This window comes from Neofelis nebulosa, chromosome 16 (assembly GCF_028018385.1).
Source record: "Neofelis nebulosa isolate mNeoNeb1 chromosome 16, mNeoNeb1.pri, whole genome shotgun sequence".
In the NCBI taxonomy this organism is placed as follows: domain Eukaryota; kingdom Metazoa; phylum Chordata; class Mammalia; order Carnivora; family Felidae; genus Neofelis; species Neofelis nebulosa.
Window position 1 is genome coordinate 24,486,431 of NC_080797.1, and position 288,358 is coordinate 24,774,788.

Consider the following 288,358-nt stretch of genomic DNA (forward strand, 5'->3'; position numbering starts at 1 on the left):
AACAACTTTCGAAAATACGCTATTTGGGGCCGTCAGTTCAGAGGCAAACTTCACAGGCTTTCCTTCTGTTTTAAGGAGTCCTACCAACCTCTGCAGAGCTCTCAGCATGACTTGAAAATTGCTAACATGCCTAAGGAAGACGTCTTCCATTCTTTTGACAGTGATGTCAAAACTCCTAACACCATCCTCAGTGGCCAAGCACCTCTGTCGGCCTGTTCTTAGAATTCGCTTTCCACTTCGTAAAAAAAAAAACCTCAAGTCTGAGTCTCATCGGGTTCTGACCCAAGCTCTCCTTTTCTACCTCCCACCAAGAAAAAGCAATGCTCCCTCTGTTACTTGATTTCTCCTGGATTTTTAGCATTTCCATTTTTCCTTTCCCCTCCAAAATACCATCTTTTAAAGATACCTACTCTTGGCCCAGACAATTCATTTTGGCTACCCCCCAACCAATGGCCTTTCTTTCATAACCAGGCTTCTAGAAAGAATCCCTGAGAGTTTCGTTTTGTTTTTGCTTCCCTATCTCACATCAATATTCTACATCTGAAACTCAAAATATATGTATTGAGCAACTTTCATGTTTTAGGCTCTCTGATATGAACCATGGTGAGGATTCCACAGTACCCCTAAGATTTTTACAGTCTATGGTGGGAGAGAGATGAGTATAATTAAAGTACTAAGAGGTACATATTACCAAGCCCTGGGAACACCTGAGAAGGGCATCTATCTAATCCACATGTAGGACGGTCAGAAAGGTTCCTCCAGGAGGAGGCCAGACCCAAGACCTGAAGGACAAGTAAGAATTAGACAGATAATTATCAATTATTACTTATAATTGTCAGGCCTTATAATTAACTTTATAAGGTTATTATGGGAAGATCAGTTGAGAGGAGGAGTTAATTCCAGGAGAGCAAATAAAGGTAAATGAGAATACAGTGCATGAGTTCATTAAAAAAAAAAAATCACGTATGGGGCACCTGCGTGGCTCTGTCGGTTAAGCGTCCGACTTCACTCTGGTCGTGATCTCGCAGTTTGTGAGTTTGAGCCCCACATCAGGCTCTGCACTAACTTCTCAGAGCCTAGAGCCTGCTTCAGATTCTGAGTCTCTCTCTCTCTCTGCCCCTCCCCTGCTTGCACTCTGTGTCTCTCTCTCTCAAAAAATAAATAACCATGTAAAAAAATTTTTTTCAAAGATCGTGTCTAAATTATGACTGGAGTTGGAGTGAGGGTTAAGGCACAGGCAGGCTGGAGAGAGGAGCACTGACCGATGATAAAAGCCTTGTGTATTTTTGCGAAGAAGCCAGTGAAGGCATGGATGGGAGTGACATAATAAAAATTGTATGTTGGAGTGATGTACGTGGTATGAAAATGGATGACTTTCCAGTTTTAAGACAGTAGATGGGCCAAAGGTAAGACAAAGACAATAGATCTCAAATACCCAACAAACTTCCAGGAAAAAAAAAAAAAAAGAATGGAAAGGCTAAAAGGGAAGCAGTATTGGGCCAAAATATTAGCTGAAAATTTCCCAGAACGTAAACAAAACAAAAACACAAGTTCTTTGATTACAAGTGACCACAGAGTGCCACGTAGGACCAAGAACCAAAACCAAAACCAAAACCTACACCTAAGCACATCTGCATGAAACTTCATATACTTCTGACTAAAGAGAAAATCCTAACATATCCTAGTATGAACAACAAAATAAATGAATGAGAATCAGAGTTCTAGAAGCATTCTTTTTTTACATGTTTATTTTATTTTATTGAGAGAGAGGGAGAGAGAATCCCAAGCAGGTTCCGCACTGTCAGTGCGGATCCTGACGTGGGGCTCCCCGCCGCGAACCGTGAGATCGTGGCCTGAGCCGAAACCAAGAGACAGACGTTTAGCCAACTGAGCTACCCAGGCACCCCCACAGTTATATAAGCATTCTTATCAGCAAAACTAGATGTGAGAAGGCAATAACATGGTTTTGTTTTGGTTTGGGTTTTTTTGCATTTTTAATTTTATTTATTTATTTATTTTATATTTTTATTTTTTGGTTTCAGGAGTAGAACTCCGTGATTCATCACTTACATACAACACCCAGTGCTCAGCACAAGTGCCCTCCTTAACACCTTAGCCCACCTCCCACTCACCTCCCTCCATCAACCCATAGTTCTCTATCAAGAGTCTCTTACAGTTTGGTTCTTTCTCTTCTCTTACCGCCCACCTTCCCAAATGTTCATCTGTTTTGTTTCTTAAGTACTACATATGAATGAAATCGTATGGTATTTGTCTTTCTCTGATTGACTTATTTTGCTTAGTACAATACATTCTAGCTCCGTCCACATCATTTCAAATGACAAGATTTCATTCTTTTTTGATGGCATTCTTTTTGATGTGTGTGTGTGTATGTATATATGCATATAATGGAATGTATATACGTATATTTACACACACACCACATGTGTATATAAACACACCACATCTTCTTTATACACTCACCAGTTGATGGACATCTGAGCCCTCTCCATAGTTTGGCTATTGTTGATAATGTTGCTATAAAAATTGGGGTGCACGTACCCCTTCACATCTATATTTTGTGTCCTTTGGATAAACACCTAATAGTGCAATTACTGGAACATAGGGTAGTTCTATTTTTAATTTTTTGAGGAACTTTCATACTGTTCTCCAGAGTGGCTGTACAAGTTTGCATTTCCACCAACAGTTCAAGGTTCCTTTTTCTCCACATCCTCTCCAACATCTGTTGTTTCTTGTGTTGTTACTTTGAGCCATTCTGACAGGGGTGAGGTGGTTTTTCATCGTGGGTTTGATTTATATTTCCCTAATGAGGAGTGATGTTGAGTATCTTTGCATATGTCTGTTAGCCATCTGGATAACTTCTTTGGAAAAGTGTCTATTCATGTCTTCTGCTCATTTCTTAACTGGGTTGTATGGGTTTTGGGTGTTGGGTTTGATAAGTTCTTTATAGATGTTGGACACTAACCCTTTGTCAGATATGTCCTTTGCAAATATCTTCTCCAATTATGTAGGCTGTCTTTTCATTTTGTTGATTGTTTCCTTCGCAGTGCAGAAGCTTTTTATCTTGATGAAGTCCCAGTAGTTCATATTTGCTTTCATTTCCCTTGCCTTCATCATCGTGTGTAGTAAGAAGTTGCCCCGGCCAAGGTCAAAGAGGTTGCCACTTGTGTTCTCCTCTAGGATTTTGATGGTTTCCTGTCTCACCTTCAGGTATTTCATCCATTTTGAATTTATCTTTGTGTATGGTGTAAGAAAGCGGTCCAATTTCATTGCATGCCGCTCTCCAGTTTTCCCAACACCATTTATTGAAGAGCCTATCTTTTTTCCATTGGATATTCTTTCCTGCTTTGTCAAAGGGGAGTTGACAAACTTGTATTCTGTTCCATTGATCTATGTGTCTGGTTTTGTGCTAGCATCATACAGTCTTGATGACTACAGCTCTGTAATACAGCTTGAAATCTGGAATAGTGATGTCTCCAGTTTTGTGTTTCTTTTTCAGAATTGCTTTGGCTATTTGGGGTCTTTTGTGATTCCATGTGAATTTTAGGGTTGTTTGTCCAAGCTCGCCAAAAATGCTAGTTTGATAGGATGGCATTGAATGTGTAGTTTGCTTTGGGTAAAATAGATATTCTAACATGTTTATTCTTTCAATCCATGAGCGTGGAATGCTTTTCCCTTTTTGAGTCCTCTTAAATTTCTTTCATAAGTGTTCTATAGTTTTCAGAGCATAGGTCTTTTACTTCTTTAGTTAGGTTTATTCCTAGGGATCTTACTGGTTTTGGTGCAATTGCAAATGAGATCGATTCCTTGATTTCTTTTTCTGTGGCTTCATTATTGGTGTATCGACGTTGTATTGGTTGTACAGATTTCTGCACATTGATTTTTATACCCTGTGACTTTGCTGAATTAGCAATTTTCTGGTGGAATCTTTCAGATTTTCTACATGGAGTATGATGTCCACTGCAAATAGTGGAAGTTTGACTTCTTCCTTGATGATTTGGATGCCTTTTACTTCTTTTTGTTGTCTGATTGCTGAGGCTAAGACTTCCAGTACTATGTTAAATATAAATAGTGAGCGTGGACATCCTTCTCTTGTTCCTGACCATAGGGGAAACGCTCTCCATTTTTTCACATTGAGGATATTAGCTGTGGCTTTTTCATATATGTCCTTTATGATGTTGAGGAATGTTCCATCTATCCCAACTTTGTTGAGGGTTTTTATCAAGAATGGATGTTGGGGCTCCGGGGTGGCTCAGTCAGTTAAGCATCTGACTTTGGCTCAGGTCATGATCTTATGGTTCGTGGGGCTCTGTGCTGAGAGCTCAGAGTCTGGATCCTGCTTCAGATACTGTGTCTCCCTCTCTCTCTGCCCCTCCCCCCACTTGTGTTCTATCTCTCTCTCAAAAATAAACATTAAACATTTTTTATACAAATATATTTTTAAAATTTTTTAATGTTTATTTGTTTTTGAGAGAGAGAATGCAAGTGGGGGAGGGGTAGAAAGAGAGGGAGACACAGAATCTGAAGCAGGTTCCAGGCTCTGAGCTGTCAGCACAGAGCCCGCCATGGAGCTTGAACTCACAAGCCATGAGATCATGACCTGAGCCAAAGTCAGACGCTTAACCGACTAAGCCACCCAGGTACCCCTATAAAAAGAATAGATGTTGTATTTTTTTTTTGTCAAATGCTTTTTCTGCGTCTCCAGGATCCTATGGTTCTTATCCTTTCTTTTTTAATGTGGTGTATCACACTGATTGATTCGTGGACATTGAACCAGGCTTGCAGCCCAGGAATAAATCCCACTTGATCATGGTGAGTAATTCTTTTAATGTGTTGTTGAATTTGATTTGCTAATATCTTGTTGCGAATTTTTGCGTCCATGCTCATCAGGTATATTGACCTGTAATTCTCCTTTTTAGTGGGGTCTGTGTCTGGTTTTGGAGTCAAGGTAATGCTGGATTCATAGAATCAGTTTGGAAGTTTTCCTTCTATTTCTATCTTTTGGGACAGTTTGAGAAGAATAGGTATTAACTCTTCTCTAAAAGTCTGGTAGAGGATGAGCACTGGGTGTTGTATGGAAACCATTTTGACAATAAATTTCATATATTTAAAAAAAAAAAAAATAAATAAATAAATAAATACATAAATAAATAATAAAAGTCTGGTAGAATTCCCCTGGGAAGCCATTTGGCTCGGGACTCTTGGTTGTTGGGAGATTTTTTTTTTTCAACTTTTTTTTTTTTTTTTTTTTTTTTTTTTTTTTGGGACAGAGAGACAGAGCATGAACGGGGGAGGGGCAGAGAGAGAGGGAGACACAGAATCGGAAACAGGCTCCAGGCTCCGAGCCATCAGCCCAGAGCCTGACGCGGGGCTCGAACTCACGGACCGCGAGATCGTGACCTGGCTGAAGTCGGACACTTAACCGACTGCGCCACCCAGGTGCCCCGGGAGATTTTTTTTTTTACTTTATTTATTTATTTTGAGAGAGAAAGAGGGAGTGCTCACACAAGTGGGGGAGAGGCAGAGAGAGAGGGAGAGAACGAGAATCCCAAGCAAGCTCTGTGCTGTCAGTGCAGAGTCTAACACAGGGCTTGATCCCCAAAACTGTGGGATCATGACCTAAGCCAAAATCAAGAGTTGGATGTTTAACCAACTGAGCCATCTAGGCACCCCTGTTGGGGAATTTTTGATTACTGATTGAATTTCTTTGCTGGTTATGGGTATGGTCAAATTTCCTATTTCTTCCTGTTTCGGTTTTGGTAGTTTGTGAGTTTCTGGGACTTTGTTCATTTCTTCCAGATTTCCCAGTTTGTTGGCATATAATTTTTCATAGTATTCTCTTATAATTGTTTGTTTTACTGTGGTGTTGGTTGTGATCCCTCCTCTTTCGTTCATGATTTCATCTATTTGGGTCCTTTCTCTTTTCTTTTTGATAAGTCTGGCCAGGGGTTTATCAATTTTTTTAATTCTTTCAAAGAACCAAGTCTTAGTTTTGTTGATCTATTCTACTGGGGTTTTAGTTGGTTTCTACATCATTTATTTCTACTCTCATCTTTATTATTTCCCCGCTTCTGATGGCTTTACACCTTATTTGCTGTTTATTTTCTAACTCCTTTAGGTGTAAGGCTAGGTTGTGTATTTGGGAATTTTCTTGCTTCTTGAGATAGGCCTGAATTGCAATATTCTCCCCTCTTAGGACTGCCTTTGCTGTATCCCAAACGTTTTGGACTGTCGTGTTTTCATTTTCATTTGTTTCCATGTATTTTTTAATATTTCTTCTTTAATTTATGGTTAACCCATTCATTCCTTAGTAGGATGTTCTTTAACCTCCATGTATTTGAGGGTTTTCCAAATTTCTTTCTTGTGGATGACTTCAAGTTTCATAGTGTTGTGATCTGAAAATGTGCATGTATGATCTCGATCTTTTTGTACTTGTTGAAGGCTGATTTGTGACCCAGCATGTGATCTATTCTGGAGAATGTTCCATGTGCACTTGAACAGAATATATATTCTGGTGCTTTAGGATGAAATGTTCTGAATATATCTGTTAAGTCCATCTGGTTCATTGTGTCATTCAAAGCCATTGTTTCTTTGTTGATTTTCTGCTTAGATGATCTGTCCATTATTGTAAGTGGGGTGTTAAAGTACCTTACTATTATTGTATTAATGAGCTTTTTTACATTTGTTATTATTGATTTATATATTTGGGTGCTCCACATTGGGGGCCTATATATTTATAATTGTTAGATCTTCTTGATGGATAGACCACTTGATTATGTTATAATGCCCTTCTTCATCTCTTGTTACAGTCTTTGGTTTAAAATCTCGTTTGTCTGGGGGCACCTGGGTGGCTCAGTTGGTTAAGCTTCTGACTTTGGCTTAGGTAATGATCTCACACTTCATGGGTTCGAGCCCCACATGGGGCTCAGTGCTGACAGCTCAGAGCCTGGAGCCTGCTTTGGCTTCTGGGTCTCCCACTCATACTCTGTCTTTCTGTCTCAAAAATAAATAAACATTAAAAAAATAAATAAATAAAATAAAATCTACTTTGTCTGATATACATATGGCTACTGCAGCTTTCTTTTGATGTCCATTGGCATGATAGATGGTTCTCCATCCCCTCACTTTCAATCTGCAGGTGACTTTATGTCTAAAATGAGTCCCTTGTAGGCAGCATATAGATAAATCTTGTTTTTATATCCATTCTGATACCCTATGTCTTTTGACTGGAACATTTAGTCCATTTATATTCAGAGTAATTATTGGTAGATATGAATTTACTGCCATTGTGTTACCTGTAGAGTTGGTGATTCTGGTGATGCTTTCTGGTCCTTTTTAGTCTTTGTTGCTTTTGTTCTTTTTTGTCTTCTCCACTCAAAGAGCCCCCCTTAAAATTTCTTGTAGGGCTGGTTTAGTGGTCACAAACTCCTTTAGTTTTTGTTTCTCTGGGAAACTCTATCTCTCCTTCTATTTTGAATGACAGCCTTGATGGATAGAGTATTTCCTATTCAGCACGTTGAATATATCCTGCCACTCCTTTCTGACCTGCCAAGTTTCTATGGACAGATTGGGTGCAAACCTAATCTGTCTTCCCTTGTAGGTTAAGGACTTTTTTCCCTTACTGCCTTCAGAATTCATTCCTTGTTTGTGTATTTTGTGAATTTGACTGATATGTCTTGGCAATGGCCAGCTTTTGTTGAACTTAATGGGAGTTCTCTGTGTTTCTTAGATTTTGATGTCTGTGTCCTTCCCCAGATCAGGGAAATTTTCAGCTATAATTTGTTCACATAAATCTTCTGCCCTATTTTCTCTGTCTTCATCTTCTGGGACTCCTATGATATGAATGTTATTATGTTTTAATAAATCACTGAGTTCCCTAAGCCTGCCTTCATGATCCCTGAACTTTGTTTTCCTCTTCTTTTCAGCTTCTTTATTTTCCATAATTTTATCCTCTATATTTAGCTGACTCACCCCTCTGCCTCATCCATCCTTATGTTTATGGCCTCCATTTGTGTTTGCCTTTCAGTTACAGCATTTTCAATTTTGGCCTGACTTTTAGTTCTTTTATCTCTGCAGAAAAGGATTCTCTGGTGACTTCTATGCTTTTTTCAAGTTCAGCTAGTATCCTTATAATCATTGTTTTAAATTCTAGTTCAGACATTTACTTTTATCTGTGTTGATTAAATACCTGGCCATTATTTCTTCCTGTTCTTTCTTTGGAGATGAATTCCTCCAGCTTATCATTTTAGAGGAAGAAAACAGCAACAACAACAATGAAAATAATGATAATAATCATAATAGAATGAAATAAAAATTTAAAAATTTAAAAAAATCAAATAAAAGAAGCTAGATCCTGGGTGTGTTTTGGTCTGCTTGTTAACAGAAGCTTGATAACAAAAAGAGAGAGAGAGAAAGAGAGAGAGAAAAGAAAAAGAGTGGGAAAAGTTTTTAAAGAATAAGAAATAATAAATGATAAAATAAAATTTTAAAAAATTAAAAAAGTTTTGCTCTTTCTGTGTCCAAGAAACAAAAGAAAAGAAAAACAACAATAAAAACAAAAGCAACAACAAAAACGAACAAAAACAAAACAAAAAAACAAATAAAGCTAGATCCAGTTTCTCCTAGAGCTGAAAGTTTGCAGCACTCTATGATCAGTAGACTAAGTGCATGGAAGGGATTTGCTGGTCTTCTGGGGAAGGGGCCTGCTGCTCTAATTCTCAGGTGGACTTGCCTTAGTGGAGGTGAGCTTGGAGGGCACAGGGGTGTAGGGCTTGGTACGGTGGCTCCATTCTCCACTTGATGGTGGAATTTAGCTCACCAGGGTCAATCAGTGTTGGTGGGCAACTGGTGAAAATGACTTCACCCCACTCTCCAGAGCAGGAAGTTTGCGCCCTCATGCGTACATGATCAGTCACCCCTTCTATGTCCCCTGTTTCTGTCTCTCTCTGTTTGTGTCTGAGCTGTCTGTCTACCAAGAAGCATCTCCCTCCAGAGTTTCATCACAGGCATGGTTATGTTTCAATACACCCCATTTGAGAAACCCCTGCAGCTCAGACCCGTAGTGATCTTCTGGGGGAGGGTGTCATCATGCTGTGGCCGGCTTCTCCCAGGAAATGGTCATGCCACCATGCAGTGGCAGCAGCTCAGAGTTTATGGTAAATCACAACACACAGCCAGAGCCAGAGTTTGCTGCCCTCAGCTGGAGTCTTTGTGTGGGTAGGGTGGCTTGATGGTTGGGGCCTGCTTGGTCTTTGGCTCACAGAGAGGCCATATGACCTCTACCGGGGTGTGCTTTCTTTCACAAGCTGGATGAGCTACTCTGTCTCCCCTCTTTATTTCTCCTCCCTGTGAAAATGGCTCCCTCCCCTCTGTGGCATCCCGTCTCTTCTCTCTCCAATTGACCTCTCCACACCATGTCCCTGCCGCCTTCTCTCCCTCAAATTATGCAGATTGTTCCATTAATCCTCAGATCGATTTCCTAGGTGTTCAAAACGGTTTGATGTTGATCTAGCTGAATTCGAGAGACGAGACAGGCCCAGGGTCCCCTTACTACTCTGCCATCTGAACTCCTCCTCGTAACATCTTATTTTTAAAATAAATGATTTAAGACATTTTCAGTCTTAGTCAAAAACAAAGGCATAAACAAACAAACAAACAAAAACCCAGAATGGCAGAGCAACAGAAATACAGGCAGAAAAAAACGAATGAACTTATTAGTCAATTTACAAATGGCCAGAGATTGTATTAAAATATGCTTGACGTCACAAGTCACCTAAGACATGTACGGTAAGTCATTAAGGTGGTATTATTATTTTTATCAATCAGATTAGTAATTTTTAAAAATAACTATAATTTCCAGGGTAAGATGTGTGAAATAGACAGAGGGGATTAAGAGTACATTTACCTTGATGAGCACTGAGTAATATACAGAATCGTCACATTACCATATTGTACACCTGAAACTAATATAACACTGTATGCTAATTATACTTGAATAAAAAAATACCCATAAGTTCCAGTTTTGCCAAGGCTATGGAGAGTATAATAGCTAGCATTTTATTGAGTGCTCACTCAATGCTAGATGCTGTGCAAAATACTTTACGTGTGTTGTTTCCTTTAATCCCTACTCTACCCCCAAATTCTAAAGTTTCAAATCCTAAAAGACTCTTTTGCATAGTAGCGTACTCTCTGTCTCTTACAGGTGAGTCACTTGCTCGGCCTTGCACAGCTGGTAAGGAGTAGAGCTCAGGTTTCAAGGTCAGATATGCTGGCAGACTTATCCATATGGGGTGGAGCATAGACACAGAAATAGCAGGTCGTCGGGGGGAAGACAGTTAGAGACTTAGGTTGATTTTTTTCCCTTGCCAGAGTAAGGTAGGTTCACGTATGTTTGTCAGCATTTAAGGGTGATCACCAGTAGAATAAAAGACTAGAAACTTCTTACCTGGGGCTTTCCACATGAGACGAGAAAAGGACAAGTGGAACCTAAGAAAGGGAACAGAGCACAAACGTGATCAGTGTAGACATGGGGAAACAGGAAAACCACAGGAAAGCTTAATTTGGAGACTGCATAGTGAGATGACTGGATAAAATGACTTGGTTATCCCAGGGACTTACATCTCTCACAGAAAGTAGAAGATTCGCAGACCAGTGAAAAGAAAAATAAAATTCTACTGATCCAAGAGACATCCTGTAGACAGATAAGAGAATTAGGAAAAAATATATCTGAGAAATGCAAATGGAAGTAATCATCGAGGGCAGGAATATGTCACACAAAGGATGTTTCAAGGCAAAGAAGAGAGAGCACAAAACAGAACCAAGTTTGTTTCTTATATTTAAAAAAAGACAGAAAGTTTTGGAGAGTATTTGCCAAAACTCAAATACAGCCATGCAGCTGGGTCCAAGGAAGGACAAACAACAACAGCAAAGTCCCTGGGAATCAAGCAGATGTTCTCAGCTTCTCTCTCTCTCCGTCTCTCTCTCTTTCTGGATGCTGGGCGGCTCCACTCTTCATTCTTTGCAAATCGGGGTGTTTTTTTTCTTGCTTTTGCACACAGCGTTGAGGGCTATTATACACAAGTCCATGGCACTATAATCAGCCAGGAAAGAATTCAAATAGAATGCTTTACACCACGTGAAATCTATAAAGTTTCTGGCACTGGAGAATATTGTCACCAAATATATGAAGCAAAAGGCAAGGCGAGTTGTAAAATGTGTGCACCTAAGGTGAGAATCATTTTTTTAAATATAATTTATCGTCAAATTGATTTCCATACAACACCCAGTGCTCATCCCAACAGGTGCCCTCCTCCATGCCCCTCACCCACTTTCCCCTCGCCCCCACCCCCCATCAACCCTCAGTTTGTTCTCACTATTTAAGAGTCTTTTATGGTGGGGTGCCCGGGTGGCTTAATTGGTTGAGTGTCTGACTTCGGCTCAGGTCACAATCTCATGGTTTATGAGTTCGAGCCCCGGGTTGGGCTGTGTGCTGACAGCTCAGAGCCTGGAGCCTGTTTCGGATTCTGTGTGTGTGTCTCTCTCTCTGCCCCTCCCCCACTCACACTCTGTCTCTCTCTCAAAAATGAATAAATGTTAGAAAAAAATTTTTTTAAAAAAGAGTCTCTTATGGTTTGCCTCCTTCCCTCTCTGTAACATTTTCCCCCCTCCCCCTCCCCCATGGTCTTCTGTTAAGTTTCTCAGGATCCACACATGAGTGAAAACATATGGTATCTGTCTTTCTCTGCCTGACTTCTTTCACTTAGCCTAACACTCTCCAGTTCCATCCACGTTGCTACAAATGGCCAGATTTCAGATAAAGAAGATGTGGTTTATATACACAATGGAATACTACTTGACAATGAGAATCATTGAATGAACACACACACACACACACACACACACACACACACACACACACAAATGAGACATCAGAGCACTTGTTATTTAAGCCACAGACTGGAGATGGTCCGAGCTTTTACCCAGGATCTGCTACTCGCCAACTGTGTGCATTTGGGTACATTATTTAAACTCTCTGGCCTTCATTTTTCTCATCTGTAAAATAGCACCTACCTGAGGAGACTATTATGTGATTGTGTTCATATTTAAGTGTGCCCTGCGTATTGTAGGTGCCATAGGTGGCTGCTTAGTAATTACCTTTTGCATAAAATCGGTGCCATTCCATCTTCCAAATGCCAATGGCATGATTTGGTTTTAATCGGCCGGCTGATCCTGAAGCCTATTTAGAAGAGTAAAGACGTAGAGTTAATCAAGAACATGTTGAAAAGAAGATTAATGAGGGTGCTGTTGCTCTGTTATAGAGGTAGAGAGATTACGACGTGGCCGCATTAAAGGAAGAAACCAAGATTCTAAAGGAAAAAAATAGTGTCTGAAGGAGAGTGGGAGGTACGGGCTCCCACTTATGGAATGAATAAGTCACGGAGATGAGAGGGACAGTATAGGGAATAAAGTCAATGGTATTGTAAGAGTGTTGTACGGACAGATGCAGCTACATTGTGATGACCACAGCGTAACAGATAAACTTATTGAATCGCTATGTTGTGCACTGGAAACCAATGCAACATTGTGTGTGAACTATACTTCAACTAAAAAAGGGGAAGGAAGGAAGGAAGAAAGGGAGGGAGGGAGGGAGGGAAGAAGGAAGAAAGAGAGGAAGAAAGAAAGAGAGGAAGAAAGAGAGTCCAGAAGCCAACAAGTTTTTTCTTAGAAAAAAGTTACTTGAGAAACATTTCCTAGGGGTGCCTGGGTGGCACAGTTGGTTAAATGTTCAACTCTCGGTCTCAGCTCAGGTCACGATCTCACAGTTGGTGAGTTCGAGCCCCACATCGAGCTCGGCGCTGACAGTGCGGAACCCGCTTGGGATTCTCTCTCTCCCTCTCTCTCTGCGCCTCCCCTACTTGTGCGTGCTTTCTCTCTCTCTGTCTCAAAATAAATAAGTAAACTTAAAAAAGAAAGAAATGCATTTCCTAAATGATACTCTCTGTTTACAAAATGCTGGTGAGGTTATTGAATTTTGCATCTTCTACAGAAGACAGCAGGCTTGCAGAAACACTCAGCAAGTTTGTTTTTTTTTTTTTTTACTTCCATAGTCTCATGCATTAATGAGTTCGATCTGCGTCTATTTGGCTGGCTGAACAATCTCTGGACCCACAATTAGCAAAAGAGTACACATGATTGCATAAACATTAAGGGATGGGAAGTAGCTGAGGCAGATTTCATGTGATTATCGTGGACAATGGGACGCAGACGAGCCCATTCAGTTTAAGAACTGCGTGCACAGCACATTGTTTCTCCTTCAGTTGTGTATTCAGAAAGCAATCACAGTGCAGAAGCACCCAACGGACTTACGGACTGCAAGCAGACAGAGTGTGGTCCTTTTTCACTTTTCTTCTTCAGCCAAAAATAGACTCTGTGCGTTACAAGGAGTTTCGGAATTGCCTTGTCTTCAACCTAAATGAAATGCTCAAAAAAGATAGAATGGCGCCTCTTACCTGTTAAAAATATTTCTTGAAAACTATGGAGGGGAGCCTGGGTGGCTCTGTGGGTTAAGTGTCCCACTTCAGCTCAGGTCACGATCTCACGTTTGGTGAGTTCAAGCCCCGCACCAGGCTCCCTGCTGTCAGCGCAGAGCCTGCTTTGGATCCTCTGTCCCCTTCTCTCTCTGCCCCTCCCCAACTCGTTCTCTTTTTTTTTTTTTCCTCTCTCTCTCTCTCCCCCCCCTTCAAAAATAAATAAGCATTAGAAGAAAAGAAAAATATGGAAAACAGGACATACTAAAAGCCAGCAGGTGGTTACAGAGAAAGGGGTTTGTTTGCTGGGACTTATAGAAATAGCAAGCTGGTAGATCATGAGAATTGCAGGTGTTTTTATAGGATGTGCTCAAAGGATTTTCCTATTTTGCCCTCCCAGGAAGATGCTGTAGATGGCTGGCACGCAGCTGGGATGCAGATAAAAGTTCATTGTTTTACCCTGAAAAAATTACATCGCTTCACAGCCATCTTTCTGTATCTCGGTTTTAAGAGCTAAATTTCAGTGGAAGATTTTGAGTTGCTTTCTGACCTGATTGTATACTTACAGCTATCATTTTTTAAAACCTTTTCTTTTTCAACCTCTCCCGGCTCTGCTTTTCTCCGAACTGTCTCTTTACTTGCGTTTCTTTAAAAAGACTGTGCTGGGGGCCAGCTCTCCCATTAGGGCTTTGTATGAAAAAGCTAATTGAGAAAGACTAGATTCTCTTTGGTCTGATAGTTCCTAATGTTTTGATATGTCCAGCCAGCCATCTGCAACTACAAACTCCCTGCTGAGGAGCTGGCTGGGAGACAAAGAAATGGAAAACTGCGGAGAAGTCACCATGTGATGTGAGCAGAGAGTTTTTGGCAGGCTGGCTGAATTAAGACCATAATCCTTTTCGGAAATCATTCTAAAACGGAACTATTCACAATAAACATGAAATTAAAAGCATGATGTAGTAGTGACCCAAAAGGAATGTGAATTCTTCTCCAGGACATGCAGAGACATGTGGATGAACCGTTTCTAGATTCTTGCCCCAGCTTTCCTGAGAGTAAGTTAATCTCTAAAATTGTGATTGTTTTGCATATAAAACTGTAACTTACGACTTCGAATAGGGAATGCCAAACATTTGGATGAAAACTATTCAAGGCAGTAAGTTATTTGTTTTTTGATTTTCCCCCAATCAGCTGAGTGTTTTCTATTGTATGGCTAAATAACCCGTTGGGGAACTAAGTGGTTTTGTTTTTTTTTTCATTTTTACCCTATGACTAAAGCGTGTTTGGACAAATAGCATATATTATCTAAAAGGTATTAGACGGATTGAAAGGAATCACTTTCTGTCATTTCTTTGCAAATATGGGCTGCTTCCCAAGTTATTAGAATTACTTACTCTTTTTTGTTTGTTTTCAGTTTTACTGCCAGAGGATTTGTAAACATGGAGGTGGAGGGGGGGGCACACGATTTTCTGAGTGAGTTTTGAATTGTTTTATTGCCAGAGGATTTATAAGCATGGGGGGAGCACATGATTTTCTGAGTGGGTTTTGAATTGTTTTAGCTGACTGCGGATTTTCAAGAAAACTTAGGGCAACATTTTCATTGACTTTGTTTATATACTACATCTATAGGAGTCTTGATCTAATTTGTCGTGCAATGTACTTATTTTCTGAATATGAGGAATTCTTTCTGGCAGGAGGTGACTGGCTTTTTACAGAGCCACATTATTATTTCTAGATCACACAACTTCCGATTCGGAGCAATGTAAGCTAGTTAGATGTTTCGTGCTACTGTGGTGAATAGTAATTTTTTTCCCCCCTGACATTTACATCAGGATGTGTAGTGGGAAAAAAAAATCAGTCTTAACAGTCCGAAGGAAATACCCACAATCATGACAATTAGGTCATGTTAATTTCTTGTATTCATCAATATTTTCTAGCACCTGCATTGCTAAAGAAAGAAAGAAAAGTAGGCATGTAGGCGATGTATTTAACCCTCTCAGATACCATGGCTTACCGGGGTACTGGTCTCTTAATTGGTGACATCGTAGTGTCATTTCAGTTGGGATCTCCAGGCCGTCACAGCCTGCTCTGGTGGTGCTATCTATGGTCAAGAACTCATCCACATAGCTTCTGGATTCCTTTGTTAATTTTTGGACAGTTTTTGAACATAAATTCACGCCCTCATTTGTTCCACAAACAACTCTTTGTGTCCTAAAGCCCTCGCCTCCGTCTTGTTCTCGGTTTTCACGCTCTCAGACTCCCTTTTGTGCTCCGTGTATTAATTTTCATTGCTGCTGTAACAGAGGACCATGAACTTTGTGGTGGGAAACAAAACAGATTTATCATCTTACAGTTTGAGAGGTGAGAAGTGTGATGTGAGTCTCACCGGATGAAAATCAAGCTGCTGGCAGGGGGGCCTTCCATTCTGCAGAGCTATTCTGTTTTCTTGCCTCCTACAGCTTCCAGAGGCTGCTGTATTCCTCAGCTCATGCCCACCTTCCTCCATCTTCAAAGCCAGCAACAGGTTGAGTCCTTTTAATATCACCTCATCTGACGGCCTTTTTTACCTCCCTTTTCCACTTTTCAGGACGCTTGTGATTACTTGGGTCCACCCAGATCATCCAGGATCATCTCTCTGATTTTAAGTCAGTTGATTAGCAACCTCACTCCCATCCATTACCTTAATTCTCCTTTGCGGTATAATGTAATATATTCACAAGTTCCAGGATTAGAAGGGAACCATTATTCTGCCTACCACGTTCCTCTTCAATTATTCCGTGACTTTCAGACTGAAAGAGCAGATTCACAATACTCTTTACAATACACAATGATTAGGTTTTATCTCTGGCAATGCCTCCCAAGGCTGCCTTGAGTAAGTGATCTTCCCATTTGAGTTACCTCCTAAATACCAGTAGGGACCAGAATATTTGTGGCTTTGCTCTCACCCCATGGATAAGATCAGCATTAGGCCATGAATCTAGTAGCCAGAAACAACCTCATTACTCATATGATGGAAGAGACAATACAACTCTATGGTTTCCATCCCTTTTCAATATAGAGCCAAAGGAAAGGAGAACACGACCACCCCGAAAAGCCAGATCTTATTGGCCAATCAACCTTGTGCTCTAAGCTTTGTGCCAAGGCTCAAGCCACTACCCTTGGACCATTTCCTGGACCAACTCCCACTCCTAGAATGTTGGGTTCTATTAAGTAAGGTTATGCTTCATGGTTTCTTTATGAACTAAGATAATTCATGAGCATTCATGCTTTACAAGTCTCAGAGAAATTTTGTTATTCTTCCTGATGGGAAAATAATGAGCTAGACCTCTTGCAATTCAATTATGTAACTCATTCTGGTAGATATACTAGTAATTCTTGGGCTCCACTAAGACGACCATACAGTTACATCATACTACCACTACCAGACTGAGTGTTATATCTAGAATCTGCTGCCTTCACTAGATTTGAAAGAGATCATTTAATGGCTGTTGAGCAGATATGTCCTGAATTATTGTTATATAGGTTCTATGTATACGAAGTCCTCTGCAAACAATTCTATAGAGTTGCTGATAACTTGGCCTACCTATTGGAAACCAACAGCCTGACTGACTGGTAGACCTGTGCGTAAGCCTGAAGGCTAGTCCTCTCTCCCTGTGAGCCTAAGCCCTTGTGCGGATTACCCCCAAGGCCAAGGTTGAGCCCATAAAATAGGAGGAAATGGAGGACTTCCACTGACAACAGCAGAGTGCCTACGGGGGTGCTTACGAATAGGTGTATGTTGCCTCTGATAATATACTATTAGAATGAGCTTCCAACTCAAGGAACTCCAACTACAAATTTATCTGATTCATGTGTCCATTGTCTGCTCACCCCTTATCCCTATTTCAACCTCCCACCTATCAACTTGTACGCATGGGGAAGTAAGAGAACATCATGAATCTGAAAATTATTTTAGGAGCTTCTTTTCTACTGGCAATAAAATGGGTCCCACCACATTGCAAGAATCAACTTTGTCTGTAATGACACCATACACACCCCTTCACCAAACAGACCTTACCACGATAACTATAACTTTCTGTCCATACCTTTCCAACAAGGAGCACTTTCACACCACCGGGTTCAACTCTGACAAGGTCTCAGAAATCTAGACAGCACGAGAAGGCACAGAACTTCAAAGATTCTCTCTACTGTTCAGGACCTTTTTTACCTCTTTCACTTTTTTTTTTTTTTTTTTCCTGAGAAAATCCAATGTGGCTGTAGGGTGAAGAAAAATTGGTTAGGCTATTTTTATTCTTCGCGTTTTAGACTCTTTTAGATTCTACTTTTTGCATCCCACACGTACATCATCTAAGGTTTGATTTTTTCCTCCTCATCTCTGCAAATACCCTTTGCCGTGGACACACCTTGTCTCCCCACCCACACTCAGATTGTTTTTCTTGACAATTCAGTTCGTCAAAGTCTTCTTGAGTCTGTTGGTTTTTGTTCATGCCATGGGACTGTGGTTCTCATTTTGTTTGGGTTATTGTTGTTTCTATCACTGGTGTAAAGATATTCCACATTCTTCTGTATCCCAGCTGTGGACTTGAAGAAAACAACAATACTGTATTCGTGCAGATTCTCATCACCTTCCTTGACTTCCCACGAGGTGAAACCAGCTGCCATGCTTCTGCCATGGCTTTTCACCCTACGGGTCATTTCAAGGGAAAGAATACTGTGTGGGTTTCAGGGATCTCTTAATAATTTAGATTCAGTTAACTTTGTCAATTAATTTTTGATTAATAAGCACATTATGGTACTCCTTTGTGTATATTTCTTAATTTGAAGCAAAATTTAATAATTTGGTGGGGGAGTATCTGTGGTTTGGGGTTAAATCATTCTAGTTTTATCGCAAATAAATATTTCATCAGTGTTCTTTATTTTTGTCCCTTTGGGTAGATTTTTCAAAGGAAAGAGAGCAAATCATTTTCTCACTTCCACTTGGAAGATATCAGGCTGGTTTCTGTTCCATTATACATTGTTGACTCATTCCTTCCTGAATGACCACACCTCTATGCTGTCAACTTGATTCCAACTTTCCCCTCTATCCTTTAATTTTAAAAAATCATTACTTTTTGATATTTTCTGTCATTGTATTTGGTACATGGAGAGCTTTTTTGGGAAATACACATCTTTCCACTACCTTGAAAAATTAATTTCCATTGGACTTTTCACAATGTTATTTTCTTCAATGTATTTTTCTTGCAACTGTGTTTTCTTCTTTTTGGGTATCTCTTTACCAAATATTTTACTTTGGATCCTTTGTTTGTTTGTTTGTTTGTTTGTTTCTACTTCATGTAGTTATATCTCTCTCATTGTTTCTAAGTGAGTTTTAATTTTCTTTGAAAAATTTTTCTCTGTATCATAGGAGATTTTATATTCTTTACTGACTTCGATGGGAATTTTAAGTAGGATTATTGGCTTTTCATTTCTTCTTATCTTTCTCCTTGAATTTAACTATAGTTCATTACATGGAAGATTTAAAACCTTGTCTTCTGTTTATTGTAATAAAGCTGTCTTTTTTAAAAAATCGTATATTTTCTCTGCCTTTTGCAGAGATTACTCTGAGAGTAATCGATCTTTCCTTATGTTCCAGCATTTGGGGGTTCCTGATAATTACTACACAGAGCAAAGCCCGTGGATAAGTAGTCTGAGTGGATCCCTCCTAGAGCTCCTCACCACCTGTCTGGTGAAATGTGGGAAATTCCCTAGATGAATTTCTTTAAAAAAAATTTTTTTTAATGTTTATTTATTTTTGAGAGAGACAGAGAAAGACAGAGCACAAGTGGGGGAGGGGTAGAGAGAGGGGAGACACAGAATCTGAAGCAGGCTCCAGGCTCTGAGTCATCAGCACAGAGCCCCACGCAGGGCTTGAACTCTCCAACTGCGAGATCATGACCTGAGCCGAAGTTGGACGCTTAACGGACTGAGCCACCAAGCGACCCCTAGATGAATTTTGACAACAGCATGGCACACTGGTTAAGAGTGAGGTCTCCAGAAGTTGGTTTTCCAGAATAAAGCTCTGATTCTGCTGTCCATCATTCGCTGTGTTTGGCCACTCAGCCTCCGCGTGCCTCATTTCCCTCATCTTTAATATGGGGAGACTAATAGGATCTACATCAAAGGTTTATCATGGGGATTAAAATAATTGACACGCTAATTAGCTTCAACTTCCCCTTGTATGTTTTTAGCTTTCTGGCTCCCTTTTCTATACCTGCAGTTGAGAACAGCTGTTACGATGTTTTTTTTGGTTTGATTGCACAACGTTTCCTATAGCAGACCTTCACACTTACTTACTTTACTTTCTTATTTCAAAATAAACAGGGCAGAATGAGCAAGAGGCACATAAGCGTGGGTCAGCAAACGTGCGCCCTTCTCTGCAAGAACTTTCTTAAAAAATGGAGGATGAAAAGAGCGACCTTGTTGGTATGCTTCAGTGTCTTCTCATGTTTCAAAGAGGAAAATGTGGGAGTTTTCTGGGTGGTACACACTTTATCTTCATTATTTAATGTTTCATACACACACACACACACACACATATGTGTGTGTGTGTGTGTGTGTGTGTGTGTGTGTGTGTGTATACACTTTTTAACTACCAGGCTGGATTTCTTTGTTCAAATTCTGGACTTTGCTATTACTTTAACTGAGAGTCCTTTAAATATATTATTAGTGGATTTCCTACTGGAGGCATTCTTTAAATAACTGATGTTCAGAAGCTTCCTGAAAAATAAAGCCACATCCATACATTGCAGAGATCATACTTCTTAATATCTGAACTCATTTGAAACTCATGAAGGAATAGGTATAAAAGCTCAGGGTCAAAGTCAAAGAAAGAGGTAAATTTAATCCAAAATTAATGCAACAAATAATCCACAATTTAAAAAACCCAACAACTCAAAGGATACATTGTAGCACTTCCTACACAAGTGTGCTTTGGACACAGACAACATCAACTGCAAAGAAATAATGGGTATATAAAGAAACAGGACAAGAAAGTGGCATTTTGAACTTTTGCTCTATTAAGAGAGTATTTTCTTCCAGTGAGAATGATCAGATGGGCTTTGTATAGAAAATTAAGTAAACTGAGAAAAACGTAATAAAAAAATTAAATCACCCATTAAATATCCATAGTTCGAGGGTTAATCTATTAACATTTGATTTTATGAACATTGTGTGTGTGTGTGTGTGTGTGTGTGCGCGTGTGTGTGTTGTTTCAACAAGTATGTATTGAATGCTTAGATTGGCAGTAAATAAAGCATACACAAATCCCTGCGTGGAGTAAAGATTACATAAGTATAAATATAAAAGTTGGATTCTACTTTATACAGGTGTTTTACTTCCAACCTTTTAACTGTTTTTCACATAAGCATTGTGTCTATCAATTGATCCATCTAGACAGATGCATTTGGTGTAGGTACAGACAACACATATACTAAAAGAAGATCAGGGGTGCCTGGGTAGCTCAGTCGGTTAAGCATCCGACTCCTGGTTCCAGCACAGGTCATGATCTTGTGGTTTCGGGAGTTCAAACCCTACATTGGGCTCTGCGATGGCAGCACAGAGCCTGCTTGGGATTCTGTCTCCCTCTCTCTCTACCCCTCCCCGACTCGTGCTGTCTCTGTCTCTCTCAAAATGGATGGGTACACTTAAAAACGGAATTTTTTAAAATAAGATCAGATGGTAAGTAAGATATATACCTCTTTTAACGCCCATGTGTTTAGAATTGAAAGGAAATAGTGAAGTGTGCTCTTAATGCCAGACTGCAAATGCATTCTGCTGCATTTCCCATTTCGGAATGTTGTCACAAAGACAAAGGTTTTTAACGTTCTTTTTATGAGCGGTTTTTTTAGGACTATCTTCTTCCACATGCAGGGTGGCAGCAGATAAAAATATGACCTTCCTCCTGTTGATGGAAGCTGGTAACCTATTTCATAACATATGACACTTCTTTATCATTGGCGCTCGGGTTTCAACATGACTATAAGCCCTTAGGCCATTCATGAAGCAATCCAGCCTCTAACACTCACATGAAAGTGTGATTAAATGTAGATTCTCAGTGATAATTGGGACCTGATGCCATAACTCTGTCTTGATGCATGGATGCGCATATTTCAAAATATGCAGAGTAAAAGACAAAAGAAAATTGAAACACTTGGAAACTGGGAGAGAAAACTGGTCAAAGCTACACAGAAAATTAAGTGTTTTAAGTTGTTCGTGGATAACTTATCTGTGGTTGAACAGCTATTGATTTGTTTTATTTTTCTCTCATTGCTGTGTAGGAATGGTTTTTCTCATTTCTTCTAGTATTGTTTGCATACCGACTTTCCTCCAATTTACATCAAGTTAATGACTTTCCTCAATTGCCTGCAATGGATCTGGGACGTGTAGATCATTTTAACGATTCTAATTATGTGATTGCGTTTGCACCCGAATCCAAAACAACCCAGGAGATCATGAACAAAGTGGCTTCGGCCCCATTCATGAAAGGTATGTTCTTCTGCAGTTCTTTGCCAAACACACCCCTTTATGTTGCGATTAACTTTTATCCTCATTAGAGTCCATATCAAAACGAGACAGTCCAGTATTATTCAAATGTATATTAGTGAGAAGATTCTGGAAATGTGGGACAGCACATGGTTTTTAAATCTCTTCAAATACATAAAAATATATATATTCCGAAGCCGTTATATATGGAAAGTGAGATATACCAAATAAGTACTTATGGAATAGTCTCTTTCTCTCACCTCCGTGTCCTGGTAGCCCAGGAGTCCCAGCTCTGGCAGAAAGGAGATGCAGAGGTCTTGGACGGGATATTTACAGGGTGAAGAATATTGTCACCCCAGATAGAAGCCTACGAGGAAGAAAAGGTTCTGTCAGAAAGGCTCAGTAGTCAACTGGAAGAGACTCCCCCCGGTCAAACCCAGCATACTCTGAGCTCCAACGGGAATAAAAAATGCAATGATTTGAATCACATCCAATGTATACATGAAATCCAGGCTTTCGTAACATATTAAAAGGAAAAAATGTTGCTTTGGGAGGATGGTACAAAATCAGCTCCTATTATGAAAATCTGTGTATAAAGGGAAAATACCAGCGTTTATCCTATATGAAGTGTATTATTGGATAATCAAACAGATGATGGAAAGTACTATTCCATAAACATTTTCCACTAGTAAAAAACATATGATGGGAATATAATATCACCATTTTGAAAGGGCCATTGAATCATTGGATCTAGGCACTGAGCGCCCATGGCTACTAATATCTCAAATAAACAACAACAACAACAACAAAACCAACCAGATATTCAGAAATCATGACACTCTGAAGAAAGAATACACACCACTTATAGTCTTGACGAAAGTATTGGACCTGAGTATTGGACCTGAGTCTGATAAGCTTCTGGATGCAGCTGCCAGATTGCAGGAAATTGCGTGGTTTAAGTGGCCTGGGTTTGGTCAGTAACAGTCATTAATTTACATTATATCTTTGGAATAAACAAATTATCTTGAGAAAACATTCTCCAAATTTAATAACTTTACACTCTCTTTGGAAGTTTGGCCACAGGACACCATTGTCAAACGAAATTATATATTGTAATTATAGCATGTATTTCCACTTTGGATAAATCTGTGTATATATGAGTGGTGGTGCTACTGTTCCAAATTCATTGTGTTTTAAGCCATTGTTTTAAAAGTGTTTTTGCAGGGAAAGCGTGATCTATTTGCGATCAAAGTGATTGCCACATACCTCCGGTTTTATCTAGATTTTAGACCCCCACCCCCAGTACGACTGTCTTATTTAGGACCAGCACAGCCTTTAGTGAATAAAGAATTTTCACCTAAAATAACTTAAGCATAACTGACTATGGCATGCTGTCTTTGGACCACATAGAAATCTTCTTACTTATTAGCTATCTCCTTCTTTCATATGACTCTTTCTTTCATATGACAGGAAGAACAATCATGGGGTGGCCGGATGAGAACAGCATGGAAGAATTGGATTTAAACTACTCAGTAGATGCAGTGAGAGTCATCTTTAATGATACCTTCTCATACCATTTAAAATTTTTCTGGGGAAGTAGAATCCCCAAGATGAAGGAACACAGAGACCATTCAGGTAACTTTCCTGCTAGAAATTTTTTTGTTGTTGTTATTACGTCATTAGTCACTAGAGGTCGCATGTGATAGCTGAACTCTGTACCCAGCATGTACTTTTCATTTCTGAACATAAATGAGATTCATTCTTCCCATTATTATTGTTAAAGTTTATTTATTTATTTTGAGAGAGAGATCGTGTGGGAAGGGTAGAGAGAGAAGGAGAGAGAGAGAGAGAGAGAGAGAGAGAGAATCCTAAGCAGGCTCCACACTATCAGTACGAACTACAAACCGTGAGATCATGACCTGATCCAAAATCAAGAGTTGGCTGCTTCACCACCTGAGCCGCTGAGGCGCTCCAAGATTCATCCTTTTTTAAAAAATGTTTTAACGTTTATTTATTTGTGAGAGAAGAGAGACAGAGCACGAGTGGGGGAGGGGCAGAGAAGGAGGAAGTCACAGAATCCCAAGCAGGCTCCAGGCTCTGAGTCGTCAACACAGAGCCCGACACGGGGCTCAAACCCACGAACTGTGAGATCATGACCTGAGCCCTAGTTGGACGCTTAACCGACTGAGCCACTGAGACACCCCAAGGTTCATTCTTATTAAATAAAGCCTATGTTTCTAGGTATGTTGTTTTATTAAGAAATTGTATTTGCTATTATTATTCCTATGTTACTGCTAAATATAACCTGAAAGAGAGATTCTTGTTCAGTGAATACCAAATGTTTAAAAAAAAAAAAAAAAAAGTCAGCACTTTCTTAGCACAAGCAAACAGAAGAGCAAAACTCAACAAAACATTCTTGGCTAATTGAGAGAATGACATTGTAAATGGTGGTGTTCTTCTTTCACCAAAGCTCACTGTCAAGTAACGGAAGGAAAAACCACATGTGAAGGTTCAATGTTCTGGGAGAAAGGCTTTGTAGCTTTTCAGGCCGCCATTAACGCAGCTATCATTGAAGTGAGTATTAAGTTAAAGAAGGCTCATCGTGCTGTAAGTTAACTTTTGATGCATGGTGCTGTAATGGGTTGTCCTATCTTATCATTGAATTTATCCACTTAATTTATTTGGCACAATGCACTGAACAACTGCTGTATTTAAGCCATGACACTAAGCCCTGAGGATCAGGAAATAAGTACGATACAGGCACTTTTCTCCAGGGATGCTGGGTAGTGAGGGGATAGAAATATGGATATGGAGTCGTCATAAGAGATTAGGTTCTATCAATTGTGGAATTATAAATGCTGTGCAAGGCAAACAACGAAGCAGGAGATACTCTGATAAGAAATGTCAGCGGAGATGACTAACAGAGGTGACATTTCAGTGGTGACTTTGAGCAAGAATAGAATTGTGTCCCTTAAAGATGGTAAATAGACATGCTCTAAGGAGTCAGGACAAAACTTGGAGAGTTCCAGGAACTACAAGGGGCCAGATCACGAATGAGCATGGATATTTAAACGTGGAATGCACACAGTTTCTTATAACTGAGAGACAACGTGCAAGGTTATAATTAGCTCGATGATAACAATTTGTTCACTGATACCTTCCCTTAGATCACAACAAATCACTCAGTGATGGGAGAGCTGATGTCAATTACTGGTATAAATATGAAGATACTACCTTTTGTTGCCCAAGCAGGAGTTGCGACTGATTTTTTCATATTCTTCTGCATTATTTCTTTTTCTGCCTTCATTTACTATGTATCAGTCAATGTTACACAAGAAAGGCAATACATTAAGTCATTGATGACAATGATGGGCCTTCGAGAGTCAGCATTCTGGTAAGTTACATGGTAAGTTAAGTGCAATCTATCACGCGACCTAAATAAACACAGCAAGCTAGCCAATTGGACTCCCTATACAGTATCCTATTTAAACTTGATTCTTCCAGAAAGCAGTGCATTATAAATGAATGGAATAGATTCAAGCAAGTTTGGTAAATGAAACTTTTCCTACTTCTTTGAATTAAAGAAAGCCTGATTCCATAGATGTCTGCTGATACCCGGGTCACTATGCAATAGAAATGATGGCTCTCAGTCCCTAGTTGCCATACGTGAGTGAACCCAAATGTGTAAGAACTTGAGGTTTCTAATGTGTGAACCTAGATGTGTAAGAACTTGAGGTTTCTAATGTTTGATGAAATATACATTTCAGAGGTCTCGTTAGATGGGATGGTTGATATCACCCCTGCGTTGAATGAACCAACACTCTGATGACACTGAATGAACAAGCCCATTAAGCTCTTTAAGCACAGAGATTTCTGAGTGGAGGAAGTTAGAACTGAGGCCTGGGTGGCAGGAAATCACGGGTCTTCTCCTTCTGAGCGTTACCACCCCGAGCAAGCTACTTAATCTCTTTAAACCTCAGTGTTCTTTTCTGTGAAATATTGGTCATAGCATCTATTTCCGTTGGCTGTGAGGATTACAGAAGGGAACGTATTTGAAGTGCTTTGCATTGAGCTTAACAAAAAGCCAACTGAATATTAGGTGGCACTTGATAGAAATTTGGGAAGGATCACAGTCTGAGAGGGCAGTAGATGTAAGTGAAGAAACCAAGGAGTGAATCCCCAGTGAACAACAACAAATTTTTAACGAGTTTTGCCAAGGGGTGTATTTGAGATACAGAATAGTAAAAGCATGAGTTCTGGACTGAAAAAAGTCATGGTTTGAATTTGCTTTTTTTGCACACTGATGTTATTCTCAATAGTAAACAAGATTTGTAGAATATACAGAATAGATCTAGACATATGCCGTGTAGTCTTTAAAAGAATGTTAGGCACTATTCAGTTGAGTAAGAAAATCCTGCATATTTTTTTTTAATTTCAATTTTAGTTAACATACAATATGCAATATTGTATGTGCAATATGAGTTTCAGGAGTGGAATTCAGTGATTCATCACTTACATGTAACCCCCAGGGCTCATCCAACAAGTGCCCTACTTAATGCCCATCTCCCATCTAGCCCATCCCCCACCCACCTCCCTCTGTCAACCCTTAGTTTGTTCTCTATTGTTAAGAGTCTCTTGTGGTTTGTTTCCTTCCCTCTTTTCCCCTCTTTCCCATATGTTCATCTGTTTTGTGTCTTATATTCCACACGAGTGAAATCATATGGTATTTGTCTTTCTCTGATTGACTTATTTTGCTTAGCATAATACATTCTAGCTCTATCCACATCATTGCAAATGGAAAGATTTCTTTTTTTTATTTAAATTCAAGTTAGTTAACATATAGTATAGCATTGCTTTCCAGAGTAGAATTCAGTGATTCATCCCTTACACATAACACCCAGGGCTCATCCCGACAAGTGCCCTCCTGAATGCCCATCACCCATTTTGCCCATCCCCCGACCCAACACCCCTCCAGCAACCCTCAGTTTGTTCTCTGTATTTACAAGTCTGTTATGATTCGCCTCCCTCTCTCCTTTTATCTTATTTTATGTTTCCTTACCTTCCCCTATGTTCATCTGTTTTGTTTCTCAAAGTCTACATATGGGTAAAATCATATGATATTTGTCTTCCTCTGACTGACTTATTTCACTTCGCATAATACACTCTAGTTCTATCCATGTTGTTGCAAATGGCAAAATTTCATTCTTTTTGACCACTGAGTAATATTCCTATATATGCATATTCATATATATCATATATATATATATATATATATATATATATGATATATATATATACACACACACACACACACACACACACACCACATCTTCTTTATCCATTCATCAGTCGATGGACATTTGGGCTCTTTCCGTAATTTGGCTATTGTTGATAATGCTTTTACAAGTACATGCCCCTTCAAATCAGCATTTTTGTATCCTTTGGATAAATACCGAGTAGTGCAATTGCTGGGTTGTGGATTAGTTCTATTTTCAATTTTTTGAGGAACTCCCGTACTGTGTGGCAGAGTGCATTCCCACCAACGGTGCAGAAGTGTTCCCCTTTCTCCAGATCCTCACCAAAACCCGTTGTTTCTTGTGTTGTTAATTTTAGCCACTCTGATCAGTGTCAGGTGGTATCTCATCGTGGTGTTGACTTGTACCTCCCTGGGGATGAGTGATGTTGAGCATCTTTTCATGTGTCTGTTCTCTGGAAAAGTGTCTATTCATGTCTTTTGCCCATTTCTTAACTGAAGACCCCACGTTTTAATGCTGCCAATTGATACCAATTCTATTTATTTATTTCCTCCAGAAATGTTTAAGTGAGTACAAAAGTGGAGAAAATGGATTGCTGGTTGGGTCTAGAATGGGAGTTTTGTCTGGTGTCTCTCTTTTTGTATGAAAATTGTGTAACTCAATACTGAAGGAAACTTTGCTCACTGTGTTTTTAAAAGAATAGAAGGGGCACCTGGGAGGCTCAGTAGGTTAAGCATCCAACTCTTGGTTTCAGCTCAGGTCATGATCTCACAGCTTCATGGGTTAAGCTTAACCATCACATGGTCCCACATGTGGCACATCAGACTCTATGCTGGTGGCACAGAGCCTGCTTGGGGTTCTCTCACTCTCCCTCTGCCCCTCCCCTATTCACTCTGTCTCTGTCTCTCTCAAAATTATAAATAAACCTAAAAAAAAGAATAGGGGCACCTGGGTGGCTCAGTTGGTTAAGCACACGACTTTGGCTTGGGTCATGATCTTGTGGTCCGTGAGTTCAAGCCCCATGTCGGGCTCTGTGCTGACAGCTCAGACCTTGGAGCCTGCTTCAGATTCTATGTCTCCCTCTCTCTCTCTCTCTCTCTGCCTCTCCCCCACTCATGCTCTGTCTCTCTCTTTCAAAAATAAATACACATTAAAAAATTTAAAAAAATAGAAATCTACAGTCAGAGAAAAGCAAACAATATGCTAAAAAGAAGAGAGAAACCAAATAAATCCAATTAGGAAGGGGGTAAAAAAAAAATCAGGACTTTTCCCCCATAGGAAAAGGTTGTGACATTCTATTAATACCGCATACAAATGATATTTAGAAGTTTGTAGGACATGGAGAGATGAAGAATTTCAGATGAATAGAGTGATTGAGCAAAGGGAGTCATTACAATTAGGCAAGACTTCTCAAAACCATGATGGCATTTTAAACTTTGAAGAAAACCAAGTGGTCATTGTGGACTCATTATGAGCCAGTTACCACATTAACCACATAACGTACAACACTTCCCTTAATTCTGTTATTATTTTTCAACAGACAGTGAGGAAGTTAAGCGAGATTAAATAGCTACCTCTCAGGATCATATAGATACAATGAACAGAGGTAACAGAGAAACCCTGAACCCACATCTGTATGATTAGAAAGCTGGCTCTCTCCCCTATAAAGAATTTTCTTCCTGTTACTTTGCCGTTGATAGCAAGAAAAATGTATTTTCATATCCATCTATGTTTCTGCATCTATCTATGTCCTATGCGTGTGTGACTATCTGTATCTATATCTAGTCATCGATATCAAGGGTTAACAAACCATGGCCCCTTTATGTACCGTCTGCGAGCTAGGAATGGCTTCTACGAAAATGCCTTAAAAAATCAAAAGAACAAAAATATTTTATGGTACACAAAAGTTTTTATGAAATTCAGATGTCAGTGTCTACACATTGTCTGCACGTTGTCCGTGCTGTTTCGGTCCTGCAAAAGCAGACCTGAGTAGCTCTAAGAGACTGTATGGTCTGAAAAGCCTAAGAGATTTATTACCTGGCTCTTCAGGGGGAAAGTCTGCTGAAACCTGCTTCATCACCTGCTTTTTTGTCCACGGGGTTTACATTTTACTGAAAGAAGAAGTCCAGAATCTATACATCATCATGGCGGTCTTCCCAGAAAACGTCTCCCAGTTAACCCCATTATATCATCCAGTCCGTCTCTTTCTTCTTTTGCAATTAGCTACCCATTTTACCTGTTTACTTGTTCATTGTCTACCTTCCCCGGTCGCCTATGACCTTTGGGAACAGAGAAGTTTTCTACTGTACTAGCTGTTGTATTCCCTTAACTCTTGATTTACGGTAAGCTTCCCAAATCATCTGCAGAGTACGTGAATGAATAAAGTGATAAAGTAGCAGCCCTCTGAACTGATGCTAAGTTTCTGTGCTAGGCTCTGCTGGGGGTTGATGTATGGTGGTTTCATCTTCATTGTGGCCACTTTGATGGCTCTTATTGTAACATCCGCCCAAGTCGTCGTCCAAACTGGCTTCGTGGTGATCTTCACTCTCTTTCTCCTCTATGGCCTGTCTTTGGTGAGTTGGTGAATTTAATATCTCTCTCTCTCTCTCTCTCTCTCTCTCTCTCCCCCTCTCCTTCTCTTTGAGAGAGTCATTTCCCTCTGATTCTGATCACACTTGTTTCTGTTCACAGTATTTGAATCTTTGCATGGGACAGTGTCAGGGCGGTGGGGGGAGGCGGGGAGGAGGAATGGATATCACATACTTTTGTATTATGAATTTTTTTAATTATGCTGGTGATGATTCTCAGAGAATTACATACTACCTGAACTTTTTCTCTCCTCTCAGATAACTTTAGCTTTCCTGATGAGCGTGTTGATAAAGAAACCTTTCCTCACGGGTTTGGTTGTCTTTCTCCTCACTGTCTTTTGGGGGAGTCTGGGATTCACTGCATTGTACAGAGATCTTCCTGCATTTTTGGAATGGACCTTATGTCTTCTTAGCCCTTTCGCTTTCACTGTTGGGATGGCCCAGGTAAGAGTTAATGTAGCTATTTCATCTTTTTGTTTTTTACAAACATTAAAATAATTCTCTCTGAGGAATTCATGCTGCGTGTTCTAAGCATCAAAATTTCCATCCACTTCCAGATACATCTAAGAAATGGGACAGGTTTTATTTTTCTCTCTCAGCATAAGTGGCTTGGTTTTAAGTCGCTAAATATAGACTGATCCTGTATTATGGATGTGGTCCAGCTTGTACTTTTCATGGGCTGTCCCAGTGGACATTTAACTGACTTAATGCTCAGGAAACATGACCTTTAATATTATCGCAAGTATTTGACAACCAGGAATTCAGTAGAAATAAATTTTTCTTTCTAATTGGCCTGATGTATACGAAACTGAACCTCTTCTCAGCAAATCTGATTCCAAGTGTGACGTCATAACCGTAAAATGCTACGTGTATCTCACGATAATAAGAAAAACTTTCTTCTGTCTTCTGCCCAACTACTGAAGTGCTTTTCTCTCCTCCGTGTTTCTATTTTCAGACGGTGTCCCCTGTCTAGAATGCCTCCTTTGTCCACATCCTACACCTGAAGGAATTCTATAGGCAGCCAGCCTCTCCTTTGAGTTTTTACTTCTCAGAGGACTTGCCTACTTCTGCCCATGGATCTCTAAGCCTTTAGTACCTCCTTCCACTGACTTCCCAAATCGCTTTTTAGTTAGATGGTTTCATTGCTATGTCTTCCAATAGATTAGAGCTCTGTAAAGACAGGAACTATGTTTATCTTTTCAATCCCAGTGTGTAGCAGAAACAAGACAAAAATAACTCTTAATACTCTATTTCCCCTTTTAAAATTCAATGGGTGTATCTTTTTTCCAGCTTATACATTTGGACTATGACGTGAATTCTAACGTCCATCTGGATTCTTCAGACAACCCGTACCTAATAATAGCGACTCTATTCATGCTGCTTTTTGATGCTCTTCTCTATTTGGCCTTGACATTGTATTTTGACAAAATTTTGCCCAGTAAGTAGTAACATAATTGTAATTCAATGCAATTTCACTCAGTGCGTTTCTTTAAAATATCTCTCTACCACATGTCGGATAGCAATTATCCAGCATCGCTTTCAAAATTTCTAAAATGAGCCCAGAGGTATTCCGGCTCTTTGTTTAGAGAATTGCTTTCTAAGATCTTGTTCTACCACAACACTTTAGATTGTTTTTTTCTAAAAAGAGAGATTCGTGGGATGCCTGGGTGGCTCAGTCGGTTAAGCCTCCGACTCCTGATTTCAGCTCAGGTCATGATCTCATAGTTTGCGGGATCGATCTCTATGTGGGGCTCTGTGCTCAGCATGGAGCCTGTTTCAAGTTACCTCAATTTTCTCTCTCCCCCTGCGCCTCTGCCCTACTCAAGCGCTCGCTCGCTCTCTCTCTCTCTCAAATAAAAACAAAATAAAAAGAGACGCTTATAAGAAATTAAGGATAATTATCCTCTTAGTGCTTGTATCAGAGCAAGATGGAAAAGCTAGTGCTTGATAGTGGGTTTAAGGGTGTCTAAATGCTTCCCAAAGCAGCTGCCTTGATAAGCTGTCCCACGGCAACTCATCCTCAAAGCGGTGACTGATCTGATATGCAATTGCCTCCTGTTCGCGCAGGTGAATACGGACATCGACGTTCTCCTTGGTTTTTCCTGAAATCCTCTTCTTGGTTTCTACACCAGCGGGCTGATCATGTGGCCCTTGAGAACGAAACAGATTCAGACTCTTCACCTAATGACTCGTTTGAGCCAGTGTCTCCAGAATTCCATGGAAAAGAAGCCATCAGGTAATAAACACATTACGTGAAAGTGCACACGGAAAACAGGTCAGGGAACAGAGACCTAGGAGGACAAACACAGATGTGACGGATTTTCCCAGGGGCCTCTTTGGGTCCACCACGCATGCATCCAGGCTGCTGTACTTACAAAAGGCCACACTCATTGTCAGAAGCAACGTTGTCACCATTTGCACTTACTGCTATCTTATGCAGAACGACAAATATCAGTGAATAAATAACCTTCATGTTTCCATTTGTCTCTTTTTGCTTTTTTTTTTCTCTTCGTTGCGCAAATATCAGTGAATAAATAACCTTCACGTTTCCATTTTTCTCTTTTTGCTTTTTTTTTCTCTTCGTTGCGCTGTTCTCTCTCTTTCTGTGCTTCCTCGCTTTATAACAGACACTGTCATCGTGTCCCTTGTTATGCTTATCTCCTTTTTCTCTGACACACTTTGTGTCTCCCCTCCTTGCTTCCTGATTAATAAGATGAAAAGGAAGAGGCAGATGATGCAGAAAAGGGGAGTCAGGCATCCAGAGACATGGGAAGAAAACCCAAGTTAGGGTACTCACAGCATGAACGTCCTCCCTTCTGAGATGATGTCCATGTTTTATTCAATGCTGCTTGCTGTATTTCCAAACAACTAGAAATCCCTCAATTCCCCGGGTCTCTGCTCAAAATTTGTTCACCGTGCCATTTGCTGTTGTCTCCTCAGTAAATCCTTTCCGGCCACCTGGGCCTGTGTGAGGGAAAGAGCCCCCAGATTTTCTCACAGCCCCAAAGACTTGATTTCTCAATCCTCTATTTACTTCTACAATGTCCTTAAGAGATTCTCTTCTTTCTTCCAGAATAAGAAATCTTAAAAAAGAATATAGAAAAGGAAACCACGAAAAAGTAGAGGCCTTGAAAGGTAATACACTAACCTCATATTTGACAAGGCTGTTTGATCTGGTGACCACGCCTCACTGTTGCATTGTCTTCGTGGGGGTCCCAAATACCACTACTCTCCTCCATTTGAACACATCATGTTTCCTTCCAAGCAAGTTAAAAACCGTATAACAATTTTAGGGGCGCCTGGGTGGCTCGGTCAGTGAAGCGTCCGACTTCAGCTCGGGTCACGATCTCGCGGTCTGTGAGTTCGAGCCCCGTGTCGGGCTCTGTGCTGACGGCTCAGAGCCTGGAGCCTGCTTCGGATTCTGTGTCTCCCCCTCTCTTTCTGCCCCTCCCCTGCTTGTACCCTGTCTCTGTCTCTCCAAAATAAGTCAATAAACATTAAAAAAAATATATAACAGTTTTAGAAAGTCAAGGTGTGCCATAGATACCTTAGGGGTTTGAAAGATGTATGACTATGTCATGATACGCTTTACTTTCACCTCATCCCCTCCCTAGCCCTAGTATATGATCTTTATTTTTTTTTTCAATTTTTTAAACATTTATTTATTTTTGAGAGAGACAGAGTACGAGCAGGGGAGGGGCAGAAAGAGGGAGACAGAGGATCTGAGGCAGGCTCTGCACTATAAGCACAGAGCCTGATGTGGGTCTTGAACCCATGACCATGAGATCACGACCTGAGCCGAAGTCAAGAGTCAGCTGCTTAACCGACTGAGCCACCCAGGTGCCCCAGGAGATGCCATTTTACAGGGAAGAATTTGGGGATGAATTTTATTTTGAATACTGCTAGCCAAATACGCACATGCTATAAGAAATTATAAAAATTTTGGAGAATGTAAGGTTAATATGTAGCTCTGAGTGGGATTTTTTTTTGTAATAATGCCAGGTCTGGTATTTGACATATACGAAGGCCAGATCACTGCCCTCCTTGGTCACAGTGGAGCCGGGAAAACGACCCTGTTGAATATGCTCAGTGGACTGTCGGCCCCAACGTCAGGTGAGACACAATTATGGGCAAGAACGTGGGCAAACGAATGAACTGTGCATTTCATTAGCTAATGCGTTTTGCTGGTTCATTTCAATAGTTCGTAGTTTCATTAACTACTAGTCACAGTCAGGTACTTAGGAGAAAAGTTTTACAGGTTTCTTCAAGTTATTCTTTTAATAAATGTATGCCCTATTTATTAGGAAAGTCTTTGTGGTGTAAATATTTCAAGATAAATAGCTTTATATTTACTAATTGGCATTCCGACTGGCTCAAGTGAATTTTGAGCGTTACATTTTTAGTCAACAGTGTAGTCCTTATAGGGAAATCTGCATATAAGACTCTAGTGAGGAGCGCCTGGGTGCCTCCGTCAGTTAAGCATCCGACTCTTGATTTCGGCTCAGGTCATGATCCCAGAGCCATGACATGGAGCCCCATGATGTCATCAGGCTCTGTGCTGAGCGTGGAGACTGCTTCAGATTCTTTCTCCCTCCGCCCCCACCCCCCAAAAATAAATGGAAGATTCTAGTGATTGTTTTCCACTTGTTTTTCACTTTAAAACATCTTAAATGAACGTGTTGTCCTGATGCTAACTGTCAAGTGTTATGCTCACGCTAACCGTCAACCTTTCTACTTCTAGGTTCGGTCACCATCTATAATCACAGCCTTTCAGAAATGGCGGACTCGGAAACCATCAGCAAGCTCACTGGAGTCTGTCCACAAACCAACGTACAATTTGGCTTCCTCACTGTGAGAGAAAATCTCAGGCTTTTCGCCAAAATAAAAGGGATTCAACCACATGAAGTGGAACAAGAGGTAGAGGGACATATTCGATGTCACACAGCCATGAACACGAAATTGTTTATCTAGAAAACTCTAGATGTATACGTGTTATTCCTACACAGTTCATCATCTAAATGGCAAAAGGCCCTTAGCGACGAACAGCAAAACGATAGTGGTGTTTTTTTGTTTTGGTTTTTTGGGTTTTTTGCTGCTGTTTTGTTTTAATTTTTATTTATTTTTGAGAGAGAGAGAGAGAACACGAGCAGGGGTTGGGGAGAGAGAGAGGGAGACACAGAATCCAAAGCAGGCTCCAGGCTCTGAACTGTCCACCCTGAGCCTGATGTGGGGCTCGGGCTCAGAACCGCGAGATCATGACCTGAGCTGAAGTCAGACACTTAACCAACTGAGCCACCCAGGCACCCCAATAGTGTTTTAAAACAAACATGTTGGGTTTTAAACTAAACATCTTTTTTTTCTTTCCTTCTTTCTTTTTCTCTTTCTTTCTTTCTTTCTTTCTTTCTTTCTTTCTTTCATTCTTTCCTTCTATCTTTCTTTCTCTTTCTTTTCTTTCTTTCCTTCCTTCCTTTCTTCCTTCCTTCCTTCCTCCTTTCCTTCCTTCTTTCTTTCCTTCTTTCTTTCCTTCCTTCCTTCCTTCCTTCCTTCTCTTTCTTTCTTTCTTTCTTTCTTTTTCTTTCCTTCTTTCTTTTTTCTTCTTTCTTTCTTTCTTTCTTTGTTTCCTTCCTTCTTTTTCTCTTTCTTTCTTTCTTTCTTTCATTCTTCTATCTTTCTTTCTCTTTCTTTTCTTTCTTTCTTTCCTTCCTTTCTTCCTTCCTTCCTTCCTCCTTTCCTTCCTTCTTTCTTTCCTTCTTTCTTTCCTTCCTTCCTTCCTTCTTTTTCTTTCTTTCTTTCTTTCTTTCTTTCTTTCTTTCTTTTTCTTTCCTTCTTTCTTTTTTTCTTTCTTTCTTTCTTTTTTCTTCTTTCTTTCTTTCTTTGTTTCCTTCCTTCTTTTTCTTCTTTCTTTCCTTCTTTCTTTCCTTCCTTCCTTCCTTCTTTTTCTTCTTTCTTTCTTTCTTTCTCTTTCTTTTTTCTTCTTTCTTTCTTTCCTTCCTTCTTTTTCTTCTTTCTTTCTTTCTTTCCTTTCTCTTTCTTTCTTTCTTTCTTTCTTTCTTTGTTTCATTTCTCCCTTCTTTCTTTCTTACTCTTCTTTCTTTCTTTCTTTCTCTCTCATTAGGTACAACAAGTTTTAAGGGACTTGGAGATGGAAAATATTCAAGACATTCTTGCTCAAAATTTAAGTGGTGGACAAAAAAGGAAACTAACTTTTGGCATTGCCATTTTAGGAAACCCTCAGGTAAGTGGGGCCAAAACTACTGGTGAATGAGATTGAGGAGTCTGGAACTATTGTATTCAATTGGACTGAATTTGCAAATGATAAATGCAAGAGAACTGTTCAAATGGAAAATTACGGACTAAGGTATTTCTCCCAAATACATTTACACGTCTATTCTTTTTTTAAAAATGTTGCCTGGAAGGGGAAAATGATTTACATTTCTCTATGGTGCAGGTTTTACTATTGGACGAGCCAACTGCCGGATCAGATCCTTTGTCAAGGCACCGTGTATGGAACCTTCTAAAAGAGAGGAAATCTGATAGAGTCATTCTCTTCAGTACCCAGTTTATGGATGAGGCTGACATCCTGGCTGGTAATTCTTTTTTTTTTTTTTTTAGATTCCCCATATAAGTGAGATCATATGGTATTTTTCTTTTTCTGTCTCTGACTTATTTCACTTAGCTTAATGCCCTCAAGTTCCATTCATGTCATTTCATGGTGGTTCTTGGTTTTCTTTCATGTATCTTAGTGAGAAATTAGGGAGGATGTGCACGGTATGTGTAGATAAATTCCAACACAACTGCCTTGCGTGTGACTGTCATGAACCAAGACAGGAGACTTGCTGTCACCCTTCTGAGCATCTACATCTCCATGCACCTTGTCCCATAGATGGATTCTGATCCTGTTGCAAAATAACTCATCGGTTGTAAATATATAGCATGCTCTTAAAAATATCTTCTGTTTTATTCAGTAGGAATGTCAGGTGGCTTGAAACAGAGCCTCTCATCGTGTGATAACTTTTCTAGAGAGATTAGAGAATAAACTAATGTATCATTTTAGTTACTGGAGGATAAAGAAACTGGCTTACCTATGACTAGAATTAGAATGCAAGTATCTGAGTGGATCATGCTCCTAAAATACACTATTTATTGATGGATCTGTTCTTTGATAAACAATGAGAGAATTACCTTGTAATGCAATTTCTTGTTTTTATTTTCTGCTTAGACAGGAAGGTATTTATATCCAACGGGAGGCTGAAGTGTGCAGGCTCTTCCCTGTTCCTGAAGAAAAAATGGGGCATCGGCTACCATTTAAGGTACAGCCTGTGTTGTTGGGGACATGTTGGAACATGTCGGGGGCAGGAGATCTCAGTATCGGTAGGTTAGAAAAGGCTACAAAAGTATGAAGACCATTTCAAGAGAGCTGTGTTAGAATGACCCCACAACTGACCGTTCTTAGCTAGAATGAAGCCACAGGTAGGATCATAGACACGGATATAAGGATGAGTGAGCTAAGTTTAAACAAAATTTTTGGAAAGTGTTTTCACAACATATCACTCGCAAAGAGAAATTTAGTGACATTCCAGGCCTTCCTGATCATTTTCCAATGCTTACTTTTGTTCGCTGTGACAATCTCAGTAGTCTCCTCTCTGTTGTCCTTGACTTGATCTTCCCCCTCATTCATTTCTATCTCCTTCTCTTCCTGATAATAATTAGTATGCTTATTTAGTAATGTCTATCACTTGGCTGTATTCTGCATTCTTGCCAAGATAATTTATGCATGAAATAGTCATATAATCATATTTAATCCCTCAGATAACTGTAAGAAGATGGCATTATTAGCCTCTGACATGTCAGAGAGTTTTAATAATCTGCCCAGTCTTACATCATTTATAAGTGGCAGAATCTTTGGACCAAGATTCTAGGTGTGGCATGAATCTCTTCCTATACTTCCCACTAAAAATATTAATATTTCTTAAAGCATAATTTAAATCACTTCATCCTCAGTGGTTAAATGTGGTTAAATTCCCTCCATTATTTAGTCTGAGTGTTTAACCTGTTCAAATCTACGATTCCATCATGATTGCTTAGTATGATCCAACGGAATCAGTACTTTCCAACTAAAATGAACCACTTGTGGGGCACCTGGATGGCTCAGTCAGTTAAGTGTCCAACTCTTGATCTCAGCTCAAGTCTTGATCTCGAGGTTGTGAGTTTAAGCCCCGCATTGGGCTCCGTGCTGGGCATGAAGCCTACTTTAAAAAAAAAATAAAATAAAATGAATCACTCGCTGTTTTCTAAGTATGTTCCATAGTTTTGTTGTCTTCTCTCCGCTTAAAGTGGGATGTCTGTTTGACATGTCCTCCTGCGACCCATTTTAACCAAGTTCACATCTTATCCATTCTTTTATTTAATTACTTAGAGAGAGAGAGAGCACTTACAGGAGGAGTGGAGTGAGGGAGAGAAAGAATCCCAAGCAGGCTCTGCACTGTCAGTGTAAGGAGCCCGATGCAGGGCCTGAACTCATGAACTGCGAGATCGTGACCTAAGCCCAAATGGAGTTGGATGCTTAACCGAGTGAGCCACCCAGGTGCCCCCCAATCTTGAAGGTCTTTTCTGAATATTTTCTCCTTAATAAGTATTCTCTTTTCTGGAACCCTGAAAACACTATTTTGAATTGTCACCTTAGACAATTTACTTAACTTCTTTGATCCTCAGTAATTTCATTGATGTAATAGTGGTAATAATACCCACATTGCAATTAAGACTAAAAATATTGAGGGGCGCCTGGGTGGCGCAGTCGGTTAAGCGTCCGACTTCAGCCAGGTCACGATCTCGCGGTCCGTGAGTTCGAGCCCCGCGTCGGGCTCTGGGCTGACGGCTCGGAGCCTGGAGCCTGTTTCCGATTCTGTGTCTCCCTCTCTCTCTGCCCCTCCCCCGTTCGTGCTCTGTCTCTCTCTGTCCCAAAAATAAATTTAAAAAAAACGTTGAAAAAGAAAAAAAAAAAAAGACTAAAAATATTGAACGAATGAATACTTGACAAGGTGCCAAGTGCTTAACTGACTTAGCTCAACTTCCCTCACTTCTTCTATAATTTGGTGCTTTATATTACTGTTATGTTCCAAACTCCTCTAGGGAATGTACTGTATTCTTTCTGTTTGGGATCCTGGATAGCATATCACATAAGGGCCTTGTAAACACAGAATAGTGTTCATTAAAATGGATTTTTCAGGTTTATGTCATCAAAGTCAACTGTGATGCCCTCACCATTCGATAGCTTCAGGGAATTTCAATGGGTGTGACTAAAAATGGTGTTTCTAAAATCCAATGATGGGGCGCCTGGGTGGCTTAGTCCCATAAGCATCTGACTTCAGCTTGGGTCATGATCTCAAGGTTCATGGGTTCGAGCCCCATGTTGGGTTCTGTGCTGACAGCTCAGAGCCTGGAGCCTGCTTCAGATTCTGTGTCTCTCTCTGGCCCTCCCTCGCTCGCACTGTTTCTCTCTCTCTCTCTCTCTCTCAAAAATAAATAAAACATTAAAAAAATTTTTTTAATATGTAAAATCCAATGATTCATGAAGAACTTTATATGTTCTCACCACAAAGGCAGATCACCTTTGACTTGAGTAAGTTTTGGACCAAAAAAAAAAAAAAAAATTAGATCACATATATTGAGGGTTTACTTGGTGCAAGGTTTGGTACGATCACACGCATGCTTTATTTTATTCTGTCTTTCGAGATTCTTTGAGAACTGACTATCGGAAAACTGCCTGGAATTTTGATGGAAATTTGGAAACTTGATGCTGGAAGACATTAAGCCTGAGTTCTGGAATGTATATCAGTGGGACATAGGACCATGTTCTTAATGACCGTACCACACCACCTCTGTCTTTGTTTTCACCATGTTCGTGGTTTTTGCAAAACCCTTTTATTGCAAAGGGAAAATTCAAAACTGAGCTTGTGGATAGATGGAGACCAAATCGGGCATTTCTTCCACTTCACCCCAGCCGACATCTAGCTGATATATCTCTTGCCTCCAAATAATAACCCTTGAGTTATTATCCCTACACCAGTGCCTCTAGATTATACAGTTTGGACTATATCATTGTGGACTCTCTGGACTACATATTTTTAAGTCTTGCTTATTCCATGATCCTAGATACATGTATATTTGTGTCTCATAAATATTAAGGAAGTGACAAACACACTACAGTTGTTTGTAGAGATGGTGGTGGATAAAAAATGGCTTTAACACACTCTTTTTAAATGTCAGTTTGCACCTGAATGAAATGTGCGATCCGGACAGGATAACATCACTTGTTAAGCAGCACATCCCTGAGGCCAAATTAACAGCACAAAGTGAAGAAAAGCTCGTATATATTTTGCCCTTGGAAAGGACAAACAAATTTCCAGGTAACAGAACGGAGACACCGCGGGATGGTTTTCAATGATGTTACTAACAATAACAGCGGCATTCAGAATGATGGCTGACATCTTTATGCTTGCTAAGTGCATGGAACTGTGCATTAATCATTTAATATCCCCCAAAGTCCCTGATATCCCCAGATCACAGATCACTTATTAGTAAACTGAGCCCAAAGATACTCAATATGCCTCAAGTGGAAATATGTGCAGTTAAGGGGGGCAGGAGAACATCAAGGTAAAATTAAGAATATTCAGGACATTTGTTTCAGGAATGAATGAGAGAGTGTGGTCTGGACAAGGAGAGGTCTGTGAAAAGAGGGCAGAGTACTGAACGGGGCCTAAGGGAATAGCATGCCAAATGCAGATAGATGGTTTTATGATCAACATCGTGACATAATGTTATAATCTCAGTAACTGAATAGTAATGACGATCCACCTGTGTGTTGCCAAACATTCTAAATTCACCACTTTGCTGCAAGTACAAAAGCCCGGAAGCTCATTGCTGTTCCCACTTTTCTACCTGGTCTCCCAATATGCTTTCATTTGCCAAGAATTTTGAGGTAGATTGCATTTCTTTAAGTGAAACCATAAATATGTGTGTACTTGGACTTCAAGGAATTTGCCAACTTTTAATGGAGGATACTGGCTCCATTGCTACCTGCTTGAATCAATACGCCTGCATTAATAATCATGGCTGATATAGAAATATAGCATCAGACAGTGGAGTGCAGTGGTTGAAAGCTGGAATTCTAGAGCCAGACTGGGGAGATTCAAATCGCAGCAAGGCTGTTCCCAGCTCTGTTATCCTGGACAGGTTATATCACTCTTCTGTACCTCAGTTTCCTTATTTGTAAAAAGGGTATAATGATGGTATGAGCTTTATAGTTCCTCAGTTATGAGGATTAAATGATTAATACACTTAAATTGATTATTAAAATATTAAATATAAACACAGCACCTGGAAAAACACCTGACATGGAACGTATGGTGGTTCACAGCATCTAAGACAGCTTCAGCTGTAGGAGGTGCTGCCAAGAAAGACACGGAAGGAAACAATGCTGCCACAGATGACCATAGGGGAAGGGAAGGAAAAATAAGATGAAAACAGAGAAGGAGGCAAACCATAAGAGACTCTGAAATACAGAGGACAAACTGAGGGTTGATGGCGGTAGGGGGTGGAGGGATGGGGTATACGGGAGATGGGCATTGAGGAGGACACTTGTTGGGATGAGCAGTTGGTGTTATATATGTAAGTGATGAATCATGGGAATCCAGTCCTGAAGCCAAGACTACACTGTATGTTAGTTAACCTGAGAATAAATTTAAATCAATCAATCAATCAATCAATAAAATGACACGCCAGCATTTCCTGATGCATGCTCATTTCAAATATGTTGAGAAAAGGTGAAATGTATTTATCTTAGAATCAGTGAAGTAACTGTACTCTTGGACGCATACACCACGTCTTGGATACATGTATGCTTGTGAAAACAGAAATCTTTATGAAACCCACGAACCCAAGCATTCCATGATTATGTTTTAAATGCATTTCAAAGGAGGAGTGCACAATTTAGAAAAAGGCTGAAAAAGAACCAACCCTTAGAACTCATTGGAAATCATGACTGCATCTGTATTTTTTATTTGTCTAACACACCGTTGAGATAGAAACCTTTCATTTCTCCCAATATTTGAATTATCTTTTATTCTACTTCCGACCTTCCTGAACTACCCAAAAATTATTCCCAGCATCTTTAATAAAAAAAAAAAAAAAGTAACCTTCAAAATCCCTAAAAAGACCTACCTCCTTTGAGAACTCTGTGTAATCTTCATATCATGGTCAGACGCTGGAAAAGAGAGAGAGAGTGAATGCAAAGTTATATACATTGTTTTCCCTTTAATGTATATATATATATATATATATATATATATATATATTTAAACTAAGGATGATTGCATAGCACGTAATTATTTCTATAAACATTAGTTCTTTTGCATGTGTTATTAAACTGCCTACCAGTTATTCCTAACAGCATTCTTCTCTCAGCTTTGGGGATAATATTCCTGAATTAATGGGGTTTTAAGATTGAACATTTCCTGCCTTAGTTCAGGCTGTTGTAACACATACCACAGACTGGGTGGCTTACAAACAACAGACACTTATTTTTCAGAGCTCTGTAGGCTGGGAGGTGTCAGATTTGGGTTCCAGTACAGTTGGGTTCAATGAGATACCTCTTGGAGGTTGCAAAGTACTGACTTCACCTTGTATTCCCACATGGCAGGGAGCAGGGAGGGGAAGCCAGCTTTCTTGTGACTCTTTCAAAGGCACTAATCTCATTTATGATTATACACCTCCTAATGCCATCACACTGGAGGGTAGGGTTTCAACATATGGATCTGTGGGAGGGACACAAACATTCAGTCCATTTTTTAAACTCCCCATAATCAAACAGAATTAATTTTTTAAAAAAGAGAGTAAACAAAACATAAGATTTTTTTGAAGAACACTGCATATGTAGTTTTCTAATGAAACATAGATGTTTACAATTTTATACTCAAGACTCAGAAACACATTGTAGTTTAGGTTATTTTAGAAATAAGAGAATGTCTGTACCATAGCTTTGTTTCTTATGAATGCTGTTGGCCTATCACACGTTTTCTATTGTTGAAAAATACAGCTATTACCAATCTCATTTCACATTATGTTCTTTTGATGTATTTTTGTGTTTACTTTTAGATCTTTACAGGGATCTTGATAGATGCTCTAATCAGGGCATTGAGGATTATGGTGTTTCCATGACAACGTTGAATGAGGTATTCTTGAAATTAGAAGGGAAATCAGCTATTGGTGAATCAGGTAAAAAAGCAAAACAAAAAGAAGCTTTCATTTTGTCTTTCTGTAGACTACCCTATCTTGAAAATACACTTTGAATGATGAGGTTGTATGCTTTTGGAGCTGCTCTGATTCAGTCTGGTCTTGGGTAAACTTAAAGCAGAGAAGAGAGGTATCTCTTCTGTCTCCTTCTTCTCTCAATGCTGGCCCCCATTCTTGAGTTCCTGATTTTGTACCACATGTCTTACTAAGGGTATAGCAAGGCACAAGACTAGATCCTCATGGAGCAGACAATAACTATGTAATATAAGTGCCACAGAGAAAAGAAAATTAGAATTATATGTTGACAGTTACTTTTCTCGTATCAATTCGAGGATATTATTCCAATGTCTTCAGTTTCCATCGTTGCTGTTGAAAGGTTTGCTGTCAGAATAATTGTCATTCCTTGGAAAGTCGTCTCTACTTAATCTAAGGCAATTCCTTATTTCTGGTTTATGTGTCATCCTACTTGGCGTACTCTTTACTAGCTTCTTTTATTTTTTTTTTTTTTCATTTTCTATGTTTTAATTGATTGAGCGGGTTTTTAAAATTACCTCTTTCTCGGGGACCCTTGGGGGAGGCTCAGTCGGTGAAGCCTCAGACTCTTGATTTCAGCTCAGGTCACGATCTCATGGTTATGAGATCAAGCCCTGCGTGGGCTCCAGGCTGACAGCATGGAGCCTGCTTGGGATTCTCTCTCTCTCCCTCTCTCTCTGCCCCTCCTCTCCTCCCACATGCACGCTCTCTCTCTCTCTCTCTCTCTCAAAAATAAATAAACTTAAAAAAAAAAATCAGGACGCCTGGGTGGCTCAGTCAAACATCTGACTTTAGACTTCAGCTCAGGTCACGATCTCACGGTTCATGTGTTTGAGCTCTGCTATGAGCTCAGAACCCACTTGGGATTCTCTGTCTCCCTCTCTCTCTGTCAAAATAAATAAATAAACTTAAAAAAACACCTCTTTTTCCCTTTTATCCACTTTTGAAGTTATATACTTATGGTTATACTTAACTTTTAATAGACATATATTATTGCTTTCTAAAAGTCTAGAGTAGATCAGTTGTTCTAGGCTTGTCTTCCAAAAGAGGTCACTTTGGTTTTTAATTTTCAATCATGACTACTAAAAAAAGTATTGTCTCTACCAATTTCGTATTTTGGGGGCTGGGGGGGTGGTGCCTGGAGAGGGTTCTATATATACCAGATTTCCCACCTCAGTCAGAAATACTAAATAGCTTATCTTTTTGCAATGAGTAGATTTTTCCAGGCTAAATATGGATTTCTTTTCATTGATTTCCTTAGAATGAACGAAGTCCTTTAAAGCTGTAGACACAAAGCTTTTTTAAAAGAAAATACAAGGGGTGCCTGGGTAGCTCATTTGGTTAAGCATCTGACTTCAGCTTAGGTCATGATCTCACTGTTCGTGAGTTTGAGCCCCATGTCCGGCTTTGTGCTGACAGCTCAGAGCCTGGAGCCTGCTTTGGATTCTGTGTCTCCCTCTCTCTCTGTTCCTCCCCCACTCCCATTCTGTCTCTCCCTCAAAAATAAATAAAGATTACAAAAAGAAATGTTTTTTAAATAAAATACAAGATTTCTTTTATTATGTCATTAGTTTTCCTTCTTGTATTATACCTTATTTATTTACTTACTTATTTTGCTTTGTTTCCTTTAATAGTTGCTCTAGGGGTGCCTGGGTGTCTCAGTCCATTAAACGTCGGGCTTTGGCTCAGGGTACGATCTCGCAGTTCGTGAGTTCAAGCCCCACGTCAGGCTCTGTGCTGACAGTTCAGAGCCTGGAGACTGCTTCGGATTCTGTGTCCCCCCCTCTCTCTCTCTGCCCCTCCTTTACTCACACTCTGTGTCTCTTTCTCTCTCTCTCTCTCTCTCAAAAGTAAATAAACATTTAAAAAAAATTTTTTTTAAGTTGCTCTAGAAATGCCATGAATTAGGTTATATTCACATCTTTGCCCAAGATTTCTACTCTGACACCATTTGGTGAAAAGATACGGCCATAGAGACACATAAGTAAAGCGCATCTAAGCTGACGCAGCATAAATTCCTGATTTTGTGTTTTATAGATACTGGAATTTGGGGAGAGTTACAAAGTCCTAGGACGAAAGACACCGGGAGCCTTGTTGAGCTAGAGCAAGCATTGTCCTGCTTTAACGAGACAAAGAAATTAATCAGTGGCGTGGCTCTCTGGAGGCAGCAGCTCTGTGCCATAGCAAAAGTTCGCCTCCTGAAGTTAAAGAGTGAAAAAAAAACTCTGCTGACCATGTGAGTACCTGAGGGTTTCAGATATGTTTGGTCCGTGCTCTGAGCCCTTGCTTACGGTCTTTCGCAACACAGAGAGCGATTTCTAATTGCTTTGGTGGGTATGTAATTAAACCAGGTTAACCGATTGGGGGGTTTCTGTTAATTTCACACAGAACCTGCTCTCCCCAAAGGGTTGAAATAGTGTTTCAGAAGCGTGGCAGTTAGCACGTAGGTCCCATCCCCCAGACTTGCCTCTTGACCCAAGAAGCCCTGTGCCAGCCTGTGTCTTCGCCCCAGCCTCATGCTGCTGTCTGGAACCTGCTTGATTTCCCTATAGCTTCGGGCTCTTTGCTGAGTAATAGGTCCTTGCAAAAACCCTACTCTCCAGGCGGGACTCATTCAGAGAAAAAAAACATTTGTTAGCACCTCTGCCTAACACGCTATGTTTGCATATCTGCCACACTTATCAAAATAAATCAGGCGTGAGATTTGGCTCTGGGGGGGTGATTAGACGTACACTAAAAACCACGTTACAAGATTAGGCAATATCAGCAAGCAGAGTGTTCAGTATGAGAAAGATGATGCTCCAATATGAGCATCGTAAAAGAACAATTTTCTAGGGGGGAGAAATTGAATTTGGTGTAGGAAAACGTAACAGTTAGTTAAGGAAAGAAAGAAGGATGGAAATTCAGGCAGAGGGGGCAGTACTGAGTCTGGAACCACCTGAAAGGTCAAAAGGCCGATTGGTATCGAGTTGAGTGAATTACAACATAAAGTACACGGAAAAGTAAAAATAACTTTGATGCTATATTACATACAGCTGAAGAGCTGGGCTTTGTGAATAATGAGGAAATACTGACATTTTAGTTTTTATTTGGAAAGGTGATTGACATCATTAGCACAGATTGCCAGGAAACCTAATTGGGCAACAGCACAAAATGGTTTGGAAATAGAAGACTCTGGAGACAAGAAAAACAGTCATTGAGGACAATATTGAAAGAGGTCAGGAAGGAGATAATTAAGGTCCAGACCCGAAAAGGGGAAGAGAAAATGTTTCTAGGCATGTAATAATGACGATACGATAGACATTTTCTTTTTTTTTTTTTTTTTTTTTTTTTTTTACGATAGACATTTTCAACCATTCAGAAAAGGGACTTTACCAGAGACAAATGAGCAGAAAATGATTGGTCCTTGGAACTTGGGTTTATGAGAAAATGTTGTAATTGGGAAGAGGAGGGGGAAAAAGTTCAGAGTGTAGTGATACGCCTGGGCGTTGGTGATTTGCCAGCAACGGTGGTCCAGAAAAAGGGAGAAATGCAAGAGGGAAACAGAGGGAAGAAGTGGGAACTGGAGAGAGATGTAAGAGTCCTACTCAGCCAGGGGCGCCTGGGTGACTCAGTCACTTGAATGTCAAACTTTGGCTCGGGTTGTAATCTCATGGTTCTTGAGTTCGAGCTCCCATGGAACTCTTCGCCATCAACGAGCCCACTTCAGATCCTCTGTCCCCCTCTCTCTGCCCCTCCTTCTCTTGAGGTCTCTCTCAAAAATAAATAAGAGTCCTACTCAGCCAACATCATGAGCTTGAATGACATTTCCAAAATCAGGGGAGGCATTTAGAGAGAGAGAAAGACCAAGCATAAATATGTAGAAGCCATTTCATTTTAGAAAGAAGAAACGGGGAGGAGGTGGGAAGCATGATTCATTTGTTTGGTTAGTGTCCAGAATGTATTTCTATTATAATACCCATTATCTACTCAAACTGAAAAGTCTACAAAGGTCGCTATAGGTGAATTTTTTTCTTCTGCGTTCTCCTCCATGTAGATTGTTGCTTTTTGGCATCAGCTTTTGCCCTCAGCTTTTGGAACATCTATTCTATGAGTTATATCAAAAGAGTTATTCTTGGGGACTGGCTCCTAATATGTACTTCCTCTCCCCGGGACAACCACCGCAAGTTCCTCTGACCCCCCTACTGGTCATCAATAAAACAGGTAAACATGGGGCTCAAATGTAACTTTTCCGCGTCGCTCCTGTTGAAGGATTCCCCGGGCAGCATAAACCATGAAGGGAAAAATAAAGCCTTGTATGTTTTAGAAAACACATATGAGGCCAAACAAGAAATTAATTTAAAAAGTGAAAAACTCAAGATTGGGGAGTTTCTTTTAGAAACACGTTTTGCGAGGTTACTTAAATCCTAAAGTGTATCACATCAAGCAACAAAAAGGGTGGTTGGTAGGTCACTGACTGATCTCTGAAGTCTTTCCATAACATTTTTTAAGTGTTATGCATTCTTGGGGTCTGGGGGAAAAAATCTGTTCTAAATTTCTAAGAACACAGAAGATCTTTAAGGATTATGATGTTAATTTTGGGTAGTATTTCTACATGAACAGAAATTATACGTCAATAGCTAGACTCTAGGTAAAGTAATCTTGTCATACTTTCGATATGAGAATGGATTTGGGTATCACAACATCAATTCTGCCTTTCTAAGGAAATCCTTAGATGGTCATCATGGTATGCTTTGGGTGACATCACTTAGTTTAGTCTTGTTTTGTTTTGTTCTTTTTTTTAAATATTACTTGACCATTGTTTGACTTCACTTTGGCTTCTTTTGATTTTTACCTTCATGGTAGGGTCGAGCATTGATAACTTCGTACATTCACTGAGGCAACAGAACATAGCTTTGGAAGTGGATGCCTTTGGAACTAGAAATGGCCCAAACGAGCCATCATACAATGGTGCTATCACTGTGTCAGGTGACGACAAGGTATGTTGGGCTCTGATCTCACCAAAGATGGGGGATGAATGCCATTTGAATAACACCTAACAACTGACATACAAGGCCGATTTAACACAAACAGGTGGGATATCTCTTATTTTTAGAGGAGAAGCTGTACTATAAATATTTACACAGCAACATATAATGAAATGCTATTTGATTTCATTCTTTATTAAATTGTATGCACTATTATTAATAATGAGTTTAAATCTTACCTACTGTGCTCCATTCGAATCACTAATTTAAATTGTATTCTCAATTGGATTTCAACTCAAATGTCATTTTGATGAATCCTCTAATAATAAATCTGATAAATATCTATTATGAACTTCAGTTTTGTTACCAAAAAAAAATCAGTGCTCAATTTTTTACAGTAGGCTTTTGTATATTTTTATGGGAAAAAATCTCAAGTCTTACCTGCTGAACTCTACACAAATGGGTCAAATCTTCAGATAAGTATTTATGCTCAACTATCTGATATTAAAAAAAAAAATGCCTTAGTTTCCTGCAACTTGTGGTTCATGAATCAGCATCAGCAGATCACTTAAGAGCTGGTTAGAAATGCAGACTCTGAGACCCCATTCCACACCTACTGGATATCTGCACGTTAATAAAATCTGCAGGGGATTAGTATGCTCATTAAAGTTTGAGAAGGACCGCCTTATTTGGCAATATTTAAGAGTGGTATATTTCATATAAAAATTGAACTTTCTATGGGGCGCCTGGGTGGCTCAGTCCGTTAAGCATCCGACTTCACCTCAGGTCACGATCTCACCGTTTGTGAGTTGAAGCCCCACATTGGGCTCTGTGCTGACAGCTCAGAGCCTGGAACCTGCTTCGGATTCTGCGTCTCCCTCTCTCTCTGTCCCTCCCCTGCTTGTGCTCTCTCTCTCTCTCTCTCTCTTTCTCTCTCTCTCTCAAAACTAAATAACCATTAAAAACAATTTTTTTTTAGTTGAAATTTCTGGCTACTCTTGAAAAAACCCTTCATGTGCTAATTCTGGCAGTCTGCATTTGGAATTGCGAAACAGTTGCCCAGTTTAGACTTGGACTTCATTCGTCTGTTACTCTTTCTCCACACGACTTCACTTATGTGGATTATCTGCCTAGACCCCATGGGAGTTTGGGGAGAGATCCTTGTAGTAAACAAATGAAAAAAGACGAAAAGACAATGTTATATGTATAAATCACGGCACGTAAGTCTCACAAAGCTTGACCATTGGCAACTTGTCAGAGTTAATTTTCAGAAATAATTTCCATGCCAATAATAAAGTTAAAAATTACCTTCAGGGCGCCTGGCTGGCTCAGTCGGTTAAGTGTCAGACTTTGGTTCAGGGCATGATCTCAGAGTCCACGAATGTGAGCCCCGCATAAGGCTCTCTGCTGTCAATACAAAGCCTGCTTCGGATCCTTTGTCCCCCTCTCTCTCTGCCTGCCCCTCTCCCATTCACTCTCCCTGTCTGTCTCAAAATAAATAACAAATAAACTTAAAAACATATTTAGTAGAAATTACCTCCGATCAAACTAGTCCTTAGTACGTCTTAATCAAGTTAGTTACCAGTGTGCTCAGAAAAACAATTTTTAAAAAATGGCATTCTTAATATCAATAAACATTGCTTTAAGTAATTAGATAAGATGCAAGTCACATAATTTATTTATGATTGCAAAACTGCATGCCCAAATAATAATTTACTTATTTTTCTTTGCCGGATTTTAAAAAAATGTGTGTATATTTTTGAGAGAGAGAGAGAGAGTGTGTGTGCATACAAGTGGGGGAGGGGCAGAGAGAGGGGAGCAGAGGACCCAAAGCGGACCCCCCCTCCCCCTGCACTGATAGCAGAGAACCCGATGTTGGGCTTGAACTCATGAACTGAGAGATCATGACCCAAGCTGAAGTTGGATGCTCAACTGACTGAGCGACCCAGGCGCCCCTCGTATATTCTTTTCATCTGGGGGAGAAGTAATTATATTATGTATATATATACATATGTCCTATGTTTTTTTTAAAGATAGATACAGATGCAGATGTAACTTTTTTTTTTACCTTATGTTTTCCCCCAGTTTTATTAAGATATGCTTGATATACAGCACTGTATCAGTTTAAGGTATACAACATAATGGCTTGACTGACATACTCGGTGAAATGATTTTAAAATGTCATTTTAAAAGAGATTTTACATGCGACGTTGCCACCGTAGGATCCGTAGTTGTGAAAACCTACGCTTTCATAACGATAGCCGCCTGCCTTCCACCTCCAAGTATTCACACGTTCGTAATTTATAAAATGAATGTGTCGCATTTGGAAAGAAAGCCTAATGTCACGTTAAAGACACGCTGTTCTGTGGACTTTTATGGTGACGTTGCTAAAAATCACCAGAGGGATTTTGTGTTGTGAGAGTTGAGGCATCAACAGCCACCTGGCTGATGCCGTGGCCAGGAGAGAGCAAAGATGTCCCTCGTGGCATATCAGGAATTAATCAGATAATATGAGGAATGGTGACGTTAATCACTTCCGGTGCTTTGGCTTTCTCGTGTTGTCAATACGTCAAATGATTTTCTACCATATCCCTTCGCTAAATTTTGTGTTTGCTTCCTGAGGACTTAGAATGCATGTTTGTTATATTGTAGGGTCACAGATTCTCGATAGCATGTAACACCAAAAGGCTGAACTGCTTTCCTGTCCTCATGGATATCATCAGCAATGGGCTCCTTGGGATCTTTAATTCTTCGGAGCGCATTCAGACCGACAGAAGTACTTATTTTGAAGTAAGTATAATGTTATCTCATTTACCTTGAGCCCTAAGAAGTTTTCAAGAAGACCCTTGAATATGCTGACATAATATGTTTGTTTGTTTGTCTGTTTTTATAATGTTTATTTATTGATTTGCAGAGGGAGAGAGAGAGAGAGAGAGAGAGAGAGAGAGAGAGAGAGAGGGAGAACCCCAAGCAGGCTCTCAGCTGTCAGCACAGGGAACGCAATCTCACAATCTGAGATCATGACGTGAGCCAAAATCAGAGTCAGATGCTTAACCAACTGAGCCACCCACGTGCCCCAATATCATGTTAATTTTTGTGAATTTGTCCTTGAATACGTGTATGTTTTAAAATTTTTTTTTTTTTTTTTTTTAGTGTTTTAGTTATTCTTGAGAGAGAGAGAGAGCGCGCGCACACACATGCACAAGCAGGGGAGGGGCAGAGAGAGAGGGAGACACAGAATCTGAAGCAGGCTCCAGGCTCTGAGCTCTCAGCACAGAGCCCGATGTGGGGCTCAAACTCACGAACCGTGAGACCATGACCTGAGCCAAAGTCGGACGCTTAACCGACTGAGCCACCCAGGCACCCTGAATGCATGTATGTTTTAAATACGTATAGTTTACGTTTCTGCGTTCATGCATACACACACATATATGCAGACACACACTATCTAGCAATGATTATGTAACATTGCAACCTGAATTGGGTGGCTTAGAGTCAATGGAACAGCAGAAAATATAATTAATTGGGAGAAGGAAATGATGGCCTCTCCTCTTAGATCTGTCACCACCTGTCACATCTGTGGTAATGGGACTTCATTGAAACAGCCAGTCTTAAAGGCCAGACTCTGTGGACTTTGTAACAACTCGACTTCCATAGGCTTTGGGTCAGCAATCCACAGAAAAATACAGATAAAAATTTCATCACAAGTTTTCTTGAGAAGTGAATAAGGCAATGCAAGCAGCGGGTTCAGTTGACCGAGTTATTGTAAAGACCAATAATAAGCACATAAACATAGAAAACCACAGGCACTCAGTAAATTGTGCTTATTAACACAACTACTCTTAATATTATTTTTCTGGGGAGTGCACCAAGTTTCCATTAAAGAACGTTCAGCTTTGACTAGATCAGAGGCCGGGCTGAATTAAAACTAGAAGCAGTTCTTGTGTAAAATATAATCTCCTGGGGGGCGCCTGGTGGCTCAGTCAGTTAAGCGTCCAGCTCTTGATTTCAGCTCGGGTCAGGATCTGACAGTTGGTGAGTTCGAGCCCCACGTCAGGCTCTGCACCGTCACCATGGGGATTCTCTCTCTCCCTCTCTCTTTGCTTCTCCCCTGCTTGTGCATGCTCTCTCTCTCTCTCAAAATAAATAAATAAACTTATAAAGAATAAATAAAAGTTTAAAAAAATAAAATATAATTTTCCAGGCCTGCTGACATCCTGAGTCAGAATCTCCACAGTGGGGGAGGGTGTGCGGATCTAATACCCCGCCATGTTGAATCTCCCTTCACCTTCTTGATGTGATACCTTGGGAATACTCTGTAGTTTCCTGGTCGCTCTTTGTTATTCAGAATGATTCCAGTGCTGTCCAAAGCTTCAATGTCCTTTCCAATTCAAACACCACGGGGTCACTTTGTTGACCTAATGGATGTGGACTGGCGTGGGTGAGCTGCGGTGGACTTTGGCCTTTATTTTCCCCTTTTATGGTTTAACATCTTGGAGTAGAAAGGAGAGAGTTGATCTTGCTCTGGACGCCCTGCCCCACCCCCTCTTTCTGCTCCCTTCTGAGTAAAATGTTGCTGGCGCTGGAAGCCACGAGGAAGGATGGAGAGATTAAGACAGAAAGAAATGGTGCCGTGGAGACATCGCTTCCTTCTCTAGCTGCATCTGCCACTGGTAGCTTCTACATATGTTGTCACCACAGCCTTGGTGACCTGTGTGATTGTCTCCGGTAGTGCTTGGCTTTGACCCCCGTCCCCTCTGTAGACGAAGATGTGCTCGATGTTGCCGAGCAGAATTTCCCTTCAGCCGCTGCCGAGATGTCCTCACTGCCAAGCTCCCTCCAGTTTCCCTTGTTCATTGTTTGATGTGCCCATCATGCAGGTAGTTTAACAACTTCCACCCCTGCTGTAACCTGTGCCTCTTCAGAAAGAGCTCTAAGGACTGTTGAGTGCCTCTTGCACGCTGTTGGAAAGCTATAGAGATTTGGGGTGTGATGAGGGCTGCCCCACATTCCTCATAAGCGCTTTATGGCGTCGTTTTCTCCAACCACATCACAAGAGTCTTTCGTCCTGAAATCTCTTGAGAAGAAACAACTGTCTCCCTGTTCACAGGATGTCATAGACTTTGGGTCTAGAATTTCTTGTCTTGCTAGACAAGAAAGCGGGATGCAGGATTAAAATATGAGAGCTGGCTAATGTCCAGGAGAAGACAAGAGCCCCGATTAAGGGGCCTTGCTCCATTTTTATTAGGATCATGTTTACAAACATGGTGATGGACGGGCACAAAGAGACAATAAATCTGTGAACACTAACTGGTGGGTGTGAGGGAAAGGGGGTTTGGAAGACACGCGGTGTTAGGCGTTTGGGTCAATACAAAACAAAATGCAGATGGTTGTTAACAGCAGACAGGAGGCGCCATGTCTGTTTATCTTAGCCAGCCTAGGGGATAAGACAGATAAAGCAGGTAACCTCAGGGTCAACAAGGTACCTTTCTTTTGCTAATTAGCTCTGGGCAGCTACGCCAGGCAGAGCCAATAGCCCTATTTACCTGTTTACCTGATTTGGTCCTTTCTTCCAGTGAAAGCAGCTTTCTGCTATGGTACTAAATTGCGGGGTGTATCCGTCCAGAATCCCTAATCTTCTTTACCTCATATACCCTTGCATTGGGGTCTTTGCCCCGCCTTCTCGCTACCTATTTACTTAATCTTGTTTACCCAAACTTGGGTGTGAGCATCCTGTGACTTTGTAATTCTTTATGCCTTGTGAACCCATCCACGTGGGGCTCAGAGAATTCCTAAACTTATTCCCCACAACAGGAGGCTCCAAGTTAACCTCAGATACTTAGAACATTTACCGTGTGATTTACATGTATTATCATATTTCAATGTCCTAATAAGACTTTTAAGATGGACAGTATTATCATTATTATATTACACATCTAAGGAAACTGCCACATAAAGAAGTGATGATATGTTTCCTTGGCTATTATGTTTGAAGAGGCTAGTGAATAATCTGGATAGGCAAGAGGAGAGCACTCCCAAGAATGAACAGATAACCCGCCCTGAATTCCTGCCTTTACAAAGATGCCTTAACTACAAAGTATTTGCTACCCACCAGCCCAGCTGACCTCGAGTTCATGGTTGATAAATTCTCTTTGGGCATCCCCTGCTGATTTCCCCACCCAGCTTCTGGCATTCTCCTACAGTTCTGCAAGCCCATCCCCCTTGGATCTAAAGCACAGAGCTCGACGTTCCGAAGTGTTCTTAACCAGCCACTCCTGCATGTCCTCAACTGACCAAATGACCCAGTGACGTCCGGTGTCCCTGGGGGTCCCTCCAGGCTGAGCCCCTACCAAACTCTGACTTTGGTGGGGTATGATCTAACATGGACATAGCATGTCGTTTACAAACCAAGTTGTGAGGAAGGAGGCTGGCTGTTTAGACGAATTGCAATTTTTCCATTCCCAAAGATCTCCCAGATCTGGAAAATCTACAAGGGTGACCACAGGGAAAGATATGAAATGGGTCCTTGGTGTCTTCTCTACCGTGTCCGGGGCTGAATCTCTGCATAAGCATCTTGAGCAGTTTTTATGTGCTCAGAAGGGCACTGAGGTTTAGGAGGGGCTAAGAGGAGAGGGAAGTAACACATGATACCTGACCTCAGATGACGTGCTGTGTAGTGAGACAACTAATCCCATATTAAACTAAGGCTTCTAGCAAAGCGCAAGGCCCTCCTTACCCTGCATAGGATTTTTAATTGTTTAAATTCACTGCCCGTATGTAGAGGTGTGCTGGCCATTCTTCTCCCAGCCCCACCACCTATTTCCTCAAGAAATCTATATCTGCCAGGTCCCTGAAGGCATTTGAACTTGCCACTTCCACACCTCGTTGCGCTAAAGGAACGATTCTTTGTAAATGTCGGACTGAACTGATTTGGCCCCAGTTGCTGAGCGTAGCGAGATAGCTCTTCCACTGAAAGCACACCCACTCTGTTGTCTAGTAAAACATCGGCTAAATGTTGCCATCATGATGAGGTCAGAGGCACAGAGGCTTTGTGCCTGCCTCACGAGTTATTAACTGTGGGACCTTAGCCAACCGGTACAACCCCGTGGAGTTTGCTTCTTCCCCAGTAAAGCAGGATATATGTTCAAAATGCCCAGGTTCCTGCACCACGGGATTGAAAGAGTGTGGGTGAGAAGTTGCAAATGGGACCTTGGGAAGTGCTCTGGGGGGTTCGACCAGTTCACTTATTTGAATGGTTTAGTTAAGTACAGATGAACCAGGGCGCCTGGGTGGCGCAGTCGGTTAAGCGTCCGACTTCAGCCAGGTCACGATCTCGCGGTCTGTGAGTTCGAGCCCCGCGTCAGGCTCTGGGCTGACGGCTCGGAGCCTGGAGCCTGTTTCCAATTCTGTGTGTCTCCCTCTCTCTCTGCCCCTCCCCCGTTCATGCTCTGTCTCTCTCTGTCCCAAAAATAAATAAAAAACGTTGAAAAAAAAAATTTAAGTACAGATGAACCATACATCCAGCCGCCATTAGCTCATGTGTTCTGCACGATTTCAGGAGCACGTGTCTTATGACCACGAGTACCTGAGTAACGCCTTCTTCTGGATCCCTGTGGCCGCCTGCTTTACTCCTTACATTGCAATGAGCAGCATCAGCGACTATAAAGTAAGAAGAGTTAACAAAGTCCTTATGTGTTTCCTGTTACTCACAGACCCCTTCTCCACTATGATCGTTCCATTTACACGGAGGTGGTGAGCCCAGTTTGTGTGCTTGCAACAATGCATCGCCAGGCATTTTAAGAAAAGGTTGACAAGGGGCGCCTGGGTGGCTCAGTCGGTTAAGCGGCCGACTTCGGCTCAGGTCACGATCTCGCGGTCCGTGAGTCCGAGCCCCGCGTCGGGCTCTGGGCTGACGGCTCGGAGCCCGGAGCCCGTTTCCGATTCTGTGTCTCCCTCTCTCTGGCCCCCTCCCTGTTCATGCTCTGTCTCTCCCTGTCTCAAAAATAAATAAAATGTTAAAAAAAAATTTAAAAAAAAAAAAAAAGGAAAGGTTGACAAATATGAAGCAAAGGTTACTTCTCTTAAACAAATTTGGGACCTCAGGAAGCTTGGGAGTTACCATCAGCTAACAGGGAACGGCAGCCTTCATCTGGTTCATCACTGAGCTTGTTATGGATGACCGCAACCTTCTGACATCATCACAATGCCCCACTCAGGGATGGTTTTCACTTTCAGAAACTTCACCAAGTTACTCAGTCCAAGTCCTATCCAACTCAGCACAGCACTTTGCCTTCTTGTTGGAAAAGATGGCCCCTTTAAAGGTTCATTCGAGCTTCATTCCGTTGGAACATGCTTGTACTAAACATTTTTTTTTTAAGATATTCATGTAAAATTCAAATTTAATTGGCAGTCCCATGGTATTGATACGGCTTTCTCCTTAACCTCCACAGCCGGCCAATGGCGATGTCACGGAATTTGCTTCTGAAATACGTTTAGAATCTTTCCACGTTCCCCCACCCTCTCCTTCAACACCCTAGTCAGAGCCACTAACATCTCTCTCCTGAACGAGCACATCAGCCTCCCGCTGTTCACTGTGTGTGGATCCCCGTTAGTCTTCCTATCCACTCTCCACACCGTGTGACAGAGCAATTAGTTAAAAACACACATCCGGCCACGTTGATTACCTGCCTAAGTCCTCTCTGTGGTTTCTTGCCAAACCGAAGGGTAAGAATGAAACCCTTGCTGCCTAGCTTGAAAAGCCATGCATGGTCGACCTGGATGTCTCTCTCCATTTTGAGATGACACCACTATCACCCTGGTGACTATGTCTAGCCTGCTGGCTTCTCTCCAGTTTCCCGAGAGCATCACCTGTACCCACGCAAGTCTTCTCTCCTATTCTCTCTGCCTGCCATGCTCCCTACCAGTCACCTGTATCACTCCCACTCACTGCTTAGATCCTAACTCGGGTCCTTCTCAAGAGAACCCTCTCTGACAGATAGACTAATTACAATTCACCTCCCTTCTTCTTTAAAAAAAATTTTGAATGTTTATTTATTTTTTAGAGAGATGGACCATGAGTGGGAGAGGGGCAGAGAGAGAGGGAGACACAGAATCCAAAGCAGGCTCTGGGCTCTGAGCTGTCATCACAGAGCCCAACGCGGGGCTCAAACTCTCGAACTGTGAAATCATGACCTGAACCGAAGTCAGACACTTAGCCAACTGAGCCCCCCAGGTGCCCCCAATTCATCTCCCTCCTAAAGGCTCTCACGTGATCCTTATCTTAACACTTTTAATTTTACTTCTTAAATTTTATTTTATTTTATTTTATTTTATATTTGAGAGAGAGCGGGAGAGGGGCAGGGAAAGAGAGAGAGAGAGAGAGAAAGATTGAAAATCCAAAGCAGGTTCCGTGCCCAGTGCGGAACCCAATGCAAGGCTCCATCCCATGAACCTGGGATCATGACCTGAGTCGAAATCAAGAGTCAAACGCTCAACCGACTGAGCCACTCAGGCACCCCACTTCTTAAATTTTAATGTGAACAATTTAGATTATGTAGCTTTTGCTACATTTATTTCCGTGTTGCTTTTATCTACCTTCCTCACTGCAACTCAAACTCCCCAAGAACCCCATGACCAACACAAAGCCAGGCACATGGTGTGCTCAGTAAACAAACACATCAACGAACAGAAAACGTCCAGCTCTCTAACACGCCCTCACTATTATTCTCTCTCCTGCTTTTTTTCTGGGTACATTCCCCTTTCCGGAATATTTGTCTCCATTCCAACTGTTTTCCTAACGAATGTCTTTACATAGACTCAATGTTAGATTTAAAATTTTTTATTACTTTTGTGCTTCACTGTTAGGAACATTCAAGTAACATTTTAAGCCTTGTGTTAAGACAGTCACTGCAACAATGTAGCTTATAGTGGGTCACAGTATCAAAATCAACTTCCTCGTTTTCCTATGTAATAGCAAAAGATGTGGTTTACTTCAAGGCAATAAATCAAGACCATTTTTATGTTATTAATTTTAGCAGACGTCTTCTTATGCCAACCTAAAGAGCGTGTAATGAAATTGACTTGTTAGAAGAGCATTCCTTGGACCTAAAATAAAATGCCAATTATAAATGGACTGTTCACATCCAGCATAAATTTTAAGAGTCTTACGGGAAATTGCAAGCCTACATCTTTTGAATCTGTGTACAATTTGTGTTCTCACAAAAGGAAGGGTAGGGGCGCCTGGGTGGCGCAGTCGGTTAGGCGTCCGACTTCAGCCAGGTCACGATCTCGCGGTCCGTGAGTTCGAGCCCCGCGTCAGGCTCTGGGCTGACGGCTCGGAGCCTGGAGCCTGTTTCCGATTCTGTCTCCCTCTCTCTCTGCCCCTCCCCCGTTCATGCTCTGTCTCTCTCTGTCCCCAAAATAGATAAAAAACGTTGAAAAAATAAATGAATAAAATAAATAAAAGTAAATTAAATTAAATTAAAAAAAGGAAGGGTAGCATTGCAAAGAAAAGAACAGGAATTTTCTCACTGAGGCAATGCCCAGTCATGTGGTGGTGGAGCGTGAGCTGGTTATGTGAGTGCATTTCTCCCGTGGACGGTGACGTCACCATACGGTCTGGAGCACCACTGATCCCCCTGACAGAGGAGTATGGCAAGTGAGCGTGTCAGTTACTAAATCGGTGTGATATACGAAAGGGACACGGGACAAAAGTGAATGATTTTGTGACCACGTGTTTGCAATTTCTCAGCTGTTCAGCCGTTTTGATGATGCCTCCTTTCCTTTACCAGAGCAAAGCTCACGCCCAGCTCCGGATTTCAGGCCTCTACCCTTCTGCTTACTGGTTTGGCCAGGCACTGGTGGATATTTCACTCTACTTCTTAATCCTCCTTCTCATGCAAATAATGGATTACGTGTTCAGCCCAGATGAGATTACATTTGTAATTCAAAACCTGTTAGTTCAGGTAAGTGGTAAAAGTTATGAGATACTTTTATTAGACTGCATTTCATGAATGCCGTAACGTGATTAATCTTAAACTAAAGAACTTCACGTTACCTTTCCTATAGCATGGTTTGGAAAGGTGAGGCTTAAGGATGACTACTTTCCTGGATAGTAGTTATGTTATCCAACCTTAACATTTCTGTTTTCAGACCTTGTGTAGTATTGGATATGTCTCTTCCCTGGTTTTCTTGACATACGTGATTTCATTCATTTTTCGCAATGGGAGGAAAAATAGTGGCGTCTGGTCATTTTTCTTCTTAATTGTAAGTACGCATTCAGTGCACATCATTTTATTTTTAAATCATTTTTAAATAACTTTAAGAATATATGTCTTAAAGGCAAAATCAACGGGGCGGGGGGAGGGGGGGAGAATATCAAACTAAAAAAGCTCCTGCACAGAAAACCAAACAATCAACAAAATGATAGGGCAATGTATGGAATGGGGGAAATATTTACAAGCCATAGATCCAGTAAGGGGTTAACATCCGAGCTATGTAAGGAACCTAAATAACTCAACAGCAAAGTAAGCATCACCGTCATCATCCGATTTTAAAATGGGTAAGGGACATAGACATTTTTCTAAAGAACGCATCCAAATAGCTAACAGGTACGTGAAAATAAGCTTAATGTGACTAATCATCAGGGAAATGCAAGTCAAAACCACACTGAGCTATCACCTCCCACCTGTTAAAAAGGCTATCATCAAAAAGAGAAAAGATAAGAAATGCTGGCAAGGATATGGAGAAAAGAGAATCCTTTACACTGTTACTGGGAATGTAAATTGGTGCAGCCACTGTGGAAAACAGTATGGAGTTTCCTCAGAAATTAAAAAAAAATACAAGTACTATATGATCCAGCAATTCTGCTTCTGGGTATTTATTTGAAAGAAATGAAATCACTATCTCTTAGAGATACGTGCACCCCATGTGTATTGTAGCATTGTTCACAATAGCTGAGACGTGGAAACAACCTAATTATCCACTGGCAGACGAATAGCTACAGAAAATGTCATATATACATACCATGGAATATTATTCAGCCATAATAATCCTGCTACTCGCAGGATTAACCTTGGGGAGATTAGGTTAAGTGAAATAAGTCAGACAGGAAGAGACAAATAGTGTATGATTTCACATATATCTGGAACCTAAAAAACCAACCTCATAGAAACAGAGAAATGAATGATGGTTACCAGGGGCTGTGGGTGAGGGAAATAGGGAGATATTGGTCACAGGGTACAAATTTCGTTATCCGATGAGTAAGTTCTGGGGATCTAATTTACAGCATGATGATTATAGTTAACAAGGCTATATACCATTTACTTGAAAGCTAAGAGAGTAGCTCTTAAATCTGCTCATTGTCACAACAAAATGGTAACTGTGTGAAGTTCGGGATGTGGTAACCAACCTTATTTTGGTAATCATTTCACAATATATATGTGTGTCAAATCATCCCATTGTACATCTTAAACTTATACAATGTTATATGTCAATAATATCTCAATAAAGCTGGTGGAAGAAAGATGAACCATTTAAGGATGAAATTAATCCAACCAAGAAATAAGCTAAAATAAAGAATTTAAGAAAATAAGAAATGCTACAAAAGCACTGGTCGGGACCACTGAATTCTGTTAAACATCCATGAAGATTGCGTAGCTTTGGGAATCATGGTTATAACATATTTATATTTTTTTTCTTTTTTTTTTTTAATTATTTTTTTTAACGTTTATTTAGAGACAGAGAGAGACAGAGCATGAACGGGGGAGGGGCAGAGAGAGAGGGAGACACAGAATCGGAAGCAGGTTCCAGGCTCCGAGCCATCAGCACAGAGCCCGACGCGGGGCTCGAACTCACGGACCGCGAGATCGTGACCTGAGCTGAAGTCGGACGCTTAACCGACTGAGCCACCCAGGCGCCCCAAACATATTTATATTTTAAAAATCCACAAAGTGTAATAGTTCCTTTTATAAAGTGAGCATAACTTTAATAACAAATCCTAAGAAAGAGCAAAAAAAAAAAAAAAAATCAAATTAGCCTGGAGAATCAAGGACAGTTCCCTAAACAAAAACATGACAAAGAAAACCCAGAAGGAATTTAAAAGAAGAGGAAAAGCAGGCCAGTGATTTATTTCAGATTGTGATGATGGTTCAGTATGAGCAGCTATCAAACCAGCAGAGGAAAACAGCATGAATTACGAAAACACCATACAATTCCTTTAAAAATGCCCAGTAAAAAGTATAAACACTGGAAGGACAAATTACTAAAAATAAAACTAAAAACAAAAAACATAGTAAGCTTATACAGCTGTTTGCTTAATATCAGCAATAAAACAAAGACACCTGCAGGAATCAATTGTAGCACCCTGTGTCAGTGAGGAGGCATAAAATACACACAGATTCATGGTTTATAAGAAAATAGAGTGTCACCATCGTTTTGAAAAATTATCTGTTAGTAACTGTTGAAAATTCGAATTCACATAAATGTTAACCTGCATTTACACTTCTCAGAATCTCAGAATGTTTCCTTGAAGACGGTGAGTATCGATCTACAAGGGTTTGTGTAGACCATCATTTACAGGGGCAGAGACATGGAAACAACATACTTTCTGAAGGCAAAACCGTGGAATCCTTGCACATCCAGTCAAGGAAATACTGTGCAGCTATGAAGGTGAAATAGCTCGTGTGCCTAAACCCAGACAGGTGTCTATGACCTGCTGTGAAATGGAAAAAAAATCCAGAGTAATGTGTAAGAAATAGCCCTTTTGTCAGAATCCGAATTTCAGCAAGGATTCCAGCTGATTTGTGCACGCGCTGAATTTGAGAAGCCCTGTTGTGTCTTACAAATGTCAGTCACTCCAATACAGAATCGTGACACAATCTTGTGTCACAAAGAAAAAAAGAAAGCAAACATGGTGGCAGTATGGCCTTAGGAGGCAAAAGTTGAAAATGGGAACCTTTGTGAGATGAATTCTCACTCTCTCGGAAAACATCCTAGAATTCAGGTTCTTTCACGTTAGTGAAATTAGGCTGCACTTTATTTTTTAGATCACCATCTTCTCGATAGTTGCTACGGATCTAAATGAATATGGATTTCTAGGGCTATTTCTCTGCACCATATTAATTCCACCTTTCACACTGATTGGCTCTCTATTCATTTTCTCCGAGGTAAGTAATTTCACACCTGCCATAGGGTCATGAAATGCGTGGCCATTGGAGATAGCTTAGAATATTGTAAAAATGTAGGTGGAGTCCTTATCTGTACAATATTTGAAGCCTCTGTCTTTGGAGAGATCATTCTCTTATCATAGACAAGGGTCATGTTAGTCAATAAGGAAGTTCTGCCTTGGTTGATGAAGGTCAAAGGCAACTTCACAGTAGTGGAATGTTATAATTCTCATGATAACCCTCTCTCCTGGGAACAAATGACCCTAGTGGGAGGCTAATGAGATGTGCTTTTTCTGTTCATTTTAGACATATTAGGTTTAAGGTTCCTAATAGGCATGCGGTGGGAAATATGTAGCCGGTAGGATGTTGGAGTCTGAAATTCAGCATGTGGTTACTGAGATTCATTAGCATATAAGTGATATCTAAAGCCATGGGGCCAGATTATATAACCTCCTGAGTCAGTATAAAAACTGGGCCAAGGGGTTGGCCTTGAACTCCAAAATTTAAAGATTGGGAAGAGGAAGAGTCAGCAAGTCAGGTTGAGAAGGAGCCCATGAGGTAGGAGAAAAAAATGGGGGACCGTTGTGTGCCAGAATCTCTTCTCAGAAACCCTCCTTAAACACTAAAAGCATCCGTACACTGGGTTGTGTGCCAGATGGCAATAAAGAATGTTTCAGGAAGGAGGGAGTGATTCAGCCATTAACACAGAGGTCTTAAAAGTTGACAACCGAGAAGAGACCGCTGGATTTGACTACATGGAAGCCATTGGTGATATTAACAAGATAGAACTCAACGGAGGTTGAACACAAAACCCAACAAGAGGAAGCTTAGTCGATAATGTGAAATGAGGAAGGGGCACAGGGCCTAGAGACAGCGACTTCTGGTTTTGCTGAAAAGAATAACAGGGAGATGGAAAATAGTTGAATGAGGAGAATAGTAAGCAATCATTTCAGAAAGTAGTCAGTAGCACTGACAGGAAGTACTAAAAGAGTCCTTGCCCTACTTTTCAAGTGAAGTCAGCAAAGTTGATGCCTTTGTTGTTGTTGGTTTGTTGTTGTTGTTTTATCACAGCCTCCTCCTCGGATGCAGTTCCGGGCAGGTGGCATTGGATTCAGTCAGGGTTAGTGTTTTGCCGCGTGAGTCCGACAAAGAAAAGGATAAAGGAGCAGCAGTTCTGTATAAGGAGGAATTGTAACAACAGACCAGGGAATGACGCAGTTAAGGAAATTAGGAGGTTTGTGGACAGTGAGAAAGGGGTTGGGTCGGTGGGTTGGAGGGTCACCAACTCCAAGTCACGGAATAAGGAGAGTAGAGCAAGGAAGCTGAAAAAATAAAACATGACAGACAGGGCAAAGATTAGGGGGTCTGAAGTTGATTTGGGATGTGGTCCAGTTATTGAAAGTGGGTGACCAAGGCACGTGGGAGAGCAAGATCATGTGAAAGAACGCCAGGGTCCTGGCAAACTGTTCAATGAGAAAAAAAAAAAAGTCATCTTTTCTAGACGGTGGATGGCGGTGACGGTGGGTGGCGGTGGTAGAGATTCACTATCTTAACTTAACATTGTTCAGAAAAAGGTCCTGGGAAACACAGCTCAAGAAACAAAATTGGCTCTTTACTCTTTACTTACTAAAGATTTGGGGGATGTTTCAAAATGTATTGTGACTCTCATGAAAATCATGCGCTTAAGTATTATGCCTGTGTATTATGTATGCACGTATTGTAAATCTAATGACAACCATGGAAAACTCCAGGCGAATAGCTTTTGTCTTTAGCATGAAGGGCTGTCAGGACTATTCTCAGAGCTGGTGGAGCAAGGGACGGAGCAACATAATGGTTCCAGGGCCGTTGGACAAGAAGAGACAGAAGGAATGCAGATGTAGAGAGCAAGGCAGGTGAAATTAGGGGAGAGGGTTTGTCTTAAGATGAATCCTGCCCATGGCTTTGATGGGTCAGGACAAATCCTGCTGACGCAGTGTATAGAAGCATCTGAGCTTAGAGCCAAGCACAGGATAACAGGACACTGAGTGACCTTGAAACCAAGGAAGACACATTACACAGAAATTGACTTTTACCTGGTGCACAAGACAAAACTCTGGCAAGGTCATTTAATGGACATTCGTTTATCTTAGATGAGATGAGATTCAAGAACAGATAGAGGTTCATCTAAACATGCCTTGCCTTGGGGCGCCTGGGTGGCTCAGTCGGTTAAGCGTCCGACTTCGGCTCAGGTCATGATCTCACGGTCTGTGAGTTCAAGCCCCACGTTGGGCTCTGTGTTGACTGCTCAGAGCCTGGAGCCTGTTTCGGATTCTGTGTCTTCCTCTCTCTCTGACCCTCCCCCATTCATGCTCTGTCTCTCTCTGTCTCAAAAATAAATAAACGTTAAAAAATTTAAAAAAAAATAAAAATAAAAATAAACATGCCTTGCCTCATTTTGCAGATTTCTCCCGACTCCACGGATTATTTAGGAGCTTCAGAACATCAGATTGGATTTCTGGCCCTGCTAATAGTAAGAATACATTTCCATTTAAATGTTTTTGCATGAGAGGGACACATTTGGATGCTTAGCATTGAGTTAAAAAGTTTGATATTGGCCCTTAAAAGTCCAGCATTTTACACATCTGAAACAACACCACACACACACACACACACACACACACACACGCATGCACACGTGGGCTTTAAAATCTGGACCATATGTGTGTAAAAATCATCTGACACTGAGTATGAAGTCCAAGTTCGCGATGGCACGAATAGCTTAGTACGAACTTACTTCTATCTGGTCTGTTGTGGTTTCTCTGAAAAGTAGTGAAGTTAGCTCTGAGAGTTTCAATGGGCATTAGATTCTCTTTTAAACTTGTGAAAATGTTATCAGACCTACCTTTGTACATATGCTCAAACTCCTTAAACAAATTCCAGCGCTGAAATTGTTGTTTTTATGGCAATTTCTAATACTAATTGTCTTTTTCTCCCCTTAGCCTTACCTTCACTTTTGCATTTTTGTTTTTGTTCTCCGGTGTCTGGAAATGAAGTTCAGGAAGAAATTAATGAGAAAAGATCCTGTGTTCAGGTTGAGAAAATTCAAAGAAAATTTCATGTTTTTAATACTCATTGCGGAAAACATTTTAATATGCCTAAGTTGATTACATAAAAATTACTGCACGGGATTGTTTTCTAGGAATTGTGTACTATATAAAATTATTATAATTCATGCTATTTTAATGAGCTTGCTACAGTGAGAGAAGCCACATTAGCACACATAAGACGCCAAAAAATTAAGGAATACCGTAATTTCACTTACATACTAGAAGAAAGTTATATATGAGAGGTCAAATCTTTAAAATAATGGCTAAGTGTAGCCAATCCAGGAAGATAGAATAGTCTGAGCAAAAGAACAAAAGTTGATATAAACACCACCTTCCTATAGATTTGAGAAGGCAGCTGGAAAGAACTTTACATTTGTGTCAAATGATAATAGAAAATTAAGTTGAAGCTAAATTTTGGAGGGTTTTGGAATAGAGAAGCATAGAGGAGATTTTGCAGATTGCATAACGGGAAACCAAGACCGGTGTGGTTTGGAAACTTCGCCTAACTTACAAAATATGCATCAAGTTCAAGTGCGAAGTAGGTGTTAGGGCAGGAGTATGACAAGATGACAGCCATGTTTTAGGAAATCTGTTTACAGCAGTAATTTGTAACAGTATGAAGGAGGGAGCTGAGAATCCACAGTCCTCAGTGGTGGGGATGATGAAGCAAAGAACTGAATTGAATTGAATTGAATTGAATTGAATTGGTAACAATCAGGAATGGGGGATTCTGACCTATTCCTAGGAAAAGACAGTGCTCACTTACTGGTGATTCTGTGCCCTGGATTTTCTGGGATGCATCCCTGATTCCAACTGTTTTAATCCACAGTTCTTGCAAGGTCTTCAGAATTCCATCCATGTCAAAATTATAGTTGCTAGGTGCCTTTTTTGTACAAATGGTGGCCCCAAATCCTTTGCCAGAGAGTATGTACTATTTTATTATTAAAAAAAAAAAAAAAAAGCCACAACTGATGAGGAAAATTAAACCTAGGCAGAAAGCAAGGATGATGTAAGAGTAGCCTCAGTTGCCTCATTGATGGAAACCAGGCTGTTTGCAAGGCAGACAGTAGAGAGCAGAAAAATGGAGCCTGCGTTGTACTCAGAGTTCATCTATTCAAATGATTGAGCAGTCTGCAGAATGTTCACTATTTTTGCGACAAGCTTTTCAACTGGAAACCTGTTATTAACAGACTGTTTTGGTTTTAGAATTTCTCCAAGAGGCAGCGATATTTGTCCAAACCCTGAAGAACCCGAAGGGGAGGATAAAGATGTTCAGATGGAAAGGATGAGAACCACAAATGCAGTGACGGTTGCAGATGTCGAAGAGGTCGAGCCACTAAACATCTTCATCCAAGAAAGGGGGCTACTTCCCCATCTCAGTCTTTTGAGAAACACTTTGAGGTTCTTTCATCCTTACCCACGTAGCTCAGTACTTGACATCGGTGACTAAGCAGTGCCCACAACGATAAGAGAACAAGGGAAATACACACACGTGCTCGTGGACACAGATTTGTTAATTTAGTTTTCAGGGTCGCAGTTTGGGGACGCAAAGCTAAACAGTACAAAACCTAAGTCAGACTTTGTGAGTTTTGTGAGCTGAGTAAAGCTTGCTGCAAGACGAGACGGTGTATCCGGGGCGTATGTGTGTTTGTGTGCATGTGTGTACGTGTGTGTGTGTCTTAACAGCCCTGTTGGGTTGGTGGATGTGTCTATTCCTATTTCCAGAGGAAGGGCGAGGACAGATCATGCGATACGGTGCAAATGTTATCTCCTACAGGGCGACAGCCTGGGAGGGCTCACTTGAAAATGGCAGTTTCCGGGGAAAGGACCTGTCTGAGTCATGACTCTGCACAGGGAAAAATGTGGCTGGAGGGAGTGTGGAACACTCCCTCATTTCAAGGTGAGAAGAAAGGCCCGTTGTTACTTGACTGTCTCTGCAGAAACCGGTCATCATTGCGAGCTGTCTGCGGAAGGAGTATGTGGGCAAGAAGAGGAACTGTTTTGCCAAGAGGAAGAAAAAAGTGGCCATAAGAAATGTCTCCTTCTGTGTTAAAAAAGGTTGGAGAAAGCAGTTTCAACTGTTTGCAGAGCTCGCTTGACCTCTGGAGATGAGTTCTTTGGGAGGGAGTAATAGTTCCTGAACATGGGGCCCTCTGTTGATGATTCTACAAAGCAGCCAGCTCGTCAGCAGGCACAGGCACATCCATCCTGCTTAGAAGCCTCAGTGATGATATAACAGTGGGGTTTTTTTTCTTTGCCTAAGAAAGCTACGTCTGTTCCATGAAAACAGGCAAATAGACAAAAAAGCGTAACAGCGGGAGAAACAAACAAAAACAATAAAACTCCAAAAAACAAAAACAAAAAGAGGCAGTCGTTCTATTAAGAAGGCTGGGGTAGCTTTTAAAGTAATGTCATTTATTTCATCCAGGGATTGTGGACAGGAGGGAACTCACTGGGGCCCAGCAGTACATTGTGCATTCAAGCAAACAGCACATGTTGGACAAGGGTCCCTTAAATGCAACAGACTCTGGGATCAAAATTTGTTTCAATTCCAGCTCGGCATCTTATTGGCTCTATGACCATGGGCAGCTTACATATCCCTCCTGAGTTTCTTTGCCTATAAAAGGAAGCCAATAACAACGCTAGGTGTGTGTGGGAGGGAGGAGGGGGATAGGTGAGATACTATATTCGTGCACTTGACACAGAGCTTGACACATCGTGAGCCCTCCAGTGGTATCTGTTTTTGTTTGTGCTGTAATTATTTGAAGCAATAACTCTGAGCCCACCTGTCTCTTTCAGGTGAAGTCATAGGGTTCTTAGGACACAATGGAGCTGGTAAAAGTACAACTATTAAGATGATAACTGGAGACACAAATCCAACCTCAGGGCAGGTCAGTAAACACACAGAAATCTGGTCATTAACGCCGCCTAAAACAAGCATTAACTAATGAACACCGATGACAACCTTAAAAACACGTAAAGGATCCTTTCTTATTAATCCATTGACTGCTGCCTTGAATGAAGAGAACTAAGTAAAAATTTCTCTCCTTAATTCCAAAAATAGTTAGGTGCTGAACAAGGGCTACATAGTATCTCTAATATCCTTTTTATCGAATGAAAGATAGCGACACTAAAAGGAAATGTTTGGGTAAGTAAAGCTGAACACTAGCTTTATTCGTGGTCAAATGATTTGGGGTGTTTTGGTTTTGGTTTTGGTTTTGGTTTTGGTTTTGGTTTTTTTTTTTTTGACTTGTGTATCCTGAGGCCTTGTTGAATTGAATTGCCAAGATCCAGGGCCCAGGGAGCAATCATGAAGAGAGGTTGTGCAGTGGTGTGGTTTGCTACAGAGGTTTCCAAGTTGTCTTTCCATTTCTACGCTTGCCTCACACGGCCGCCGAAGCAGTCCTTAAAAGATGCAGATGAGATCATGTCTCTATCCTATTTAGCATCCTTCAGGTAGATTTGACCCCAAATCTTGGGGCGCCTGGGTGGCTCAGTCGGTGGAACGTCCGACTCTTGCTTTCGTCTCAGGTCATGATCCCAGAGTTGTGGGATCGAGCCCTCCATGCTGAGCGTGGAGCCTGCTTGGGATTCTCTCTCCCTCTTCCCCTCTCCTGCTCTCTCCCCGCTTCTCAAAAAATTAAATGTAAATAAATAAATAAATAAATAGGAAGATCCAAAATCTTTACTATGACCAAAAAAGGCCCTGCAGATCTGGGCTCAGCTCACCCCTTACTCAGATTGGCCTTTGGTCACCTTCCCTCTCTAGGATCTTTGGGTTTATGTTTCCATTGGCAAAGAGTGCTCTTCCTTCGGCTTTGCATAGACTTGGTTACCTCCTTCTTGCCACCTTAAAATTCACCTCCCCAAAAGGACTTTCCCCGAGTACACTCATAGCTACAATGGATCTTTGCTTTTTATTCTTTATCACATTTATTGCCTTGAAAGCATCAAGCGGGGGCTAGAATTCATCCCCATATGTGCTGACGTGCTTTTATTTCCCATTTCTCTCTCTAGATTGAAAGTTCTGTGAGCCCACATTAACATTAGTTGTCTCATCTTTTGTACTGGGGAGAGAGAATATAGCATCAAGGTCAAGGGCTTGGATTCTGAAGGCAGATCCCAGCTTTAACCCCCGGTTTACCTTGTGTGACCTTCTGCCCAGGTTTTTAAATCGATGCACACATTAGTTTTTTCCTATGTGAAACAGGGATGATAAAACTAATATCTGAGTCAAATACAGTTTTTCTAAGGGTAAAGTGATTCAAAACACATAAGAGGCTCAGATTCTGGCACCTAGTAAGCCCTGGTACACACGACCTGTTAATGTGATCATATGGCACAGTGACTAGCTCATAAAAATAAAAAAGTGCTATGTATCGGTATTTATGGGTTCCTGTGGGCCAGACTAGTGCTCAGGACTTTTCGTTTATTACCTTAGTACAGGATTTCTCAAGCCTGGCACTGGTAACATTTTGGACTTGGCGATTTTTATTGTGAGGGACTGTCCTCTGCCTTGTAGGATATCGAGCAGCCTCCCCAACCTGTATGCACTCGATCCCAGCAGCACCCAAGTGTAACAACCAAAAACAGCTGCAGACATTACCAGATGTCCTCTGGAAGGAGGATTGCCCCTAATTGAGGATCACTGCCTTATTTTACGACAAACTTGTGAAACAGATCCTATAATTATAGCTAATTTGACATTGGGGAAATAGAATCCTCGATGAGTATCAAATCCTTTGAATGTTTGGATCAGTGAAGGAAGTCAAGCAACGGACAACCAAGTAAGAGACCCTGAACTCAATCAAGGTAATGGACTTGGTAATAAAGTCTAAACTACAGTAGAGGGATACGACAATGGGGGTATCTTCCTTTTGATTTCTGGCATTATTACCATCTTTTTCCTAGAGCTAAGTGATCCCTTATTTACTTTTGCCCTCTTGGCTGCCATGGGTGTGAGAGAAGGGCATCCCTGAAATATGCCCTCGCGTGCACATACACAGGTATACACAATTTTGGACTGAATGTGAGAATGAACTTTCTGTGCAGGTGGTGTTGAAAGGGAGTGGCGAAGGGGCCTCCCTCGGGTTCCTGGGGTACTGTCCTCAGGAGAACGTGCTCTGGCCCAACCTGTCAGTGAGGGAACACCTGGAGGTGTTTGCCGCCATCAGAGGGCTGAAGAAGGGGGACGCCACTGTCACCATCACACGGTACATGGGGGGAGACACGCCCGTTCACTCCTGGAGGGACGTGGTAGGAATGACGTTGACCCAGAATTAAGGAAGGATTAAGATTCAGATCCGAACTGATGACTCCATTCTTGTGGGAGAAGACTTTGTCACCAAGAAGCCAGTCCAGTGTTGTGTTCTCATACATTAAGCTGGAGAGAAAATTTTCATATTATTCTCCTTTTAAAATATAATTTATTGTCAAGTTGGTTTCCATACAACACCCGGTGCTCATCCCAACAAACGCCCTCCTCCGTGCCCATCACCCACTTTCCCCTCTCCCCCAGCCCCCATCAATCCTCAGTTTGTTCTCTGTATTTAAGAGTCTCTTACGGGGGCGCCTGGGTGGCGCAGTCGGTTGAGCGTCCGACTTCAGCCAGGTCACGATCTCGCGGTCCGTGAGTTCGAGCCCCACGTCGGGCTCTGGGCTGATGGCTCGGAGCCTGGAGCCTGTTTCCGATTCTGTGTCTCCCTCTCTCTCTGTCCCTCCCCCGTTCATGCTCTGTCTCTCTCTGTCCCAAAAATAAATAAATAAACGTTGAAAAAAAAAATTAAAAAAAAAAAAAAAAGAGTCTCTTATGGTTTGCCTCATATTATTCTTAATATGGAAAGAAGTCATTGAAAATATGTATTTGACCACCAAGAAAAGTTCATGAAGTATCCTAGGTAGTTTCGATTTTATGATCACTCAGAATACTTTTTTTTAAAGAAACTTTTTTTTTAAGTTCATTTATTTATTTTGAGAGAGAGAGAGAGAGAGAGCATGAGCAGAGGAGGGACAGAGAAAGAGGGAGAAAGACTCCCAAGCAGTCCCCATGCTGTCACCGCAGAGCCTGATGTGGGACTCGATCTTACAGCCATGAGATCATGACCTGAGCTGAAACCAAGAGTCAGATGTTTAACCAACTGCACCACCCAGGCGCCCCGATCACTCAGAATACTCTTTTTTAAATGTCTCTTAATATAGTGTTTGTTCTGATTTGCCTATTCTTCTACATATATTCCCCATCGTGTGGCGGTAATATGGATTGACTTGCTCCTCTTCCTTCAGGTTGGTGGATGTGCTCAAGCTTCGGGACCAGCTGAAGCTGCCCGTGAAGACCTTATCCGAGGGAATAAAGAGGAAGGTAAGAGGGGGTCTCAGCGTTCCTCTGCACACCCCACATGTCGGCCCCAGACACGCTGTTCCTCTCGTTCCAGCTGTGCTTCGCGCTGAGCATCCTGGGAAACCCATCGGTGGTGCTTCTGGACGAGCCGTCCACGGGGATGGACCCTGAGGGGCAGCAGCACATGTGGTGAGGAGATGTCATGAGTAACCCTAAGTGAATTTATTAATCCTATAACAACTGACCTTCACAATCGTTGTTTATAAGGTGAAAGACACCGCATTATCAGATAATGCAATACTAAAGGGGGAAGGATCTAATGTCTTATCACAGCCAGTTTTTATTCAGGAGAAAAAGATCATTCTAACACCTTAATACTCAGTGAATTTCGTTTTCCTGGTAGGTCTTCTGGGTATGCGTGGCCCTTTTTATACTCAACCAAACCCACCTATTATTATTCAGGCTTGATTTCTGCAGCATCACCTGATACACAGTTCTTATGGAGGAAAAAAAAAAAAATCCCAAGTCCTTAGGAATATTCTAAGATCATTCAGCCCCAGCCATGCTCTGAATGATATACTCTACCCAATAGTTTGGTTATTTACATGACTGTTGTCCCTCCCAAACTCCTTGCTAATCTGAATTCACTAGTTGCTTCATGGGTGCCAATGGAGGTGCGTTTACAAGTCTTTTCGTCTTGCCCTGAGCGTTTCCACTAGGTAACGTGCCCCTTGACCTAACTTTAGGCAGGTGATCCGGGCCACCTTTAGGAACACGGAGAGAGGCGCCCTCCTGACCACGCATTACACGGCAGAAGCTGAGGCCGTGTGTGACCGCGTGGCCATCATGGTGTCCGGAAGGCTGAGGTGGGTGGCCGGCCACACCCACACTTGGTCTCCAGTGGGACCTGAGCAAAGCACATTTCCCTGCACCGGGTTATCCCCATACAGGGGCGGGAGTGGCTGCCTGCTCCCCCTCTGCATGGCTCTGGCCTCCCGAGGCTGAAATTCACCGGCAATAGATTCACCTTCTTCTCCTGCGTGACTTTGTCTTCCTCCAACCTCCAGATGTATTGGTTCCATACAACATCTGAAAAGCAAATTTGGCAAAGATTATCTGCTAGAAATGAAGGTGAAGACGCCCACCCAAGTGAAGCCCCTCCACTGTGAAATTCTGAGGCTTTTCCCCCAGGCTGCTCGGCAGGAAAGGTAAACATAGGTGTTAGTTTGTTTCATCGTTTTGTTTTTCCGTTCTCTATTTCTATATGTTGTGTTTTTTTTATTATGGTGAAGAGAAACAAAAGCTTTACTTGAGCTTTTATTTATTTATTTATTTTTAACTCTATGGTCATTGCGAGTACTTTAATTATTAGAGAAAGGTCCAATTCCAAAGGATACCCCAGCAAAGAAATAAGAGAACAATGTGCTGATTTGGAAGCTGACTGTTGTAAGGGAATTCACATATGTTCCTGGTGGTTCTGTCACGTGCCGGGTCCCAATGCACGTGAGGACCTAGGTCATCATGATCCTTTCTAGAGGGTAAAACCATCCCCATTAAATGCATTAGTGTACAAAGCCCATGCCCAGTACTAGACCTCAGGCAAAGCTCGGTGAGTGGTGGCTCTTAGCATTTTTGTTATTATCAGTAATGGCATTTGAGGCTCAGGTAGGTGAGATAATGCCAAATCCTAACAGTGGAGCCTGGAGGTGAACGAAGTCCTTTTTACTTAAATGTGGATTCTCTTCTCACGAAGAGGGATGATACGTAATCCTGCTCCTTCCCTTCTTGAGGTGTAGATGCTGCCGGTTTCCTCCTTTCTGTCTCCCAATCCTCCCCAAGAGGAAAAGGGACCCTTATTGTAAGAGCCGCCTCATGCTTCTGCTTTAGTAAAGTGACTTCTTGTTGATTAAAGAGCAGCCACTGATGGCTGCGTCCACCTGCAGATGCACACAAAATTGGTGATGACATTGTTGCTGCCTTTTCCACATGCGTTTGTCCATGGTTATCTTCTTGAAACCTGAATCTCAACCTCACTCTCTCTTTCTCACAGGTACTCCTCACTGATGGTCTATAGGTTGCCTGTTGAGGATGTGCGACCCTTATCACAGGCTTTCTTCAAATTGGAGATAGGTAAGAGTGACTATTGAGAGATAGGACTCGGGAAAACAGAGAAATTCAAATCTCGTGTAAAACCAGCATAGAGTTACACGGACATGAAATCATACTGTCGTGCCATAAATAAAGGATTAAGACTTTTAATCCAGTGGTTCTCACCCACGAGTGATTTGGCAATGTCTGTGGATATCTTTGGCTGTCACAACCGGGGGTGGAGTTGAAGGGTGTGACTGGTAAGTCACCCCCAGGTCAAGGCCAGGGATGATGTTAAACATCCTGTAATGCACACAGGTCAGCCCCTCCCATTGCAAAGAATGATCGCACTGAGATATCATTAGTGCCAAGGTTGAGAAATCCCCTCCTAATTGAATGAGGCTCTAGAGGGAAGAGATCGTTGGCATCTGGGGCTGGAGTGTCCACAAATGCTCACAAAAAAATAAAAACAAACAATATATGATTGCTTTTGTCTGTAGGTACTCTTAAACAGCACTAGATGTTGATAAGGAGGTTCCTCTCTGTTGATATGGGCTAAGCCATAATTCTTTTCTAGACTCTTGGATGGTGATCTTTATATACTGCTTTGATCTACCATGGGCTCGGTATTTGCCTATCATGCCAGTGTACGAAATCTGATAAAAAGCTGAACACCCTCCCCCTCTTCTTGATCTGTGCTTTCTTGTCCCCTGTCCATCATTAGAAGCCCCAGGATTCTAGTTCTTAGAGAAATGTTTCTCCTTGACACAAGGTTAGGATTGCCCCAGATAGCTTTTCTCTTCACTTTCTCCTTCTGCCGGTCACCCTTGCTCTAGGGTCTATGTATCCATTTTCACAGTGGGCCATTTTGGCCTAGTGATCAATTTTGCATCATTCCAGCGGGAGGGAATCCCACAGCAGACTCAAACCAACATGAAGTGTTTCATAACCAATTAGGGGCAGGGAGGGGGATGTTCCAGGAACACCGCCTCCCTGGAGTACAATGGAGCCTTTTCTTAAGAGCCTTCTAATGTTTCTGCTTTTAAAAATGTTCCCTCCCACCTCGAGTTCCTTCTGCCGTATTTAGTTTGCTAACAGTAAAGTTCTCACTTGGAGGAAAAACCCAACTTTTTATCACAGTTTCCCGCTCCCCTGTGTCATGGAAACGTAAGTTAGCATTTTTTTTCTCTCCGAATGTTAAGTTACACACAGTCACATTCTCAGCTGCAGTACATGTATTCAATGAGGTGGGCCCGATAGTGTGCAAGCACAACGCATGCCCATGACCATTCCTCTGTCGTGCTACACACACTCATTCTCCCACGCCATCAGATCACTCTGGGGTTTTGCGGACTGCAATACTCCAGCCTCCCATGCCCACTCCAGGTCGGAGCTGCTTAATATTTGGAGACCCGAAGCTAGGGAGGCAGGATGGTTGGTCTTAACTCCCTTCTTATACTTTTCCCTCCTCTGCTCGTAAGCTGATGTTTTAAGCCTCTCCGGTGTGGAGTGTAAGGGGAGGGAAGAAGAAATAATATGACAGCAATGCTCGATTAGATTAAGCTTTGCTTAATCTAAGTCCCTTTGAGCTGTACAAAGGTACCAGGGCCTCCTGTGCAGAGATGATCAATCACTGGTCCTTTCACGGGGTGCCTTTGTGAGTTCCTTCAAGACTCCCTCTCCCCTCCCGTCTGCCACCTCTGACTACAGCTTCCATTCTGGAGTGGGCGATGCCTTCTCCTCTTGGTCTCTGCGTGTCTTGCAGCCTCCGGGCCACTTCTTGGTACCCCCTTACCCTTCCAAGAGGTCTCTTGGGGTACCTCCCCATGGGATGCACCACCTTTGCCTCTCCACACTCTGAAAGTGCAGGGCCATCACCGTCCACAATCCTTTACATGTTCCCAGACATGAGTCAAGGACCCAACCCCACGTGCCCAGACTGCAAGCCGATCCTACCACATTCTCTGTCCACATCCGGTAACTGTCCACAAGAAACCTTTGCTTTCTAGTCTTACCTCTCTGTTCATTATTTTCTTCCTTTTACGTGTCTGCTCGTTTGAGGTCTTAATCACAGTCTACACGGATAACAGTAGGTTAAAAAAAAAAAAAAAAAAAGGGAATTAGACAAAGTTTGGTCTATGAAGGGACCATTTGCAAAGGGGCAAGGCTCAGCGTAAGTACCCAAGGCTAGAAACGGGAAAAATGTTGCCATTCTTAGGTCCGAAGAGACTAAGAGAGGGAGCAGTGGCTGGAATCCAGGAGTAGAATCATGTAGAATTTCCACCTTGTGGGAAGCAGGGACTTTCAATCAAGGCACAAAGTTGATGTGAGGGAGGAAGTGAAGGAAGGAATAAAGGCCTTGAGCCCCCCTCTCCTCTGTCCCTCCTCATGAACTGCCACTGGTGGAAAACACCAGAAAAAGCCTCTTAAGTCAGCCTGTGGAACAAAGATCTGAGTAAAGAAGAGGGAAGGTGGACATAGAGGGGCACATGCTGGTGTTCTAGTCCAAAGGGAACCATCTCTTAGCTTACCCTGCATAGGTGACCTGGAGCCCCTTACGTTGTGTTCCAGTCTTGTGTGGCCCTGCCCAAACTCTAAGACAATGGGAGAGTATTTCCAGCTTGTTACAAGACCATAGGGTAAATCTGCCTCTCCGTGTTCAGTATATGTGCTTCCGAAGCAAGCACGTGCCTTTCCATATTAATCCGAGAATATCTATTACCTTATATTTTAGATTTTAAAATCTATTTGCATGTACATTTTTGTACATAGCTTGGTAAAACTCTCCAGATAAAAAGGATGTGAACTCCTCATGTGCACCCATCTTTCTGCAGTTAAACAGAGCTTCGACCTGGAGGAGTACAGCCTCTCGCAGTCCACCCTGGAGCAGGTGGGTCCGTTTTAGGGACTTTGTTCCATCCGTGGGACAGAAGTGTACAAGCTGTGCCCGTGCTTTGCACTCGCTTGGAGCTGCGGGAGGCAGCGTGACCTCCCCGTCTCTTCATTTCTTGCCCCTCTCAGGTGTTCCTGGAGCTCTCCAAGGAGCAGGAGCTGGATGACTTTGACGAAGAACTTGACCCCTCAGTTAGATGGAAGCTCCTCCCCCAGGAGGACCCTTGACGTGCCAAATACCCTATGTTTCTCTTTAAGCTTCTGCCTCGTTTGAAAGATAATATTTTATATCATTAATATATCTTAATCTCAGACATGATATAAAATGCTTTTGAAACTCATGCCACCATTTTTCTCAATAATATTACATATAGTGGGACTAAGGAGCCAAGTCAGTGAGAACAGTCGTGAAACCAGACCACGCGGCTTCTATACCAGCAACGAAATCCCACATTTCATAGGGTAGTCAATTAAAAATGCATTTATTATAGAATGTTTGGGTTTCTGAGGATGAGACAGAGATAGTTTTATTTTCTGTCTTCAAACATCCAAATATTGACTATCTTCTTATCCTTTTGAATGCAGTACATAAGTACAAAGTAAGACCTAATCCTGATTTTGGGGGAAAGGGAGGCAGTGATTATTCAACAGCACAGTATTTGCTTTAAAAAAAATTTTTATTTAAATTCCAGTTAGTTAAACATACAGTGTAATAGCCGTTTCAGGTGCACAATATAGTGATTCAACACTTGCATACGGCACCCGGTGTTTATCACAAGTATTCGCTTTTGGTAATTCAGTTGATTTGGTTTTTTGTTGTTGTTGGTTTTTAATACCTGCATTTTCCTTTTCTGTCATTTTTCCGATTTTCTATTGCACAGTCTCTATTTTGTCTGTTGTGACCGTACAGGAAATTTGAAACCTATTAAGTAATTTCAGTAGGAATTTCAATAATCAAGTTGACGAAAGTTTAAAAATTACATATCTTACATACAATCTTGAAACATATTTCTGATTTTGCATTTTTTTTTTTATGATGCAAGCGTCTATCCTCATGCAGATCTTAATTTCTCGTGTTGATGTACGTTACGACCTCTCTAACTGGTGACCCTGTAGACAGCTTAAAATCAATGCAATATACTTGTATACTCTTACTTGGGTGTTTTGTTGTTACTGTTACAATTATTGTTGCCAGCTGTTACCGTCTGAATTGTGTTTCCCCGAAATTCATATGCTAACGCTCTGAACTGTGTGACGGTATTTGGAGATGGGACCTTTAAGGAGATAATTAAGGTTCAGTGAGGTCATAAGATCGGGGCCTCAATCCAATAGCACTGGTATCTTTATAAGAAGGGGAAGAGACGCCATATCTCTGTGCACTCACAGGGAAAAGATTACATGAAGACACGGCGGGGTGGCTGTTTGCAAGCCAAGAAGAAAGATGTCGCCGGAAACCACATTTCCTGGAAACTATCTTGGGAGTTAGCATTTGGAGATGAGCTGCTTACAGAACCATCTGGACTGCACAGGACCGAGCCATGAAACACACACCACATACTCTAAAACAAAACCAAAAAATGGAACCACTACAAAATACTTTCTGGTATTGTGCTACCAAGATTAATGAGTTTATCGGGTTGTTTGTTACAACAGATAGTCACTTATATGTTCACTAACACAGATGGTGCCAGGAAAGGGGTGGGGACAAAAACCTGGAGTAAATATTTCTTGATCAGGACACTGATGCAATTGCCAAAGACCTTGAACTCGTCTAAGCTGCGTGTCCCCAGTCTTTGCCTGGATCAAGATCCTGCAAGGGTGACCCCGTCTTCACTCTCAACCCATTTGGGCCACACCATCCTCAAAGTATAGCCAAACAACAGTAGCTTCCAACCCAAGATATGATGCCTTGGGATCAGTCTACCCTTCCCCATTTTGTAAAACATCAGGAAGGATGACCTAACTTAGATGTTATATACAACAAAGTTATATTGAGTGAATGTTTGCAGTATTTGAAGTGGAAAGTAAGCATAATTTATTCCAAGGGCTTGATAAGTGAATCACTACAGGGATTGTGAATAATTAAAAAAAAAATTTTTTTTAACATTTATTTATTTTTGAGAGACAGAGACAGAGTGTGAGCAGGGGAGGGGCAGAGGGAGAGGGAGACACAGAATCAGAAGCAGGCTCCGGGCTCCGAGCTGTTAGCACAGAGCCCGACATGGGGCTCGAACCCACAAACTATGGGATCATGACCTGAGCTGAAGCCAGACACTCAACTGACTGAGCTACCCAGGTGCCCCAATAAATAATTTTAATGACATAGGGTTCATTTTTCTCATACTAGATGTGCGTTTCTCACATTTTATGCCAGATAATTCTTCGTTGGGGGGAGGGAGAACAGAGGGGCTGTCCTATGTATTATAGAATATTCTATGGCAATCCTGACCTCCACCCACTAGATGCCAGTAGCAGTCTTCACCTCAATATAACATTCAAAAACTTCTCCAGACGTGGCCCAGATCACCCCATCGCATTACAGTTGAAAGCCTTTAAACCAAAAAAAAAAAAAAAAAAAAAAGAAAGCCTTTAAACCAGCGGCTTGGTAATTTTACCATTTTGGAATGAAGTAAAAAATGAATGAAAAACAGTCTTTTTCATTTGGGGGATGAGGTTTCTTGCATTGAATACTCGGGACTAACCTGCAAAAATTGTTCTTTTTGCAGACATCTAGAAAATCAGCATTAAAAATGGTCAGTAACACATTTTAAAATGTGTGGGCCTTGGTGTAGCTTCTGTTTGAAGTTCACGTCTCTTTGAACTTTTTAGAGAGCACAAGCTTCAGTGCTGTGTTGCACAATGGTCTGTAAACTATTTCAGGGAGGGAAAATAAAGAACTCAGCACCCTGGTATGTCCTGAATCAGTGCAGCCTCTGAAAACACAAGCGTGGCAAAAAATACTGAAAACTAAATGAGATTCCTCTGTTTGGTGTATTTTATTTTTTTTAAGTTTATTTATTTTGAGAGAGAGACAGAGACAGAGAGAGGAAGGGGCAGAGAGAGGGGGAGAGAGAATCCCAAGCAGGCTCCACACTGTCAGCACAGAGCCCAAAGCAGGGCTCGAACTCATGAACCATGAGATCATGACCTGAGCCGAAATTAAGAGTCGGATGCTTAACTGAGCCACTGAGGTGCCCCTGGTTTGGTGTATTTTTTAATATGCTTCCCCAGGTATAGATGGAAAGCCTTTCCTTTGGGTGGTATCTTGATAAGAAAGGTAAATTTTGAGGCAGACACATCACCATATATGGAAAAATATCCTTACTCAGCACTGACTCCTCGCCTGGGGTTTAAAAGCACATTTTAACCATCAGGGCAAATTAACAGTAAAATTCGGAGCTGAACATGACCTCAGAGATCCTACCATCATTTGCTTATTTTATAAACGTAGGAAGTGACAGATTACATGGCTTGCTTATAGAGCATTCAGAGAATTTGATCGTTGGTCATCATAAATTTTTATAGACTTAACTTTTTGAAAATGCATGACAGGATGAAAACTCACTCTTTATATCGCTAATTCTATATAATGGAATATAGGATTGTACCGGTAGGTTGAATTCTGGTTTGCAGGTCTTCTCTCACTAATGGACACCAACTATGTTGTAACCTGTTTGGCTACAAGAAAATTCTTCTTTATGGATTACTTTGGATGTTCAGTCTCTTCTGTGTAGTTCGTGCTGATCTTGAACTACGTTGCCCGGTTTTCACAAACTGACAAAACCGAGTGAAGAAGTTGAAAACCCTTGATACTGAACAAAATTTTAAGGTGGAACCCATTGACTTGTGATGTTGAGTTCAGAAAAGGATGGGCTGGAAAAGTGACAAAGACTGTCCCCAAAAAGAAGGAAAAAGTAAGCAAAAAAAATATTCCTGTCCCTTAAGGCAGATTTTCTATTGTCCTTCTCATCATTCATTTCCAGCTATTGGAACTCAGGTGCTATCTATCACTTTGCTTGAACACCTTGTTCTATATTTGCTTATTTTCTCACTATTTTCAAACCCTGTCCTAGAAATTCTCTAGGTCATTTATTTGGATGATCAGAAGATAATGTATAGTTTCAAGGCCCGCCCATACTTTGACCTGCCTTCCACCCACCCTTTTCTTTATCATTTGAATCACATTCCTTGGGCAGTTTTCCCTTACAGCCATGCTCTCCTAGCACACCCATTCTAAACTCCCAAACCTGGACCCATGAGCTTCCATCTGGGAGACTGAGCACTGCCAGAGAAAATCAGTTACCTTGCTCACCAAATGCAAGAGAACAGTGTGTATACTCATTCCGCTTATGTCCCTCAACATACCGTAGACTCAATATTCTTGGGCATTCCAGACACGTAAGAAAATTGCATATTTTCATGTTGTTTTAGCGTTGAAAAAATAGACCCTAAAATCTTGTAAAAACTCCTCATGGGTACGTGTTTCTCAACCAGGACTTTGATTAAAATTTGGATCTATTACTCGAATTTAAAATCTTTCTCAATACTCTAAGGTGTTCTATGTTCCTGATTAGAAGACTGATACCCTATATATATATATATATATATTTTTTTTTTTTTTTTTTTGAGAGATAGAGCGCGGTGGGGGCGGGGGGGGGGGGGGCAAAAGGAGAAGGAGAGAGAATCCGAAGCAGGCCCCATGTTCAGTGCAGAGCCTGATGTGGGGCTCAATCTCATGACCTGAGCCAAAATCAAGAATTGGGCACTTAACCGACTGAGCCACCCAGGCGCCCCAGAAGGCTGGTATTCTTAATGCCCAACTGAACACGTGCTACGTTTATGAATAGTAAGATAACGAAGAAATAGAAAATATGTCCCACTTCTACCCGAAGGAAGACCGAGACCATAGGGAATTTTAAGGACGCCTCTGGAGTCACATGTGCTGCAGGTCAACGCTGTTGCTGTGGTGTCATTATTCTACTGCCACGAGATACCTAAGACAGTCCACTCAAAGGCAGTGATTGAAACCGACTACAGATCAATACTTTCCGAAATACCAAAGCATGTTATGAGAGGTTGTAGAAATGTTAAATTTCTATAAAAGCTTCTAAAGCATACTCTCACATCCTTTGCTATTTTGACCTTGAGTAGTATCGCCTAAGTGCACGACGTACAGTGCTTGAGGATGTGTCTATAGCAAAAAGCCCTCATCAAGGAAGACCATAAAGGAGCATATATGCCTTAGTCTGGCTCATATCGTACCTTCATCCCCCGTCTTGCTACTAACCAAGACTCCAAAATAGTAAATAACATTTCTCCCCACATCCAGTTTCTCCTGCCCAAGCATGCTCAACTCGATTATCTTTAGAATGCCTTCCAGACTCAGATTATTATCACCCACTTTATAACCACGCCATTGTGATTCTCCCAGATGATCAAAGACAGGAAGCGCCAGGAGACAGATCAACAGGTCTTGGGTATTGAATCCAGCTAAAATGTGTCTAAATCTCCATTTCGGGGGGAGAATTCCCATTCCCTCAAGTGTATCACGGCCTTCCCATGGCCACCGGTGACGTCCATTCACGCACCAACTCAGCTTCTGATTTTAACAAACCATCTCCTCTTGTGTATTATAAACAGAAAAGGTGGGACTCAAATTCCATGCAGCAATAGCACGGATGATGGTGACTGGAACTTCCACAAAGAGTTAAGGTATGTTGGAGTTGCTTTCTTGTACAACAAGATGACAACGACAGTAAGTAATGTCAGGCTTTGATAGAACAAGTTACAGGTGTGAAGGAACATTCCAAAATGTCAGGATTAAACACTGAAGGAATGAGATGATTCATTACCGAAATGTTCCTAAGATTTTTCTTGTCGAAGAAGGTTTCTGAGATGTTAAGATCTGGAAGATGTGGAAAGGTATATTAGGACAAGTTTGGCTGCGATATGGGATCAACCCAGAAGAGTAGAATGGCTCAAACAAACGAGATTATTCCTCCTCACAAAAGAATCCCAGGTGGCTATTTCTGGCCCATGGATATCTCTGCCCCAGCGGTGATTTCAAGAAGCAGACCCGCCCACCTGTTGGCTCAGTCATCTGCTGTGGTATCCAGGAAAACAAGGTGAATTGGGCAAACCCCATTCATAAAAGGGTGACTCAAAACTGTCCTGGGTGGATTTTTCCTTTGTTGTGGAAAAAGCTGCCACGGTTTTTGGATTTTAAACTGCTTGTGGCATCTATGTTTAAAACACGGGATTATTTTCATTTAAGCTCTAGATGATTGTTCTCAGAAAGATATCATCGCTTGTCTGGCACCGGAATTCTCTTAAAAATGTTCTTCAGGATAAGGCACAATAAGAAAAACACAGAGCCCAGCGGGAAAGATAGCCTTTGTTATACTTTGTTTCTTAAGAAAAGCTTCCTTCAGCTGTTTTTAATTTTTGCGTTTAAAAACAAATTTTTTTTTAACGTTTATTTTTGAGAGAGAGAGACAGAGCGTGAGCAGGGGACGGGCAGAGAGAGAGAGAGGGAGACACAGAATCCGAAGCAGGTTCCAGGCTCTAAGCTGTCAGCACAGAGCCCAACGCAGGGCTCGAACTCATGGACCGTGAGACCATGACCTGAGCCAAAGTCAGAGGCACAACTGACTGAGCCACCCAGGTGCCCCTACTTTGGTGTTTTTAAAGTAGATTCTTCCCACCCGCCAATCAAGGAGCTTAGCTATGAGGTGAGAAAGCAAGGTTAATCTCCCTTTTTTAAACATAAAAATATTTTCAAAATTATGAATATTTATCATTTTGGAATAAAATACCATTAAACTCTAAAAGAATAAGAAATTTTATAAAAGTGGAAGTTTAGATGAGTTTTCCAAACTTTTTTAACAAGTGAGAACAATTATCTCGCACTATGTTTTCACACAGGTGCGGGGAAAGCTCTGGGGGTTCAAAATCACCTCACTGGACAGTAATGAGGTTATGGGGCTTATAGACGATATAACCGAAGGCAGCTAGTGAAGACACAGAGTTAGTGCTAAGGACAAAGTGACTTAATTTCTAAAACACATATATGTTGTGTTTTTTCAGAGCACGTCCCTAAAAATCACCCCTTCGTACGATGTGCTTGTCATTTACAGACACTGGTCACTCTTGCCAGCTGCCTGCAAAGGAGTATACCGACCAGAACATCTTCCAGCACCAGAAGATATTTCTTGTCGCTTTCACTTTTGGCTAGAAATTTCCTCTGCGAGTTAAGGTCCTTGAACAAAGAGCTCCACGCTCTCAGAAGCTACTGCGATCTCTCATGTAATGTGCAAGCCTGTCACCGACTGTTTCTTTTCCAGGGAACATTGTCTCCTCGACTAGGGACCTAGTTACCGTCGACACCAAAACCACAAGCTTTCTTTTAAAAGAAACCATGGAAACCACAGCCTTTCGACTTCACTAACGCAATTGACTCCCTAATGGTCAGTACTGCCATTAAAAAACTAAATTCAGTGGGTAAATGTGAAAGTCTAATTGGCCTTATTAAACAATTCATGAATTGGAATCATCGAACAAGTGGTGGGGGGGGGGGGGGAGGAGCCTTCTGCTGAGCTAAAAGAAAGAAAGCTTTCAAAGGCAGAGAGGGGACATCAAGAAAACAAAGAAAAGAAGGAAGGAAGAAAAAAGCAAACAAAGGAATTTAGTAGCAAGGAATGCCTTGCTTAGGAGACGCTGCCCTCTTAAGGAGAGGGGAAGGGGCCTGTCAGTAAATTTCTGAGCCCTGACCAAGAAATTCTACGTTGACTGCTTAAAGGTTACATTCCGGGGAAGTTGAAACTGCAGGTAGGTTACGGATTAAGTCTGGTTTACTGGGAGACAAACCATCAGAGACTCTTAAATACAGAGAATAAAATCAGGGTTGCTGGAGGGGAGGTGGGGGTGGGGGGGGGAGAGGAATGAGCTAAATGGGGGATGGGCATTCGGGAGGGCACTTGTTGGGCTGAGCACTGGGTGTTGCAAGTGATGAATCGCTGAATTCTATTCCTGAAATCATGATTACGCTATAGTTAACTCACTTGGATTTAAATTAAAAAATTAATTAAGAGAAAAAGCCTGGTTTTCTGTACATGCCCTAAGGGGCACTATGTGGGGCCTGTGGTTTTCTTCTTAGCACTGTTCACGAGGAAATTGCCTTGAGGCCTTGCGAGTACATGCTGAAATGTTGACCAACCTTTACAAGAAGAAAGAGCCTATTTTGCTGACTTCTGCCTTCCTCCGTTCAACAAAGCTGGCTTTGCAAATGTGGCTGTCATTCCCCAAGTGTGCAAACTTGGGAAAGTAATCCTAACCCTGAGAGCTTCTGTCCCCAAATCTGTAAAGAAGGGATCATACGGGCGCCTGGGTGACTTAGTTTGTTAAGCATCTGACTCTTGATCTTGGGGTTGTGAGTTTGAGCCCCGCATTGGGCTCCATGCTGGGCATGAAGCCTACTTAAAATAAGTAGTAAATAAGGAAAGAAAGAAGGAGAGAAAGAGAGAGAAAAGAAGGAAGGATCGGAATCTTACCTCTCAGCTTGACAACTATATGAGATACTAACAGCATTTGCCACATACTGAGACTTGTAATCTTTAAATTATCAATATATTTTTTCCAGGAGAGCTTTTAGGGTTATTAAGAAAGAAAGAAAGAAAGAAAGAAAGGGAGAAAGAAAGAAAAGAAAGGGAGAGAGAGAGAGGAGATCATAATTACACCTCTCAGCTTGAAAACTAAATGAGATACTGTATATAAAGCACGTAACATAGCTCTTGCCACATACTGAGACTTCTAATCTTTCCATTATCATTAACATATTTTTTTCCAGGTGAGCTTTTAGGGTTATTAGGACATAACAGAGCCAGTAAAAGCACATCCATTAGAATGTTAACTGAAGACACAAACCAAGTGCAGGACAGGTAGATGGATGAGATAAATAATATGTAATCTAACAACACCCAGGATAAGTTTATAAGATATGACACTCTAAAACAATGTTGCCACTCGGGCACCTGGGTGGCTTAGTCGGTTGAGCGTCTGACTTTGGCTCAGGTCATGATCTCACGGCTTGTGAGTTCGAGCCCGGCGTCGGGCTCTGTACTGACAGCTCAGGGCCTGGAGCCTGCTTCGGATTCTGTGTCTCCCTCTTTCTCTGCCCCTCCCCCACTCTTTCTCTGTCTCCCTCCCTCATTCTCTCTCTCTCTCTCAAAATAAATAAACATAAAAAGAAAAAAAGGCAATGAGGCCAAACCATCAGAAAGCTCAGGGTTGCCAGAGGGACAGAGATCACAGGACAGAGACAACATATTTTTCCCCTTGTTAAAAAACAAAATGCAAGGGTAAATTTGGAGATCTAATTGGCTTTATTGGGCAGCATCCCATCAGGCGGGAAGAGAGATACTCTTCTCACCTCTGGGGACAGTATCTGTGGTCGCTGTGACACCATTGTCTTCTCCAAACTGAGCACCCCGACTTTCTGGGCCATGTGGTCATTCACAGCACTCCCCAGATTGACACTGAGACCACTCTTGGCCTGGGACACGTGGCAGCACATTTCCGATCTGCTGGGCTCCTAGAGGGACCATACCTGCACTTGCCTGTCTATTTTGTTAAACTCCAAGGATATTTCAACTCGATTAGGGGCAAGTTGTAATGGCTTTTGGGGAAAAAAAAAAAAAAAAAAAGCCCGAGTGGCATCTATCTGTTCCTTTGATAGCCATAGCGGTCTTTTATAAACTTATTTATTTATGTATTTATTTATTTTTTAATGTTTATTTTTGAGGAAAAATAGAGTGTGAGTGGGGGAGGGGGAGGGACAGAGACAGGGAGACACAGAATCCGAAGCAGTCTCTGCACAGAGCCCGACACGGGGCTCGAACTCACCAACCACGAGATCATGACCTGAGCCAAAGTCAGAGGCTCAACCGACTGAGCCACCCTCTCTGCAATCTTCTGACGCTTCCCTTTTCTAGGTGTCGTTTCCTCCCTTCCTTCCTTCTGGCTGCCGAGTCAGCTCTGCTAAGCACTGGCTCACGTGCGGGGACGGAAACCTTGGGGCTGTTTCCCCCCTTAGAGATCTCAAAAAGTGGGCACCACGCAAGCGTAACACAAGTGCCTTCCATCCCCCAGACCTAAGCAGACGTGTGTCTGTTAGCTAGAAGATGTGCTCACTACCGGGGTATGTGGGTGGCTCCGTTGGTTAAGCAAATCAGCATGCTCTTGATTTCGGCTCAGGGCACTATCTCACGGGTCCGTGGGCTCAAGCCCCGCGTCGGGCCCTGCACTGCACTGACAGTGTGGAGCCTGCTTGGGATTCTCTCTCTCCCTCTCTCTCTCTCTCCCCCACCTGCGCCCTCTCTGTCTCTCTCAAAATAAATAAACCTAAAAAAAAAAAACAAATACATTAAAAACAGTAAACTTTGAAAGATGGGGTCAGTCGCCTCACCTCATTTAAGATTTGCCCGTATTTTCTGTTTGTGTCCTAAGGTGATGCAGTAAACCATCCAGATTTAAAATATACGAACTCCCAAAGTGTGCCCACCCTTCCGCAGTTCACGGAACTTCAGCCTGGAGGAGTACGGCCTCTCGCAGCCCACCCTGGAGCAGGTGGGTCGGTCTTCGTGATTTCATTTATTTGCTTATTAATTTTTAAGCGTTTAGTTTTATTTTGGGGAGCGTGCACGCAGGGGAGGGGCAGAAAGAGAGGGTCAGAGGATCCGAGGCGAGCTCTGCACTGACTGTCTGAGAGCAGCGAGCCCAACACGAGGCTCAAACTCACGAACCTCGAGATCGTGACCTGAGCCCAAGTTGAACGCTCAACTGACTGAGCCACCCACGTGCCCCAGGATTTGTGGTTTTATATCAGCCGTGAATATTAAAGTACCGTCTGTGAGTAGACACTGCACTCAGTCCGGAGCTACTGAAGGCCGTGTGGCCTCCTTCTATTCTATTCGTTTCCAGAAGAGGTTTTCTTGGACCTCTCCAAAGAGCAGGAACTGGATGATTTAGAGGAGGAACTTCAGCCCTCAGCCAAGTGCAAGCTTCTGCTGGAACAGCCCGGAAGCCTCAAATACCCTCTGTTTCTAAAAAAGAATTATGCTGTTTTAACTTACTGAAAATGTTTTGGAATGATAAAGCTGCAATATTATAATTATAATGTTATAAGTTCTCCAAGAAACACAGCATAGTTCTTCCTGTAGTGGAGAGGCAGAGCAAGGGCTGGGCAATGGCAGTGACCACGTGAACAGAGGCACATGGCTAAGCCCGCCCCAGGGTCACAGCCTCTGTGTTGTGCCTCTGCACATCATATTTTTCCTTTTTTTTTTTTAACTCAACATTATCTGTGAAATCGGCATGGCAATGGGTCACTTTTATTTGTTGTCGTGTGGTATTCCACTGTATATATACACCATAATTTATGTATCCATTCAGGCTATTATGACTAAACCTGCTGTGAACATCCTTTTATAGGTCTTTCGATGGACGTTAGCACTCATTTCTGTGTATCTATGCCTACACTCCCAAGTGCTGGTCTTAGAGTAGGCACTTCCCTACCTGTAGTAGATACTATCAAACAGTTATGAAAAGTGGTCGTACAACTTTACAGTCGTCTCAATAGTATGTGAGAATTCTGAGCCGCCCACATTGTCCTCGGTTTAATAACAGGCATTCTGGTGCGTGTACATGATTTTAATTTACGTTTCCAGACGACTAATGACGTTAAACATCTTTTCATACGTGTTGGCCATTTGGAAGTTCTTTTGCTGGAATACCTATTGAGATCTTTTACCCATTAAAAAAATCAAATTGTATGCTTTTCGTTTATTGACTGGTGGTATTTCACATATATTATTAATATGAGTCCTTTGCTGAATAGATAGATCGATCTACGGTGGAAGTACACAATGGGTGTGTTCTCTTATTTTGTGATTTTTAGTTTCTCACTCTTCCTTTTCACAAATGGAATTTCATTTGTGGATAGTCCTGCTTTATTTTTTTTAATGTTTTATTTTTGAGAGACAGCGCAAGAAGGGGAGGGGCGGGGGGGGGGGGGTTGGGGACTGAGGATCCGAAGTGGGCTCTGTGCCGACACCAGCAAGCCCAACGCGGGGCTCGAACTCACAAACTGTGAGATCATGACCTGAGCCAGAGTCGGACGCTCAACTGACTGGGCCACCCAGGCACCCCTAAATGGTCCTGCTTGAAAAATACTTTGTTTTTCCCAACGTTATGAAAATATTCCTCCGAATAAGTTTTAACTTTTCCTTTCTAAAAATTATGACTTCTAAGTCATTTTCCTCCATTTGTGAACTGCTAAGACAACAATGCTGAATGCCTATATTGATTGTGGACTTCCTTCTTTTTCCCACTCACAGAGGTAAAGCATTCTCTATTTCACCATGAAGAGCGATATTAGCTGTGTGTTTTTTTTTTAAATCCTTCATCGTATTGAAAGATTCCCTTCTTTTCTTAATCCGCAGATAGTTTTTATTATGAATGCATAGGTAACGTTACGAAATGATTGTTTTCTTCTAGTGAAATAATCATTCATCACTAGTGGTTATGATGCTTAATTAAACGGTTGGATTTTGGAATGCTAGCCAGCCTTCTCGGACCAGTTCATGGCCAATTAAGCCATGGTTACCTGGGTTTGATCTGGTAACATTTGGTTAGGACTTTGCATCCATGCTTATGAGGCATGTTGTTCTATCATTTTCATTTCTTGACATGCCCTTGTCCGACTTGGTGTGCAAATAGTGCTGGCCCCCTAAAACACGTCGGAAACTTGGGTGGATCGCACCAGGTCAGGTGTCAGAAGGGACGCTCAGACTCCTCACATAAGCCGTTAAAGGTAAAGGATATGCTAGATCAGAGAAAAGCATAGGCAAGCATTGGGCTCTGGACATAGTGCCCTAGGCTTCTTTCTCAATCACACGGCATATGCTTCTTGGCCTGAAGATCCACCAAGATGTGTGCAAGAAATGTGACATCAGGGAAGTCTGGGAGAAAGTTTCCAGCAACATGGTCTATACCTCACTGCTCACGACGCCAAGCTATCTTCAGGAGTTGGGCCAAGAGACCCTGGCCCTCCCATCGGTCCGGATCATAATTCTCTCCTTTGTCTCCCACCATATCAGGTGACTCTGGCTTTGCAGGAACTGTAGATTCCTCCTTTGACTACTCATCAAATATTGAAAAAGCCCCTGATGGCAGCATAAAGAGGAACCTTCACCGGTTCAGTTGCAGCTCTACAGGTTGGTGGAACATCTGGATCATCTACTCTCTTTAGTTTTCCGCTAAAATGTTAGCAATTACTCTATTCATTTCTTCAGGGATGGTTTAATTAAAAAAAGTCATTTTTAATTAAGCTTCTACACGGTCGACGGCCTCAGAAGGAGTCTTCCACTTCCTATGTATGACTGGCGTTGTACAATTCTTTTTTCATTATGCGTTATACAACCCCACACTTACCCTGGCTAATAAGCTGGGGATGGGGAGTCTGTCCCTTTATACAAATCTCTGCAAAAGCTGCTGCGACCTGACGGTCTGGTTGAGACCCTAACCTTCCCTTCCACTTGGGTGTATCTTTGACATTCGTGTGTAAAATCCGCTTCAGTAGAGGGTCCAAGGAGTTCCTTGGGGCCCCTGGGTGGCTCAGCTGGTTAAGCATCTGACTCTTGGTTTCAGCTCAGGTCATGATCTCACACTTCGGGGGACTGAGCTCTGATCGGGCTCTGTGCTGATGGCGCAGAGCCTGCTTGGGATTCTCTCTCCCTCCCTCTGTCTCTGCCTCTTCAGTGTTCATGCTCTCTTTCTCTAAATAAATAAATATAAATAAATAAACAAATAAATAAAAAGAGGGAGTTCCTTAAGATCGTTCACAGAACACCCTAACTCTTTGACCACATCTCCCCATGTTTGGGTAGTCTTGATTGTCCTCCAACCGCCTGCTACCTATATAATCTTTTTGGTGATCATTGATGGGACAGGGACCCAAGCCATCAAAACAGATTTCCCCCAAACTCCTTACGATGTTATGTCCCTTTCTTACAGACTGAATCGCCAGCCGTAACTCAGCAATTCTGGTGGCCCACAGTATTTCTTAGTTACTTTCATTTTTGGTGAATGAACCCAAAGCAGCCAGGGTACCATTTTCTTGGCTGACCTCAGCCAGAATTTCTTTTGTAATGTACTTGTAATTCATAGAGATATACCAACACCAAAACCCCAGATAAAGTTTTCCTTTTGTCCATGGCTACGGTGCTTTAGCGACAACCCCCAGGGATGGTTACAAAACCCAGCTGGCAACGGTAGTTCTTCAACAGGTCTTTCTTCTGCAAACTTTTGTATTTCTCTCTCTCCCAAACAGAGCCACGGCCATTATTAAAACCGTGGAGCCAGAGAGACTTTAAAAAATCTTCTACCACGGTGCTAATTCCATAAATTGTATAGAGGCAGATAATTGAAAGGACTCACAAGACCCTTTGGGGTGTGTATTTCTGTAAGGTACAGCAGGAGAAAATAAAGGAGGGGCAGGGAAAGTATCGGGGGCCTGAGAAAATTCCAGAAGTAGATCCCCATCGTCCTTTTTCAATCACACAGGTAACTGTTTGTATTTGAATTATCAGCCCCCAAGATAATGTGCAAGGAATACTCGTTCCAGGAAAGCCCAGGTAAAAGTATACAGAGGCATGTGTACCCCCCCCGCCCCCCCCGCTGGTGATTTATCCAAACCAGTCTGTGTAACTGGTTAAATTAGAAGTAAACTATCAACCGGGGCGCCTGGGTGGCGCAGTCGGTTAAGCGTCCGACTTCAGCCAGGTCACGATCTCGAGGTCCGTGAGTTCGAGCCCCGCGTCAGGCTCTGGGCTGACGGCTCGGAGCCTGGAGCCTGTTTCCGATTCTGTGTCTCCCTCTCTCTCTGCCCCTCCCCCGTTCATGCTCTGTCTCTCTCTGTCCCAAAAATAAAATAAAAAATGTTGGAAAAAAAAAAATTTAAAAAAAAGAAGTAAACTATCAACCCAACATCGCTATACAATGAAGACAAGGTGGCCCCAGGTACTGGCAGGGGCGTTTCACACTTTAAGCGGCACATTGTAAATTACTAGCTGGCCCTTCTAGTGTTCTCTTGGCCAAGTGTCAGTAGTTAACTTCTTAGAAAAATTTTCCATCGAGACCTGGATGTGTCCCTCTTCTCCTCCAGGGAAAGGTTTCTGGTGATACATTCAACTCCTTACATTGTGAAAGAATGATTCAATTTTGAAAATATCTTCTTGCGTTACTTTGGGTAAGTGTGCGTGTGTGTGTTTTTTAAAGGATTTCTCATTTAATCCAAATTTTCAAATTTATTAAGATATGGTAGTTTATAACACCCCTGTTCCTTTTTTTTTTTTTAATGGAGTTTGTTTATTTGTTTTGAGAGAGAGACAGACAGTGCAAGTGGGTGAGGGGCAGAGAGAGGGAGAGAGAGAATCTCGAGCTGACTGGACACTGTCAGTGCAGAGCCCCATTCGGGGCTCGAACTCACGAACCGTGAGGTCATGACCTGAGCCAAAATGGAGAGTCAGATGCTTAACCAACTGAGCCATCGGGCGCCCCCTTGTTCCTTTTCTATATTAGCAGGATTGATAAAGAAACTTTCCTTTTCATTCCTGATAAGTAATTTGTCTCTTATTTTCTTAGTCGACCTAGTAGATTATAAAATTTTATTATTATTTTTCAAGAATCAAATGCTGACTTTGTCGATCTTTCTCTTTGGGGCAACTAAACTTCTCTGTCGGGTTGAACTTACTGTTGTATTTCTGGCTTCTTAAGAGTAAAGCTTCAATCCCTGATTTTCAAACTTTTTCTTTTCTAATATATCCATTTAGAGCTACAAATTGCCCCCTAATCATTACTTAGGATATAGTCACAAGTGGATATAGTCACAAGTCCGATATGTTGTATTTTCATTATCATTAAGAAATAACGTTGGGGCACCTGGGTGGCTCAGTCAGTTAAACATCCAACTTTAGCTCAGGTCATGATCTCGCGGTTTGTGGGTTTGAGCCCCGCATCAGGCTCTTTGCTGAGAGTTCAGAGCCTGGAGCCTGCCTCAGATTCTGTGTCTCCCTCTCTCTCTCTGCCCTTCCCCCACTTATGCTGTCTCTGTCTCTCAAAAATAAATAAACATTAAAAAAAATTTTAAAGAAATAATGTTTTCTAATTTTTCATTTTGATATCTTTTTTAGTAACACTTTGATTTTTTTTTTTTTGGTACCATTTCTTATTTAGAATTGCATTACATTTGTGCAAACACATACATGTACATATACACATGTGCACACATTACTATTATATTTTAGAAAATATTTCATTTTAATCTATATTGTCTTTCAGGCCCCCCCCAAATAATTAAGTTAGTTAGTGGTTTACATCTTTAAAAAAATTTTTTTAATGTGTTTATTTTTGAGAGAGAGACAGAATGCGAGTGGGGCAGGGGCAGAGAGAGAGGGAGACACAGAATCTGAGGCAGGCTCCAGGCTCTGAGCTGTCAGCCCAGAGCCCCAAGCAGGGGTAGAACCCATGAACCGGGAGATCATGACCTGAGCCGAAGTCAGACACTCAACCAACTGAGCCACCCAGGAGCCTCAACATATTTTTAAATATTTATTTATTTAAAAGTTTCGGTTAATTAGTGAGATCTACTGTCCTCCTGTTGTGGCCTTATTAATTTTTACTTTTGTTTTTTTGGCTCTTTGATTTGGCTTTCTTTTTCATTTGTTTTGCTGTTATTTTTTCTGACTTTCTGTGCTGGACATTAAATTTGTATTTTATTTTATTTTTTTTTCAGATAGGAATATTTGTTGGAGGGGGCTATCAGGAAGACCCCGGGGTTGGCCGCAGCAGTCAGAGGCTGCTCGCCCCTCCCCTGTCCCTGGAACGTAGGCCCCATCCACCAGAGCCATTTTGAAGGTCACAACCTTGAGAGAGCAATGTGCTGCTGAGACCGTTTGGAGGGTTTACGTGATCGAACCCCGTTAAGGACTCTGGGTAAACATTTAAGATTCTGGCCTGGGTGCAGACATCTACTCGTCTGGAGGTGTGGGACACAAGCCTTATAAGTAAGCCCCTTTGTTTCTTAAACCTAATATATGCCACCGATTCTGATACGTAGTGTTTTGTTATCATTTCATTTTATAAGATGTTTAACTTCAATTTTTATTTCCCTTTCCACTCAAGAGATGTTTAATAAAAGGTTGGGCAGTTGCCATGTGGAATGCCTTTTAAATTCTGCTGCTAATTCTTAGTTTTATCACATCGCTTTTTGAGAATGTTGTTTATATAATATTTCTATTTGACATAGAACTCGGTGACTGATTTTTGTGACCCAGTGGAGGATCACTGTATGTGACTGGTTCCTGTGCATGAGAGGTGAAGTTGTGTTCTCTGTAATCAGGGTGTAAAGTTACTTATATTGACGTAGGATACATTTTGACATTAATTCAGATTTACGGAAAGGTTGCAGGAATATTTTCACACATGCAAAATACACAAACACGAGCCCAGCCATACATGCATACGTACATACATAGTACATGCAGTAACTTGTTCATTGTGATTTTTAAAACAGATAGAACTTTGTATAGGAATGACTATAATTTTATGCATTGATATCTATATATCAATATAGAACGTGTATTTCTTTTTGAGAGAGAGAGAGTTGGGGGGGGGGGCTGAGAGAGGGTCAGAGGAGCAAAGCGGGCTCCGTATTGGCAACAGTAAGCCCGATGCGGGGCTCCAATTCACGAACCAGGAGATCATGACCTGAGCCAAAGTCCAGTCTCAAGCGACTCAGCCACCCAGGCGCCCCTATATATAGTACCTTTTTAATTATGGTGTTCCCATCTTCTGGATCCTTCCTATGTTTTGTCCATTTCCTCTGTCTTGTGCTCAAGGTGGTGTGTTAAGGTATTCTACTATTGTGATGCCCTGTTGCTGTCTCCTTTGCATCTCTGTAATTTTTATTTTATAAAATTGGTTTTTGGTGAATAAATATCATAATTATTATACGGGGCGTCCGAGTGGCTCAGTCAGTTAAGCGTCCGACTTAAAGTCAGGGCATGATCCCACTGTTCCGTGAGTTCGAGCCCCACCTCGGGCTCACTGCTGTCAGCCTGTCAGCCCATTGCCACTTCCGATCCTATGTCCCTCTCTCTCTCTGCCCCTCACCTGTTGGCGCTCTCCCCAAAATAAATATTTTTTAAAAATCATAATTATTATAAATTAATTGTCATGTTCAGTTTTTTTCCTTGAGTTGTATTTTGCTTGATATCAGTATTCCTACATAGGATTTCTTAATAATTTTTTTAATGTTTATTTTGGGGAGATAGAGTGGGGGAGTGGTAGAGAGAGAGGGAGACATAGAACCTGAAGCAGACTCCATCCAGGCTCTGAGCTGTCAGCACAGAGCCCTATGCTGGACTGGAGCCCACAAAGCACAGGATCACGACCTGGGTCAAAGTCAGACACTCAACCGACTGAGCCACCCAGGTGCCCACCTACATAGGATTTCTTATTACTAATCACCCAGTGTATTTTTGCCAATCTTTCATTCTTGCTAGTGACAATTTGCGTGTTTGTGTGTTTATTAATGGTTAGGTTAGCTAGAGCTCAACGATGTTATCAGTCTTCACGAAGACTACAAATTCTAGTTTCGTTGAATTTCTTTATTATTTTCCTATTTTATTCTAGTCACCAAAACTATAAATTGTCCTCTAAGTACTGTTTTAGCTGCTTCTCACAAATTTTGATATATTGCATTTCATTTTTACCTCTTCAAAATATTTTTCTTTTTAATATATTCTTTGAAAAATGCATTATTATAAGTATGTTGTTTAATTTCCAATTATTTGGGGATTTTCCAGGTATATTGCTATTATTATTTTCCATTTAATTCCCTTTTGGTCAAAGTGCACTTGTAAGATATTTTTAATTTATCAAGCTTATTGAGATTTGTTTTGTGTTTAATATATATCTACTATGATGAATAGTCGATGTGCATTTATTTTTTTTTTTTTAATGTTCTGGGGGCACCTGGGTGGCTCAGTCATTTAAGCATCCGACTTCGGCTTAGGTCATGATCTCATAGTTCGTGGGTTTGAGCCCCACATCGGGCTCTGTGCTGACAGCTCAGAGCCTGGAACCTGCTTTGGATTCTATGTCTCCCTCTTCCTCTGCCCCACCTCTGCTCGCACTCAGTCTCTCTCTCTTAAAAATAAATAAAACGATAAAAAAAAATCTTTTTTTAAAATCTGTTCTTTTTTTTTTTTTTTTGCCTGGAGTGCTCAACAGGAGTCAGTTAGTTTAAGAAGCTTGGTTGTATTCAAATTTCCTATATAGTTACTTTTTATCTAATGATTTTATCAGCTCCTGAGCTACAGCTGTTGAAATCTGCAGCTTTAACTGTGGGCTTGTTTGTTGGCCTTTTCTGTTCTGTTTTTTTTCTTTTCTTCTTTTTTTCTCTTTCCACTCATTTTTTTATTAAATAAATATGGCTGCTAGTAGTCCTGTTTTTTTTTTCATTCATGAGTTTTTAAGCTCTGCTCTTAGGTCTATATACACTTAGTTTTTCATGTCTTTTAATGAATTGATCTCTGCATGATTGGGAAAGACCCCTCCCTCACCAGCAATAATTCTTGTCTTGAAGTTAGTAGGGCCACACCAGTTTTCTGTGATGAGTCTTCCCATGGTGTTTCTTTCCCAGTGTTTGAGTTTTCATCTTTGGGTCTTTAAAGTGTGTTTTCGTTCTTTGCGGATCACATGTATTTATGGCAGACTTTTCAAATTAAGTCCGGAAAACTCTCTTATAATTGGGATGTTTTCATAATTTGTATTTGGTGTCATTATTGACATTGGTTGAATTCAAGCTACCATGATTTTGTATTTCCTATCTACTCACTGATGTAGTTTTGGGTGATGATGGGAATTTGGAGCCGAAGGCCAAGAAAGAATTCTTGAGACGTCTTGGGTGCAAAAAGATGGCTTTAGTAAAGCACGGGGACAGGACCCGTGGCCAGAAAGAGCTGCCTGGGGAATTGTGAGAAGTTACTGATTATATACTTGGGAGTTGGGGTAGATAAAGGTAAGGGGAAGTTTCCAAAAAGATTTTCACGTACTAAAGAAGACTCCCAGGATCCTGGAGGCCCAGCTGTTGTCAAGCCAAGGTTGTTTTTCCCTCCAGCAAAGCATTAACATTAAGACAGTAGGGAGTTCCTAGAGAAAAGTTATACTCAGACTGCCCCAAGTATTTGTCAATGGGCTGCAGGTTATAAGGAAATTTAATTTTCTTTTGTTTTTATTTTTGAAGTTTTTAATGTTTATTTTTGAGAGAGAATGAGAGAGACAGAGCATGAGCAGGGGAGGGGCAAAGAGAGGGGGACACACAGAATCCGAAGAAGGCTCCGGGCCCTGACCTGTCAGCACAGAGCCCACAACACAGGGCTCGAACCCCTGAGCCACAAGATCGTGACCTGAGCCAAAGTCAGATGCTTAACTGACTGAGCCACCCAGGCGCCCCAGGAAATTTGATTTTCTACCATTTCCTTCTGTCTTTGTTTTCCACATCAGTCACTATGTCCATTTGTTACTACTCCTACTTTTTTTTTTTTTTTACTGATTTTATACCTTTGGTATTCCACTTTCTCTACACACTTGTCGTATTAGTTATATTTATCTATTTATTTACTTTTAGTGGCTGTTCTAGGGCTGACATTATGTACTTTTCATTTTTGTTTTGCAATGGTTGCATGGTTTCTGATAAGAAATTAACCTGCCTGTTTTGCAGAGTTGTAGTAGAAACAGTTCTCCGACACAGTCCCCTGCTTCCTGTCTAAAATCAGATGGGTCCAGCAAACTTCTGCTTGAAGTTCGTGAGCCCACAAGTATTTGCAAAAGGGCACAGGACTCAGAATTGAGTGGCTCGATCACCTGTAAATCATTCACGCATGAGAAAGGAAAGAACCAAAACAAACGAATAGTGGCATATGCTATTTGTGTGATCTCTGAAAATTGAATTGCAGCAAAGAATGGAAAACATGGAGGAGTCATGTGGTCAGCAGGAGCTACTCCATGAACAGCTGCAGAAGGCTCTCCTTTCAATAGTTTAGCCAGAAAAAGAATTATTGAAAAGTTATCAGGTGTTTACTGTGAGATAATGCACCTGATTTTAGTAGCCTGATTTTTTTTTTTAATTTTTTAAAAATGTTTTATTTATTCTTGAGAGAGAGAGAGAGACAGCCCGAGCAGGGGAGGGGCAGAGCGAGAGAGGGACCCAGAATCAGAAGCAGGCTCCAGCCTCCGAGCTGTCAACACAGAGCCCGCCACGGGGTCATGACCTGAGCCGAAGTTGGACACTTTACCGACAGAGCCACCCAGGCACCCCTTTGGTAGCCTGATTAAATACAAACTCCTCACCTAACGGTTAAGAGTGCATTTTAGCCAGTATTAGAATATAGTCATTGTATGCAGACCTGAAATTGTCCGTAGACGTCATACCATCATTGGCTAACTTTACACGTGAAGAAACTTATCTGCATGTGTGAGAACACGGAGACCTTTATTACAGGCGTGGGCTCTTGTGTGTAATTGAAGCATCCTTGGGGCTTCCAGGCCTGGTTTCCAGTTGTGTATTGCTGGGCCCCAGCTCTGGTGCGTTAACGGTGTTTAGCGATAGCCATCCGATATCGTCATTCTCGTATTTACTTGCTGAGACACCATAGTCTCAAATGCCTCATAGATATGTACTTGCTAGCACCTTCGTTTCCAACGGTGCATTTCTTTTCTGGGACCATTTCTGCCATTAAATGTTAGACTCTCTGGTGCACGACATTGGAATTTTGAGGGCAAGATAATAAGAGACGAATATCTCTTAGAAGAAAGAGGGTGGGAGTGGTGATGTAAGAGCAAGAAAGCCTCAGGCAACCTGGGGGAGAGCTCTAGACAAGTTTTGCCATCCAGGGTTGTCCATATCAGGTTGGGACAGTTGGGCTTTTTATCCTAGCCTCACTCAGTGGCCACTGGATGCAAGTGGCCCCAAGGAAGAAGGTGACCTTGTGCAGCGAAAGCAGATCCAGAAGGAACTGGCAGCCGAAGCAGCTCAGAGCCCACTTTAGATTATCTGTCTCCTTCTCTCTCTGCCCCTGTCCCACCCATCCTCTCTCTCTTTCTCTCCCTCTCTCTCAAACATAAATAAACATTAAAAAAAAAAAAAAGTAATGGAATGTTGAAATTAGACTTTGGGAAGCAGAGAATTTCAAGCATTAAAATAATCCATGTATATGATCTCTTGGATTTGGCCATCATATGGCAAATGTTAAAACCTCAAATTGAGGGGTGCCTGGGTGGCTCAGTTGGGTGTCTGACTTCGGCTCAGGTCACGGTCTTGAGGTTCGTGAGTTTGAGCCCCGCGTCAGGGCTGTGTTGACAGCTCAGAGCCTGGAGCCTGCTTCAGATTCTGTGTCTCCCTCTGTCTCTGCCCCTCCCCCTCTCACACCCTGTCTCTCTGTCTCCGTCTCTCTCCCTCTCTCAAAAACAGATAAACGTTAAAAAAAAAAAAAAAAAAAAACCTTAAATTGAAATTCAAGAGCGTGAATCCAGGAGGTGAGGTATTCTGTTCATCCATGTGTACGTTGTCGTTGGGATGGCTTTGTCTCTTGCTTTGTGCTTTTTGTTTTGAATCTGATTTTTCATTGTTTTGCATATTTTTTTGGTCCAAGATAAGACAAAACCCAATTACATACCTGTATGTATTTTTTTCAGAGGAGATTATCTTTTTTAGAGCATAGACACACACACATTAAGGACAAAATATAAGATACATCCCTTTGTTCCCGATATTATTTTATTGGTTTACACTATGGATTAAGAAACAGGCCATTCATCTAAGCGTGAATAACACATTCTCCTTTGGTTGGTCGCACTTTACATCTGGACATCCTGCATCATTCCCTCCAGCTCAGTCTTCTGCTTTTTTGTGTTTCTTGCTCCTCGAGCTCACGAGCTTTGCTGTTCACGACTTCCTCCTTGTGCTGTTTTCCTTCTCGTTGTTCGGTGGAATCCTTGCTTGTCACCTATTCCAAGGAAAATGTTCAGGTTTCCTGGTCCTGGGAGACTCTGATGACTCCTGTTGACAGCAGCTGGGGTCACAGTGACACATCTTGTCTTCATTCTTTAATTAAGCTGAGCACCTCGACTTTCTCAGTGACGTGGTCATTGGTCACTCTCCAGCTGGCACTGTGGCTAGGACTGGCCCACCACTGTTGGTGGTGTCTTTTTGGTCTGTTGGGCTCCACTTTGGGTTCTCACTGCCCTACCGAGCCAATATTTTGGTCAACAACAAGGGCATTCAACCCAGCTTCGGGCAGTGGTTTCTCGAAAGAGACAGAGAAGGGTATCTGTTCCCTAGAAAACCACAGATATCCAGCTGTATGATCTTCTGATGTAAACTTTTCCAAATGTCCCTTCCTCCTGCTTCCTACTGTTTCCTGCTGCTGTGCTGAATGTGTTAAAAACACTGGGTCATGTACAGGGAAGGAGCTCCCTAAGCAGTATTTCCTTCCCTTGATGTGCAGTGGGTAAGCATTTATTCTTTTCTCAAACGTAAGCAAACGCGTTGTACATTTCAACCCTGGGACAAACTCAGTCCGTGAATGTTTATTACTTTATCTTGTTCCTTGACTTTGTTACTTGTACTTGGTCTATTTTTCAGACCATCTGGATATAAGAATGTACCAAGACGTACAATAATTCTACCCTTTTGGAGTTAGAAATTCAACCTGGAAGAGGACAGCAGGGACAGAGCTCTCCACATAGCAGGACTTGGCTAATTTTGATGAGGAAGTTGATTGCTTGGTGAAGGGGAAGCTCCCGTAGGAAAACCCATAAAGCCCAAGTACCCTATGGTTTTGTTTAAGTCTCTGCCATTTTCTAGGAGAGTTGTTTCCGTAGCTTTAATATTATGCCTTAATGTTTAACAGTCATACCAATTATTTGGTATAAACTATCATGGAACTCATGTTAGAATTTTACATGGAAATGCTGGAATGAGTCTTCATGGCAGAAGAAGGGCAAGTCCAGAAGTAAAGTCAGTGATGACATTGAGAAGATTTCCGGGGCATAGCCAAGATGGATAGACATGGATGGGTGGGGAGAGAGAGAAAGAGAGCTAACAGACAGACAGATAACAGATAGTTATACCTTTATGTATAGTATGTATCTTTGATAACATGTTAAACTGGGAAATGTACAGGGACTGGACTGTAAAAGCATTGCAGCTCTCATTTAGGGCAATGTTGGATCTTGGCCTGATTGTTATACTCTGCCAAATATAAAAACTAAACACCAATTCTGGTTATTTCCTGGACACCCTTTTGGTTTATGATAAAAGCAAAAATAAAATGAACGGTGATCAGTTTTGAGTACAACCCTCAGTGATCTATTTGCTAATGCAGAAGATTAAGCATCTAATATGCCTTTGTGTCATTTGGGAAAGAGGTTGGAATTTGGAATCCCAGGTCATCTGAGACTGCATTGGCTTCTCCGGAGATGCGTGGTTGAGAGTAAATCCCGTAACCTTACCGAGCCTAGGGGCCTCTTAGTCCTGTTTACACGCTAGGTTGTATGGAAGTCAAATGGGGAGCTGCAGGTGGGAGCTTTTATAAACCCATAAGGCTCTTTATGCAAATTATCTACAGAAGCAGAATGCACATTCATACAATGTGCGAAGTTGACTGAGCAAAATGATTTCCATTGACTCCTAAAATCTTCATTGGTAAAGAGGTCACAGACTGGTAAGTCTCTGATGTATTCCCCAAGGACCGGAAGCCCACACAATGGAACTTTCTCATTTTAACAGAATTTTCCCGCCCTTGACCCCTCTCATACCATAGGGCCTGTAGATCACGTGACAGAATGGCAACAATTTGCAGGACACTACGTGCCTGCTGGAAAGTCCATTCCTACTCCAGGCCTCACTTAAAGATGGCATCCTTCCCTGTCAGGCAGTTTACGGGCCAGAGAAGTATTACTAGGTGTTGAATGTGTTGCCTCCAGAATCCAAAGAGACATACTAGGTGCTGGTCTTCTATCGGTAGGGGATACAAGATATGTCAAATTGTCTTTTACTTTGGAGGAGATATGTAGAGCGCCCCTGATCACTGGAGCCATCAAGCCTTCAAGTGATGGGTCATGGGTGATGGGTTGCTTATCCTCCACGGGATTTGTCCCCTACTCTCTGGAGCATTTGTGTCTTACCCATGTCATCTCTCGGCCTGATAGATCAGTTATCGATGTATCAATATGATGTTCTGTGAGACACTCTAGGTCTCTTACGACTATAACAGAAGCGAGAGAGTTAACATAGCCCTGAGGCAAAACTGTAAAGGAATATTATTGTGTAATTCACCTGAGTGTGAACTCTTTTCTAATCAGAAAACAAGGCATCTGGTTAGTCACCAGCTGAATGTCATGGACCTGTTCTAGAAACAGATACCATGTCTGACAGAGCAGCTGTCACTACCTGTTTGAGTTTACAACAATCTGGTTGTTGTTCAGGACCCATCTGGTTTCTGGAGGGATGAGACTGGCAAATTAAATGAAGATAGATACGCTCTCTTTGTATTCTTTTTTTTTTTTTTTTGGGGGGGGGGGGGACAAGTGAGAGAAAGTCAGAGAAAGAGAGAGAGGAAGAGAGAGAGAGAGAGAAGCAGGACTGACTGGAAGCAAGTCTCGTGGAACTTGAACTCACAAACCGTGAGATCATGACCTGAGCAGATGCTTAACGACTGAGCCACCCAGAAGCCCTCTTTGTATCCTTTATGGCATTAATGGTCTCTACTTTCCCCCTCCTCGGGATACAGTGTTGTTCTGGATTCAGTGTCTTGGCTGGGAGTAGGGTTGAAGGATTGTCAGAAGTATCCACTTTACCCCGTTATGAGACTTCTTACCCAGAGGCCAAGGACCCAACATGGGGATTATTCCAAATACCAAATATATTAGTTCTGATGCCATACCTGGTGTTAGAGAACTGGCCACTGGGTGTGTTTGTGTTCATAGACTCAGTGGGACCCCATAAAGCTGGGTTTTAACCGCGACTCCACATATTACCTTAATTTCATGCACCCATTCTAACAATGGGGCCATAGTGACATTTTGGTTTTCTAGGTATCAATGTCCATTTAGGCCCTATGCCCAATAGCTCTTGAAATGTCTGAGGATTTTTCTTTCTCCAGTGCACAGTCATCCAAGTAAATGGCTGTAGGTCCCTTTGAGTAAGGCCCAGGGGAAATCTTCAGAGTATATACTTGTCAAGATGTTTGGGGATTCTTCTGACTGCTTCTTCAGACAATAGATTCTGGACCTTAAGATTAGCTCAGAGCCGGGAACTAGACAAGTGATAAGAACTTTTTACTGGGGTGATAGTGACTGCCCTTAGCCTCTTACTCTCCATTCTTGACTCCCGGTTTTAGCTATTAAGCAACACCCTGTTGGCTGCCTACCTGTTTTGCCCCTATGTGATGGTAAGACTTGTACATTCTACTTAAAGTGGTAAAATATTGCTTCTTCTAAGTAGACTGTGTGAAGTTAAATGTGTCTTTTATAATCCCTAGGGCAATCCCTGAAATAAGTATACAAATATATGTAGTTTGCCATCGCAGTGGGGAAATTGGAAAACTAAAAATGTTCAGAGAAGACAAAAGAAGGCAGGAAATGGGAAACAGAAGGATGAAAGTCAGAGAAAACAAATAACAAAACGGGAGACCTGAATCCTAAAATAGTAGTAGTTAGATGAAATGTAACTGCTCTAAAGACACCCATTAAAAGACATATATTATCAGGTTGGAATTGAACAAACAAATGAACAAAAAGGACCTCACTTGAGCTGTCTAAAAGAAGGTCACTTCAAATATAATGATATAGATAATTGAAAATTAAAAAATGGGAAAAATATACCATGGAAACACTAATCAAAAGGAAGTGGGAATGGTCCTATTAAAAGCAGGCAAGGTAGACTTCAGAACATGGAAAGTCACCAGGAATGAAGATGGGCGTTATTACATAATGATAAAAAGCCAATTTGCAAGGAAGACATACCAGTCCTAACTATGTATGCACCAAACACGACAGCTTCAAAGTGCATGACACAAGACTAGTTAGACCTGAAAGGAAAAACGGAAGAGTCCATGATTGTTGTTAAAATCGTCAGTACTCCTCTCTCAGTAATCAACAGACCCCGTAAACAGAAAACCAACAAAAATATAGAAAAACTGAAAAACACCATCGACCTACTAGATCTCATAGATATTTATGTAATACCCCACTCAACAGTAGAACGCACCTCTCTTCATTGCATAAGGAATATTCACCAAGATAAATCATATCCTGGGTCATAAAACAAGTCCTAACAAATTTGACATACACAGCACATTTTCTGACCGCAGTAGAATTAAACTAGAAATCAGGGTGCCTGCGTGGCTCAGTCGGTTATGCGTCTGACTTCAGTTCAAGTCATGACCTCACAGGTTGTCAGTTCGAGCCCCGCGTCGGGCTCTGTGCTGACAGCTCAGAGCCTGGAGCCTGCTTCGGATTCTATGTCTCCCTCTCTCTCTCTCTGCCCTTCCCCACTCCTGCTCTCTCTCTCTCTCTCTCTCTCAAAAATAAACATTAAAAAAAATTTAGAAACAAAAAAAGAATGAAACCAGAAATCAGTAACCAAAAGATAATAGGAACATCTCCAGGCATTTGGAAATTAACACACTTTGAGATGATTCACAGGTCAAAGAGTAAATCGTCAGGGGGACTAGAAACATTCTGAACCGAATAAAAATGAGGCACAGAGAAATGAAAACCCTGATTATCCAAGTGATGATGTCAATCAGGCAGCATAGAGCCGTGTAGAGAGGAGCTTTTCTCTGATTAAACGGTTGACTTTCTCTTCAAAGGCACTGCTTTAGATTTTGGTATTAGCCCACAGTTATCTTGGCCATACCAGACGAAAGCTTAGAAATATCGGACCTCCTTGATAAGATTGCTCTTCATAATATGATATGTCCAGGAAACAAAGTGTAAATGTCACTCCCTGCTCTACAGGAACTGGCTGAAAAGAAGTGAAAACACCCCAACAGTCCAAGAGAGATCATGTGAACGTGAGGTTTGGCAGGACCTGCTGGACTGAGGTCAGAACTTCTGAAGGCTGTCTTCGCAGGAACTTTTCACAGAAGTCAAACAGTTAAAGCAAATTGCAGAGAGGTGGTAGAGACCGGGGTGCGGGGGAACATGTGAACTGTTTTCTTCTAAACAAGGACGTCAGTGGATAAAGTGTGATTCTGGATTCCTTGGTTCAGATTTCTCAAAAGTAAGTTCGTTTTATTTTTTCTGGTCTGTGACTTGTGTTTCGGGGTTTTCTTTCTTTCTTTTTTCTTTTCTCCTTATCACAAATTTATAAATTTGGATGCTACTCCTCTGTGGAGAAATTATTTTGAAAATTAATGGGCTGTTTTGATGTTTTGAGTACTCCGTGTTTAACATGATGGAAGCGACGGCATTGAGTTAAAACACAAAGTTGTAAAAATCATACAACTGTTAATATGATTTTTCACCAGAAACTGAGTGTGGAAATAAGCTGAACTTTGCTTAACATGTTGATCGGGAAGAAGTAGGGATCTTAAGAACGGATTGGTAAACCTGAATTGTTTTTGAAGTGATGGTTCTTTGCTTTTATTGCACAATAATTTGGGGCCATTGTGGATAAACTGTTCCATGACTTTTAGACTGTTGACCAAAAGCATTTACAGAAATATTTTTATTGTCTCTGGCTCTCTTACGCTGTGAGAATTTTGGAAGCGGAAGATGCTTTCTGTGCACACGGTGTGTTGAATCAAAACTGACTGCAGCATTTCCTTATCACAGTATTATTTCAAATGTGCATTACTTCTGTAAACAGAGATTTCAAGCTGCTCTGGTATAAGCGTTTTACCCTGAATTTAACAACCGTATAAAAGGAGGAAAATTAGAGCCCTTACAAAATGAAACTATCTACTGCATGTATAATGAGGAATTCATGTTATTGTTAATCTTCTGATAAACTACAGAACATATGTGAATCGGGGTGGGGGGGGGCGGAGGGAAGTAGGCAATACTAATTTCCAATGGAAAATCTAAGGGATTGGAGCCACACTGATGTTTCCAGGCTGAATTGGCTGCAGCTGATTCCACAGCGAGATCACTTTTTGGCCAGCTCACCCTCCTACGCAGCCATGCACAGTCCCCTTAAAAGTGTCCACACTGAATTCTCTGCACTAGGGACAGCCTATGGGATCCTCATTCCTGTTATCACTGGATACCTGACCTAATGCTTCCCCCAGGCGCCCCCCCGCCCCCCCACCTCGGGAACTGTCTTCCTCCCATCACCTGCCATTCCCTGGGCTTTCTAACCTCTTCACCCAACCTGCTTCCACCTAGACTAGCCCCTCAGGCTCATTAGCCTGATGTGTAGGGTTTAACCCCGGGGCTCTCTGAGGCTTTCTTGGCCTCCCATTGGAACTGGCTTCTGGACATCTTCTATGAGTTTGGTCTCTAGGAAATAGCACAGCCTTAAGCGTCATCCCGTGGCATGAATGAAATGACAGCTTCGGGCAAAGGTACAACCATTCCTCATCACTGTGGAGAAGTTCATGGCAACCGTGTGGTTTCTGTCCCTGGCCGGCATGAGATGCACGTGGGAGGAGGAAAATGCTTGCACCAAATTCAGGACTTAAGAGCCAAATTCAAGGTGGAGCTGCTGACTCTGTGTTCTCAAAAGTCTCGACTCATTCTCCCAAGTCACGTCCCTGGCATGCTTTCCAGAAAACTGATGATCATTCCAGAATATCTTTACTCTCTTTAATCCAGCTTAGATATACTGCTTGCTCCTACAGTGAGGACCTTTTGAAAGCCCTCAGTTTCCACGGTTTTCGGGAGAACCTCAGCAAATCGTATTTGTGTAGTATTGGCTGATTAGGGCTCTGGAACGATGTGGTATTACTATTATGCACTGAGAAGCTTCCTTCTGGGAGGTATTTTGGGTCACTGCAAAAAAAAAAAAAAAAAAAGCATAAATTTCCCTGCCTAATCCTCACCACCACCACTAGCTCTCACATATGCACACAGGTGCACACACACACACGTACACGTTCATATATGCTCTTTGCCCAGGGGAACGGCCTGGTGTAATGCTATACTGTTCTCTGGTTGCTGATAGGGTATGTTGGGAAGAATACTGCCCTCTGCAGGCAGTTTTAGGTAGAGTTCATGGGCTGTTTTCACAGTGAACTAGCCCACGTACAAGTCAGAGCCCTGGGTTCTTAATCTGGCTAAAGTCTATCCAAGCCTCGTTCAGGTGGAGTTTCTATCCCCCACCTCAAGAATAAGTTCAAATACATCACAGCCTTCCCATAGTAACCTTATGCAATCCATTGGCAGCTTTAATTAACTCTGGGCGGCTAAACTCAATCCACTTTATGTATCCTTTAAATCATATGTATTCTTTATATTAAAAATTGAACCAAATTTCTATAGCAGTAACCAGAATGATAGGGTTTGAAATTCAGCTGAGAGATAATTGTCTGGAAAGTCTCTGTTTGTAAGAGGGTCGTGATAATAAATGATGTGGCGTTTCCACTTGAAAAAGAAAGATATTTTCCTAGGAAAGTCCAAAGATTAGTAGTCATCATTAAAAGAATATAAATATCTTTTATATCTTTGGGACAGGAAAGGAAACATGGTGGGGGGGGGTACCTTGATAAACTTCAATAGAAGGTTATTGATACAGAACTAGAATCAGACAATAAAACACAATGGAAGATCATCCGAAACAAACATTCATAGGTGACTAAATTCACCTCTTAAAAATATAGTATCTATGAGTTTGAATTTCAAAAAAAAAATGATGAATCTTTCCTACCTTAATCACACATCTTAAAATTTAGCAAAAGGTTGGGGCGCCTGGGTGGCGCAGTCGGTTAAGCGTCCGACTTCAGCCAGGTCACGATCTCGCGGTCCGTGAGTTCGAGCCCCGCGTCGGGCTCTGGGCTGATGGCTCGGAGCCTGGAGCCTGTTTCCGATTCTGTGTCTCCCTCTCTCTCTGCCCCTCCCCCGTTCATGCTCTGTCTCTCTCTGTCCCAAAAATAAATAAAAAAACATTGAAAAAAAAAATTTAGCAAAAGGCTAAAATAAAGAGAAGGATAAAGCGACATGAGGCAAAATATTAAGCTAAAGAAACTTCATGTCCCTATGCTGCTGTCAGAAGTAAAAACAACCTACCATTAAAATAAGAGCAGGGGCACCTGGGTGGCCCAGTTGGTTGAGCGTCTGACTTCAGCCCAGGTCACGATTTCACAGTTCGTGAGTTTAAGCCCTGCGTCGGGCTCTGTGCAGACAGCTTGGAGCTTGGAGCCTGCTTCGGATTCTGTGTCTCCCTCTCTCTCAGCCCCAACCCTGCCCATGCTCTGTTTCTCTCTGTCTCTCGAAAGTAAATAAACATAAAAAAATTAAAAAGATAAAATAAAAAGATCAATAGAGCAAGGTTTTATGCACCTAATCACTTAGCCTTTAAATGCACTGACTAGGGGCACCTCGGTGGTTCAGTCAGTTGAGCATTTGTCTGACTTGATTTTGACTCAGGTCATGATGCCGGGGCCAGGGAATTGAGCCCTGGGTCGGGCTCCACGTTCAGCGCAGAGCCTGCTCAAGATTCTCTCTCTCTCTTTCTCTCTCTCTCTCTCTCTCCCCCTCCCTCCCTCCTTCTCCCCTCCCCCTGTCCCTCTCCCCCACTCACACTTGCTCTCTCTTGCTCTCTGAAATACTAAATAAATAGGGGTGCCTGAGTGGCTCAGTCAATTAAAATTGGACTTCGGTTCAGGTCATGATCCAACAGTCTGTGCATTTGAGCCCCAGTTTGTATATTCAAGCCTGGGCTTTGTGCTGACAGCTCAGTTCCTGGAGCCTGCTTTCAGTTTCAATTCTGTCTCCCTCTCTTTTTTTCTTAAACTTTTTAAAGTATTTATTATATATTTTTAAGAGAGAAAGAGACAGAGCATGAGCTGGGTAGGGGCAGAGAGAGAGGGAGACACAGAATGTGAAGCAGGCTTCAGGCTCTGAGCTGTCAGCACAGAGCCCGACGCGGGGCTTGAACTCATGAATAATGAGATCATGACCTGAGCTAAAGTCGCATGCTTAACCGACTGACTCACCCAGGCACCCCTGTCTCCCTCTCTTTCTCTCTGACCCTCCCTGCTTGTCCTCTCTCTCAAAAAAATAAATAAATAGGGGTGCGTGGGTGGCTCAGTCGGTTAAGCGTCCGACTTCAGCTCAGGTCACGATCTCACGGTCCGTGAGTTCGAGCCCCACGTCAGGCTCTGGGCTGATGGCTCAGAACCTGGAGCTTGCTTCTGATTCTGTGTCTCCCTCTCTCTCTGCCCCTCCCCCATTCATGCTCTGTCTCTCTCTGTCTCAAAAATAAATAAAACGTTAAAAAAAATTTTTTTTAATAAATAAATAAATAAAAATAAACAATTTTTTAAAGGTTTAATAAACAAAATAATAAATAAGTACACACGGTAAAAAGTAACAGGGGGGCACCTGGGTGGCTCAGTCAATTAAGCATCCAACTTCAGCTCAGGTCATGATCTCATGGTTCATGAGTTTGAGCCCCACATCAGGCTCTCTGCTGTCAGCACAAAGCCTGCTTTGGATACTCTGTCTCCTTCTCTCTCTGCCCCTCCCCTGCTCTCTCTCTCTCTCTCTCTCTCAAAAATAAGTAAACATTAAAAAAATTTTTTTTAATGTAACAGAGACACAATAAAAAATTGGCAAGTCCATGATCGGTGGAAAAATTTAATAGAATTCTATCATAAAATGATTGCTCTAGCAAATAACATTCAAAAGGATGCTGAAGGTTCGAAGAACACAATTATGAAAGATACGTACAAAACAAACTAAAGGGTGACATATGGCTATTTCAAGCATACATGGAGTATTTCCAAATATTAAAATATGCTGAACCACCAAGGAAGTCTCAAGGAATTTCAATGAAACAATATCTTACAGAGCAGCACTTCCTCAGACTACAGCATGATCAAGTTAGAGACCAAATATTAAAAAACCACTAAAACCAAAGAAATGCAATATTGTAGGGGCTAAGTAGGGGATCCTAAGTAACATATCTTGTCTGTAGCTGTATTTACATTTCATAGCAAAACTAAAAAAAAAAAGGCAACAAATAACACACATCAATAAACATTTACGGCTGGGATGTGTGGGGTAGTTTTTAGGTGGTTCTGCTGATCTTGGATAAGTTTTCTCAGATCTCTGGGGTCTGGCTGGCCGTCCTTTGATGTCGGCTACTCTATACTCGGATGACTGGGATGAGTCCACTGTTTCATGTGCTTTTCATCCCAGAAGCTAGCCCAGGTATGCTCTGATAGCAATGGCAGAGCCACAGGAACAAGAAGATAGATTCAAGGTCTCATAAGGTCTAGGCTCAGAACTGGCACAATTCTGGTAACAGAGTGCTCCCATCCCTCTCTACAGTCAAAGTTATCGTCTGCCCTCAAGGAAGGAACTCCAGAGTTCTCAGACAAAAGGTATGGACAAAAGTAGAGGTGAAGAATTGGAACTTCTATGTTGAATAGGAGTGGTAGGAGTGAGTGCCCTTGTCTTGTTCCCGATCTTAGAGGAAAAGCTTTCAACCTTTCACCATTGAGTATGATGTCAGCCACGGGCTTGTGGTATATGGCCTTTATCGTGCTGAGGTTTATTCTTCCTATGCTTACTTTTTTGAAAGTTTTTATCATGAAAGGATGTGTATTCTGTGAAATGCTTTGCATCTATTGAGATGACCGTATGATTTTTACCGTTCTACTCGTGTGCGGTATTACATTCATTGATTTGCATATATTGAACCATCCTTGCATCTTGGGGGTGAATCCCATTTGGTTGTGGTGTATGATCTTTTTAATGTGTGGTTGTGTTCAGTTTGCTAAAATCTTGTTGAGGGTTTTTACATCTATGTTCCTTAGGGATATTGGTCTGTAATTTTCTCTTCTTATAGTATCCATATCTGGCATTGGCCTTGGGGTAATGCTGACCTCATAGAATGATTCCGCAAGTATACCCTCCCCTTCAGGTTTTTGAAGTCTTTGAGTAGGACTGGCATTCATTCTTTTTTGAATGTTTGGTAGAATTCAGTGAAGCTGTGTGGTCCTGGGCTTTTCTTTTTTGGGAGGTTGTTTAATTTTAATTTTTTATTTTTTTATTTGAGGGAGAGAGGGAGAGTGTGTGCACATGAGCGAGTGAGGGGCAGAGGGGGGAGAGAGAGAGAGAGAGAGAGAGAGAGAGAGAGAGAGAGAGAGAATCTCAAGCAGGCCCCATGCTCAGTGCAGAGCCCACTGTGGGGCTTGATCCCACAATCGTGGGATCATGACCTGAGCCAAAATTAAAAGTTAGATGCTTAACCAACAGAGCCACGAAGGCACCCCTGTTGGAAGGTTTTTGATCACTGATTCGAAGTCCTTCCAGCTTTTCTTTTGTTACTCATTTCTAGTTTCCTATTCTCATGGTCAGAAAAGAAACTTAGTATAATTTCAGTTTGTTGAGACTTGGTTTGTTGCTTGTTGTACGATCTATCCTTGTATCTGTTGGGAGGTCTTGGATATGTGAAAGCATCCTCTCTCCTCCTTGGATGATAGCCTGTCTCTGCTTTGTATCAGTGCTGGATTCCCAAGCAAACCTCAGCAATAACTCACCTTTGCTTAAGAACGGGGGCAGAGAGGTTTCCCACCGCATTCTTGATGGTAGATGGCCATTGCTAACTCCATGCAAGGGTCGTGATGTGCCAAATAAGGTGTGTTTGGATGGATGTTGTTGCAGCCCACGGGATGACAGGGAAGCCTGAATGCCAAGCTATGGGCACAAGGACTGGAGTGCTCTGTCTTTGCAGTGGAGAGCAGAAGGAAACAAAAGTCTGGGGGAAAGGCTCCAGCTGTCTCAGGCTCCCAGATGCATTACCGCTGTGTGGTCAAGAGCTGTTGGAAACACCCAGTGAAACCTGTACCATCCAGATGCTTTGTGCTGGAGGAAATCATTTCCTCTGAGCAGTGGGGGGGGGGGGGGGGGGAAGGAAAATGAACCCCTCTGACACCAAAAAGAAGAGTCTCTTCTTCCCGAAATGCCTCTTCAGTCCTTTCTCCTGACAGTTTTACATCATGGCGGCTGGCAAAGGAAAATATGTCTGGGGCCCTGATCCGCTTTCACAGAGCGGGCTGCAAAGGATGACTTTTGAGCTGAGAGGCGAGAAAATGATGATCGACACAATGCATGATGAACAAATGAGGGAGTAAAGAGTTTGGACGCGGGAGGAAAAGAAAGCCAGGGCAGCGGGTTATGAAAAGCTAACTTCGGAACTCTCAATTCCTAGTGCTTATGTCTAGCACTGCAACGATCAGCCTGCTCTGTTTTGATTGTTTGTTTGTGGGGAGATTTCTTCTCATTAAGGCCATTGCATTTACGTGATCGTCTTGTCTTTCTTATTAAACAGGGCAAAATGATTAAGAGGGAGATAAGTGTGTGTCAACAAACATGCGCATTATTATGCAAGAACCTTCTTAAAAAATGGAGAATGAAGAGAGAGCCCTTAATGGTATGCCTGTCCCTTTGCATTTACAGGACGAAAATGTATATTCTTTGGGAAATAGCTATACTTTATCTCCCCTCCCAAAAACAAAACACAACAACCTTTCTGTTGCAGAAGAAGCTGTTCCTCAAACTGCAATCTGTCTGCAGACATTTCACTTGACATAGACCCTAAATTGAGGTCTTAAAGCACTGAAGCTGGCCAACAATACAAAATCCAATAAATGTTTTAAAAGTCAACGGTCACGGGGCGCCTGGGTGGCTCAGTCGGTTGAGCGTCCGACTTCGGCTCAGGTCATGATCTCACGGTCTGTGGGTTCGAGCCCCGCGTCAGGCTCTGTGCAGACAGCTCGGAACCTGGAGCCTGCTTCGGATTCTGTGTCTCCCTCTTTCTCTGCCCTTCCCCCACTCATGCTGTCTCTCTTAAAAAAAAAAAAAAAACATTAAAAAAAATTTTTAAGTCAATGGTCACATTTTTGCTAGTGTTCCTACTCATGAGTCATCAGGTCCAGATGCTGAGATTCTGAAGGCACGGTAAATCAACCCCCGGAAGCAGGTGGCGTGTATTTTTGGTTTTGAATCTCTTTCTCTTTTTAAAAATACATTATTCTCTTCAAACAAGTGGAAAACTTGGAAATGCCATTAGTGCCAAGAACAAAATTAATATTAGCCCCTATAATTCTACCATACAACAAAAATCCTGGTTAAACTCCAGGGTCTTTTTAAAATCAGGTAGTTACAGCTTCTCTGGTTGCCTGAATCGTATGGAGTTTCCAATACCAGACTCTTGCCTTGTAGCCAATGTATTATTGCTAAGGAAGAGGTGTCCTCGAACTGTCTCATGTAACGCTAGGCTTTGAGCAGAATCAGATACAGCGTGAGTAGTTCCTGCCCACTGGTAATAATTTATGATAGGCCACCACTGTTGTCTCTCATACGTCCATGATCAGTGCATGCTTGAGACTGGTGCTGTGGATGAATACATTTGAATTCCTACGAATAACTCATTGGAATTAGACTGCTGACATTTGTAAGGTACATATTTTAAACAGTTCCTAATGTGGCATACATTGAGATCAGAAAGATGAATGAGACAAACCGTATGCCCAAATGATTGTGGATAACGGACTCAAACTCATAATTTTCCTTATTCTTTGTCTCGGATTGTGTAGGAATGGCTAAGCTCATTGCTCCTACTGCTTTTTTTGTATGAATATCCTATTTATCATGAAGCTCATGATTTTTCTTCACTGCCCGCCATGGACCTGGGACCAGTAGATTCATTCAATGATACTACATTTGCTATTGCATTCACACCGGTCACCAACGTAACCCAGCAGATCATGGACAAAGTAGCCTTAGCCTCCTTCATGAAAGGTGAGTTTTCTGGCAGCCAAAGAAAAATATTTCTGATGGCAATATTTGGTTCAAGTGACTTTAGATGCATGCGTTTAATTTGCATTTCAGTGGATAAACCACGTCACTTGTCAGATTTTCCAGATTATGTGAAATTGGAGTGCACAGTCTCTCAAGAGAGAACTCTCGATCTCGCATAGGATTTGGGGAAGCATGGAATATAGAGTTTGGCAGACTTTGAAAAGCAGGAGTGTTAAGGAAATCGTTGACATTGCCGTGGAAGCATTATTACTAAAATGAGGCTCTCCCTCCAGCGTTTGCTTGTGATGAGTGACAAAAACAGCTAGTCTTTCCTTGAGTTTGATTATAGGAATTCTTTCTCCACCGTTCTACTACCAAAAAACAGCTTTACTATATTTGAGGATTCTATGGAGGAGTGAGTATTCATTGTGTGTTTCAGATTTCCACGTTTCCGTGTTAAGATACTTATCAATGAAAAATAAGAGTAAATATGTGGATCCTGAGAAACTTAACAGAAACCCATGGGGGAGGGGAAGGAAAAAAAAAAGAGGTTAGAGTGGGAGAGAGCCAAAGCATAAGAGACTCTAAAAAACTGAGAACAAACTGAGGGTTGATGGGGGGTGGGAGGGAGGGGAGGGTGGGTGATGGGTACTGAAGAGGGCATCTTTTGGGATGAGCACTGGGTGTTGTATGGAAACCAATTTGGCGATAAGTTTCGTATATTAAAAAAAGAAAAAAGAAAAATAAGAGTATTATTACTGTCAGGATCACTTCCCTGAAAACTAATTTTTTTAAATCAGAGGAGAAGCAGCCTGGTGCAGAGGCAAGAGAACTAGTCTTAGAGTCAAAGAACGCTTGACTAAAAGTGTTTCTATGACTGGGTTTGCATTGCGTTTTGCAAGTCATCAACTTCTCTGAGCCACATTATCACCATAGTCAAGATACGATGAACAATGCTATGGTTTTCATGACTATTTCGGTTGAGAATGAGAGAATCCCAATTCAGCTTGTCTCAAAAAAAAGGGGGTGCTAGACGCTTAAAGGAAAAGAGTATGGATAGAGATGTGTCAACAACAAAGGAAGAAATACGTCTCCAATTCTTAGGTCTGTAGTATTATGTGCTGGCCTCATTCTCAGGTTGGCTCCCCCCAAACAGAAGCTGACTTAGTCTGTAGAATCTCCAGATTTAAGCCCTACCACAAACAACCCCTGTGAAAAGCGTACAGAAAAGTTCAAAATAATTTCAGAGATTAGACCCGTTGGAAAAATGGTCTACGGTGGATTAATGTTGGTCTCGGTCCACCAAGAACTAATCTCATTGGATAGAAGAATATACTATTGTCATTGCCCGTTGGCTGAGTTCCTACGTCACTTTGCAAACCACATCCAAACCACGTGGTATGTGAGTGGGAGAGTGGCAGTATCCCAGATGAATTTTGGAGTGTTTACTAGAAGGGGGACTGAATGTCAGGCAACTAAAAACAATTCTTTGCAAATATAAATGCATACCTCCAAGGGGAATCTATGGTGATTGCCCTATAATTGTGAGTTGAGTTATAATTTAAAAATGGATTAGAGCTTGCACAACTTTGTGAATATGCTAGAAATCATGAAGTTGTACAGTTTAAAGGATGAATTTTATGTTCTATGAATTATATCTCAATTTTTAAAAAGAACATAAAAATGTGCCTTGGAAGGTACTTCATGTTAATTTTCAACACCATAACTCTCCACCACGAGTATTACTGTGAGGAGAACTTTTGGATCTTTTTCTGCCCAGTCCCTGGAAATCCATAAAATGTCTCTTCTCTTTGTCACCTTATGTCCATGATGCTAGTACAGCTTATGTAACCATTAATTTTGTGCTTGGATTCTGACTCCTTAACTGTATTGAGTATCCAGAAGTCCACCTGTCTGTAATCTATATTTGGAGGTTCTGTGGTCACAGTCCCCAAATTATGTTGGGCTTTTCCTTCCTGTCTATGCTTCGCTGCACACTTCCAGGACAGGTGGATGGTTTACAGCCAAACTTGTTTTCCCATCACGCCTCACCAACCACCTCTGCCTTACTTCCTTCCAAATTGGAATGTTTACACTGTGCATCTTACCTGCAAACACTGACCCCACTTCTGATTCAAGATCATAGCCTGATCGCTCTCCACCTAAGGTGTAGTCTCCTTGTCTATCCCAACACATGTTTGCCTTGGTTCACAGATGTCCTCCTAGGAAGTCACAACGCTATGAAAATGTGCCTCTCAGCAACACCCTAGTTCAAAGTCCCCTGCAACAGTTAATACATATTCATTAAATGACTACTGCGCACAGGGTCTTTACATCAAGTTTATCTTTACAATGAACGCGTTGTTATCTTTGTGTCATAAATAATGTAACTAAAATTGTAAATATTCATTAAATGCTATCGTGTGCTAGATTTTTATAGAGACTTTATTCTGTAGTAATAGAATATGATTCTATCATATTGTTATTATGTATTTTACTTTTTTATACTCTAGTAATATTCTGTACTACTAAAAATAGATATTATTATGTTTATTTTACAAACAGAGAGATTGAGTAATAAAGGTTATGTGACTTGCTCAGGATCACATGGATTTAAGGAATAGATTCCAGGGGAAAAAAAGTAATTTTATCAAAATACATGCTGCCTTCTTTTTTGCCTTCGTCTTCAACACTCCCATCCAACCCAGGACTTGCTTTGTATTCCTTCTCATCTTTTCAGTCTTAATGAGACATCCGTATGGTGTTGAATACACTATCTGCAGAAAAGAGAGATTATTTTAGTGATGTCAACATAGTCGACATATTTTTTTAATTTCTCACTCTTGTTTTTAGTCTATTTAGCATTCTGTCAGGATTATTAAAGGAAAAAGAATTTTTATAATCATTTCTACCTGCTGTAAACCAGAGACTAAGCCAGAGACTAACTGTGATTTAAAAAAAAGATATATGCATGTGTTTACTACCATTGGAGATTTATTGCAAAGCTAATTCTTATGTGAATAGTTTAATTGGAATGGAGTAATATTCTATGTGATTGAAATTGGTTCAAGAACTACAAATGAAAATAAAATAACTAATTTTCATGGAGTCCTTCCGAATGTGTCTAGATGAACGTTAGCAATGTCTGTTCCCAAATTTTACTCCTCCTGACTTACTCAACAGTGATATTTGATTTTGTTTTATTTCCAGTGAAAGCTCTAATAAGCAATTTAACATGGCCTCCTAAAGTTGATCTCTTGTAATTTACTAATAAATATATTCCTTTCTTGTAATGGCAGATAGAGAAGTCTTGGGACTGTCCAGTGAAGAAGATATTCAAGAATTAAGGACACATTATCTTGCAGAAATAATACAAGTCAGCTTTTCTAATACATTCTCGTATCATTTGAAATTCTCACTGGGATACAGAATCCCAACGATCAAGGAACACAGGGACCATACAGGTAACTAGCTAGCTACCCGGTTCCACTGCTCTCTATTACAATTATGTTATAGGCTATACATGGGAACATATGTTAGCACAACAAATGTAAAAACCCTTGCCTGTGATGTGATGTCAGTAGGATAATCAACACATTTTAAAAATGTATAGTGGTTTTGGGGTTTATTAACATACTGTATTAGATGGTTATTATATATGGTTATACGTATGTACATATATTTATACATGTATTATACACATGTATTATATGTACATATATAATATACATATACTTACACAGATACATGTATATGTATACACATGCATGTATATGTATACATATCTATTATATGCAATATGCAGTTGTAATATATTAATTTTAAAGGAAAGTATATTTTTTTATGGATAAAATAGAGTAAACTTCTCTTCAAGTGTCTGAGTAAGTTTATTCTTGAGGGCCCAAAATGAAGAAGTCACCAAATCCAGACCGATTGATTATTATTAATGCTGTATGATTTTGCCAGTCTCAGTAACGAAGAGATTTAGGTTTTAGCTGCATGAGGACAAGTGAGAAGATCTGGGGTTTAAATGAGATGAAAATTTCTATATTAATGTGGAACTTGAGGAGACTATATACTCAGCGAAGAAGTGGACAAGAAAAAAAGCCAAGATGGTCTTTAAAAAGAGTGAAATTATAAGTAATTAACACAGTATGCTATTGCCATAGTAAAAGACCAATGAAACAGAAGGAAACCTGGAAAACTCTCACATAAACATGAAAACTAACATATGACTGAGAAGACATTGTGATCAGTGCTGGGAAAATTCTCTCTCCATAAAGAATAAAATGAAATTATCTTATACTTAACAGTCAATTCCAAGTACAGAACTCAATGGAAAACAAATTACTATAAACTGTCTAGACGTCAATATAGGAGAGTATATTTATAACTGTTGGATAAAATAGAATTCTTAAAGCAAAAAATGCATCAACTACAAAAGAAAAGACAGCTAAATTCAACTAGATAAAAATTAAAGAATTACCTTCACCAAAAGACCTCAGAGAGAGAGTGAAAAGTAAAGGCAAAACTTGTGATGAAATGTTTATACAAATAGAACTAACAATGGGGCGCCTGGGTGGCTCCGTCGGTTAAGCATCTGACTTCCGCTCAGGTCATGATCTTGTGGTTTTTGAGTTCGAGCCCCGCGTCGGGCTTTGTGCTGACAGCTCGGAGCCTAGAGCCTGCTTCAGATTCTGTGTCTCCCTCTCTCTCTGCCCCTCCCCTGCTCACGCTCTGTGTCTGTCTCTCAATAATAAATAAAACGTTAAAAAAATTTTTTTTAAAAAACAAAACTAACAAAAGGTCAATAACCAGAATATAGAAAGATTTTCTTTGGATAGATAAGGGGGAAAAAACGTAGAAATAGGAAAGAAGTGAACGATATAAATAGGAACTTTGTAGAAAGAGAAACACAGATCCAGAATAAACACATGGACAGATGTTTGCCTCCATTAGCATTCAGGCAAATGCATTTTGAAACCACGTTCAACCAGATTGGCAAAGAACAGTAAATAGAACAATACAAAGTATTGACAAGGATCTGTAACAAAGAAAATCCAATTGTTATAAAGTATTTGAATTCCACAAAAATTGAGAAATTTTATTTTTACTTTGAAGATGTGTATAACCTGTAACCCAGCATCATAGGAATTTTATTAGGGAAAATCTCATGCCTATTGAAGATTTGCAGCCTATTCTCCTCTCCTTCCTGAGGGCATAGAATAATTGTTTTTAGCTATAATTAGATACCTAGACTCAAGGCATTGAAAAGCAGATGTGAGTTCTCTACAACCTTTCCTCACATACTTCTGCAAGCTAGATAGAAACCCTGTCACCTTGGGACCCTTAGATGTGAAACAGAGGACCTTGCACCCCTCCTTCCAAAGATCTGTGCTGAATCTATAGTCTGAGAAGTAAACTTTTGCTGTGAAAAGACATTGAGATCTGAGGGTTGTTTGTTACTAGGCATATTGTAGACTATCCTGACTGATACACACATATTATGAGAAGACGTATATAAGGACTTTCATAGCAGTAACCTTGTTTTTTCTTCGCAATAGTAAAAAGAAAAAAAAAAACCTAACCAAATTATCAATAAGAGAATGGATAAATACATTGAATTATTTTCTTTCAATGTGGTTCTACACAATCATAAGATGAAAAAATAAGGCCATAAATTTCAAAATTGTAATATAGAATAAATGAAACAAAATACAGAACGATCACTGTAATGAGATGCAAGATATAAATAATTTTTAAAAATTTTTAATATTTATTTATTTTTTTGAGAGAGAGAGACAGATTGCTAGTAGGGGAGAGGCAGAGAGAGAGGGGGGGAGACCCAGAATTGGAAGCAGACTCCAGGCTCTGGCTGCCAGCATAGAGCCCAATGCAGGGCTTGAACTCACGGGTCATGAGATCATGACCTGAGCAGAAGTCAGACATTTAACTGACTGTGCCACCCAGATGCCCCAAAAGTTTTAAATTACATGTATAGTTTTGAGATGCATTGTAAAAGCCTAAAAGCATGCGTGAACACAAAGTTCAGGAAAGCAGTGAGCCAATTAGGAACTTTGTGCTAGGAAAAGCAATGAGATCCTAGGCAATATACTGGGGTTTGCAATTGTATTTGTAATGATTTATTTATTTTTAAAATTTGGCCACGGGTACATATGTACCCTGAGCTTTTTTGGGCCTGAGCTATTCTGAAATGATTTTTAAAGGGTTAAAATTTTAATGAAACTTACACATAATTCCAATATTCAATTTTAATTTTTCATATTAAATAATGTCTCTTTTTTTAAATGTTTATTTAGTTTTGACAGAGAAAGACACAAAATCCAAAGTAGGCTCCAGGCTCTAGGCTCTAAGCTCTCAGCGCAGAACCCAATGCAGGGTTCAAACTCACTAACTGTGAGATCATGACCCAAGCCGAAGTCGGACGCTTAAGTGACTAAGCCACCCAGGTGCCCCATAAATAGTGTCTCTTTAATGCAGTTTCATACTCAATGGACTGATAGGCTTTTTTTTCTTTTTCTTTTTTTTTTTTTTTTGGTAAGAGTTTTTTCTTCAAAAGATGTTCCGATTGACATGATTTAAACATAGTAGGTCATGCCCTCCAAACTCCCAGTTGCTCATTACTGCCTGTGATGTATTTAATGCTAGGCAAAGCTTTAGTTCTCAATCCGTATGAGACCTACTAATCTTTGGAAACCCAAAAAGATTTTGTTTTGACAATACAAAATCGTGAAGAGAAGAGCTCAACAAGATTCTTTTTTTTTTTTTTAATTTTTTAATGTTTAGTTTTGAGAGAGAGGGAGAGAGAGAAAGAGAGAGCGCAAGGGAGGGGCAGAGAGACAGAGGGAGACACAGAATCTGAAACAGGCTCAAGGCTCTGAGATGTCAGTACAGAGCTGATGCAGGGCTTGAACTCACAAACCACGAGATCGTGACCTGAGCCGAATTCAGACACTTAACCGACTGAGCCACCCAGGCGCCCCCCCCCCCATTTATATTTTCTTAGGCTTTGAGTCAAAACAACATTTGGAATCTGTAGCCATTGTAAAGTGCACTGTCTCCCGCGATCAGAGCTGAAACCATCCATCATCTTTTTTCCTTAAAGGTCATTGTTTTGAAATGGGTACTGAAGAAGTTAGCTGCCAAGTTTCACAATACTGGGAAAAAGGTTTTCTGGCTCTTCAAGCCGCTATCAATGCTGCTATTATAGAAGTGAGTACGAATGTTCCCAGCTAACTAACGTTCCATGCAGATTAACGGTATGAGAAGCCTCAAAAGTTTCATGGAAGAATACAGAAATGGGTAGCCTTATTCTTTCGCTTAATCACTGGTTTCGTTTTCTTTTTTTTTTCCTAAGTTTTATTTATTTATTTTTGAGACAGAGTATGTGTGTGCAAGCGGGGGGAGGGGCAGAGAGACAGTGAGACTGAGAGAATCCCGAGAAACCCAGGAGAGAAGCCCACACTAACAGCATGGAGCCCAATGAGGGACTCGAACCCGCAAGCTGTGAGATCATGACCCGAGCCGAAATCAAGAGCCTGATGCTCAACTGACTGAGCCACCCAGGTGCTCTGATCACTGGTTTCTTTAGATCGAAGTTTATTTAAGTTGATATGCCATGGGGACAATAGACATACATGGAAGAGAAATTTTCTCTCCCAAGGACTCAACCTTGTCAGGAAGCCAGGCATTTAATAAGAATCTTAGTAGAATGGGAGAAGGAGATATAAAGAAAGTCCCTGTAAGTAAACAAGCAAAACTTCTCAGCCTAGAATGCCATGGAAGAATTCCTAATCGAAGTAACATTAAAACTGAAGCTTAAGGTAAGATTTGCCAAGTACATAAGGTCATAAAGGCACTTCAAGCACATTATAGGGCAGTGTTAGGCGGGGAGGTGACAAAACACACCGTAAATTTGGAGAACTGTGCGAACCTCAGAATGCCTGGAATCAAGGCTCCAAGTGGGCCAGTGGTGGAAGAAGGGAGTAAAAAGTTAGGCTAGCATCACAGCCAGACCGACCAGTTACGTATTCAGAGGAAAACAGACGATTGAAAAGGAAACGAACATGCTATCCATTAAAATACAGATTTTGTTTACTGATGTATTTCCTCAGACCACAACAAATCATTCAGTAATGGAGGAATTGATGTCTGTCACTGGAAAAAATATGAAGATACATCCTTTTGTTTATCAAGGAGGTGTTGCCACTGATTTCTTCATTTTCTTCTGCATCATTTCCTTTTCCTCCTTCATTTATTATGCGTCTATTAACGTTACAAAGGAGAGGAAGAAGATGAAGGGCTTGATGAGGATGATGGGTCTTCGAGATTCGGCCTTCTGGTGAGTAAAGGGTAGCACAAATGAGTAAATGTCGGGATTCGGGGAAAGGGGGCTTCTTCAAAGCATCAGTATTCAGACTTAATGATTTTCCAGCTCTTCCCTATGAATGGGGCAAATTCTCCTTGATGTAACGCTTGTCAGGATAAGGCTGTGGATTACTAGGCTTTTTGGACTGAAGAAGAAACATCAGGGTTGGGTTTGTGAGGTGGCCGTGAGGTAGAAATAGTGAGGGATGGCCGTTGAGTCTACTGGTAAGAGACTCAAGGTAGATAATGGTAGATTTGGGTATCTAAGCCAGGCGGCAGTGGAATTCAAGCCAGGATGGTACTGAAAGGGGAAAAAAGAAGTCAAGGATTAGGAGCTCTCTTGAGACTAAAGATCTAGCATGATCGATATATTTGGGGGAACAAGTCAGCTGTATGAGATGGTGAATAGGGGCTGTGTAGTTTGAATTTAAAATCTTGGAAGCTGGGTAATTCCAAGGATGGACAAAGCCCTGTGTTGAGAGAGAACCTGAGCATGACTGAAAAAGCATAGACGTGATGTTCATCACGAGAAGGTAAAATAACAGAGACACTAGGAGGCCAGGCGGAATACGGGAAGGGCGACAAATTTGGAATCTGGAAGAAAATCCTATAGATTAATATTGAACTCTTTTTGAAATAAGTTTGTTTATTTTGAGAGAAAGAGAGCATGCGAGCAGGGGAGGAGGAGAGAGAGAGAGAGAGAGAGAGCGAGCCTGATGCTGGGCTTGAACTCTATACCGTGAGATCATGACCTGAGCCGAAACCAAGAGTCTGATGCTTAACCGAGCCACCCAGGCACCCCTATTGAACTCTTTATTGAGTTAATATTGGAGGGAAGTATGGCCAAGCAGTGAAATCTGATGACTCTAGAGCCCGATGCCTGGACTTGAAACATAGTTACTTAACATCTTTGTTCAGTAAGTTCTTTGTGTATAAAATGAAGGAAATAATGGTGTTTCTGCATAGAGCTGTGGTGGGCATAACGTGATTTGATATTTGCTAAGTTTGTAGAACACGGTCCAGCATGGAGTAATTGCTCTATGTGTGGGCTATTATTTTGTTGGTTTTGCTGCTATCTTTGTCTTTTATTATTTCATTATATCCTTCAAAGAATATTAATCCACATGAGAAAAGAATTGAAGAAAGGAAAGTGAACTATCCTATCTTAACAGTAAATGGATGGAGTTAGAGACCTAGTATGTAGACTTTTTGGTGTATGCATCCAGAGAAAGAAGAAAGCTTCCGCAAAGAGAGAAAGTGACAGCACTACACATAAGGAGGAATTTTTTTTAACTCTGAGGAAATTCATAAAGCTCCTCACCCCTAGACAGGCCCCAGAGAGGAGAAAAGATCTGAGATTCAGGGCGCCTGGGTGGCTCAGTCAGTTAAGCATCCAGCTCGTGATTTCGGGTCAGGTCATGATCTCACAGTTCATGAGTTCAAGCCCCGTGTTGGGTTCTGTGCTGACAGCGCCGAGCCTGCTTGGGATTCTGTCTCTCCCTCTCTTTCTCAAAGTAAATAAATAAACTAAAACTAAAAAAAAAAAAAAAAAAAAATCGGAGATGCATGGAGGGGTTACTCTGTACTAGGACAGGGTCCTGAATAGACATGACTTCATTGATCTAATACTGTAATATTATTCCTATTGTCCAGAGCAATAACAAAACAATGAGGGGTTACAAAGTTTGCCCGAGGTCACAGAGTACGAGTACAGCAGAGAAAAATGTTTGAACCAAAATCAATCAGACTGGAAGGCTATTTTCTCCTTTTCTCCACAATGCTACGTGTGTGTGCATGTATTTATGGGTGTGTATTTACGAAATTAATTTTAGGAAGACGAATATTCCTGATTCCTAGAGAATTCTCCCCAAAACATTTTCCTTGTATTTACATATCCTAAAACTCAATAAATATCTACCGAAAGGATGAGTGAATCGATGAATAATGTTAGGATCGATCCCAGGTCCTCCTTTCAATGAAACAGGAAATACTAAAATAAAATCTTGTTTCCACATTAGGCTCTCCTGGGGTTTACTCTATGCTGCCTTCATCTTTGTTATGGCGCTTTTCTTGACACTTGTTATAAAATCTGTCCAGTTTGTCCTTCTGACTGGCTTCGTGGCGATCTTTATCCTTTTTTTCCTCTATGGACTGTCTCTGGTGAGTTGGTGAATTAAATTGCTTTCCATTCAGCTCTGACCCTAAGGATCAAGTGTTGGTTTCCAATTAGGTTAATTATTCTCCATATCCCTTTTCATCACTGTCGGCTATTTGCCTGAGAACATCTATATATGTGATTTATAGTGTTTTGTAATGCCAGCTTATAGTGCAATTTGTAGAGAATAGTTTTGTATTATAGACAAAAAAGATGTAACTCTAATTTTGTGTATTAAATCCCTTATTTTGTTTTTGCTAATGATAATCCTTAGAGAAATATCAAGCAAATGGATCTTCTCTCATTTTAGATAGCTTTGGCTTTTCTCGTGAGCGTCTTGGTAAAGAAATCTTTCCTCACTGGTCTGGTCGTGTTCCTTCTTACCGTCTTTTGGGGGAGTTTGGGATTTACGGCATTGTACAGGCACCTTCCTACATCCTTGGAGTGGATTTTAAGTTTTCTGAGCCCCTTTGCCTTCACTCTTGGAATGGCCCAGGTGAGAAACAGTCTAATTGTTTATTGATGGCATTTCCTAAGCATCTTTCCCCTCTGGAATTCAGTTGTCTATCGTCGTCTCTATGATGAGCATTGTAAGATTTAAAGCCCCAGTGCACAACACTTGGAAATTGCAAAGGTGAACTTGTAAAGCTTTGGATACACTGAGCTCAGCAAAATAAGCCATTTGGTGAGTGAGAAAATGGAAGATCAATATATAATTCATTAGAGACAATCTAAAGCATTTCCTTTGGCTATTAATTAAATATGTATCTGATGCTGCAAATCTAAGTCTAAATAATTATTCCAGTTTGTACTTTGACTTAGTAATCGAATAGTTTAGTGATTGATGGTCCAAAGCACCATGTAAAAGAAAATTACAAGTTAAAAACCTCTTGAAAATACATGAATTGACCAGTGAATTACGTTTCTGCTCATCAAATGTCCTTTGTCTTTATCTGATTCTCACCGTGAACTCACTTTGCTGTCCCTCCAATTAAATGGCAATGTTGATCATTACATACATAATTCTTAAGGAAAGGATTATTAATTATAGAAGACCCATTAACTTGAACATTATAGACAAGCCCACTTTTTCCACTGGTTCTCCTTAAACACACCAATTTTTTTGTGTGCGTTTCTTTTTTTTTTCCCCAAGAGCATGAACTCATGTAGTAATTTTCGAGCAGGACCATACCTTTGTCCTATTTGGTAAAAATTTATCTAAGTTTAAGCTCAAATGTCATTTTTTCCCATACTTCCCTTCCTCCTCCTAATGCTCCATTTTCACTTGGTACATAGTTGAATCACAGTAATTACTAAATTTCGTTATACTTGGTCACATGCCTGTGCCTTCCAAAGATTTGAGAATTTTAACGTATGCAGTTTCATTCAACTTTGTACTCCCAGGATAGGGCAAAAAGTAGCTATTTTATATTTCTGCCAAACTGAACTGTTCAAAATTTATCATCAACCTAAGTTCCTTAAATTAATTTCTTTTTAATTTTCAGCTCTTACGTTTGGAGAATGACTTGAATTCTAATGCATTTCCTGATCCATCAGACTATTCAAATCCGATCATAGCAACAAATTTCATGTTGGCTTTTGATCTTTTCCTCTATATGGCACTGACGATTTATTTTGAGAAAATTTTGCCAAGTGAGTAGTGACACAACGAACATTGTTTCCTAAAACAAATCTCCTAACACACGTGTTATTTATATTTGAAAAACTGTTTGGGGCATCAACAGGAAGGAAATAAACAAGGTCATTGCCAATGGCCCAATTAGTTATTTCTTGCTACTTGACTGGTCAGAACTACAGCTTAAATTTTGTTTATAGGATCACTGATCTTTGAACTCCACTATGGTTTAAGCTTATAGTTTGTTTCTTTTTAAAGACTTGCTTAGAAGGCTATTTCCTAAATGGGTCTGGCGTGATACTCACTTAGCTCAGCAGTTCTTAGCCCTGGCTGTATGTAAAAAGGACCTTGAGAACTTAAAAAATACCAAGCACAATTCAACTCTGAGAGATTCTGATTCAGTTCACCAGTGGTGGGACCAGGGCATCTATATTTTTAAAAATCTGCCCAGGGTGTCACAATAGGGAAGTCAGTAGGTCGTAAATTTTATTTTTATCACCTTGCAAGTTAAAAGAATATGAGTTCATAAAAGCAATGATCTGTGTTATTCACAGAGGCAGCAAAGCACCCACCCCAGTATCTGACGCACACAAGGGACTCCTAAATAGTTGGGGTCGAAATGCTAGCTCATTTTCTTCTCCCCCCTTTTATAGTCAGTCACAGGCGGGGTTCGTGTCTGCACCTGTGCATCTGCTGTTCAAAACCGAATGCCAAGGCTTTCTTCACCCCACATAATCCAGCATTCCCACTTGTGGTTACATATCCAAAGGAAAGAAAATCACTCTCTGCACTCCTGCACACATTTCGGCCATTATTCACAGTAACCAAGATATGGAAACAACCTAAGTATCCATCAGCGGGGGAATGGATAAAGGAAATGTGAGATATAGGGAATCTTATTTAGTCTTTAGGAAAGAAGGAAATTCTGCCATTTGCAGCAACGTGGATGAACCTTATGGAGGACATTATGCTCAGTGAAAGAAACCAGACACAGAAAGACAAACACTGCATGATCTAACTTATACGTGACATCTAAAGAAGTCAAAGGAATGGTACCAGAGAATAGAATGATGGTTACCGAGGGCGGGGGGAGTAGGAGGAATGGGAGATGATAGTCACGGGGTACAAACTCTCAGGTATCAGGTATAACATGACTAAGTTCTGGACACCTAACATACAGTGTGGTGACTGTAGTTAATAATAATGTATTGTATGCTTGGAATTTGCTAAGATAATAGGTCTCAAGTATTTTCAGGACACACACACACACACACACGCACGCAGAAATTTGATAACCATGTGACGTAATGATATGTTAATTAGCTCGATGGTGGTAATACCTCACAATGTATGCATATATCAAAACATCACATTGTATATGTATGCAATTTTTATTTGTCAATCATACTTCAATAAAGCTGCAAAAATTATGAAAGTTACTAATGAAATCAACACATCGAATAGGTTTTTAAAAAGTCAAGGGGGTTGCCTGGGAGGCTCAGTAAGTGAAGCGTCCAACTCTTAATTTGGGCTCAGGTCATGAACTCGTGGTTTCATGGGTTCGAGCCCCGGGTCGGGCTCTGCACTAACAGTGAGGGGCCTGCTTGGGATTCTCTCTCTCCCTCTCTCTGCCCCTCCCCCGCATGCGCTGTCTCTCTCTTTTAAAAAGTCCAGGATTAATCACTTGTACAAAGGGACAAAGGGGAAAGAATGAGGGCAAAGGTGCAGAGAAACATCTTGAGGCAGTGAATTGATCATGTCGTTGCTCTTAGATAATCCCTTAATAATACTAACTGTCTCTGCCCTTTAGAAGAGTCCAGAATAGTAGATGCCAGGATCTACAATTTTGGCTAAAACATTTGTTATATGGTTAGAATTATTTGCATCATCATTCATTAAGCCTGAATGTAAGCCTGAATCCAAATGCTGACTTTGTTCAAAATTCTTTTAAAGATAAGAAATATGAATGAGAGAAAGGAAAACTAACTGGCTAAAACGACAGAATTCTGTAATAGTAAATCTGGTGGTAGAACGAACCCAATACAGCTACGTGCTTTCGTTGCTTAGATTTCCTAATCAAAGGAAAGAGATACGATTAATTATATATCAGATGGCAGGTGAATAGAGAGTGTTTGGTCAATATTGAATGAACGAATGAATGACAACACATGAAAAGTACACATAATTTGAAAGCCCATCATCATTACACTGGAGGTCACTTGTAGAATATTAGGGAAATACAATTTTTGTATTTCATAATGTCTCCTAACATGTAGGGAAACAGAGGTGATAATTAAATGCAAATACACTGTGGATTAATTTCCAGAAAGAGGTTCATGAATCGTAAATTTGCTTCAGAGGAAAGTTATTATCTGGGTATGAAATAGAGGATAAACCCAAAGTAGCTTTTTGAAAAATTCCACTCTGTTAAATTTCAATAAATTGTTTTGCCCCTTTTCTCGCCCTTTCTTACAGTGTGTCCCCTATTTTCGTTAATTCCTATAATCCTGTTCTGTTTTCTCTTGGAATATTTGTATCCAGTAGTGGCTTCCGAATCTCTTCTCCCTTTGTGGGGGGCATGGGGGGCACGACACCTGGACTCTTAACATAACATTCAGGATGCTTAGCATATCTCGCATTTGTATTCTAATATCTGGCTTTCTAGGGATTAAGAAAAGTCCTCACATTTACTTAAATTCCTCCTGGACTTTTTCAAATCCCAGTTTCATTTTCTCTGATGGGAACAATTATCATAATAGAGACATCTTTGTGATTTTCTTCTCCTGACGAAACTACACATGTCAAGGAAAATATGTTCATTACCTTTGTTGATGACACGTTCAGGTTTATGGGCAAAGGGGTCCTATTGCTCTGCTTTATTAGGGTGACTCTTTCCCTTAAACTGATGACTGACCCAATATTTAATTGTCTCCTGGCCATGTAGATAAATATGGACATCAATATCCCCCCTTGTTTTTCCTGAAGTCTTCCTTCTGGTCACGGCAACCAAAAGCTGATTGTGTGGCCCTTGAAGATGAAATACATTCTGATCCTTCATCTAATGACTCTTTTGAGCCAGTGTCTCCAGAATTCCATGGCAAAGAAGCCATCAGGTAACAAGGATGCAAATGAACAGGGCCAAGACGAAGACACTAACAGCACCTGAAGCAAGCACAGTTCTCTTTTGTGCCCTCTAGACGGCTCCGACCTAACCTCCACACTACCTTCGTCATTTCCCAGTTCACGTTTAAAGAAAAATTCCTTTAACCCTTTTTATCTTATATCGTTGGCTTTTACATCAAATACTAACTTAGGGGGCGCCTGGGTGGCTCAGCTGGTTAAGCGTCCGACTCTTGATTTCGGCCCAGGTCATGATCTCACGGTCCCTCAGTTCAAGCCTCGCGTTGGGCTCCGTGCTGAGCGTGGAACCTGCTTGGGATTCTCTCGCTCCCTCTCTCTCTGCCCCCCCTATACTCATGCTAGTGTGCATGCACGCTCTCTCTCTCTCTCTCTCAAAAAATAAGTAAATAAACTTAAAAAATTAATAAATTCGAATTTAGATTGCACCAACAAAGATAATTCAACGAAAACCCTGCCTGTATTCTCCATCTTTTATCTGTTGTTTCTCCCCTCCGTCCGTAGCCTCTCTCATTTCTTTGCCCGGTCTCATTTATTCACACTTTGCCCTACCTCATTTTTTATACTCCTTATGTTTTTCTCTGTTCTTTTTTCTTGTTTAAACTTCTTTCCTCTTCTACGTATTGCCTTTTCAAAGAGAATGAAAGAGTAGGGGAGAGGTAGGGAGAAAGGATCTGGAGATAGACCCAAGGAGAATTGAGGAAGATGTGCCTTAGAGCGTCCTGCACGTCTTCATTCCCAATGTGTGTTTTGCTTGGTGCTAGCAACTTTTCTTTCCAAATAAGAAAATAGGAAGAAAGTCCTCCAGATCCCTGACTGTTCATATCTTACTCGTCCGTCAGTGACCCCCCCACCCGTCAGTCCTTCGTGAATGGTCTCAGATGACCTCAGCCTACAGAGCTTCTAGAACCTGTTCCAGTTTTTATTTCAGCCTGTTCCATTTTTCTCTTCTATCCTTACATCTGTCCTATGGTTTAAGCTGGGTTGAACCTCCAGCAGAGCGGCTGGGGGGAGAAGAGCAATGGCTTTATTTAATCTGCTTAATTTAGTCTGTTTTCTATTTGTTTAATCTTTATTCAATTTCTTTTTGTATTTCTTCTATCTCTTTGGCATCTCACCCAACTACAAGTGCTGTGGAGTGATAGTAAATGGGGTGAAAACAGAGATGAAGAAGCTAATCGAACAATTCAATATGAATGGAACCCGAGTCACTTGAAGAATCGTAGATGATACAATAAGAAACATAAATTTCATTGAGTTGATGGATTATATATTTACTACCCACTAGAATAAAACAGATAAAGTGCCTAGCGTTCCAGATCTGTAATAGCACCCAGAATATGTTGATTCTATTCCTTCCTATTATCATAATCAACATAATCTAACCGATATCATTTTATGCTTATTGACCGTTTACCATGAACCAAGCACAATGCATGCAAGATGAACTATGTTACTCAGCCTCCACCACAACCCTAAAACACTCAAAAGTTTGAGGTTGCAAAAGCTGAAACTTACCTGGAACAAGTACATTGACTAAGGCAACAGCTACTAAATTCTGTATAAGACTGTAAAGCCCATGCCATCACTGTTACAATCTTTGCCTGTCTTCCTTCCTCCACCCTTGTGCCTCTTAACCTACTCCTGGAGACCTTGACCTCAGATAACCAAAGATACCTATAACCTGTGCCAGTATTGCATAATGAACCTTTCAGTATCAGATGCCCATGTAACCTGTCGGTCTAGCTTCCTTGGCTTTGCAGTTTGGAGATGATCCCTGTTTTCAGTACTAATGTCAGGCCATACCCTGATCTTTGAAATCAGAAGGACTGGTAATGGGATCCAAGCATAGGTAAATGTATAAAACTGCTCAGGTGAGGCTCATGTGCAGCCGGGACTGGGAAGCAGTATTCTAGCCGATTCTCTCTCACACAAGCATGACTTTATGAGGGTGAAATCTCATACCTTCCTGTACCCTGAAGATAAGATTCATCCAGTCCCGGCAACCAAACCAAGAATGACAAGCTGAAGAAAATTGTCACACCTTGAAATATCTTTCCTTTTCTTTTTTTGTTTTTCCAGAATCAGAAATGTTACCAAAGAATATAAAGGAAAGGGTAAAATAGAGGCTTTGAAGGGTAAGAAAAGAAGAACGCTTCGTTATAATGTTGATACTGATTTCCTCCTTTTAATTCAATTTTGTTGGTTGTGGTGGTGGTGGTGGGCAATCACTGGTGGCATTTCAGATTTGAAATGAGTCATTCGAGGGGCGCCCGGGGTGGCTCAGTCGGTTAAGCAACTGACTTCGGCTCAGGTCACGATCTCACGGTTCATGGGTTCAAGCCCTGCGTCGGGCTCTGTGCTGACAGCTCAGAGCCTGGAGCCTGCTTCGGATTCTGTGTCTCCCTCTCTCTGCCCCTCCCTCACTCGCGCTCTGTCTCTCTCTGTCTCAAAAATAAAATGTAAAAAAAAAAAAATATGTAATGAGTCATTTGAGCCACAAGATAAAATTTCCTTTCCAACACATTAGTTTGCATAAAAGTTAGAAAAAAGATTGATGATGCATTAGAATATATGCACTTGAAAGATGTATTGTGTAATACTGAGGTACTCTAAGGAAATCCTGGGGTTTTTTTTTCCTACAAATCCAAACGTTTCTAAGGTAATTCCAAAGCTGTTGCAGGGATTATATATTCTTCTGCTGTGCAAACAAAAAAGCAATGTATCTCAAAGGAACATTAGTCACATAGTGATCGACTGAATGATTAATCTGTTGTTTAGTCCATAAATATTCACATCCACCTACTTTATGCCAGGCAATAGGAGTATGAGACAGGAGTCTCATACTAGGAGTATGAGACATGTTTCCTGCTGTGAAACCAAGTAATTTCAAAATTTCAGAACAGGGTAGACCTATAAACTTCCAAATGCGTCTTTTATTATTTTTATTTTGAATGTAACAACTCAGAGCATTCATATTTAGAAAACATGGCCATTCAAGGAAATAAAAAGGCAGTCCATTAGTTCCATAATATAGTTTTGTTTGTAATTTTATTTTCCTTCCTGTCGCCCTACTTTTTTCCCTTCCTTCCTTTCTCCCATTCTTTTTTCCTTTCTTTTTTCTATCTAGGTCTGGTATTAGACATATATGAAGGCCAGATCACTGCAATACTTGGTCACAGTGGAGCCGGGAAATCAACACTGTTAAACATTCTTAGTGGGCTATCAGTTCCCACCAAAGGTAAGAGGTTTTTCCCAAAGTCAGGTCGACGTATATATATAGATATCAGCTCTTACTATAAAGTCCTTTTGATCGTTAATCACAAACACAAATAACTGTGGACAAATGGAAGTTAGTTCATAGTGTTAGTCTACAGAGGTATGCGATACTGGATTGATACATATATGAAATTTGAGTCTTTCGTGAGAATCAGTTTCTTGATCATAAGTTACCCTTTGGCATTCAAACTTGTACCTGTTAGCTTTTGCTGCATAACAAGCATCCTCAAAATGAATGGCTTAATATAAAGATGTTTTATCATTTCTCACGATTCGGTGGGTTGACTGGCTCGTGTTTCCGCCTGGACTGAGTTGTCTGGTCCCGGATGTTTTGGCATAGCCTCACTCACGTATGTGGGGCTTCAGTTAAGAATGCTGCTCTTCTCTGTTTACACGGACTTTCATCTTCCAGGAGTCTGGTCAGGATTCTTCAGCCAGGGGTCCATGAGCCCAGAAGCCAAGAGAGGGCAAATACATCCCAGGGTGGAGGCAAATTCACAGCCTCTGCCTGGATCACGTTTCCTAAGATCGTTTATTATATCGCCAAGCCTAAATGTGAAGGGTGAAAAAATAGATAACATCTTGATGATAAAGCTGCAGATGGGACTTTCTGTTTTCTTCCAGTATACCACATGACCAAAACAGAAGTTCATAATGCCTACGTTATATAAACCTTGGAGAGAAAATCGTGTATCTAAAATGTAATTGATAAATATATAGTGATTTTTCATCTAGATGGATCTTTCTTTTCTTAAGTTTTTGTTTCATTTCCAGTTAGTTCACATACAGTGTAAAGTGAGTTTCAGGTATACAATATAGTGATTCGACACTTCATACAACACCCAGTACTCCTCACGGCAGCTGCACCCCTGAATCCCCATCACCTGTTTCACCCATTCCCCCCCACCTCCCCTCTGGTAACCATCAGTTTGTTCTCTATAATTAAGAGTCTGTCTAGAAAGATCTCAATTCAAGCATTCCTCTGATATTAACTCTTAACCTTTATTATAGGTTCAGTCACCATTTATAATAATAAGCTTTCAGAAATGGCTGACCTCGATAATGTCAGCAAGCTCACTGGGATTTGTCCGCAATCCAACGTGCACTTTGATTTCCTCACCGTGAAAGAAAATCTCAGGCTGTTTGCTAAAATAAAAGGAATTCGGCCGCATGAACTGGACAAAGAGGTACAGAAACATGTTAGAATTAATGTATGGGTCAAAAAGAGATTGTGAACTCTATTTGTACTGAGTTCTTTATGCTTTCATTAAATCATATTGGTGCAAATCACATATAAGTGTTCGACGAAATCGAACTTAGATAACATCTAACATTTATGTGTAACTTACAGTGTGCCAAGCAGTATCCTTAACTTCAAAGAGAATAATTGGCCGATTCCTCACAACCCCTCTTAGAAATAAGTACTGTTACCATCCCCATTTTATACACGTGGAAACTGAGGTTCAGGATCAAGATTATGCAGCTAGTTAAAGTGGAGTTGTATTCAAATCCAGGCAGCCTGCCTCAGGTTCCATGCTTTGAGCCATTACACCTTACAGCCTTGCGTTTTCAAATTTAACAAGAAAAGAAACAAAATCTTGATTTGTGACATAAAGCTTCTTATTCGGTTAGATACAAAGAGTTTTGCTGGAGTTGGAGATGAAAAACATCCAGAACGTCCTTGCTCAAAACTTAAGTGGCGGACAGAAAAGAAAACTCAGCTTTGCGATTGCCATTTTAGGAGATCCTCAGGTAAGTAAGTCAGACTAAATTTGGAGGTGAATTCAAAATTTCAAAAATGAAACTTTGGTAGTGGTCCAAACCTTTTATTTGCAAAGGACATCTGTGCCAAGGGATTGATGATAGAACATGAAATATAAGAACAAAATCTTAACTACCATATCCTTTTAAATATGTAAGTAATGTGGTTTCTGCGTGTTTTCTGGAAGAACTGTGCTTTACTGGAAACACACTTTATATACGTCCCTCCTCGGTAGGTTTTCCTATTGGACGAACCAACTGCGGGACTGGATCCCTTTTCAAGGCACCTTGTGTGGAACCTCCTGAAGGAGTGGAAAGCAGACCGTGTGGTCCTCTTTAGTACCCAGTTCATGGATGAGGCTGACATCCTGGCTGGTAACTGCCGATTTCCTTTAAGTGTCATCATGAGGTCTTTATGAGACTTGGGAAATATGGATTTGTATCCTGAGCAGCTGCATTTTATAATCTGGTCATCTAGTTGTACCTAGCAGTCCGAACAGCTGGTAATGATATGAACTGGGCCCGACGAGTCTCACTCCCAACCTTGTCCGTGTGTCTCCTAGAATTTTCTATCGTTTGATGTTACAAGGGCATAATCTGCCAGGAAACTCAATTACTGTGAAGAGAGAGTCTGTATTCTAATACATTAATCCTTTTACTCAAAGTTAAGGTACACTGACTTGACATATTCGAAGAGTGGTTTGGTCCACTAAAATAGGTAGTGCAACAACAGTCTATATTAGAAGACGTATTCACATAACCTCCCGGAGTGGTTAGATGGCAAAACAATAGGCTAAAGTCTACAAGTAAGATTAAAGTGTGCCTGTTTCAATGAGTTTTTATGAAGCGCTGTATTTGAAAATGCAGGGGTGCCTGGGTGGCTCAGTCCGTTAAGCGTCCGACTCTTGATTTCAGCGCAGGTCATGATCTCACGGTTCATGAGGTCAAACCCTGCTTCAGGCTCTGCTCTAACAGCGTGGAACCTGCTTGGGATTCTCTCCCTCTCTTGCTGTCACTCCCATGCTCTCTAAACCAACAAACCAACAAACAAATAAACAAATAAACTTCAAACACACACAATAAAGAAAATGTGGAAGCTCCTAAATTAGAGTAGAATCGTGGTTACCTCTTGGGAAAGAGGGGACGACTTCTTACGAAACTTTCTTCTTTGCTTCTTCCTTTTCAGATCGGAAAGTGTTTCTCTCCAGCGGGAAGCTGAAGTGTGCAGGCTCTTCTCTGTTCCTCAAGAAGAAATGGGGCATTGGATATCACTTAAGGTAGAGCCACATGAGGAGGCTGGGAAACTGAGAAAGGCACATGATGTAAGCACGATGTTTGATGGAATGAATACATTACAGCACAGGTGAAACTCTTGATTTGTCCCACACCGATATTTGCATGTGCATATGTGGAGATATTTACACACATATATGGAATTGGTCTGTATATAGGAGACAGGTTGACGGGTAGATTTTAGAGACTGAAAATACAAGGTAACCAAAAAGCCGAGATAAATGTGATAGAAAATCCATCCACAGCACGCTGTTAAGGAAGGTTTGGATTGAGGGAACTTTCACGGCTGACACGTGGTATTATCCACCGTTCTCCCCCCTCACCCACGTGTTAACATCGTTTCTTGAGTAGGCTCCTTGCTTCTACTTGATCTCTCAGTGGTGCTGTTCATGTGCTCTTCTCTCCGTCCTCTTCATTTTATTTTTATCATTATTTTCAATCAACTGGGGTTGATGGAGTCATTCAGAGAGAAGATGTGTACCATCGTTTTATTTAAATCTTGAGTCTTTTGAGATAGAAACTATTGCTATTTTTATTCTATAGATAAACGTAGAGTGCCCCTAGGTTCGTAAGTGAGAGAGCCAGGAATTGAATCTGGATATTTTTAACTTTGAAGTCTAATATCCAGATCTGTATTTTAAATTAATGTTTATTTATTCATGAATTGGTCAGTTTGTCAAAAGTATAGCTCTAACTTATGGCATCTGTAACTTAAATATATATATAAATATATATATATATTTACATATATATATATATATATATATGACACAAGAAACAAAAAAAATTAATGACTCCATTTTATCTATCATAATCCAAATTTTGTTGTCATATGAAACTGGTGTGGCCCACCCTATTGTGACTTCCATATTACTCGCCTTTAGTTAAAAATTAAATATGCAGGGCGCCTGGGTGGCTCAGTTGGTTGAGTGTCTGACTCTTTATTTTGGCTCAGACTGATCTCACGGTCGTGGGATCGAGCCCCATGTCCGGCACGGCACTGAGGTTGGATGGAGCCTGCTTAAGATTTTCTCTCTGCCTCCCTCTGCCCCTCCCCCGCTCCTGTTCTCTCCCTGTCTCTCAAGAAAAAAAGAAAAAAATACACATTGTTCATTGCACACGCCTGTCGTGACTTACATTTCCCCTTGTCCGAGGTTATTTCCAGAGGCTGGCAGTTTTCTTGGGTCGATTCCCGCCTGTTTTCGTCCTATGGAGTTATTTGAATGCTGTCTCGTGTAGCTTTTGCTAATCTTCCAGCTCCGTGTGTCGTCCCGGTGTTTCATTTCCCCAGGCACATTGTTTGAGTTGCTTCTTGGAAATGAATTAAGCTCTCTGCAACTCGGTTTCCTCGCTGACAAAGTGGGCATAACAATTCCCAGTTGCAAGTAAAGGTTAGAGAAGAGCAAATGACGTCGCACCTCGTACAGAGCATCGAAACAGAACGTGTTCTCTAAGTAAAAAACGATGGTCAGGATCCCTGCATACCCAGGTATTTAGGTATCGCCCGTGGCCTGCTTCCACGTTGCAGCAGCAATGTTGAAGATTTGCAGTAGAGACCCACTGGCCGCAAAGCCTAAAACATTTACCACGTATTCCGTTTTCAGAAACGAGCCTACTGCCCTCCATTTCTGAGCTATAGGCTCCCCGAGGAGGGTACATTTTCTGCTCCCTCAGTCCTCTCTGGTGCCCAGCACAAGTTGTTGTAAGTAACCAAGAAGTATCTATTAAATTGTTTTTATTTCAGGGCGCAGCAGCACCATGGAGAACAGTTACGATTTGGGGGGTGTTATTTAGTTGTTTTTTTTTTTTTTTTGCTTCATTCTCTCAGTGAGTTTCACTGCCACTAAAAATGAAAGGGATTCTCATTTGTTCTTAATACGCACCAGTAAGCGTAGTTTCGATGTAAGCATTTGATCAAATAAAGTAGCCATTTTTTTTTAAAAAGAAAGTTTATTTGTTTATGTTGAGATAGAGAGGACACAGGCAGGTGAGGGGCAGAGAGGAGAAACAGAAGCCCAAGCAGGCTCCATGCCGTCAGCGCAGAACTTGGTGCGGGGCTCAAACCCACAAACCGTGAGACCGTGACCTGAGCCGAAATCAAGAGTTGGATGCTCAACCGACTGAGCCACCAAGGTGCCCCTAAAGAAGCCTTGTTTAAAGGACTTACTGAGTACAGACATCACTATTACCCAGTTCTTCGGACAGCCTTGAACGTCAGGAATCGCCAAATTAAACTCCCTTTGAAAAATCTTCACCGTTTTCCACTTTGTGTAGTCCTGCTGTGTCCCTGCTGTCTCTACTCTGCCGCTGTTCTCCTTTTAAGGACTTGAGTCAATATTAACTTGCTCTGGGCATCATCTCTAAATAACCTGACCAGTGGTTCTGATTAGCTCCCTCTGCCTTCTCCTATTACATTTATACGATCTGAGATTTTTTTCCCCTTTATTTCATGTTTGAATGGCCTATCTCTTGCATAGAAGTCATTGTCTTCATGCTATTGAAGACTGTGTCAAATAACATATATCTTTCTTTTTTATTTTTCAAACACCAGTTTGCAGTTGAATGAAATGTGCGTTCAGGAAAAAATAACATCGCTGGTTAAACGGCACATCCCCGATGCCAAATTATCAGCAGAAAGTGAAGGAAAACTTGTCTACACATTGCCCTTGGAAAGAACAAGTAAATTTCCAGGTAAGCACACTGTGAAACGAAATGTGTAAATAAAATTTATAATCATAATGATAATTCTTACAGCATGTATTGAGAGCTTACAATGTGTTCAGGCATTTGAAACATGATGCAAATAAGACAGTGGTTGGATGTTTTTATCAATTGTAGGAAATATTATATTTCAGTAGTTGCATTGTAATGTCTGGGCATTTTAGGGAACTCTTTAAGTCATTCATTCCCTCTGTGGTGCATAGCAGAATCTTCTAGGGTTCGTAACTGTGAATGAACACAAGTGGTTGAAAACGTCTGGCTTAGCCATTACGTTAAACAGCCCCGTGATTGGTCCTTTTCGTTCTCGACAGGATTTTTGTGGTAGCTTTGGGGTTTTTATGCCAATACATAAAAGTTTACTTTAGGACCACCATTTTGAATTCTTTGTCGGGTAAATCATAAAGCTTCATTTACGAAGGTCTGTTTCTGGAAGTTTGTCTTGTTTCTTTGTTGGGAGCATCTCCCACTGATGTCTCCTCTTCCTTCACACTCTGTGTTGATGTCTGCACATTACGTAAAGCGGGCACCTCTCCCAGGCTTCACAGGCTGGCTTTCTGCAGGAAAGGGGACACCGGCGATCAGCCTGGTCAGAGATTCGGAGGGCTGCCATCAACTCTTTTGAAGCAGGCAGCTGTGGTTTTTGTCTGTGCTGAGCCAGAGAGTGAGTAATGGCACCACGTAAACTATAATAATCAGGTTTGTGTGATATTGGCAGAGTGATAGACACGTAGACAGAACGGAATAGAGAATCCAGAAACAGACCCACAGAGATACGCCAGGCCAATTTTCGACAGAAGTGGGAAAGCAATTCAATGGAGGAAAGATAACCTTTTCAACAAATGGAGCAAGTGGACCCACAGGCATAAACGTGAACCTTTATCTAAATCTTCTACCTTAGGGGCGCCCGGGTGGCTCAGTCGGTTGAGCGGCCGACCTCGGCTCAGGTCATGATCTCGCGGTCCGTGAGTTCGAGCCCCGCGTTGGGCTCTGTGCTGACGGCTCAGAGCCTGGAGCCTGTTTCAGATTCTGTGTCTCCCTCTCTCTGACCCTTCCCCCGTTCATGCTCTGTCTCTCTCTGTCTCAAAAATAAATAAACGTTAAAAATAAATAAATAAATCAATCAATCAATCAATCAATCTTCTACCTTAGATAGAAATCAGCTTAATATAAATCATGGACTTAAAAGTAAAAGGTAAAACCATAAAATGTTTTAAAAATAAATAAGAGGAAAATCTTCAAGCCATGAAAACATATGCACACAGAACCCCTGTACGTGAATGTTTATAGCAGCTTTATCTGGAACAGACAGCAGCCGAAACCACCCAGATGCCCTTTAACAAGTAAATGGTTCAATTCTAGAACTGTCATGACATTGCATTGCCACTCAGCAGTAAAAAGGAACAAGCCACCGACTGGCATATGCAACAACCTGGATGAATATTCAGAGAAGCATCCTCAGTGGAAATAGCCAATCCTAAAAGAAAACATACTATGACTCAGTTTGTAGAACATTCTTGAAATGGCAGAATTATAAAAATGGAGAAGGGATTAATAGTTGCCGTAGGGTTGGGAAAAGATGGAATCAGGAGAGATGGTTGCAGCTGTAAATGGGTAGCATGATCTTTGTGGGGATGGGAATATTCTGTATCTTTTTCTTAAATGTCTATTTATTTATTTTGAGAGGGAGAGATACCGAGCACGAGCAGGGGAGGGGCAGAGAGAGAGGGGGAGAGAGAGAGAATCCCAAGCAGGCTCTGCACCGTCCGTGCAGACAGGGCCTGACGTGCGGCTCAAACCCGCGAACCGTGAGATCATGACCTGAGCCAAAACTGAGAGTCGGACACTTAACCAACGGAGCCCCCCAGGCACCCTGGAAATGTGCTGTATCTTGATTGTATTTTCACTAGGGTGGTTGTGATCATTGTACTGTGGCTTTTTAAGATATTACCGTCGGGGGAAACAGAGTGAAGGGTACAGATCTCTCTGTATTATTATTTTTTTTACAACTGCTTGGGAATCTAAAATGAGCTCAACATAACAAGTTGAATTAAAAGAGAAAGAAAAAGTGCACTTATTATGTATGTCATTCAGAAAACCTGCTCTCTGGTAGAGAGGCCCTCTAGGAGGGCCACACTGGATGGTGGAAGAAATTAACTGGGCCATACGTGTGGTTAACAGACACATAGATTAACCCCACAAAGTCATTCACATATACATTTTATGGCGACAGCACAGGCGTTCCTTAGAGCCATGGGGCGAGATGTTAATCAAATCCTGATTAATGTGTTTTCACAGTCGTTACAATTTGGAGGAGGTTTGTCCAATTTTAGGGAAAGTGAAGAATGACACAAACCACTCATTAGCAGTTTGAATCTCACCTCTTTCCTGCCTTTCCATACATAGGACTCTGATCAAGACAGAAAGCTTTTTTTTTTTTTTTTTAATTTTTTTTAACATTTATTTATTTTTGAGACAGAGAGAGACAGAGCACGAACCGGGGAGGGTCAGAGAGAGGGAGACACAGAATCTGAAACAGGCTCCAGGCTCCGAGCCGTCAGCACAGAGCCCGACGCGGGGCTCGAACCCACGGACCGTGAGATCATGACCTGAGCCGAAGTCGGCCGCTTAACCGACTGAGCCACCCAGGCGCCCCAAGACAGAAAGCTTTTAACTTCTCCTTTTGCCCAGGGAGAAACTATAGGTAGAAGGCTCAGGACTTCTATAATCCTGCTAGGATTTAAAATTAGGTTTCAATTCAGGCTTCATTTAATTAGCTGCTATTATTCAGATCCAGACAGGCAGAGACAGTGTTCATTATGTTAAGAACAGTGGCCGATGCAAAAGTGGCTTTGGTCAACGAACTAAAGGGTACAGGGACAGAGCATCGTGGGAGGAGGCACCAACCTCCAGTTTCCCACTACGACAAGATGCCCTGAGTCCATTCTGCGTTCTTGATGACATCTTGTGAATTGTTTCTTCCACAGTCAAAAGCAGAAATAGAAAAAATTAAAAAAAATAAAAGATTTATTATTCGTGTCCTTCCTTTAACATAGTTTTTTGGAACTGAAGAAGGTTCTGTACCATCATACCAATCCTCAAAAAATTAGTTCTCTCTGTTTTGTTGGCTAAAGCACAAATGGCCCTGAAAAGAGTCTTCAGTTAATTAGAGTTGAAAAAACCCAAAGTTCCCCTGTTCATTAAATGTTAAAAGTTACCATAATTAAGTTAAAAACAAACTTAAAAATTTTTTTTAAAAATTTTTTAATGTTTATTTAGTTTTGAGAGAGAGAGAGAAAGAGAGACAGAGCATGAACAGCAGAGGGGCAGAGAGAGAGGGAGACACAGGATCTGAAGCAGGCTCCATCCAGGCTCTGAGCTCTCAGCACAGACCCTGACGCCAGGACTCGAACTCAAAAACCACAAGATCACGACCTGAGCCAAAGTCGGATGCTCAACTGACCAACCCGGGCACCCCTAAAATGAAATTTTAACATAAATATAAATGACTATAAATTATTATTTGATCAAAGGAGGTTAATATATGAGCTGTCACAATATAAATTTTAAAATACAGTATTTGAAGAGTAAGTACGTACTATGAAATGTTAGCTTTTAAAATGTATAGTTTTATTTCATACCTTTGTGCTTTGTCGCATGAAAAGTTGTCTTCACTTGTGATTTTCATAGTTTGGATTTGCTACTGTACGTGTTCTTTAGCGCTTTACGAGGATCTGGATAGGTGTCCTGGCCTTGGAATCGAGAATTACGGTGTTTCCATGACAACCTTGAACGAAGTGTTCCTGAAACTAGAAGGAAAATCAGCTGTTGATGAATCAGGTAAATAAAATGCGTGACTGATCATGTCAAGGTATTCACAGCACCTAGTGCAGTATATATTTCCGTAAAACACTGTTACATAGATGTGATTACAAAATGTGGGGTTCCGTGATGATCAGGTCCTTTCCTAGACAAGGATACATGGAGCCAGACTGCATTCCTGTCACATTATACCTTTCCTGCCAATATTGCCTTATTATTAAAGCTGGCCCATTTTCTTCTATCCAAGGCTCACTGCTGCCTTCATCCCATTTCCCAAGAGCAATTTCAGACAAAACATGTATTATTTTTTAAAACTTTGTTTTTAATGTTTTTTTTAATTTTTTTTTTTTACATTTATTTATTTCTGAGAGACAGAGAGAGATAGAGCGTGAGTGGGGGAAGGGCAGAGAGAGAGGGAGACACAGAATCCGAAACAGGCTCCAGGCTCCGAGCTGTCAGCACAGAGCCTGATGCGGGGCTCGAACTCACAAACCGCGAGATCATACCCTGAGCCGAAGTCGGACGCTTAACCGACTAAGCCACCCAGGTGCCCCAATGTTTATTTATTTTTGAGAGTGAAAGAGAGACAGAGCATCAGCAGGGGAGGAGCAGAGAGAGGGAGACACAGAATCCGAAGCAGGCTCCAGCCTCTGAGCTGTCAGCACGTTTATTTTATTTATTTTAAATTTATTAAATTTATTTTAAATGTATTTATTCGAAATCCCTCTCTTCAAGCATTCTGAATATGGCCTCCCTGGTTTCTGATGAGAAGCCAGCTTTAGATTTTACAGAGAATATCTTGTGGGCGATAACTTGTTTTTTCCCCCTGCTGCTTTCAAGATCCTTTTTTTTTTTTTTTTTTTTTTTTTTTTTTTTTTTTTTTTTGTCCTTGGCTTTTGACACCTTGACTGTGATGTCTTTAGGTGTCGACCTCACATTTATCCCACTGGGAGTTTAGTGAGTTTCTTATATGTGTAGTGAATGTTTTTCATAAAATGTGGGAAGTTGTTAGCCATTATTTTTTCAACTATAATTTCTGACCCTTTTTCTCTAAACTCTGCGTCTGGAACTCCCATTAACCCAGTATATGTGGTCGTGCATATTAGAATGCTTGATCGTGTCTCCCATCTCTCTGAGACTTTTTTTTTTTCATTATGTTTTCTTTCTGTTCTTTAAACTAAATTATCTCACTTCTTTTGGGTCATGTTCACTGATTTCTTTCTTCCGCCGAAAGAAATCTGTGGAGCTTTTATTTTTTTCAGTGAACTTTTTTTTTTTTTAATGTTTGTTTATTTTTGAGACAGAGAGAGAACGGGGAAGGGTCAGAGAGAGAGAGGGAGACACAGAATCCGAAGCAAGCTCCAGGCTCTGAGCTGTCAGCACAGAGCCCGACGTGGGGCTCCAACTCACAAACCGTGAGATCACGGCCTGAGCCGAAGTCGGACGCTTAACCGACCGAGCCACCCAGGGGCCCCTTCAGTGAACTTTTAAATTTTTTTTTTTAACGTTTATTTATTTTTGAGACAGAGAGAGACAGAGCATGAACAGGGGAGGGGCAGAGAGAGAGGGAGACACAGAATCTGAAACAGGCTCCAGGCTCCGAGCTGTCAGCACAGAGCCCGACGCAGGGCTTGAACTCACGGACCGTGAGATCATGACCCGAGCCGAAGTCGGACGCTTAACCGACCAAGCCACCCAGGCGCCCCTTCAGTGAACTTTTAAAATCGGTTCATGCACTTTTCAGCTCAAATCTCTATTTGGTTATCTTAAATAATTTTTACATCTCTAATTATATCCCCTATTTGATGAGACATTATTGAAATACAGTAAAACTTTGCTTTGTGAGCATAATTTGTTTCGGAAACGTACTTGTAATCCAAAGCACTCCTCTATCAAAGCGAATTTCAGGAACCACTGGCTCAGTTGTGATCATGTGACACTTGGCACCACATTCTATTCGTACTGCAAGGCACCACTCATGTATCAAGTTAAAATTTATTGGAAACGTTTGCTTGTCTCACTAAACAAGTTACTTGCAATCCAAGGTTTTCCTGTACTTGGTGATTTATAAATGCGTCATTCGATGTACGAACATTTGTGGATTTCCTAGACGTTATTGCTGTTGACACATAGATCATATTCCAGCACAGGCAAAATTCTAGAGCTCCCTCTGTTATGCAAATTTCTCAACAAGAAATGATATCTACCTGATTTTCAGCTTGCTATCACTTTTTGTTTACTTGTTTTGGGGGGGTTTCGGCTTTTCTGCTACTGGGGAGTCAACCTGACTCTCTATCCTTGACCATGGCTTACCATGCCTTGGGAGATCTCTCCACCTTTCCACCCTACACCCAGATGTCAGCATGCCAGTGTATTGTACCCAGCCAAGATCCATTCTGCCTCAGTATATCTCTTTCTGCTCATGTGTCCTGTAGCCAGCCCCTGGTGGATTTCCTTCACAGAGGAAGGCCCCATGTACCTTGACGATGTCTTCCACAAGTAAAGAGTCTCTGCACTTTAGCGTAGATCTTTCTCAGCTTTTCCTTCCCATCTCCAGCCTTTGGTGTGCTGTTCCCATGTATTTGGTGAAGTTCTCATGGGAAAGGGTTGGTAAATGATGTAAATTCATTTGGGGACGTGAGTACCACGTGACTCTAGTCTGTCCTACCAGCCCATACGTGACCATAAGAGTTTGTTCAATGCCCTCTCCTTATTCATATCTAAAGTGGTTCTTTCCTTTTCCCTTGCCCCTAGGATGAAAGGAGCCATGGGTATCATCTCCCTCGGAATGAGTCTTCCCTTTATGGAAAAAAAAAAAAAATTTTTTTTTTTTTTTTACTTTCTTTATGCTCGTATCTGATGGGTTAAAAATAACTGGTATATTCTCTTGGTAAGAGAGGTGACAGTCTCTTGGAAGCAGGAGATCCCTGAATTATTCTTTTAATATACTGTTGACCCCTACCTTGTATAAGATCTTTACATCTTCTTCAATAGTAACTGGAATGGTGTGTTTTTGTGTCTGTGGTTGAACATTTTTGGGTGTGTGCTTTCTGAGGTTTGATATCAGGCTTGTTTTAACACCATACAATGGACAGCATCCCGAGTCTCCAAAGACTGTCGGGCATATACAAGAGTGCAGCCTCCAGTGGTGCGAACAGATTTGAAATCCCACCAGTGCCAACAATTAACGGTTAATCCCGTTTGTAGCATGTCAATTCGTAGGTTGTTTCTCTAGGCGAACACCTGAGGTTATTTTTCCCTTCCAAGTGACACCTCTAGGCACGCTACGATCTCGCATATTTGCCCTGACCTCTCGAATGTGTTGTCTGTAGCCAAATGATCGAAGATCTCCTTTCTACTCCTTTTGTTCAAGGCATCAAACTTCCATTCATGTTTCTCGCTCGTGGCGGCTGCCAATAGCACCACACAACGCCCACAGTTACGCAGAAGACTCTAGCAGTGTGGACGACACAAGCTCCTACATGCAGTAGGCTCCATAACGTCCAGCTGGAGCCCAGTTTTATGAATTGCATTTTTTCGTATTTTGCAGATATTGCCACGTGGGGAGAAGCCCCGTCAGAAAGAGCTGGAGATACAGAGAGGCTTGTTGAGACAGAGCAAGTTCTCAGTTCGCTTAATGAGATAAGCCAGACCATAGGCGGAATGGCTCTTTGGAGACAGCAAATCTGTGCGATTGCAAGGGTTCGCTTCTTGAAATTAAAGCATGAAAGGAAAGCTCTTTTATCACTGTGAGTGTCAGAGTGCCACGGGGGGTTTTTTCAGTCGATACATTAAGAAAACAAATCTAAGATGTAAAAGCGAGAGAAGACCATCAAAAAATAAGAATAAGGTGGGGGGGGGGCGCCTGGGTGGCTCAGTCGGTTAAGGGTCCAACTTTGGCTCAGGTCACCATCTCACGGTTTGTGGGTTCGAGCCTCACTTCAGGCTCTGTGCTGACAGCTCAGAGCCTGGAGCCTGCTTTGGATTCTGGGTCTCCCTCTCGCTCTGCCCCTCCCCCACTCACGCTTTGTCTCTCTCCGTCTCTGAAAAATGAATAAACCTTTTAAAAAATGTAATTTTAGGGGCGCCTGGGTGGCTCAGTCGGTTGAGCGGCCAACTTCAGCTCGGGTCACGATCTCACGGTCCGTGAGTTCGAGCCCCGCGTTGGGCTCTGGCCTGATGGCTCAGAGCCTGGAGCCTGCTTCCGATTCTGTGTCTCCCTCTCTCTCTGCCCCTCCCCCGTTCATGCTCTGTCTCTCTCTGTCTCAAAAATAAATTAAAAAACGTTTAAAAAAATGTAATTTTAGGGGTAGGCAAAGGGCAAAATACTCAAGAAAAGAGTCCAAGAGCTCTGTGTTGAATTTCCATAAATTCTTGATGGTATCACGTTCTAATCTGCTCAGGCAGCTTTAAAGGTTAAGAAATGACTGTGCATTCACACTGGCACTTTTCTTCTGGGTAGGCTCTTGATTCTCGGATTTGGAGTTTGCCCTCTTCTCACAGAGATCATCACCGTGAAAGTGTATCAACAGAGCTACACTTGGGAACTTTCTCCTCGTTTGTACTTCCTGGCACCTGGACAACAGCCACGTGATCCTCTCACGGGATTACTGATTATCAACAAAACAGGTAATAATGTGGCGAATACTCCATTCCCAAGTGCATTCTCGGTTAAGAGAAACATAAAGCATGTGAGAGAGAAAAAGAAACTTTTGACTCCCTCCGTATAAAACTGTTTATGAGGCTTGAGGAGGGTGAATGCAAGTCCAGGAAGGTAAAGGGACTAGGAAAGGACTTGCCAAGGAGACACAAACTTTCTGGTGGCTGTGGGCAAAATGAAAGCATTTGTATCAAAAAAACACATTTGTGGGGCGCCTGGATGGCTCAGTCAGTTAAGCAACCAACTCTTGATTTCAGCTCAGGTCATGATCTCACAGTTCATGAGTTCAAGCCCCGTGTTGGGTTCTGTGCTGACAGCGCGGAGCCTGCTTGGGATTCTCTGTTTCTCTCTCTCTCTCTCTCTCTCTCTCTCTCTCTCTCTCTCTGCCCCTCCCCTGCTCAACCTTTATCTTCTCAGAATAAATAAATAAACATTTAAAAAGACACATTTGTAACAGCTGGAGCTAGAATTCATGTGCTATTCCATTTATTCCAAGGATACAGTCCAGTGGTTTTCAGTGTATTTCACAGAATTGTGTAACTCTCAGTACAACTCATTTTTTTTGGAATCTTTTTATCTCAAAAAGAAATCCCATGCTCATGAGTACTCATTGCCATTTACTCTTCCCCAGCTCTGAGAAACCACAAAATTTCTGTTTCTACAAATCTCTGTTACCCTGGACATTTAATATAAGTAGAATTACACAACATATGATCTTTTATGACCGACTTCGTTCACTTAACGTGATGTTTTCCAGGTTCATCTATGTTGTAGCATGTTTCAGTATTTTTTTAATTGTGGAAGAATTCCATTGTGTGAATATGCTACATTTTATTTTTCATCAGATGATGGACAATTTCTCCAAATTATTGGTTATTATGAGTAATGCTGCTATAAATGTCCATGTACAGGTTTTTGTATGAACATACATATTTTTTTCACTTCTTTGGGGGTATAAAACCCAGAAATGGAATTGTTGGGTCATATGGTGACTATATTTAACCTTTTGAGGAAAGGCCAAAGTTCTTTGAACGGGCTGCCCCAATTTACGTTTAGGCCAGCAATTTGTGAGGGTTCCAATTTCTACACATTTTCACCCAAACTTGTTATTTCCTGACTTTTTTTTTTTGTCATACTCAGCTTCGTATGAATCAAGTAGTATCTTGTAGTTTGATTTGCATTTTGCTAATAGCTACTGACCTTAGGCATCTGCCCATGTGCTTACTGGCCAGTTGTATATCAGTCTTTGCAGAAGTGCCTTTTTTCTTCCTATTTAAACAATGAATCATACGTCCTTTTTATTGAATCCCAAGTGTTCTTTATATATTCTAGATACAAGTCCCTTATCGCATGCAATAGATCCTCATCATTCACAGGTTATGTACTTGCAGACTTCTCTAGTCAGTAAAACTTATTTGTGACCCCAAAACCAATACTCATGGCTCTTTTGTAATCATTCACACACATGCTCAGATCAGTGGACAGTTTGAGTCACCTGATACACACTTTCCAGCTGAGGTGATACTCTGTTTCCTTGTTCAGCTCTCATACTGTAACTAAATATCCTTTCTGTAGTCTATTGAATGCTACGTTTTCCACCCAAATAGAGTGCACAAGTGCTTTCTAGTGTCCTTGAGTCAAGAAGGCCATGAGATACCTTCCAGAGGAAATATGTGTGTTAAATAAGCTTCATTCAGATATACATTAGTGTCGTTGGCTTTGAAATCGCTGTTACAAGTCAACAATATATATACCAAAACATATATAAGATATGACGATCTCTTGATTGGTCAAAGAAATTGTTGCAACCAGAGGCTCACAGGAACCTAAGCCATAATTAAGAATTCACGTGGGGCGCCTGGGTGGCTCAGTCATCTGAGTGTCCGACTTCGGCTCAGGTCATGATCTCGCGGTTCATGAGTTCGAGCCCCGCATCGGGCTCTGTTGCTGACAGCTCAGAGCCCGGAGCCTGCTTCAGATTCTGTGTCCCCCTTTCTCTCTGCCCCACCTCTGCTTGTGCTCTCTCTCTGTCTTTCAAAAATGAATAAACATAAAAAAATTTAAAAAATAAAGAATTCACTAATTCAGTGTTTGTGGTGACTTTATAGAATATATGTACCATGAATAATAAGAATCAGTTGCAAGTTTTCTGCAAATATTTTGCTTCGTCCTGTAGATTGCCTTTTCATTTTCTCATTAGTGTCCTTTGAAGCATAATGTTTTAATTTTTTTAAGTTCTTTTTTTTTTTTTCTGAGACAAAGGCACTGTGAGTGGCGGAGGGGCAGAGAGAGGGAGAGAGAAAATCCCAAGCAGACTTTGCACTGTCAGCGTAGAGCCCGTTGTGGGCCTTGAACTCACCAACCATTGAGATCGTGACCTGAGCCGAAATCAAGAGTTGGATGCTCAACCAACTGAGCCACCCAGACACTCTATAATGTTTTAATTCTTACAAGGTCCAACTTATTTTTTTCCCTGGCTTGTGCTTTTGGTCTCATGTCTAGGTAAGCTTTACGTAACCCAAGATCACAAGGATCGACTTCTATATTTTCTTCTAAGGTGTTTTTACTCTTAGTTCTTCCATGTAGGTCTGTGATCCAGTTTGAGTACTTTTTGTGTATGGTGTGAGGAAGGGACACAACTTCAATGGCTATTCAGTTCTCTTCAGGGGACTGAGTGGCCACCAACCTTTCTTATTCCTTTCAGTCCCATGTTGCATAAACTCCATCCCCCCAGGTAGTGAGAGGACTGGAGTCCCGGTCCATCCGCTCCCTACTTATGAGATGAAAGCTCTATCATAGGCACGTGAGGCCAAAAATAAGGCCAAATCATCCTTATCCCAGTTCTTCCCAAGAAGATACTGTAGCCCTAGACGTGGCTTGATGAAGGATTCTTGAGTTCTTGGCTATATCCAGAGTGAAGCTTCTATCAAGCTAATTGAGGAAAGGGACTAACGGTATGGATTTTTAGCTCAAATGCCAGTTTTTTAGTGTTCTTACCCAAACTTACTGGATTTTCTTAAATTTTTTTTGCACTTTCTGTGTGCCATTAAGACAATCAAGAGATTTTTAACTTGTTGGATTTTTAGTAATTTTTACAAGTTATGGTTGCTTTTCTGGGAGAAGGTCCATGAAGCTCTTCCTACCCTCATTCAAACAGCTGTTATCAAGACACATTTTGAAAGTCAATTAATAATCTAGCAGTAGTGAAGTGAGATTTAGCGATTTTCGTAGTTGATTAGTAGCGATTATCCGTGTCATTAAACCCTTAATGTTTATGGCCACTGATTGCAATATTCTAGATAAAAAAATCATTCCAAATGCCATATGGTGCTCAAAAAAAGACTTTCACCTTTCACATTAGCAGTAATCAGAAGCAAATAAATATATGATGAACTAAACTCCATCACAAGTGAATAGATTTTTAATTCACAGTAACAAGTATGTTCTTACGTGGAAAGCTATCCTGACAGTCCATATGACAGTAAGGATCACATAATGACATTAATTAAAATTTTATTGTACAACTTGACATTGATTTGCTTAGTTTTATGACACACCTGATATATTTAACTGCAACGCAGGGGCAAGCATTGATGACTTTATACATTCTGTGGAGCATCAAAACATAGCTTTGGAAGTGGATGCATTTGGAACTAAAAATGCCCTAGATGACCCATCTTATAATGGAGCCATCATAGTGTCTGGTAATGAAAAGGTATGTTGGTCTCTGTTTCATAATTTTTCCCAAGATGTGGAAAACCAATACAATATCGATGTACTCAGCTTTCCATTTCAGGATGTGACATGAAAAACAAAGAATGCTTGCATTTATTACTCAGTGAATTGTGGTCATTAACATGATGAATAATTCATATTTTAATCATTGTCTACCAACACAATCTGTGTGTATTAGCAAAATAAACACTATATAATACCCCCTGTCAAGTGCATATTTAAGTCCAAAGAACTCAGATTTCCTCTCAAGGATTTTAGAATACATATTTTCTGAAATTTCTGTTTTATTCTTAAACAATAATACTTGATGCTAGCCTTCACCCAGATGTCTGGTGTCCTGAAAATTAGATTCAGTCTATATGCTTGCTCTGTTTTACTTACACAGTGTTTGTGTTTTGCTTTATTTGACACCATTTAAAAAAAAATTTTTTTTTACATTTATTTATTTTTGATAGAGAGAGATAGAGCACAAATGAGGGAGGGGCAGAGAGAGAGGGAGACACAGAATCTGAAACAGGCTCCAGGCTCTGAGCTGTCAGTACAGAGCCCAACGTGGGGCTCGAACTCACAAACCGCAAGATCATGACCTGAGCCGAAGTCGGATGCTTCACCAACCGAGCCACCCAGGTGCCCCTATTTGGCACCATTTTATTTTATTTTATTTTATTTTATTTTATTTTCAACGTTTTTTATTTATTTTTGGGACAGAGAGAGACAGAGCATGAACGGGGCAGGGGCAGAGAGAGAGGGAGACACAGAATCGGAAACAGGCTCCAGGCTCCGAGCCATCAGCCCAGAGCCTGACGCGGGGCTCGAACTCACGGACCGCGAGATCGTGACCTGGCTGAAGTCGGACGCTTAACCGACTGCGCCACCCAGGCGCCCCTGGCACCATTTTAAAAACAGGATTTTTTAAATTTTAGATATTGAATTTTGACCTCTCTAGCAAAAAAAAAAAAAAAAAAAGACCTTTGAGAATTTATAATTTTGCTTTTTATATTTTAGTGTTACAGATTTTCATTAGTATGCAATACCAAAAGACTAAATTGCTTCCCAGTTCTCATGGATATTATTAGTAATGCACTACTTGGAATGGTTAAGCCATCAGCACACATCCAAACTGATAGAAGTACATTTTCAAGGGTAAGTATACTGACTCTCTTCCATCAGGAATCTGGTCTCTCCTGCACCAAGAATGTCCCAGGTCACTCTTTTAAGTGCTGCAATCTCGTTCTTATTGAGTAAATGGCTGCATAATAAGTCACGACTTGGTTCATGCTAGCTCTCTGGTTTTAAGCAATCAGTACACTTTTTAGAGCTTCAATGTTTTCAGTAATCTCTATACCCAGCATGGGGCTCAAATTCACAACCCCAAGGTAAGAGTCGCACACTCTACCAACTGAGCCACCCAGGGGCCCCTGGAGCTTTATTTTTTTTTTAACTTTTTTTGATGTTTTATTTATTTTTGAGAGACAGACAGAGACAGAGAATGAGCATGGGGAGGTGCAGAGAGAGAGGGAGACACAGAATCTGAAACAGGCCCCAGGCTCTGACAGCTCAGAGCCCAACACGGGGCTCGAACTCATGAACTGCAAAATCATGACCTGATCCGACGTCGGATGCTTAAGGGACTGAGCCACCCAGGTGCCCAGAGCTTTAATTTTTTAAATGCAAAACAGAACTCTTTTTTTTTTTTTTTTTTTTTTACATTTATTTATTTTTGAGACAGAGAGAGACAGAGCATGAACAGGGGAGGGGCAGACAGAGAGGGAGACACAGAATCCGAAACAGGCTCCAGGCTCTGAGCTGTCAGCACAAAGCCCGACGCGGGGCTCGAACTCACGGACCGTGAGATCATGACCTGAGCCGAAGTCGGACACCCAACTGACCAAGCCACCCAGGCGCCCCCGAAACAGAACTCTTTTTCAAAGGGAATGTGAGGTAATGAAAGTGAAGTCAGGAAACACTGAGACTAACACAAAAATAACAAAAGTAGGAAGGAGGGAGAGAGACAGAAAGAAGAAAAGGAAAGACAAGGGGAGGGGAGGGAAGGGAAAGGAAGAAACTGAAGTCTTATGATTACTTTTAGAAACACTACAGAGAAAAAAATTTAGGACAAAGTTCAGACCAACACTGCAGGCTGGTTACACTAGAATTATTCCAGTTCCTTGTAATAAATATTCATTATTTGGGCCTGCCAGCTTTTTCATACCTGGGGCAAAAGAAAAAAAAAAATCCCTATTTCTAAAAAAAAGGCCCATGTGATTGGATTGTGTACACAGCCTTGTAAGTTTGGAAACCAGAATACATATTAGAGTTTGTAATTGTTCCTTTTTGATGATTTCCTGAATATATTGTTTCCACTTAGAGAGTTCTTTGAACCCAGAGACCGTGTATTTTTAACCCTACAGAATATTTTATACCTTGAGATAAGGCTGTGAACATAAGCACCAAGTAACTTATTTGTTAAATGTCTAAATGAAAGTCAGAGGTCAGCAAATTATCTATATTGCATTCAAATCTAGGGTTTTAGAATAATATATATATGGCTAAAGACCATTTACCCATGTGTATATAAATGGACCTTGTATCCATCATTTTCACACACTCCTGTAGGATTTTGAGTTGACTTCTCACGACGTACCTCATGGTGCGTTCAGCAAATAAAAATTCCTTTCAGTAAGGGTGTGTAAGAAGCTTAATCCCTAAAGCAAAAAGTTTTAGTCATTCATCAAGTACTAATTTTAGACTATGCTATGGTTCATTTAATTAACCTCCTATCCATTTTCTGGTTTCTGAGGGAGGATACCATAGTTGAGCAAATTTCCATCAATAGAAACATTCCGTTTTAGCTATGATGAGTTCGATACCAACTAACTACCTTACTTGACCTTGTTTCACGTGCTCAGCATCTGAACTTTAATATCTCCAGCAACTCAGGTTATACTCTATTTGGATTTACCTGTTTGTTGCTCAGGTAAGAGTTTTTGGGAGTTTCAGACCTTGCTTCTGTCCTGCTCAAGTCAAAGGATTTACCACTGAGTACTGAACCCACCCCGCATGCAAGGTGTTCTTAAAAGATTCTGTCAATAACCTTAAATCTCACCTTTCTGTCGTGAGAAAGGTTGTCTCTGATGGCCAAGCTGAAGATAACCAGACTCTGGTTATAACTTTTAAAAAAAAAAAAAATTTTTTTTAACGTTTATTTCTGAGAGAGAGAGACAGAGAGAGCGTGAGCATGGGAAGGGCAGAGAGAGAGGGAGACACAGAACTCGAAGCAGGCTCCAGGCTCCAAGCTGTCAGCACGGAGCCCTATGCGGGGCTCGAACTCACAGACTCATGGACCATGAGATCATGACCTGAGCCGAAGTTGGCCGCCCAACCAACTGAGCCACCCAGACACCCCTGGTTATAACTTTTCTCAGCAATGTGTGTAACTAAACACCTTTGTGGATCACGAAAGTAACGTGGAAACGGTTTTCAGGGCAGTCAGTGCATCTTCTGTCGCTAAAGACTGTTCCAAACAGGAGCGACATTGTGTGTGAGCAACTGCGAAGGTTTTTCATGGAGATTCCACTTCCCTTTCTAGTACTGTGCTTTATCTCTACTTTGGAAGCCTCAACCAATATTTTTCTGGTCTCACGGTGTACCTAGAAAGACACTTACCATCACTGTGCCCACAGAACATCCGAGAGGACTTTTGAGTCAGGCTGTCGCATTTGACATAATTAAATACCCGTGAAAAATGAGATGTTCCAACTGCGACTTGTCATTATTTACTGTTTTCACATCAGAATACATTTTAGAATCCTAAAATAAGAAAATGTAAATGTTTCTCCTCTTTTGTTTCCCAACGGTGTAATACTTATCAGTTCAGTCTCATGCTTGGAGTCACTTTCCTTATCCCTGTAATTGGGTATAAAGCCAAGAGTCATGCTTCATAATTGGATGGTTAAGGAAAGAGTTTGGGAACCTCAGTGGGGACCTAAGGAGGGAGTATATGTCATCAGTTTAATATTTTTTTTAATGTGTTCCAGAAAGCAAATTTTGAATTTGTTACTCAGCTCGTTATATTTGCATTTTCAGGAGTCACAGAGAAATTCGTTTGTATTTTGGGAACATACCTTATTATGGGCGATTTTGGCATCCTCTTGTACTCCTTATATTGCAATGAGCAGCTTCGATGATTATAAGGTAATAATGAAAGCTTCATTACTTTGTATAGCTAGAAGGTGAAGGTGAAAGTCCTTCCACAAGGCTTTTATACAAGCCTTTTCACAAGGCTATTTATACATTTCTTAAATGCTTATTTATTTTTGAGAGAGAAAGCATACGAACAGGGGAGGGGCAGAGAGAGAGGGAGACAGAGGATCCAAAACGGGCTCCATGCTGACAGCGGAGAGCCCGACGTAGGGCTTGAACTCATGAACCATCAGATCGTGACGTGAGCTGAAGTCGGATGCTTCACCGACTGAGCTACCCAGGTACCACCCTCCCGTCCATTTATACATGCTTCATAGAGCAGCCAATTCAGCAATAAATCCTAAGATATAAAAATTTTGTTTGATGTCTTTATAAATACAGAGATAAATAGAGAGGTTACAGATAGAGAAGATTCTAAAAGTTGCATGGATGTGCAGCACCTAGAATAGACCAAATAAATTTGAAAAAGAAAAAACAAAGTTGGAAGGGTTATGTTTCTGCCCTCAAGGCTTACTACAAAGTTATAGGAGTGAAGAATGTGTTGTATTTATTTAGGATAGTCATATAGGCGTAGGAAACAAAATAGACATTTCAGAGATTATCAGTTGATTTTCAGTAAAATCTGCCAGAGAATTCAGCAAATTGTACCGGAACGACTTGACATTGGTATGAGGAAAAAAAATAGTGTTCTCAACACTCACCCCCCACCATACACAAATTTTATTTGAAATGAATCGTCGGTTTTGTGGTAAGCAATTATTTCTTGCTTAGATGGGGCAGAATGAGCATATATACCATAAAGGAAAATGAGAACTTGAAATTCGTCAAAGTTAAAACCTTTTGCTCTTTGTAAAGCACCAATAAGAAAATAAAAAGCTTCGGGCTGGGAAGAAAAATTATCCACAACACTCGTACATCTAACAAAAGATTTGTATCGCACATAAACGAAAATTGGAGGGTTGCATGGTCCCTGCACAAGGAAAAGACAAAAATTTGTGAAGCATTCCATATTAAAAAAAAAAATTTTTGTACTAAGAAGATAAAGAACTCTTAGAGCTCAGTAGTAAAAGATAGCCTAAAATTTAAAGATGGGCAAAATATTTGAACAAATACTTCACTGAAGATATGTGGAAGGAAAATGCTCCCATGAAAAGATGGCTAATATCATGGGTAATCAGGAAAAGAGCCCCCATGAGATAGCTCTACACACGAACGAAAATGAGTAAATGAACAGGACTGAAAATATCACGTTTGGGAGGATATGGAGAAACTGGAAACTGTAATGCGTCATCGGCAGGAACATAAAATGCACAGTCACTTTGCTAAGCCATTCGGCGCTGTCTTACAAAGTGAAAAATATACTTGTGGTGTGGCCCGGAATGTCTCTCCTAAGCATTTACCTGGGAGAAAAGAAAACCTCTTTCCACATACAGACTGGTACGTTCACGTTCTTGGCAGCTTTATTCATGATAGCCAACTCTCTGAAACAGCCCAGATTTCCATCAAGCTGTGAATTGATAGAAATCCTTGGGTGGCCAGACCAGGGGATGTTACTGAGCAGTACAAAAGAAGGAACAACCGATAAATGCATCAGCATGGATACGGGTCATAACCATTACACTGAGGCAATGAAGACAGGAAAGAGTAAATACTGAATGATTTCATTTATATGAAATTCTCAGAAAGGTAAAATAAATTCGCAGTGACAGAAAGGAGACCTGTGGTTTCTTGTAACCCCTGATAAAGGCTATTAACTGCAAAGGAGCATGGGAAATTGGGGGGCGGGGTAATGTAAATGCTCTATACTCTGATTATGATTGTGATACAGGAATCCATACATGTGTCAAACCCCACGCAACTGAATACTTCATAGGGACCTTTTTTATGGTTTCAAAATCACATTTCAAAAAAGTTAGAATTGAAATAAAGGAACATGGTATGTTGAAAACGTGACAACAAAAAAATATTTAATGTGTAACTATACATTTTCATTCACAGACACTCTTTCGTTAATTGCCATGCATTTTTGATGTACCGACAGATATTTGGAGCATCTTTTAAAATGAAGACTGATTCAGTAGTTCTGGAGTAGAGACAGATTTTGAGTGGCAGTCATAGGGTGATGGATTCATATGACTCGTCAACCCAGGCCAACTCGCATTAGCTTTACTTGCAAATCTCAATAGAATGCCTTTTAATGGCTCTATTTTTGTAACTTGACTGCACAGAGTGACCCTGCATAAGGATCTTTATCTGTTCCTCTCCAAAGTGATTCTGTTGTCCAAGGGAAGGGAGCGCTGGCTGTTCTGTTCTCTTCCTAGTGTAGAACCTCCGGGAAATCTTGGGAAACACCATTTGCTGGCCTGAGGTAACTGTCAGGCATCTCGTAGTTAACACTGTCCTAACTTAAAATGACTCCCAGGGGCACCTGGGTGGCTCAGTCAGTTAAGCCTCAGACTCTTGGTATCGGCTCAGGCCCTGATCTCCCGTTTCGTGGGATGGAGCCCCATGTCGGGCTCTGCCCTGAACAGGGCCTGCTTGGGACTCATTCTCTCTCTCTCTCTCTCTCTCTCTCTCCCTCTCAAAATAAATAAATAAACTTAAAAAAAAAAATGCCTCCCGTAGGAAATGCGGACATTTTCTTTCTCTGGCCTGTGAAATGCCTCAATCCCACCATGTTCCTCCCAACCCTTTGGCCACTGTCTGTCTCCTTTGGAACTCCTCATTCTTCTCCATTGTCTCTAAATTCTGAACTCCTTACATCTCAGTCCTAGGCTCTCTCATCATTCTTGATGTCATTCTGTCCTAGGCAAACTCATCTAACCTTATGGCTTCAAACCCCTTTTACCTACCCATCACTCAACAGACTTGATCTCTAATTTCTTTCTTCTTCTTCTTCTTCTTTTTTTTTTTTTTAGTTAGAGAGAGAGAGAAAGAGTGTGCCTGTGCGGGGGTGGGGGAAGGGGACAGAGAGAAGAGAGAGAATCCCAAGCAGGCCCAGTGCTATCAGCACAGAGCCCAGTGCAGGGCCAGTCCCACCGCCATAGGATCATGACCGGAGCCGAAATCAAGAGTCAGACGCTTAACTGACAGAGTCACCCAGGCGCCCCAAGATCTCTAATTTCTCACGTTGCCTCCAGTGCGGATCCAAACTCCCTTCTCCGGGGTTGCCACTGGGAGAATCACAGACTCTCCAACTTAACCACATCTCCAAAGCTGAATTTATGATATTGTTGAACGTGTACCCCCTTTCCCCATTTCCTGCCCTCCAGAGCTGGCAGTGCTGGGCACTCACTTGGTCAGTAACCTAAAACCACCATTCACCCCTCTCCGGGCTTCACCACAGATCCGTCCATCGCCAAATCCTTTTCAGTCGTGCCAACTGACTGGGCCGGTGCTCAGAGATTTTGACACGCATCCTTAGGTCAAATTCCATCTCTGACAGGGGCCTATTTTAGCCAACCAGAGACCATCAGCAAATGAACTATTTTTGAAAGAAAAGAAACATATTCAAAATTGCTTAACCGTTTATTGTGATTGCTTCATTGGTGCCCAACCCCTCATCACTTGATAAGTAGTTTTAAAATATGTAATTTAGTATGCTTATTCAGAGACGGGCAGGAATGCAAGACACGTAGTATTTACGAATGTAATAATATTCATGTACGTGGGCATAAATATTTGGATGGGTAATAAATATTTGCATGTGTGCTATGCCAAAACTACCCTAATGTATCCTTTAGTTAGAATGAAAGGAATAAAGCCATTTCATATGTATATAAGGTACATATCGTGTTATGTATTTATGTATAATAGTAACTAAAACATAATATTTTATGTATAACCTTGATATGTATATAGACATGTGTAGAGAGAGACAGCACAAGACTTCACAGTGAGTCAAAGCAGAATCACCCTGATGGAGGGCTAGCTGCTTAAATAAACCACCCTGTTCCCATAGATTGTTAATCACTGTTTTGTTTACTGCAGTGTCAATACCTTAATTACACTGAGACCTTCTTACACGTATTTCCACTGGGTGCGTGACGAACATCAATACTGTTCATGAAAGCAACAAATTGACCATCTGTGTTTGGAACTATCCGTATCCCTGGGTCCCCATAATGCTTCTGGCCATGATGCAGAATCATTACAAAGGAAAATTCTGATCAAATGTTTTTTTACATAATCCACGTTTTCTGGAAGCTCCAACTGAACTAGCGCTTTGTGTCTTTGCTGTTTTGTAATCAGAACAAAGCTCAGTCCCAGCTCCGGATTTCAGGCCTCTTCCCTTCTGCTTACTGGTTTGGGCAGGCGCTGGTGGATGTCCCAATGTACTCCCTGATCTTACTGCTTATGTATTTATTAGACTACGGCTTAAACTTCAAAGAGTCTGCGTTTGTAACTGTAAATCAGACTATACAAGTAAGTGACGATATTCATAGAACAAATACCGTTGAATGATTTCATGAAAAAAATTGAAGATGCAAATGATATTTGTATTGTCATAAATTAAATCGCTGTAAAACTCTGTGCTACAACACTCTTTTGGCTCCTGATGTGTTTCTTGGATTGCATTTGCTTTTGACTGAACGTCACGTTCCTGTTGATTTCAGATCCCCTGTTCTATTGGCCATGCCTTCTCAGTTATCTTCTTGACATACGTGATTTCGTTCATTTTTCGCAAGGGGAGGAAAAATAGTGGCATTTGGTCTTTTTCCTTCTTTATGGTAAGTATATTATTTGTGTACAATTCTGAGCCAGTACTTAAAGTTTGCCCTCAGTAGAATGATAAATTAATATCATAATCTAAAATATTTTGTTTTCTTTATGCATGATCCTTTTCAAACTCTGCATGTTTTTCTCTTCCTAATTTCTACCCTTGTCTCTCTCTCTCTCTCTTTTTAATGTTTATTTATTTTTGAGAGAGAGCAGGGGGAGGGCGGCAGAGAGAGAGGGAGACGCAGAATCCAAAGCAGGCTCCAGGCTCCACGCCGTCAGCACAGAGCCCAACACGGGGCTCGAACTCACAAACCGTGAGATCATGACCTGAGCCGAAGTCAAGACGCTTAACCAACTGAGCCACCGCAGGCACCCCTACCCTCCTCTCTTTTAAAAGTAGCCAAATTGTTTCTAGAACCATAAAGTATTTGCTAGAAGGAAGCCAGGAAACCATTTGTATCTTCTTTACTGAGAAACAAAGAAGCCCACAGACCTCCACGAGATTATGAATGTTGTTGCTAGCCTGGTTAAAACTAGAAACTACTTCTCCAAATTCTACTAGAGTTAATTCCACAAAAGCAACATTTATTTTATCTAAATTAGGAAGGAAAAGTACATGTTATCTCCTATTACCTATTCTAATTTCCTGTCATTCTGGCTGCCAAAAAGTAAATTATTAATTCAACAAATACTAGTTGACTTCAGGACACCTGGGTAGTTCAGTCAGTCAAGCGTCCTGTTCCCGATTTCGGCTCAGGTCATGATCTCACAGTTCGTGAATTTGAGCCCAATGTCAGGCTCTGCACTAAGAGGATTCTCTGTCTCTTGTTCTCTCTCTGTCCCTCGCCTGCTCACTCTCTCTATCTCAAAATAAATAAATCAGCTTTAAAAAAATGTGTATTAGTTGCCTTCCAACAATATGTCAAAAAGTAAGACTGATAATAAATAAAAAATAGTTTCAACCCTGAAAGGACACTCAGAGGGTAAAAGAGAAGTAAACAGCCACTTACGAGAACAAAGTGACAAGGAAAAGATGATCTCTTTTTTTTTTAATTTACAAATTTTTATTTATTGCCTTTTTTTAGGGTTTTTGTAATAACCACTTTTGACAAAATTCCAAGGTATTTTGAAGGAATTCATATTTTGTCTATTTCATGATGGGCATAGGTCTGTTAAATGAGCACTAAAATCCTTGGCATTAGCTACAATCAAATGACAAATAGCAGCTCAGACTTCTTTTACTATACTAAAGATGATCTCTTTTTAAAAGATTGCCTCTGTGAAAACCAGAGAAGGGAAAGATGAACTCATGAAAATGAGAGCAGAAATTTCCTTTAGGAATTGAAACCTGGAAAATAAGATTTTACTAGCTGAAGAAGAATGATGCAGTGAAGAAAGAGAAACCCAGAGGGGAGAAAGTCCAGGCTTATCCTAAGAACTGGTAATAATGTGGCTTAGGGAAGGGAAGAAAACGCCGTGCAGCATGGGCGTGGCCTTAGTTATGGTAAAAATATTGGTTGGAACCATGCTGGCCTTTGGTGATGTGCTCCACAATTGATTCTACAGGCTGTGGGAAGCTATGGAAGCTTCTAGTACAGACATGAAATGTGATCCGAAATATACTTTTAGGAGGAACATGCCCAGTGCCATAAAAATGGTAGCTTATAACACAAAGAAGCCGGAAGTACAAAAACTTTCAGGGAACTTTTATCATTGCAGTGTTTTAGAAGAAAAAGTCTGAATGTGTCTGTTGGACCTCTCACCATCTCTTACCCCTGAATTCTATTGAATTCTCCTGAAGCCACTCTGGGTTTTCCTGTGCCTCTGTCTCTCCATCAGTATAACTAACAGAAGTCTCTCTCTCTCTCTCTCTCTCTCTCTCTCTCTGTTGTTGTTATGTCATTCCTACTAGATATCAGTTTGTGTTCCCCATGATCATTGCTTTTCTACCCGTTTTACCTCCGAAAAGAAGGCCAACTTTCTTCCTTTTCCGTAACAAAAATATTCCATACGTTAGATTTACCCAGTCGTGTCTCACTCATGATACTCTAGGTGAAAGGAATTTGGCTAAGTCACTAGGAGAACAGGTCAGTAGCAATAATGCTGATTTCAGTTGGGTTTCTGAAGCTGGGGCTGAAATTAGGGTTATCTTCAAGATGAGCCATCTCAGTTTGGAATATATGTTGAAATTCGAAGTGTTAATATGCATGTCTGTTATCTTCTTTAGATCTCCACCTTCTCTTTGTTTTTATTTACGCTATTGGATTACTTTGGATATGATGTGCTGTATTACATCACCTTTTTAATACCACAAGCCACCTTAATTGGCTGCATGTTCTTGTTTCTTTATGTAAGTAGTGCCACCACCTGCCCCAGTGTCCTAGAACTCTTGGCCAATTGTGAATGCTATGCTGGGGGTTGGGTTCTACATCATGTTGAGTATACGAGACATTGAAATATTTCTACCGCATGGATACCAGCTGAATTCCTCCCAGATAGGCCCGTGTGCTCCAGCTGAACTGCATTAGAAAACCTGCCCCCGGTCCGCGCATGGGGAGGGGGGGGTAACAGGTGGTGGGAAACAGAGCAGTCTTTATGTACTCGTAGGCATGCCCAGCTTTAGAAGAAGGCAAATGAAATACCCCCGATCTTTGGGATCTTGCAATTCTCGAGAGGCACTCCATAGGAATAAAATCCTTTTCTTCTAGCTAATCGACTTCTACAAAAGGAAGAAAGATACAGTGCATGCGTGAAGATGGGGAAAGGGGAGGGAAGAGAATGGGAGGGGAGGGGAGGGAAGGGGAGGGGAAGGGAAAGGAAGGGAAGGGAGGGGAGGGGAGGGGAGGGGCTTATGAAGGATCAACGGGCACAGGAAGGTGTGCGAAGCTCTGCGGGATAAGGATAAACCCTGTTTCTCTCTCCTTCCTTGGAGAGGCTAACGCATGCCCAAGTTCCTCTCACCAGGTGGTGAGTACTTGCTAAATCCTATTGCTTCAAATAAAAACACAGTGCCTCTTAGACCTTGGGAGGAAGGAATACAACCCTTTGATACACATTTTGGAATGGACACCTACCCAATACTCATGGCGAAATCAGGGGACATACCAGTAGGGCTGTTCAGTGGGCCAATTCACGTTTATACGGATAAAAATGCACAAAACCAAAAACCTTCCTATGTAACCATTGTTTTTCCTTTTGCAGCAAGTCGAGTCTTCTCTTTGGACTCAAGAACCAACAAGGGCAGAGCCATTTCTGGTATTCTTAATTGTAAGAACACACCTGTCTTTCAAAACTGTTGTCTTTTCCTATACGAACCATTTTAATTCCTGTATACAGGGTGAAGCTTTTTATTAAGGTAGATATATGGGTATGTGTAGCCCATGGAGATAAAATATTAGTAAAATATGGAACACATTTTTCTATAAAGATTCACTGATTAGATAATATGCTTCCCAAATTTTGAAAACACTATACCAGTATTTAGACGAAATGACCTAAAGTAATGGTATTACCTAATTGTATTTGCTTCTAATGTTTCCATAAGCAAGATTGAAAATGAACTTGATAGTGGCACGATTTGACAGATAGATTATTGGAAATTTGAAATGGTTTTTCCAACCATACCTTTGGAGAAGTCCGACCATTCCTAGTTCACTTCTGATGTGAAACATTTCTCTTTGAGTGCTTCTAACCATGCATCTCTCTCTTTATTCCTAGCCTTTCCTTCATTTTATCATCTTCCTTTTTATTCTTCGGTGTCTGGAATGGAAGTTCGGAAAGACATCAATGAGGAAAGATCCTTTCTTTAGGTTGGGAGAAATCAAATTGGATTCTTTCATTTCAGTTATCAGTGGTTAATTTTTTTCATGCATAAAGTAACGATTTAGCAAAGAACTGCCAAGTCCTGGAACAGGCTGGGGCCGCAGCTATATGCCAAGACAAAATATAGAGATCGGAGTACCTAAATCAGAGGATTATAAGTAGAGGAGGAAAAGAGATCTGAAACACTCACTGTTAAGGGCTCTGTCTGACATGATGTGAAGTGAGAGGGTGGGAAAAGTTATCTGCTGCTAGTTCAAGTTTTTTTGTTTGCTTTTTAATGTTTATTTCTTTATTTTGAGAGAGAGAGACAGAGAGACAGAGACAACGAGCAGGGGAGAGGCAGAGGGTGAGAGGGAGAGAGAACCCCGAGTAGGATCTGCACTGTCAGCACAGAGATTGATGCAGGATTCAAACTCATGAACCAGCGAGATCATGACCTGAACTGAAATCAGAAGCCAGGTGCTTAACCACCCGAGCCACCCAAGCTCGGGTGGCTGGTTCAGTTTAAACAACAATCAGTTTAAATAGATTGGTAGTTGAAGGAATGCTACCAGTCTAGGGAGGAAGACTAGAATGATGAATAAGCCAAAGACTGCAATAATTATGCTCCTTTCCTGTGGTGCCGAGAAGCCCAGCTGGTCGATCGCAGACTGGTCCGGTCATAATGGGACTTAGAAGCTGAGATTGTCTTTTTGTGGCATACAAGGACACTTCCATAAGCATCTTATTCCCTGTCTTCCATGCCACATTGGTTTCATCTTTAACTATGACAGACAGTTGAGTGGGTGACTCACAAGGTAAAAGATGACCTTTAGGAAATCTAAGGTCGAGGCGCCTGGGTGGCCCTGTCAGTTAAGCATCCCACTTTGCTTTGGCTCAGGTCACGATCTCATGGCTCATGAGTTCGAGCCCCGAGTCGGGCTCTGCACAGATAACATGGAGCCTGCTTGGGATTCTGTCTCTCCCTCTCTCTCTGCCCCTCCCCCGCTCATGCTCTCTCTCAAAATAAATAATAAATAAATATACTTAAAAAAAAAAAAAGAAATCTAAGATCGGTATGTGGGATTAGGGCAGAGGTAAGAGAGACTAAAATGACATAACTAGCTAGCTAGCTGGCTAGCTATGAAGGACCAGACTTAAAATAGAGGAGAAAGTGAATCTGGCACATATTCCCAAGAAATGGCCAGGCTCAGTAGGAGACCAAGCATCTAACTTGTATTTTCTGAGACCATCCTGACTCCAAATATGTCAACTCATTCTCCCCATGGAAATGCAATAATGCCAACATGGAGGTGGTGGTAAAGATAGGGTTTCTAGAAAAATTGCATCACTAAACTAGGATACTAAAGTCCTATGTTAGACAATAGATACTACGTTGCCCAGCGATAATGAAAAAATAACGTCCCATAGGTAAGTAGAGCGAAAGATACGTGAGAAGCAATGGTCACTAAATATAGCAGTACCATGGACAGGAATAAGGTGAGGAAGGGTGGAGGAGTCATGGTACTAAAAGGAGAGTGTGACAATTTATTAAGTACCCAGCCTACTACTCAAAGCATCAGGTTTAAAGAATGCACTATTCTGAATACAAGAATGAAGCTGCCAATCAGTGATTAATGGGTGGCTTTCGACTCTAGAATTTCTCCAAGAAGCAACAACGTGTATCAAAATCCAGAAGATCCAGAAGGGGAGGATGAAGATGTCCAAATGGAAAGAGTGAGAACAGCAGATGCCTTGAATTCCACGAACTTTCATGAGGTAAAACATACGTGGTAATGATTCCGTCAAAACCACAAACATTTGTCAGTCAAAGTGGTCAGGCTATGGGTCTAATGCTCACAGAATTTTGAGTTTCTCTAATACATATAGGCAAAGACCACAACTCCAGTTTAGGAAGTGGTCATATGATTACATCTAAAGAACCAGATTAAGAGTCATGTCACCTCAGTTTGTCATTCACGGTTTAAAGAACAAGTAGAGAACAATGAAAATTGCAAAAGCCAAGAAAGACCTAGTGAACTTTAGAACCGGAATAAAGCGATAGGGTGACATTGCTTCTTGGAGAAAGTGCACGGTGCGGACTTCAAGGCAAAGTCTGGTCCACAGCTTGTTGTTTTGGATGCTTAAGGACGACACAGTACTTCTCCAAGTTTCTTTGCTCCTGTTCTGCACAAAATAACGTGCTGCTGAGTAACTGCCTTTGTCAGGGGTTAACGTGACCGAAAATAAAGACTAGGATTGGAGAATGGCCAGTAAACATGTCACCTAGGAGAAGGTCTTCTGTGATGCGTGGCTTGTGCCAACCAACCCAGTGGGAAGACACCAACCCAGTGGGAAGACAGAGTTTCTTCAAAGTTAACGGAGAGAATTAAGGTCTGATGTGATTTATTTGTTATTTACAGAGACCGGTCATTATTGCCAGCTGTCTACGCAAGGAGTATGCAGAGAAGAGGAAGCACTGCTTTTCCAAGAGGAAGAAGAAAATCGCCACGAGAAATGTCTCTTTCTGTGTTAGAAAAGGTTTGCCCCCAATGGCTCATCCCCTGTTGGCTTGGGGCCCTCATTAGCTTTATGGTTCCTGATGAGAATCTGATGCATCATCTCTTGGTTTCACACACAGACTCATCAGCAGGTGACTGTGACAGCTCCTTTGACCTGTTCCATTTCTAAGTGAAATTAATTAACTCACCCCACGGATGGGGCACAGTCACATCTACATGGAAACCATGAGCAGTCTATTAAAATGAACCACTGGAGCTGTGACATTTCTATGTAACGAACATGATTGATTTCCTAGTGTTCTTCTTCACAAGAGAACTAACTGGGGTTGTAGCCATCCAGTCAGAAGATTTGACCAGCAGCTGTCACATGACCTCATTTTGTGTCATTATCATGGAGTGCTTAGGGTCGCAGGAGACAAGAGTATGATACACTGGTTTCCAAGAGTGGCTTTACCCCTTCCTATCAGTGTGACCGTGGGCAGCTAACCTAATCTCTGAGAGCCGGCCCCAGATACGTAAGAAGGGATTATGGTAACAACTTCTCAGGGTTGACAAGTACATGAGATACTGTGTATAAAGCACATAGCACGATACTTGTCACATAGTAAGACTTCAGACTCTGTTACATTTTTTTTTAATTTTTTTGTTTATTTGTTTATTTTGAGAGAGAAAGTCAATATTAAGTGTGACCATTTTTTTTCAGGTGAGGTTTTAGGATTATTAGGACACAATGGAGCTGGTAAAAGTACATCCATTAAGGTGATAACTGGAGACACAAAACCAACTGCTGGACAGGTAAGTGAATTAGGCTAATAATTTACATTAATTTTAATGCATATTATAGTTATAATTATGATACATTTTAATGTATCATATTTTAATATAATTATAATATATGGTTATATACCACGTATAATTATAATGTATTATGTTTTATATAATTATAATATGTTATAATATAATTATGCTAATAAATTTATAAGATGTTAGGGCACGTGGGTGGCTCGATTAAGTATCCAACTTCGGCTCGGGTCACCATCTCGTGAGTTCGAGCCCCGCATCACGCTCCGTGCTGACAGCTCAGAGCCTAGAGCCTGCTGTAGATTCTGTGTCTCCCTCTCTATCTGCCCTCCCCCTGCTTGCCTTCTGTCTCTCTCTCCCAAAATAAACATTAATTTTTTTTTAATTTATAAGATGTTAAAACTTTGTAAACAGCAAATATCATTTAATCATTAGATGATTGAAGTAAACTAGCAGAATAATACATTCACAAATTAACGTGTTCATACACACAAAAATTAATCGCTGCCAGGGAGCAATTACTTATGCCTTCAGAGACATTTAGAGGGAATGTTCAGTATCCGATCAGAAATCAATATCAGAATCCGTACAAGTCTTATTTACAATATCATAAAACACACGCATTTGCACTTTGTTTTTCTTGACAAACTATTTGCTTCCATTTACTAACAGCGAGTGCAGTGTAACGCATTACTTTTTTGTTTTAGAGTTTTAAAATTTTTATGTATTTATTTTTCATGTTTTATTTATTTTTGAGAGAGCACGAGCAGGGGAGGGGCAGAGAGAGGGGGACAGAGGATCCCAAGAGGGCTCTGCGCTGACAGCAGTGAGCCCGATGTGGGGCTTGAACCCACAAACCGCGAGATCATGACCTTAGCCCAAGTCAGATGCCCAACCGGCTGAGCCATCCGAGGTGCCCCTGTTTTAGACTTTTTTAAATTGAAATATAGTAGACATACAGGATTTGCACATTCAATGAACAATTGTTTTCCCTGCATGTAATGCTTTAACCTCGAATTAAAATGTTGGAAAAAAAAACCACCTTTATTAAGTAATTATATTCATTGTCCTGCACAACGTGCTTGGACACTGGAATGTGTATTTTTGCACAGATCCACTATTTCTTGGGAGTATTTGTAAGGAATGGCTCAAAGTTGAGGGATATGAAGTCAACTTGAATCGTACATGCAATTGAATATAAATGTACACGCAATTGAATATAAATATAAATATGAATGTATAAAGTGGTCTGAAAAAACAAAGGAGCTCAGATTTATCAAAGAGAGAGACAACATGATGTATAGAGAAAACATTTCCCCCCAAACTCCTTGGCAGAAAAAAAGAAAACTTTAAGAGCTCGCTCCTTTGGAAAGTATGTCCAGGGTTGTGGAGAACAGAATATAACGCAGAGGTCTAGGGGATTGCACCGTGGGAAAGGGGTTGGTGGTCAGCCTGGAGGGAAAAGACCTCCTGTAAAGTGATTGACAACCCACTAAAGACGGAAGAGAAAACATATCCACAATCCCTCCGAAGCCGAGCTGAGAGCAGGTGTCTGTGAAGGGGGCCACTCAGGGAGGTTGGTGGCTTGGTCAACTCTAACTGGACTCCTTCAGTTGAGACCACGCTTCAATTCAGTCACCACCTGGACCCTAAATCATTATTTTATTTCTCATCACACATGAGTACAAAAGGAGGAAGTAACTGTTCATAGATACATGGCGATGAAATATTTTCAAAGGTAGGTACGTTCTGGGGCACCTGGCTGGCTCAGTCAGTAGAGCGTGCAACTCTTGATCTCAGGTTGTGAGTTCGAGCCCCACATTGGGTGTAGAGATTACTTAAAAAGGTTAGGGGTGCCTGGGTGGCTCAGTCGGTTAAGCATCCGACTCTTGATTTCAGCTCGGGTCATGATCTCGCGGTTCATGGGTTCGAGCCCCGCATCAGGCTCTGTGCTGACGGTGCGGAGCCTGCCTGGGATTCTTTCTCCCTCTCTCTCTGCCCCTTCCCTGCTCTCGCTCTCCCGCGTTCTCCAAATAAATAAATAAATAAATAAACTTTAAAAAGTATAATAAAATAAAAATCCTGAGAATAAAACATACGAAGCATTTTTTTTTAAAGTAAGATCTGAGTTACAAAGTCAGCTATTTGGGTGTCATGAAATTAGCTGTCATCAGATCAGCCAGTGTGATCTTTATAAACAATGTCATTGTCCTACTTAAATATTTTCAACAACCTCTTACTGCACTAAGGCTGAAGGACCCCCCCACCCCCACCCCGGACCCCCCACCTGCTGGCAGCTGCAGGGACCGATTATCATGTTCCTTCTCCATTCGCCTTTCTTTCCTTTCTCACTCGGCCCCAGGCCCCCAGCTTTGTCTAGGGTCGAAGAACATATCAAGCTTCATTATGGCGCAGGGCTTTGCTCTGGTTCTTTGCTCCAGATTCCTTTCCTCTGGGCTTTTCCATGGCAGGTGCCCTCTTGCTCTCCCCCCACAATGGCCCCTCAGCAAACAGGCTTTCTCTGATGACCCTACCTACTCATCTCCGCTGGTATTCCCCAACCCAGCTTCCAGACTGCTCCCACTACGATACCCCTTACGAGCTGCCTGTATTCCATCCATTCATTTTTCTAGTTCTTTATTGCCCGATTCACTTGGTAGAAGGAAAACCCCCAAAATAAGAGGGGTGCTGGCTGTTACATGGGTGGCTCTCGAAAAACATTGGATCACAGATCCAACAGTGAGTAATTAAATTCACCAATTCATATACTTTCTTCCTGACTGCGACGAGGAAATTGTATATCAACTGTTGGCCACGATGGCAAGACGGTCCCGTCGGTGAGATTTTTGATTTTTCGGCTTCGGTTAGGTGGGGCACTCACTTGTTTTCATGGGCTTGCTCTCTGACGACCTTTCTCCAATGCAGATTGAGGACAGATTGGTCAACCCGATTAGGACTTAGAGAGTCTCTAGTTTTTCTAGGTTTGTAAGGAGAAAGATGCCATTGAAATATGCAGGGGAAGCAAACAAACCCAGAGGGCAGGCTCTGAGCGTGAACTTTCCTCTGCAGGTGCTACTAAAGGGGAGCTGTGAAGAGGACTCCCCAGGTTTCCTAGGGTACTGTCCTCAGGAGAACGTGCTGTGGCCCAACCTGACCACGAAGGAGCACTTGGAGGTGTTCGCTGCCGTGAAAGGGCTCAGGAAAGCCGATGCGGCAGTCACCATCACAAGGTAGGCGGGAGCCACAGGCGTTCTATGCCTGAGGGTGCGGGACAGTTGGGAGTGACGAGCTTCACTGTCATTCTGGACAGAAGACTCCTCTCTCGAGAGGAAGAGAGAGAGAGGGAGAGCGAGAGGGAGAGCGAGCGATCAACCCCTGACCCAGACCACAATGGGTAGATTCCCCACTAGAAACCCGTTTCCTGTATTTCAAAGTGTTCATTTTCCTCTCATACTGAATATGAAAATTAAAAAGTAACCATCAGTGAAAGTTACCAAAAATACTAAAATTAAGCATAGGGCACCTGCCTCAGTTAAGCGCCCAACTTCGGCTCAGATCATGATCTCACGGTTCGTGAGTTCGAGCCCTGTATCAGACTCTGCTGACAGCACGGATCCTGCTTAGGCTTCTCTCTCTCTCTCTCTCTCTCTCTCTCTCTCTCTCTCTCTCTCAAAAATAAATAAACATTTTTTGGGGGCGCCTGGTTGAGCGTCCGACTTCAGCTCAGGTAATGATCTCCCAGCTCATGGGTTCGAGCCCTGCATCAGGCTCTGTGCTGACAGCTCGGAGCCGGGACCCTGCTTCGGATTCTGTGCCTCGTTCTCTCTGCCCCAACCCACTCGCATTCTGTCTCTGTCTCTCTCAAAAATAGATAAACATTAAAAAAAATTTTTTTAATAAATATTTTTTAAAAGCAAAATATAAGTACAATTAAGTATAAAGTATTTATTTTGGCACAACTATTTAGAAATCATGAAATGTGCTTCTATTCTTTTAAAAGAGAAAACTATCTCTCTGAGGGGATCAGACCAACCAGTTTAAAATTGCCTGGCATGTAGGGCCACCTGAGTGGCTCAGTTGGTTGGGCATCTGACTTCAGCTCAGGTCATGATCTCGCGGTTTGTGAGTTCGAGCCCCGCATCAGGCTCTGTGCTGATGGCTCAGAGCCTGGAGCCTGCTTCGGATTCTGTGTCTCCCTCTCTCTCTCTCTGCCTCTCCCCCTGCTCACACTCTGGGCCTCTCTCTCAAAAATAAATAAAAATACTTTTTAAAAATTTAAAAAAAAAGAAAAGATCGCCTGGCGTCTATTTTCAGAACCGCATTTCTGAGCTCCGCTCTGCATCCTTGGGCTGCGGGTCTGCCCTCCTTCCAACTTCCTCACTGTGATGCCCCATCGTGTTTCCCTCCTTCAGGCTGGTGGATGCACTCAAGCTTCAGGACCAGCTGAAGCTGCCCGTGAGGACCTTATCCGAGGGAATAAAGAGGAAGGTAAGAGGGGGGAGCTCAGCGTTCCTCTGCACACCCCACATGTCGGCCCCAGACACGCTGTTCCTCTCGTTCCAGCTGTGCTTCGCGCTGAGCATCCTGGGAAACCCATCGGTGGTGCTTCTGGACGAGCCGTCCACGGGGATGGACCCCGAGGGGCAGCAGCACATGTGGTGAGGGGGCACGACCCCGTCGGGGCCAGCTCCAGTGCCCCGTAGGAAATCTGTGAATTGCTTTCCTGCTGTAAGAATGGCCCCTTAAACTGTCTCTTAAAGGAGACACCTCTCAGGATCGTTAGGGCCACCGATATTTGGCAAACCAAAAAGGAAACCTCTCCCCGATGATAGTCCATCACTGAAGAAAGAGTAGGCATCGTTGATCGCCGCGGTGATAACCACGCCAGGCTGGTGTTTTAGAGCAAGGGCCCAGTATTAGGTTGTCGAGGTGGGATCGGGTCCTCCGTGTCACCTTGTATATTTCTTAGGAATGCATTTTCTCCTACGAGGCTGTGACACCTCTGTTGCTGGATTCTCCCTGCTCCTTTGCGCAGCCTTTTCGTAACCAGTCTCCTGCTCAGCATTTCTCTTTCAGTGCCACCTCGTGATCGACACGGTATTCTGTGCCAGCTCCTCTTCCAACGCCTGGCTCCCCCCCCCCCTCCTCCCACCTGCCTTCCCACCCCCCCCCCACGGGTCCCTCCCTTGCTTAAGCTCTTTTTGCAAATGACTCAACCTTCGTGCCAGTTACAATTCTTCTCTCTGCCCACTTACGATTAACGAGAAGCCTTTCGCAATTGCACATGGTCCTTTGACGATTCAGGCAGGCAATCCGGGCCACCTTTAAGAACACAGAGAGAGGCGCCCTCCTGACGACCCACTACATGGCAGAGGCGGAGGCCGTGTGTGACCGCGTGGCCATCATGGTGTCCGGAAGGCTGAGGTGGGTGCCCGTCCACCCCCGCACTGGGCGCCCAGGTGCACGGCCGGAGGAGTCTGTGGACAGAGGGAGGTCTCCGCGCGGCCGTAGCTGCCGCATCTGGGTCCACCAGTGAGGTCCTTTAGACACCAAGGGTCTCAAGCGTGGTGTTTCCTGTCCCGTTCCCCTGTCTCTTACGACCACATCCTCCTCCCACCTCCAGGTGTATCGGTTCCATCCAACACCTGAAGAGCAAATTTGGCAAGAATTACCTACTGGAGATGAAAGTGAAGGCCCTCGAGCAAAGGGAAAGCCTCCACCGCGAAATCCTGAGGGTTTTCCCCCAGGCTGCTCGGCAGGAAAGGTAAAGCTGGGTGCTTGCTGGTTTTGATCTGATACCAAACTTTTCCTTGCCGGTTTCATTGACCTTGCCGGTTTCATTGATTTATGGCCCTCGGAGTCCACAGTGAGCCCCAAAGGAAACCTCAAAGAAGTTATTTGCTGGACACCCAAGAACCTAAATTGGAGAAGAGAAGAGCTGGTATAAAATCAGAGGGACTAAGTGCTAAGTGCCCGGTACTGTCCTCATCTTGCGCTATTCTACTTCATCCTCCCCGAGACTTGCCAAGGAAGACACCGTTTTTCCATTTTTCCTGGGATGGTTTCAAAAGAGCATTGTGAGAGTCTGGCCACTACAAGGACCTTAATGAGTGGAATTGATTGTTACCTTTAAGAATAGGAAACTGAGGGGCGCCTGGGTGGCGCAGTCGGTTAAGCGTCCGACTTCAGCCAGGTCACGATCTCGCGGTCTGTGAGTTCGAGCCCCGCGTCAGGCTCTGGGCTGATGGCTCGGAGCCTGGAGCCTGCTTCCGATTCTGTGTCTCCCTCTCTCTCTGCCCCTCCCCCGTTCATGCTCTGTCTCTCTCTGTCCCAAAAATAAATAAAAAACGTTGAAAAAAAAAAAAAAAAGAATAGGAAACTGAGGGGCGCCTGGGTGGCTCAGGGTTAAGCATCCGACTTCGACTCGGCTCATGATCTCACCGTCCATGGGCTCGAGCCCCATGTCGGGTTTTGCGCTGACAGCTCGGAGCCTGGAGCCTGCTTCGGATTCTGTGTCTCCCTCTGTCTCTGCCCCTCCCCTGCTTTCTCTCTCTCTCTCTCTCTCTCTCTCTCTGTCTCTCTGTCTTTCAAAAATAAATGCACATTAAAAAAAAAAAAAGAATAGGAAACTGATAAGTGAGGTCACATGACAGCTAACAAGTGGCACAAGAATATAAACCTAATTATTTCACTCCAAATCTATTTTATAAACAGTCTAGTAATGGCACAGTTCTCAGGAGCATAATACAGTAAAAATCAAGAGATTAATTTTAGGGGCATTTTTATCAGCTAGACTTGATGACAGAAGACAGATGATTTAGGAGTTGGGGGAGAAAACAGGAAAGGGTGATAAGTCACAACAATACGGTGGGAAAATACTATTTCTACAGTGGAGTATAAGTATCACAGCAATGCTGTACCTTGTGTGCAGCCCACGACTGAATAGAAATAGGTCATGAGGTCACAAGGAACGAGAATAGATGAGAACGATTGCCCCACAAAGCGAGCTAATAGCATCCTTTTTAAAATGTTTAAATGTTTGGGGCGCCTGGGTGGCGCAGTCGGTTAAGCGTCCGACTTCAGCCAGGTCACGATCTCGCGGTCCGTGAGTTCGAGCCCCGCGTCAGGCTCTGGGCTGATGGCTCGGAGCCTGGAGCCTGTTTCCGATTCTGTGTCTCCCTCTCTCTCTGCCCCTCCCCCGTTCATGCTCTGTCTCTCTCTGTCCCAAAAATAAATAAAAAATGTTAAAATAAAAAAAAAAAAAATTAAAATGTTTAAATGTTTATTTATTTTGAGAGAGAGAGAGACAGGGGGAGACACAGAATCCGAAGCAGGCTCCAGGCTCCGAGCTGTCAGCACAGAACCCCACGCAGGGCTCGAACTCGCGAACCATGAGATCATGCCCTGAGCCGAGGTCGGACGCTCAACCGACTGAGCCACCCAGGTGCCCCGCGCAAATAGTATCTTAACAAAATGAAATCTAAATCCTCCTGATTTTCAAATGGTAAAAAGACAAGTGTTCGTCTGAGAAACAAATTATTTTTTAAAAATGCGATTCAATTCAATTTCAATTATATTTTCAGTTTTATATTCAGGATTCAATTATATTATCCCAAATTAGGAGAGCATGGGGCAAGGTCAGAGAGAGATGAGTTCTCTGGAGAAAAGACCCAGAGTCCCCACGTGAATTGGATGATGTCAAGCAACTACCAGGCATCAGTCCCTGGCTGGAAGGTGATATTTGAGGAGCTAGTGTTCAGCTGAAAAGATAAGGTGACAGGTGACTCTGGCACATGTCCACGTTTTACCTGCACTGCACCTCTGATCTCAGAAGCCAAGGGCACGATCCCCTCCTGCCTCCCAGTTGTCCTTGTGGACGGCCTCAGCCTGGGCATTTCGCTGGCCCAAACTGACTCTTAGGAGGACAGCGACCGGAGAGAGGGACGCAGCCAGCTTGCACATGCACAGGTGGTACCGGCCTCAGCCCCGCCCCTCTCCCCCCAGGTTCTCTTCGGTGATGGTCTATAAAGTGCCAGTGGAAGATGTTCGACCTTTAGCACGAGCTTTCTTCATGTTAGAGAAGGGTAAGAGCGACACACTTTGAAGTAAGATCCCCCGGAAAGCAGGTAATTCCAGATCCTAGATGAATCCGTCGGCACGACAAGAACGGAATGTGCCCTAAGGTGTTCGTTTTCAGAGTTCAAATCTCCAGTTGAATTTTATGGGCACGGGATCAAAGAGGTGGACAGATTCTGTGTGTGTTGGGTGTTGGAGGAGGGGCAGGGGGTTAATGGGAGTGATTTTACCTTTGGTGGGGTTTTCCTGTGTGTGTGTGGACACACACACACACACACACACACAGGAACAACCTAAATCAAAATTCAGTTGTGTATGCATTCAAGGAGGATGCTTTCTTTGGGAACATTGACGCATGCATATTTACAATTCAATTTTTATATGGACTTGCATCTTATTTTATTGCCTTAGGCTGGGTATTAAGAAACTGGCCCCTGTCTGGTCATTAGAACAATCTTCCCTTGTCTGTTGCACTTCAAAAGTGACCACGCTGCGTCTGTCCTCACTGCCCCATGCTTTTCTTGCCATCAGAGCTCATTAGCTCTGCTTCTCTGAACTGTGCTAGCCGCAACTCCCTCCCTATGCGCTTTCCATTGTCACGGCTCAGTGATCTTTTTGCTGGCTTGCCACCTTCCCTAGGGAAGACATTTAAGGCTCCTGGTTCGAGAAGACTTTTTTTACTCCTGCCGATAACATTCATGGTCACGGCAGTGCCCCCTTTCCATTCTCCGAGCTGAGGACCCCAACTCTCTGGACCATGTGTTCGTGCAGTCCCTTCCGGACCGACACTGTGGCCAGTACTGGCCTGGAGGTTCTGCTGGCGACCTATTTCCAGTCTACTGCCCTCCCATCGGGGCTGGGACTAGTCCCACTTTGGTTAAGGACAAGGGTTTTCAACTCAATTAGGAGCAAGCTGTCACTGGAGAGAGAGGCCCACAAAAGATATCTGCTCCCCAGAAACCCTCAAACATCTTTCCATATCATCTTCTGATGCTTCCCTTTGCCAAATGTGTCTTCCTTCCACTTCTTCCTGTGCTGAGTGTGCAAAAGCCTTGGCTCACACACAGGGAAGGAGGCCTTTGCAGCACCGTTTCCTCCATTAAACAGACATCGCGAACACTGTGCTAAATGAGCATTGCGTGAGCACTTTTCTCCCCAGACCCAAGTGAATGCATTGGTGTGTTTCATTTTTAATTTTTTTTTTTAATGTTTATTTTTGAGAGAGAGAGAGTGCAAGCAGGGGAGGAGTGGAGAGAGAGAGGGAGACACAGAATCCGAAGCAGGCTCCAGGCTCCGAGCTGTCAGCACAGAGCCCGACACGGGGCTCGAACCCACAAGCCACCAGATCGTGACCTGAGCTGAAGTCGGACGCTCAGCCGACTGAGCCACCCAGGCGCCCCAGCATTGGCGTATTTTTAACTGAATGCAATCCTTAAACTAGGAACATTGTCATTGAAACTTTTTTATTCAACAAGTTTTTAAAAGTTGTTTGTACTGGATGCTGAACTGTCCGGATATAAAAATATATGAACTCCTGGGGCGCCTTGGGTGGCTCAGTCGGTTAAGTGATCAATTTCAGCTCAGGTCATGATCTCGCAGCTCGTGAGTACGAGCCCCGCGTCGGGCTCTGTGCAGACGGCTCGGAGCCTGGAGCCTGCTTTGGATTCTGTGGCTCCCTCTCTCTCTCTGCCCCTCCCCTGCTCAAACTCTGTCTCTCTGTTTCTCTCCAAAATAAGTAAACATTAAAATATGTATCTATGAACTCCTCATGTGCACCCATCCTTCTGCAGTTAAACAGAGCTTCGACCTGGAGGAGTACAGCCTCTCGCAGTCCACCCTGGAGCAGGTGCGTCCGTTTTAGGGACTTTGTTCCATCCGTGGGACAGAAGTGTACAAGCTGTGCCCGTGCTTTGCACTCGCTTGGAGCTGCGGGAGGCAGCGTGACCTCCCCGTCTCTTCATTTCTTGCCCCTCTCAGGTGTTCCTGGAGCTCTCCAAGGAGCAGGAGCTGGATGACTTTGACGAAGAACTTGACCCCTCAGTTAGATGGAAGCTCCTCCCCCAGGAGGACGCTTGACGCGCCAAAACCTCTATTTCCTTTCAAGCCTGCAGTTGGTTTTTTTGAGACATTTATTTTTATAGCTTCAATGTCAGATTTCTAGAAACTATACTGTAAACACAACATGATTCTTCCTGTGGTGGAGAGAAGGAGCAAGCGCTGGGCAATTGCAGTGACCGCGTGGACAGAGGCACATGACTGAGCCCGCCTCCTGGTCACAGCCTCTGTGTCTCTGCAGGTGGCCCTGATTCCCTATTTCTGCATAATACTGAACAAGCAAACTCATTCTTACGAGACTGTTTCATTTTCTGAGTACAATAAACACAGTGGGTTCAACTGTTTGTTTGTTTGTTTATCAAAACCTTAAAATACTCTCTCACGTAGACTCTGTGAAGCTGATATTTTAATAAGAATTGAAGTGACCACGTCAAAGGTGTCATACTTTTCGAAATAGATTTTTTTTTTGTATATTCTTATGGCTAAAAATATGATGGCATCATTCGTTCTAATATCTGATACCAATATATTTGAAAACACATCCACTGGTAATGCTATGAATAGCATACACACGTACTTGTGATTAGGAGTTTACTGAACTTTTTAAATCCTGGTAAACCATTGAAGTCCCATTTTCATTGTATTTTAAAATCGAGGCTTCAGAGTTGCCTGTTCTGCCACGGATGGTTCGTGGATATTTGCCGCCTGGCCTAAGAAAGTTGATAAATGACCAAGTTGGTGGAAAATATAAAATAAATCTCATATGTGCCGTTTTGAATTTTTTTTAATTAATTTATTTTTTTAATTAATTTATTTTTCGAGAGAGAGAGCACGAGCAAGGGAGGCGCAGAGAGAGAAAGGGACAGAGGATCTGAAGCAGGCTGTCGGCAGCGAGCCGGACGCAGGGCTCGAAGTCACCAACCGTGAGATCATGACCTGAGCCGAAGTCGGATGCTCAAGTGACTGAGCCACCCAGATGCCCTGAAATATGTTTTCTACTTCAAGGATTCTCGCGTGTCTCTTTCTTGACTAAGTGGCTTATTTACAAATTCATTGAAGTCAAATTGAAAAAAAATTCTAACGTAAGAGCTGGTGTGCTATAATCAACGTGTTGCTAAATGCAAAGAAAGAAAAAACACACTGTGGTTAAGGAAGTAAACGGTGGTGGCAAACATCTCCTAGAACAATCTTTTTTAAAAATCCCGGGTATGGTGGGGCGCCTGGGTGGCTCAGTCGGTTGAGCGTCCGACTTCGGCTCAGGTCACGATCTCGCAGTCCGTGAGTTCGAGCCCTGCGTTGGGCTCTGTGCTGATGGCTCAGAGCCTGGAGCCTGCTTTGGATTCTGTGTCTCCCTCTCTGCCCCTTCCCCATTCATGCTCTCTCTCTGTCTCTCAAAAATGAATAAGCGTTAAAAAAAATAAAAAATAAATAAAATCCCAGGTATGGTTACCATGCATAACATGTAGTTAAACACGATTTTTCTGAGCTGTGGAGAGGCTTCCCTGAGCAGATTTCCCTGCCAGTTCTCTCTGCCTTATCTTTTCTTCCATCAGGAAGCCCTGACCCTCCCAGACTCAGATCCTTTTTAGCAGCCTAGAAAGTTCTGTTCCAGGCGGCACCCCTCCCCTCCCTTCCCAAGGTACGTTTGTTCATCTTGTTCTGGTGCGCGGAATGTGCCGGAAGGCCGGTCGGTGCAAACACACCCCAAATCCCCTGCCAGTCACTGTCTTCGAAGGCAGGGCTCGCATTCCCCCTCTGTATTCCCATCAAGCAAGATAACATAAAACGTGCTGCTCAGCGTTCCAGGTCAGGGGCTCTGGGGGCGCCCAACCTGGAGCACGTCCTTTGTAACCATGAAGGTCCACGCGACAGGCCCGGATCTCCTTGGACCGCTGGCCGGCAAGAAAGGGGAGAGGCTACGGGTAGTCACCAGGCCGGTTGCTACTCTGTCCACCTGCTACGTGTGGAGCCCCGCACGCAGGGGGATCCGGTCCCCACTCCTGGACGCCTGGTACGTAAGTTCCCCCAACCAACCACCTCCACCGCTGTCTCCGGTCATTTCTTCGGCCTCGCTGGGCCCTCTCCCACCCTCCGCTTAGAGTCTACAGAGCCACAGCTGGGAGCCACTGGGTGAACGCAACTCCGCGCCTGCCTTCAGCAACCCGTTGCTGCGTGTCCAGACCACTAGTCTGGAGCTTGGCCTAAGTTCAGTGTGGGGTCCACCATTTACTGTCCGCGCGACCCTCGCTTGGAGACAGCAGAGCCCACCTGCGAGGGTTGCCGTGACCGCCAAAAGTCAACAACAGCCCTGAGCTGCTGTGTGTGACCAGCATCCGGGGCACTCCAGGGGGCTCCCTCTTGTTTTTGTCCCCTGGGTTCTCCGGGGCACATCAACCTGCTCCTGTGTCACCTCGTTTCCTAAGGGCCAGCTGAGGCGTCTGTAAATAATCCCTGAACAGACTTCTTGGCACGGAGGACTTCACGCTGCAGCCCAGAGGAGTAACGCAGGGGCGCCTGGGGGTGGGGGTGGGGGGCTCAGTCAGTTAAGCGTCCGCCATCCGCTCGGGGCATGATCTCGCAGTTCGTGGGTTCGAGCCCCACGTCGGGCTCTTGTCTGCGCTGACAGCTGGGAGCCTGGACTCTGCTTCAGATTCTGCCAGGAAAAGCCTGCCCGCTCTTCACGTGGCTTCATGTGGGACCCACGTGTGGCGTTGGCTTCCCCTGATCCATCTGCAGAGGAAACCCAACATATCGCCAGCAGGGTGCTGCCCGGAGCCTGGTGAACTGTGAAGGGTCTGATGACCACGTGGCAGATGTTGACATTTCGGAGGCCATCGAGGGAACCTAAAGTCACAGACTAGCTCTGAGCATTTTACCCCCAACCTGTAACAGCCCCTTACATCCACAGGCCCCGGAGGACAGGGAGCATTGCTGTGCTAAAAATAATTCTCTTTGTTACTTAGGGTCAGTCTTACCCTACCCATCCTTTTTCTAATCTCATTAGTATCCTCTAATAGTCTTCTAACCTCCTTTGGTTTGGGTTTGGAGGGTTTGGGTTTTTTGCCTCTCTTTTGGTCGTGTAGAGATCCTACGAAGTCATATTCAAGGGAAAAACATTCGGTTCGAGGAAATTGATTGGCACGGTGGAAACAATACCCCAGCTAATGGACCAATATCGCTATTTTCCAATCAGATGTAGGAGGTCAAGGGGACATGGCTCCCTGCCCCAGGCTCTGTCTTAGTCCAGTTTCCATGCTTGATTGCTTTCCTGCTCACTTGTTGGTTTCCTCCCCTTCTATCCAGGTCTATGCCTATTTATTTATTTATTTATTTAATATATTTTCCTGCATCCACGCCTCCTCTCGTGATCTGTAGGGTTTCCCACACCTGTTTTCTTTTAAGTTTGTTTGTTTATTTTGAGAGAGACAGAGAAAGAGCGCAAGCAGGAGAGGGGCAGAGAGAGAGAGGAGGACAGAGGATCTGAGGCAGGCTCTGTGCCGACAGCAGACGGGCGGCCCCACGCAGGGCTCGAACTCACAAACTGTGAGATCATGACCTGGGCCAACGTCAGACGCTTAACTCACTGAGCCACCCAGGTGCCTCAGATCTAGGCCACTTTCAAAGCCTTTCCTGAGATGTTGAAGTAAAACTGGGAGGGGAGGAGAATTTTTCCCACTATTAAAAAAAAAAAAAAATGTACAGTCTTCCAAGATCCCAGAGAGGACAAGTGATACATTATGTTGAGCAACAAATGATAAAGGCGTCAGGAAAAATAGACGACGACTTGAAGATGGTGAGAACCAAGTGTCTCAGGAGACGTCCTTTGTCTACTCGACCCGTGGAGAACACACACAGCTGTGAAAGGGTTGGAGGGATAGACTAATGCAGAGTCATCACATCACACACAGGAAATGGCAACATTTTGAAGGGGGGGGGGACCTTCGTATTCTGCTTATAAATTCCAAAATGTCCTTGTTTTTCCAGTGATTTACAATTCGTGTCTTCCTCCTACTCTTCACATCCGAGAAAAGAAATACACGAGACCTCAATTAAATAGAGATTCTAGAGTTGAGGTCTTCACCCGTGGAAGCCCGAGTGATCTCAGTCTCGCTTTGGAGGTTGAGAGAGGTAGCTTGTACCCGGGTTCTAAATAGGTCGATGCTGCTGTGCTGGCAGAGAACTCGTGAGGACAGAGCATACAAATGGCCCAAATTTCTTATTGTCCTAATCAGTTGAAATCGGACTCCCTGCACTGGTCAGAGTGGCCCTGAAGGGAAGGTCAAGGGGCCATAGCAGTTTAGATCTCCAGCCTTTACGATACTGGAATGTGCCCAGGAAGGAGAGCGGAGTTGATGTTGGAATCCAGTCTATCAAATGCAATGAAACGCTCCAATGTCTCCACCCACACCTTTCCTTTGAGAACTTACAAACGTACGAACCAGTTGAGTGTCCAGTTGGAAACTCAAAATGTGTCCAAAGCAGAACTCCTAGCATTTCCCTTGGACTCCTCCATCTCAATAGTAGCAACATCCCAGTTGCCAACCTAGAGGGCCACCCTTGACTGCTCTGTGTCCTCCTTCGGGTCAGTTGAGCTGATGGTTCTATTGACTCTAGCCCCAAATTGCACCTCAGTCCATCCTCTTCTTTCCTTGTGCTGCTACACCCACTGCACGAGTTGCCATTGCCTCTCGCCCAGCGTTCTGCATCGGCCTCCGGTTGTCGTTCCCGCATCTGGCCTTGTGTCCCATATCTCATTTTCTGCACAGTGGCTACAAATTCTATTGTGTCCCCATCTTTTATAACCCACCACCGCACTCAAATAAAATTCAGACTCCCCATTCAGACCTACAGATCCTCGTATGACGTGGCCTCTGCCCACCACTCTGAGACTCCAGCCACATGGAGACTTTCTGTTCCACATACACATCGAGATTACAGTGGGGCTCGGGACAGATGTGCCCTCTTCCCCGAATGGGCCACATCAGAATGTGGATTGTTTTGAGCTGGAGGCGCTTGCGTCCCCATGGGCTCAAGAGAAATTTTGTCTCCCCTTCACCACACAGAATCTAAACTGGGGGTCTTTCCAAGAACAAGGGTTATTAACAGAGATAAATTTCATCTGAGTGACCCATCTGTTTGGCAGGACAAATGTCTAATTTCCAAACATCTGGTCTTCTTATTGTCCTGTGAGGTGCATTTCTTTCCTCCAAAGTCCCAGACCCCTACCCACCTTCTCCCCAGTTCAGAATGACCTATATACCTCATTTTGCTGGCCTGTCTTTGGGATTTCCATGTCTATGTGGATTCCCTGTACGTTTGCCTATTAAATTCCATTTTCTCCTCTTACTCTGCCTCGTGTCAGTTCGATTCTTACTCTAGCTATAAACACCTTTGAAGGGACAAGAATTCTTGCTTCCCCAACAATTGTTCCTACTTCAGGACTTTTGCATCTACTTTTTCCTCTGCCAAAACTTCCTTCCCCCAGACATTCACCTGCTTGGCTCATGACTGTCCTTCGGGCCTCAGCTCAAATGTCTCCTCTTCTAAAATATCACCCTGACCACCCAATCTAAAGTAGCTCCCAGTCACTCTCACTACTTGCCCTGCTCTATTCTTCAGAAATTAGGTAGCTTATTTATTTATTTGTAGATGACCCGCCACCCTTCCTCCCTACCCTCCTCCCACCAATTAAAGACAATCTGCGTAAGTGTAGGCATCTTATCTGTCTTGTTAACCCTTGTTTCCCCGTGGACTGGAACCGTGCTCATACCATAATAAGCCACCACTAAACAATTATTGGGTTCGTTAACTAAATAGAGGTCCCATTTCTCTGTTCTAGCATTTACTACTGTGAAATGCGATCATCGGCCACAACTTTTTTTTTCCATCAAACTATCACTTTTTGAGGTGTGGGGGAAGAAAAATAATTTTTCCTCTACCTTTCTAGGTTCTTGGCTGAGATCCCTCTGTAATAAAAAGACAGATTCATGGGAGAAAAATAAACATAACATCTGTATCTCTTATATTAAAGAGAGAGAGAGAGAGAGAGATACCCAGAAAAACTGAGTAACTCCCTGAAATGGCCCAAGCCATCACCCTAAGTGCCATTTCCAGCTAAAAACAAAAGATGTTGGGTGGTGAGGGAGAGCCAGGTATGGGAGATTTTCAGGAAAAGCACAGTAAAGAAGGTTGGAGTTGTGTAGCTTTAAGCCCATGTCTTCTCCACTGACAACAGTTTCTACAGATTTAGAGTACCTTCCTGGTACAGCAAGGGAGACACCCTTACACATGGAAATGTCCCTTATAAATGTAAATTTCCCTTACGAAAGGCTAACTTCTTAGATTTCAGAGATTTTTCTGTGTCAGCTCTTTCTTAAAAATGAGCAGCTCAAAATAATCCCTATATTACAAAGGCATATTTTGGGGTAGTTTATTTTGCTCCCTGACAAAGGGGAAGGGCCATGTCTCATTTGTCGTGGTATCCCCAGTTCCTGATACATGGTGGATGCTCAGTAAATGTCAGATGAGTACTCCAAGAGCAGAGAATATCTGAGAGAGGAAGGGAAAGATTATTGGAGACAAAGTGTTCCTACTTCAGAATAAGATATGTGGCTGAAAATAACCTGAACGTTGCTGGACCCAAGGGCTATGGACATTTGAGCAATAGTCACTGATTCTTCTCGTTATTTATGACCTGTGAGCTTCTGAGACCCAAACCACTTGAAAATTGAATAACAAATGAAAATTAGAAAATTACTGGCTAGGAAAATAGATCAAAGTTGAGATGAGTGGTTTGCTTCTGTCAAGATGAAAAATACACGACGTACAATGTATTCTCATAGAGAGGTCTGAGTCATGTCTCCAATGCTGGATACTTATGAGCTCCTTATGTGCCAAACACTAACTGACACACTTATAGGAAAAGCAAAATAAGTAAAATACCATCAGGAAAGGGAAGAAAGAGGATTTATATTAATTAATCATCTTTCCTATGCCAGACATTCAGGCTACAATCTTTTCTTTCTTTTTTGTTTTGTTTTGTTTTGTTTGTTTGTTTCAGGCTACAATCTTAAGAGGCTGATTATTACCGTTTTACAGTAAGGAAACTGATCGGCAGTGGGAATAAATCACCTATAATCACACGATTTGGTAGAGCTGGAATTTGGACCCAAGTTTTTCTGGTTCCAAAGCCCCCATTCCAGTGTATCTAGAATGCAAACAGAATCCGACAGATGCCATGCAAACATAATTACTGAAAACCAGAATGGTAGCAGAGGAGGGTAATTGACTCTTGGGCCTTCCTGGTAGTGAGTTTAAGGTTGGAAGCAAAGAAAACTTCAAAGTTTCCTTGAAGTGAGGTCCTAATGGATGAGGAGGTAGGTCTATGCCAAGTTTCAAGGGGAGGATAAAAAGCAGGTGGAGTGGTAGGGAGTCATGAAGTGACTCATCCAGGTGCCATTCCAATTTGGAGAAGACCAAGCCCGATAACCTGTAAGATAATTGTTTGGGTGCCTAGAGAATTGAAGGAGGGCAATCGAGAAGGGGAGACCAAAAAAGTTCTGAGAGCCACTTTTTTCAGACCTGAGCCCTGAACCCAAGGTCCTTTTGACTATTTTTTGTATCATGGCCATGGCCATGGTCTGTGGCCATTCAATGTATTTTCTGCCTGCCAACTGCAGCAGCCGGGCGTTTTGTGATAGCTGTCTAAACCGTGACACATTGACTCTGTGCTTGTTGGGGACTTTGTAGATCCCCTTATAAATGGCCATTTCCTTTATTTCCTCTGAAGATTCTCAAGTACAAGATTGGGTCCCTGGGTGGCTCAGTTGGTTAAGCGTCCAACTTTGACTCAGGTCATGATCTCACAGTTCATGAGTTCAAGCCCCACGTCGGGCTCTGTGTTGACAGCTCGGAGCCTGGAGCCTGCTTCACATTCTGTGTCTCCCTTTCTCTCTGCCCTTCCCCCGCTCATGTCTCTGCTCTGTCTCTCTCTCAAAACTGAATAAACATTTTTTTAAAAAATTAAAAAAAAAAAGACTAGTGAAAAACAGCAATTAACACAAATATCTTCATTCAAGATAAAACTATGTTAGCATTATTTTCATACTCAAAGCCACTTTGCAAGCTACCTCTGACTACCAGAACTTCAAAAATAACACTGCTTTTGTTTTTATTTTTATTAAATACTGCTCAATTGTATACTCTAAACTTCTGGGCAAGAATTTTAGAAGGGCTTTGTCAGATACTGTTCCCGTACCTTCTGGTTGCAGTAAGAGGTGATTATACAGTTAATAGTAATAATGTCACAGGTCATTTGAGCAGGTGGGGATCTGGGCTGTCTGCCCTTCCCCATGGATTCATGTTACATTTAGACCTTTGATGCTATGAAGTTAATTAGCTAATTTTTTTTTTCTCAGAGCATCTAATTACATTTGTGAATTAAAATAGAAGCTGAGAAGTGTTCTAACAGAATATTAAAACTCTATCTCCTCCACTGGGGTTCAAAGATATTTAACCTGGTAGACAGATGTATCCTCAAATTAGACAAGATTTTTTTTTAATTTTTTTTGTAACAGTTATTTATTTTTGAGACAGAGAGAGAGAGAGTGAGAGTGGAGAAGGAGCAAAGAGACAGGGAGACACAGAATCCGAAGCAAGCTTCAGTTGGTTAAGTGTCCAACTCTTAATTTTGGCTCAGGTCATGATCCCAAGGTCATGGGATTGAACCCCGAGTAGGGCTCTATACTGACAGCGTGGAGCCTGCTTGGAATTCTCTCTCTCTCTTTCTGTCCCTCAATAAATAAATAAACATTAAAAAAAAAAAAGAGGGGAACTTGGTTTTAAAAGACTCTGAAAAACAGGTTACTTATCCCTTGTCACTTATATGTGCTGTTGAGATTTTGGTTCGTATCAGATGCAGGAAGCATAATGCCCGTATTTAACAGATTTTAGTTACCCATGTAATGAATGTGCCTCTTAAATGTCCAAAACTTTTAGAAGAAAACGATTGAATATCATATTCTCAAGCATTATTACTTATTTTTCACACCATCTCACACCGATAAAAGGAGCTGAGATTGGTTACACTAAACAAAATACAATCAGACTATTAGGACAAGGGTAAAAGAACAGAAAAGCTAGAACAACAACCAAGAAAACCCAGAATACCAAGAAAATACACAGTAGGAGAAGGAAACGGAAGGATAAAAATGGAGGCGCATGTAAAATGATACACCATTTCTGCAAATGGGCTTACAAGGGAACGGAGCAATTTTTCATCATTAAAAATGGCTGCAGCTGTATCTCAAAGGAATTCGTCTAATCTGGCCAGCCAGATTTCACAACAAAGGAACACTTGAAAATACTGCAGCTGCAAAAGACCTCTGGGAGAGTGAGCTGTATCAGCCTGGAACATTCCACAAAACAAAGGGGAAAATAAATTGCCCTTGTAGATAGGTAAGAAAATATTTCCATAACGACGACATTCTATTAAGAAACTTTATATTTTCTGTCAAAAGCGTCGACAGTGGTATATGAGAGCTTGAAGTCACGTGGAAATTCATTGTCCTGTTTCATAAGCCAAAGAGCGACTGTAAGTTACTTCCAATAAAAGCTTCACAGATCAGATAATTCTCCTTCACAGAAAACAAGTATAAAACTGGATAAAATTGCTCAAAACAACGATTTTAAGTGAAAATGATGGTGAAGACAACAAATTATGAAGATTTGACTCCTGGAGAAGTGCTCCTATACCTGCTAGAACAACGGTGAATGTAGCATTCTTGCCCAGAGGTGTTCCCATCGCTAACTGATCTATACAATGACTCGTGGATAAGTACATACCTAGCTTTGTGTCGTCAACAGCAACTCAAGAAGGGTCCCACTCACACAAGCCAAAACTTCATTCAAAGAATTGTTTTGTAGACTACAAAGCAGCCTTGGCTGACGTAGTAGAAGTCAAATCTGGCGGCGGTAAAATCCTTTCCTGTAAAGATATTGGTGAACTCACCGAAATGTCGGAAATGCTAAACACCTAGTCTCAGAAAGCAGTCAGGAACCAGAAGTTAGGTGGTAGGAAAACACAAAGAATATCACATTTCAGGGCAACCTGGTTCAAGGTCACGGTACCAGCGCCATCACCGCGAGACGGCTGATGCCAACAACAATGGTCACAGCCACTGAATTCTTGATGTTGTCACTGCTGCTGGACTCCCAGCACTGCCTCCGGGAAGACTGTCTCTACTATGCCTATCTTTCTTTTTCTTTTTAGTTTATTTATTTATTTTGAGAGAGTGAGCAGGGGAGGGACAGAGCGAGAGAGAGAATCCCAAGCAGGCTCTGCACTGGCAGCACAGAACCCGACGCAGGGCTCAAACTCATGAATCATGAGATCACGACCTGAGCCAACCCAAGAGTCGATGCTTAACTGACTGAGCGCTCCAGGCACCGCTCTACTATCCCTGTTCTTTACCTTGGTTCCCCTGGGTTCAAAGACTCAAGCAGGAGCATTTTACTGAATGCACTGAGAGGGAAGATTGGTCCATTTGGCATCCATAGTGGACAGCCAAATTCTGCCTTCCACCAAAGCTTAACCTTTATCAATTTTAGTGTTTGGAAGAGATGTCCTAAATTTAAGAAAGGTTGCAGAAGGATTAGAAAAATGGCTTTTTCTGAGCAAGTAATGCTTCACATAAAGGAAAAGGCTGACTTTGCATGGAAGGAACACATATCCCTTAAAAGATAGAGCTTCATAGGAGAGAACATCTGGAAGATCAGCAGCTGTGAAAGCAGGAGAGGAGAAACATCACTCAAGGATGCACAGAAAGCATTAGATTTGTTACAGAACTTTCTTGAGCTATTTTTTCTTGTGGTGTTGTTGTTGTTGTTATTGTTGTTGTTGTTATTTGTCAACTACTCCAGGATCTCTGTACTTTTCTAGATGCTCATCAATTATTGTCCATCTTCCGTTTAAATATTTTGAATATTTGGGCTTCATATGAGATTTTCTTCCATACCCAAATAAAATATCCTGGACCAAAAGAAATTCACCATACATAGGCTCATAATCTCAGAAAATTTACGAGGCCAATACATCTGTGTATGTCTTCGTATGACAGAGACAAGAATGATAAAAACTTTTCAGTGGTTGGTTCCTTAGGTGAACTGACAATCCCCAACACGCTGATCGAAGGACCTCAGCGAGGGGTGGGTTCTATCGACTCTGTTGTAGTTGTAAACCACTATGCTGGTTGCTTTTGAAGCATCCTCAAAATTTCAAGTCATTTGCTGCATGTTGACAAGACTGATGACCACTTTGTTCTGGTTCCGATTCACTCTTTGATGGCACAGTGACAATAGAGTTGAGACTTTCCAGAATCCCCCCAAATTTTATTGGATTCCACCTTGCTACTGAAGCCGTACTCTGGGGCTTTCCCGCCTTCTTTTCTCAAGTCCAAACTTGCAGTGCCTGTATATTTTTGAGCCAAACATGAAGCTCTTCCTTCAAACAAGGGATATTCTACAATTTGGATAGTTTGCCAAGAGACAGCTATTCAAGGTCAAGAGAGAAACCTAAAATTTCACACACTTTGGAGTCATTAAAAGCAGCAAAGGAAAATCTTTCTGCTACGGTTTTGCTTTGGAACTAACCGAGAAACTCTGTAGTCATATCATGAAAAACTGAGTCTGACTTTTGTGCCTTTTACAGTCAGAAAAATAGGCTGGAACGAAAACAACCCATTGGGGCTCTTACATAAATTAGCTTTCAAAAAATCAACTAAAATCAAGTGCATTTTATCCCTTTTCTTGAGACTTTGGTGCAGAGTAAATCCAGTTTTCAATATCCCATCTTGGGAGAACTTGAACTCACTCCTCACACACACACACGCAGTCAAGGTTTTGCTTGAACAGGACAACATAGCCTCACACTACTTTCAACAATCAGTTCCTCCAACTGTTCAGTGACGTCTTTATGCCCACTCTTTCTGAAATACACTAGAAGGTGGGGAGTGTGTTTGGAGGGGAGGGGAGAATGGGAGGAGGCTGATGCTTGGTGCCCTTGATATTTGCTATCTCAACCTTAAATAGAAGATTTCTGTTTCAAGATAAACGACGACATGCTTCCCTCCCACTCCAAATCCGCAGAGATTATGAAAAAGTCGCAAAAGGTAAAGGCATCCAAACGTGAGTATGGAAAAAGAGAGACACCTGGTAAACCGGCAACTGTGACGAAATCCTGAAAAAAACAAAAGCTACCAAAAGCACATTGGAAAAAGGAAACTTACCCCAAAATGCAGATCAGAGAAGAGTGTAAGAAGCAGTGAGCGAGCTACCAAGAGTAACAGGAGCCCGAGGCCAAAGAGCAGACGATTTTCTAGAAAAGCCCCGCACAACAACCTCTTTGGGGGTCAGGAGGGTTCAGGCCACGTGGCTGCAGAACATTAGAGAGAAGAGGGCAATGGGAGACCAAACAAGACCGAGGGGCAGGGATGGATTTGGATTCATTCTGCATTTCGAACAGGCCGGTCCCGATTCCATCTTCTGGGAGCTTTTTGCCTCATTTGGTACTTAAATGGAGTCACATCTGTTCTCCATATGAGCAGGTTGTTTATGCGACATTAGAGATAAATTCTTCCCCACTGAAGTCATTAAGCTTTGTCGTTAATTCTTTCCCCAGCTTGATTCTCCTCCCTGTTAGCCAAATCAGTCCTGTTTTGTCGAGGGTGGCTCCGTCTCTCAGGGATGTTCTGGCCTTGATTTCTCTGAAGAAGCAACTCAGGATCCATCACCTCCTAAGCTGGGTATGTTGATGTAGCACGTTACCCATCTTTGCCTGTGAGTGTCTCTTGCCCTGGCGTCCCCAGTGGCTCACACTCTCTGCCATGTGTCTACAGCTGCCTTTTCCTCCCAAAGTACAAATTCTCAGGGAATTTCCTGTTATTGGAATTCTTCATGCCTCGGGGACACAACTAATGCAAGGACACAGATTTGAACAGAGCATCTATTGGGACATACAGACAGGAGAGAAATGAGCCAGGAAGACCAGTAATGAGTATTTCCTGTTAACGGTGGCAATAGATTTGAAAGCTCTTTGTAGTAACAAAACAAAACAAAAACACCATATATCAGACATGGTATTTCCATCAAATATGGTCACTTTTGTTAGTATGTCAATTATCACATTTTAAAAATAGATTGGAATTAGGGGTCGCTGGGTGGCTCAGTTGGCTAAGTATCTACCCTTAGTTTCGGCTCAGGTCATGATCTCACTGTTCATGAGTTTGAGCCCCACATCGGGCTCTGCGCTGATAGCATGAAGCCTGCTTGGGATTCTCTCTCTCCCTCTCTCTCTGCCCCTCCTTCTCTGGTGCTCTCTCTCTCTCTCAAAAATCAATCAATCAATCAATCAATCAATCAATCAATTTCAGGAGGTTCTTAACAAATCTGGGAATGGAAAACCACATCACGTGAAGTAGCCTTAGTCTTTATACAATGTATAAATTCAACTTCCGCTATTTTTTGCAAAATCGCAACACAATTTTAAAAGTCTTCATGTTGGACCGTTAAGGTGGCTCAGTTGGTTAAGCATCCAACTCTTGATTTCGGCTCAGGTTATGATCTCACGGTTGTGAGATCAAGCCCCATATCAGTCTCTTTGCTGAGAATGGAGCCTTCTTAGGATTCTCTCTCTCCCTCACTCTGTCCCTCCCCGACTTGTGTGCATGAGTGTGTGTGTGTGTGTGTGTGTGTGTGTGTGCGTGCACACACGTTCTCTCTCAAGATAAAAAATAAAAATAAATAAAAGCCTTCGTAGGGGCGCCTGGGTGGCTCAGTCCGTTGACTGTCTGACTCCAGCTCAGGTCATGATCCCCCAGTTTGTGGGTTCGAGCCCCACATCGGGCTCTGTGCTGACAGCTCAGAGCCTGGAGCCTGCTTCAGATTCTGTGTCTCCCTCTCTCTCTGTCCATCCCTCCTCATTCTCTCTCTCTCTCTCTCAAAAATAAATAAACATTAAAAAAAATTTTTTTAAAGCCTTCATAATATATTGAGCAATTTTTATGAGTTTCTTATTCACTGAAATTGTGGCTCTATTTATGCTTAGATGTACATATACTATTACTCTTACTTCTTCAATATTTCAACCATTCAATTAATTTGTATTGTGCCACTAACATAGTAAATTTGGGAGACACGAAGGTGAGTAAGACATACCCTCTGCCCACAAGAAGCTCAACTGAATGGGGCAAATGGGAAAAAAACTAGATGACTCCAATAAAATACTTTAGTTACTATGATTAATGTGCCTCACGTGTTGTGAAAGCAAAGAAGGGGCTAATAGTTCTTCCTGGGGGGCCTCTCCCCCTCCACCCTCCACCCTCCACCCTCCACCCTCCACCTTCCACTACCTCTCTCCTTACTGGCCATACTACTGAAGGTGAGTATGGATCTCATCACACGCTACCTTATGAAATACAATTCTTGAATGCTCGACCTAAATTAAAAGAAAAAAATTGCATTTAAAAGTTATGTTTTACTTAGACAAGTATGTGTGAGAACTCATAGCCTCGCATTAAAAAAAATTCCCCAAACATTCAGGGGTAGATCAAGTAACATAATCTTACTACCAGATATGATCAGCCTTAAATTTTATCTCCAGCTTTTGCCCGACAAGTTACCTCCCAGCTGCCATAAAATACTCTTATTTCAATTATTATAAGACCGTTAAAATACCAATTTTATTCATTTTCTTCTTCTTCTTTCTTCTACTTACATTCTTTCTCCTTTGTGTCTCTAAGCTAATACCACCTGATACTTTGTTGTATGGGAAATACCTACAACTCCTGCAATCCACAGTTAAGATTCTCCGTCAAAATTTGAATCCAGTTAAAGTTGAGATTTGGCGTATGATTAACTGCTTGCTCAGGAGAAGGAGGAACAACAACACAAGATTCCACGGCTGTCTCATTGGGTTCAGAAATCAATTGCGATTTTAATACAGTATTAAATGAACCACTTGGCCTCTGACACCCGACTAAAATGGCAGGCAACCCTCAACTTCTGAATCGCTTTGAAAGGAAGAAGCTGGCGTCTGCTTTGATTCCTGTTGCTGGAATCAGAGAACATCCTGTTCGTCTCTCTCTGCTGATGTGGCAATTTACTGTTGCGGTCACCCTGGAAAGATGAAATATTTTTGATGTCTCCCATTAAGTTGTTGACTCCGTGCAGCTATAGAAAAATGTGTCATTAACAGCAGCTAGCAACATCAGAGGTCTGGCCTTCTTGTTAATATTTTGCTTCACAGCGCGGAGGTGATAAGTAAATCCACATCTCCCGCTGACGTGGGCAACTTGCAAGCTTGCAAATCCAAATTTACACCGCTCTCACTAAATGGGGCAGCTGAACAAAACAACCATCCCGTTTCGCCTCAAAATTAAGAAAGGTTTGCTGTGCACATGAGAAAATACGGCCTATCAGGCCATCCGACTATCGAGGAACGTAAGCACAAAATTAAAAGGTCTGAAGGACGTGATATGAGTAGGTCTTATTCAAGCCCTCGGGTTATGCACTCAAGGCTCACTGGAGCATCCCTTAAGGAAAAGCATTTCATTTGCAGTTGGCTACTCTTTGTTCTATAATGTCGACGACCAACCTTCCTGGCACCATATCCTCTGCGCCTACTGCCCCCTACCTACCTTTGACAGTTCGACGTTCTTCCATATGTGGCACTCATGAATTTTTTTTTCAGTAATGAACTTCACTGACTCCTTGAAACGTGTGCGGCCTGGGTGTAACCCAACTGAAGTTGTGGCTATGGCTCGTTTGTCTTTGGGTCTCAAGCAAATGTTCATGAATATTAAATACTGCTGGAGGAGACACTTGCTTGAGCACACATGGCCATCACAACTCTCTTGAAGGATGGACACCCGGCAAGACATACAGGGAAAAGGACTGCAAACAACCTGAGTAAAAGGGGCACTGAAAATGATACTGTACAAAATCATTACCAGTTCCGCCATATTGTTGCCATGGCCATCACCCCTTGCTGCTCTCTAATGTCTCTCAGGTCCCGCCCCAGGTCACATTCAAGCTCTGACTGCCCTTTTCTTATGCAGAACATGGGCTTCCAAGGTCAGCAAACCCAAGACACTTTGGAAGTCTTTCCTTATTTGAAACCCTAGGTGTCATCCCGGCGGCTGTGGTAGAAGGATGGAGGTAGGAAAGGCAGAAAAGTGTCATCTATCTTGGGGAGGACTTGAGACCGCATTATTGCCATAGTTAAGTTTAGAAGGTTATTCTAGGATCAGAACGGGGTTTTTTCTTTTTTTTTTTTTTTTTGTTTTTCAGAAGGGTGCAACTAAATAATGGGCTTCGTTTGTCCAAGAAATATATTCAGTGACGTAATGGGATCCTGAGTTGCTTCTTAAAGACCATTTTTTCTTTCCTTACTTGGATTAAAACCTCATTATCATCGGGGGCACCTGGGTGGCTCAGTCAGCCAAGCGTCCGACGTCAGCTCAGGTCATGATCTCGCGATGCGTGGGTTCGAGCCCCGTGTCGGGCTCTGCGCTGACCGCTCGGAGCCTGGAGCCTGCTTCCGATTCTGTGTCTCCCTCTCTCTCTGCCCCTGTCCCACTCCCTCTCTTTCAAAAATAAATAAACATTAAAATAATTTTTTAAAAAATTAAAAAATAACCTTATTTCCACAATAGCCAGGTGTTCTGCTCTAGCTTTGTTGCAGGCTCAAACAACATTCCCTACTATTCCTGCAGATTTATTACCAGCTCTTACTCTCTTTGACTTCTCCTTAACTAGATATTCTTTGTTTTCTTCAAAATTGTACATTTTCTCCAAAGTCAAGCTCAAGGGTGTAACTTCCCATAAAAAGCTTTGCCAGTTCTGCCTAGCGCACGATGGATTTTTCTTCCTTAAATTCTCATCGATGGCACACTTGTTGGTCCTGGGAGGGGACACTTCTGATGGTTTGCTATGCTGCTCTCTTCCTTGGATCGCATTGAGTATCTGCCATTTGTCTTCTTTACAAAATTGTGAGGAAAGCAAAGAGAAGGCCCAGGTTTCCTAGGTCCACTCTCCCCTCACTCAGGGTTTGGCGAGTGTTCGGGCAGCTCGGGGTAGCGGGGAGACCGCCAGCTTGATGATAGGCCAATCTGGGTTTTCATCCCCGCTGGGCTCGTTAGCAGTTATGTGATCTCGGTCAACACATTAACCTTCTCTGAATATCGATTTGATATCCTGGAAAAATCATTGACTCAACCAGTCAATCAGGGTCTGAAATCTCTGCATGCACAGTGAGCTGTGACCTGTTTGACAGTGAAGTTTAGCTTCTGGTAGACAAGGCCTTGGTTTGGTCCCTTTCAGACCCCGCACACAGCTGCATATACCTTCTGCTTGTACAAACACCGAGTGTAGAGAAGATTCGGATTCAGGAGAGCAGCTGTTGCAGCCCTTTGGGTTCTGCGGCAACCCAGCAGGTGAATGGATAGGAACGAAAAGCAAGATTTGGCAAGGTTGTGGGGTCACGAAGCTAGAAAGAAGCCACTCTCCGGTCGCCTGGGATCCAAATCCCCTCGACTGACTGAGACCCGGCAGAGGACGAATGCGAGGTGTTTCACGGTCACAAAACTTCACTTTTGCAAGATGAACGATTCGTTGCGGACACGGAAGGCAGTGATGCTTGCACAGCAACATGGGAATCTCTGAACTGTATGTGTAAAAAGGGTTAAGGCGGCAAATTTTATGTTACGGGGCGCCCGGGTGGCTCCGTTCGTTAAGCATCCAACTCTTGACTTTGGCTCGGGTCATGATCTCCCAGTCGGGAGATCGAGCCCCACGTCGGGCTCTGCACCGAGCGTGAACCCTGCCTGGGATGGTCTCTCTCCCCTCTCTCTTTGCCCCTCCCCCTCTCACTCCCTCTCTCGCTCAAAAATAAATAATAAACATTAAAATTAAAAAAAAAAAAAGGCGGCAAATTTTGTTACCTGTATTTTGCCACAATTTAAACATCTAAGTGTGCATAGAGGATGTCTGGAAACTCATAGCATGTGCTGTATCTACGAATGAAGCGAGTCACAAAGGCTCACGTACCATAGGGTTCCATTTACATGAAATGTTCAGTATAAGCAAAACCATAAAGGCTGAACATGGATTTGCAGTTTTCCAGGGTCGGGATGGGCCTTGGGAATGGGTATTGACTGCAAATGGGTATGGGCTCTGTTTTTGAGGTGATGCAAATGTCTAACATTATACAGTGGTGGCAGTTACACGGACTCTCATAGCATGTGAATTATATCTGAATAAATTATATGCATATGGATTGCATCTGAAGAAACTAAAAAAAAAAAAAAAAAAAAAAAGATTTCTTTCTTCACTTCTCAAACTCTGAGCAAATACTGACAGAGCTAGTATGGTACAAGAAAGTTGGCCTAGGCTACTGGCCCGGTTGCCAGAAACTTGGTCTTTAAAACTTCCGAGTGACAAAGCTTTATACCAAAGAGCAATGTAGCCTCTGTGTTTGAATTTCGAAAGGGACAAAAATCTTATAAAAAGGTGAGGAAACGCAACACAAGTGGAAGACTTTCTTTAGTTCCTCTTGATACAGGAAAGATGATTCTGACTCCTACCAAGTGATATATACAATACTTTATATTACGTTAAGAGCGTTCGAATATTACTTTGCCGACATCACCCAATAAGCAAGAGTAATTTTCCTCCTTTAAAGATGAGTAAACTGAGGCTCAGCTCAACAAGGTTTCATCAGCGTTTTCCCTATGCTCAAAAGTAAAGCGACAGAACCACATACGTATTCAATTTCAAATCCCTTCCCATTTCCTGGGATTTGCGGACATCGCCCAGATGTTGCAACTTGTAACGCATGACCTCTGCTCTAAGGAACACAAAGATAAGCATTATTCTCTCCACCAATGATATAGTTTTACTGTTGCAAATTTCAAGAACAACTGAAGTTGTGACCTTTAAGGGGGAAAAAAAAAACAGTTCAGCACAAAGTATGCCAAATTTCAAACTAATGACCCTTGGCAGATCTATACCACCATTTAAGGGAAGTGAGCAAAATTAATATAGTGTTATTTTTCAAGATATTTACTGTCTCTATTATCTCCAAATGCATGTATTATAAAAGACAGTGCTGTGGGCTGAATTATGTCTCCCCTCACCCAATTCATATTGGAAGCTCTAACCCCCAGTATTTTGAGATAAGGCTTTTAGGAGGGAATTAAGTTTAAATGAGGTCATGAGGGTGGGGTCCTAATCAGACAGGACTGGTGGCCTTATAAGAAGAGATCTCTCTCTCTCTCTCTCTCCCTGCACGAGCAGGTGCCAAGAAAAGGCCATGTGGGCACACGCAGAGAAGATGACTGAACTAGCTGGGAAGAGGACCCTCACTAAAGCCCAAGCGACTTTACCGGATACTCAACTCAGACTTCAGTCTCCAGAATGAATTTCAATGGAAAATAGATGCGTCAAGTGAAAAAGCTCTCACAGAGAGCCTCAGGGGAAAAACAAAACAAAACAAAACCAATGAGAAATAAAATGAAACTTGGTGGGGCTCCTGGGTGGCTCAGTCAGTTAAGCGTCCAGCTTCGACTCAGGTCATGATCTCACGGTGCGTGAGTTCGAGCCCCGAGTCAGGCTCTGTGCTGACAGCTCGGAACCTGGAGCCAGCTTCGGATTCAGTGTCTCCCTCTCTCTCTATACCCCACTCCCGCTTCCGTTCTGTCTCTCTCTCTCCCGAATAAATAAACATTAAAAAAAAAAAAAAAAAAAAAAGGAAGATCTACAGGGGATGTCCTCGGTGGCTGAACTCCTCAGCAGCTGCATGTCTGTCCAGAATGTCCCAATCGACCTCACTAGGATTGGGGTCAGCCTCCACTGGCACGATGGGGGCAGGATCACTGGGCCTGGCCCCTAACCCTTCGGCATATCGGCACACCTCGGAGCTGAGCGACGCCCAGGCCATATCTACGGGTGTTTTACGTTCAGAGAGGAGCTTGCTAACTTCCTGGGTGTTTTAGAGGCCGTTTGTGCTAGCTGCTCAGACTTTTATATCGGCCCGTTAGATCTTAAGCCACCCTACGCCAGGGCTGAGCCCTACATATTTCATAGGGTCAGGGGACAGGGTGTGACAGCAGCGAGATCTGCAGCCACAGAGGGAGTGCAGATCTTGGCTGCCACTGCCACCGTGAGGAGTCCTGACCTCCCCAGCAAGAGTGCCGCTATCCGACAGGTTGGGGCTTCGAGTCTTGGCATTGCCATAAACACAGCGCTCAGGAAAGGGGAGTCTCGTCTCTTCCTTCAAAGTGCACCGGCCAGCACCTTTATCCGGTAGCCCACATTTGGGCAGGAGCTGGCATCGTATGTCCCAGGCGTTAACTAAGATGCAAGGAGACCTTACGAAAATGTTAGCCAATTCACCTGACAGCAGCAGTGGGGTCAGTGCTTAGCGTCTGCGAATATATCCAAAAGCTAACACCCGTGGTGGGGACTCATCCTCCATGGGGCATTAACAGACAGAAGACACAGCCATGTCCCCTCAAACCAGCTCCTAGAAGCAGTGCCCCAATCTGAGGCCAGATTGGTGGACTCAGACCAAAAGCGTGGGATTTTGTTAAGCTTCAAGATGTCTCATCTAAGGGGTGTCCAAAGGGAAGGCCCTGGGTGGCAAGAGAGACAGTTGATCACAAGATCTGTTGGGAAATCATATTTAGGAACTAATATCTTCAGGGCGCCTGGGTGGCTCAGTCGGTTAAGTGTCCAACTATTGATATGGGCTCAGGTCACGATCTTGTGGTTCGTGAGTTCCAGGCTCGAGTGTTGCACAGAGCCTGGTTGGGATTCCCTGTCTCTGCCCCTCCCTGCTAATGCGCGCTCTCTCTCTCTCTCTCTCTCTCTCAAAATAAATAAGTCAACATTAATTTAAAAATGGAACTCACATTTGCTTCTGAGTCTGCGGGCCATTCCCCAGGACATTGGCTTGCAGGAGGGGGCCAGTGTGGCTGCTTGGCCAAACAAAATCAATGCCAAGGCAGCAATGCCACGGAGGGGCTTGGCCAGACCCACAACAGGAAGCAAGGGAGGTAGGGCAGAGAAGAGGAGGAAACTAAGCAAGGAGTGGTCTGGGCTGGAGAATAGTTGTCAACCTCTTCCACGAGGGGCTCTGGAGAATGAATTGCACAAGGGTTGGTACATTGGAGGCCAGTGTGTCAGTGCCTCTCATTGATTGTTGGCAGCCCCAGGGGGGTGGAGAGATGGCTCCCACGCAGCCAACGGCAGGCAATTCTTGGGAGGAAGGAGTAGCTGTGAGCCAGTAGCAAGCAAAATCCACTGGGAGGCGAGCGCCACATCTCAGGGAAGGAGACCGAGCTGCGTCCCCTCGGCAGCCGCTGCACAGGGTTTGTAAGAGCAGAGCCAGGATTCCGGCCCAGGACAGGCCGGTCCCAAAGTCCCTGCTCGTTGCACAGGCTACATGTTGCCTCATGTGACCACAAAGGACGGATCATGCTGATCTCTTAATTTTTAAAAATTATGATACCGTAGCATTATCTCTAAGTTCACTTTCAGTTCAAAGCTAGATGATGATTTTGGATCTTGGACCAAAATACACTCGCTTGCTTAATGTTGAGAGTCACCGTTCTCTCCAGCTCCCACCCTTAGGTTCTGTTTTCCATAACAAAGAGATCCTGGCCACTCAGGAACTGCCTTTCCTGTTCCTCTGTTGTGGAAAACCCTTTGGATCCTTGTGCCATCTTGTAAACAGTCAAGAAGAACGAACTTCAAAAATGGTTATCCCATGGCCTAAAAATATTACTTCCAATGGAATGAACAATAATTATTGCTAGCATTTTTGCATGATTTCGGTCCATGAGTAATCACAGTAAAGGACAACTAGATGGGGATGTGCCTGCTGGGGAAACATGAAGGGGAGGAAGAGGGAGAGAGAATGAACGCTTTCTTTTTAATGTTTATTTATGTATTATTTTGACAGAGAGAGCAGGCACAAGTGGGGGAGGGACAGAGAGAGAGAGAGAGAGAGAGAGAAGGAGAATCCCAAGCAGGCTCATGTTGTCAGCACAGAGCACCTCTCGGGGATCGAACTCATGAACCGTGAGATCAAGACCTGAGCCGAAGTCAAGAGTCGGATACTCAACCAGCTGAGCCACCCAGGCGCCTCAATCGCTCTTTCCACTAGAGAGGTTTGAGTAGCTCTCATCTGGTGTGATCTGGGCCAAGACTTGAAGATGGTGAGGAAGGTAAGCATAATGGAAAAGTCTTCCCGGCAGAAAAATCAAGGGCAGGGCGAGGGTGTGGGGGTGGAAGGCTGCCTGGCAGGTGTGAGGAACAGAAGACAGCCGGAGGGGCTGAAACGAGGGAGCAGCAGAGGCAGAGGTGAGGAGCTAAGGTCAGGACAATTACAGGAGGAGGCAGGAGTCTGCAGTGCTCCCACTTGCACCCAGAGCGGGAAGCAAACTCGCCCGGGGAGTCCCAGCCCTGAGACAGCGTGCGGGGTAGATTTTGACAGGAGCTCTCTCCCCGTGGAGTGGGCATAACTTCAAGTCTCAGAATGGACAACTGAATTTCTTTGAGATCGGAGTCAAATTAGTTTGAAATCATTAGACAATAACTAAAGCCTCAGAAAATTGCCTGATATTCATGGGAAAGAAAAGAACGTATTCCCCTCCCAATCCTATTCAACAATAAACCCTGGTAAAGTATGGATGTGAAATGATCTTGTGGTCACGCTCTAACCGTCCCACCTTGAGCCAGACAAGAGCCTAAGAAGTTCCTGCCGCTGTGCAAGCCTCCAGGCATCTTACAAAACCTATAAGGCATTCCTGAAGCCCAGAGAATTCCTCCAAGCTCCGCCTTCCATTCTTACCCGTTGAACTCTATCTTTTATCTCATAACTGCATTTCCCTTCCCATCCTTGTCTTTGGAGATCAATAACTAGGTTGGACCATCTGCCTGGCTTTCCTTTTTGGTCTCTTCTTAAGATAACTTACCATCTCCACAACATGCGCTTCAGGCCATGAACAAATGTTTCTTTGCTCCCTGGCGACAAACCACATTCATTTGGGAAAACCGGGTTAATTTTTAACCGGGATTGATAAAAATAAAGATGTCATTTCAAAAAAAAAAAAAAGATGCCATTTTTTTCCCCTCGCTCAAGCCCACGGACCCCTGAATTGTATCCCTGAACTCTTTGGTTCCATGGACCTCTGACTAAGGATCTCTGTGCTAAGTGGAAGGGGCCTTAATCCCTGAGTGTTAAATCAATGTGGTTTGTGTATCTGTATTATAATCGCCAGCCTGCCCTCATTAATATATCCCCTCCACTGTAAATGCTTTGAAATCCCTTCTCCAACTTACTGATCTCAACTTTCTATCTAACTCCTACTATACTAGCTGGTGGTGGGAAGTAGATGGGGGAACACACGGCCCTTCAAGACCAGCAGGGAGAAGTTGGCAATCACCCCTATTTATCTACTTTTGCAGATCACTGCCACCCTAGTTTACCTCCAACCCCGACAGAGCACGTAGTTACTGGTGGCATCTAAAATCACGAAATCTTGTATAAAGAGCCCCCCCCCCCCCACACCTCAAATACAATTAGGCAAGTCCCTAGCCCCCAAAGTAGCATTTCAGAGTTCCTGGATCCATCTTTTTTTCCAAGCTTGATCTCTTCCCGAATAGTGAAAAGTACATCCGTGCTTGTGGATTGAAACAGTGGTTAAACAGCGGGGCTTGCAATCGGCATATAATTAACACATGATACATCAAAATCAATGGATAGACCTGCAAACTATTTTCCACCACTGTAATAGCAATTAAACCTTGTAGTACTCAAGTGAAGTTTTATCGCACTAAAAAGTCATTAAAAACATCTGGAACTTCTTACAAAGGTCAGTGTCTATCAACTGAGATGAGAACAGCATTAATACAAAATACTTTCAAAACCCATGGGATGAAAATACAAGTATAAACAGGCTTTTTTATTTTAATTTTTTTTTAACGTGTATTTATTTTTTGAGAAAGACAGAGACAGAATGCGAGTGGGTTAGGGGCAGAGAGAGAGGGAGACACAGAATCGGAAGCAGGCTCCAGGCTCCGAGCCATCAGCACAGAGCCCGACCCGGGGCTCGAACCCACGAGCTGTGAGATCATGACCTGAGCCGAAGTCGGACGCTCAACCGACTGAGCCACCCAGGCGCCCCAACAGGCTTTTTGATTATAAAACAGATCAAGAATTCTGATCAAGTTTTAGCACATATTTTTTTTTTTGAAAGAGAGGGTGCCAGTGAGTGAGGGGCAGATAGAAGGAAAGAGAGAGAGAGAGAATCCCATGAGGGACAGAGAGAGAGAGAGAGGGAGGGAGAAAGAGAGAGAGAAGCTGGGCTCATGCTCACCCGAAGCAGGGCTTGAGCTCACCAAAGCACAACTCGAACTCACAAACCGTGAGATCACGACACGAGCCAAAGTTGGATGCTTAACCGACTGAGCCACCCAGGCAACCAGTAAGCACATATATCTAATAAGATCCCTTTTAATAAGATTTAGCTCAGCAAGTCAAACCATCAGTCAAACCAATATTAAACCACTTAATTTTTGAATTTTATTGAATTTCATCCATGTTGTTGCTTGTTTTGGCCATCAGATCATCTCATCCCAGTGTCTATACTGGGACTTGACCTACCTTTACTACGCTATGTAGGATGTGTGGGGGCAGGGGGGCGGGGGGTTGAGATTGTCTTAGTGCTCAGATGCTGGGAATGCACAGATTTCATCAGAAATCTTACTAGCGCTTGTTGGCAGGTGCTATAGGGCACAACCGTCTAGAACTCTTAAGAAAAAGCTATGAACATTGGAGAGGAGTCATGGAGAATGACACCAAACCTTTCCTCTTTGTGGTGGTAGTTACGGGAGAAAAGATTGAATAAAGCGAGGCCGGGATACGGTCTTGTGAAAATTAAACTGGCACATCCTCATGGACTCTGCACCCCCACGTGCAGAATAATGGGTGCATGAGGACAGATGGAAGTAAGGAGCAGAGGCAGAAAATCACAGAGCAAATTCAAGAACTTTTGTGGTCTGGCATGGCAGGAACGATTTGCCCAGGGGGCAGAGGCGTGTTCCAAGAACATAGCAAATGAACAGTAGATCATTGTCGTGTCCAGAAAGACAGACCTATCCACATCATCCACTTATGTTTGTGAGTACATACTCTACGGAAAAGAAATGATACTGAAAGTATTTCCTACGATTAAGAATTGCGTAGAACAGGGGTACCGGGGTGGCTCAGTCGGTTAAGCATCCGACTTCGGCTCAGGTCACAACCTCCCGGTTCATGAATTCCAGCCCCGCGTCAGGCTCTGTGCAGACAGCTCAGAGCCCGGAGCCTTGCTTCGGATTCTGTGTCTCCCTCTCTCTCCCTGCTCCTCCCCCGCTCACGCTCTGTCTCTCTTTCTCTCAAAAATAAATAAACATGAAAAAAAAATTTTTTTAATAAATTAATTTTAAAAAATTGAGTACAACAAACCCAATCTTTAGCAATTAAGGAAACACACCCAGCCCTGAGAAAAGCTGCCAAGAAGGCAATGTTTTCTCTTGGCAACTGCCTGTCTTTCTCTAAGTATTTCCCACCCGTATGTCTCCCCATGAGGTGCTCTGGAGGTTGGTGCCTTCCCCATAGTGCTTTCTTGCTAACCAAAAAATCACCACGCTCCCCAGGGTTACCACTTTTTCTCCTCCTCTTCTAGCTAATGAACTAAAACCCACTTCTACTTAGTGTAACATTACTACTTTGGGGGGAATCCCTCATAAAAAAGAACTGAAGAAAAGATATTCCCACACATTACAACTTCCAACCATGGCAGGAGTTTAATTAAATTCCCACTACGGCAAGAACTAATTAACCTTAATGCCAGTGTAGCAGGATTCTCGCACAGAGGGTCAAGACACCCAGGCTTTTCTTTCCAGGATGCAACTTTATTCATGCCGCGCAAGCTCAGTTGGGTTGGTAACCAAGGAACTGAGCCCCGAACACCATGTGGAGCAGTTTTTTAAATGTATTTTCTTCTTCTTTGTCTCCCATATATGGTAACACACACAAACATGCCGTCTGATTAAGTGGTCTCAGGTTACAAGGTCAAGAGGGATGTTGTTACCTGCGCGCATAGCCAGGTTTGTTTGTTTTTTGTTTGTGTTTTCTTTCCTTAAGGAGGGGACCCTACCACACTAGGTATTAGAAAGTCAATTCACTACACCTACACGTAACATCGGTGCAGAAAGGCTCATGGCTTAGAGCCTTATTTTACTTCCGGCCTCTTTAGCCAGTAGCTATTATTACTTAGTAGAAAAAAAAACGAAAAAAAGAATGAAAAGAAAAAGAAAAAAAAAAAAAAAGCCTGAGACTCCATCCTGTTATTTACATCAACAAAAAAAGCTTTGTTGGCGCTTTCTTTAGAACATTGTAAAATGTCTCCAACTTTCCCAGAAAAATACATGAGATTCCTGTGCCAACTTTTCAAAACTGAAAAGGGTTTAACAACAACAAAAATTCCTCAAACCATCATCAAGATGCTATTTAAGGTCATTAATAAAATGTTCTTTTCTCTGCCTTACGTTTCTGAAACTGACATAAATACTTCTTGTATTTTTTTTTTCTTCTCATTTACCAAGCTAAATTTTCAAAGGGTGCCATCTTTTGGTACTATTTTGAAATATCCACAGACTCCCCATTGCAAAATGCTTCTAGAAGCTTACTGTTCAGCGGCCCTGCACTGATAGAGAAATATTTGCTTTCTATTTCCAGCCACCTGGGTGGCATCATATGTCTCCGTCTTCCGAGAATCTGACCCAAACTTCTTGGCAATCACTGGCTGGAGATGCATTCCAACGGATGAGGATTGCAAAAATGTTATGCCTGCAGATTTGAAGGCAGCTTTTAAGCATCAACATATGTTTCACAAATGCACTTAGACTCTGGGCCGGGGACAGCTTGCCGCCCTGTATTGTTCTTTACTGCTAAAGGAACCAGAAGAGTCATGTGCTTTCTAGCCTCTCATACATATTCAAAATGGCATCAACCCTGAAATCTGAAGCTAACGCCAACCCCAAATCCTATCATTCTACTCATTTATTTGAGTCACTAAATAATTTATCATGTCAACTTTTAAAGTCCTGCCTTACTCTTCTGAGTGCGATGTATAACGTTACGCAAATCCTTATCAGTGCCAGTTGGAATCAGGACAGAAGAGTTTTGCCAAAGTAACTCTCCTGACAATAATAACAAAGTTATGAAACTTGGAGGGGTGGGGGTGATATTCAAAGGCGGTGGACAACAATTAAAGCATACAAAAACTGCATAGGATGTGACCCTTAAAAAAAGGGACGAACATTAGACAAGCTCCACTATCTAGCCAGCTCTTCCCCTCAGGGAAATTTCCAATACTTTCCAATCCTAGGAACAGAGCCTGAGCAGAAAGTCATGGTCATATTGAATGTAGGGGACAGAATTCAGAATCCATGGCTGTGAGAATGACTGAAAATTAACCCTGGAGAGGAAGGGACTCACCCAAAGGGTGAGCCCCAAATTCTACACACAAATAGTCCTGAAATAGGGGGTGGGTACCTTAACTGCTGTGTATAGACGGACACTCCAAGAAATCTAGTGGGGAACAGCAGAAGTCGACTAAATTCCTAATGGATTTCAGCAGCCACGCCAGAGGGGCTTGTAAACACCTCTGTTAGCGAATTAGGGAACTCACAGACAAGTCGTCTGAAAATACCCAAACTAAAGCACAGGAAGAGAAGAAGAAAGGAAACATGGAACAGAGCACAAGAAGCAGGTGTAGGGTAGTCAAATGGCTTAACATACATAGGATTGGAATTCCCAGAAGGCAAGGAGGGACCGAAGAGGACAGAAGCACTATTTGAACAAAGACAAACAGAGATTTCTCCCAAAGTGACTAAAGTGTTAAGCTACAGAGTCAAGATCCTCCGTGAGGCCAAAGCGGCACACGTACCACGAAAACACATCAAGGTCGTGACAGACATTTCAATCAATGTCCGTCTTTCATTACCGCAAACGCAACCGTTCCGAAAGTTCGTCTCACACACACATTTCTACACAAATGAGAGCACTTGGCTTGTGGGAACAAAATACTATGGTTGATAAATGGTGCTGGGAAAATGGTCTGGAGCCAGAGTTTCATTTCAAACGTTCTTGAGAAAGTAAAAACCGACCCCCCACCTGGTATTTTTCAGGATAAAAACCCCCGCATTCATTACAAAGCTAGACGCACACACAAAACCCCCACAAATGATGAGTCTATTAGAAGAGAGAACGTTGGGGGACACCTAGGTGGCTCAGTGGGTTAAGCGTCTGACTCCCATATTGGCTCAGGTCATGATCTCATGGCTTGTGAGTCTGAGCCCCGTATCGGGCTCTCTGTTGACAGCACAGAGCCTGTTTAGGATTCTCTCTCTCTCTCTCTCTCTCTCTCTCTCTTTCTCTCTCTCAGAACAGCCTAACAGCTCCCAAAACCTAAGACAAAATCATCACCTAATCAATATTTGTCCAACTGCTGACTTAATCATCCGGTAAGATACTTCCGGGCAGAGCAACCAAGATGCAAATGAATAAAATACTTAACTTGCTTTAGAAAATGAATTGCTCTCCCTGCCTCGGCGCCTGCTTTACAAACCACTAGAATGTAGTGTCGGGAGGAAGACTTCCTCTGCCCCGTGGTTCTTTGAGCTGGACGTAGAATCAAACTGACGTGAGACAGACTAACAGAGAGAGTCCAATGTAATAGGCCTGCCTGCGGGGAATCCGCACAGGCTGGAAATTCCAAAGGCAATGAGGCAACTCGAAGCTTCTATGAGCTCAGGAGAAGGGTAGGGCCTGAGGATACAAAGGAGACGAAGGCCATTAGCAGGAGGGGGAAAGGAGATGTCTGAAAACCAGCGTTGCCCTATTTCGCTGGTAAGTTTCCTAGGTAAAGGGGAGTCTCTGTTAACAGCTCTTTTCCTGGCACAGGCTCTCCTTTCCAATGCAGATTTCGGCAGTTGAGGGGGAGGCAGAGAGCTTCTCCTGCACCTGCTGGGTTTCGATTACTTTTAGTTTGAAAGTATGGCCAAGTGGCCCATCTTGGGGCAGCCTGCCCTTGGCGCCCTTCAGGAAATTTGTCAGAATATAGGTGGCAAAAGTCCGAAATCACACCGGAAAAAATCCTGACATTTTACGTCGGCAAAAGTCAGGTCCTCGGGCTCCAATACCCGCTCCAGCTCTTCCCAGTTGAGTAAATGGTGATAACGATAATACCTATTTACGGTATTTCGTTAACATTAAACAGATTAACGAAGACATTTTTAGGATGGTGCTTGACACATGGTTGTTCTCAATAGATACTAGGTTGGGATTATCATGATAAGAGCAAAAAATCAAATACAACAAGACAAGGGAAGATAAAGAAGTATGGGCACTAGGTGTTCCTGGGACTCTGTTGGTCACACATTCTTTCTGTAAAGGATCAGATCATAAATATTCTAGGCTTTGCAGGCCACATGAGGTCTCAGTTCCACCTTCTTTCTTTTTTGCTACAGCCTTTTAAAAATATAAAAATCAGGGGCGCCTGGGTGGCACAGTCGGTTAAGTGTCCGACTTCAGCCAGGTCACGATCTCGCGGTCCGTGAGTTCGAGCCCTGCGTCAGGCTCTGGGCTGATGGCTCAGAGCCTGGAGCCTGTTTCCGATTCTGTGTCTCCCTCTCTCTCTGCCCCTCCCCCGTTCATGCTCTGTCTCTCTCTGTCCCAAAAATAAATTTAAAAAAAAAAAAAAAAAAAAGTTGAAAAAAAAAAAAAATATATATATATATAAAAATCATTCTTAGCTCACGGGCCATACAAAAACCGGCCAGATTTGGCACGGGCCAAGACGGCGTCTTCATTGTACTATTTACCAGGAGAAAGTTAATCCCTGTAATAACCACACCGGTTAAGATCGGTTTGTGACAAGGGGCGCCTGGGTGGCTCAGTTGGTTAGGCGTCCAACTTCAGCTCAGGTCGTGATCTTATGGTTCAGGCTCATGAGTTCGAGCCCTGCATGGGAGTTTCTGCTGTCAGAGCAGAACCCCCTTTGAGTCCTCTGTCTCTCTCTCTCTCTCTCTCTCTCTCTCTTTCTCTTTCTCTCTGCCCCTCCCCAGCACGTTCTGTCTCTCTCTCCCTCTCTCTCTCTTCCCCTCGAAAATAAATAAACATAAGAAAAATTAGTTTGTGACGACCTGACCTAACACTTGGATTCCTCATCATTTTATTATTTTCCCTTTGTGTTTGCATCTGTAGCATGAAAATAACTTGTCCTGATGGAAAAACAAAGTCCCTCAAACAATGTTTTGCATAATGAAAACAAGAGGCATAATAGTTAGGGTTTGGGAGAGCTGGGGTCTTTTTGTTTTGTTTTATTAGCTTTTCAGCCAATTATCTTCACAAAAGGTCATCATTTCCTCTACCTTGTTTTCCAGCTTCTTCCCAGGTCCGTTCTCCTGCTTTAGGATTGATCAGCTTCAACTTTATTCTATCATCTTCTTTCTAACTTGCTCACATTTATTTTCTCTACCCTTAAGGGATTGAACAGACTTCCAAGTCGCTTGGTGGTTAAGAATAATGGATTTTTCCTGTAAACAATATGGAAAGGGAGAGAGTAGGTGGGCGTTCTGGAAACAAACGTGAGCTTGGCGCCTCCAAGGGCTTTCTATGCCCAAACCTCACAGCAAGAACATCTGGTGCTCTGTGCAGCTGTAGAAAGAGCTGTTTTTAAAAATAAACAAAGCTCTACTATTTAAAGGGGAAACTGTGGTTTTTGTCATTTCAAAGTTACAAATGTTCCCCCTTCTGTCAGCCTTTAGCGCCGAGCTCTCTTCCGGCCACCCAGCATATCCAAGAAAAAGTTCTCAATTTAAATAGTAAAATAGTACAGAATAAAATTCTTCACCCGTGGAAGCCTGAATTATGTAAGCCGTGGGAAAGAATACAGGAACATTCCAGGGGTTGTGATGGCCTGTACTAAATGGAATGTCCCACAGTGGAGGTGAAGGTTGTGGTTCTGTTCTGTTTGGATGGCCTGGGCCACTTCTTGCAAACATGGGCCAGGTTCCTGGTGGTTAATCTCTAGTTCTGAAGGCTTCAAATGATTCACTGTGCAGTGAGTCATGCTTCTACAATGGCTTGCTTGCAAAGCCCTGAAACTTCTCAAACAGCCCAATGCTGGCCACTGGGTCTGTGACCCTGACCCAAATCCACCCAAAGACCAGTGACTTAGAATGGCCTCGTTCGTGTTTCTGCTTTCTCTTGATTTTTCCATTCGGATTTTTCTTTTCTTTTTTGTTTTTTGGATGTCAAGGAGCATTTTTACTTCCAAAACTTTTCCAAGCCCACTGTTGGGGGTCTTCCTTTTTTAGCTAAACTCTATAGACTTTCAACATTAGGATCTCATTTATGAGCCAGATGACCTATCGGGTGGAGCCCCAGGCTCTGGCTTTCTGGTCAATCTGAATGATTTGGAGGGAGCGCCTGGATGGCTCAGTTGGTTAAATATCTGACTCATGGTTTTGGCTCAGGTCATGATCTCACAGCCCTGCGTCTGGCTCTGGGCTGACAGCATAGAGCCTGCTTGGGATTCCCTCTCTCTCTCCTCTTCCCCTACTCTCTCTCTCTCTCTTTCTCAATAAATAAACATTTTTAAAAATCTGAGTTTTGGTCAGATTTTGGTCAACTCTGGTTTCTGAGAGAAAGGAGAGAGAGAGAGAGAGCAGAGAATATGGCTGAAATTTTGACTTTTATTCAAGCTTTATCAAGATTCATCCAAAGGATAAATTTGTCCCACAGTCTATGGAACCACCAAATAAGAGGGAAGTACAGACACAATCTTCCAGACCTGCTATTCACAAATGAAAGCCTTCTGTTCGCGATGCTTGTGAAAATAACAATACAAAATTAGATATATCCTTTTATTGATGACCACTCAGCAAATGGGAAAAGCGTTTTCCTTGCTCCTCATTCTTACTTGGATTCCGAGTGTTCCAATTGGCATATATGTAAGTTTCAAGTAGATGAGGCACTGGACGTTTTCTTGAGTGTTTTCCTCTCTGCTGTGACCCCTTACCTCATCTGCTTTTTCGCTTTCCCTCCTTCTGACTTTGTGAGAAAAAATATGAACAATGTTTATAAATTCTTTTTTTTTTTTTTTTTTTTTTAAATTTTTTTTTTCAACGTTTTTTATTTTTATTTTTGGGACAGAGACAGAGCATGAACGGGGGAGGGGCAGAGAGAGAGGGAGACACAGAATCGGAAACAGGCTCCAGGCTCCGAGCCATCGGCCCAGAGCCCGACGCGGGGCTCGAACTCACGGACCGCGAGATCGTGACCTGGCTGAAGTCGGACGCTTAACCGACTGCGCCACCCAGGCGCCCCATATAAATTCTAAACCCCTCTGCGTCGCCGGGCTCCCTTTTAGTTTTCTCACTCGCTTGGCCCCCCATTGCATGGCAATCCCTAATCCTCTTCTTCCTGATATTAGTCTATTTCCACCCCCCAGCCCCCAGGCTCACATTACCCAATCATCTGCCACAAATCTTGGAGCGATATTAGCATATTTGTTTTGAAATGAGGGAGACGAGGTAGAAAAAAGTCAGAAGCCGTTGGCTTTCCTTTCGCTTCACAAGACATTAAGTATCACTGCTCCATGCCTCATCTGAATCTCAAAGATATTAATCACAAATAACGAATGATGTGCCCTACCTATCACAGGAAGACTAGCTCAAGAAACTTGCCAGCAACCCACAAACGAGTCCACTTTCTTTGTATCTTGCCACGAGGCTCTCTACGTCAAGCTGAGAAGTTAGTATTGAGGACACAATTCTAGCCTGAACATTTCAGGTAAGTGTGAGGTCTGGTATTAGCTGCTGATTTCATGCATCTGTTGATACCTTTGCCGTCTTTGGAGATAAATAGCCAAAAAGTATTTCTTCTCGTTTCTTCATTATCCACTTTGCAGCGTAGGGTCCAGTGGCCCACATGCAATGTTATTACATAAGCTGATATCTCTTTTGAGCCATAGGATTCCCAGGAAAATAGGACTTAGTGTTTTAAAACTGGAAGGCACACCGACTCAATCCACAGGGAATGTCCCCACCTGTACCAAATTGTAGTTCACCGTGTCCGATGTAGTAGCCCCATTTCCCGTCTGAATCCCTGTCACATGTATTCCCGTCTTTGAACATGGTCTCTGCCAGTCATTTATCCTTTCCGTTCATAAGCTTTAAAATCTTTAAACCCAAATGCAAGACTGAACTAGGATTTTCCCTGGCTGCTGGCATGGACCTTTGTTCTTGGCGGGGGCTTGTCATTAGCCATAGTCCTTCACAGATGACGGGCTTGCCTTGCTTTTTTGGGTTAAGTTCCTGTGGCCATGAAGCCTCGGTCTCCTCATGTGGAATAAATGGTTGATAAGAGCCCCCGTCTCGTTATCGAATTGCAATGATTAAGTGAGGAAATGAGCAGAAAGCCTATTACAAACACATACTGGCATCCTCAGAAGAACTCGGTAAATGTTAGAGAAAGCACCACCATCATCACTATCACCCCACATTTGAAACAACAATTCATGACCATTCGTGGACACTTAAAAGCTTTTACTACAGAAACATCATTACTGTTGACATACCATCATCATAGACATGACTGCTTGCAGTCTGCCTCCACTGTATCTCTTCATTGTCAGCTACTTGTAATTTGCCTTGATTTAATTTAATAAATCTAGTTCAGTTAAGTAGACGGAAACAGAAGAAACAGAAGGGAGGCAGGCATTTCAAGCTGTACATAATAAAGTGGGCCAACTGTAAATCTTAGTTAGCCCTAACCTTAGTTAGCTTTAGTTGCTCTAAAGCAGCAAACTGTAGCACAGAATGTAAAAGTCTAAATCGTAAAGAGAAATGAGAAAAACCTGACCCCATCTGATTTGTATGTTAAAAAACCAACAGGAATAGGGATTAAAGGTCTAATGTGATCAGTGAAGATTTGCTTCATGTCAACTACTGTATCAGTCTGTGTCTACATTTTTATCTCTGTATCTTATTTCTATTTCTTGTTAATTTTTTTTTTCAACGTTCTTTATTTATTTTTGGGACAGAGAGAGACAGAGCATGAACGGGGGAGGGGCAGAGAGAGAGGGAGACACAGAATCGGAAGCAGGCTCCAGGCTCCGAGCCATCGGCCCAGAGCCTGACGCGGGGCTCGAACTCACGGACCGCGAGATCGTGAGCTGGCTGAAGTCGGATGCTTAACCGACTGCGCCACCCAGGCGCCCCTATTTCTTGTTAATTTTTAACACGTACTTATTTTCGAGAAAGAGAGACAGAGACCGAGCGTGAGTGGGGGAGGGGCAGAGAGAGGGAGACACAGAAACCAAAGCAGGGTCCAGGCTCTGAGCTGGCAGCACAGAGCCCGACGCGGGGATTGAACCCAGGAACCACGAGATGATGACCTGAGCCAAAGCCGGATGCTTAACCGACTGAGCCACCCGGGTGCCCTGAGTATCCTATTTCTAAAAGAATGTGTTCCTTTCTCAAAACATGGTTGTTTCTTAAGTCACCTTGCTTTTTGGGGCGGAGGGTGGTGGTGAATGTACGTTTTAGTCCAAATTGCTATTGTGTTCGTACTCAGTTGGAGAACAGAACTATTATTCCTGCTGCTCTAAATGGCAAGCAGTGGGGCGACCAGCATTCGCGCGTTTGCATGTCACGACCCGGTAACTTGAGTAAAGATCATGAATATGTATTTCATGGCAGGGAGGTTCTTAAAGCTATAATTCTGTGTTTTCCACCAGGAATTCAAAAGTGTAATCAAAATAAATTCCACTCAGATGTTTACTCTGCTTAAGCTACTTGCAAAGAGCAAATAAGTGAGCGAGATAAATAGAGTGGAAACAATGTTCTCATGCCACAGGGACAAGTTCAGCTGAGAGGGATGGGGCTTCCTTTCGCCCTGTGTGAAAAAACAATCTCTGGCTCTTCGTTCTGTTGACCCCTTTCCACCCAGTGTTTAAAGCCATTGCATTCACAGGATGGTCACATGACTCTGGCCCTTGGCATCTCGGATTCTGTCCTACGGTGGTATGTTTCAGTCCCTTCTGCGCTGCTGGGAACTGGCGCATGATGGTACACAAACACAGCATGAGCTTTATTCGTGCCAAGAGAACAAGCCGTCCCTTCTCTAGGAAGGTTACATCCTGAGAGCTGGCCTTTGGTCAAAGAGGGGCGCTCTTCACCAGACGGGAGCCCAACTCCTGAGGGGTGACCCAACATGCCATTCCAGACCCTTGACACTGGCCATGACAATCCATGCTTTTTTCACAAGAAACACAGCAACTCTAAGCTCCAAATAACCCCTGACCCCAGTCAAACGATCTGTCTGTGTGGGACCTTTTTGCCTGAACCCAGGGTCAAGGCGGCCTCACGTTTTAATTGCTCTCCAGTGGGGATTGTTTCATTGGGAGAGATTGGGGAAACTTGTCACAAGCATTGATCCTAATTAAAATTTTGGACACTGAATATTTTTTTTTTATTTTTTTTATAATGTTTATTTATTTTTGAGAGAGTCAGAGACAGAATGCGAGTGGGTTAGGGGCAGAGAGAGAGGGAGACACAGAATCCAAAGCAGGCTCCAGGCTCTGAGCCATCAGCACAGAGCCCGACGCGGGGCTCGAACTCACGAGCTGTGAGACGGTGACCTGAGCCGAAGTCCGGCGCTCAACTGACTGAGCCAACCAGGAGCCCCTGGACACTTAATATTAATCAAATCTAAGAGTAGAGAGATGGTTCAAAGAGTGAGGACCTACCCCACCCCAATTCCAGCAATGAAAGCATTACAAAGCCTGACTTTTCATTAAAGGTAAAAAAAAAAAAAAAAAAAAAAAAAAAAAGCTAGCTTATCCATTGCTGAGCAGAAATAAAAATTCTTGCTGAGGGGCACCTGGGTGGTTCAGTCGGTTAAGCGTCCGACTTTAGCTCGGGTCATGATCTCGCAGTTCATGAGTTCAAGCCCCGTGTTGGGCTCTGTGCTGACAGCTCAGAGCCTGGAGCCTGCTTCCGATTCTGTCTCCCTCACTGTCTCTCTCTCTCTCTCGCTCTCTCTCTCTCTCTCTAGAAAATAAATAAACATTAAAAAAAATATTTTTAATTCTTGATGATACTCATTTTAGTCTCTGAATCTCCTTTATGAAAAGGGTGGGATTTTTAGCATTTTTCTGGGTCTGGTATGTCTCATATTTTTTTTAATGTTTATTTACTTTTGAGAGAGAGGGAGACAGTGAGTGAGTGGAGGAGGGGCAGAGAGAGAAGGCGATGCAGAATCCGAAGCAGGCTCCAGGCTCTGAGCTGTCAGCTCAGAGCCCGACACTGGGCTCGAACACACGGACCGCAAGATCGTTACCTGAGCCGAAGTTGGACGCTTAACCGACTGAGCCATCGAGGCGCCCCGGGTATGTCTCATATTTTGAGAAGTCGATGGCATACAGGACAAAAAAAGAGAAAGAGGGAGAGAGAACACCCCCTGGAAAAAAATCCTGCTGTCTTCCCTGAAATTGGGCCATGAACTGACACTGTCATTGTGTCATCCATCTTCAGTCCCAGGACTCAATGTGGCAAGGTCCCTGCAAGCCAAATGCCATTAACCAAATGCTATCACCACCCAAATCTCCATCTGCCTAAAAGATGTCTCCATCCTGGAAAATGGTCCCCTTCACTGGAACATAATCTGAAGCCTCATGGGTCTATAGAGAAGCTCTCCATAGAAAAGCCAGCACAATAATTTAAGAGTCCCTTGGGGTTTGTTAGAATGAGGTTCTGGCCCCGAACAGTTGGCATCCAAATCACAGTTCCGGTTACACATACTCATAACTGGAATCGAGTAGCCAGTCTCCTGATCTGGAAATTGCATAATTGCAGAGACTTTACTAGGTCTTATCCCAACACAGAAGTTCAAGAGTACATTCTAGGATATTCCCATGAAAAAGAATGAAACTGGGCCCCTTCTTCACGCGATATACAAAAATGAACCCAAAATGGATCAAAAACCAAAGACAAGACCTAAAGCTATAAAATGGGGTGTCTTTGGTATAGATCTTAGCAACTTCGGATCAGCCAATGATTTCTTAGATACTATGCAAAAAAGTGTGAGGAAAAACTAATAATTTGGACTTCAAAATGTAAAACTTTTGTGTGTCAAAAGACACTATCAAGAAAGTAAAAAGAGGGACGCCTGGGTGGCTCAGTCAGTTAAGTGTCCGACTTCAGCTCAGGTCATAATCTCACAGTTCATGGGTTCGAGCCTGACATCAGGTTCTGTGCTGACGGCTCAGAGCCTGGACCCTGCTTCGGATTCTGTGTCTCCCTCTCTCTCTCTGCCCCTCTCCCACTCGTGCTCTGTCTCTCTCTCTCTCTCAAAAATAAATCAACGCTAGAAAAATTATATTAAAATAAAGTAAAAAGATAACTCACAGAAAGGGAGAAAATTCTTGCAAATCAAACATGACAAGTCTAGTATCCAAAGTATATATTTAAAAAATCTTGCAACCCAACATAAAAAGATAAAATGCCCAAGTTTAAAATAAGGCAAAGATTTGAAGAGACATTTCTCTGAACAAGATCTACGAATAGCCAATAGACGCGTAAAAAGATGCTCAACGTTATTAGGCATTAGTGACGTGCAAGTCAAAACCAGAATGAGATAACACCTTACACCCAGTAGGATGTCTACAGCTAAAAAGGCAAAGAAACAAACAAACAGAAGGTAACAGGTGCTGGTGACAATGTGGAGATATCCGAAGCCTCATACATTCCCGTTCGGCATGCAAAAGTTCTCGGCACTGTAAAAAACAGTTTGGCATATCCCCAAAATGTCAAACACAGAGTTACCACATGACCTAGCAAATCTGCCTCAAACGGAACATTAAGTACAAGGTTATACCGACACCTGTATGGCTGCTGGCTGAGGAGCAGGAAGAGCCGGTTTCCGCCAGTGTGTGCTCAAAAAGAAAACCTTTCTTATCGGCTGATGGGTAAAATTGGGCTCTGATCCTGGAGGAGTTAGGGAGTGAGTCTGTGACCCTGGGTCTATGGTGCAACAGACAGGGAAAAGGACCTGGGAAGTGGAGATCCCCCCAAAGTAGGCTGAGTCTCAAAATCATGGTACTGGAGTAGTCTGTAAGACAGGAAAAAGGACTACCAGCCCCTGCTGGGAGAATCCCTTAAGGGAGAAGCAGGGTAGAATCGTAGAGTTCCCCATAGCAAAGATGATGCAGATTGCAATGGTAAGTCCCCTTTTCCTTTGGCATGACTCTGGCCAGATGCTTTAGTTAAAATGTCATGAGTGTTGGATAGAGTGAGATCTCCAGGGTTTGGGGCTTGAGCGGTTATGGCACCTAGCGCTATACCCTCTCCGAGAGGACCAAAGCCCAATGTCTGGAATGGAAGGAACACTTCTCTCAGCATAACTGGCTTTCCCTTGACTATATTGGCCACAGCATAATGGATAGAGCCCTCGTGGCTCAAAGACAACTCTACGGGATGTGCTTGGAGTATCTGAGACACCGAAAGACTTTGGAGTCTGGTCAGGTCTTACACCGACCTTTATGAATTATTGCAAGAGAATTCTGAGGCCTCACCTGATACTTGCACCTCAAACTGAAATTATAGGAAGGAAAGACTTTTTTCCACTCTTTCATATTTGCTGAGGGTTGTGCAAAGAGCGTATGTCTACAAATGAAGCAGACCGTCTAGAAGGCAGAGACCACTAGAGGCAGATCTGTCCAATGTTATTCCACACATGCATTTCCCAAGATGATAAACGGGGTGGTCTGTGACCAAAGGATTCTAAAGTCAAGATTGGACAAGATTGGGTTAAATGAAGTTATGTTGGTTTCTCTCTGTACGTTATAAATCTCCCAGAAGGGCTCGTCATGGACAAGTCTTTTGTGAGGCATCTAATTAGAGAAAGTTCCATGGAACACATTGGTAGGAAACCTTACAAAGTAAAAAGGAATTTCACTGACTTTAAAAGACTTCTAGCGGAAAAGAAAAATACACTATTATCTCTGGCATCAATTTCTCTGAAGGTCCTTACTTTGTAGAGTCCTTCCAGCCTAAAATGGGCAAGCTACTCTAGGGACTTGATAACCTTCAATCAAGATAAAATTTTCCCTGGTGTAATTAAATCCCTTTAAGTCATGCTTTATTGTTCTTATTCCATCAGTAGAAATGAATTAAAACACGTCAGCACCTTCGTATATTGGAAACAGCCCCTAGAGCCCATTCTGCCCATACGATTTTTCCAGCAAATAAGTAAAAAACAAACGCATGGAATTTTTGTGTCTAACTAATGCAGTAGAAAGTCAGCTCAGTCCCTGCACACTGCAGTAACAGTAATAGGTTTAGACTGTACGCATGTAAGTGATGTAAGTCAATGGAACAATGGAAGGACCACCAGGATTAAACGAGGAAAATAGTGCAACTCGAGTAGATGAAAGGAATTTGCTGAGCTTATAAATAGTACTTCGGTTTTTTGTCTTTTTTCTTTACATATAATTTATTGTCAAATTGGCCAACATGCAGCGTCTACAGTGTGCTCTTGGTTTTGGGGGTAGATTCCCGTGGTTCATCGCTTACCTACAACACCCAGTGCCCAATCCCAGCAAGTGCCCTCCTCAAAGCCCATCACCCCTTTTCCCCTCTCCGTCACCCCCCATCAGCCCTCAGTTTGTTCTCTGTGTTTAAGAGTCCCTTATGGTTTGCCTCCGTCCCTCTCTGTTCGTCACTATTTCTTTTTTTGCCCCCTCCCCCTCCCCCCACGGTCTTCTGTTAAGTTGCTCAAGATCCACAGATGAGTGAAAACATGGGATATCTGTCTTTCTCTGACTGACTATAAATAGTACTTTGAACTAAAATACACTGTCTGAGCACCTAGTAGGGTCTTAAAAAAGAAAGAATGAATGAACAGCTGAATAGAGTAAGGAAAAAAATACCCTGGGAGTTTTGTATTCCCTGCAAAGCAATCACATGACTTTTTCAAAAAGCGTATGCAATGGAGTCAGACACAAAACGTATGCAGTGGGCGTGGCATTGTTTTTAGCAGACTACTTTTATGTGTATTCTCTCATTGGTTTTGCACAACAATCCCGTGAAGGAGGAAGAGAGGGTTTAATTACTCCCATGTGGCAGATGCATTATTTTGCCAGTTAAACAGCTGGGTGGTGCCAGGAACGGAGGAAGGCTTTAAGGGTGGAACAGAATGGCCCCGGCCTCTGCCCTCACAGAAGACAGACTAACGGGGAAGGCAGATATCCCATGAATGAACAATGGAGAGTCTCAGAAGGTTGCAGCGGATGCGAAGAGAACTACAAATAAGGAAACAGAATCCAGAGGGGATTAAGTGGTTTACACAGGGACAAATGGTAGCTGGTTTGGCTTTAGACATATCATCAGAGCCCATATCCTCCCACTCTGGACAGAACACGGTGCGGACCAAAGAAAGCAATCACACCCACTGTGTCCTAGCCCGGTCACGCCATTTTAGGCATTTTTAAAAAAAGAAACATTGACAAAGGAGGAGCTTATCGAGAAAACCAGCAGGGTAATAAGAGGGTACAAGTTATCTCTTTTAAGGAAAAGCTAGAAAACTGGGTCTGTTTCGCTTAAAAAAAAAACTGTTAAGAACGAGTACTAGGATATGCTCATAACACGCAAACATTTGCAGGGTTATCATGTGGACGAAGGGGCAGACGTGAGATTGAGGAACTGAAGATCAGTCCAAGTGCCCTGTAAGGCAGATGTGCCCATCAGGGTTCAAATAAAAACGCTTAGGTGGCAGGGTGAGAAGACAGGATCCCTAAGGGGCCACCCACATGCGCTTTGGGAGCATGAGAACGTTGTAGTTCAGTGTATGAACTCGGGGTTCATCAGACGGTTCAAAGCAAGCTCCCTGCCGTGACCGCCATCACTTACTAGCTGTGTTCCCTTGGACAAGTTACCTAATCTTCCTGATCTCAGTTTCCTTACCTGTGAACGGGAAATAATGGAACATGTCTCAGGTGTCGGTTGTAGCATTTAGTAAGGTAAGGCATATAAGCCTGTTTCTTTCAGTGCCTGGCCTTGGGTAAATACCAATTAAATAAGTGACTATCCATTTAATGAATGGATTGTGAATGAATAAAGTACTCAAGAAACAGCATTAGGAGTGTTAGCTGGCCGTAGTCCAACTAAAACAACCTGACCTGCGGGTCCGACGATGAACTGACAGATGTGTGAATGTACCATCGACCCCAGTGAGCTTTGCAAATAGACAGTGTTTCCACTATCTACTTACAAGATCAATTCCTGTGCTGGATAAAACTTGGACCGAATGTTCTCAAAACTCCTCCCCAGTTCTTAAATACCATGAGAGTAAGAACCATCAAGTGGTCTCATTGTACAAGTCAGGAAGTTTCCATTCCTCTGGGGCAGCAGGAAAGGTCATGGAACTGGAATTGTGAAGCAGTTTCTTTCTAGAAAAGGAATGAAAAGTCCTTCCCCCACTCCCTACACCAGTCTGTTATTTACGACAACATAAGAGCATTTTGTTTTTTGTACCTTTCTCTAAAAGAACTTGGGAAACTGTCTCTTCAATTCCCAGAATGTTCATACGAGATTTCTTTTTGCCTGTTCCCCCTGCCCACCACCCCCCCCCCCCCCGCCACTTGGGACTCCCAAAGAAATACACCCAGGGACAGCAAGAATCTTCACTGTATGAATTATGGTCTTTTACGATATTTGGGTTTTTTCCAGCTCTGCTTTGCATCTTCGACCTCCCTGTGAAAAACAGAAACTCCTTGTTTCTAGTGAGATGTGGAGATAGGTTTCCAGATGGTGCCATCTCCTGGTCAAACATAGAAACCAACATTGCCCGTTCCTTCCCGCAGTTCACACAGCACGAGGCCTACTCCATGAGGGAAGTCAGACAGGAAATGCTTATCTCCCTAGAATTTAATTCTGGCCTCTTGGGTGATGACAGCTTGAACTGCATTCCAATTAAGCCATGGGACAGTTTCAAAAGTTCAGTGCTTATTTATTTGGAAGTACACGTTCCTACTGGAAAATAATTACCCATTAAATTCAGAGGTAGGTTCAACCTCTGGAAAGGGAAATTGAATGGGGACTCTTCTAAAATGCTCTCGGCTGCCAACGTCATCAGATGTATAAGCCATTTGTTTTTGGCTTATCCACTCAAAACCACTGTTGTGTCCCTGAGAAGGAGAGATCCAGGGATCCGGGATCCAGAATCTGAAATTCCCCATCTGTTTACAGGCGTACCTTGTTTTATTACACTTCAGTTTATTGCACTTTGGCAGATAGGGCATTTTTCACAAATTGCAAGTTTGTGGCAACCCTGCATTGTCTACGTTTATTGGTGACATTTCTCCAATAGCATCTGCTCACTTCATGTCTCTGTGTCATATTTTGGTAATTCTTGCAACACCTCAAATGTTTCATCATTATAATATTTGTTCTGGTGATCTGTAATCAGTGATTACAGCTGACTGAAAGCTCAGATAGTTAGCATTTTTTGGCAATAAAGTATTTTTTCACGAAAACGTGCACATTGGGGGGGGCGCCTAGGTGCCTCAGTTGGATATGTCCGACTCTTGATTTCAGCTCAGGTCTTGACCTCACGGTTTGTGGGATCGAGCCCCACGTTGGGCTCTGTGCTGACAGTGTGGAGCCTGCTTGGGATTCTCTCTCTCCCTCTCTCTGCCCCTCCCATGGTTGCATGCATGCTCTCTCTCTCTCAAAATAAATAAATAAACCATAAATAAATAAATAAATAAAGCATTGGTTTTTTAAGACATAATGCTATTTACACTTAATAGGGCTACAGTACAGTGTAAACATAACTTTCATGCACAGGGAAACAAAAATACTCATTTGACTCACTTTATTGCGATCTCTATTATGACTGAAGGTTGACCCAGGACACATGCAGAAGAGCCGTTCTAGAGAAAATCCGTCATTTACCACCACAGCCTTTGGGTCCAAACCCCTATGTGAAACCCTTCGTACATAGGAACCACCAGGACTCCATTTGTGCCTCTGCCCTGAGCCCAAAAGTCAGAAGATCGAATGACCTCTTTGGACTCACATCTTAATTCAAGCCAATGTGCATGGAGAGAAGGCAAGGAAAAATGAACCCGGGTGAAAGGGTCCCCAAAATAACAAAGTTTCTTCCTGAAGTTGAAAAAAATCTAGATTAAATCATCCATTCCGGCCTTCCCAGGGTGGCACTGAGGCGAGAGAAGGCAGGTTTAGCCAGGAGGGAGACATCTCTGTGTCCACCAGGTTTCTCGGGCTTCCTGGAAGACCGAATCCTTGAGGAGTCGAGCCCAGGACTTTGCATCCTGAGACACTATATGAGGGGCTCCCGGATCGGAGCCCCTCCAAACCAGCTCTGGGATGCCCCCAGAACTCCCTGTGCGGTGAGCATCTTGATGGAGCGAAGGAAAGAAGGATGCTTGAACATGCTTCATTCTTTCCTGGGACCAGCAGCTTTCACCAGAACAAAAGTCACAGCACGTTTGGAATCTGAAATAGGTTGGACTTGGAAGGCACACTTACAGCTGATGCTGGAAAGTGGTATCTTTCGAACAGCTGGAACATCACGATCCGTCAGGCTGTTCTGGCACCCAGAGCTGATGTGAAGCACACGCTTCCAAACATGGCTGAGATTTGGGGGTGGGAGGGACAAATATTTCAGAAAATAGCAGCATGAATGAATTTTTCTCCATGAAACATATCACTATGGATGCTTTCAAAAGGAGCATACTTAAGGGGTGCCTGGTGGCTCAGTCGGTTAAGCGTCCGACTTCGGCTCAGGTCGTGAGCTCACAGCTCGTGAGTTCGAGCCCCACGTCGGGCTCTGTGCTGACGGCTCGGAGCCTGGAGCCTGCTTCGGATTCTGTGTCTCCCTCTGTCTCTGCCCCTCCCCTGCTCGTGCTCTGTCTCTGTCTCTGTCTCAAAAATAAACTAACATTTTTTTAAAGAGGAGCATAATATGCAAACATGTTTATACACATCAAAATTATACCGATCAAAATTCGTTTAACATCAAAATTTTCAGACTTTATGGGCCAAGAGATACTTATGTTAAGGAACATCTAACAAGATGTCAAGGAACCAGGGCCCTAAAGAACACACCATAAGAAATTTGGCTCATAAAACAAAGCAGGTATGTCAGAGTTTGGTTGTGGATGATGATGATTTCCCAGAACCAGGAGGGACGGGCCTCAGTAAAGGGACCACCATGCAGTTGCCATGGGACAATGAAAACAGCTCTATGATCGGAGAGCAGAAAGAAGAGACTCAACCAACGGGTCGGTGAGTTGCTGAAGACCCATCTCTATTATTCCACTAAGCTCTGCCTGTAAAACTCCCCGGGTTCCAGGAAATGACAGCACAGCTTGTAGCTATGACAACAACAACACAATCCGCGTCCCTGTCAACAATTTAGGATGTGATTCCACCAAGTGGTATGTGCAGGGCTGATTCTAACGTGAGTGTTGGAACATTCTGGCTCCACTAAAGCCCCTACAATTCTTGCACTAGAGATCGCTCTTCCAAAAAGGATTGGATCTCGATTTCTTCTGCGTAAAATGAGAAGGCACGGGTTGGGGTGGCTCACAAAATCCCCTCCAGCCTTAAGAGTTCTTAACGCGAGGGAACAGTGAAAAAGAGATCTGTTATGGTGTCCTCTTTGCTGCCTTTCTGAGAAATTTAAATTTGTATGGAAACCTTTGTATGTTTTCCGTACTAGACCTAAGTACTTTTTATTTCTGAGTTCCCAGCATAGGGTATCGGGTTTCCTGGTTGGGTGGGGGAGGGAGAAGGACATTCCACCATCATTGTCTGGGGATTTGCAAATAGGTTTCCCTGTCTGAACCTGCTGAGGGTTAAGCAAATCTCCCTGGAGAAATGCAATTTGCTTTGCCTCTCGAGCACTACATCATAAAGTGGCCACTTTCCCCCTTTCCACTTGACCTGTCTCCCACAGAGACTTCCTGTGGATTTGGTTCCCTGGATTTTGCTACTTTAAACAAAAACAAAAACGAAAAACAAACAACAAAAGGGATTAAACACCGTGCCCTGAATACCTACTCTGGGTTTCTTAAACATTCGCAATTGCACTAAACGCCAAAGACTGCCATCATTTAGTTCTTTCCCACTCTACTCCGGGAAGATCTGCATGGATGCAGTCAAATGGGTATCCATGGTCACTTCTGCCCACACTGACCCAAGATTGGGTGATTTCTTTTTTTTTTAATTTTTTTTTTTTTTTTAACATTTATTTATTTTTGAGACAGAGAGAGACAGAGCATGAACGGGGGAGGGTCAGAGAGAGGGAGACACAGAATCTGAGACAGGCTCCAGGCTCTGAGCTGTCAGCACAGAGCCCGACGCGGGGCTCGAACTCACGGACCGCGAGATCATGACCTGAGCCGAAGTCGGCCGCTTAACCGACTGAGCCACCCAGGCGCCCCAAGATTGGGTGATTTCTGATCACAAACTGCTACTACCATGCAGAAAGACAAAATAAGAAATTTAAGTGGGCAGGGAGGAGGGGGTGAGTCCCGTTCCCACCACCCCCACCCCCATCTCCAGGTACCTGTGTAATTATAAATATTCTAGAGGGTCAATGCGTTCATCTCACTGATGATGCCTTTGCTGGTGTTTTTCTTCGTGTAGCTGTGATTAAGGTGAAGAACAAAGCCTCAGAGGAGTTAAACATCTGTCATTTGCAGGGCGTGGAGGCTCTGTTTGCTTTTCTCTTTAGGATCCTGAAATCGAACAAACAAACAAACAAACAAACAGAACAAGCCCAGGATCCAGAAGCTGAGGGGATGCCCTGGGACAAGATTGCCCCAAGTAAACTTGTCACATCATCCCCCTAGGATGTGGACTCTCCAGGGGTTCCAGAGGTGCTCTGTCTCACCTAACTTGGCACAAAGTATGGGGATCCGAAGTATGGGGATCGCCAGTGTTCCTTTTCAACAAGGTATTCATTCTCCCCAAGATTTAAAATCTAACCTTCTGTTGGCATATGGAGTATGGGGCAGGCACCCTGCGGAACGGAAGAGAACTCTGGCCCAGGGAACTTTGTCATCGTTGCTTGGCCTTATGAGAATTTGAGTTCCCAGCTCTCTCTCTCATCTTCTTCCTACGGCGTGTCTATCATTTCTCATCCTCCCCGTGTTCATTCTGTCCCATTCTTCTTTAATGGGCAAGCCTCCACTCCAGCCGAGGAAGATAAAGGAACCAATTCTGACAATAATCAAGTGTATCATCAACGATTTCTCCCTTCCAGGGGGCATTTGCGGTCACGCCTGGACCCAGAAGTTTTTCTCAATCTCCTTGGCTGTAACTACTTTGCCTTTTTGATGCGTTTGAAATAGTATAGACATCGTAGGCAAGGAGAAATGTTGCCCTCTCCAGGGCGTGTGAATCTCAGGGTCTTCTAGGCTATCCTTCATAAGCATATTCCTTTCTTATGGATTGTTCATTCTTGTCTTTGACTTTGAAGCTAATGCAGCCAGTACAGTCTTGTTGACTAGAACGACTTCTGCACACATTTATTGCTCAAGTGGAAAAGGAGAGACTTTTTTCAGTTCATTTATTTACTTTTGAGAGACAGAGAGAGCAAGTGAGCATGAGAGGAGCAGAGAGAGAGAGAGAGAGAGAGAGAGAGAGAGAGGCAGAGAGAGAATCCCAAGCTGGCTCCTTGCTGTCAGTACAGAGCCCGATACAGGGCTCGAACTCGCGAACTGTGAGACGACGACCCCAGTCGAAACCAAGGGTCAGACGTTTAACTGACTGAACCACCCAGGTGCCCCAAGGAGAGACATTCTTAAACTCCCTTTCTTTCTGCAAAATAAAATGCTGATCGACACAGTTTCCTAAATCAGGTGGGCCTGAGAATGTTTGGGGCCCCTTGGTATTATGGGGGAGGCAAGGGAATTTCAATCTCCATTATTAAGCTTGCTCTCTTAACCCTCCTGCCTTTTTTTTTTTTTTTTTTTAAAGCAGGGAGTTTTTAGTTCTGTTAACAGAAACAGAAGGACATCTGGTCACATATCAATCTCAAGACTCCTCTGTCGATTGGTAATTAATGGGCTTTTCCAAACAGAAGGTTTTCCTTCACCTGCCTGGTTTCTTCTTCAGCTGTCGACCTTTTCAAGCTGGGGCTCTGTCACTCACTACCTGTCTTCTGCTACACATATGACAGATAGCCCCTCTCTTCGGGTTCTGACCTCAGCTTCTGGAGGCCGGGGTACTTTTCATTCTGTCTTCCCATCAGATGGGAGCCTCTTCATCATGTCCAGTTCTTCCTTACTCCTTCCTTACCTGCAGCAAATACCTGCAAAGCCTGCAGGAAGAAAATCAATGAGCCGATGAATGGGGATGCTTAGGAAGGCGTTTCAGAAATCACGTCCTGGTTCACGGGCTCCCTGGGCAGGGCTCGGTGGGCAGGGCAATGTCAGCGGGAAGAGGAAAGGCACACAAGGCAGGCATTTTCCACACACAGCCCACAAACACCCAGGGACAGGGGCAGCTTCGAGCTTCCAAAGACAGGGAAGGTCGGGAGACCCCGTGGATGTTCCTGAAGGCAGTTCTGCATGGCAATGCCACACGGTCATTCCCTTTCTGACTCAGACAGTGTTTTCACGGCGGAAACAGCCAGAGAGAAGCCAGAGAATTGGAAAAGGGAGGATGGTTTTCTCTCTGAAAGACAACGGTGCTAATGTAAGTTTCGAACAGAGAGCCAAACGTCAAAGCCTGACAAATACAGAAGAGCCAAGAATAGCCCTAAGAAAAGGATTTGAGCGCAAGGCTGTGTGCAATCCCCAGTCTGGAAACAGGGGAAGAGAGAGACGTATGTGTTCATCCCTGAGTCTCTGATGGTCAGTCTGGGTCCTCTGCCCAGGCAGGACCGGGGTGGTGCTAATAATTGTAACCAAAAATACACTATTGTTTTTGCAAGTTTTATTCTTTCTTTAAAACACAGAAAGTAGGGGCGTCTGGGTGACTTAGTCTGTTGAACATCCGACTTCACCTCAGGTCATGATCTCACAGTCTGGGGGTTCAAGCCCCGTGTCAATCTGCCTGCTGCCAGCATGGAGCCCACTTCAGATCTGCCCCTCCCCACTCCCCCCCCCCTCAAAAATAAGTAAACATAAAAAACCTGCACCAAGCAAGTGTTAATAACTACATTTGTTATATTTATCCTTTATATTTTAATAAACTCAATGGCTTATTCTTTAGTTGCCATAAACGAATGTTTGTGTCCTCCTGAATATCATGTGTGACATCCCATTGCCTGATATGATGGGAGTAGGGGGTGGGCCCTTGGGAGGTATTTAGATCATGAGGGCGCGGCCCTTGCATGGGGCGCCTGGGTGGCTCAGTCAGTTGCGTGTCCGACTTCGGCTCGGGTTCATGATCTCACGGTTTGTGGGTTCGAGCCCCGCGTCGGGCTCTGTGCTGACAGCTCAGAGCCTGGAGCCTGCTTCGGATTCTGTGTCTCCCTCCCTCTCTAAAATAAATAAACATGAAAAAGAGAAAAGAAGCCCAGAGAGCTCCCTCGTCCCTTCTGCCGCGTGAGGCCACACAGCAAGAAGAAGCCATCTGCGAACACAGAAGAGGACCCTGGCCGGGCACCGAGTCTGCTGGTGGCTCGATCTTTGAGTTCCCGGCCTCCAGAACCCTGAGAAATCAGTCTCTGCGGTGTATAAGCCTCCCAGTCTGTGGTCGGCTGTTGTAGGAATCTGAACAGACTAAGAGCATCGTATCTTAGTGGCAGTCACCCAAGGGAAGCTCTAGAGGCCCTACAGACCTACCCCAAGCCCTGTGTAACTGGTAGCACCGACCCACATTACTAGTGGTAACCATGAGCACGCGCGTTCTAAACTGGCACCCCGGTCGGTCTTTAATATAGGAAAGCATTGCTTCCCGGAATGGAAATTCCCACCACATCCGCGGAACGCATGTGTCTTAGTAACGACGTGAATACAGGTGTCACTACGGGCAGTTCGGAAAGGCTTCCTGCAACTTCGTGGGCTAGTCATGCACCCTCAACCCTATCACGCGACCGCTAAACCCCATAGTCACAGAAACCTAAGAGAAAAGAGAATTTGTAAATGCCAGGCCACCAAAATCCTCGTCAATGCTACCAGCCTACACGAGTGGAAGCAGATAACGGTTCAGGACACGCTGAGCTACCTCGCTTTGTAATTCGCCAGGGCTGCCGTGGTGAAGGATCACCCACTGGGTGGCTCGACCGACCGAAATGTAACTCGCTCACGATTCTGGCGGCCGGAAGTCTGGGATCAAGGTGTAGGCAGAGGCGGTTAATTCCGAAGCCTCTCTCCTTGGCTTCCCTGACGTTTTCTTCTTCCCTGTCCTCACACAGCCTTCCCCCCTGCGTCCGTCTGTGTCCTCAACCCCTCTTCTTACAAGGACACCAGTCATTGAGTTGGGACCCACCGTAATGACCTCGTCGCAAGCTAAGCACCTCTTGAAAGGCCTTGTCAGCTGCAGTCACACTCTGCTGTATCCGGAGGGGGGTGGGTCAGGATTTCAACATAAGAATTTGGGGGGACACGATTCGGGGAGGAGGTTAGAAACTAGCAGGTGACTCTACTAATTATTTCTACTTCTATTTCTAATTAGATCTAATGATGATCCGTAGAAAGGTTGTAACTGCCGCCTTCTCTCTTAGCTGATCCTGTGGGACTTTCCGGACCTGGCCAGAGAGCCCCAACTAGGATCCAATGTCTTCTTTTTCTCTCTCCAGTAAGAACCAACCGTGGGACTCCTGTTCGTCTCCTGTCCCCCTCCTCTGCGCTGCCTGAGGGTCTCCAAAGGAGGGATTCTCAGTGTTCAGGGCTGCAAATGCCTCATTTAAAGCATCATAAGAGGTAAAAACCCATCAAAACTGTAGACTCCTTCTTTCTTCTTTCTTTCTTTCTTTCTTTCTTTCTTTCTTTCTTTCTTTCTTTCAACAGTTGATGAGGTTTGGAGTGATGGGGGTTCTGGAGCCAAGGCCGAGAAAGAATTCTTGAGACGTCTTGGGCGCAAAAAAAGGTGATTTTCTTAAAGCACGGGGACGGGACCCGGGCCAAGAAGAGCTTCCCCAAGACCCGGAGGAGAGACTGGTTATATACTTGGCACTTGGGGGCTGGGGGAGATAAAGCCCTGAGGAAGTTTCTTAAAGAGATTTCCATATGTGAAGAGCTAACAGATCCCTGGAGGCTTAGCTATTGTCAAGCTAAGGTTGTTTTTCCCTCTAGGGAAGCATTAGCATTAAGACTTCAGGAAGCGCCTAGAGAAACATTAGTTATCCTCCGTATTTGCCAATGGGCTGCAGGTTATAAGGAAATGTTATCTGCCATTTCCTTCTTGCCTTGGTTCCCCACATCACTGAGGAGGAGAGGGTGATATCAGGGGCTCCGGGGAACTGAGTCTACAGGTTTCTGGAAATTAGGCTGTTGAGAAGATTGCCCTTTTTTTGTAATTTACTAAGGTATTCGTAAACTGATGGAGTCTAGCATGACTGAATCTCTATCAGTTAACTATCTGTTTTTCCCCTTCTCTTTGTTCCTGGGCAGCTAGGAGTGCCTGGGGAATGTCACTTAACCAACCCACTGTCATGGGGGGCGGGGGTGAGGTGGGGGGATGGGATGTTGCTAGCTTGGGCTTTGCCCTCAGCTTGTCTCACCCTCCCTCATCAGAGTCAAATGGGAGAGTTCCCCGGGGTAACCAGTTCACTCCGTGGGATTGATGAGGGAGCGTGCGACAGGCTGATGTGTATGTCCCCAGGTGGGACATGTGTGATATTCCTTGGACACTCCCGGCTACCCCAAAAAACAAGAAAGCACAACAAAACCACTGGTTAAACAGAGAAGATTGCCCACCGGTTTACCAGATAAAGGCAATCCCATCAATGGCCTGAAGTCCAGGAACTCCCTACGGTCTTAACGCTAATGCTTTGTCAGAGGGAAAAACAACCTTAGCCTGACAACAGCTGGCTTAGCCTGTGAGTCCTCTTTAGCAGATGAAAATCCCACTGGAAACTCCCCCTGGACTTTACCTCCCCCGAGTCCCAAATATATAACCTGCGTCTCCACAGGGTCCAGGCAGCTCTTCCTGCCCATGAGTCCTGTCCCCGTGTTCTACTAAAATCACCTTTTTGCACCAAAGACATCTTCAAGAATTCTCTCCTGGCTGCCAGCTCTGAGCCCCATGAGCCCCGCCGTCACCACAAAACCTCATCAATGATCTCACAGTTCGTGGGTTCGAGCCCCACGTCGGGTTCTGCACTGACAGCGTGGAGCCTGCTTGGGATTCTCTTTCTCTCCCTCTCTCTCTCTGCCCCTCCTCTGTTCACATGCTCTGTCTCTCTCTTTCTCAAAATAAATGAATGTAAAAAAAAAAAAAAAGAATCTAATGCCATGTTACAAGGAATAACTAGAAATGGCAATGTACCTAAAGCGACCTGAGTGTTGCTGACTTCGTATGACAATGAAACAAGTGAAGAGTAATTCATACTGTTAATGTTAAAAAATACATTTTCCCGTCTTGCTAATGTTGCCATAGGGGCCAAGGGCAGGCTGCTCCAAGATGGGCCTCTTTGGCATAAAGATTATTTCAAGTTAAAAGTAAACAAAACCCATTGTGACACTGTATGCTAATTCATTTGGATGTAAATTAGAAAAATTAAATTTAAAAAAAAGTAAACAAAACCCAGCAGGTGCAGGAAAAGCTCTCTGCTTCCCCCTCAACTGCCGAAATCTGCATTGGAAAGGAGAGCCTGTACCTGGAGGAGAACTGTTAACTGAGTCTCCCCTTTACCTAATGATTAATGAAGTTTTGGGGTGATGGGGGGGGGTCCGGAGCTGACGGCCAAGAAAGAGTTCTTGAAGACGCCTTTGGTACCAAAGGGTGATTTTATCAAAGCACGGGGACAGGACCCGTGGGCAGAAAGAGCTGCGCTGGGGTCGTGACGGGTAACTCACTACACGCCCTCAGGTTGGGGGGGGGGGGGGGGTCAGGGATAGAGTAAGCTCTAAGGTAGTTCGGAAGCAAGGTTTCCAGGACTTTGAGGGGCTAGCTGTTGCTAGGAAAACACCATTTATTACCATTTAATAAAACCTCAGTCATGGGACCCTTCAGATGTATATGGGGTGGGGGGAGGGCATAAGCTTGGAGTCTGATTGCGGGCATATATCTTGGGGCAGTTGAGATAAAGGAAGCTTCCAAAGGAATTTTTATATGTTCAAGTAAACTTGCAGGATCCTCGGGGTTGGGATAATGTGAAGCTAAGATTCTTGTTTTGTCCCCCAGCAAAGCGTCCTCACGGAGGCAGCCGAGCTCCTAGAGGGAGGTCACTCTGCCTGTTTCAAGGACTTGTCTGTCAATGGGCTGTAGGCAGTAAGGGAATTTAATTTTTCATTTGCCTTAGTTTCCCACATCACCATGGCCAGCACTTAACCCCCTTTCCTTTGTTCTTGGGTAGCTGGGAGTGTCCGAGGAATGTCATACGTATTCCGCCTGATGGGGGGGGGGGGGTGCTGTTAGCCTGTATTTTGCCCTCAGCTTGCCCCACGCTCCTTCAACATGGTGGTTAGTTTTATGTGTCAAATAATGCCCAGTTATTTAATCAAACACTGACCTGGGTGTTGCTGTGAAGGTAACTTGGGATGTGGTTCATATCCACCATCAGCTGACTTTAGGTAAGGGAGATTACCCTGGTTAGTGTGGGTGGGCCTCGTCTAATCAGTTGAAGGCCTTAAGAAGAAACCTTGAAGAAATTTTGCCTCAAGACTGTAACATCAACTCCTGCCCGAGTTTGTAGGCTGCTGACATTCCCTACACATTTCGAACCTACCATCCCCCACAACTGTGCGAGCTAAGTCCTTAAAGTCTTAACAGGATACATACATATTCTATTGGTTGTCTTCCTCTGAACAATTGTGACCAATACAATACTTTTTTTTTTAATGTTTATTTATTTTTGAGAGAGCACAAGCGATGGAGGGGCAGAGAGAGGGAGACAAGGAATTGGAAGCAGACTCCAGGCTCTGAGCTGTCAGCACAGAGCCCCACGTGGGGCTTGAACCCACAAACTGTGAGATCATGACCTGGGCCCAAGTCGGATGCTTAACCGACCCGAGCCACCCGGGGGGCCCCAATACACCACCTTTTGTTAAAAATATGGGGTGCCCGGGTGACTCGGTCGGTTAAGCGTCCAACTCTCCGTTTCGGCTCAGGTCATGATCTCGGGCTGTGTGCAGAGCCTGCTTGGGATTCTCCCTCTCTCTCCCCCTCTCTCTCTGCCCCTCCCCTACTCACGCTGTCACTCTCTCTCTCAAAATAAATAAATACCTTTTACAAAATTAGAAAAATAATTCGGGGTGTCACAGGGGTAAACCCAGGCCTTACTGGTCAGCTTGTTGCCAAAGGGAACCGATTCCCAACTCCCAATTTGCTAATCCCACGAGCAGGGCCTGCAGCTCTCACTTGCAACGCAAGGTGGCGCTCCTGCTCTGCTCAAAAAGGTCCGGCTTCTCCGCGGCCGCCCTGCCTCCCAGCCCTTCTCCCCTCAGATTCCAAGACAACCCGATGACTCAGCAACGGGAATGAGGAATCGTAAAACTTGGACGAAGGATACTGCCTACGTGCCCAGTGTTCACAGGCTTGCCGTCACCACCAACTGGAAAAAAAATAAACTTTTTAGAGCACCTGCTTATTGTTCTAGGTTTTCTGTCTTTTCAAGTCTTTGGGATTGTCCTCTCCTCTGGGGACATGAGCCACTGTCCCCCAAGGACGCAGCATGCCTATCTACCCGTGTGTCTGTGCACACGGGGCATGACTCTTCCCGATCATCCCCGGGTGTCAGCCCTCCCCTGTCCTGCCAGAGGATTCTGTGCCTGTCCTGCAAACCCCTCGGTTAACCCTGCTGGTGGTCAGGGCCGGATACCCTGTCATTAGGTCGTGTACTTGACCGCAGAGCTCAAAACATTTTCACAGCATAGGCTTGCTTAATCCTTACGATATTTTGTAAGGAAAGTCTGAGATGACTTTACTGAAATTTCTGCTTCGTGTCTGTGTGGAAACGGAACTGGATATGTGGAGCGATCCTGCAGGGGTGACCCAGGAATTCAGAATTCGAATGAGGGACAATTGGGGCACCTGGGTGGCTCGGTGGGTTAAGCGTCCAACTTCGGCTCAGGTCATGATTTCACCATCCGTGAGTTCGAGCCCCGCGTCGGGCCCTGTGCTGACAGGTCGGAGCCTGGAGCCTGCTTGAGATTCTGTGTCTCCCTCTCTCTCTGCCCCTTCCCTGCTCACACTCTGCCTCTCTCTCTCTCTCTCTCTCTCTCTCTCTCTCAAAAGATAAATAAACATTAAAAAAAATTTTTTAAAGAATCAGGGACAAATGACCTTCCATCAGGGGTGGCTAGCTTCTAAATCTCCTCCCCACCCCCGCTCCCCACTAATCCTTTCCTCTTACACATGGTAGAAAATAAACTGCTTCACTCTATTTAACTATGTATTTTCCACACTTGCATGAACATAGGTGACTTTTCTTTTCGCGGTGCCCTTCCATAATTGCTGGAATAATACTCCCTGGAATGGCCTTTTGGAAATGCTGAAAACAATTATCATCTCTTTGCAGCATAGAGCTGGGAGTGTAGGGCAATGCCTCTCAACTGAGAGGAGTTCTAAAGTTCACAGAACTTGTTTTCTCAGAGTTGGTTGAATTTTTGGGGTCTCCTAGGGCATCTCGATGGTTGACAAAAGCCAAGGCCGGTGGCGGTTTTCCAAGACTGAGATTATGGAATAGGGTCGATTAAATAGTACTCTCTCCTACTTCCGATGGACCCATCCCACCCTTTCAAACAGCACAGGCATCTCTCTACTCAAGGCCTCTCTGTTGGCATCAGTGGGGACCTCCCTTTCCTAGTCTTTCGGCTGTGTATTTAGGCCACCTTCAGCCTCTTGCGAGACAAGTTGAAAGACAAATTGAGAACAAGGATATTCCTAAAAAACGGCTCAGTTCTGGGACGCCTGGGTGGCTCAGTCCATTGAGCATCTGACTTCGGCTCAGGTCATGATCTCGCAGCTCGGGAGTTTGAGCCCCACATCGGGCTCTGTGCTGGCAGCTCAGAGCCTGGAGTCTGCTTTGGATTCTGTCTCTCTCTCTCTCTCTCTCTCTCTCTCTCTCTGCCCCTCCTCTGCTCATGCTCTGTCTCTCTCTCTCAAAAGTATAAATAAACATTAAAGATAAATAAATAATAAACAAATAGATAAATAAATAAACAAACTGCTCAGTTCTTCGTGTCTCCCCAAACCAAAGCCATAACCCCGGGGAAGTCATCCTTTTTTCTGCAGTGATAAAAGTCTAACTCTCCCTAAGAACACACCCTTCATCCCTTTGATTTGTCCAAAAGAGTGGGCAGCTTTGTACCAGATCCAGGCTTGTGACACTGTCCCTGCTAATCTTCCTAGTCCTAGGAGCTGGGACGGGGCACGAGCTTACGTGGACGTGTTTTGGGAGCCAGAGACCTTACAGCCATGCGTGTGTGTGAGTTTGCAAACTCTGTGGAAGTCTCCCGACTCATCTCAGAAAAACATGCTGACTTAGAGGGATACATCTGCTGGGCAGCATGGCCGTCCCATGCTGGATGTTTCGTTCTGGCTTCTCCACGAGCCTTGAGAAGACTTGTCTTCGCTTCGGGGCTCGTGTAGACAACATTCATATGACGATAATAATCTTAGTTCTTCAAACAATTACACCTATTAAGCCTGAAAGGCCGGGGGACCTCATAGGATCAGCCCTCAGCCCCTTTTCTGGTAGAAACTTGATTTCTTTTGATCAGATATATTCCTTTAACAATGAATAAATTCCCCAACTCTACCCCACCCCCCAACAAAAACCCGTTATATCCACAGGACGATTAGCACCTGCGTCTAGAGACGATCCTACCCAAATACTTCTTCCTTCCTGAAGCTCGGGGTCCAAAGCAGATGAAAGACACTCCTTTGTGAAGATTTTAAGAGGTGAGAATCCAATTAACTTGAATGACTTGAGTTCTATCCAGCTGAGCTATGGAGAAAGAAACTCATCTCTTAAAGAGTTCACTTTGGCCTGCCTCTTCCGGGAAGCCCTCCTGACTACCACTCTAGACAGCTCCTAGGTAAACTCCTCTCTGAGCCCTTAACACCAGGCATAGATCTCCATTCACCGGTGCGTGTGGCACAGAGTCGTGATGCCCTGCTCCTCGGCACAAGGTCTAGGAGTCATTCACCCTGGCGGGTCTGGCGCATAATGGTTTACTAAACTAAACTGAACCTTCTAGGCCAAGGATTCTGGGGATTCAAGGATGGGAGAGGACAGACGCTGCCCATAGAGTTCATCTAGGCAACCCGTCGCCCTCCCGACTCAGCCTGCATCTGACGGTGGACGTGGCTCCTTCCCCCACCTTCAGTGCGTAATGAGCTGTTCATTCTTACGGTGGCGAGACGACCAGGAGGACTGAGTATAGTCTGCGCCCACCATCCCCGTGACAGTTAGAGGCTGTCTTTGTTGGGCCGTCTGGGCTCTCACCGACCTTCCAGCTGCTACCCTGTCCACGGCAAAACATCACAAGAAACCGCGCAGCCTGTGAATCGGGAGCCTAATGCTAAGCATCTGGCCTGTGAAGTTGGAATGTTCAGTAGACAAGGGCCACAATAATGGGACCAGCCCCGCAGCCGTCTGTACGCAAGATGGTGGGTGGGGACTCCCACGTGGACCAGGGTGGAGGTTCTAGAGGAATAAGTGATATGTTGGAGCCCAGTGAGATCATCTCAAGAGAGACGATTGCATATCTGTCTTTTCAGTTCCATCTACAGTGGAATTAAAATCTATCACAGACTATTACGTCACACAAACTGGCCACTGCGACCAGCTAGGGCTGTTTTCACTTTCAAGAGAGCTCTCCGTTAGACGTTGACCAGCACACCCCTGGGAGAAACACGCTTTCATCTTGATCAGGACCCTCTGATGTTTGCACAATTATAGATAAAGGTCGGAGTTCTGTCCCAATCCACTTCTGGGCTCGATAACTGCCCGAATATGACAACCCACATTAAACAGATTCCCTTGACGTTGCATCGGCAGCTGGCAATCCTTTCTCCTTACATATTTACGTCAAATCTCGTGGAGAATACTTCCATGTTTGCACACATATTTTTAAGCCGCAGTCACACAATACCATCAACACTCACATCAGGCACCGCGCTCAAACAAGTTAATAATCTATGGCAAATGGATGGAGAGAAGGGCAGCGTTTCTAACTTCAACATCTTGCCAGAAATAAATAAGTCACGTTTTTTAATTGAATCGGATCCCCATCTTGAGAGAAGTTCACGATTTCTGTTGGTTCGCAAGAATGTAAGGGGGCAGCATTTCTTGATTTGCAAGTCTAGCTTTCAGAAGCTGTCATATGGAACTCAACGATTCAGGCAGTTCTGCCACGGCCAACTTCTGAGTTGTCACCCCACGTCCATTCTCTGCCATGAAGCCATTCTCAACACCGTGCATCCCAGAAGATCATTTGTTCTCTGCCAGTCTCCCAGCATTCATAATAATCGTAGGCTTTGACCAAAAAAAAAAAACTCCAAACGCTGTGTTAAGAGGGTGAGATTGAGATCCATCGCAAGTATCTTTGAAAGGCCAGTGGGAGAGAATCATTCTTCTAGTGCCTGTTGTCTATTTGCTTATCTTCGAGTCACCGCTCACTCTCCGAGGGGTCACGTGCAAGTCTCTGAGCTTCCCTGGGAGGGGACGATGGCTCCATCCAGCTGTGGAACCCTACCTCATCAGTCACCCGAGAGTCACTCCCCGAGGACATTGCAGAGACCTTCTGGGAATCGCCATCTGTAAAGCTCCTGGGCAGATTCTCCAGCCATTCCAAGGATGCAAAGGGTGAGCCTTGCTTTCGCGGGCTCTTGCTGTCCACGGAACACGCCTGGCACTCTCCCCACAGTGAAGAGAGAGTACGATGTCCTCTTTGGATTACTTTCCCTTAGCAGAGACACCCCTTCTCGAGGGTGTGGTCCCTTAGCGAATCACCTGGAGATTCACAGCTGTTTATACCACCGGCAGCAACCCAGGGACAGATCTCCTGCCAGGATTCCCAAGCTCTTGGCTCATCATCCTGATTGGGGAGCAGTCCAGTTTGGATTGGTTTATCGGAACATGGCGTTCGTGCAGAAGAGATCCTAGTTTAGTTTTCTAACCATGGTTTTTTTTCTTTTAATGTTTATGTTTTGAAAGAGAGAGAGAGAGAGAGAGAGAGAGAGAGTGGGGGAGGGGCAGAGAGAGAAGGAGACACAGAATCCGAAGCAGGCTCCGGGCTCCGAGCTGTCAGCACAGAGCCCGACGTGGGGCTGGAGCCCACAGACTGAGATCATGACCTGAGCCGAAGTCAGACGCTGAACTGACTGAGCCACGCAGACACCCCGTTCACATTTTTGCTACGTTCTAAGCACTATACTCGGTGCCTTACGTAGACTTTCTCATAAAACCCTTTCAAAAACTCTTCGGGAAGCTACCATTATTGTCCTCAAAGCTGAGAAAACTTTGCAAAAGCTTAGTGGGATTAAGCAATTTATACAAGGTCACATAGTAAGTTTTTGGTCTCTCTCCATTTCTAAAAACAAAACCAAAAAACATAAAAAAAAAAAAAAAACAGAAGAAAAAAATACACAACAAAACTCTATCTGGTAAGTCAAGTCTTTAAAACCCTGAAGAGGAAAAGGAAAAAAATATAATTCCGACACTTCCTCGATTGCCCTTCAACACAAGGGTGTTAAGGGCTGGTTGAATGAGTACGATCTTAGCGCCTTTAGGGGTTTTCTGGTTGAGACACCTTCCCTCACAATTCCTGAAGCATGGACTGATGTCATCAACCGATTCTGAAAGTAAATTATGGTCTAAGTGGGTTTACAGTGGTTCTTGGTCTCACCTCTCAGGCTGGTACAATCTTCTGCCAGAACACAGGAGGGTCGGGGGTTCGAGACAGAAGCAGAATAGAAAAGATCAGAAACCTTCTGTTCCTCCCAAATTGACTTAGACCACCTTCCTGGTGTGGCCCTCTTGGCTCGTCTGGGAGGTCCCAGCAATCAGAGCCCTCGGCGTCCTGCTGACTCCAAAAGAGACACTCCTATTACCGTCACTAACACTCCCATGCACCCCCACTCAGGCTACACCCTCTGAAGATCATCTGATCATCTCCTGAAGATCACTTCCAGGGCTCCAGAGTGAAGCACCCTTGAGTTGTATGTCCTACATGGGTAAATGAAGATGATACAGAGAACAAATGAGGGTGTATCACGGAAGAGAATCTGCCTTCTCTTTTCTCCTGAAAATAGAAATTCACAGTCAAGGTTCTACAGTGTAAAAACCCGGCATTTAAGGACGCCTGGCTGGCTTAGCAAGTGGAGTGTGCAACTCTTGATCTCGGGGTTGTAGATTCGAGCCCCACGTTGGGCACAGAGATTACTTGAATATAAAATCTTTTAACAAGAGAAAAAGAAGAGAAAAATCGTAGATGTGACTTAGAAACAGAGCCTTAACACTGACTGGCCGGCGAGAAGCCGGGGCTCAGCTTATATTTGTTTTCATATTCCCCAGAACCTAGGAAGGTCTCAATAAATATTAAATGATACACACAAAGATAAGATGCAAATCCATTCTGGATTCATGCCTCCTACAACTGCCAGAAACAAGCACCTGCCTTCCTTCATGCTGAGCCTGCATCAGCATAAGGCTCTTTCTGAAATATTATCCCCATTCCACACATAGATCTTGGCCGACAAATTAAAAGGATCGTCATGGGAATGAATCACAGCCAACCCACTATTATATATTTAATGTCCAGAGCCTTGTGGGTACATAAGCCTCTTAGAAGTGAGTTAGGATCTTCACTAGGCATTAGCAGAGAAGCACAGATGGGTAGGCACCCAATCTGCATAACACTGACTGACGTTTGTGGGATGCTTTAACGTTAACACAGTCCAGAATTCCATGGAAATGACAGCTTATCTTCTTTTTTTAGGTGATGAAGATCTAGGACATTCTCTGCCATGCATACCTACAGACTATTAATACTGAGGGAGTCTTATATCTCACTGGGTCACCCTCCAGAGGAAGGAGACCCTCCTTCCGTGTGTCCGGCAGCCTGGCCTCCTTCTTCTGGTCTCTTGTACTGTGTTGGTCTGCTCGTGTTCATCACAGAGCCGATCTATACCAAGACCCCACTGTGCGGGTCTCGTATAACCAGTTACCACTAGGTTATACTGTGATAAAAACCTCTTGGTGTTTTAGAGCCACACAGAACATATGGTAAGAGTGGATTGAGTCTCTAGGCTGCTCCCCAATTACACCGCCCGTTACTGACCTAAGCAATGGGACGAAGGAAGAGTGGGGTGAACGAAAAGGGACTGTCATCCTTGCATAAGTCCATAAATGCCCAGACGCGAGCAATCTGCTACGGACATCTACTCTGCAAACACTTAGCCCGCTTGTGATTCTCTTTGTAGCTTAGCCTCCATCTGAAGTTTTCGAACAACAGTTCCTGGAAGCCTAAGCGGCTTAACACTTCTTCAATTGTGATTCCTAAATAGAAAACATTATCCAGTGGCAGAAGTGAGTGCTATCGAATGGAGAAAAGGAAATCCAAGCAGAGCCAACGTCTCAAAGAGTCTCTTAGGAGAAAGAAGAGAGACAAAAAGAATCTCTTAAGTACACAACTATGACTTATGGCACGAATGCTTCTTGGGTGTTGAGAACTCACTCTCTAGTACCTGGAAATAAATTACTGTCATGCTGGTCGGGTCAAAGGCCAGGCTGGGGGACGGGGTAGGATGTCCACCCTCTTCTCGACTTCCCACCATATAACCCTTCTCAACCAGGTATCCCGCAGGGAATTAAGCCCTGATACCCAGAAGCATCTACTGGAGGTGATGAATCAACTTTTCTCCTTTGCATCTAGCATGGTCGTAAATCTGTACTGAAAGCATTTTCTGTAGGGATTAATGCTTTCATGGAACCCAGGCTGAAAGAGTTTGCATGCAGGGGACTAAATTTTGTTTCTTTTTTTTTTTTTTTTTTTTAATTTTTTTTTTTCAACTTTTTTTAATTTATTTTTGGGACAGAGAGAGACAGAGCATGAACGGGGGAGGGGCAGAGAGAGAGGGAGACACAGAATCGGAAACAGGCTCCAGGCTCCGAGCCATCAGCCCAGAGCCTGACGCGGGGCTCGAACTCACGGACCGCGAGATCGTGACCTGGCTGAAGTCGGACGCTTAACCGACTGCGCCACCCAGGCGCCCCTAAATTTTGTTTCTTAACAAGCATAATGTGTTCTAGGCCACCCAGTTTTTGGTCATCTGTAATGCGAGCCCTAGGAAACTAATACAACAGAGTTTTTGTAGTTTTCTATGTAAAGATATTAAAATCTTGGTTAGATACATTCCTATATTTTTACGTTTTTGATGCTAACATAAAAATATTATCTTGAGGGGCGCCTGGGTGGCTCAGTCGGTTGAGCGTCCGACTTCGGCTCAGGTCACGATCTCGCGGTCTGTGAGTTCGAGCCCCAAGTCGGGCTCTGGGCTGATGGCTCGGAGCCTGGAGCCTGCTTCCGATTCTGTGTCTCCCTCTCTCTCTGCCCCTCCCCCGTTCATGCTCTGTCTCTCTCTGTCTCAAAAATAAATAAACGTTAAAAAGAAATTTTTTTTTTAAAAATAAAAAAATATATTATCTTGAAAAAATGTATTTTCTAATTATCTGTTGGTACTACATGGAAATATAATTGATTTTCCTATACTGACCTTATATTATGTGTCTTGGCATAAATGTCTTTGGTGTGGATTTCTTTGAGGGGTGGGCTGGACTTGGTCTGCGGGATATAGCTTGCCAACTCCTGCCTGGCTAACAGATGTGACATAAACATTCAGGCCCAGTATTGCTGGATTTTCTGATTTTACAAGAGAAACTGGAAATAAGGAGTGTTCTTTAATTTGAAATCACCTGATTTTTAAAATACTTCAATAAGCACTAATTTGGTTGTGCGGGGCGGGGGGTGCTGGCTGGCTCAGCTGGTGGGTAAAGCATGTGACACTTGATCTTGGGGTTGTGAGTTCAAGCCCCACGTTGGATGTAGAGATTACTTAAAAATAAAATCTTCAAAAAAAAAATAAACACTATTTTTTTTTCACCAACGTACTGGATGAAAAAGGAAAACAGAAAGAAAAAGAATCTTCCTGGCCCCATGGACCGTGGAACATATTTGTTACATCATAAATGTGGTTCTCTTTAAAAATGTTGGGGCGCCTGGGTGGCGCAGTCGGTTAAGCGTCCGACTTCAGCCAGGTCACGATCTCGCGGTCCGTGAGTTCGAGCCCCGCGTCGGGCTCTGGGCTGATGGCCCAGAGCCTGGAGCCTGCTTCCGATTCTATGTCTCCCTCTCTCTCTGCTCCTCCCCCGTTCATGCTCTGTCTCTCTCTCTCTGTCTCAAAAATAAATAAACGTTAAAAAAAAAAAAAAAAAAAAAAAAAAAAAAAAAAAAAAAAAAGAAAAAAAAAAAAATGTAACGTACCCTTCTTTGTTTCCTTTAATGCTCTTTGCCTTGGCTTTAATATTGTCTGACACTAAGTGAAGATTCACATTTTCTTTTAACTTATATTTGCCTGGCATGCCTTCTCCCATTCTTTACGGTCAATCTCTATGAGTCACTTTATTTTAAACATATCTCTTTTCTCAGCTTATAGTTGGGTTTTACTTTGTAATCCAGCCATATTTTTTTAAATCTTGATGTGTAGCCCATTTACGGTTATTGATGTACGCAAGACGATTCATTTTAATCTGCTTCCTCTGGGATGAAAGCCTGGGCTTCTGAGGGCAAGGACTCGCCTGCAGAAGAGACCAACACTGCAGCAAAGATTGAGAACACGCATGTGGTCAAGATGGCTACATCGATAGGGCTCAATATGTGTAAACACTCCTTGGGGTGTATAACTTTTGGTGTGCTGAATATTTAAAAGATCGTTCGCATTTACCGACAGTTACATCACTGATTCCCTTGAAAGAAAACCACGGAAGAAGAAGAAGAAGAAGAAGAAGAAGAAGAAGAAGAAGAAGAAGAAGAAACTATGCTTCCCTTCCTCCTTTCTTTTTCCAACGTTCAAAGGAGCCCGAAGCCAGCCGGGTGGTGGGTTTTTACGCTCCCCCCACCTTTCTTAGCTTCTGGCTGTCGAGCAGCTGACCGTAATTTCGAGAAGTGGAGAATTCAGGCATGTGACAGTGGGGACTCACTCTGTTGCCCAAAGCAACTGGAAAACTTTGCTCTGGTTTTACAGTCCTGCCACTCAAGCTGCCAAAAGACAGAAAGGAATCGTGAGAAAATTGCCTCTGATTGTAGACCTTCTACTTCTCTGTCCTAAGCAGTGGGGGGGGGGGGGGGGGGGGGATTAATAGGGGAGAGTCGTGCCATTCCTCAATCCACTAGCCCCTCTCCTATGTCACGGGCCCTGAATTCACTTCCTTGCCCCCTGCACTGTCCAGGTCCCCTGTATAAACCCAGATGGGCTGGACTAAGGGGGGGTCTGCTGCCAGGAAATGCTGAGAAGGAACAGGAAAGCAGAGAACCTCTTGGGCAGGCTGTGGATAGGATAATGGACTCCCCAGCTGAACCTCCAGGCACCTGCGATGGAAAGAAACATCACCTCTCCTTCCACTGAAACGTAAGGGCTCAGAAGGATCCTTGCAGCCCAAGCTGGCAAGGACCCGAGGCTGTGTTTTCTCAGCCTTGAGGGCCAGCTGCGTTCTGTACAGCACAGCCCAGTGAGGCAGTGAGCCCGGTTACTTGAGCCTCTGTGAGGTCTCCTGTAAGGTTCCATTAGAAACTTCACACTGACCAGAAGGCAGTGATTCAAGTTTTAGGCTTGCAAAAGCCCTGCCCTGGGTCCTAAGGAGTATGTGTATATACATTTTAAAGTTTATTTATTTATTTTGAGAGAAAGAGAGAAAGTATGAGCAGGGGAGGGGCAGGGAGAGAGGGAGAGAGAATCCCAAGCAGGCCCTGTGCTGTCAGTGCAGAGCCCAATAAAGGATTCAAAATCATGAACCGTGAGATCATGATCTGAGTCGGAAATCAAGAGTCAGACACTTAACCAACTGAGCTGCCCAGGTGCCCCGAGACTGATTTATTTTAAAGAATTGGCTCACAGACTTGTGGAGGCTTGGAGAGTCCAGTTCAAGTCCTAAAGCAGTCTGCTGGTGAACCGGGAAGAGCCAAGGTTGCAGATGAGGTCCAAAGTCCATCTGCTGGCAGAGTTCCCTCTTGCTCCGGGAAGGTCAGCCTTTGGTTCTATTCAGGCCTTCAACTGATTAGATGAGGCCCACCCAAATTATGGAGGGCAATCTGCTTTATTCAAAGTTCTCTCCCACTCATTCCCCTGATTCTTAAACCACTAATTTCTATTTCCCAAAAATATATTTTTTGTGTGTTTATTTATTTATTTTTAGAGACAGAGAGGGGGGAGGGGAGAGAGAGAGAGAGAGAGAGAGAGAGAGAGAGAGAGAGAGAGAGAGAATTCTAACCATGCTCTGCATTCAGCACAGACCCAGACTCGGGGCTCAGATTCATGAACCATCAGATCATGACCTGAACTGAGATCAAGAGTCAGATGCTTAACCGACTGAGCCACCCAGGCGCCCCTCTCCCAAATATCTTAATGTTTTTTCTCTGCCGGGGGCCTTTGGTCACTGAAAGACTCAGCACTGTTTAACAAATCCCCAGAGATGCTTGCTCATGGAATCTTCTGCACAGGCTTCCCTCCCATTCCTGTCGGCTGCCATCTTGATGACCCTCTCTGTCCTTGTCTGTACTCTGCTCCCCCTGCTTCTACTGGCCTAGGCTCCTAGCAGACATTTACACATGCTTAAAGCCACCTGTCTCACATGCTGGACAGTCCCTCCCTCCGTGTCATTTGTCCCCTTCAGAGGAAATTAGAACGAGTACAAATAAGAACATTGATGAGCAACAAATAGCAAAGATTGAATGTAATGTTTTGTTGGCGATCACATTTCATTTCAAGTATTCCTGAGCTCCGTTTCTCTTATATTTGGCTTCCTGGTCTCTGTTATTGAGAAAACTGAGCGAGTGGCATCCCCTTCTTGGCTCCGTTCCCCCGTTCCTCCCCCTCTTTTGGCCAAGTCAGTGGAGTTTCTTTTCCAAAGCTTTTCAGGCATTTTTTTGAAAAAAGCGGATGGCAGAATGAATGGGGATTTGCTCACCAGTGGCCACCGACCGATGAACAGAAAGTGTTTCTCAAAACCAGAACATATGCAAAGATCTGTATGTGCAGATTTTTTGAATGCCTATTTTTATTTTTGAGAGAGAAAGAGGCGCAGAGGGAAAGTGGGACAAAGGATCCAAAGCAGGCTCCGTGCTGACAGCAGCGAGCCTGAGGCGGGGATTGAACTCACAAACAGGGAGATCGTGACCTGAGCCAAAGTCGGACGCTCAACCGACTGAGCCACCCAGGCGCCCGTGTACATGCAAGTTAATTGACCTCTAAGAGATAAACCCGATGGACATACTTACAATTTATAAAGTGGAGAAGGATCAGAAGGATCATTTCTTGAGTGCACAAGCATACAGAGTCCCACAGTGGGGACTGGGAAAATGCCCGAAAGATAAAGAAGTCTAGACACGTGGAGCTTGAGAAAACTTAGAGAACACCTTAACCCACCAACCAATGCGTAACTGAAACAGTGTGAAAGTGGCAAATAAACACCCAGAAAGGTATCAGACGCACCCCCTCCTGTTCCCCAGATACCTAATTCCTACCCAAGCTGAAGTCCCCTGGTCAAACTGTTGCGCAATCCTTACAGACGGCCCAATGCACTCCAACCTACATGCCATCACCTCCCCTCCAAACCCTTGGAGAAGCGTGCCATCACATACTCCGTCTGGCACAGGGTTGTGCTATCTAGAAAATTGGTGCAGCTTTGCTTTGCTGTTGATCAGCGTTTCCACGCTTTGTCTTTTTTTTTTTTTTTTCCCTCATTGGATTGGAACGTTCTGGAGGGTTGTGTGAACCGCTCCCTTCTCCATATCCCTCAGAGAACAGGGGGACATAACACAGGGATCACAATGATCACTCAAGAAATATGGTTGATTCGTTAAGATGTGTCCCATTTTCACCCAGGTCATCAGGAAATAACCAGAGAACACCCACCTAGTTACTCATGAAGGTAATAATAACAATAATCATATGGGCAGCTGGCAGATTCTGAGTGCTTATTCCGGGCTAAGTTGTATTTTAACCCACTCAATATTTAGCACTTACATTTTAATCCATTTAATGCTTAGTAGCAAATCCGTGAAAGAAACACGTTTCCTATCCCCATTTTACGGATGAAGAAACTGAGGCACGGTGAACCAGGTCTACAGTTAATAAGTGACGGAGCCAGTTTTGGAACCCAGATTAACTGGCTCTAGAGCCAGGACTCTTAACCACTATGCAGATTATGTCTAAACCCTTCCAGGATGCTTTAAGAACTAGTCTATGTGCCTGGCACACAGAAATAGACATGTTAATGTGTCAGATTTGAAAAGCGTGGACGATACTCCACTACATACAGCATAAACACCTCCGTCTTCCATTGGTAACCCTTCAAGATTTTTGCCAACTTAGTCTAGACCCTTCTCTCCATCTTCCCTGCTGGACCACTTACAGGACCCTGAACACTTTCAAGACTTCCCTCTTTGGCAACTATGCCTAAATCTTACCGCTGGGCGACCCCTGCACCCCAGAGCTAACTGCCCAAATTGTGGCTGCCTGATAAGACCCCACTTGGATCTGTCCTACCACACTTCACCCACTCCCTTTCCTTCCCCATCAGAATTCCCTCCCTCTCCCAATAATGAGATGGTATCTGTGACAACGTTACCCTAATGACTTGCATTCAGATAAGCTTCCACGCATGGGGTCAGAGCTGGTCAGCTGGTCCAAACTGTTGCACTAATTCTCTGGCTGGAAAGGCTCTGCAAGGCACCGATTACGTCCTACTTTCTTCAAGAGCCTCTCCCCGTGCTTCAGCCATAGGAGAAACGTATTACCTGTGAATGGCATTGACCCGGACTACCTTGACCAGACTCCATCGAAGGTTTGGGGAGACCAGCTCCCAGGGCAGGAGCCAGGGCACGGGGTGGGGGGTGGAAATTGAGCAGCTGGTAAACACGCATTTACGACACCCCCTCCGGGCACCAAGTCCTGCAAGGAGAACACCCCAGATAATGGATAGTGGAGAAGGGGCCCATCCCCACCCTCTAAAGAGGGTGTATAGGAGACAAGACCAACAAATATGTAATCAGCATAAACACGCAGGGAAAAATACAGTAATTCCAAGAGTATGTTGAGGGGGAGGAATGAATGGGTTAGGTGGGAGAAACGAACCACAAGATCACTGGGAGAGAAGACACTGGTTGTTGTGTCTCTCCCTCACCTAGTTATTAGTACCCGGAGAAGAAAGCCCCAGAGCACAGTCTGGAGCGGACCTCGAAGCGACATTCTCACTGTTGGCAAAGGCTGGGGATCAGAGCCGGGCTCTAGACTTGTTAGACCTCCCTCAGGAGCATGGGGCTGTCAATATCCACCAGCCTACCACGTGAGAGTCGCCTATCATCTCCGGCAATCCACCCCGGGCTCCCTCCCTCTATGGTTCTTTCCAGGACATTCTCGTAGCTGCCTGCTGTTCTTGGAAGGAAAGAAAATCCAACGCCGAATATATCTTAGCTGTGGATGACTGTCCACCTCTTGAGCTCCTTGCTAGGAAGAAATCGTCGTGTGTAACATGGAGACCCAGCTGGCCGTTCGCTACCTCACAAAGTCGGTGGGCGCCCCCCCCCCCCAAAGAGAGAGATGCTCAATGACAAAGGAAGGTTAGGAGATGCCACGCTGGCTTCCCCCCAAGTTACAATCATTGGTGATTACGTGAAAAAAGGAACCTTTCCGCTAATAAGCTGTCTTCCCCGTAATCATTTATAGTCACTATTTTTACATAAATCTCACAAAATGTCACTGTATATGAAAGAATGAAAGATGCTTATTAACTTCTTCTTGCAATGTCATCTTAACGGACTCGAAAAATCAGCAGGCTCTCCCTCGTATATTTGACTAGCCCAAGAATTCTCAGGTGATACAGCTTGGCAGTGTTTCAGCGTGGCCCCAAAACCTGGAAAAATCTGTTCTCCAACCATACCCCTGAGCAGCTTTGCAAAAGCTATGTATAATCCCCTAAGGATCTAGGATTCCTGTTTCTGAAATAAGTTCGCGAATTAAACTTTTAGGGGGCACTGCCTTGTGAGTTCATAGTTTCAATATCATGCTGTGGCTGTTTCTATGACCATCCATGCTGTAGACTGTGCTTCCCTCCCCCGATTTATATAGGAGATCCTAATGCCCCAGGTGACGGTATTAGGAGGTGGGGTCCTTTGGGAGGCGGTGAGGACAGGAGGGTTGAGCCCTCGTGAAAGGGATTAGTGCTTTGCAAAAAAAAAAAAAAAAAAAAAAGACCACACAGGTCTCCTTTGCCCCCTCTGTTGGGTGAGGATACAGCAAAAACACAACCAGCTAGGGGCGCCTGGGTGGCTCAGTCGGTTAAGCGGCCGACTTCGGCTCAGGTCATGATCTCGCGGTCCGTGGGTTCGAGCCCCGCGTCGGGCTCTGTGCTGACGGCTCAGAGCCTGGAGCCTGTTTCCGATTCTGTGTCTCCCTCTCTCTCTGACCCTCCCCCGTTCATGCTCTGTCTCTCTCTGTCTCAAAAATAAATTAAAAAATGTTAAAAAAAAAAAAAAAAAAAAGACAACCAGCTAGGACCCGAAAAGTGTCCCTCACTAGTCACTGAATCTGCCAGTGCCTTGATCTTGGGCTTCCTAGCCTCCAGAAAGAAATAATTGTTTATAAATCCCCCACCCCATGGTATTCTGTGATAAAATCAGCAAAGTTTTCTAGCAGAGGCTTGTTAATGTTTTATCAGCAACAGTAGGATAGAACGCAAGTGTCCCCAATGGCACATAGGACCTGGGTTCCTATCCTGGACTCACCACTAACCAGTTATGCGGCGATAACATGAGCTCCCTGACTCATGTCATGTCATGAGCTCCCGTCGGCTCCCTGACTTCAGCTTCTCCCGTGTTTGGAAGGGAGGTTACTATAGATCCCACACAGAATCGTGGAGGAGATCACATGGGAAAATGTCCAAGGGTCTCTTTTGTGAAGGAAGGGATGTATGCACGTGAAGCACGGTGCTGATGCTCAGATTTTTTACCCTCCCCGTGGTCACAGGGGACGGGCCACCAGATTGGAGAGGGTCGTAAAATCCAAATCGAGGCTTCCACACAATTCCACCACGTTCATCAAAACGTCACGGTGTGGCTGGGGCGCCTGGGTGGTTCGGTCACTCGAGCGTCCTGCTCTTGGTTTCAGCTCAGGTCATGCTCTCTGAGTTCATGGGTTTGAGCCCCATGTTGGGCTGTGGGCTGCCAGTGCAAAGCCTGCTTGGGATCCTCTCTCTCCCTCTCTCTCTGCTCCTCCTCTGCTTGTACTCTCTCTCTCTCTCTCTCTCTCTCTCTCTCAAAATAAATAAACTTTTTAAAAAATGTCATAGCATGTGGCATTTGACCATTGAGCTTTCAACCCTGGAAATGTACTTTGGTTAAACCGAAAGGGTGAAAGATCCTTGGATAATATATGTGCCCTCGTTCTTCTTCTTATGAGTACTTCCCTCTGTATCAAAGCAGCTAAGCTTTTAAAACGTCTTCCTTAAGGAACAAGGGCAAACTGTAACCCTCTTCCGTGTTCATTTGTCCTTCGGACATCATGTGAGATCAGCACTTTTTCATACGTGTAGGATGGGCTCATGGGCCATCTGAGGGAATCCAGATAAATACCTGCACTCCCAATGCACGATGTATAAAACACTTAGAACAATGCCCGGAACAGGGGAAGCATCATGGACGTGAGTAGCTTTTATGGGATCTGTGCGGAGTGAAGTGGACTCGACTAGCACCTTGGAATTCTGACCTCCTTCGAAGCCCTTCCAGAAAGTCTAGGGGGTCCCCTAGTGCAAACAGACTTGCCCAGCAACCTTCCAGACCTCGGACACACCCTTCAATACCAGGGTAAATACAGTATCATTTACCAAATTCGGACCTGGATGAATTACAGTAGGTCCCTGCTGGGAGACAGCGCGGCACATGAAGCCAAGCTTTTGGAGTCAGACCGACCCTGAATCAAACCCAAGCGCAGACCCTTCCTAAGTCTGGGACTCTGAGTAGGTTGCTTGACCTGAGCCTCACTTTCCCTGTTATTCCGAACCAAGAAGATTTTTATGTTACCAAGTACTTACACATAATTTACTAAGTACTTAACAAATATCAACTTAGTTAATTCTCTGTACAAGTCTATGATGTAGGTACTATACTAGCCTCACTCTATAGAGGAGGCCATCGAGGCACAGAGTGGTCAAGTAACGTGCTTGACAAGGTCACACGGCTAGTTAGTGTCAGAGACAAGATTCCAAACCAGGCATTCTGGCCACCGAATCCACCAACCTATCCACTCTTGAATAGTCAAGCAAGAAAGCATTTGTTATACTTTTGCTAAAATGGAAATTTTATCCATAAAAGTAGTAAGAATCCCTTGTACCCAAGCACTCAGCTTCGACAGTTATCAACATGCCACTGTTCTAAACAAACAAACAAAAAAAAACCTTTCTCATTTGTATTTTCTTTAAGTTGCGATAAAAAAACGTTTTGTCGTTCTCTCTGATCTTGTTTACCCCACTGGCTACATTTAGGTAATTGCCTTTGGTTTTCTTGCACAACCATAAAAATACGATGGTGGGTCCTTTCCTTTGCACCGTACTTTTACAACGCCATTTTGCGTATTGCTTTGTACACTTGACTGAGTACTTTGACTTATTTCATTGAGTTTTTCAGCAACCATTTTTTTTTTTTTTTAATTTGGATTCAACTTAGTTAACATATAGTGTACTATTGGTTTCAGGAGCAGAATTTAGTGATTCATCACTTACATATGACACCCAGTGCTCATCCCAACAAGTGTCCTCCTTAATGCATCACCCATTTAACCCTCCCCCCCACCCATCTCCACTCCAGCGACTCTCAGTTTATTCTCTGTATTTAAGAGTCTCTTATGGTTTGCCTCTCTCTGTTTTTATCTCATTTTGTTTTTCCTTCTAGTCCCCTGATGTTTATCTGTTTTGTTTCTTAAATTCCACATATGAGTGGATATCATATGATATTTATCTTTCTCTGATTGACTTATTTTGCTTAGCATAATACCCTCCAGTTCCATCCACATAGTTGCAAATGGCAAGACTTTATTCTTTTTGGTCGCCGAGTAATATTCCATGGTGTCTGTATACCACACCTTCTTTTCCCATTCGTCCGTGAGATTGCTTTTTTTTTTTTAATTTTTTTTCCAACTTTTTAAATTTATTTTTGGGACAGAGAGAGACAGAGCATGAACGGGGGAGGGGCAGAGAGAGGGAGACACAGAATCGGAAACAGGCTCCAGCCTCCGAGCCATCAGCCCAGAGCCTGATGCGGGGCTGGAACTCACAGACCGCGAGATCGTGACCTGGCTGAAGTCGGACGCTTAACCGACTGCGCCACCCAGGCGCCCCGAGATTGCTTTGATCGCATCTTACAAATGGTCAGATGAAGCCCAGAGAGCTTAAGGAATCCTCTCAAGGTCACATGCCTAGGAAACGATGGCATCTATTAAAATAAAATTTGAATTTTAAGGTTTCTAATTGACTTATTCTCTGGATATCAACATACATGGGAAAAACAGTGGATTCTGGAATTCAGTAGACTTTGGCACAAATCCTCATTCCTCCTCTTATGTACGACTTTGCACCAGTGACTCTGATCTCCAACTCCTCATTATTCAAACAGGCAGGTCATACTTACATCACAAGTTTTCGCAGTAAGTGCGTTTTAAATAACTATGTAATTAATTACACTTTCAATTATTACATTTTTCAAAATATTATATTATGGATACACCCATGCATACTGTGTATCATCTGGTATGTATGCGTGTTATCAATATCTGCACATATGGAAGTATGCGTGTGTGTGTGTGTGTGTGTGTGTGTGTGATCCAGTACTGTGACTGTTTCACACAGACGCCCATTAAAGGTAAGTTCCCCTTTTCCCTTCTGGATAAGATCAGTTAGAAGAAAAATCACTCAGCAGTTGCCTGTGATACTTCCAGATCTCCCCAAACCTTTTCAGTGTGAAGACATTCACCGGGATCCCTGGGTGTTTTTATTCTTTCCCCAGATTGTCTACTTGTCTGGTTCTCCATTGCCTTATCACACGGAGACGTCCCAGACTTGTTCTATTACATAATGAAAGAAACCCCGCTACTTTGGACTTGGTGCAAAGCCCGCTGCAATGCTCGCATTCAATATGCTTTGGTTGAATGACTAAACACATGAATGAGGTTATCTAGGCATCTAGAGAAGTATACGAGCTAAGAAATTCGTGAGGATTCTTTTCTCTACATAGGTGAAGTCATTTCCATTGGAGCTAATAGTTTCTTTCAAGCAGTACTACTTGGGAAACCCATTTTAATGCATAGAGAGGAATAATATTGAATCTTCGTATTGATCATCTTATACAAGGAGCTATTTTTTAAGTAGAAGAAAAATTTACTCTTTTAGTTTAAGCGTCTCTCATTCTCTTTATTCTCTTTTTTTAATATTTATTTATTTATTCATTTATTTATTTTGAGAAAGAGAGAGAGAGAGCATGAGTGGGGGAAGACAGACAGAAAAAGAGAGAGAGAGAGAGAGAGAGAGAATCCCATGCAGGTTCCATACTGTCAGCGCAGAGCCCAATGTGGGGCTCGAACTCACCAACCATGAGATCCTGACATGTGCCAAAATCTAGAGTTGGATGCTTAACCGACTGAGCCACCCAGGGGCCCAATCTCTCTCTTTTTTTGTTTGTCTGTTTATTTATTTATTTTGAGAGAAAGAGGGAAAGAATGTGAGTAGGGGAGGGGCAGAGAGAGGGAGAGAGAGAATCCCAAGGAGGCTTTGCACTGTCATCACAGAGCCCGACGTGGGGCTCTGTCTCACAAACCATGAGATCATGACCTGAGCCAAAATCAAGAGTCGGACGCTTAACTGACTGAGCCCCAGGTGCCCCTGTTCTCTCTCTTTTTAAAAATAAAAAGGATGGAGGCAAACATCAGCCTTTCTCTGTCCACATAATTACGACTCTTGAGTTTGTGAATTACATGAAGCCGTGTCATGCCTAATGCTTTCTGTTTAAATCGGAATCCATTTCTCTACCAAGATAAGAACCAATGATCCCCAACTTACGCCTGTAGGACCAGTCCACGGGCAGAGGGCATCATCTCGCGGGACGGATGTGTGCGCTCTTGTAGACCCCACACTCGTAGCTGCTTCCCCAGTTGAGCAACGGCTGCTCTGTAAACCTCTTCTCAGGGGGTCCTTCCGTAGTCTCTTAGCACCCGGTGCCCCGTGGAAAAGCGGTGTCTCCTCCAGCATCCTTCTGCCTGTTCCTCCCTGAAGAAGGCTGGAGTCCCACAAAGCTCCAGTTCGGAACCTCTCCACGGATGGAGCATCTTTGGGGAGAGAAAGAAATATGGTGCCAGATAAGCATGGCCTCAAGGCACAAGGGTGCACTGGGGGTGGGGGAGGGAAGGGGACGCGGGTGGCCTTCCTATGCATAGCTGAAATGGTGAATTTGGAATTAAGACACCAAAATTCTAGGTCCAGTTCTATCATTAACTGAAAACTTCCTCCTCTGTATTTAGAAAAAAAAAAAAAAAATCTTCTAACCCCAGGGTTTTAAGCGACATCGGAGGGAGTCACCACCACCTGGTGCAGTAGGCTTAGGTTTCTTGGGTTGTTTCAACAGCCTGATGCGGACAGTTGGAGATGAAGTAAGATGACACGGACCAGGCCTGGTCTCGTTATTTCACTGCTTGGAGCCTTCGCGCCCTGTCACAGAGGGTCATGTCCTGACTTTGCATATTTCTGAAAGGCTGAGCTTCCTGATGAGAAGTTTGCTTCCATCTCTAGTGTCTTCAGATGCTGTGATTATGGTGATGGGTTGAGGCCAGTGGTTATTTGGTAACCGCTGGAAGCCAGAAGCTGCCCTAGAGCTAACCCGGTGAGGCCCTTCTCCCTCACTCTGCGACTGGAGAACGGGGCGAAAACCTTCAAATAGCAACAACCGGGTACATCGGAGGAGTGGCTGATCATAATGGGTGCTTGGGTGGATGCATAATGGCTGCATGATGGGTGCAGGTGCTCCCTGGTAAGCAGCCAGCGGAAACTCCCGGGGCATCTGGTGGCAAGAAACAGAAACTCACTCCAGCTAGCTCACAAAGTGGGGAAAGGATTTGAGGGTGTCCACGGGCATTGCTTGCCATCTGTGAAACATGACCCCCATCCCCGGGGCGCGGGTACTGAGCCTGGGGCGCCATCAGGAACTCGGGCAACTGCTCTCTGTACCCCCCTTGGCGGGGTCGTGTGTGACATTGTTTTTGCTGCACTGCCTCACGGCCCTTGTTTTGGGGCCAGCTTCTTTTTTTTTTTTTTTTTTTTTTTTTGAAACAGAGAGAGACAGAGCATGAACGGGGGAGGGGCAGAGAGAGAGGGAGACACAGAATCGGAAGCAGGCCCCAGGCTCTGAGCCGTCAGCCCAGAGCCCGACGCGGGGCTCGAACTCACGGACCGCGAGATCGTGACCTGAGCTGAAGTCGGAGGCTTAACCGACTGAGCCACCCAGGCGCCTCTTAGGGCCAGCTTCTGTAGTCACTCACTCACCTGCGCGGCACCTCATGACTCACATCTCGAGCTGCAGCGCGTGACCTTTCCGTTCCCCCAACCAGGGCTAACTGCTTCCGTTTCTGCGCCTCAGTTTCCAATTTCTAACGGTTATTTATTATTGAGAGACAGAGAGAGAGAGAGATAGAGCATGAGGATGGGGAGGGCCTGAGAGAGAGGGAGACACAGAATCTGAGGCGGGCTCCAGGCGCCGAGCTGTCCGCCCAGAGCCCGACGCGGGGCTCGAACTCGCGCACCGCGAGATCAGGACCTGAGCCGAAGTCGGACGCCTAACCAGAGGAGCCACCCAGGCGCCCCTCCAATTTCTAAAGCTCTCTGAGATTACCCATCTAATTTGGCTGTCTCCCCACAACCTGAACCCGATCAAAATGACCACATCAAAGGGTGGTCTTCTCTCATGTATACACAGTCTCTGGGTTGTAACTCACTAATTTAAACACTGCACACAGCAAAATATAAACAGGTGTGCTCAAGGCGTGTTTAAAGTGTAGTTTATTACGCAGAATATATGTTCATTTTAGAGAAATTAGAAAGCACAAAGGAGGATATAAATAACCCATAATCTAGGAAATTCTATGTATCTCCTTTGCATGTGTAAATACAGATACTATTTTTACAACATGAAATTACATTACGCTTATTGTTTTGTGACCTCTTGTTACTCAATCACCTATGACGAGCGTCTTTCAACTTGTCATCCTTTCAAATTAAAGAAAATGGAGATTTTGATCCGGGGATGTTAGTTCATATTTACTGAACATCTTACTCGTGTTTTTCTACCTCCTTCAGCTCCTTGAGCTTATTGAAACTTCACAGGGGCACAAAACAGGAAGCATTATGATCCCTCTTTTGTAGATGAGAACTCAAGGCACAGAAAGGTTAAGTCACTTCCCCAGAGCCATTCAGATGGAGAGTATTAGCTCCACGCCATCAAGCAAGAGAGCCACATTCTTTTTTTTTAATTTTTGTTTAAGTTTGTTTTGAGAGAGAGAAAGAGAGGCAGGGGAGGGGCACACAAGCAGGGGAGGGGCAGAGAGAAGGAGAGACAGAATCCCAAGCGGCCCCCAGGCCATCGCCACAGAACTCGATGCGGAGCTCTAACTCAGGAACTGTGAGATCAGGACCTGAGCTGAGATCAAGAGTGGGACATTTACCCAACTGTGCCACCCCGGGCTCCCCAGGGCCACACTCTTAACCGCTACATCGTAGCAATTCCGCACACAAGTTCTAGTCTTTCCTGGCACAGAGTTTTGGGGACAGGAAAGAGAGACAAGGCAAGAGCCACGGAGGAGAGTATAAGAGAAAGACACAGAGACTCGTGGTGGAAACAGAGGAAGGGTGCAAGGAAGAAGCAATGTAAAAAAGCAAAATCAATAAATGAATAAAAATAAAAATAACGTGCTGGGGAAGTAAAGTATTGAACTGAACTCCGTGAAATTGGCATTTTTGTGAGTCAAACCCCGTTGACCTCCGGCACTTTCACGGAGCTTGGTTTATTAAATTCCATCACCAGAGGAGACGGACCTCAGTGGTCTTGGATGTCCACGAAACTCAGGGACGTTTTATGTTCCTTTCCACCAATATATGTGTGGGGCTGACAAGTGACCAAATAAAAGCATCCTGGTTTCTGGAGAAACTGGTGTGTTTATCCGTGTGTGGGATATTTCGACCCCTGGACACGCCCAGGAGTCCAAGGGGTTCCCCGGAAAAAAATGAAGTCATCAGAGTTGGGTCTGTTGGTAAGACTACTGTAGAGGTAGAATATATAGACTTAGAATTCCAAAGACTTAGAGGCAGGGAATAATCAGATTGAAGAAAATTTACTTAACTAAGAGGTCAAAAACAAGGCAGGGGCAGGGGCAGAGAGCAAAGAAAAAGTATAATAAATAGAAAAAAAGAACATGGCAAACATTAATCCAAATAGAACTTCATCAGTATACAGACACATGGATTACACGAGAAAAGTTCTGACCGAAACAAAGACGTCCTTACCATATAAACGTCAGGTGGAAGAAACTTTAAAAGATGTTATGTAAGGACAAGGAAGGTTATCACATAATAAATCAGAAAAATATAAGAAACCAGAGACAGCAAACGTCAGCAACATAGCCTCAAAATATTAGGTGGAGCCACATGAAACTGTCAATATTTGATGGATGTACGAAAGCGTGATTTCATATAAAGCGAGAGTAAAGTAAAGTAAAAGTGATATCATAATAGACTTAGGAAAAATTGAATTTCCTAAAGTATGATTTTAACATTCGTCTGTTACAACATGATTGATCACGGGATCAAAAGATTGATAATGATGTTGGATATTTGAATAGCATGAGTAAGATACTTTATCAAATCCACATGTTTAGAACTTTATCTCAACTCCTAGAGAATCTGCATTCCTTTCAAATTTACAGGGAATACTTCCAAAAACTGAGCACATGCCAGGCCACAAAGGGCATCTCAAATAATATCAAAGCATTGATAAAGCATATGGCCTCTATCGTCTGACCACAAGTCAAGAAGATAAGAACTCAATTCTGCCCCACCCTACAACCCCCAGCCCCCACCCCACCAAAACAAAAAACAACAGTTAGGACTACCCTTGTATGTTTGGAAACTTAGTGATTCTCAATTCTTCATGGGTCGAAGAGGAAATCCTGACAGAAGTTAGAAATAATGCCAAGCGGATTGGTCATGGTCTGATTTTTCCCATTTTGTTCAGTTGCTGGGATTTCACATTTGTCAATGCCAGGAATACTGATAAGGTAGGCGTCGGGAACCAAAAAGCCTGGTGTCAGTGGGAAAAGTATAAAGTCTTAAACAGTTCCTTTATTGCACCCACTTGTCCACAGATCTTGTGTCTAGATTTGATCTGGCATTTCCTCCATTTTATTCCCTGGGATTCATCGAAGAAGCCCCCTTTCCTTCATGGTTGAAAAGCCCACAGATGCATCATCCTGTGTTGAATACTTCTCAAGTGACCCCAAAGCTGTCATCACCCGAGGCTTTTCTGCCAACCGTGGGGATTGCTGAGAAGACACCCTTGGGAGTATTTACACAGACAACCGAATGACATCTCAAAATATCAGCTGCTTTCACCTCTCACAAACAAGCTTCCCAATCCATAATACCACGTCCAGATCAACCCTGGTCCGCCATCTTGCTGAAATAAATAGGCGTCTCCCCTGCTCATGGATGTGGGCAGATCTGTGTCTCTTTAGAGTTCCAAGCCCATGGAGGTACATGAATAGGCAATTGTTTAGAACAGCACCTGCTTCCAGATCAGGGAGATACCCATAAGAACAGGGGGATGTATTTTGCTTCACAACGCACTCCCCAACCCAAGTAAAACGCCTCCTTAAAATGGCACGTCCATTAGAACACAAAAGGGAGAAAACATGCAGAGGTAAGCAGAGCTAAAATCCCTTCTGTAGGATGGAAGCCTGTTTAAACAGGCTTGGGGACTCCACCCACAACCTTCTAACATGAACATCATAATGTCAACATTCCAAAGGAGGCCAGAGCCCCAGAATCGGGGTCTAGGATGCCAGAGAAAGGATGGAGAGGTATGCCCATGAATCCTGGGATTTTGTACAAGGGCAAAGGCTAAGGAGCAGGAAATAAAGTGTGAAATTCTATCAACACTGTTGACTCTGGACACCATCCTAAGAATGTCCCACTTCACTAGTTGGAAGGTCTCCCAAGTAAGCAAAAGCTTGACGCCATATGACAATGTCAGGTAACCAGCTCACCTCTCTCTTCCTTTATGTCACCGGGGACAAGTTCTGGCTGTCGACAGCACTGGCTTTCTTATACGTGGGGTTCGGTCAGTCTGTTAGCCGATATTTTAACAACATGGATAAAGAAGCCATAAAAAAAAAAAAAGTGAACGTCTTCACCATAAGGTAGAGGGGATATGGCTATTTCTCTGTATTATTTTCCTTGAATGTTATTATAATGAGATGACTTAATAAGAAAAAGTCAATTGTAGAAGATTAAATGCATTCACCATCCCTCACGTGACTCAGCACCTCTGACACCAAGGTCCCATGTAAAGGGTCAGTCTCCTGAGGAAGTCAAGGACGGGGCATCAAAATGTACACGACACATTCGGAGGCGCAAAAAAATGAAGCTCATTGTGGGTCATCCCCACTCTCTTACTCTGGAGCTCCCGTTCCTCCTCGATGGCAGAGAGAAAACAAGTTTGTCAGTCGAGAGTAACTTATTCTACTCCTCTTTGAACCCTTTCACTTTGAGGTAAACTCAGCCTCATTTGGGGAAATACTCTGCCACTTCAAAGGCAGTTTCTTCCTTCTCTCCAGGGGCCACTGGCCGCTCCTCCTCCCTCCAACATGGTATCTGGGTGCAGAGGGAAGCCGACACACCCTTTCGGTCGGGTCCTTGGTGTTCTCAGCTACCAGCTGGTCTCGTCCCTGGACGTCCTGGGCTGGTGTTCCCGTACGTGTAGCAGATCTCACTGTCCTTTGTGGGTGTCCAGTTGGCATCTGCTGCTGACACCTCGGGTCCCTGGGGGTCCCTCAGATCCCCAGGTCCGGGTGCTTTGTCGCCTCTCTCTTCCTTGCTCTGACCACAGGCTGGTGGCAGGACACAGCTGCTCTTACTCCCTGACGTCCTCTCAGCAGGGCAGACAGAAACTCTGGGCCTCCGGGACCCCTCTACGCTGGCTGTATTACCACCTGCGGACCATGGTAGGCACAGCAGGAAAGCACAGGGCAGGGGGTGAGCCGAGATGTGCTGAGTGCCCCTCAAACCATCTGTGGTTTTCTGTGAGGGTTCCTAACACCTCATCACCCCAATTTTGCTTACGCCTGGTGGGTTGGGGAAAGGGGAGTCTTGCGGGGAAGAGGCAGCCGCTTCTCAGTGACCAAGCTGTGGACCACACCCAGGTTCTACCGTCTCGGAACTGCCCTCCTGTCTCTTGTAGCAACATTTTCTACTTCCTCTTCCTGTCTGGTGGAAATCGCCCATAAATCTTTTCCTCTGCCGTTCCGCACTTTGGCTTTCTTTTGATCTAGCCTCACTCTTTCCATGTTGAAGGAGACCCCGAGAAATGCAGAAAACTCTTTTCTTTCTTCACGAAGCTTGATTTCTCCATTGCCATGGATGCAAAGTGCCATCTTGAAATTAGGACCCTAGAAATGCCTCCATTTTCTTCGCTTTCGGCTGTAAGGATTCTAATTTTCTCCGAGACAGCAGAAGCCACGTCAACCAGTGACTTACCTCGTAGAATAAATCAAAGTGGTGTTGCAAAGGCATGGGAGAGGTATAGGGGAACAGTGTAGTCATTACCTAGACCCAAGGCCTGATGACCTGAGGGAAGGCCTATGACATCCTGAAGGAGAAAGTGTGGAGAGAGAACCAGTTCCGTTCCGTTAGGGTCCTAGCAGGTCAAGCGAAACCCTTAGGGAAGGAGCCAGCCAGAGGAATACGTACCAGCATCTTTCTTCCTTCTTTGGATCCCCAACTGGAGCATCCCATTGGCCAAACCTACCTAGACCCCAGAGGCAAGAGAGTCCATTGATATAACCCAGTCAGCCAGCTCCAGGATGGGGACAAGTAGAGGGTGGAAGTAACAGAGGATATCTACCCACAAAGCTTATCCCTGAAAGGAGAGTGGGGAGCAAAGAAAGTACAAGAGTATATGCAAAAGGAAATCTCCGTGGCATTTTTCAAAAATACTATGTCCCTGTGACATAAGTCTGTCTTACCCACGGTTTAACTTCCGTCAGTGTCCGTCGAAGCGTGTGTTTCCATTAGAAGCCCACAAATTCTCAAAGCGTTCTGATGACAACAATAGCTAGCCCTGAGTGCTTTCTGTATGCCAAGCACTGTGGAAAGACTTTTTGTTGATGGGATGTACTACTCAAAAGAACCTTCTGGTGGGCACCTGGGTGGCTCAGTCTGCTGAGCATCCCACTCTTGATTTCGGCTCAGGTCATGAGCTCACATTTCATGAGCTCGAGCCCTGCATCGTGCTCTGCACTGACAGTGGGGAGCCTGCTTGGGATTCTCTCTCTCTCTCTCTCTCTCTCTCTCTCTCAATAAATAAATAAACTTAAAAAAAAAAAAAAAGGACCTTCTGGGGTAAGCATTATTACCGTCTCCATGTTACAGGTGGGAAAAATTGAGACTAGAAGAGTGAAAGAATTTGTCCAAGGTTATACAAGCTAATCAAGAGTCCATATAAGATCTAAGACCAGTCTGTCTAAGAGGGGCCGAGAGCTGAGAAGGCACAACTGGGAACTGAAAAGGGCGCCCCCTATCACAGCATCAGCTGCTTCCAAGTCACAGCTGACAGTCACCGTCTGGAATGGTGGGCATCCCACGTCACCAGCTCTGATGTCTCAAGAGCTGCTTGTGATCCACGTTGCATGGGAAAATTTCTCATTTTTGTTTTTGTTTTCTAATGTTTATCTATTTTTGAGAGAGAGAGAGAGAGAGAGAGTTTGAGCGGGAGAGGGGCAGAGAGAGGAAGAGACAGAATCAAAGCAGGCTCCAGGGTCTAAGCTGTCAGCACGGAGCCTGATAGGGGGCTCATGAACCACGAGATCATGACCTGAGCTGAAGTCGGACGCTTCACCCGACTGAGCCCCTGTCTCCCTTTTTTAAGTTGAATTGTTCAGTTCAAATTTGTTAGCCAGGTTCACCGATGGATGAGTTCAACACACTACAGGGCTTCCAGTTTTCAGACTTTGTTGGACGGTGACAGAGAAACCCCACCCAGCACCCTGGCACCCTCCGCTCCCACTGTAATGCCTGTCAACAGCCTTTACAGGCCACCCACAGTGTTTGTTTTCCATCACACCGACGACCATTTTGTTGGAAGCTTAGCAATAACGATATGATGGGCTGCTTGGGGTTACCAGCATGAAACACATACCACGATAAGAACTTCACCTAAGTTCACCTAAGTCATGCCACCTAAACTCCACAACCCTGCAACTTGCATATATCACTACCCATTTTACAGGTGAAAACATTGGGTTGGGACCCATTAGGTCACAAGCCTGAAGTCACAAAATAGAAAGCAACAGAACTAAGAGACCAACTCAGGCCTCTCAAACTCCAGAACTTAGGCTTCTCCTATCCAAAGTGAAAGACTTTCCCCTTGCACAGCTCGGAGACTGTAGATACGCAAACCAGAAACCCAGAGGGACAATCGATCCTTGCAAGTCGGGTGCCAGTGAGAACTTCCAGATGATGCATTTTTGCACTGCAGGCTGCTCCCCCATGATCCAAATATTGTGCTTCTTAAAAGCACCATCCAGAAAAGAAAAGGAGATAAGCAAACAGAAAAGGAGATAAGCCAAGTAAAGAGTGGGACTGCGTGTACTCGGAAATAGGCAGGCTGGTGGAAAAACAAACAGAATCTGCTGAAAATTAATAGGAACACAGAGACGCAGCTGAAGAAATGTTAGCAGATGCCTTGGTTCATGTTTTCTCATCCGTGATTTTCAGAGAAAATCATTTGTAGGGTTGCTGTATTAAAAAATGGGTTCCGGGTCGCCTCAGTCGGTTAAGCATCCAGCTCTTGATTTCAGCTCAGGTCACAATCTCCCGGGTTCGTGAGTTCAAGCCTCGCATCAGGCTCTGCAAGGACCGTGCAGAGCCTGCTTGGGATTCTCTCTCTCCCTCCCTCTCTGCCCCTGCCCCTGCTCGCACTCACTCTCTATCAAAATAAATAAATAAACCTTTTTTAAAAAGGAGTTCCACTCACTGAAACTCAAAGGACACTATTAAAATACGTAGATTGTATCATCCCCTAGGCATGCCTTGCAAGCTCCGAGTACTTCTTTCCGTCTACGTCATGATTCTCATCCTCCTTTCCGGATGTTTCCGCCACCCTTCTCAGCACAAGCAGCTCTTGTTCTCCCCTCACCCACTCCTCACCTAGCAGTTTTAGTCCAGCACAGAAATGAAGTCTGATCCAACGAGAAGTTGCGGGGGAGAAGATTCCTGGTTGCGTATTTCCATGCACTCCGCCACTCGCTGGATTTATTGTCAACTCTGGAGCCATCGCTCATCTCCCCAGCTTGAGTTGTCTCGAGCTCCACTGCCCATTCTTCCAAATGTCTCATTACTTCTAAAGTTATAACGATAAATGGTAAACCTTACCCTTTCTTTTGTTGTTGTTGTTATTTATTTATTTTTGAGAGAGAGAGAGAGAGAGAGAGCACAAGCAGGGGAGGGGCAGAGAGAGGGAGAGAGCGAGAATCCCAAACAGGTTCAGTGCTGTCAGCACAGAGCCTGACCCGGGGCTCAAACCCACACACGATGAGATCATGACGTGAGCTGAAACCAGGAGTCGGACGCTCAACCAACTGAGCCACCCAGGCTCAGGCGCCCCAAACTTTGTCGTTTCGAGAGATTTACTGCCAAGAGGCTTCTTCATTTCTACCCAGAGCTGAGAGACAGGTCTCCCGGTTCGCACATTCACAATGGATTTCCAGTCCCCACCTTTCCACAAGGCAGCCATTTCTCCCCTGAGACCGCCCCTTCCCTGTAAGTAACACTGGCACCCCCCTGTCGCTCGGGTCAGATCACCAGTGGGTCTCTGGGTCTTCCTGTCCCTTGTCCCCTCCAGCCAGGGGGGCTTGTCAAGCCCACCCGCCAAACCTCTCCATCCCACCCTCCTCTCCCCACCTCCCACGACACACCTCTCACTTCAGCTGATGCAGCCATCTCCCTTCCAGCCTCACCCCTCCCCTTCCCCTCTCTCCCCACTTTTCTGCACAGATTAGCCAGCCTAATCCTCACTAAATGCAGATCCATGCATGGCATTTTCTCCTGGCTTTCTGGTTGCTTCTGGAATAAAATCTGAAACCCTGAACATTTCCCACGGGGCTTTGCCTGACCGACTCTGGACTCTCTCCAGCTGCATTTCATGCCACTTTCCTTCTCTCTGTCCTCTCCAGCCATGCTGGCTTGCTTTCTCTTCCTCAAATAGGCCAAGTCCTGGACTGTTTCAAAGCCTTTACAGTTACCATTTCCTCTGCCTGGGTGCCCATCGCCTAATTTCTCTTTGAACAGCTTGTTCTTCCCTTCAGGTCTCAGCTCCTAATTCTTTTGCCCAAAGAGCCTTTTTTGGACCACCCAGTCCAAAGGGTTGTCCTTGACAATTACTGCCTCCCTTGTTTATTTCCCTTCTGGCACCTTTCACAACCCACAATTACTTCACTTATATATTTACTTACTATCTTGTTTCCGCTCAACTTCTAAGGTAGAGTTTGGGACATCGTTGGGGGGGTGGGGGACCCAAAAAACAAACAAACAAACAACAAAAAAAAAAACCCTGAGTGTTGAATGAATGGAACCCACGGGCACTCTCCCACAGTTTCGATAAAGCACAGAGTCAAAGTGAAGAAAGAGATACCACCGTCTCTGTGTGAGAGCAAACATCCAGTTACACTTATAAAAACATGTTCTTAAGCATAAGTTAAGATCCCAAAAGATATTTGCTAACCGACTATGCAGAGCTGTGGAATGAGATGCAAAGATAATAAACACATTTGATATGAAACAGATGGAGATCTGGTCACTGGTTCCTTGACGCGGGGCCCTTTAAAAAGTATTCTCTTCTCTTCGACATTTTGTGAGCATGTTTTTTAAGTGCCAGAAAGTGCTGTTATGGAGGACATCCCCAGCTCCCCCCGCAGTCACCGAGGACAAGACAAGGCTTAATTGAGTCCTGTGGGCCCGCTCTCGTTTGCATATCTACCTGGTAAGGGCACGGCTACAACTTTATAAACAAGCATCTCAGAGTGAGTAAAGCACGTGAGGGTCCTTGAATAGGGCACTGGAGACACGTCTAATAACATATTTATTGAGTGTAGATTTCCTTAATGTGCCAAAATATGCCTGAGGGTTGTCAGTACACATGTTACAACTTGCTAGAAAAGCTGGAGGTATCTAGTGATGAGACATAGAGCAGATGTTCTTTTCAGTTTAAGAATTTAGTTTTCCTGCAAAACTGCCCAGCTATTTGCAACTAGGCAGCAGACGAACAGCTTAGATCTTTGGAGAGCAGCAAGGGAACCGTCCTCAGTGATTGGAAGCCTCAGGAACTACAATGCCAGGAGCCAAGTTGAGACTCATGAAGGAAAAATGATGCACCTTTTTAAAACGTGGATGGCACGGAAAAATGTTTAGGTTTCTGTCCAGTATCAGCGAGGTTAGCTCAATGACAGGCGCTAACATGAGGCTCCAAGTGTAGACACTGTTATTTCTATTTCTGTAACCCTTGTCTTCTAATTATCACCTCCAGCAGGCTGGCTTTCAGATTAAATTATTTTGGCTTTCGGGGAAAAAAATGAAACCCACCCGAGAAGCTGCCACATAGCGCTAACCACAGCATGCCAAAGCAAAAATCGTGCTCTGCTTTCCGAGCCCTTCCTGGAGGGGCACATTCCTGACGAGGCTCGGCTGGGACCCTCATAGGTACAGAAGCACCGCCCTTGACTTTCTGCTCCTAACTCTGACCCTGGTCGTCACTGCGGATCTGAGCTTGATTATACACGCCCCTCCCGCCCTGACGTTCTCTTCCACACGACTCATATTTTGGGTCTACTGTCTTTTGTCCTTCTCTACCTTTACCCAGTGCTTTGTCACCTACCCACCCTCCATCCATCCAGGCACCCATCCAACAGACACTGAGGATCTGCCTCTTGCTAGATCTGTACTACGTGCTGGGGAGCCATCCGTGTGCAAGGTAGAGTCTATGACCTCATAGAACATGAAATTGAACAGCGGAAGTAGGTGTGAAAACAGACCATTTATTGCGCAACTGGTCATTATTAACATGGAGATACTTCAAAGATGCCAGGGACCAGAGGGAGGGCAGGTCTACATCTAAGGGTGAGAACTGGGCAGGGGGGGGGGGTGGGGGGGGTCATGGACAGCCCAATAGAGGAAGTCATGAGTAGGCGTTCCCTGGGAGGAGGGGAGCACGAGGAAAGGAAGGAGGGGAAGTGTTACATTGCAGACAGAGGAGGAGAGACAAGCCCATCGCAGAGGCCCGAGTGCCAGAAGCATTTCCAGGGCACTGGGATGGCTCTCCTGGTGAAAGTGCGCTGGGTGGGAGGTTGGGAGTGGTGGTGGTGGAGGGGGTGGGGCAGGGGGTGAAACAGAAAATGGAGAAGGGAACAGGGTCAGGTCAGGAAGGACCCTGTGGGTCTTGTCCAGTGGGGGGCACTTGGACGCTTGAAAATCAACAACTGTTTCCTATTTCCCCAAATACAAAAAATTGATATCATGGGAAGTGGGGGTGGGGGGAAGAAACAGGAAACGCAGTTTGATGTGCAGCATATTCATTGTACCCCCTAAAGAGGAAATGGCTCTGGTGACAGATGGTAGCTACAATCGTGATACAGAGAAGTCGAATCACTACGTTGTACTTCTGAAACCGAGGTCACATCGTGTGTCAGCTATACTCAAATTTTTTAACTTTTTTTTTTTTTTTTTTTTGGGGACAGAGAGAGACAGAGCATGAACGGGGGAGGGGCAGAGAGAGAGGGAGACACAGAATCGGAAACAGGCTCCAGGCTCCGAGCCGTCAGCCCAGAGCCCGACGCGGGGCTCGAACTCACGGACTGCGAGATCGTGACCTGGCTGAAGTCGGACGCTTAACCGACTGCGCCACCCAGGCGCCCCATCAAATTTTTTAAATTATCACAAAAAAGAATATCGGGGCGCCTGGGTGGCTCAGTCGGTCGAGTGTCTGATTTCGGCTCAGGTCACGATCTCCCGGTTCGTAAGTTCGAGCCCCTCGTCGGGCTCTGCGCTAACAGCTGGGAGCCTAGAGCCTGCTTCGGATTCTGCGTCTCCCTCTCCCTCTGCCCCTTCCCCTGCTCGCACTCTGTCTCTCTGTCTCAAAAATAAATAAGCATTTTTTTTTAATTAAAAAAAAAGAATATTGCTTGATATTAAAAAAATACCAGATGTTCTGGATGTTTCCCAACCTCCCATGTCTCATCCTTGTAAGAACCGTTTTCTTTGTAATACGTGTGTGTGTGTGTGTGTGTGTGTGTGTGTATAATTCTTCAGCGGCATCCCTGGAAGCATAACACCTGTTCTCCGATCGTTCCACTGCTTGGGGGGTATTCCCATCCTACCCTCATTACTGCTCTAAAGCAAATATGCAACGATAAGCCGACAGAGTCAATTTCTTTTCTTCCCAGATTAAATGAGTTTTCATCACGTCAGAAGTTCGGGTTCAGCCACTTCCTCTGACAGCCACACACGCTCGGCCACCCATCTGGGGGCCGCGTCACCCAGAACCTCACACCTGATGATGGGTTTTTCTTTTTTTTTTTTACGCTTAGAGTCCCCCACGAGAGGAAGGAGGAGGGCCTGCCTGCACACCAGCCCTTGCCTGATGGGCAGACGCGGCCGAGGGGGGAAGGTGTCCAGATCGCTAAGGACACAGCTGATGACGAGGCTACCAGGGAAGGCCCGCCTCTCGGCAAAACAGAACCGCGGAAAGACGCCAAGGGTAAGGCCGGCCCGGGGCTACCGACCCGGTCCCCGTGCATTTTGCAGACACCCTTCGGGTTTATACGGTGGGGTCCTGGAGCCGGGGCCTCTCACGCAAGGGTAGGGCTGCTGGGGTAGGAAACAGAGAGTCTGCAGAGCTGCTGTCACGAATAGGACCGAACTTCTGGCTCGAAGGCTCTAATTGGCACACTTAGGTGTTATCTGGGGCCGAAGGGGTTGCAGCGATTGGAGTTAAAGGCCGTGTGTGCCTATCAGCTGGGTGGCCGCATCCCGTGTTGTGGGTCCCAGGGTCAACCTCATCTTCTCTGCGACAGGATCCGCTATGCTACTTGGGAGGAAACACAGAGCACAGCGTCCCCGGGGGACGGCCAAGGATGGCCTTTGCTCTCTGGCCAAGGGACCGCAACCCTTTTCCCATTCGACCATCGCCTTTACTTCTGCCGAGTTGGGCTGCTTCTAAGCCCAGCAAAGCACAGTCCTGAGCCCCGGACGCTGGCCACTGCGGTCGTATGAGGAACGAATCACCTAGTGTCAGTGGTAGGCGTCTTCAGAGCAGGAGGCAGTGGCCACGGTGCTGATCCACGCGCGGAACAGCAGCTACGCCGGCAGGAAGCACGCCTCCTTTGCCTTCTCCTTTGGCAAATTCTTTGTCTTCCCCCTCTCTGTCCCTTCTCCCCTGCCTCACCTATCTATTACCCAAGGAGTGATTTGTCCTTGCCTGTGGCTCTCCAGCTCTCATTTACCAACCTTGAGTTAAATAGACAGAGCAGCCAGCACTGTCTGTGCCCAGGGAGCTGGGGAAGGCACAGGGGTGGGTCATCTTTCCTTCCACGACTCTCTGTCGAGCTAAAGAAGTCAAACCTCTTATAAATGCATCCTCATGGCATTTCTGCTAAGCGTGCCTCACTGACAGGGGACGGAAAAGCAAGGGGGTGTTGTTAAGGTGAAAAGTTATCTTTAAGCCTCATCATCATCTAAGTGGAAGATGCGACCTTTTCTGATCATTAACACAGAGCTATCACTCACTCCACGAGCTCAACAGAGTGACAAATTACAGTTGCCAGAAGGGGATACATAAATTCTCCTAATTACCTCCAGAGACCTATCCACGCGGAATCAGAAAAGGTTCTAGTTATGCAGACATGGCTCTTTTTTTTTTTTGAAAATCATAGTTTCGCTTCCCTAAAAGTCTTCTTGGTTTTAGTCCCATTCGGGGCCAATGAAAAGCTGTGATGGCTGAGCCAGATAAGAGAGAGCTTGGAAAGGACATTTTTACTTTTTTTTTCTTTTTTTTTCTTTTCTTTTCTTTTTTTCTTTTTTTTTTTTCTTTTTTTTTTTTTGCAAAGGTTGGTCTTACTCCCCAGGACTGAAACTAGCAATTAAGGAGAATTGTAGGGTAAGGAAAGAGAAGAGATATAGCAAAAGTAGGAGAGAGAGAGGAGACCCTTTATTTTGGGATAAAGGCCTCAGCCTGGAAGCCAAACAAATTGAAAATCTTCATTGCAGGCCCAGTTGAGAAGAAATTGTCAAGTTCAAAGGTGTGTGGGAGAAGCCCCTGGCCTCCTCTCATCTCTGAGCTCAGATGCTTGCTGAGGGCAGGCACAGAAGCCCAGGGCTTCTCCAGACACCTCCACATTCCCGAACACTCCCCACCTTCCCAATTTCTATTCCTTTCCGGGTCTGTTGAGGGCTCAGAGCCCCCTTTGCTTTTGGACTTTAGTGTCTCACACAGCAGCCATTTATCCCAAGTCAGCTAAGTGACAAGAACTTCAGGGAGTCTACAGGAGACAAAAATGGATTCGTTCTTTCGCTCCCTGAATCTTTGTTGAGCTCCCGCTCTGAGGCGGGCTCTGTTCCAGTGCTGAAAATACCGCGGTGAACAAAACCGATAGAGATAATCAAAGACACTAATGCAGCGAGTGCATTAAGGGGCCTCGTTCTGCGCTCCAGCTCGTCTCCAAGCCTCACAGAGCAGCGTTGGCAGAGGGCGAATCGAGCCGCACTCCCACCCACTTACGGTCCAGTCTGGGCCAAATCGGTTCCCTCGGGAGAATGCCAGTGCTTTTTGGCTCCCTAAGAAAGGAGTGCTTCTGGAAGCTTCGGAAACATTTATCCTGGGAGCCTGAGGTTCGGAATCCACAGGCTGCACCCACGTGAGCCCTTCTGTTTCTGATTTTCTTCCCACTTGAAAGTAATCGGGCTGGGGGTTTGTACCCACTTCTGACCCCAAAAGGCTCAGGAAATTACAAAGCAAGTTTTCCAACAGATGCTTTCACCAGCGTCAGACAGTCCTGCACAGCCGCCAATTTGCTCTCACTACATCGCGCAAGCCTGACGCCTTAAGAAGTAAAAGGGGCCTGAACCGAATGGCCCCGCTTGCTTGAGGAGTGTCCAGCTGGGACTGAGAGGCCACCTTCCGCTGCTTCAGGCCGTAGTCCTAAAGCCACAGGAGGTCTGCCAGGCGAGGGATCCTGGCAGGAAACACCCATAGGTGTGGGCTATAAAGATCAACAGTGGAGTGTGTGTGTGTGTGTGTGTGTGCGCGCACGCATGGGCGAGGCAGAGGGGGAGGGACAAAGGGAGAGAGGGAGGGAGGGAGATTCATAAATGTTTAAGAAACGGGCGAAATGGGCTCCCTTGGAAATGTGTGGTTTGCACAGCAATTTTTGGAATCTCAGGGCAGAGAGTAGCTGGGGTGACTGAATCCCAAGAATCTGCAGCCACTCCCCAGTCGGAATGCCATGTGTTGTATGAAATCTGAACCACAGCCCTAGCCCACGACCCGCCTCCACTCAGGGGAGGTGGGGCAGATCTGGGGAGATTTGGTGCTCACAGCACCCAAGAAGCACCAAGGTGGAGAGGCCTTCCAGGTTGTAGTCTGAATGCTAAGAGCCTGACACATAACAGACACTAAGGAACTCCTTCTTAATTCATCAGTGACATCACTGAGCAGAGGAGCAAACGTGTGAATGCGGGGACCCCGGCCCAGCAGCCCCGCAAGGAACAGTTCGGTCCGAAATGCCAGCAGCGACGTGACCGTCGTTGGCAGCTGTGACTGTCAGCGTTGTAAGCAAATCCAAATCCAGAACTGCCTTCTGGAAGCTCCCATCGCTCGTCCCAAGTCCAACCGTTGGAGCCGGGGTGGGGTGGAGGGGAGATGGGTTTGATCACTCTTCAGCCGGGCAGTCTTTTAGAGAGGTGAAGATTACTGCCGTGTTCTGCCATGGGGTTCTTTTTTTTTTTAATTTTTTTTCTTAACGTTTATTTATTTTTGAGACAGAGAGAGACAGAGCATGAACGGGGGAGGGGCAGAGAGAGAGAGGGAGACACAGAATCGGAAGCAGGCTCCAGGCTCCGAGCCGGCAGCCCAGAGCCCGACGCGGGGCTCGAACTCACGGACCGCGAGATCGTGACCTGAGCCGCAGTCGGCCGCTTAACCGACCGAGCCACCCAGGCGCCCCTGCCATTGGGTTCTTCAGTCAAAGTACTCCCACCTCCTTCGGCCACGCCCCAAACGACAGAGTTTTAGGGTTTTAATTCTTGCCCATCGTCATCATCATTCTGTGAATGAGCTGCAGTCTGGGTGCTCCGGAGCCGAATTCAGTGATGTGGCTGTGATCGGACCAGGAAGGGAAAAGTGGGTCTGTCCCCTTCCTGTTCTAGACCCTGTCCCTGTTGGTGCAGGCGACAGCCTCACTGGCATATTCAGTGAATATGGGCTTTGGCCCATCTATCGCACCCCAAAGCTGAACGTACTTTTTAGACCCCAAACAGACGCTCCGTGAAGGGTTACTCAAAGACAAAGAGCAACTTCTTCTTGGGTCCTCTGTGCCTTAGACCAAATTAAACACATCAGGTCCCATGAGTGATTCGTTATTGTGGTTGAATTCTATTTCAACCACCCTATTCCCCCTCCCACACCATTATCCATTGTGCATTCTTCCCATGACTCAGTAATGAAGGAAGGAGGCATCCCAGAGTCCCCCCTCCCTCCCCGATTACAACTCCAGAAAAGGATTCTTAAATTACAATAAAAATGTTGAATTATCCCTTGCATGTGTTGACACTGGACAGCTGGCCAAGTGTTTTTCAAATGCTTGGGGAGTTTGCTTTATTGTTTAGATTTTTATGTCAAACAGAATTGCACTTGCCCTGAAGGGGTAAAAAGAAAAAATTCCACCAACAGGGAGAGGAGTGTGTTTCTCCCACATGACAAGATGTCCAGAGGAAGGCAGTGCGGGACCGTAGGGAACTCCATGATGGCATCAGAGACCCAAGCCTTTTATAATCTACGTCTCCTTATCCTCATGTTCACAACATGGCTGCTCGCCTCTGTGCATCACATTCACAAGCCAGGCGGAAAGAGGACATGTTAGTGAAGAGAAGAGAGAAAGATACATTCTGGCTGACTGGACCAACACAGTAACTTTCCAAGACACCCCTTCTCCACCAACAGACTTTTACACACACACACACACACACACACACACACACACACACACACTGGAAAAGCTGGATTAAAATGTGCATTACTACTAGAAGTAAAGACTAACTTTTCTTTAAAGAAGAGAAACTCTAATAATCATGATGGTCTAAACTCAGAAAAGTAGGTCTGCACCCTCTCAACGGGAGCAAAACAGATGGACATCACCATGTGACCACGGCCACGTCTTTTGTTTTTTTCTTGAGGTCTCTTTGATGTTCGGTAAATTGGCTTTTGTGCTCCCGGTCCTGATTAACAGAGTTTTCATCATCCCTTCTCCTGCGCATGACTTACAAATGTGTCTACTTGTGGGGATGGCTTGGAGTGCGAGTCTGAAAAGACACCCTTTCCGTGCCTGTGGCCCTGATCCCTACCATGTGCAAAAACCCTACGTGGCATAGGCAAATACCTGTCACTTCTTTTTTTCAACGTTTTTTTTATTTATTTATTTATTTATTTTTTTATTTTTGGGACAGAGAGAGACAGAGCATGAACGGGGGAGGGGCAGAGAGAGAGGGAGACACAGAATCGGAAGCAGGCTCCAGGCTCCGAGCCATCAGCCCAGAGCCTGACGCGGGGCTCGAACTCACGGACCGCGAGATCGTGACCCGGCTGAAGTCGGACGCTTAACCGACTGCGCCACCCAGGCGCCCCAATACCTGTCACTTCTGACTGCACTTTGTTTCACAAAGCAGCAGGCCTCGGTGTCCGCCTAGGTTTTGTCCCATTTATAGTTCACAGAAAATCAGTGAGCTCATGGAGATGAACCTTATTTCGCAAACTGATGGCAATGTCACGGGTAAACAGCCAGGGGTCAGAAATGGCGGGGTTCCCCTGGCGGCTCCACCGTTCCTAACGTGTGACCTTGGCCAAGTCCTATGACTTCTCTGCACTATTATTCCTTCACTGGTGTATAAATTTTCTGGTGCCGTGTAACAAATTACCACACATTTAGCAGCTTAAAACAATGCCCGGCTTAGCTGGGTCCTCTGCGTGGGGTCTTATCTGAGGCCCGTTCGTTGCCTGAGCCCATTTGCTTGCAGCTTTAGAAATCAGGGTGGCTGGCTTCCGTACGGTCAGCGTGACTTGAGTCTCAAGTCCCCTGAACTTCTTTTAAAGGGCTCACCTGATTAGGCCAGGCCCACCCAAGAGAAATTCCTTTTTCATTCATATCTACTCCACTGATTGGGGACCTAATTCCATCTGCAAAGATCCCTCCATCTTGGCCACAATGGGACGTAATGATGAACTGTATCTCTTCATATTCACAGGTCCTGTGCACACTCTAGGGGAGGGGACTCCACGGGGCATACATAATAGGCGGCAGAATCTCGGGCCATCTTAGAAGTCTGCCTACCACACCCTATAAAATGAAGACACGAATATGACCTATCTTATATGGTTGCTTTGAAGGTGTAATGAGATGGCGAATGTAACAGGAAGAATCCTATAAGCCGCAGCTGCTATAATTACTCTAGCATTTCTGAGTATCTATTACACGTAGCATTTCTGAGTGTCTATTACACGGCAGGCCACACGTTAGGAGCTGTGGATTCAGAAAACACTAACGTAGACCTTGGTCCAAAAAAAAAACCAATCATGGCGTTTCTCTAATATTCCCCTCACCCCCCAACCCCGTTCAAAAGCTGGCAAACAGCAAAAAAGCTTTCAAATCCAACTAAATGACTTTTGGATACAGAGACTCAGGGGTTTTGCTCACTTATTGAAGCCACTGTCAAAGATAAAAAGTGCTGACTTCGGTAGAATACCATAATCCATAAGGATTATATTATTTCTACCCTTAAGAACTCCCCTGCCCCCACACTGGTCTGGTCCCTCAGTAGTTCTCAGCCTGGACTGCACACGACTGACTCCCCTAGATGGCTTTTTCCGGGGTCCCACCTGCCAAAACGCAGATGCATGTGGCCTGGGGTGCACCCTTGCTTTGGAATTTTTTAAAGCCCCCCAGGACACCCCAACACACCGCCAGGAATGTGAACTTCGGTGGGAGCCCAAGTCTGATAGCTTCCCAGGGTCTGAAAGCCAAATTCCCCTTAAAGAGAAACCGCCGAGGACAAGACAACCACATGTGAGCAGCGATAAAGCATTTTCCCATTTACTTGTAGCAAACATTGAAATGCAACACATTTCACACCTTTCCAAGGGGCTCTCCCAGGTCCCGGCTGCTGTTCCTTTTAGCGGACAGCCCACCCCTGGGTGGGGACTATCTGGGGTCGCGATGAGCGCAGAATAAGTTGCCCACGTAGCCAAGAAAGGTGCTCAGCTTGTCTTCCTCAGGCTCGTTCAGTGCTTATTGGCTCTGTCGCCTGCATATATGCAGCACCTACTATATGCCCAGCTTCAGGCGGGGTGCTGGGACTTCAAAGACCAAAGTCTGCCTTCCGGAGCTCAGAGTCTAATGCCAAGAGGCAAAGACACCCTTCTTGTACCAGACGAGAAGTGCTTTCTGGATCGAGGGCCTGGAGGTAGATTTTCTATTGTAAATAATCTTTTTAAAAGCCTTCTCTCTCAGTCTTTTAAGACTATGCGTATCTCTCTCCAGGGTCTGATCCCTGCAGAGAGCAGCCTCTTTCTGACTTCCCTTCCACCCCCCTGGCAGCCATTCTTTCCCACCCCCACCCCCAAGTAATTATCATCAAGGAGAGGAACGTAAAAACTGCCAAAATGTCATAATTATTCCACAAGAAAAGAAGAGCGACCTGAAGCCCCAGCTTCCTCTTTTCCCATCACTTCTAACCCTCCAGGGTTTCTCTCCCGTACAAAGGGGCATGCTCCAGAACCCCGGGAACGCATCCCGAGCCGGGTCGGGGCTGGCTCCTTCTACCTGCTGAGCGGTCCCTGCTTCCAGCAGGACTGATTGCCAATGCGGCAGAAAGCAGACACTTAAGGACTGGGGAGGCTTTGGCAAAGCCCAGGGAAGCTGGATTCCTCGTTTGAGATAACACTGAGCCCGTGGCAGCCTGGGGTTGGAAAATCGGGACTGGCTGTGGTTTGCCTGGGTCTAGAGGGGAACGTTCCCTACCCCCCCAACCAGAATAACATATGCTCCTACAGAGACCTGAGAGGGAGGTCAGCTGGCATCCATGCCCTTCAAAATCTCTTCCCCCTTATAAACACTCATTGAAAGCTTACTATGTGCAAGACCCTGGGCTGGGCTAGGCTAACCGCCTCCCCCCACCCCCCCCCCCCAGCCTCCTTCCACCATGAAAGGTGTTCAAATATCACAACCTTGCTGTGGTCTTAAGGATTAAGTATCATGGAACCCAGAAAGAATCATTCGGAGTTATTTCTTTATACCTACTCTGGCATCCTGGGGAAATGGCTATGTCAAGCTTGCTTCCTTCTCTATTTTTAAATTCTGTTGGAAGAGTGAGACCATCCTGGGCTGCTGCTAAAAGCTTTCAGGAACCACACGAGAAGATACCACCCAGACCCAAGCCTCCCACCCTGGCTGTCCACAACCTCAGCTCCTAAACTCTAGAGAAAGGGAAATGACCCTAAGACCATGGCTGGCTCGGCAACCTAGAGATGGAGTCCGGCCATTATTTATGCCTCTGGCGCATGCGTGGGGGGGGAATAAACATCTCCGTCCAACATCAGGAAGTGAGATTAGATTAGATGGAGGCCGAATTGCCTCCCGGTGCCTCAAAGCTGCCCGTGCGAAAATTAGTGATTAAGGGTCAGGATGATGAGATCGCTTACTCTAGGACTTGGGAGCCCACACATAAGGGCTAGAGTATGAACTGGATGACGTCGAAGACCCTGGGAACCCTAGATTTTGTCACTGAGTTAGGCCAGCCAGCCCAGGCTCGGTTTGCTGAAGGCTTGGTCACGGGCCAGATGTCTATCTTGCATCGGGATTTTGAAATCGCTGCGAAAACTCCAGAACACTCATTTCTATTTTGGAAATCAGTGCTTGCCTTAGGAAATTGTCTCCTTGCAAGAGGGGGTGTATTGAAGCATCCGCTAATGGAGGGGTTGGCAAACGACAGCCCATTAGGCCAAATTTGTCCTGCCATCTGTCTCGTGTGACTGGCAAACTAAGAATGGTTTTGCCATTTTTAAATGGTTGAAAAAAAGAAATCAGAGGCATAATATTTTGTGATGCATGAAAATGATCTGAAAGGTAAGTTTGTTGCCCATCAATAAAGTTTTATTGAGCTACAGCCACACTTACTTGTTAACTTGTTACCTATGGCTACTTTTTTTTTAAGTTTACTTCTTTATTTTGAGCGGCAGGGAGAGAGAGAGAGAGAGAGAGAGAGAGAATCCCAAGCAAGTTTCACACTGTCAGCGCAGAGCCCCATGCGGGACTCAAACTCACGAACTGTGAGATCATGACCTGAGCCGAAACCAAGAGTCTAGACGCTTAACCGACAGAGCCACCCAGGCCCCCCTGGCTACTTTTGTGCAGCAACAGCCACGTTGTGTCATTTCAACAGAGATCACATGGACCTCAAAGCCTAACATAATTACTCTCTGGCCCTTCCAGAGAAAGTTTGCCGACTTCTACACTAGTATGTAAAAAATAACTCTGCACAAATACAAAGAAGTGAGAGGGTCACATAATTCAGTCTTTAATTAACCTAATTAAATGACCATCTTGGGAGCCCAGGATGCTCTTCTCTACTCAGTTAAACCCCCAGGGCAGTAATTAACTCGACTCATGTGGCAGCCGCAAAACAACTTGCCAGGGATGCACCAAGCACAGAGAATTGCCCACCATGCCGATCACATTCCAGAAAGCAAATCAGAGTATCGTATAGGTTCGATGAGTCTCCCAAAACAAGAGCACTTTCATTCTTGGCTCCCGGGTTGAGGGTCTGCTTCCTTCTCTGTGGCGAGAACCTCCCTTGTTAATCTATGGGTCGGGGTCAAACACAGAGACATTAACCCTGGTGGAGGCGGGGAAGGGGCCAGCACTGCGCACGGACCCTACAGCACGGCATTTCTCTCCTCTCCTCCTTGGAACAGACTGGAAGCTGCCGATCCCGCTGGGACCCGTTTATCCACCGTTAATCTCGAGTCTGAGCACCACCAAAGCTGTGGGGCGAAGCTGGGACTTGACTCCTCTGATGGCAAAGAGCTTACGAATACCTGACGTGAGTCTTCCAAGGGTCCCCCCTTTTCCTTATCCTTTGCACCCTGGGAAGTGAGAGAATGCCCCACGCAGGGGTGGGTTGAGCCAACAAGGTCCTGACAAAGACAGGAGGAAGTGGTTTCTGTGCCCTGCCGTCTCCCTCCCGCCCCCCCTCACCTCTGCCACCATGCAAGACCAGTGCAGGGAGAGAAACACAGGTCATAACGTATCACGACCTCATCAGGGTTCCCCAAAGAGACAAAACAAGCAACCCTCCCAATCGGACAGTTTTCCAATGCTCCGAGTGGTCTTTTCCACCCCAGGGCACCTCTGTTCCTCCTCCCGGCCCCGAATTTCTACCACACCCCCACCGTGGAAGATGTGAGTCTTCAACACCTTACCTTGGGGCTAACGGGTTCATTTTGCTCTGTGAGTGAGACGTGTTTGAGAGGTTTGGGGGTCACCTACCCCTGTTGTCTCAAAACCCGGGAATGGCCTTCTCCCAAAGGTAACTGCTTGCTCACGTGACAAACTTCTGTCACACACTTACTGCAGACACGTCGTCATGTAGATGGACCATCCGTGCGGACGGATGAAACAGAGGCCCTGTTCTCACGGATCTTAGTGCCTAGCCGGGACATGGGCGAGGGGAGAGACACTCACAGGAAGTCAAGTGGGGGACACAGACCCTTGGGCTCCGTGTATGGAAAGCCCAGAGGAGGACTTTACCGCAGCTGAGGGGTTAGGACTTAGCTCTGGTGGAGGTGCACTGCACCGGCAGCCAAAATCGGGGCCCTGAGAGATGGATGGGGGTAAGTGGGGGTGGGTGGGAAGGCAGGACAGGAAGGGGGGGACAGACACCCAGGCGGAAAAGGAGGCACACGCCCACTGTATTATAGACGTGATGATGAGGCCGGTGATGCTGGCTCTCCCAAAGGAAAGCAACGTGACAAGTCAGGGACAGGAGAAGAGCTCGAAGAGGCCGGGCTGGAGGCCTCGCATCGCGCAAAGGAGATGCGCTCTGCCGTCCGGAGGTTCTGGCCCAGTCCCGAGGACTCGGGGTGGCCCGGCTCCTTCTAAGCTCCAGGGGTTTCAAGCCATCGTCCTTCAAGGTGGACTCCCTTGGAGCAGAGTCACCCCCCTGAAGCTACACAGTGGCTTTATGCTCGAGAAGGTAACAGAAGGCCCTCAGGAAAGTCCTCTCACCCGGCGGGGGTCTCAGTTTCCCCATCCGGGAAGCGGGACGTTTGATTTCCGGAATCCCTAGGGGTTCCTCCGCCCACCTCCAGAGCTGCTATCACCGCGTTCTTCTGGCTCCTTACAGTCAGGGCTGGAAGAAATAAAACAACATGCATCTTTGTTTCCTGCTGTGTGGGAGGCAGGAAATGGCCGAAGCCCCTAATTGGGATGAGGTTCCTGCGGCCTGTCCAGCCGCCCACTCCTCGGCAACCCCCACCCTCGCAGGTGTTGTCGGCCAGAAAGGAGGGCACCCTCGGCCATCAGTGGCCGGAACCCATCTGCTGCCGTACAGCCGACCACGTCCCTGCCTCTGGGGGGTGTGAAAGAAATCGTGATGCAGATAGAGTCCCGCTGCCACTCCACTTCAGCTACCTGAGCCTCCTTGTGGCCCCTCCCACAATGGTAGCCACAGTCCTGCCACAGGGCCTTTGCACTTGCTATGCCCGCTGCCTAGACTGCTCTGTTCCTCCCTCACCTCAGATGTCTTTGTACAAGCCTCACCTCAGCAAGGCCTTCACTGGCCACCCCATCTAAAACTTTGCTGAGCCTCCTCTGCAAACCGGGAGGGCAGGGCGTGCCTGGGGGCGGGGGCCCTGTGATCAGAATCTAGGCTGAGGAGGTACCCGCTCCTCGGAGAAACGGACATACAGGTGGAATGTGACGCTCGGTGGTCAGTCCGACGAGGGAGGGCAGGAGAGGGAATGGGGGGAGGGTGGGATGGTGGGGAACCCAGGAGACCAAGTGAGAGTGGGCGTCACAGCGGTCAGAAGGCAGGGTTGGCACGGCCACAGCTGTGGGCACCCAGCAGGGCAGCCCCCGAGAGAGGGCTGGGTCCGGGCAGAGGGCGCACGGAAGGGAACTCAGGCTTGGGAAACCCACCGTGCACCCATGGCGGTGTCTCTCCCAGCGGAATGCACACAGGGCTCCTTTGCGCCTCGGTTTCTGACAGAAGCGAGATTAGAATCACGAGACAGGACCCTCCGGCCCACACCACACTCTGCCTCCTGCCTGTTGCCTCCAGGAAGGATGGCCTTCAACCCGTAGCCAGCTTGACTCTCCAGTTTCATAGCCACCAGGCCCCTTCGAGGCTGGAAAGGGACCTTGTAAAGTCATGGCCTTCCAGGTGGGTGGGGAGTCAAGGTCCTACAGTGAGTGGCAAGCTCCTAAGGAGAGCTCAGTGCCCCGACCTCACTCGAATGTGCCAGACTCCCAGCAACAAAGGGAAGAGAGGGCCCTTTTATCCACCTCCCGAGGCCACGGAAAATCAAGAAAGGTAAATGGAAGTCACTGATAAGCGAGAGGCATGGACAAGAGCTGCCTGTTTTAAAAAGTATTCTTTGTCTCCGTGCGAGCCCAGGGTGCTTGGTAACCACATGTTACCTCGGCCCCTCACTGCAGGTGCCTGTGGCCTGTGTGCCCCCGCAGGGCCCCTTCTGGCACTCTGTGGACACGAAGGCAGAGAAGAGACTGGCCGGTCGGAAGGAGCGCCGCAGCCGCTTTGGGGACGTCAATGCGCACAAACGCCACCAGCTTGGGCAGATCTTCAGCCCCTTCCAGGCCCTCGCCACCACGGTGAGCCCCCTTCTCCTTGGAAAAGCTTTTCGTTTTTGTTTTTGCTTTTTAAGTCTTTTAGGGAGAACGGCGACAACCCCCAATTCTTTGTCTTTTTTAAGAAATGCGTTAGTCAGCGGCGGCTGCAAAAATGCCGCGTAACAAACTACTGTAAAATTTGCCGGCTTTTACCATCGCAACCGTCTATGTTTCTTACCTGCTGGCCTGCAGAGAAAGTGGCTCGTTCCTCTTCTGTTGATCGCAAGTTCGCAGGGTAGGAGGGAGTAAAGAACTGAGAGCAGTGATCCTATCTACCACAAGAGATGAACTGTAGCCTACCTAAAGGTCGGTAACCTGAGGTTTGGGGAAGTTCCGAAGGCAAGTGGTTATAGGTGTGGTGTTCTGAAATAAGAGGAGAGAGAGGGCTCTGGGAAAGGGAAGTTTCTGTGATAAAGGAAGAAGGTTCTGGCTCCCGTTCCCCTTCTCCGACTCCGGCTCAGGTCATGACCTCACAGTTCGCGGGTTCGAGCCCCGCGTGGGGCTCTGTGCCGTTGGCTCGGAGCCTGGAGCCTGCAGCCTGCTTCAGATTCTGTGCCTCCCTCTCTCTGTGCCCCTTCCCTGCTCATGCTGTGTCTCTCTCTGTCTCTCAAAAATAAGTAAACATTAAAAAAAATTTTTTTTAATAAAAAAATGCAGACTTCCAGGCTTACAGTGATTTCCATTCAGAGGGTTTGGGTGGGGCCTCGGCATTTCCTTCCTTAACAAATTCTCTGTTCACCACCTTTCTGGGGCACTCCTTCCCAACCTTGTTCACGTCAGCCCTGTGTCTGGAGGGAGCCAGTATGGCAAGGCCACCGGTAGCCCAGCACAGCTCAGTAGTGTGTCTTACACCCCAGCTCTGGACCTTTCTTCTCCCCAGTAGCTCTCAACCCTTTTCCGAGCTTCAGAATCACCTGGGTGATTAGCCATGCTAACGCCCAGGTTTTTGCCCCAAACCCATTAAACCAGAAGCTCGCTGGCGTGAATTGGGAACGGCAGCACCAATGTGTCGAGCCCACATCGCGCACCAGGTGTGGTGGTAAAAGATGGCATTTTGGGTGATGGGGGGGGCTCATGGGGTCTGGAGCCAATGGCCAAGAAGGAATTCTTTAAGACGTCTTTGGTGCAAAAAGGTGATTTTATTAAAGCACGGGGGTAGCAAGAGCTGCCCTGGGGTCCCGACGGGTAACTCGTGGTTACATACCCTCAGGTTGGCAGGGGGTCAGGGATAGAGGAAGTCCCTAAGGGATTTTGGAAGACACCTTTCCAGGACCTTGAGGGGCTAGCTGTTGCTAGGGAAACGCCACCGTTTAATACAACCCCAGTCATGAGACCCTTGAGATGTAGATCTGGGGGCCATAAGCCTGGAGTCTGGTTGCCAGCATGTATCTGGGGGCAGTTGAGATAAAGGAAATAGACTTACAGGGTCCTCAAGGTTGGGCTAATGTGAAGCTAAGGTTCTCTTTTGCCCCCAGCGAAGTGCCATTATCCAGGCAGCTGAGCTCCTAGAGGGAGGTCATTCTGCTGGTTTCAAGGGCTTGTCAATGGGCTGCAGGGAGTAAGGGAATTTAAGTTTTTCTTGCCTTAGTTTCCCATATCACCATGGCAAGCACTTAAACGCCTTTCCTTTGTTCTTGGGTAGCTGAGAGTGTGTCCAAGGAATATCACACATATTCCACTTGCGGGGCGTGTGGGGGGCAGCCTGTGTTTGACCCTCATGCTCCCTCATCACTAAAGACCTTACCTCCAATCCTTAACCTTCATGACCTCTACCATGTTAACATCACCCTCACGATACCCACGAAGCAAGAAAAGATGAGATGTGGTAAGCAACTTGCCCAAGGCTGTCAGCGGTCAGGGCAGAGCCGGGATATGAACCCGTGCACTGGAGCCAGGGCTCCCCACCCCCACACTCTATTTCATTGCCTTTATTCTCTGCCGCCTAGGAGATGCGAACAGTGTCGCTCCCCCAAGACCTGCCCACGAATCCGCACGTGCAGAGAACGGGCATTCCACGCCCCGCGGATGGGAATCGCCACGCTCTATCCCTGTCCTCCACGGAGCAGGGCGCCAGAAAGGATGACAACAACCCCGCGAAAGAGAAGGCAGCGAGTCACATTAAAATGCCTTTATTCCCCCCAATAGTTAAAGCAACAAAATCTAATGACACGAAATAATAAAAATTTTAAAACTGCGATCTGGCCCCTTGCTGCAAGGCTTTGCATTGAGACAGATAGAGCCCAGCGACTCAGGAACGCGGAGACGTTCTCAGGCCTGACTTAACATTTAGATAATTTGAGGAATGCCACCAACAGGCCTCTGTGGGAATATTTTAGAGAGGATGAAACCGTTAGGAGCTGCGATACTGAACTAGAAATGAATCCTTAGTAGGTACATGATTCTCCAGAAGTCTAAAGATGCAGAGAAGGGATGGTTAGAGTTCAGTGAATCAAGGACCCCACCCTTTCTGTCCTCCCGGTCTACCATCACAGAGTGTTGGATGGCAACCTTGGGGTTCACTCCTCATGGTGAGAAAATGGTTGCCACTGCACCAAACACCACATCCACACATGACCACGTCAAACCCTGGAAGGCTGACATTTCTCCTCATGCGACAAATGCATGCAAATGTGTACACACACACACACACACACACACATACACAACCTCTCTTGGGAGCCACTTAGCATATTTTTCAGCAATTCTCCTTGGCCAGGATGGTGTGGCTTACCCATGTCATAACCACAAGGGAAGCTGGTAAGGACGTATCGGGTGTTTACTAGGACGCAAGTTCTACCATCAGAAATGGAAGGTAAGAAGATGGCCGATGGGGAAGCAATCAATGTCGGCCACAGTGCACACTCACTGGTTTGCAGATCAGACCATTACAGTGAGAAACTTCTATTTGTGCTGAGTGGAAACCTGTCACGTAATTTGTAAGCATCCACCCTAAGGTTGCTCCTCTAAGAAGCTTCCCCCACCTTAAGTAGCTTTCATTTTCCTTTGATTTTAAAAGTAATGTGTGCTTGGAGGGGCTGGGTGGCTCAGTCGGTTGAGCCTCAGACTCTTGATCTCTGCTCGGGTCAAGATCTCACAGTTGGCAAGTTCAGGCCCTGCGGCGGGCTCTGTGCTGACAGTGGGGAGCCTGCTTGGGATTCTGTCTCCTTCTCTCTCTTCCCCTCCTGCACTCTCTCTCTCTCTCTCTCTCTCTCTCTCTCTGCCTCAAGATATATGAACAGACTTAAAAAGTTAAAAAGTGAAAGTAATGTCTGCTTATAATAAAAACTACTCAAAGTACAGTCAAGAAAATAACAGGGCACGTGGGTGGCTGAATCGGTTAAGCGACCGACTCTCGGTTTCCCCTCAGGTCGTGATCTTAACAGTTTGTGAGTTCGAGCCCCTCATTGGGCTCTGTGCTGACAGTGCAGAGCCTGCTTGAGATTCTCTCTCTCTCTCTCTCTCTCTCTGTCTCTCTCTCTCTCTCTGCCCCTTCTTCCTCTCACTCTTTCTCTCTTGAAATGAATAAATAAACTTAAAAAAATATTTTTTTAAAAAAAGAAAAAACAACAGTGACCTGAATCGCATTGTTTCGAGACAAGCGGTGTTTGTATCCGGGAACATTTAGGTCGTTTTTCAGTCTCTCGCCATTATTGGTATTGCCGGGTTTCCTTTGGGTCTAGATCTCTTTCCCATGGTTTTGACTGGGTTCTCTTTTGCCCCTGGTGCCTGACATCTCTTGGAAGGGCCACCTGGACCACTTCCAGAGCCCTTCCCATGTTGCCATGGTTACCGAAGCCATTGCATGGGCTTTATTACAGCACTATTCACAAATATCTGGAGGGCTCAATTTTCTTTAAATGTTTCTCTTTTTTTTTTCTAGAGAGAGAGAGACTGTATGCAAGTGGGGAAGGGACAGAGAGAGGGGAGGAGGATCCGAAGTGGGTTCTGCACCGACAGCAACAAGCCCAATGTGGAGCTTGAACGTACGAACTGTGAGATCACGACCTGAGCCGAGGTCGGACGCTTAACCGACTGAGCCACCCGGGCGCCCCCTTCATATACTTCTGAACTGTGTGATATGCAGAAGATATAATTCCTCTTCTTTGGGGCACAGGTCCTCTCTTTTTTTTTCCCTCAAGATTTCTTCTCTTAACTTTTCTTAATTTCTTTTCTTAACTTTTCTTAACTAATACACAGTGTTGTATTAGTTCCGGGTGTACAGTGTAGTGATTCAACAGTCACGTACGTGGTCCCGTGCTTGTCACAAGTGCCCTCCTTCATCCCCATCACTTGTTTCGTCCATCTCTCCACACGCCTCCCCTCTGATAACCACCCGTTTATTCTCTATAGCTAAGAGTCTCTTTCTTGGTTTGTCTCTCTCTTTTTGTTTCCTTTGCTCATTTTTTCTGCTTCTTAAATTCCACATAGGAGTGAAACCATATGGTGTTTGTCTTCCTCTGACTGACTTTGCTAAGCATTATACTTTCTAGATCCATCCATGTAGTTAAAAATGGCAAGATTTCATTCTTTTTTTATGGGTGAATAATGTTCCATTATACGTATATCCTTTTATCCATTCATCCATGCTGCTATAAACCCAGGGGTGCGTGTATCCCTTTGATGTAGTATTTTTGTATTTTACTTCCATAGTCTTTTCCAGAGTGGCTGCGCCAGTTTGCATTCCCACCAACAGTGCATGAGCGTTCCTTTTTCTCTGCATCCTCGCCAACACTTGTTGTTTCTTGTGTTTTCGATTTTAGCCATTCTGACAGGTGTGAAGCAACATCACAGGGTAGTTTTGAATTGCATTTCCCTGATGATGAGAGATGTTGAGCATCTTTTCATGTATATGTGGTCCATCTGGATGTCTTCCTTAGAGAAATGTCTGTTCATTTCTTCTGCCTATTTTTAAATATCGGATTATTTGTTTCGGGGGTGCTGAGTTGTAGAAGTTCTTTATATACTTTGGATACTAACCCTTTTCGGATATGTCATCTGCAACCATGTCCTCTTTCAACGTGGGGTAAACAGCTCCCTTTGCAGGCATGTCAGCTAATTGCCTGCTTGTCTTTAATCTTACAACATTTAAAATTACACAGGCAGACTTTTATATTTCGGTGTTTCCCATTTTGCGTAAGCCAAGGACTCAGGAACGCGGAGTTCTCTGGCCAAATCTGCCCTGCCTCCCGTTTTTATAAATAAAGTTTTCTTGGACACACATGTGCCCATTTGTTTATGTATTGTCTACTGCTGTTTTTGTGCTAAGTCAATAGTAGAGTTGACTAGTTGCAAAGGGGCCCCGTGACCCACAAAGCAGAAAATATTTACTATCTGGCCCTTTACAGGAAAAGCTTGCTGATCTGTCTTAAGCCAGGTTCCCCTTTATAATTTCTGGCTCAAGTATCTACTTCGCTGATCTCAGGTTTTAAAAACTTCCTTAAAGTCTTGAGTCTATGATTATGTCCATCTAGATTTTCCATCACAAACATGAACTCAAATAACAATAACACTCACCGCTAAAATTTATTGAGTACTAATACTATGTACTAAGTGTATCAATATATCCACTTTCCGCGACCAGGCTGTGAAGTAGGTATGATCCTCGCCTTACAAAGAGGGAAAACCAAAGTCAAGGCAGGGTAAAAGAACATGGTTGATAAGTAGTAGAAGCAGAATTTGGACCCAGGAGATGATGCTCCAGAATCTACGCCCTACCCATCGTGCTACCCTGCTTACCTGGTGTTCATTCTCCCCCAAAGCTGGCCTCTCCCTTATATTCCCAGCCAGTCCTTCCTTACTGGTTTAAGTCCCAAGTAGAAGACCCCCGTGTGGTTTCCTCTACCTTCTGGGAGATGAAGTCGCCAGCAGAGGAAGTCAAGAATTTACCCAGTTCCCTTTCTAGAAGGATCCATGGTAGACAGCTGTCTAATGCTGCCCCCATCACTGCTCCACCGGCCCGCGGGCTGATTGGCCACCCGTGTTAAGAAACCATGTGCACATCTTGTGTACAACCTGGCAGGTTATGTGTTTAAGCTTCTATCTTTTTCTCCTTTTATTCAAACCATGAGCCGCTCCCTCCCACCTGCTGCTTCATTCGGGGAGAAGATTTCATACGAGAGGGCAAGCTCCGTATGGGTGCCACTGAGCGTCTAACATATGTTCTACCCACCCTGGGCATGTTTTCTTTTCTTTTCTTTTCTTTTTTTAATTTTTTTTAACGTTTATTTATTTTTGAGACAGAGAGAGACAGAGCATGAACGGGGGAGGGGCAGAGAGAGAGGGAGACACAGAATCGGAAGCAGGCTCCAGGCTCTGAGCCGTCAGCACAGAGCCCGACGCCGGGCTCGAACTCACGCACCGTGAGATCATGACCTGAGCTGAAGTCGGACGCCCAACCGACTGAGCCACCCAGGCGCCCCATGTTTTCTTTTAAACAAGATGCAGCCTTTCGCCCAGACCGAAGCAGAGAAAAAGCTCCGTACCGTTACAATGGGAGCCAAAGAAAGCTTGAGACCCACAGAGGGGCTTTCCAACCCTTCGACCACACGCCCAAGCTTTAAGGGAAGAACTTTAAAGCTCTTCAATTTAATTCGTAACTGACAATAAATCTGATTTATAGACACCTTGGCAGGAACCCATTAACACACAAAGCAAGATCTGCATAGACAAAGCTTTCTTCCACTATGGGATTTGAGCAAGGCAAGATTCCTAGAAGTAATAATGGTTGCATCAACCAGCATCTCCTGAGTAACCACTGTGTTCCAGGCACCGTGTTAAAAGCTTTTGCGGACCTAACCTCACTTAATCTACGCCATTGTTCCACCATAATAGTCCACTGTCATTAAGGATGGGAAAACTGAAGTTGCAAGAAATGATAACCGTGCCGGCACCTAGCTGCCTCCTCTCGCACAGGCGTTTGAGGAACACCCTCTACAGCCTGGACACGCTCTCCCGGCTTGCCCTTTGCACAACAGCCCTGATGAGCCGTGATTTATATTCCACACTTGTTCAGAACCAGCACACACATTCTCACCCCATTCTGCCCTGCGGTTTATTTGTTCTTCGCTCCTTTCTTAGCTATCTTGATAAAGCAACCCATGCCTTTCTGACAAATGCTAATGGATTCATCTGTCACTGCTTGTAGATAATAACGTCTTTCAATTTTGGCTGCTGCCTTCTGGGGCTCAGATGTAAAAGCGAGGGCACCAACCCCCCGGCAGCCAAGGGGGGCAGGCAGGTTCCGCGGGCAAGAACCTTGCAAGGCAGACGCTGGGGTTCGGGGAGTGTGCGATTCCGTGAGTGGGGGAGCTGAAGGAATGCGGGGGAATAGGTAGAAAGCTCCTTGCACGGTTAGAAGCTTAAGGCTGGTTCAAGGACAGGCTCTGCCACTCAAGACCATGACCTTGGGCAAGATGCATGTGATGTTGAGCCGTCTGGCTCCTGGTTAGAAACCTCTGTGTGGTTTTTGAGGCCTGATCACAGACGGGGAATTGCAGTCAGACTCAGGTCCCTGGGGCCCCGTGCTTTTCTCATATTTGGTCCCCGGCCTGGAGCCTTCATTCCTGGGTCTCTTTACCCTAGGCCTTCCTTGGGTAGACAAGCTCTTCCTCAGAGCCCCTGCCGGCAGAACCAGGGGTGAAACCGTGACATCTCCCCACCCCCACTGGGCCCCCAGTACTTTTCCATCCCCAGTCTTCTTCTCCGTTCCCCCTCTGACCTCAGAGTCTGCAAAAATGCTGGGGCCTTTTATTGGGGTTCCCTCAGCAGTGAGACACTCACCGCCTGCTGTTCCGTGGGGGAGAACGGAACTGGGGGGGGGGGGGTCAGCGTTGGCTTCAGTTTGGGACCCCTGCTTACACCATCGCAGTGAGGAAACACTTCACTCTCGTTTTTGCCTTGTTACTTGAATCAGCCATTCAGACACCCGGCGACTCAGCTCATGACTGACGTGCCCTCGGCCTTTCTCGGGTGACGAGGGGAGACCTGGGCGAGCCTCTCACTGCAGCCATGTGTAGGAAGTGTCTGGCACATGATGAGGACATAGCGGTAGTTGTCTGTTTTTTCCATATCTTCTCCAAGGCTTGATTCTAAGTCTCACATCCAGACTCGTGTGCAGGTGTGCACGCATGTGTGTATGCATGTGCACTATGCATGCGTGCATGCTTGTATGTGCGTGTGCCCTATGTGTGCATGCGCTGTGTGCGTGTGTGCATGTACACCGCGTGTGCATGCTGTGTGTGCATGTGTGCATTGCATGTTCACTGTGTGTGCATGTGCCTGAGTGCTGTGCGTGCATGCATGAGTGTGCCTCTGCACTGTGGGTGCATGCGTGCATGTGTGTGCCCTGTGTGTGCATGTGAGCATGTGCTCTGTGTGTGCCCTGTGTGTGCATGTGTGCAGTGTGTGTGCATGCTGTGTGTGCCCTGTGTGTGCATGTGTGCACTGTGTGCATGCTGTGTGTGTACACTGTGTGCATGTGTGTGGATGTGTGCCTGCACATGTGTGCTGTGTGTGCATGTGTGTGCACACTGTGTATGCACGTGTGCATTACGTGTTCATTGTGTGTGCATGGGTGTGTACACTGTGTGTGCATGTGAGCATGTGCACGTGCTCTGTGTGTGCATGTGTGCAGTGTGTGTGCATGTGAGCATGTGCACGTGCTCTGTGTGTGCATGTGTGCAGTGTGTGTGCATACATGTGTGTGTGCATGTGTGCCTGTGCATGTGTGCTGTGTGTGCATTGCATGTTCACTCTGTGTGCATGTGAGCATGTGCATGTGCTCTGTGTGTGCATGTGTGCAGTGTGTGTGCGTGCATATGTGTGTATGCTGTGTGCATGTGTGTGCATGTGTGCCTGTGCATGTGTGCTGTGTGTGCATGTGTGCATTGCATGTTCACTGTGTGTGCATGTGCCTGAGTGCTGTGTGTGCATGCATGAGTGTGTCTCTGCACTGTGTGTGCATGCGTGCATGTGTGTATACTGTGTGTGCATGTGTGTGCCCTGTGTGTATGTGTGCCTGTGCACGTGCACTGTGTGTGCATGTGTGTGAAGGCGTGTGTGCACGTATGTTTGCATGTGCACATTGTAATGAATTCAAGAGGGAGGGTGAGGGATATGACCGAGGGTGCAAAATCCAACGCAGCAGCCCCTTAGTCCGCAAACGCTCCCTCGCACCAACCTGGGAACTCTGCCTTTCTCTCTGCCATCTTCCTTTTCTCCCTGAAAGTGAAGAAAGTCTCCTGCTCAGAGGAGCAGAGCCCCCACCCTCCCCACGGCCCCTCCGGGAGCCCGGGAGTCACTGGGACGGACTGGGCTGGCACCACTGCCGGCTGGGAGAAAGCTCTAGCCGCTGGCTATTTAACGAGGAGGAAGCAGGACTGGGAACTCCCAGATAAATGGGATTGGTTCCATCTTTCGGTTTCGGGGCAGCTTTTTATTTGAGACTCCAGAAATGGTGATTTTTTTTTTTATTGTCCATTAAACGTCTCCATCTGCTTTGTCACTGTGACCTCCAGTATGTCACTGGATAGAATAAAGACGTGTGCCTTCAGAAACCCTCACAAGGGTTTCCAGGTGGCAGGAAGGAGAGGAAGTCTGTGGAGCTGTGGGACGAGGCCTGCCCGGGCTGGGGAGGGTGTGTGGCCACAGCTGGTAATCCAGAGAGAGGGCCTCTCCCAGCCCTGGGGGTTCACATCTGCACAGAAGTCTGGGTCCTGAGGGTGACAGGTAAGGGACGGAGGCAGGCAACTGAGGAGTGAGGAATCGTGAAGACGGGGCCCTCTGAGCTGACGCCCCGCGTCGACCTCCTGAGTGGCTCTCACAATGCCAGGCCCCGGGCATTAACAGTGGGCGTGACAATGTCCCCGCTCGCACGGAGTCCTCAGTCTACCCTCCCAATGGCCCCATGCAGTCCATTGCCTACACCCCCACTGCCCTGCTCTGGGGTCGGAACTTGGCAGTCACCACTGTGGCTGGGCCCGACTTAGTCTCTCCTCTGACTGTCCCCGCCTTGAGCCGGCTTGGGGGGGTGGGGTGGGGTGGGCAATGCCTACTGCCTGGGGACCAGGGGCCCGAGTGCCTCTTCCACAGAGATGATCTCATGTCGGCTGGCAGGTGTCTGTACCTCTGGCACGTTCTCTCGTTGGGCACATGTTTGAGGGAGTACCAGGCACAGTACAGGTCTTAGGGGGGCCCCCGGGAACAAGACAGATGCGGTCTCGATTCCCCACACAAAAGGGCCTAGTGCAAAGGACAGGGCAGCAAGTAGTCACCATAAAGAATGCTGCACGAGAGATCTCCGCCGGGAAAGGCAGAGTTCTACGGGACTAGACTTTACCTGGAAAATCAGGGAAGGCTTCTCTGAAGAAGTGACATTTAAACTGAAACGAGAGGAGTCCACCATAGCGGAGGCATCTTCCAGGCACGGAAACAGCTTGTATGAGGTTCTAATGGTGAGCGAACATGACGCTTTCCAGAAACTGGAAGGGGCCCCCTGGGGCTGGTATGGGAGACAGGCAAGGGGGAAGAGGCGTCAAGTGCCAGGAGGGGCCTCAGAAGCCAGGGCCAAGGCTCGACTGCACCTCAAGGGCAGTGGGCACCCACTGAAGGGTTTCAACCACGAGAGACCCACGGTATTTCGCCTATTAAAACGATGACCCTCCGGCACCCGGGTGGCTCAGTCGGTTAAGCGTCCGACTTCAGCTCAGGTCACCATCTCATGCTTCGGGAGTTCAAGCCCCATATCCGATTGTCGACTGACAGCACGGAGCCTACTTTGGATCCTCTGTCTCCCTCTCTCTGTACCCCTCCTACACGAGCTCTCTCTCTCTCTCTCTCTCTCAAAAATAAATAAACACTAAAAAAATAAATAAATAAACAGATGCCCCTAGTCAGAGCATCAGAGACAAGAGATTCTAGTTAGGACACCAATGCCATGGTCCAGGCTAGAGGTCTGGCAGAAGACGCGGAGAGAGAGCCACAGGTCAGAGGCCCAGTCTGGGGTCCACCGGCAACACCTGATGCTCCAGTAAATGTCACAGGTGAGGGAGCAAAAGGGTTCCGAAATAGCTGCTAGGCTTCTGGCTTCAGCAGCTGGGAGGACAGTGGTGCTGTTTGCTAGAACCTATGTATTTGCCCAGACTGGCCTGGAGACCTCCATTACACCATCTGTATGCAAGACTGAACTCCAGGGCCCCAAACACAGATCTAACAGCGACTACCCAAACAGGGCCCATATAAAAATGGCGAATATCCTACACTTTTATCCTTTTAGTAACGTCAGGTATTTCCTTTTGTCGTTCGTCTTTTCTTTTCATTTTTTTATGTGTCTTTATTTATTTTGAGAAAGCACATGTGCACGCAAGAGAGAGCGAGCGAAGAGGGGGGGCAGAGAGAGAGAGGGAGAGAGAGAATCCCAAGCAGTCTCCACACCTCCGCACGGTCGGCATGGCGCCCAATCTCCCAAACCGTGAGATCCATGACCTGAGCCGGAATCAAGAGTCAGATGCCGAATCGGCTGAGCCACCCGGGCGCCCCGATACCGGGTATTTTCAAACAAGGCCGCTCCTTATAAGCACCCCTGGGTCCCAGATTATCCGCATCCTTGAGAGGCAAAACAAAACAAAACGAAACCGTGAGGGTTTCGTTTTGTCTTGCCCTGAGGGCT

At 43.7% G+C, this 288,358-nt stretch overlaps 3 protein-coding genes and 3 long non-coding RNA genes across 19 annotated transcripts; 4 read left to right on the forward strand and 2 right to left on the reverse strand.

Moving 5' to 3' along the window:
- Positions 1 to 14,446: 14,446 nt before the first annotated feature.
- On the forward strand, positions 14,447 to 77,916 carry ABCA9 (ATP binding cassette subfamily A member 9). Of its 4 annotated transcripts, none has more exons than XM_058705087.1 (39): positions 14,447 to 14,596; positions 19,902 to 20,003; positions 21,857 to 22,064; positions 23,532 to 23,696; positions 24,532 to 24,635; positions 25,229 to 25,455; positions 29,748 to 29,889; positions 30,163 to 30,348; positions 31,195 to 31,342; positions 31,972 to 32,140; positions 32,978 to 33,039; positions 33,907 to 34,017; positions 34,646 to 34,821; positions 36,020 to 36,139; positions 36,353 to 36,491; positions 37,124 to 37,214; positions 40,171 to 40,310; positions 43,057 to 43,176; positions 45,265 to 45,463; positions 47,264 to 47,430; positions 48,073 to 48,206; positions 50,847 to 50,984; positions 55,753 to 55,860; positions 58,985 to 59,158; positions 59,346 to 59,459; positions 62,240 to 62,359; positions 64,800 to 64,868; positions 65,338 to 65,429; positions 66,652 to 66,772; positions 67,386 to 67,503; positions 68,245 to 68,336; positions 70,498 to 70,658; positions 71,728 to 71,803; positions 71,877 to 71,971; positions 72,529 to 72,648; positions 72,850 to 72,990; positions 73,833 to 73,912; positions 76,705 to 76,760; positions 76,892 to 77,916. In XM_058705087.1, exons 2-39 carry the CDS (start codon positions 19,908 to 19,910, stop codon positions 76,988 to 76,990), a joined length of 4,878 nt encoding a protein of 1,625 aa, XP_058561070.1. In that variant the 5' UTR covers positions 14,447 to 14,596; positions 19,902 to 19,907; the 3' UTR covers positions 76,991 to 77,916. The 4 variants fall into 4 exon arrangements, with proteins under 4 accessions (XP_058561070.1, XP_058561072.1, XP_058561071.1 ...); XM_058705089.1 differs by having other exon boundaries at positions 21,882 to 22,064; XM_058705088.1 differs by lacking the exon at positions 14,447 to 14,596 and adding an exon at positions 14,610 to 14,697.
- A 6,057-nt stretch (positions 77,917 to 83,973) lies between these two features.
- ABCA8 (ATP binding cassette subfamily A member 8) lies at positions 83,974 to 176,964 on the forward strand. 9 transcript variants are annotated; one of them, XM_058705484.1, is made up of 42 exons: positions 83,974 to 84,228; positions 87,266 to 87,385; positions 89,917 to 90,033; positions 93,612 to 93,882; positions 112,389 to 112,490; positions 113,656 to 113,860; positions 117,160 to 117,324; positions 120,987 to 121,093; positions 121,996 to 122,222; positions 124,267 to 124,408; positions 124,714 to 124,899; positions 125,909 to 126,056; positions 128,984 to 129,152; positions 131,260 to 131,315; positions 132,308 to 132,418; positions 133,468 to 133,643; positions 134,089 to 134,208; positions 134,454 to 134,592; positions 135,404 to 135,494; positions 138,062 to 138,201; positions 141,949 to 142,068; positions 145,601 to 145,799; positions 146,513 to 146,679; positions 150,292 to 150,425; positions 151,451 to 151,588; positions 154,532 to 154,639; positions 158,900 to 159,073; positions 159,265 to 159,378; positions 161,598 to 161,720; positions 162,572 to 162,637; positions 163,088 to 163,179; positions 164,830 to 164,950; positions 165,595 to 165,712; positions 166,397 to 166,488; positions 169,564 to 169,724; positions 170,907 to 170,982; positions 171,058 to 171,152; positions 171,799 to 171,918; positions 172,118 to 172,258; positions 174,499 to 174,578; positions 176,361 to 176,416; positions 176,548 to 176,964. In XM_058705484.1, the coding sequence occupies exons 5-42, from the start codon at positions 112,395 to 112,397 to the stop codon at positions 176,644 to 176,646; spliced, it is 4,872 nt and encodes a 1,623-aa protein (XP_058561467.1). In that variant the 5' UTR covers positions 83,974 to 84,228; positions 87,266 to 87,385; positions 89,917 to 90,033; positions 93,612 to 93,882; positions 112,389 to 112,394; the 3' UTR covers positions 176,647 to 176,964. The 9 variants fall into 9 exon arrangements, 8 of the variants coding, with proteins under 8 accessions (XP_058561467.1, XP_058561468.1, XP_058561465.1 ...); XR_009255382.1 differs by lacking the exons at positions 83,974 to 84,228; positions 176,548 to 176,964 and adding exons at positions 84,360 to 84,589; positions 172,362 to 172,470 and having other exon boundaries at positions 176,361 to 176,420; XM_058705485.1 differs by lacking the exon at positions 83,974 to 84,228 and adding an exon at positions 84,366 to 84,589 and having other exon boundaries at positions 158,963 to 159,073.
- Positions 176,965 to 209,342: 32,378 nt separating this feature from the next.
- Positions 209,343 to 228,803, forward strand: LOC131497585 (uncharacterized). Its single transcript, XR_009255037.1, has 3 exons — positions 209,343 to 209,590; positions 226,583 to 226,706; positions 227,918 to 228,803. It is a non-coding gene; the product is annotated as an uncharacterized LOC131497585 (long non-coding RNA).
- On the reverse strand, positions 220,321 to 224,557 carry LOC131497584 (uncharacterized). The gene is made up of 3 exons (XR_009255036.1): positions 224,040 to 224,557; positions 222,398 to 222,569; positions 220,321 to 220,457 (listed from the first exon to the last, which is right to left on the reverse strand). It is a non-coding gene; the product is annotated as an uncharacterized LOC131497584 (long non-coding RNA).
- Positions 228,804 to 237,288: 8,485 nt separating the features above from the next.
- On the reverse strand, positions 237,289 to 251,944 carry LOC131497798 (uncharacterized). Its single transcript, XR_009255163.1, has 3 exons — positions 251,750 to 251,944; positions 250,274 to 250,539; positions 237,289 to 237,543 (listed from the first exon to the last, which is right to left on the reverse strand). It is a non-coding gene; the product is annotated as an uncharacterized LOC131497798 (long non-coding RNA).
- A 3,318-nt stretch (positions 251,945 to 255,262) lies between these two features.
- LOC131497581 (uncharacterized) lies at positions 255,263 to 278,888 on the forward strand. 3 transcript variants are annotated; one of them, XM_058703969.1, is made up of 5 exons: positions 255,263 to 255,506; positions 264,109 to 264,278; positions 273,759 to 273,886; positions 276,502 to 276,675; positions 276,777 to 277,118. In XM_058703969.1, the coding sequence occupies exons 1-5, from the start codon at positions 255,439 to 255,441 to the stop codon at positions 276,930 to 276,932; spliced, it is 696 nt and encodes a 231-aa protein (XP_058559952.1). In that variant the 5' UTR covers positions 255,263 to 255,438; the 3' UTR covers positions 276,933 to 277,118. The 3 variants fall into 3 exon arrangements, with proteins under 3 accessions (XP_058559952.1, XP_058559951.1, XP_058559950.1); XM_058703968.1 differs by lacking the exon at positions 276,777 to 277,118 and adding an exon at positions 278,640 to 278,888 and having other exon boundaries at positions 255,271 to 255,506; positions 276,529 to 276,675; XM_058703967.1 differs by lacking the exon at positions 276,777 to 277,118 and adding an exon at positions 278,640 to 278,888 and having other exon boundaries at positions 255,273 to 255,506.
- Positions 278,889 to 288,358: the final 9,470 nt, after the last annotated feature.

Excerpts from the sequence above, each read along its gene's own strand:
- ABCA8 (XM_058705484.1), top strand. The coding sequence starts at position 112,395 with ATGATTAAGAGGGAGATAAGTGTGTGTCAACAAACATGCGCATTATTA. Across the intron at positions 145,800-146,512 it reads AGGAAAGCTCTTTTATCACT|GCTCTTGATTCTCGGATTTG; the intron begins GTGAGTGTCAGA and ends TCTTCTGGGTAG. Across the intron at positions 166,489-169,563 it reads CAAAACCAACTGCTGGACAG|GTGCTACTAAAGGGGAGCTG; the intron begins GTAAGTGAATTA and ends TTTCCTCTGCAG.
- ABCA9 (XM_058705087.1), top strand. The coding sequence starts at position 19,908 with ATGAGCAAGAGGCACATAAGCGTGGGTCAGCAAACGTGCGCCCTTCTC. Across the intron at positions 59,159-59,345 it reads TTCAAAACCTGTTAGTTCAG|ACCTTGTGTAGTATTGGATA; the intron begins GTAAGTGGTAAA and ends TTCTGTTTTCAG. Across the intron at positions 65,430-66,651 it reads AGAAAAGATCCTGTGTTCAG|AATTTCTCCAAGAGGCAGCG; the intron begins GTTGAGAAAATT and ends TTTTGGTTTTAG.
- LOC131497581 (XM_058703967.1), top strand. The coding sequence starts at position 255,439 with ATGTCCCACTTCACTAGTTGGAAGGTCTCCCAAGTAAGCAAAAGCTTG. Across the intron at positions 264,279-273,758 it reads ACCGCGGAAAGACGCCAAGG|ACTGGAAGCTGCCGATCCCG; the intron begins GTAAGGCCGGCC and ends TCCTTGGAACAG. Across the intron at positions 276,676-278,639 it reads TCCAGGCCCTCGCCACCACG|GAGATGCGAACAGTGTCGCT; the intron begins GTGAGCCCCCTT and ends TCTGCCGCCTAG.